This window comes from Stegodyphus dumicola, chromosome 2 (genome assembly GCF_044657685.1).
Source record: "Stegodyphus dumicola isolate Sdum_Otavi_A_Nest chromosome 2, ASM4465768v1".
Taxonomy (NCBI): domain Eukaryota; kingdom Metazoa; phylum Arthropoda; class Arachnida; order Araneae; family Eresidae; genus Stegodyphus; species Stegodyphus dumicola.
This window is the reverse complement of record NC_140769.1, coordinates 133,211,482-133,472,824: the sequence shown is the minus strand read 5'-3', so window position 1 is coordinate 133,472,824 and position 261,343 is coordinate 133,211,482. Positions and strand designations below refer to the sequence as shown.

The window sequence follows — 261,343 nt, the reverse complement described above, 5'->3', positions numbered from 1 at the left end:
TTATGTCCGAAAATATAAAGTAGCATGATGTTTGTTCAAAATACAGCGAAAATGCTATCTTAGTTTTAGGACATTTTAAATAAAACGTTATCGATTTCGAAAAAAGTCAGACATGGGACTTTCTTCTTAAGAAGGCAATTTTTTTTTTCTTTTAAATTTTAGACTGGCATATTTCTGTTCCAGTTTGATTGCACTGGTTGCTTAATTTCGGGTATAAGGGCATTTCCTAAGAGTGGTACAACATCTGAGTACCTGGTGATAAATCCTACCTCCATCAAGTATTCAGGTCCTTTAGAGTATATCACTAACGAATTTATCAGCAATTTGAATAATGTTGAAACGTATGGAAAAAAGAACAAAAAATTATAACATCTACAATGCTAAGCATTCCTCCCGAAATATAGAAAACTGCCGAGATGGTGAGAAAAATATCGAGCTATTAACTGAACAGGTGACAGTTTTTCAAGATGCTCTCCAGTAAGACACCGTAAACAAAATATAGACATATTAAAAAGGGATTACATACAAAAATACCCAATAGTACCAAAGCAAGACCAACAAATCACTAAAATATAAAATATTTACAAATATAAAAAAGGGTGAACGACACTACGAAAATATTCGTGGGGAATTAATTATTTGAAAGATTACTAAAGAGGTTTCTAGCAAAAATTTCTTAGAAAAATTAAATAGTGCGAATAATCTGTTTATAGTAGTCGGGGCGTTACGAATTTCGTCCACTCGTCCTGCTTTTGTTTTAATCCCAACAAATATAGAATGTTAATAAAATATGCAATTAATTTCCATAGTTATTTTTAGGAGATTACTGAAAGCCCTAAAAGCTTAAGGTCATACACAAACAGCAATACTGTACTCTCATATATTTAATCATCTACAGTAACTCGTGTAATCTATAACAATACTTGAAAAGTAATTGTTAAAAATATTAAGAAATATCAATATCATAATTCCACAAAGCACATTATTTGCATTAGTAAAAACAGATGTTCGAACTAAAAGCAGCACGAATATCAGAATCTAGAGAAAGAGCTATAGCGGTATGGTATTTGACTGCTACATAAGAGATCCAGGCTTGAATCCCAAGGTCACTGATCACCTTCAAAGGCAAACGAAGCTAATGCGCTGTTGCATTTCTCATTAGTGCTAGTAGATGGTAACACTAGCAAGCAACTACATAACCAAGCAGCAGGATCATCACTGGCTCTTTCGGTAGTGACGGCAGCACCAAGCTAGTAACCACCAAGGTCCATAGAAAGAACAGGTTAGCTCACAAACGAAAATGCGTTCTCGCTGTCTATTGGCTGTGACGTCACTGAAGTTTCCTCATGGACCTTATAAGAGATAAATTAACCCAGTGGGCGGGGCGCGCGTCACCGACATGTCGGAAAGAAAGAGTAGGGACGATCTGGTTTACGTTAACACTGAAACCTATGGCGTTTGTATCACATAACTCCTTTTAATTATTAAAACTGATACGTTGTATAGTAATGAGATTATGAAAGCCGCAGTTTTTTCCAAATAAGATTTAATATATCTCATTAAAGCACTTTTTACTGCATTTCGCTCATTTTTTTCACGGGTAATTCTTGTACAAACATCTTTACTGTGGTAAAACGGTAAAAACTCTAAGCGCAAAATTTATGAACTTAATTTTGCGTAAAAATAAAGTAAAATTAAATAAGATTGGGTGCTTTAAAATAAATAAGGTAAAATTAAACAAGATCTGAAAATTTGTTTAAAAAATTTAATGAACATTTTCAGGCAGTGATTTTCCAACCTATGATAACATTACGAACCGATCATATTTATGTGATTATTGATGATAATTATTAACATTAAAGTGGATTAGTTATTTTAATAATTCATAAATTTCGGAGCATAAAATTTTCTGAGCGTAATGAAGGGAAAGAAAAAAGATAAAATAAAATCTAGAAGCTCTCAGATTTTATATTACGCCCAAAAGGAAACTTTTTTTAAAGTTTTGTGCGTTACCTATATTTATTGGATATCATTTTCTTCACCCGTAAACCACATACATTTTAAAACAGCATATCTTTAGAATTTCCGCACTGGAGATAAAACTGTTATTTTTCGTACAGTGCTTGCTCTGAACTCGTTGAGTTTGTTAATCAAAAATTCGTTAAAGTTTTACAAAATATGAAAAATATTAAAAAAAATTCGAAATTCGGCCGTCCAGATGCCCATGTTCGGATGGAGGATTACATTATTCAAAATTTCATGGCTCTAGATACTGTCGTTTTTGTCACAGTGCGAGAAACATACATGTATTCATGCAGATTCTTCATTATTTAATTTCTTTACATATAACACAGGGCTATAATATGTGGTAACAACAATTTGCAAGGAGACACGGACATTTATAGTAAAACAGCGCAAAATGCCGCTTCGAAACTAGCAGCCTTTTCGCCCCTTTAGGCTAATAAATTAAATTAACAGTGAATTAAAAATATCTTATGCAGAACTAAAAATAAATAAAATCAAGTCACTATAAAATAATCACTATAAAATACAAGCAAAATTAATTATTACGGTTAAATACTATTTTAATATTAGAATTAAATGTATAAACATTTTTAAGGAGTCAAAAGTGTTTATCACTGTGGTGTATTATGAAATATAATTGAAATAAAATTCCTTTATAGAAATTGTGCTATAATACTCATCTATAATTTTAAAAAAGCAGAACAATTTAGAATTTTAAACACAACTTTCAAAAATTCGTTTTTAAATATTTTAGTATTCTTTTACTTATTTACACCAATAAAAAACATAAAAATTGTAAGAGAAAATTGCTTGTTTGAAATTTTCTATCAGTTCAGATTTAAAATTTAATTTTCTAAAAGAAGTAGTTACAAATTTCCTTACAGCATAGGAAAAGCTAAAAAAATATCCAGTCCTGAAAGCATGCAATAGCTTTATAATTATTTGGAACGCTAATTATACTTGATAAATATGCTAAATTTTCAAAAATCAATCTCAATTTCAAAAATAAAACTATGTAGAAATTCTAATTTGTGAAATGAGGCGCTACAACCAGCTTTCTCTTGACAATTATACACGCTGCAATAGGCAACCAATGTTAAATTTCTGCAAGTCGTCCCTACTCCTCCGGATGTGATCAAGGTGACAGCCGGCAACGCCTCAGACAAGGGAGAAAACCCGTTTGGGTTAGTCTATTTCTTATAAGGTCCATGAGTTTTCTCTCCTCAGATCAACATAGATTTTTGCATTGATTTAAGCTGAATGTAAGCTTGTGCGCGACTGTGGAAACTCATTCGTTTTTTTCCCCCTCAAATATAATTAAATTTATGTAGTATAATGGTTGGTACGCACTGCGCGATTGCATTATGCACCAATAATGCAGGCAAAATAAAAAATAATCAGCAAAATGTATTATTTCATAGGTATAGAAACTTATAATGTTTTTTGATTTGATGCAAGTTATTTTGAATTTTCGGGTTACTTAATTTATTCATGAATATATATAGAAACTTCTGTACTATGACTCTAAACTAATATGTGGACTGTATAGCAAAAGAACTAAGTAATTTATTTACAGTAATTAACTATTCAAATCTAATACATGCTCTGGCATGTTGCTTAGCCGAATCCAAATGGCCAAGTGAGAGTTTCTCTGCTTATCCAATAGGTGGCGCTGTATTCTAACTTAACATGCCGCCGCCCGTTGAAATTACAAATTTCAACATACAAATTACTAACATACATACAATTTAACAAATCAAGAACAACTAATTCTACAACACAATATGAAAGCTAATAGATAATCTTTCATCATGAATATAATATAAAATAATGTAACATTTTAAGAACATAAACATTCACTATGCTACAATCGAACTTATTCTTTAAACAATTCCATTTTAATGTAAGCACAATTTTCAATAAGAACATAATAATGTAAACTAAGCATTATTATCCTGGATAGGTAATAAACAAATTTTACTAATACATCGAATATACACACCATTTGATGTTTTCACTTTAACAACTCTGGCCTTATTAACTTGACCAGGTAAAACTTCTAGAATTCTTGCTAAAGACCATTTAAATGGCGGAAGATTATCTTCCTTTAACACAACTAACATACCTGCCTTTAAATTTTCTTTATTAATAAACCATTTGGTGCGTTGTTGTAGATGATTTAAATAATCAGTTTGCCAACGTTTCCAAATAACTTGAATAAACTTGGTAATAACTTGCCATTTAGAAAGTCTATTATCTGTAAGATGAGACAAATCTGGTTCAGGATATGAAGTAATGGAACGTCCAATTAAAAAATGACCTGGCGTTAAGGCTTCAAAGTCATTTGCATCTGTTGATAAGGGTAAAATTGGACGAGAATTGAGAATACCTTCAATCTGTGTGACAACAGTCCAAAATTCTTCTAAAGTTAATTTATAACTGCTGATTGTACGCTGAAGATGGTATTTAAATGACTTAATACCTGCTTCCCATAAACCACCGAAATTTGGTGCTCTAGGTGGAATTAGTTTCCAATTTATACCTTCAGATGTTAAGAAATCTGCTATATCAGAATTAGATTTAAGGACTAAACTATGCAATTTTTTCAGTTCTGATTTTGCACCAACCATATTAGTACCGTTATCTGACATTATGGTATTACATTTTCCACGTCTAGCAATAAATCTTTTAATAGTAGCAAGTAATGAATCTGTGGTTAAATCAGTTACTACCTCTAAATGTACTGCTTTAGTAGCTAAACATATGAATATAGCAACGTAGACTTTTGCATAATTACCCTTTCTCTGATTTTTATACTTGATGAGGAATGGACCAGAAAAATCGAGTCCACTAGTATTAAATACAAACCCTGGGTTAACTCTTTCACCAGGTAAATTTCCCATAAGTTGTTCACATACAATTGGTTTAATCTTAAAACATGTTACACATTCATGTACAACCTTTCGAGCTACATCTCGACCATTAATAACCCAAAATTTACTACGAACCTGATGCAATAGTGCTTGAGCACCAAGATGTAAATATTTAACATGGTAATACTGAAAAATTAATCTAGTAAATACATGATCTTTTGGCATTACATAAGGAAACTTTTGGTTGTAATTAAGATTACTATTGGCAAGTCTGCCTCCTACTCTCAGAAGAGAATCATTATCTAGAAATGGACATAAAAATTTTAACTTACTTTTGGAAGAAACACAATTCTTATTTTTTAAAGACAGAATATCCTTGCTAAAATGCTGTAACTGTACATACCTGATAATGATTTTCTCAGCGTCATCCAATTCTTTAACAGTTAGAGAACCTATTAAATGTTTTCCCTTACAATTGGCTATAAATCTACAAACAAAACTTAATACACGAATAATACGAATATAGTTATTACTAATGTTAAGAATATGATCTAAAACAAGGGAATTAGAGTTCACATTTAGATTAACTAAGTCATTATCCTTAAGTTTGAGTTCTTTGACGTATTCCACATCATCCATATCAGATGAAATTAATTCACAAGGATTAGTCAAAAACCTCTCCTTAGTCAAGAAAGTTGGTCCATACCACCATAAATCATTATGAAGAAGATCTTTAGGTTCAGCTCCACGTGATATCAAATCAGCTGGATTATTGTTAGTGTTAACATGGTACCACTCATGAACCGCAGTCATGCTTCGAATAACAGATACACTATTAGCAACAAATGTCTTTAGTTGATAAGGTTCCTTCTTAATCCCTGCTAATACTATTGACGAATCAGTGAAGTAATACACCTTGACAATAGGTAGCTGAATGGCCTCTAATATTCTTTTCATTAGTTTTACCAACAGAACTGCACCACAAAGCTCCAAACGAGGAATGGTAATTGACTTCAGAGGTGACACACGAGACTTGCTGCACAGAAGTCTTGATGAACATTCATTTGAAGATGACATACATTTCACATAAATTGCAGCACCATAGGCTTTCTGACTAGCATCACAGAATCCTATAATTTCTATTTGTTGTAATCCATTGGCTAGAACAAATCTAGGGATGCGATAATCGTTGACTATTTTGAGACTATGCAGAAATGCCTTCCATTCTTCAGAGTAATTTTTAGGAAGAGGTGTATTCCAATTTAATTTTAGAAGCCAAAGTTTTTGTAGAAATATTTTAGCTTTTGTCGTAACAGGTCCAATTAAACCTAACGGATCAAACAGGCGACCTATCGTTGATAAGACATCTCTTTTCGTGCCTGTTTCTTCAAAGTCAGGTACCTTTAGATCGTAAGAAAAACAGTCTGTATACGTATTCCATGACATTCCTAAGGCCTTTGTAATCTGAGGCTTATCCGTAACATGAAAGGAGTAATCCTGAGTAGCACTTTCTTTATTCTTCAATAATTCTGGATTGTTTGAACACCATTTGTGTAACTGCATTCTACCACGTTCTAGAAGACATGTTAACTGTGTCTGCAACTCCTTGGCTTCTTGCATGGTATTAGCTCCAGTAATAATGTCGTCCACGTAACAGTCCTTCAGTATGGCTCTTGAGGCATGAGGAAAGTCTGTCGCTTCATCCATTGCTAACTGCTTCAGGACCCTTGTAGCAAGGAATGGTGCACTTGCTGTTCCGTATGTTACAGTCCTTAGACGGTAAGTCTGCACAGGACTACCAACTGATTCCTTCCACAAGATCAACTGCAGGTTTCGTTGAGATGGTTCAATAAGCATTTGTCTGTACATCTTCTGAACATCAGCTCCTAATGCATAGTTGTACTTTCGAAATCTAATAATAATAGAAAATAAATCTTCTTGAGGTATTCTCCCTTTCATTAATATTGAGTTCAGTGACTTTCCACTGCTAGTAGCCGCGGATGCATTAAACACAACGCGAAGCTTGGTAGAGGCTTTCTCTGGCCGATAAACTCCATGATGACTAAGATAATTGCAAGTCGATGTTTCAATTTCTTGAACTTGTTCCATGTGATTTAGATCCTTATATTCTTTAATAAAATTCTTATATAATGTTTTCATATTCGAATCACTTTCTAGTCGATTCCACACTTGATGCAATCTTTTCTCAGCCAGCGTTTTCGATTCTCCTAATTCTATACCTTCCCTTATGGGTAACTGAACTACGTATCTTCCATCATTTTGTCTATAGTGAAATGTTCTTCACAGTATTTTTCTTCTTCACTCAAAGCATCCTCGATATTTTCAATGGATTCAACTTCCCAAAATCTTTGCAAAATTTCTTCAACTCTTTCTTCACTATTTAGAACTAAACCACAATAATTTACTTCTGAGTCACTCTTGCATGCACCAGACGCGATATATCCAAAAACTGTTTCTTGAAATATCAACGGTTGATTTTCTAATTGAAATTTTCCTTCTTTTAAAATCTCAAAGAACAATTCGGCCCCTAGTAGCATATCTATTTTGTTAGGTGTTCCAAATTGCGGATCCGCTAATTCAATATCAATGGGAATATTTAATGATTTCACATCTAAACACCTTGATGGAGTTACATTGGTTATTTTAGAAATAACTAAGCAATTAACTGATCTTACATATGTTAAATCCTTATTCGAAATCTGTACATCTAGTTGATAATTAATATTTATAACGTTCTCATTAATTCCGGATACAGATGCATAAATTCTTTCTTTCTTTAAATTTAACAAATTAGCGACTCCTTCACACAGGAAACAACTCATGCTGCTGTTATCAAGTATTGCGCGAACTGGGATTCTTTTTCCTTCGGAATTGCAAATATATATTATTGCAGTCGCCAATAGGACGTTTTTTCTGCGTGTCAAAAGACAACTTGATTGATTTTTATTAGAGACATCTGCGTTCTTGTTTATAATTTCGTCATTCGCTGCTTCCGTTTTTGTTTTGTCTAACTTATGTTGAATGGCGCCATTTCTGAGCAGGCGATGTATTAATGAATGGTGTTTTTTATGGCATTCCGAACATCTGAACTTAGAATTGCATTTTGCGATTAAATGCTCGTTACTGAGACAGTTTAGACACAATTTATGGGTTTTAACTATTTCATATCTTTGATTTGGATTTAATTTCAAAAATGAATCACATTTATGCAGTGGATGATTATTATTTTTACATATAACACAAATCGAGACACAATCGGTTTTAACCATCAGAGCCTTTGATTTCGAATTTTTTTCTAACGGATATTTCATTTTATTAGTACTACGGTTAATGTTATCCAATAACTGGCATCTTTTCTCTAAAAACGAAATTAATTCATCAAACGTAGGAACTTCCGTAGCATTAATGCTGAGTTCAAATTGTTTGCGCGTTTCAAAATCTAGTTTCTGAAGTACAATATTTAATAACAGAATATCCGATAAATTATTCTTCTCATATTTTAAAACATTCAAAGCCCTAACGTTTTTAGTAACATTATCTATTACATATCTTATTCCTTTAGACGATTCGAATGTTAAAGTACGTAAATCCATTATTGACTTTATATGCGTCTCAATTAATATTCTTTTATTTTCGTACCTATCTTGAAGAGCTTTAAATAGAGAATTAAAAGTATCATCAACAGTTTCAAGATTTTTTGCTTCATCAGTTAATGCAGCCTTTAAATAGTAGAGTTTCTGAACTTCTGTTAATTGCGTGTTATTCGCTATGATGTTTTCGAATTGAATCTTAAAATTATTCCATTCGGTATATTTACCAGAAAACTTAGGAATTGGTAATTCTGGCAAACGTATTTGTACTTTAGGATCAAATTTACTACAATCATTTTCATTTTCAGAATGTGCTATAGATGATAGAATTTCCATAATTCTTACCTCTAGAACTTCCGTTCTTTCTTCTATTTCGGCGATTTCTTCATCGATGGCTGTGACATCTTTTTCATCAACGCTTTCGAAATATCTAATCCTCAAGTTTCTAATAACCATTTGAATGCTTTGTAGCGATCTATACTTTATTTGAAGTTCATTCTTATTCGAACTATCATCATATTCCTTCACTACATTTTCTAACCTAGTTAGTTTCGCTTTTAACGAAGTTTTGTTTCTATCTAATGCTAGCATTTTGTTCACTTCTCCGGCTCTGCTGACCATGTACTATGACTCTAAACTAATATGTGGACTGTATAGCAAAAGAACTAAGTAATTTATTTACAGTAATTAACTATTCAAATCTAATACGTGCTCTGGCATGTTGCTTAGCCGAATCCAGATGGCCAAGTGAGAGTTTCTCTGCTTATCCAATAGGTGGCGCTGTATTCTAATTTAACAACTTCTATGCATTTTATTAGGTGTTCTATGCATTTTATTAAATGCCAACGGTTTTGAAGATTGTTGTGAATTGTGACAGATGCATATAAATATGCTTAAATAGTTTTAAATTATGTGTATGTAGCTCACTGCATTAACTAACTCGTGTTACACATGGAAAAATGGCCATGCAACCAGCCTTTTCTCCAGTAATTGATGTCAAACCACCAATGTTCAGCTGATGGGCCTTGTCAATTACTTAGAATTTGAGCCTATTTTACTCTTAATATGGTACATGCCAGAAATATAATATCATTAATACACGGGGTACATGTAAGCAATAAGAAGGACTAACAACACCACAGAGTACAGAAAGCAACATATTAGAAGTCAACAATTCATTTGGCGAGCAAATTAAGTTGTATTATTATACTTAAGGCTATCAGTTCTGGATAATTTAGTTACAGTAATTTTGCAAAGATAGTAAAGCAGTTCAGTTCCTTCAGCAATATTAATTTTCTAATTATTAAGGCTTTTTTCTTTCATATTATTTGAAAACAGAGTAATACACAGCATGCATTTAAATGCAATCAAAATTTAGGAAATGTATGATTTAAGAATATAGAAACGTTTAAGAAACAAATATGCTAAAATTCTTGTAAAATATAAAATTTCATTTTCTATCTGTACTTATAATTTGTTATGATTTGTATTATGAATGAATAATATAACGTAAGCAAATATTTTATTTATTATAGTTTTAAAATTTGCATTCCATTACTATACAGTGCACCATGATATATTTCATACAAAATTTCATTTATAAAATTAAGATCCATATTTACTAAGATTTTGTTGAATGCAGTGTTTAAAATGTAGTACCAATTTTGACTTTTGCATTCAATTATATAAATTTACCTGCAGAATTATATTATGCTAGTATCTACGAATGTGATCATTATGTCTGTGGGGATATTGTACGCAGGTCATCATATTAAATAAAAATCCACCCTTTTTCCATGTGTTCACAGAAAGTACGATGACAGTCAAATGACGTTAAGATAAACTGCATAATATTTTTATGAGTGCATTTATCTGTGTATGAATAATATTTTTCCACAGCTAAACTGATAACTCTAATTCTTTTTATTCATAGAATGGTTAAACTGTATATGCTAAATGAAATGTAATATTTAAGTTATTATATAAACATATTTCTTTTTTGATACCAAAACAAACACGTACAGCATTTAGTCCTATTAATATCTGCCCACCAGCGGCCGAGCAGTAAAGTCGCTGAACACTGTTAGTTCGGTCCGAGGTTCGAATCCCGCGAACGGGCTGGCTGCATGGGCGTTTTCGTGGTTTTCACCATGTGTAACGTGTATACGAGCCAGTTTCCCTTAGAAAGTCCTGCACGAAGGCATCCCTCCCTTCAGGCACATAGCCCTCGAGGCTTTGCCATAAACACACACACCACACCACCTATTAATATCTAGGATTTACTTCTCTGAAATAAAAAATGAGGATGACAATCCAGAAAATGACTACATGTTTCATTTCGTTCTTATTTTTATAAATTAAACAATACATAAGTGAAATAAATATAGAAACCTAAAAGATAAAATTCTAAATATACAACATTAATAACAAAACATAATAGAGGATATGCAACTATTCTTTTAATATCTTTTACTCATTTTGTATATAAAAAGTTAACATCTTCTATCTGAATCCTTTTGGAAATTTTTATTTTTTATTTTTGCTAAAAAGTAAAATTCAAAGAATTAAGATTTAAATTAAGTCTCAATTTTTATATAGAATTACATAATGCAGCTGCTGATTTTAAAGAGTCTGCTGATTAAGTATTACACTTCCTTTCAGTTATAGCTTGAATAGTTCACTTGTTTATGTTTCTTGTTGCTGCTTTACATCAAGAAATTACAAACAAGTTTTAGAATCTAGCGACTTATAATTTTATGCAATTTCTTTTTTTTTTAATCTATTAAAATTAATCATATATTACAGGAAAAGCTCATGCAAGTTCATCTGGGGGAAAAAAAAAAAAAAAAAAAAAAGTAAACTAAGATTTTAAAATGAAACAAGTATTGCGGAAACAATTGGACCGAAAGTAGGCTTTAGCAAAATAAAATTAATTTAAATTTCAGCCAAATTAGATTCCAAACATTAGGGACAAGTTTGTACAGCTTTATAGAATAAATATTCTTAATTTGAATTTCTTCTATATCGCTACACTCAGGGCTTAATTTCTAAAATTAGAAGTGCCGGAAACCTACGGAAGACCGTTAGTAAAGAGGAACAAGAGTAAATAAATAAATAAAATGACTATTAAAATCATTTATCATTTAAAAATTAAATAGTTAATTATCAAATTAATAAAAAAATATTTAATTAATATTTTTTGATTTTCTAACCATTAATTAATAATTGATTATTATTTATTAAAATAATTCAATAAAATGTAAAGAGGTAAATTAACATTTAATAAGCGATTTTTAATATAATTTTATTGCTGCTAAAAATAAAATTTTTGAGATTAAATTTCTACTGAAATTGTAGTTCCGTTAATTACGTAAAAGAAGTGCCGGAGCCTTCTTATGTAGGGCTCCGATGCGCTTCGGCTAGAATTATCATTTATCCCATGAACTGAAAAGTACCGGAGCCGGCACAATTTAAGCTCTGACTACACTACATATTTTCCAGCTCTTGTGAAATGTGGGTTTTCAGTCTGTTGAAGTTAAAATGAGTAACGTTATAAACAGCTGAATTTAATTTGAATAGCAAATTCTGTAAGGAAGTTTGGAAGATTTTTGGTGAAACAATAAATTACTCAGGGAACTTTTCGTAATTAAAACTTATTCTATACAGTAAACAATATTTTAGGTAGTTAAGTTTCAACTCCAAATATTAGAATTTTTACTTTCCGATGAAAAAAAGAAAATATTTCAAAAGGAAATACGAAACTACTATTAGGAGATGCTACAGCGAACTTCAGTGACGTCACAGCCGAACGTGTGTGTGTGTGATTATGGCAAAGCCTCGAGGGGTATCTGCCTAAGGGGAGGGATACCTTCGTGGAGGACTTTCTAAGGGAAACTGGCTCGTTTACACGTTACACATGGGAAAAACCACGAAAATGCCCATGCAGCCAGCCCGTTCGCGGGATTCGAACCTCGGACCGAACTACCAGTGTTCAGCGACTTTACCGCTCGGCCGCTGGTGGGCCCCACAGCCGAACGAGTCGCTGGCTTTTCGTTTGTTTAATCCAAGTGAGCTAACCTGTTCTTTCTACGGACCTTGAGTAACCACCATGCAATCGCTACAACGGCCACCCCGAGAACTCCGCATTCTCGCCCATTGGGGACAACGACGAACTACGTCATACACGTTCAACTCCTCTATCTTACCGCGACAAACGCAAACAGATCGGTGTCTCTCAGGTTGAACTAAGCACGCCCACGCATCGCAGTCTATCAATGCGATGGGCCCACAGCCTCGTTCAAAATGCGGGCTCAATTTACGACGACAAGTCGTATCAGAAATGCTTGAAAAGGGAATAAGCAGCGATCTCGAGAGCCAATCAAGCGGTTGTACTTTAAAGCAATTCAGATAGCGGCATCTACCGCATGAGAGCTCTTTTGCAATAGAAATAAGATATTCGGTTGCCACATAAGAGACTCAGAATCGAATCCCAAGGTCATTGACCATCTTCAAGGGCATAAGAAAACTGTGCTGCTACACTTCTTATTGGCGATAATAGATGGCGACAAGAGCAAACAATTACGTAAAGACAGGCACCAAGCTTGTAGAGTCATTAGGTTAATTTTTGGAAGCAGAAGACAGGGTTCATAGCCACATTTTAGTTAAAAAAATAAGCACCTATAAGCCCTTTTCAAGCACATTTTAGGGGAAAAAAATAAGCACCTGTCTAATTACATTATACACAACTGCATAACCTTAAAAGAAAAATAAGACTTGTAATTTAAAATATGAGAAATTCAGTATTTATTAAGAGAGAATGAGCATTACTCAGCCATGGAAAACAATTACCGTAATTTCCGGAAGAAACGCCGCATCAGCGTAAACGCCGCACTCGAGAAAAATGGCGGGAAAAAAATTAAAATTACACAGAAACGCCGCAATAGATTAAATTGCGCGTGACATCGTCGTGGGCCGTATAGATGCAAAAACTCAACCTATGTCCTGATATATGACATACCAGTTAAGAAAAATGCATGAAATGAAACCATAACTCAAAAATAAATTAAAGGTAAGAAATGTATAGCTTCTGTGCCGTTTAGAGACATTTTCAAAAATTTTCCGCTCCCCTCTTACTTAAAAACTATTCAGCAAGTACTTGTACCCAAACTGATGGGATCTGTATTTGGCAGAATGCCAAGAAAATCCATTCATGCTGAAGGGGTAATACGTCAGAGTTCGTTATTGCGAGGCAGGTGGAGTCGTGTCCGCCTTTGAAAAAAATTGTAGAAAAGGCAGGTGTGGGGAGAGGATGGGTCTTGGAAGATTCATCGAATCACAGAGGAGAGAGACTATTCAAACTGATGAGAATGTTGATTTGAAAGGGGGAAGAATATTATTGTTCTGAGATCTCGTTTAGGGTGAATAAGGCATGTAGGTCCGTTCAAGGGAAAGAATGTAAACAAAATAATGTTCGCAAAAAGCAACTGAGTGGTCTTTTGTGTGGGAACAGCACCAGTCTATGCACAATGATAAGGCCATCCAAACTATGTACAATGACCATCATAGGAAATATTTTATTTTCAGTGCACCTAAACGCCGCACCCGCTGAAAATTTAAGTTTTAAACACGTAAACGCCGCGGCGTTTCTTCCGGAAATTACGGTACATACTTTTTTTAAAATTTTAAATAACAGTTCAATTTACAGAACTAGTTTACAATGACAGGAAAAAAAAAAACTATGCAGAACTAAACTATATTACAAGATTTAATGATGAAATTTCAGTTCAAAATAGAGGAAATAAATAATAATAAGGCATATTTATTCTATTTGCTTGAAAATTAATAATAAATGCAATTTATTTTTCCACTCATATTGATATTTACATAATTTAAATCTAAATTCTGAACATTTTCTAAATTTTCATCGTATATCAGTTTTCCCTTAACAGATATTGCAAGCAAAGTAATTTAAGTGAAAAAGAGGAACATTTCTGAAATCAGAAGACAGAAATTTGCTTTATGCAGTCATCCTTTAACAGTAAAAGCTTAACTAGTCGCATACTTGAAAATTGGCGAATATTCGGACAGTCGAGCGTAACTTAAAAAAGAGGAGCGGAGGGGGGGGGTAGACTGTAGCCGTTCTTTAGATTTTTTCACTAAATAAATCTTTTTGACATTTCGATATGTGCATCATATAAAAACAAACCAACGGAACAGAAAAATATTCTGCTTAGCAAGCACAGTGAAACTCTTTTAAGTGTTCATAAACAAATCTCGGACCGAACATCAAAATAAATTATCTCTACAAAATATCGCAAACGTTATTGCGCAATACATGCGCCGTAATTCTTCCCTACATAATATTACGCAATCGGAATTAACAGGTGCCGGTATTGGGAGAATAAAGAACTAAATAAAGGAAAAGAAAGAGACCTACCAATCTGGGGTGTTTTTCATTTAAATTTTGAACAGACTGCGATAAATTTCCGGAATAGAATCATTCTTCGCTTGGGTTGGTAGACCGCAGAACTTTTAGTCCTATTCAATCCAGATTAGAAAGTGAAAAAAAAAAAAAAAAAAAAAAAAAAAAAAAAAAAAAAAAAAAAAGTCCGTTGCTTGTTTTGCAGCGAACTGTAACAGTTTCAATATTCGAGATTTTGCGAAGAAAGGGGAGAACCTCCCAACCTTCCTACTGTATAATGTACTGGCCAAAAAAATGAAATTATTTTGACTATTTGATTACTTTTCCTTTATTTAAGCCATTCCGAATATTATTCCTTAGAAAGCTAATCTGTGTTAAAACACAACCATTTTTGGAAGTTTACTATACTTCAGCAGTTACTGCAACTATGTTATTAGAAACATTCAGTGTAGTATTTGGGTGGGAGGAAAAGAATGCCGAATGTACCGGAATTTTCTACTGCTTTCGAAATTCTTTGACCAACAGAATGACGGGCACCTGTCTGTACTCTCCGCGCACACCAAAAGTTATGCTAATGCAAAGAAAGGGAGAAAAGCTATTTCCGGGAATATGATTCACCATCTGACATTCCATATTAGGAAGAAAAGTTGTTTATTTAGTTTCGGCTTTGGTACGGGTAAAAATTGCGCGTTCATGTAAAAAAATGCACTAGAAGCAAAAAAAAAAAGCACTAAAAAAAAAAAAAAAAAAAAAAAAAAAAAAAAAAAAAAAAAAAAAAAAAAAAGGGCTTTAAAGGAAAAGTAGGCACCTATAAGGGCCTTTATATTTTATTTTCAAATATAAGGACTGCTACGAACCCTGAGAAGAGATCAAGAATTAACAATGCCTTCGCCGGGAATTGAACCATGGACCTCTGGAATACCGGCCCAGCGTGCTACCGTTACACCACGAAGGCACGCTAGGGAAGTGGAAGAAATACCTTATATACTCCCTTTTTTAAAGGGCGACTAGGGTTTTAGGGGACCTTGTCGCCAAATCTTGGGTGCGGAGAATCATCATTCACAACCCTTTTGGTTCGGGCGCCACTTGTAGAGTGATTAGGTTAATTGGAAGCAGAAAAGACGAAAAATATGCAACCGCCTTCGCCGGGAATAGAACCACGGACCTCTGGAATACCGGCCCAGCGTGCAGAACCACTACACCACGAAAGCACACTAGGGAAGTGGGAGAAATACATTATAAGCTAGCATATCTCATGATTGCTGCAGGTTTTAATGTAAGAACACAGTTTATGTTTGGAACTTCAAATTTTTAGTTTTCTGTTATAATTTAGGTATTCTAATGTTGGGGATCTCTTTGGAACGGTGACAAACACGTTGCGGGCCATTGAAACCCTCAGATACTGATCATGAAAACGCAACTTTTTGTCAGTTGAAGGCATTATTGGATTATTACTTTTGTATGTTGAAGCATGTGATATGTTGAAGTTTCTTAAAAGCTCAACTGTTTCTATCTTTTAGATTGCAATTTTTGTGCAGAAAACATATGGCAGCTTTATCATTTTACATCAATTGCCACAAATCTAAAAATATAATCTCTGTTATTGTTAATGATTGTCCTAGATGATATTATGATTAGTAATTAAGATTCCCATATCACTGAGTTCAGCTACGAATTCCAAGAAAGGTGCATAGCAATGTGACAAAGATCTTTGCCATATAGGAGTACTTACAATTTTTCAAGCTGAAAGTTCTCTTGAAAGGCTGTAGTAGGAAAATAGAAATACGAGAACTCTCTGATGGAACGGAGTTCAGCCATCAGTCTTCCCGAGCTTTGTCCAAATCAAATCCATATTCTTATGTGCTGCAATGTTATACATCATTATTAATGTTCATATACCTTTAAATAAATACCAAATATTCACCATTGTTGGAGCAGGTCATCTGAATTTATGGCTCAAATAGCTTCATATGATGAACCTCTTAAGAGTGCCTAAACAACATCTATTCTTTCTTCTGCTGCATTCTACAATCAGTTTTGGACACAAAGAACAAAATTTAAAAATTACATTTACATCAAATGAATTTAAAAAAACTGTCATTTTCCCCTTAATCCACTGTTGTTACAGAAATTTGCTTGGGTCACAATGATGTTACATCAGAATGTTTTATTGGTGGGACATTCTATATTCAGTCCAACCATGGGCTACTTGTCATTTAACAGAATCAGAATCTGTAGCTATACATGAGAGGTTTCTATGTAAAATGATATTGTCTATATATCTGGATTTTGACAAATTAATTTTTAAGAATAGCTTTACCAAAGCTTTTAATAGAAAAGTCTGAATAGATCATATTATTTCTAATGTACCGAGTAGGTAGCATTTATATTTAAATTTAAGGTATTACTTCGAAGTGAATTTTGGCAGCAGTATCTTACATAAGGAATGCATGCATAGAAATATGTCTTATTATTTACATGCAGTAGTGAAACAGTTTGTCTTGCAGTAACAGATGGCTATTTGGAGCTAACCAGGATGTTCAAAATCTTTTCCCCCTTCTCAAATGCCCCAAAAAGTAGGCACTGGGAACTTTTTGGAAAGATCATTGTGCTGTCTCAAATTGCTTTATTAAATCAACTTTACCAAGGTCAATGGAATCTTCACTGCAAAATTTTGGAGCTATTGAGTGGTTAAATTGACAGAAAGCCTAGTGCAAATTCTGGGCTTTGACACACTAGAATCAGAACACAACTTTAATGTCATAGCATATAATCTACAGGGAATTTGAAATTAGTTCCAACTAAAGATGGATGATCATAAAATATCATGACAGCACTTGGGTGACATTAACTTTTGATTTTACAGGAAATGAGCCAAAGTTTTAAGAATACCTTTAAAATAGTAAAATAAAAAAAGTGCGCATATGTGAGTGACTGTAATGGCTGCTCTAATAAACTTTATAAAAATGGGAGAATAATTCTGGGTGTTGAAAACAGGTTAATCCATACATGGCTTTATGATGGACTTGTTAGAAGATGTTGGCTGAAAGTGAATTGGCCTAATGAAATTATAGAATTAGTGTACAGAGGAAAAATGGTTAACAAGATGACAGAAGTATGGGAGAGGGGGCAAGAAAGTAGGAAAAGAAGAGCCAAAAGTGAAGTTCTATGAACATGCTTATAAATACATAACCTATGTTTCTTCAAATGCTTCGCCTATTCTTTTATCCAAGGCTTAATTTCTAAAATTATGAGAGCTGAAGCTCTGCAGGAGGGGAGGAAATAAAATAAATAATCAATAAAACTATAATAAACGAGGGAGGAACTGAATTGAACAGGAAATAAGGAAAGAATAAATAAAAAGGCCTGAATTATGATTTCGCTCAAAACCAAAAAGCCATGTTTACATACAGAAATAGAACTTCAGCACATATTTTACTTTGACACTCTGTATGAAAGTTCAATTGTCAGCAGCAGCTATTTACCTAGACTGCAAGTCCGGTGACAGCTCCTTATCTAGACCCATTTTCATTTGAGGCCAGGGTGGGTTGCAAAGAGCGCCTTTTGGTATTTAAAAACAGTAATTATCATTCTTGAATTAAAAAAAAAAAAAAAAAAAAAAAAAAAAAAAAAAAAACTACGGTCAGCATAACAAATTATTCTTATTAATATGCTTTGAAGAAGGAAGATCATGACATTATATCATCAAGTTTAACTAAGAATTCTGTTTAAGTCACAGCAAAGAAAATTCTGTATGAAAATTCAATTGCCAGCAGCAGTTACATACCCTAGACTGCAGGTTCGGTGACTGCGCCATATCGAAACCTATCTTCATCAGAGGCCAGGGTTTACAAAGAGTTTTACAGGGTTTTTAACCTTTTTTTAAAAATTTAAACACAGCAATTCTCGTTTTTGTATTAAAAAAAAAAAAAAAAAAAAAAAAAAAAAAAAAAAAAAAAACCAGTCAGCATAACAAACCATCCTTATTACTCGTAATATGCTTTGAAGGAGGAAGATCATGACAATATATTATCAAGTTTAAGTTTAATTAAGAATTCTGTTTAGGTCACAGCAAGGAAAATTTTATTTCTGATATGCTGATGATAAAAGATTTCTTTGAAGATCGTTGCTGTAAGAAAATCTTTCTGCAAAGCCCATCGGAAATAGACCTCGGGGCAGATCCCCGCTAAGATGGATTGATTGTGCTGAAAAAGATCTTAATATTTTAAAGGTTAAAAACTAGAAATCAGTTGCCAAGCGTAGAGATGCATGGAGAAGCCCAGGGCTGTCAAGCCATTGAAGAAGAAAAAAAGATTTCTTACTCAAAATGATTTTCAAATAAAATTTTGAGAAAATTTTCACCATCATATGAATGTAATAAAAACACTAAAACACCTCTAATATAACTATTTACTAGTTTACATAACTTTTTATTCCACTGCCAATAATTATAAAACAAAAGTACATGATAAAATCCTCTTCTTTTCAGTGCTTCTTTTTGTTCATGCAAATAAATTATTTTCTAAAACTTACAACCTAAAGTAATAAATAAATATTTCTATACCACATTTTCTATTAAAATTTATAAAGTAGTTCAATAGTTCTCCCATTTTCGTATATATCTCTCCTTCCCCTCCCTAATGCTAATTACAAACTAGCCCACCTCCTCATTATTATTCAATGTAGAAACATTTCTAACTGGCTAAAAAAAATTACCTCCTACTCACTTATTACAATCAGTTGCATTCCTTGGCTTGAAAAAGGGTTAATGCTCTTTTGATAAGCAAGAAAGAAAATGCTATTTTTCAACAAAAATGGATTAAATACTGAATGAAAACTGTTTTGCATTGCCTTTAAAGCATCTGCAAGCACTGCAGCAGAATCTGGAAAACTTGTTGTGGAGTGGAAGGAATCCCATGAATTTGGAACAAAGGTTCGTGTAAACATTGTAACAGTACTGTCAATAGCGCTGCAGTGAAATTTAAAAGAGTATCTGAAGTGTGTGTGTGTCTGGGGGGGGGCGGACTGCCAACAAATAAGATAATTACAATTAAAAAATAATGATCCTGGTATGGAATTAAAATAAATGAACATTTTATAGCTAAAATTTCTGTGGTTTACGCAGAAATCACCAAAAATGAAACCTGAACATGCTTTGTGATAAAGCTATAATAAAATACATGGCTATAGTATTCGCGTTATGAAATTGCTAATTTGTCAACATCTAATACTGTAAAATCTTTTGACATAACATCAAAGAGCAGTCTATATTTATTATTGAATAATATGGATTAAATAAGAATTTTATAAAAATTCTGAAATTAGAGTTTTTGGTCGGCAAGCATTAAAAAAATCCAATCAAGCATATATATATACAAATATAAAAGATAACTTTTCAGATTTTATATTACGCCCAAAGGGGCTTTTTTTAAAAAACATTTTTCGTGTTACCTTTATTTATTAAATATCATGTTCTTCACACTTAAACCATAAATTCAATTCAACATCAATATCGCAAAATAATTTTAACATGAGCATATCTTTAGAATTTCCAACATGCAGTTTCGCATGCTGGAGATAAGAATGTTTTTTTTTTCTTTTTTTTTTTCCCATATAGTGTTGCTATTGCTCACTTTGAAATCATTGAGTTTCTTAATCAAAAATACGTTAAAGCGTTACAAAATATGAAAACAATAATAAAACAAATCCCAAATTTGGGCTTCTAGATGACCATATTCGGAGGAGGTTTATGTTATTCAAAATTTGATGGCTCTAGGTACCATTGTTTTATCATAATGCGAGAATACATACATACATTTATGCAGATTCTTCATTATTTAATTTCTTTAAATATAACACAGGGTGATAATATTTGTTGGCAACAGTTTGAAAAGTGATACAGATGTTTACAGTGTATCGACGCAAAATGCCAAAACGAAATCAATAGCCCTTCTGAGCTAATGCTCCTTTTGACTAAAAAAAAAAATCTGAAATGTTTCAGATTTTAAATTACGTCCAAAGGGGCGTTTTTTTTTATAATTATGTGAGTTACCTTTATTTATTAAATATCGTGTCTTTAATATTTCCAATACACAGTTCTGCGCGCTGGAGATAAAAAAGGTTTTTTTTCCTCCATAGAGTGTTGCTATTGCTTGCTTTTAAATCATTGAGTTTGTTACTAAAAAATTCGTTAAAGTTTTACAAATATGAAATCGATAATAAAACAAATTCCAAATTTGGTCTTCCACATGCCCATATTTGTAGGAGGATTACGTCATTCAAAATTCGATGGCTCTAGGTACTATTGTTTTATAAGAATGCAAGTAATATATCTACATTTATGCAAATTTTTCTTTATTTATTTTTTGCATATATAATGCAGGTCTCTAACATTTGGTGGCAACAGTTTGAAAAGTGAAATGGACATTTATAGTGATTCAATGCAAAATCACAAAATGAAAACAATAGTAGTCCTTCATGGACAAAAAGCTCCTTTAAGACTTAAAACCCCACCAATGAACAAAAATCTGAGTTTTCTGTTAAAAACATAATTATGAGACAATAATAAATAAAATTAAATCTACTACATTTTCTGCCCCATTATTTAATTTCATTCTTGGGGTACATTTTATTTGGGAACATATTGCATACAAATTTCAGTTTTGAAATGGCTGCCTGTTACTTATGTGATACAGAAACTCATACAAAAGAAGTGCTGTAACTTTTCTCCATCTTATTACCATAAAAAAAGTTCCTTGACACACTAATTACTTTATAAACTGATCATTTCAGTTAGTCCTCAGCAATTAACTACACTCAAATCTAATTTCATCAACATTTTCTCAGCTCTTTTAATACTTAGTACTATAATTCAAAAGGCTATTAAAAAAAAAAAAAAAAAAAAAAAAAAAAAAAAAAAAAAAAAAAAAAACCATGCACCTGTTATTTCTATTATTAATAGACAATGAACTGGCATGCTTATCATTTCTTACCACAAAGAAACATACTACTATCAGAAAAATTTAATGGATGATTTCACTTAATTCTTAGTTTTAAAAATGATAAAAGTAACAATTTAATTACACTTTATTTCAACAAGATTTATATTATACAGAAGATGCATGAACAATAACAATGCAGCTGCTACACTTTGTATAGATTCAGTATATCGTCCTTTTCAGAGGATGACCTATCAGATGATTTTATAACATCAAGCAGCTTTTGTAAATCTAAAAAATTATACAGGAACAATTAGATAAAATATAAAATTATAGAATAACGATTATAGAAAATGCTACACTAACTCATACAAAAATTACATAATTATATTCTGATAACAAGCTGAATAATAATAATCATTTGATAATCCTTTTTCTCAATATTCTTTTAAAATTAGAGATATTGCATTGCTATAACATAAGTCAATAAATACAAATAATTTAGAGGTTTATGCTGAAAGACATTCATATTGTGAAACATAAATTCCAAACTCATATGAACTTTTAAATGCTTATATGGTTTCCGAAATATAATTTAATAGCTATTACAGTTATTTAAAGCTAAAAATACTAACAGAAAACTTTAAATTGCATATCGAAGATTAAAACTACACATTTACAGTTGTGCTAGCTTATGTAGCTCTATTGCAGTTTCAGAGAGAGCCTGTCTACTAACCCTGTCATGAAAATTATGAAGGAACTGCATTAATTAGTATAAATTTTAAGACATGCAATTTTTTAGTCTTCATTATTCAACCTGTTACATCCTCAAAATTTTATTATATTTCTAGGTGGGTCATATCATAAATAAAATTCCAATAAGCTCTTAAATGATTCTAATATAGTGAAAAGAGATAAAGCACAGCAAATGAACAAAAATTAAATAAAGGTTCTAAGCTTTTAAGAAATGCATTCATTGCTTTTAAATCATTTAAGCTGCAAAGAAATTAGAATATGATTAAATTCAGAAGATAAATTAAATATCCTCTGTTTTGAAAATAGCACCCATAGAGAATTGGTCAAGTGCAAAAGTCATATAGGAGTTATAGTAGTGTAACATAATATAAAGGTTAAAAAATTGTAGAGAGATTTGGATATTTCTAATGTCAGTATTTATTAGTAATGCTGATTTGAAAATAGCAGATACATGACATACAAACTTATCAACCATTTAATTGGGGGGGGGGAAGGGAGGCAAAAATATAGAGACCCAGAACTCAGTGATTTGAACAGAGCAAAGTATATAATAGAGCAAATATATATATATATATAAGCTTAAACTTTTATTAATGAAATATTTCTTGTTACAGTCAAAAAATTCAGTTTGATACAATTTAATCAGTTATAATTTTCAAACACTTAACAATAATAAAATAGTTGTAACATTAACTATTTCCCTAAGCACATCTCATTATAAATAAAAACTAAACATTTATATTTAACTAGAATATATGACATGCCTTCACTTAAATATAAATTTCTTAGTTTCAATTTATTAACCACTTGTAAGAATGAATTTTTTGAAGTAATACATAACATCTCCACAACATACTAACAAAATTGAAATAATATTTCTGATTAAGCAATAATAAATGAGAACTCACTTTTTTTCTCACTATTAGACAAAAACATAAGCATAGTATTAAATCTCCCAACAGCAGTAAGGTACTTTAAATAATCAAAGACATCATCACCATTGCTGAAATTAGATAACAAATTTAATGAGTGCGAGCAACATACACACAGCACACATCTGGCTCTAAATATCTTTTTTACAAAAGTTAACTAAAAATTAGTCATGAAAACAATATTCGAAAATTTTAGCATTACAAATTTTATTCTTTTATTGAATGCTATGACTTAAAGAAGATACCGCTGCAGTCATACATGAATGGATGTGAGAGAACTAAGAAGCATTTAGGAAAACGTAAAACAAAAAATTATATACATAAATAGAGATATAAAGATACAATAAAAAGAATCATGATTTCCCAGACTACTGATTAACTATGATATAATGAAATGAGTGTTTGAAAGTTATACAACTGAGTTTAAAATTTGATCTTGCAGCAAGATTTCATGAATGTTGTTCTAAGTCATATAACAACTTCTGTTTATTTGTTTATCTTTGTATATTAATTTTTATTTACAGTGTCACCTTGCTTTGAGAATATACTTCATTTTGGAAAACCATAAAATATTCATATAAAATGATTAGTATAAAATAATATTTATTTAATTTTTACCTTTGAAAAGAATCATGGCTAATTATTAGGATCATTCCTACATATTGGATGTGAGCCAACAGACATGAGTGATTCTGATAGCTTTTCCTTGAACACCTTTTCTTTTTGTACAACTTTAACAACAAACTTATAAAATGACAATTGCTTTTGCCTCTTTTTGAGGATTTTGGGGAATTAGACACTTGTTTAATGGATTCATCACTTTCAGTGCTACAGCCTTATTTGTGCTGTAATTTTTTTTTTTTTAATTTGCAGTCTTTCTTACATTTTACACATTTCTCTAATCTCATTTGAAATCATAATGTATTTCTATTTCTTTCCTTCTTAGCCTCAAAGAAGGTTTCATCCGTAACTTTTTACAACTGCTTATGATGCAGATGCATTGCTTCATTGACGGGCATGGTCTTAAAACAACTCTTGAGTATTATCCTCAATCATTTACAGTTTCATGATCTTCTTCCAAAGAAATAATTTTATTGACAACTGATGTGTTCCTATTCATCAGCAGCCTCTCAAAATCATATTTAGGGACAAAATCAAATCGAAAATTTTTTTCAAGCACAATTGAGGGTTCCCTTGATAATTCAAATGTAGGTCTTATCAATGATTTTAAGGTTGCTTAGGACATGGAAATGACTTTTCCAAACCTTTCAGAGGGTTAGGTATCTTCTGTTGGTCACCTTGAAGCAACACTGAAATTGTGCATTGGTGTACAGCTGGTGTTCCCAACAGGATTTACTACTGACCCATGAGGGCTATTAGTCAAATAATGCTAGCAATGATCAGTATAATCAAGATCCCATTGATTATAACAACAAAACAACCAAAACTAATAATTAATTGTTTACTGATATAAAGTTACATAATGCAGTGAGGAAGAGAAATAATTTAATATTAGGGGAAAATATACATTGAAATTATTTGGGAATGGCAACAAGGAACTTGTTTGTTTACAGAAGAACTAACATCATGCATTGAAAAAGCAATGCACATTCTCTGGTTATGTGAAATGAAATCTCTCAAAACACAGTTTAGAGGCAATTCTGACATGAATTTAATTAATCTCCACAAATGGAACAATCAATTTAAAGATCATTAAAAGAGTTTCAAGAGCCTGGACATGTTTTGCATAAAGGAAGCACAGGTAAGCCAAGCATAAGTAATGAAAATGTTTCCATCATACAAAGATGTATTTGTCTGCAGTCCCAGTAAATCCATTTGCTATGCCAGCCTGCAAATAGGAATTTCCATTTACACACAAGGAAAACCACAATGCAGCAACAACAAAACAACACACATGCAGCCAGGACTTGAACTCCAGACACAATTACCACTGTTCAGCGACTTTGCCATTCAGCTGCTGGTGGGCAATTAACACCAATGAAGTGCATTGCTGTCAAATAATATTTTATATTGGTATTACTATTTACACCTGAATGGAATGTATTTTCAGAAGAGCATAAAAACTTAAATGTTTGATGGTTCAAAATAAATAATAATAATAATAATAATAATAATAATAAAAGGATGCATTGGGCATGTATGTGTGTGTATTATACATCAATTATAAATCTATCACTTTTATATTTCCCCATGGGTTTAAAACAGCTTAACATTCACCACAATTTTATTTTTTTCTGTGAGTTAACGTAATTATCACTTTTTATCACTCTGAACAATATTTAAAAAATTGACAAAAGATCACTCACTCTAGAAAAGAGGTGCTTAACGTATGGAGAATCTCCGGAAATATTTCAGCTTCCATTGAATATTTAAATACAACAGGAAACTTTTCAGGAGGAAATTGCTGTTTTAAAATACATGTACAAAAGAGAATTAAATATAGTAACTGCAAAGAATTAAAGACAAATGTAACAGCAATATTATATTCCTTTATGGCTTTTATTATTCTTTATCTTAGTTTAATTAAATAACAGATTCATTAGCACCAATAGCTTTGTACCGAAGAATAGATATGTTATTTCAAGCAAATAAATGTATACATATAGAATATATATATTTATTTGCTTGAAATAACATATCTGTTAGTACATTTTCAAATGCTGCATGTAACTTCTGTAAAAACAACAACTATATGCTTTCAGTATATATTTTTCTCAAAGTAGACAAAAATATATATATTGTAGCGAAAATCGCTCTTTTCGACCGAGCTCCTCATAGCTTAGCAGAGAAGGCGCAGGACTCAAATCCCGAAAGTACTGGGTTCGAAATCCATCAATGGCAAGATGCCTGATAATTGGTTTTTATGTAAATATCCTTGTTGTTAATGTTATCTTATTTATGTAAACTTCCTTCTTATTCTTTCAGAACATTCCAAGTCTGGAATGTTTTAGCATGTTCACCAGCTGTATATAAGTAGCTCTTCATTCAGTTCTAGTTAATAATAAAAAGTCTTGAGTTTAGACTTGTACTTGCCTGTTCATTTGTAGGATCCCCTCATCTACGCGACAATATATATGAAAAATTAATATTCAATATTCAAACTACTACTAATAATAGTATATGGGTACATATAATTTTAATAGCTATTTAACCCTTTGAATTAAAAAAAAGTTTTTTTATCCAAGTGAACCAAATATGTCAAAAATAAGGTAAATTTATTTTTTGACAAAATGTTTTCAGGCCAAAGGCTGGGAGACATTTGGAGACATTTGTCCCAGCCATTCTTAATGGTGGGATACGCATGTCCCACATGTAGTCATCAACTTACTATAAGCACACCCATTATTCTGGAAAACGTTATGACATGAAAGAGATTTTACATCGTATGGTACAGGGTAAAGCATTCTTTGCATAACCCAACATTATACATTGGGCAATGCATAATTGCTCTTTTGTCTACGTTCCTTTGTGTATAACAACCACAGTAGTGTCTTGATTTTCCAACTATTTGGAAGATGATCCCCAACATTCAAGAGATTCTAAGCACTTTTTTTAAGCTAGCAGTAATATTTAAACTTTTAGTGGGACATATATATCTCATTAGTAGTCAAAGGGTAAAATGCATGAATATATTTGCAAATGCTAGATTAAATATAAGATTATTCAAAATGACTGACCTGAATAAAGAAACAATTAAATTCCAATGGAAAATAATAAGTAACATGAAAAATAAAAGGAAAACTGCCCAGATCATACATCATACTTACAAGCATTCTATAAAACTTCCTTCTGCCTCATAAACATCAAAATGATTTTATGTCACTTGAATGCTGAATCATTAGATCCAAAGTAACTGATCTAACATCAAGGACATAATTAACTACTTACTGCACAGCCCCATCAGAAAGACAGACTGAGGTATCATTTTCTGTTTCTTATCTGTGTTATATAACCAGACTACAGAAGTAACATACCGAATAGAACAAAATTCAATTCATAATAAGGCTTATAAAATTTCTAATGCTTTATTAGGAAAATTTAACAAATATTAGTTTATATGATTTTAACTTATTTATACAAATGTTATTTATTGATATTTGGCCACTTAGCCATTAGTCTTGATCTTGCTTTCCAATACTTAAGAACAACAGAATTAAAAGATAATAGTGCAGTGCATTCGTCAATATGCTCCTTATCCATAGACTGCCCAGAGTTATAATGAGTACAGAACGAAGAGCCCTTAAGTCGAATTTTGAAAAGATGGATATTCAAACAATCGTGCCGGTCGCAAGACTAAATAATGTTATGGCAGTAGAACGAGGAAATTCGGGAATAACTCGCTTTGAACTAATCCATTTCCAGGCATTTCCCTCATCTTCATTTCATAGGTCGGACGCAAACCTCCTCTTAAATTCTAATTTAATATGATTTTAATGGAGTGTAACGTGACATGCCTCCTCATGGTGCACCCTGGTTAAAGCTAAATCTGTCCCAGCGTTTCCTCACTTCCTTGCTCTTCTGAGCATTTGGAGTATATTACATTATGGTAAAGAATGGGCTGTTAATCTTGCAGTAGAGTGGAATGGTAGTGGCCTTTCCCAGAATAAGAAGACCCAGATTATGAATGTCACTCATTCTCAAGATATTGACTTATTTTTTATTGTCAAAGCTAACCTATCCTTAGATGATTTATGCAGATACCCATTCCCTGGTTTTTATTTGCATCTTCTACCAAAATCAAGAATTCAAGAATCAACCAGTGGAATGCTGATAGCTGTAAAGCAAAGCCTATGATTTTAATTACATATTTCAGTAAGAAAATTTTATTACATTTCTGTATTATGAATTAAATTTTATTATATTTACAAATGGGCACTTCTAAGGCTTATCAGATTCAGAATCAATTGTTGCAACTCCAAGCAACTAAAATGTTACCTGAGATTATTGCTTTAGAAGTGGCTTGGCAAAAGCACATTTCTAAGAAACATTGCTAACTGCCTCTGTCTGATGTCGAGTCTGATAGTCTTGGAAGGGAGAAAAAAACAGAATTTACCATGATGATATTCTGAAAGTTACAAAACATAATTTCATTTGATAACATTCCTTTAAAGTCCAAGATCTGGAAATCCAAACCAGTATAACACTCAAGAAAAAGAAAATGTGCCTTAAAAGAGATTTTCCTCCCAATTATGTCAGATTCCTGCATAATACTAACTGACATTAACCACATGCACACTTTTGGCTTTTGAATGGTAGTAAAGAGTTAACAGTTTTCTGTCTGACTTAAAAGTGAAGCCATAAGACATATTTGTTAGAAACATGATATTTTGCTCCCTCATTCTGGCTTTCTTTTGTTAGCATACAACCATGGAAAAGATAATGAATCAGAGGAACTTAAGTTCAGTTAACATAGCAAATTGCACTCTTAAGTTTCTAATTTGATCCAGCTTATTAATTTTCGCAGTGTGTTATTAGAGCTGTTTTATCAAAATTAAAGTTTGAATTTTCAACTATAATGAATATAGTTTTTAATTTTGGAATTGCAATAAGATTTGCAAAATGGAAACATGTTTCAATGCGCATCATGCAAAAAATGGACGAGATGTATCCATTTCAAAATTATGTGAGAAATGCAAAATACTGCATTCAAAAATAAGTATATAGCCCCTTCCCCAAAAAAGAGCTTTTTGTGGATTCAAACACGCAATTTTCAATGAATAGCAGAAAAATCATTTGTAATGCTAAAAGTGTTGACTGAATGAGTGAGACAGCATTGCAATGAGGGTGTGCCATTGTTGGGTCAAATGCTAATGGCTCAAGCCAAATTATTTTATGAGGAAATAAATTTCATAACTGACTGCACATATTAGATAGTTTGATTAACTAAATGAAAAAATCACCATGGTATAATATAGTTACACATTTCAGGTAAAAAAGCTTCAGCTGATATTAAAGCATCCGAACAATTTGCAAATGAAGTCATTAAACTCATTAATAGCAAAAAGTTATCTCCAGAAAAATTTTATACCGCTGATTAAATTAATCCTTTCTCGCAATATGTGCCCCGAAATGCCTTGATGATTTCTGCACAAAAGACCTACAGCTGGTGTCAAAGATTCCAAAGTGCGACTAACGATTTTGGTAAGTGCAGATGCTACAGGAAAGCATAAATATAAACTTTTTGTAATCAGAAAATATATATGATATCATGCATTTAAAGAAGTAAAAATCTTCCCTTTTACCTATCGTTTAAATAAAACAGCATGAATGAAACACATATTAATAAATGTGAATTCTGAAAGTAATATAATATCTGAAGTTCAATAGGTTTACTGGATAGATGATGCAAAAATTTTCGAAATTACAGATAACTGTTTGGCTCATATTTCACTTAAAATTTTTAGTAAAATGAAATGCTTTCATCTTATTTTTTCTTCAAATTTGAAGGTTCATCATTCAGCCAATGGATGTTAGAGCACTGCACATGTTGAAATGCATATATATATTATCCATCTTAAAATCTATGCTAAATTTTTTGATTCAAGCACTTGTCAAATATTAAATCTGCTGTGTAGAGCAATGAAAAAGATCATGGAAGAATGTGTCTATAGATATTTAAAAAAATGCTTGGTATAATTTATACCCAACTACCATATTTTATGGCAATGATAACACAAATTTAATGGTTTTCATATATCACAAACAAATGATGAAATTTTCCAATTAATGGAATTTGTGAAGAAATGTATAAAAGTGATAATAAATGAAGGTGAAACAGAAATTTTCCATTGTGATATTAATCACCAACCAACTGATGGGTGTTAAAATCTCTAGCATGGTTTTTAAATCCAGAAAATATCACTACCAGCAAGATTTCGAGTGACAGTTCTGTGAGAACTCTTGACATGCCAGTTACAGGACTTGAACAATAGAATTTAGTAACTGGGGGGGGGAAATCTATCTATAAAATTAAAGAAAAAATATTAGCACAAACACAAGATACCTAAAACAACTTACAATGAAAGGATTATTTAATAAATGCTTTTTCTATATATAAACGTTGATTCCCTTGAGGACATAAATACTTCATTGTTGTATATTTTTAATTTTATAATTTTCTATGCATCATCATACTAGGTTTAAACTGATGATCTAAAATTTTGGAATCGGCAAAGAACTGATGATTCTGGATGTCAGATTTTGTACTGTAATAATGCTCCATTGGTACAAAATTAAGACAATCTGAAACATAATGAATTATTTTTGAATAACATTACATTACTACAAATCTAAATATTTCACAGCTATTTCCACAAATGACTAAGTTTCATGCATCTTCTTATTTTTTATCAAACTTCCACAAAAAGTTTGCTTTTATATGGTTACAATAGTACACTAATATTCTAATGTATTTCCACATTTTGTTATTAGCTGATATATTAAAGAATATTATTTGTAAAACGTAGGCAGGTTACACTGTCTATTTTGGCAAAAATTAGTTGAAAGCCATTTGTCTCAAGAGACAGCTTTGGAGGATTTTCTAAAGAAAATTTATTTATCATACTAGATTTAAACTGATGATCTAAAATTTTGGAATCGGCAAAGAACTGATGATTCGGGATGTCGGATTTTGTACTGTAATAATGCTCCATTGGTACAAAATTAAGACAATCTGAAACATAATGAATTATTTTTGAATAACATTACATTACTACAAATCTAAATATTTCACAGCTATTTCCACAAATGACTAAGTTTCATGCATCTTCTTATTTTTTATCAAACTTCCACAAAAAGTTTGCTTTTATATGGTTACAATAGTACACTAATATTCTAATGTATTTCCACATTTTGTTATTAGCTGATATATTAAAGAATATTATTTGTAAAACGTAGGCAGGTTACACTGTCTATTTTGGCAAAAATTAGTTGAAAGCCATTTGCTTCAAGAGACAGCTTTGGAGGATTTTCTAAAGAAAATTTATTAATTTTCTCATTAAATTAAGAGAACAATTATGATGAAAACTTCATGCAAAACTCCAACCTATTCAATAATTTTTTTAAAAAAAAGTGAAGATGGTTTACAATTACTTCCTCATCAAAAATGGGTTGTACATTTGAAAAAGTTATAAATATTAATGACGCATAAACAAAGAACTGTAATCAAGTATCCTTATGTGTAAAGTCATACACTAGTCAAACAAGTGAGATGAGCCGGCTGGTGTTTGATTTTGGTTGTATCAAAATTGTCGACAAAATTATGTAGTGCAATTGGAAACTTGAAATGCAGGACCCACCAATGCTGAAATGTAGGGAAAATTCATTCTGTCCTTGAAATATCCTGCAAAACTCATAACAATACCTGTGTGCAGAGACAATGAAGACGTGTCTGGTGAATCTTGGCAACTCTGAGTGTGAAAATTGTGCGAGTAGTGCAGATGAATACTTTTAGTGCTATCCTTGCCCTGCGTACAAAATGGAAAATATTCTTGTAAATAATTATTGAAATCATAGTGCTGAAAAGGATTTCCAAGTTCAAGCAATAAACTGCTGAACAATGTAATGGTATATTTTTAAAACTGTCGCAACTGAAATCTTCAAAACAGAAAGATAAATATGGATGAAAAATGTAAGGGTTATTCTGAATTAATTCACATTCATTAATACAGTTAATGAAGTTCCTTTCATCTATAATTTTGATTTTTGAGTGCCAATTTATAATCTATATTGAGCTGCTGATACTCCAACGTCTACACTTTTTGGCATTTTAAAGCAAGGAAATAGAATAAAGCATATATTGTTTATTGTTAAATCTGTGTTATTAGATGAAAAGAAGTTAGAAAGAGTACAGCTTTGCATAGCAAAAATGAGACCAGATGGACATTTTGAAGATTTCTATGATTATGCTCATAGAGATGAAAAACAGTTTCACTTAACACAAAACAGAACTCATATTCCATGATGCTAGACAAAGAAGAATCCTACCCAAACCCCACAAAGCAAACGTTTCATCACCAAACTAATGTTTATAGCCGCTGTCATCCAACCAAGTTACAAGATTTTGGTTTATTTTGTGGTAATTATGTCACTACCATGGTGAAACTTGGAAGTTTCTGAAGTATTTAATACTGTGGAATCAGTATATGTGCTTTATTTGGTCTAATACCTCTTATATCAAATATAAATGCAATTTTTTTATTGCAGTTATTGTGGCCAAGATGGCGGATTGTGAAGATGATGTTTTTCATAGTGCAAGGGAATCTTTTTTAGATGTTATTGACATTAACCTTCTTTCAAAGTGCAACATGAACCAACAGTTATCAGCTTAAAAGCTTAGAGTGTCAAAATCCTAATGAACAAGTTTGTGTGAACTGCACAAGACACAATAAAAAGTTAAAAAGTGAAGCTGAAAAGTATATATTAAACATACACCTTTTTCTCTAACGGCTACCTTTATCACATTTTTAGAACAGAACGAATTACTGCTCATATTGATCATCGCTAAAATGTTTTAAGACTGTCTTAGTTTTGTTCAGCTTAATCTGCATAAATCAAAAAGGGCTACTCAGCAGCTTAGTTTGAACCTTGAAAGTGATAATATTGATGCTGCTCTTGTTCTGGAGCTATATTATTTTAATGGTCAGCTTCTTGATTTTCAGAGTTCTCAGACAATTTTCTTTGACAAAAAATCTGATGATATCCCAAGTCTGCAATTATTATACAGAATAGTGCTATTATCGCCTTTTCTGATTTTCAAAATTGTGATTATAATGCTGCCATTGTTGACATTTCATTTAAAGGATATGAATTCACTCTTTCATCTTACTATTTTTAGCCTTCTGTTAATATTGATGCTGATCTGTGTAAAATAGACCATATTTTTTTTCCAAATAAAGTTTTAAAGTGCCTCATTGAATATCCTTGGAGCAAGGATACTTGACATTTGGTTTAGTCCTGTGATTGACTCCAGGGGTATTACACTGTGCGTATTCTTTAGTACGTGGCAGCTTTTTGTGATCAATGAAGACTATGGACCTACTTTCTGCGCAACTCAAAGAAGCAGTTATATTGATGCGACTTGTTGGACAGGTCCTTTTACAGCATGTAAAAAAATGGCATATTCCCAATCATAATTCGTTATCTGATCATAGAAAGATTTCTTTTGAAGTGAAAATTCCAGCGGCAACTATTCTCTGAATGTTGCTGGGGGAAAAAAAAAAAAAAAAAAAAAAGAGCAAATTGGAAGTATTTTCTCAGTCTTTGTGCTAATGCAGGCATGTTTATTTTAGAATCCATTGAAAATTGTACTTTACCAGCTATGTTAAGAGTTATGTGTTCATGAGTTGAAAGATTATATTGTTCTTGCTGCAGAAATGTCTATTCCTTTGAAAAGGTGTGGTTTTCATATGGTTCCCTGGTGGTCAGCTGATATATCTTGCAAGCAGAAGCAGTTAAATGCTGCTAGAAGACTATCAAAAGACAAGAAATTCCCCTTTGAGAGAAATTTACAAAAACTAGTATCTTTAAAATTATGCAAAAGTATAACTTTAAACTTGAGGAGAACAAATTAAAATCATGGAAAGAGCTTCTTTCAGATGTAACAGTACAGACTGATTGGAAGAAAATCAATGCTTATGAAGACCAATTTTATTAGAAAACTTTAAATTTCACCTGGTTACTTCTTCTTTTAAGGATACAATTCTTTCTATCATAAAGAAGTCATTCCCTCGTGATTCTCTCAGACATGATACTCATTTTCAATGACCTTTGCATTGTGAGGCCGATCTGGCATATGATGATGAATATGAAATCTCTATCTAATATTGCTCTTTCTCTGCCGTAGAGAAGTTGATTGCATGATTGGCACCTTAAGTTAGAATAAGTCTTTGGGTTCTGATAGGTTAACTAATGAAATGATTAAAAAGTTTTACATTGGTTGCCCCTCTACCTTGCATGCCTTGTTTAACTTTTCAGCACACGTGCTTGGCAATTTTACATGAGCACGCGCGAGTCGTATTTTTTAAGACATCCATTATTTAACCGTTTTGGGCACGAAAAACGACAGAAATGAGTGAATATTGATAATAAATTTTTTAAGAAATAAAATATTAATCTTATTACTGCAAAATACAAATGATATCGCATTCAAATATAAACAAAAGTTTTTATGTTAGTGAGATGGAAATGCAATGCAAAACTGAATTTGTCGTAAATTTTGCGCATAAGCGCGAGCTGGAAGGTTAATGTATGTCTTACGCTTGGCATTTTCTCATGCTGCTGGAAGAATGGGAGGGTTATTCTTATTCCTAAAAGTACTAAGATTTTGAAGATGCATATCGATAGCATTCGTTATATCAGTTTACTTTCATGTACAGGCAAGTGTCTTGAGAAGCTATGCATAAACAGAATTAATTATCATCTCGTTCTCGTCTTTTGAGTGAAGATCAGTCTGGGTTTACTCCTCGAAGGTCTGCTGATGATGCTTTGCTTTGATTATGTAATATTGTTGCTCAGGGTAAGCATAAGAATTATGTTCGTTTTCTTATTTTCTTGGACATTAAAGGTGCATTCGATAATACATGGTGACCTGGTGTTCTTCATCTGCTTCCTCTCAAAATCCCTAAGAATACATTTTATTTAATGAAAGAATTTTTTTCAGTTTCGTTTTTCGGAAATTACTTTGGGTAATATGACGAAAACATCTTATTTGGAGAAAGGATGTCATCAGGGTTACTTTTCCTGGTCCCTTTATTTGGAATCTTATGTAAGATTTGCTTTGTAATTTGAGAAAATTCCAGAACAGTTGCCAAATCACTTTTCCAGATGATTTACTAGTTATTGTACAATGCAAGAACACTAATGATGCCAATGCTCATTCTTAGAATATTTTAAACTATATTTTTGATTGGTCAAAGTGCTACAAGCTTGAATTTAACCGTTCAAAGTCAAAAGTCATGATGATACATAAAACTCAGTTTCGTTTTACAAGATTGATTTAACTCTTGGGAGTGAACCTCTTGAAGAAGTGCAATTATTGTAATTTGAATTATTGTGGACAATAAATTACAGTAGAAACAACATATATCTTATATTTCCAGTAAGAGTGAAAAAGTTCTTCTAGGTTTACTGCAAATTTCAAAGAACACTTATGTGGTTAAAAGTGATGTTCTCAAACTGATTTATAACCAAGTCATTCTACCACTCATTTCCTATGCCTCAAGGGCTTATGGGAATTTTTTAAGGAAGAAAATAAACTGTAAACTTCTTAGAAGGGTTCAAAGAAGGTTTTGCTAAACAAGTGATGTACTATGATATTGATTTAATGTTGTCTACTCCTAAGTTTTATTGGAAGCATGTGGCTTGGGATAAAACTGTGGTTGATTGCTGAATACCTTGCTTCTTCGAAGGCCCAGTGGACAAAGATGAATTTTCCCAAGTGTTTTCCAACAACTTAAGTGTAAGTATTTTCAACCAGATTACAAACTTACTCAGATTATGACCAATCATGGGAATTTTAGAATTTACTTACTTCGTTTCAATATTTGACTAGTCGACTTTATGCTTGAAACAACACTGTAGAACACATTTTATTGCATTGTAGATTGCATGTGAGTGCCAGAAGTAGAAGTACATTTAAAGTGAGTTTATGGCAGCTCTCTATTTGTTGGCCTCCTGTTTTCTCTGATCTTGCTAGGAGTTCCAAAGCCTTTGCAGTCTTATGCGACTTTATTTGTTGTTTGAATTTTTAGCATTATTATTTATATGACTGAATTTTAATCTTTTATACATCACAGTATTATTTTGTGTTTTGTCTATGAATGATTACATTATGTATATTGATGTACTGTATTGTTGATGTTTTATTTTTCCTTTGTATCAATATTATTTTAAGTATTATTTCATTTTTATCATTATTGTATTATTACTAAGTTGGTTCATTTTCTTTTATAGGAGTATTAACACAGTTTAATTATTCATAGTATATTTTAGTATTTTTTTTACAGTAGTACTGTATATTATGTTTTTTCTTTGCTTTGCATGTTATATTTTTTCTTTGCTCTCTCCAGACCTAGATATTATGTTTTTATTGTTGAATTGTATCTCCTTGTATTATGTATCATTAACTTATATCTGTAACCCTTATAGAATATTTTGTGGAACATAAGGAGTTTTGTATTTGTTTTCTTAATAATAATAATAAAAACAAGTTATAATCCCCATCATAAACTATTTTTTTTTGATGCAAAATTGGGATATGGCCCTTTGTTTATCAAGAATTATGTAAGTGAAACTTAATGGGCACAAAGGAACTTGGGTAACAAAAACTGTGGATTCCATGAATTCTGCAAGATGCAGAAAAATGATTCTTCAGCATGTAATTCTGGTGATCATGTAAGCCAAAACCAGTACATGTACAATCAGATAACGAAAAACCTCATGCTTATGATGACAACAAAAAACTTCTAGCTAACAGTTCTGAAGATGGCCATCAAGTAAGTATAAACCACAAACAAACAATCCTGATTTAAATGCTTTAGATCAGATTTTTGGAATGGAGTGAATATTTTAAACAACTTTAAATTGTAAGCAAGCATTTTATATTTTCTAAATCAGAACATGAAACATCAAAGCACATGAAACTTAATGAAGAACAACAGAAAACATGCATATACTTACTTTCAAATAACGATACTTCAGATCTGGATATTTAGATATTTTAGTCCAGTCAGTCAGAAACTGAAATGAAGCTGACGGTACAGGTGGCAGAGACTGTTCTAATTTACTTATAATTTCTCCTATTTCATATAAAGGGTTTTCTGAACTGTTATTAGCCTTTTTAGTCGATGCCATTTTGGTCTCTTCTTGTTTTTGTTCAGAGTCATCATTAGTATTCAAAACTGTAGTTGATACTATAGATTCCTAAAAGTAAAAAGAATTCAATAATGAGTTTTACAGATTACAATTAAAAATAATAAAAACATATCACAATATTATAGTAGCTAGAAACAATTTTTAATGATTCTCTAATGATAAAATTAAAAAATTTCAAAAATAAATAAAATAATTCAAATGTATTTTCAAACTTAAAGCAAAACTTTATTAATCAAGCAGAATATTTGCTAATTAAGGCCTGTTAATATAGTTATCTATTAAATTGAGCACAATGGCCAAGTTAAAAAATTTCTCTACTTAAATGGAAGAATAGAAACACTTCAGCTTGTTTTCCTTCAGAATAAATGAGAAATAATTTTTTTTTTGAAATACTTGATAAGAGATGCTAATTTAGTATTTCTGTTGAGAATTATCTGTATCAAACTCACAAAGAAACCAAAGACAAATTTTTAAAGCTAATTTTAATAGTAGAAAATGGGAATAAAAGAGTCATAATATACAGCACATGTCTCTCTTAGAAATCCCAATTAGATGTTAGTGATGTTATAAAGGATCACTAAAAATGCTGATATTTTTCAAAATGAAAATTGCATTAGCATAAAATCTGAAACTGCAAAATTCCTACTAAGAAAATGATCTCAAGCTTATTGTCATGATGCAGCTTAAAATCCTATTTAATATATTTGGCAAGTAATGGAACATAAAATTTGCAAATAAAATATTTCATTAAACAATCATTCAATATGAATGAAAAAACAATAGGGTAAAAATAATAGAATTCAAGTAAAAAAGTGTAAGCCATGCTTTAAGTTATAAAAAAACCTAAAAAAACATTCAAAAAAGGGTACAGTTTTTATTTGATAAAATAATCTAGTATAACTGATCTTCTTCATGATTACTTTTGCGACCTGATTTTCTAAACCAAAAGAAAAGATATAATTTTTTAAGCTTAATAATTTAGTTTTAGTAAAAATATTTAGTGTCAGGAAAACACCTGTTAAAGGTATATTTCAAAGAAAATCATATTCCAGTTTCACGTTGATGTATAAAAATTAGTGTATGTATCAATATTAAATAAATATTTACACATGTACATTACACACATACACATACATATTTGAAATCAAAGCATCCAATCACTTTTACAAAACACTGTACGATGACCCTAACAAATGAATTTTCTTTAACTTTCTTTTAACAACCCTTTCTTTCCTTATTCTGTTAGGTATATAACTTATGAATTTTCATCAAAATGGTTACTTTTCATAATTGATAATTTTGAAGAAATTTTGAGTCTGACTTAAAAAAAAAAAAAAAAAAAAAGTTCTAGTATTCAAAAGACTTCAAGCAGTATATGAACTACAGAAAGATTTTACTAAGAGGATGAAATGTTTAAAACAATACCCAATATAACATTTTATAAACATATTTTAATTTCAAATAAGAAATTACTAACTTTGGAAGTAGAAGCTTTTAAATGATTTTTGTCTTCATGCATTTCTTCAGAAACTATGATATTCTTATTTCCAACAAACTGGGGCCAAAAGTCTTGTGTTTTCAGAACTTCTGACTCGATTTTTTGATCATCTGAAATTGGGCTGGGGCACTGAAATGGAAAGCAAATTAAATGTAAGAATTTTAAACATGCTAATTTACTGTATTATTCAATCATATATATGGGATACTAATAATAATTACCTTCTTTATAATGTAAAATTTAAAATCATTAACATATTATAGTTTTCAAGATACTAATGAAAAATTAAGAAAATCTACTAATTTCAAAATTATTAAAAGCACATACTTGTTAAATAATTACTTATCATAGTCTTAAAAGGCAAGAATTTAATTATAATTGTAACTGTATTTCACTGTATATTTTATTCATTATAATATATAATCATCGTATTACTCAGCTTCAGTTTATCAAGCTATGAAGTGGAAATACTTTTATCCTAATTATTTTGTCGTGTACTGCAGGTTCATACAAATCTTCTTAAATACCAAGTCAGGATGAATAGAATTTAACCAAACTTGTGATTTAAAACAAAAAAGGAGAGTTCTCAGAGAGAAGATAAATAGTAATAAATAGTAGTATATTCAGAAATTAGCCAAACTTCTTCTTGTCACCAAAATCATTTGCAAAGTGAATAGTAGCTGCCATTCATTGATTGGGAAGTTCAACAGCAAAGAAGTATCACAACTCTGAAATGAAGATAGGGCTGAAAAAATTAAAGGAATGACTATAAAACTCAAGTTTCTTGAATTATTTTGCAGTTCAGAATATGGAACTTGCACAAGATCTTTATTTTATCATGTCTGAAGTATCTTCAAAATACAGAATTGTTTATTTCAGGAGATGGGGAATCTAAATGAGAACACAGGAAATGTGAAATAAAGTGGAGCAGGGAAAAGTTGGTGTTGTTACTTTTTAGAGATACATAGAAAAAAAAATTAATAAGTCATGTGTGGCCATGCAAGCTTTACTGTGATTTTTCCACCTGGTATATTATATTACCTAAGAGTTTGTAAGTTAACAAAGAGTAATTCAGACTGAACAGCACCCAGCACCTTGAAGCCCGTGAAAAGTGCTAGGTGGGGATGGCAGTGAGTATTGTATTGCGCTCCAACATGTTTTATCAGATTTAAATTTGGAGAATATATGGGTCACTATGCCTACTAGATTCCTTTACATTCAAGATAATCAATCACTAGTGCAGTGTGATAGGGATCAAGCATTATCGTCCATTAGAAGGATGTTATCACCTACACCTCTAAACAACTTGATATAAGGATCAAGAACCTCATGTCTATATTTCAGCATTCATAGCACTGGAAAAAATGGCTACAGTGTCTCACAAAAGTGATGGGACACTTGTGCTTTACAAAAGGAAACTGTAGTAAAATAAATTAAAAAAAACATGTTAAAAATTTTTTGTGGGTGTCCTTCATACTTAAATTTAGTAACAATTATTACATCACATACATTTTCTCAAAATATTCAAATATTAATTTAATAAAAATACAATTGTTTAGAATGGAGCAAAAAATGGCTCACATGAGTGATGGGACACTTACTTTAACATCAAATATTTATCCAAAAATTTTACTTTTTAAAAGGTTTTAATATTTTGTTGGATTTCCTTTTACTTTTAAAACATGATTTAATCTTCATGGGATGGATTCGACTAAATTTTTTTATGATTTCTGGAGCGATTTTACCCCATTCTTCTTGAAGCACCGATTTTCATTGTTGTTTTGAAGAAATGGTGTGTTTGCGAATTCTTGATTCCAATTCTTGCCAAATATTCTCTATGGGATTTAAGTCTGGAGACTGTGGTGGTGTTTTTATTATTTCAGGATAGTTATACAGCAGTCAGAATCTAACGTTCAAAGCAGTGTGCTTGGAGCCATTGTCTTGGTAGAATTTAAAATTGTTATGAAGGTTCAATTTTCGTGCTGAAGATTTCAAATTTTGATTTAAAATGTCAATATACTTGTATTGATCCATTACACTGTCAATAAAAACGAGATTACCAACTCCAGCGGACGACATACACCCCCATACCATAACTCCTTCTCCACTATGTTTTACTGTTGGCACCAAGTTCTGTTTGCAAAATTCTTTCCTGGGTTTTCTCCACATCAAGATTCTACCATCAGAACCAAATATATTAAATTTACTCTCATCAGCAAATATAACTTCATTCCAGTAATCAGAATTCTTATTTATGTTGGATTTTGTGAAAGCCAGTCTGAGTTTTCTATTCTTTTCACTTACAAAGAATTTTTTCCTGGCTGCTCTACCGTGATATCCAGCAAATCGAATTACTCTTCTAATAGTCTCAGGATTAACAATTACTCCATATAATGCTTGTAAATCAGCAGCAACTTTAGGAGCACTCATTCTTGGATTTTTTTTTAATATTTCAAACGATAATTCGCTTTATTCTATTGGATAGCTTTGATGGTCGGCCAGGTCTTCTTTTATCCTGAATCATATGATTCTTTTTATATTGTTTAATGATATTGAAAACTGTTGAATGACTCAAGTTAACTGTTTCAGCAGTTTCTCTAATAGATTTTCCACGTTCAATATGCAAATTAATAACTAATTTTCGAATTTCAGGTAAAGTTTCTTTTCGTTTAGCATTCATGGCTGCACAGAGCTAAAAAATGCAAAATTTCCAAAACAAACTGGAGAGAAATACTGGGTATTGTATTGCGCTCCAACATTTGACAATTTGTGTGCCCAAATCAGAGGATTTTATAAATTATTGCCAATTGCTTTTGAGTAAATATAAAAACCCCAAAAAATATTTTTATTGTAGTACGTAGTAGTATCTAATGGTGTCCCATCACTTATGTGAGCCATTTTTTGCTCCGTTCTGAACAATTGTATTTTTATTAAATTAATATTTTAATATTTTGAGAAAATGTATCTTATGTAATAATTGTTACTAAATTTAAGTATGAAACACACCCACAAAAAATTTTTACATGTTTTTTAAATTTATTTTATTACAGTTTCCTTTTGTAAAGCACAAGTGTCCCATCACTTTTGTGAGACACTGTAGCTCAGTGTGGCTATTCAAAATGATGCCTATCCATACCATGATTTCACCATCTTTGTACTGAAACCCTTCATGAGTATTTTCAGACTTACTGCCTACATTTTACTTTATCCAGATGGAAGCTTAATGTATATGTTTTGCTCTCAGTAAAAATAACTTGGCTCTATTCCATAGTATTCTAATCACAATAATCTCTGCACCATCTGATCTGAGCACATTTCACAGTCTGAGTTAATGGGACCAGTTTGTTAGAAGCTGGTATTGCAATCTAAGGTAGATGCACAATTAAGCCGACCCCAACTTAAGACCTTTGTATTAGATGGGAGGTGTGAGTGTGTGTGTGTCTGTCTGTAGGCAGAAAAATAACCAATCGAGAGCTTAGAGAAAGCAATACACTGTCACCCCGTCCTACACTTATGGGCGACATATCAAAACATACTCTTGTTTCTCATGGCTGAACAGATTGACAGGGGTCACCAATCCCGGTGAACATCAAGGTGTGTGGCACATTTAGCCTGGAGATTTGACTGGTCATCAAAGTGTCCTCGCCATAGTTTAACTATGATAAATCCTCCTCCTCTAGTGGGATACTGGGGCTTTACAAAAAACTACATTACATTAACCCTTTAACTGTCAAGTTATTTTGATGATTTTAGCACACAAATTGTCAAATTTTTTTATTGGAAAAATCAAATGTTTAGTACAAAATAAAATATACTTAAGTAGTTAAAAATTGATATTTTGAAGTACATGGGTAAAATTTTTAAAGTTTTGTAGCCACTGCATATTTGCTTGAGGCGGGTGCCACTCAACAAGACAGTTGTAAAGTTCGCTTCTAGTGGAGCATTATTTTAGTAATTCAGTCTTGTGAGGTACAACTGGAAACACTTTTCCAAGCACAAACCAACTCCACAATCACTACACCAGAATCGTGTTTCCTTCCTTATTTTTTCCCCATTTTTATCCTTTTTCGAACAACACGCTTTGCACTGTCTTGTAGGCTCACGTTTCGCAGGAGTAGGAGGAGTATGGGAAATAAAATGTCATTCAAAAAATGCAATACGTTTACCAACTACATTTTTATAGAGCAAATATGAGTTCCAGAGTACCTTGTCTAGTAAATGCAAAAAAATCTTTTTATAATATTTTTTCTGACGTTTTCAGATTGTTGGATGAAAGGATATTTCCTGATCACAATGATTTACACCACCTATAGGTAGACTGTAATCATAAACAATCTTCAGCTTGAGTATATCTCCATTTTTTTTTATTTTTGAGGCTGACCATGGAAGTATCATGAATACTGCTCATCAAACACACATCCTTCATCTTCGGTTGAAGAATCTAAATCATCTACATAACGTTTCAAAGAACTGGACACCATTTTACAACAAAAAGATCCTGTGCACTTTGAACCAAAGAACTTATAACCTCTAACCTTTGAAATCTTCAGTAAAGTGCTGTCATCTATTGAATTGAGCGCACATTAACTTTTCCCGAGATACAGTTGGATTTGACAAAGAATTGAAGCCGAAATAATAAACGTCTCCCGATATATATTCGGGTATAACAATATGATGCACTTAAAAAAAAAAAAAAAATATTACCCCGAGTAATACTCGGGCGTGACATTTTCAAACATTAGTGATCTTGGGCATGACAGTTAAAAGGTTAATGAATCTAAATTGAAGGGAGGGTATATAAACCACAAGGAATATTAACAGACTTCTAAAAACTAATTCTGATAATTCTGATTCAGCATTTTTTTAAGCATGGGCTGTTTTCATATATTGACAATTATTTTGTCCAAGTTTCTTCATTTGCTGCCTTGCAAGTAGCTCTGCTGCTTTAACTTGCTCTGCTGCAGGTGGCTCATACTTTGTTGAAAGCTGACAAAAATAACAACATATTCACAAAGAGTTTTAAAAGTGGGGGACATTAGCTTCATTTCTCTTAATATTCATTCTAAATATCAACTTCCTATTATTATTGTCTCTCAGAATGAGGTAGAAAAAGCAATTTCAACATAGTGGCTAAAGATAAAAAATTTACATTTAGTATGACCCTTATATAGTAGAAATTATAATTACTAAAGTATTCATTCTGATTTATTACATGCCAAAGTTTCATATCATTGTGTGCAAAATTCATAGATATATGTACAAACATTATTTTCATTTAGCAGCTACCAATTTAATAATGAATGCTATTTTTTTTTATTAGGGACCATTAGCTATCGAATGAGAAATTTGTTTTGCAGTTGCTACCTACATTTGGTTGAAAAATTTTAAATTATGGTCAGAACTAATGACTGAAAAGTCATCTCAATTTGTCCAATAATTTTGCTCTTGAACTACAATACATTAGTTGCTTATTTTGATGACAAAGATTACCACATTGAGGAAAGCAGCACTAGTATTAATTTACAGCTGGTGTAATAAAAATATTAATTATGCAAATCTCTATGAACTTTGCACAAAAATTAATAAATTAGACTAAAAACTTTATGAATTGGAATTTTCGCTTTATAGGAACCATAAGAAACTCAGATTTTACTCTCTTAACTGCAGAACCACTTACTGTAAAAAATTTGTCTACCTCATTTTAAGAAGATTTAGAAGAAACTGGAATCAAGTGCCATCAAATGCACTGAAAACTGAAATTAATCTGAATTAAGATTTTTTCCATTTCTGAACCAGTACTCCATCAACATGCTCTATACTTAACGTACATCTATAAATTTCACCATTCATTTATGAAAATTTCAGTATTAATTTCACTTTTTAAGTACATTACTCATAATCAAATTTATTGTATTCAGTTTCTAAAATTATTGATATTTTTATATTCATTATCAAAATATTAAATATTTTTTATATCATACTCAAAAATACTATTTTTACCTCCATTTTCTTTACTAGTACTCAAAATTATTTCACTTATTTTTAATATTAACTTAATGCAAAAAAATTTAAACCCACTGCACCAGCATAAGTTTTGTAACTGCCATGGCATGCCTTGACCACTGGAGCAGAACAAACAGAGTGAATATGCCCTATAGATGGAAATGTTTAATACTGTAAAGCCTTTCAGTTTGGTAGAATAAAGAATTGCAATTGAAAGATTAAAAACAGTGAAACCATAGTTTCTGCAATATTACTCCTACTATACTCATAATGTTAAAAAAATATAATTTATTAACATGAAAATTAGTGCCATAAAATTTTATATATATTACAAATAATTAGAATATATAACAACTATGCAAAAGTTCTTATTTACATACTTTGAGGAAAAAAAAAAAAAAAACACCCTTTTCTTAAAAAGTCTGATTATGTGGATTCTAAAATAGAAAGAAATTTAGACTAAAATACTGAAAAATTTAAAAGGACTAAAAAAATTATATTTATATTTTAAAAATCTTGTATTAAAAAGTTATACTTTACAATTAATTAATTATGCTGGTCAAAATTCTATGATTTACATTTCTCTTTATTTGCTTTAATGATTTTTCTTCAAAAAGGCTTCTCTGTCTCCAAGTGTCTGCATCTGTGTGCTGTCATGAAGGTGCACTTTGACAGCTATCTTTCATGTTTAAATATCCATGTGTAGCCTTTGGCTAAATACATACTTAGATTTAGTTTTAATTTAAAATTTTGAGTTCACATCATAAATGCTGGCTGATTTGGAAGTACCAGGTTTATCTCCTATTTAACTTACTTAGTTTTAAATAAAAGGGTCTTTTACACCCTTCTTAAGTTCTATTTCATATTAGATATAGCGATAAGTCACTTACACGCCTTTTGGAGGATTTGCCGAAAGTTACATTTAGTTATAGGCACATTTTCTACAATGATTTCATTCTGAATACAAGACTTGCTTTCTGTACTTTGGCCTAGATAGACTGCTGCTTCCTGCTACCTTTTTTACTGCAAAGCTATCCAAAATGTAAATGTTTTGAAATAGGCACAAATTAGAGTGCCAAGATGTTTGTGGCCACAACATGTTTACCAAAATAAAAATGAATATTTAATCTGCCTCGGCTGCCACGTTTGCTCGTCATTATGGATGAACATTTCAGCATTCTGTGATATCAACTTATCATACAATAAATATTACAGCTAAGTCAGCTTCATAATATAAATAATGAAGCAGACTTTGTAATATAACACTACAGGTTAATAGCAATGTAATCAGTATAAAAGTAAAAGTCAAAAGAACCTCTTTTAATTTTTTGAGTTCTAACTGTGCTTGTTTATTTTCTGGTTCTAGCTCCAATGCTTTTGAGAAATCTTCTCTAGCTAAGGAATATTTCTTCAATTTACTCCGTGCCGTTCCTCTCCTAAGATATGCTTTGACATAAGTTGGGTCAACTGCAAGACATGAAGTGCAATCATTCTCAGCAGCTTGAAACCTGTGGGGCAAAATCAACACAATAAACATCCATTTAAAATCATTTTTACAAGCAATGAAAAACTGAGGTTAAAAAATTATCAAAGTTTACTTACTGCTCTTTTTTGAGAAATGCCATGGCACGGTTTGCAGGAAGCAAAGGATTGTCTGGATCTAGTTGCATTCCAGTTGTATAGCAATTAATAGCTGAATCATAGTTTCCTTTCTTAAAAAATTCATTTCCCTATATAGAAATAACAATATTAAAATTTCAGTTACATATCTTGTTGCTTGTTTTATACAATTGAGATGCTTAGACAAATCAAAGAGCACAAAGCAATAAACTAAGCACATGTATCAGTATAAAAAAAAAAAAGAGAGAGGGAGAGAGAAATATATTTGATATACAGTCAAAAGTCGTTAATCCGGACCTCAAAGCTACAAACTTTCTGCGCATGCATTAACACATAATGCCTTCACGCATGCACGTAATACCTTTAAACATGCGCATAGTACGTGTACGCATGCATGTTAATGTATAACGGACGGTATAAGCTAAGCTAAAATTATCTAATTATCTATTTCAGTTAATGTTGCAGAATGCGTTGTCCCTTAATCTTCTAATTGGATCCGGCTTATTATTTTTTGCAGACTGTTAGAGCAATTTTATAAAAGTAAGCTTGAACTTTCGATTATGTCAAAAAGAATTTCCGATTCTGGAGCTACCAAAGGATCTACAAAGCGAAAGCATGTTCCGTTGTTCATCAAACAAAAAGTGGAATTGCTGCAAAAAATGGATAAAGGCATATCCTTTGTTTCTCTAACCATTCCGAAATCTGTTTATCAATTTCACGCTTCTCTGCGGGGGGAGGGGAAACACCATGGCGTGAAATGAACTGGAAATTGATCTGTCAGCACTATTCTTATCTTCAGGCAGATGTTTTTCTTTTATTCGGCTTTTAATTCCTTACTAAATGTAGTATTTCATCTCGATGTACTCCGTCTTTGATATGATTTAAATCAAATTCCTCATCATTATAAATATCAGGAATACACATCAAATAGTTTTCTGGTTGCAATTTTCTAATTTTGACTATGCATAATGTATGCTTTATGCATGCGCCCGTTGAAAGAAATGTTTAATAAAGTAAACAAATAAAAATTAAGTTTTTTTTTTTTTTTTTTTTTTGTAAATTTTGATACCTTTTAGATCATAATTGCTCTTTATTTCATAAATTACGGTTTCATATTTTTAATTTTATAATTTCTGCATGCCATCTTACGAGATTTAAACTGATGATCTATAATCCGGAATCGCCGACATCCTAATGAGTCCGGATTAACGACTTTTGATTGTATTCATATTAGGAACCTTCCCTAAGCAAAATGTTCAAATTCTTTACCTAATTTTTGTCAAATTCAATAATTTTTTCCCCCAATTCAGAAATGCAAAACTACATTTTAAATAAATCATAATATTTTTGAATTATTAACTTTGATTTTAAAATGATTTAAGCAAAGCATTGCCATCAAAAAATCGTGAAACAATGCAATTACTTATAATACAAAGTCATTTAAAAACACAATTTACTCCATTTGGAACTTCATACCACTTCAATATCACATTAATAACTTTTGATGAATAAGAGCACTGAAAAACGCAAAATGTGCGCAAAACACTATTTTACTCATGATGTGGCTGACATTCAAAGCACTTTGGATGTTTTTCTTTTTATGGGATGATCGGAAATGCATTACGAATATTTGAAGCGAGCGAGAACCCATAACCATATTTCTTCAAAACACATTTGAGCTTGAACTTACAGATACTCGATGATTTTCAAAGCACTTTTTCAATATGCCGTTAAATCACACACTGGAAACAAATTTGATGATTCACTGAAGTTTGAGGCAGCAGAGTTTGAAAACCATTGGAGGAACTTGCAACAGGTTAATCCTATTTTCTCCATTGGGAACTGATATTTTTTCTTAATAAATTGGACATTAAAAATGTAAAACTCTGATATGAAAAAATATAATTTAATAATATTAGAAATTTGAATTCTTATAATTTAGTAGAGTATATAAAGAATTCTTAGATTTTGAATTAATTTTAGGGAAGGTTATTAAGATAAATTTTTATATTTTTTAAAACTTTGTTAAAAATTTTGAATACAAATTTTATAATTATTCTAAAAATGAAGTAGATGTAAAAAATAAGTGAAATTAGTGCAGATAAGTAACATGAAATTATGGTAAATGCATGTTAAAATTTATCGGTGATTGTATGTTAAGTATAGAGTATATTGAGGGAGTACTGGGTTCCTAAACAGAGGCCTGTAATTACCTCTGTAGAGTTGTTCCTTTTACCCTCTTTAAGTAAGATTATGTTGGAGGCTCTCATTTTTTGAGTGTGTGTAACTTTTTTTTTTATTGTGAAATGTATTAGTGCAGTTCTTAAAGGCCAGTTAACTTATGCAAGGAACAGAGCCCTTTTCAAGTAACTGCCTAGGCACCCTGGGCCACCAGTGCAGAGAACACACACTCGTTAGCTCAAAAGGACAGCTATGGATATGTTTGTTTAGAAGTATTGCAAGGCCTTCCAGTTAGGTAAAATCAGAAATTGTAAATGAAAGATAATAACGGTGAAACCATAATTTCTGCTATTATATTTATGGTGTTAAAATATAATTTATCAGTATGGAAATTAGCATCATAAATATTTATGTGCGTTACATTGAATTATAAGTAATGATAATGTAAAAGTTTATTTTGTGATATTCTGTGATAATAAGAACCTTCCATGAAGAATTATGATTATGTGAACTCTCAAACAAAAAGACTTTTGGGCTGAAATGCTGAAAAGCTCAATAGGACTCTACAAATTAAAAATTTACTTCAAAAAATTTATATTTATAAATTATACTTTACAGGATAAAAATTTTATGATTTATGTTTTTTTTTTTCTTTTCCATTTGCCATTGCTTTAACGCTTTCTTTTTAAAAAGGCTCTTCTGTCGCTACGCCTTTTTCTTCTTGAAGCGGGGAATATGTAAGAAAAATAAAGAATGTGTAAAAGATTAAATTAGCAGCATAAATTAGTTTCCCTTCTCTATTCTAAAAATAGCAACATCTATCTGCACCGCTTCATTTCGAGAAAAATCTATGTCATATCACTCTTACGTAATTCTGATGATGCAAATGGAACTAAATCAGCCAATAGTAATTTTACAGCAATATTAACTGTCCAATCAAAATACTTTGAGAACCAAAACTAACTCAGTTTGATTTACGTTTTCATCCTGAACATTACGCACTTGCTTTCCACGCTTTCGCCTAGCTGCACTGCTGTCTGTCTGCTGCTGCTTTCTTGCTACAAAGTTATCAAACATGTAAGCCTTTTTGGAACAGGCACATTTAATGTGCCGACTTGCGTGTAGCCACAACATGTTGCTCAAAATAAAACTGAATATTTAATCTGCCTTTGCCTCCAATTTCCTAGTTATTGCTTCTGAGCCTAAATAAATAACTGTGATATTTTGTAGCAGTTGTGATGAAGCTTGGCATCAAAGTGCAGGCATTGCTTTTGCAGAGTGGTAACGCAAAATCCAAATGACGGCATAAGATGATTTAGCTTTTAATTACACATTTTTATTCCATATAGCTTTAATTCAATTTTCACCATAGATAATGCTTTACTTCATATGAAATTTTCCAAATTACATATTCAATAGTGGTTTAAACTAAGTACAATTGAATTTAAACTTTCTGCGTCATAACCTATTGTAAATAAGGAAAGATAGGTCAAGCAGCAGCAAGCGAGGCGAGATGTATAGCACAGGAGGAGAGGCGAGCTTCTGTCCTCAAAATAGCGCACATTCGTTAGTTATAGTAGCGGTTATGTAATGGGCTAGAATGTTCTTGAAGGTACTGGTCTAGGGAGGAAGATTCTGAATTGCAGAAAGTTAATTGGAGGTTGCGTGTTCAAGTAGAGCAAAGCCATCGTATTTTGTAAATATTTTACATCCCCCCTCAAAAACAAGAGGCCGGGTGAGCAAAGCATTAGTAGATTAGTGAAGCAAGAAGTATGAGGAAAGACATGAAGAAACATCCAGGACATAGCTTACAGGCTTTAAATATGTCCTATCATAAATCATACTCTTTTCTCATATTATTATAAAGTTTTTTAATTATACAATTGTACAATGATTTTAAATAAACATATAACTAAATTTTATATGGAATAATAATATTAAATAAATTACAAGCATAAACGTCCTGAGTTTTTCTCAAAATGTCCATTGAAAATGAAATTTTGGTTTTAAAGTCCTTTCATAAAAATAATTGAAGTCGAATGAAATATTTATTAAAGTCTACAAAGTTATAAAAAATGTAAGCCTTTTTGGAACAGGCACATTTAATGTGCTGACTTGTGTGTAGCCGCAACATGTTGCTCAAAATAAAACTGAAGATTTAATCTGCCTTCGCCTCCAATTTCCTAGTCATTGCTTCTGGGCCTAAATATATTACAACTGAGTCATTATGGAACATCTATGCCATCCAAACTCCTGCTTCTGAATATAGTACATATATACTTTTGGTGCAGCCAACTGAAATCAAAAAGAGAGGTGCATAACTACAAGTTATAGCAATCCCATATACAGTCAAAAGTCGTTAATTCGGTGGTGTGGTGTGGTGTATTTAATTATGGCAAAGCACACTAGGGCTATCTGCCTAAGGGGAGGGATGCCTTTCGTGGAGGACTTTCTAAGGGAAACTGGCTCGTATACACGTTACACATGGGGAAAACCACGAAAACACCCATGCAGCCAGCCCGTTCGCAGGATTCGAACCTCGGACCGAACTACCAGTGTTCAGCGACATTACCGCTCGGCCGCTGGTGGGCCGTTAATTCGGACACCCATTATCCGGACCTCAAAGCTAAAAACTTTCTGCGCACGCGCCACGTTGACACATGCGCGTAAGACCTTTACAACTGCGTATATGCATGTGCGCAAGTGCAGAATACGTTTTTGTGTGCGCCTTTTATGTATAACGGACGGTATAAGCTAAAATTATCTAATTATCTATTTCAGTTAATGTTGAAGATTGCGTTGTTCCTTAATCTTCGAATTGGATCCGGTTTATTATTTTTTGCAGACTGTAAGAGCAATTTTATAAAAGTAAACTTGAACTTTCGATTATGTCAAATAGAATTTCCGATGCTGGAGCTCCCAAAGGATCTACAAAACGAAAGTACGTTTCGATGTCCATCAAACAAAAAGTGGAATTGCTGCAAAAAATGGATAAAGACATTAATAAGGTGACAGAGAGGTTAGTGAAAACGAAAAAATTTCGATTGACAAGTTAGTTGGTATTCTCGGCACAGCAACGTGACTTGAACAGCGGAAGTCGGTATTACTTGAACAGCGGAACTTTGTAACTGAACAAGAAATTATGTCTGTTTATAGAATTAAAGAGAAAGTATTAGCACATAAAACGAAGCAACTTAAACAACTTACATTGAAAGAAATGTTTAATAAAGTAAACAAATAAATATTAAGCTTTTTTTTTTGTAAATTTTGTTACCCTTTATATCATAATTGTTCTTTATTTTATAAATTATGGTTTCATATTTTTAATTTTAGAATTTCTGCATGCCCATCTTACGAGATTTAAACTGATGATCTATAATCCGGAATCGCCGAAGTCCCAACGAGTCCGGATTAACGACTTTTGACTGTACAAAATTTCAACACTTCAACACTCTGATGCGACTTATTTTTGAGTTATGAGAGATACAAACGTACGTACGTACAGACGTCACAATAAAAATCTCTTCTTAATCCCTTTTAAAGAAATTTTTTTACCAGTTTGGGAAAAAAAAAAAGAGTCGTTTATTCCGTCCTTACATACAGATGTCAAGCAAAAGCATCGTTAAATTGCATTAGCAGTCAAAATGGATATTTTCATTGAAATATGATACCAAGAATTTTTCATGATTATAATACTTCCTTTACTTAGTACAAGAAAGTAAAAACGGTAAAGGTTTTATTATGCTTCTTCCATTTTAAATTTAAATAATTTGTTGCTGTTTTATGTAATTATCAGTGTTTCATTTTAGGTGTTTCTTGCATTTTTAATTTCATTAGTTTGCTGCTGTTTTATGCAATTTTCAGCACACCATAATTTTTTTTAAATGGCTACTATTTTTCATGTCTGAGTTAGGTGAAAAATTAGTTGCCAACGACTGCTGACTTTGCAGGAGGGTTGGGCAGATAATCTGAGAATACCTTTTTCTCTGATGATATTATACTGCCCACATTGAAGAATGTGCTACTATTTATGAAGTTTCACATCAAAATAGGCAGTTTTTTTATGCAAGTGCTTTATTCATGAATAAAGACAAACTGTGAGAACGCATAATGCAGATTTGTTTAATTGAAAGCATAAAATATACTTGAAGGTTACAAGATTCTTTTGATTAAATTCTGGAAAGGATTAGAGATGATGGACTTTGAGAGAGATAAAAATTATCCATGACAGAGGTAATAATATCCGAAACAAGATAAAAGATAATAGTATCTTAGCTAATACCTAAGATATATGAGATAATTATCTATGACTATGATAGTGACAATGATTATCTATTGACTGTAATAGAGATAATAATTATCTATGATACATAAATGCACTTACACGGAGGCAGAAAAGCATGAAACAGTTCATGTTTCACCATGCTTTGTTGAGATAAACGACCAAAACACATTATCAATAGGGAAGAAATCAAAACAGTATCAATTAACATGTAAGTATCCATTTACACAAATGAGTGAATTAATATGCATTAAATGAAGATTTTCACCAAGTCATTTTAGTAGGTATAAAAAGTAAAAAAAAAAAAAAAAAAAAAAAAAAAAAAAAAGTGATTATGATTAAGAGTACCTTATCTTTATTTAGGATAGCCAACTGCTTTTTTTTCTGCAAACACATTTCCTCATCTTGATCACTATTATCAGATGGACTAGAATGCTTTGTTTCTTCATCTGCTTCATTTTTTGTTTCCATATCCTAAATTAAATGCATGAGAAATATTAGTTCTAAAAATGGAAGGCAACTTTAAACTGAAGTTAAAAAAAAAAAAAAAAAAAAAAAGGGAGATAAATTTCTAATGTTCATTAACTTTTTATGCTGTACTATTAAAAAGAGAAGAAAACAATTTTCAAATAAAGTAGAAACTAATATGAGAATAACAAAGAAGCATATGTGGGGAGATGTTCACTAGTATAATTTTATATGTCTACATATATAATATAGCCATTAGTTTAGTTAATTCATTTTTAAAAACAGTTGACAATTTCATGAAAATGGTGCGCTTAGTAGGGCAAGAAAATTCTTAGAAGCATTCCTTTTTTTCCTTACAGTAACTTTCCTCACATATTTCAAACAGTAGTTAATCAATTTTTTTTTGTGAGTGGACAACAAAGTGACGATGTGTTTTGATTTCATCAGGATGAGACTTGAGTCATTTCAAAGAATACCTGGAATATCATTCTGGCTAGAAATGAACTAATTACAGCCATTTCTTCCACTAACAGGCATTCACAGAATCATAAGCTGACCAATCTTCCTCCTCTGGTAGGCTCTGTCCTTCCTCAAGAAGTGTCCTCCCAACTGTCCTCCTTTTCAATATTTTACAACTAATCGGTTTATCTCTGTATTATTTAAAGATGCCGTGTCGGAATGTTATGTGTCAATTGTCATGTGATGGTGCAGCTCGAAAAAACATGATTATAATACGCATACACAGCACATTCTGGGCATATCAAAACTTCCCACAGCCACACTTGATTATCTAACATTTCTCTTTTATTTGGCAAGATTTTGATAATTTAAAATTACATAAGCATTAAATAAAAATTAAAAGGGCAATTATCAGAAATGTCACTGACAAGATTAAGTAACAGAAAACTATTGTTGGTAACATTTAGAATATCAACACTGTTTTGTATTAGCTGAGAAATGCTTGGCGCCAGAGCGGAATCTTGGCTAATGGCGCATGCGCCGCCGGAATTAGCGCTGAAATGTGTTCTGTGAGAAATTTGACTTTTGTGGTACATTCGAAGTTGCGATTCATATGTTACGCTGTAAGGTGAAACCTAGCGGCAGAGAGTCACTATAAAAAATAAATGTATTGAAAATTAGAGTGTTATTTCTGTGTAATGTGTGTGGTGTTATTTTATTATGATATATAGCTATCAACGGGAAATAGAATAAGTCAATTCAAACACAAATACTTTACCATAATTTTAATGCTATTCGTATTTAGTAGATACTTAGCAGAACTACAACTTTTATTCTTTTTAATAGAGAACAGACATTAAAATAATTAACTGTTACTAAACCTTAGCCTGTCGAGCGATTTTCTGCGAACCCCCTTAAAACTGTCACTGGTTTTGGACCGAACTTCCCGTAAAATGTCGCGAAAATAATCCTAAACCCCTGAAAATTATCAGGCAGTTCTTTTGTTATTTCCCATCCCTCCCAGAATTTTACTTCAATGATTCCGCTAAGTGAGAATGATTACTAGATATTGTTCCGTAGATGTCAGCTGTCAAGAGAATTGCAAAAGACTAGAATCTCCGTGATGACCATCTCAATGCCACAGGGTACAGCTGCGAAATTTAAAAGTTTACTTCCTTAAAACAATCTTATTTTCAAATAAATTGGTTTTAAAATTTACCTGGTTAAATTTTTAATTATTACGCATTTTTAACCTAAGTATCCTAAATCTGTATGTCCCTGATTATCACCTGAATTTCAATACAGACTGATTAAACTGCTATCACTAACTTATATTCTGACAAATATCTCTTTCATTCCTTCTGAGATATTGCTGAACATTTCGTATTATTTCCGATTTCCTGTCCGTATTTTTGTCATTAATGAAAAATCTTTCAAACTTTCAACATTTTCCTATATTCTTCAACTGCATGCAAATAATTATTTTAAATAATTTCTTTTTGCCCTAATTATTACGTAGTTTTAAGAGTAAAAAACGGAATATTTGGGTGTTATTTAAGGGTGATAATATTAATATTAAATTTGGATTTTACTTTTTTATATATAGTGGTGGCCAAAATTGTGGACACTTTTGGAAATTTTTATGTTTTTGAACTTTGCATGCTCATAGAAAATGTTACGTTTCGCAAAATGCATATATATCATTTTAAAGAGAAATTATTAATGAATTCAATACAAAACACAAAATTCAATTATTTGCAGTACAAAAAAAGTTACATGTACTTTAATATAAATAAAAAACACAGTTATGAAGTGGTTTGTAATGTCTAGCTTTCCTGGCCAATCACTGTTCTTGTTCTAAGAACCAATTACCCTGTGCGTAAATGTTATTAACTGCCAGTAGAAGCTGACATCATGTTTACACTTGAAACAATTCATTATTTTGCTTTGTTCTGTAGAAGGAGGACTTGTTTTTTATACACTGCAATTACAAGTAGGAATTTTTGTAAAAATTTTTAATATTTAGTCAAGAAGCAATGAATCAAATAAAAGAGTAGATTGGACAACTAGAAAGAGATGTAATATTATTTTGTTACGAGAAAGTGGTCTTTCCTATGCTGAAATTGCAAGACAGGTGGGTAGTTCAGCGACTACATCTGGAGTTCGAAAGTTTTGTTTACGATATCAGGAGACAAATTCAATAAAAAACAAAGAAGGAAAAGGCCAAAAAAGGTGCACCACATCTATTGATGACAGAAAAATAAAAAGACTATGTCTCCAAGATAGAAAAATGTCATCAGCGGCCATCAGAAGTGATCTGAATGATGCTGGTGTTTCTGTCAGTTCAAGAACAATCACGAGAATATTAACAGATGTTGGACTGAGAGGTAGAATTTCCCGAAAAAAGCCTTATCTTAATTTTCAGGAATGAAAGAAAGACTGCAGAGGGCAAAGGAACACATTAATTGGACAGATGATCAGTGGTCATAAGTTATATGGAGTGATGAAACTAAAATATCGTTATTCAGTAGTGATGGGCGAAAATATGCAAGACGTAGAATAGGAGAAGAGCTACATCCTGACTGCATTCAAGCAACTGTGAAGAACCCAGTTAGTGTTATGATTTGGTCATGCATGTCAGCAGATGGTATTGGTCGCCTTCATGTCATCGATGGGACATTGAATGCCAGAAAATACATTGACACTATTCTAGAACCAAAACTTCTACCTTCCATTAGAGATCTCTTTCCCAACAATGCTTCGTTTATTTTTCAGCAGGATTCTGCTCCTTGCCACACGGCCAAAATATCGAAAGAGCGGTTTCGTACAAAGAGCATTAAATTGTTGTCATGGCTAGGAAACAGTTCTGACCTCAATCCTATCGAAAATTTGTGGCACCGTTTGAAAACTCTTGTCCGAATGAGGCGCCCATCAAATAAAAGGGATCTAATTGAGGCTATAATTGTTTCCTAGCATCATGTAATAACGAAAGAAGAGCTTAAAACTCTTGTCAGCTCAATGAAACGTCGATGTGAAGCTGTAATCAAAAATAAAGGGTACCCTACTAAGTACTGATAACTCACTGCAATCATCACTATCTAATGTATATCGATAACTATTATCGTTTAACTTTTTTTCTATTGCAAATAATTGAATTTTGTGTTTTGTATTGAATTCAGTAATGAATTCTCTTTAAAATGATATATACAAGTTTGCATTTTGTGAAACATAACGTTTTCTATAAGCATATGAAGTTCAAAAACATAAAAAAATTTCCAAAAGTGTCCACAATTTTGGCCACCACTGTACATTCAAGATATTCAGAAAGGAAATTATAACCTGAAACTGTTTTCAGTAAATCATAAATTTATTTACTCAATTTAAAAATTCTTGCTTTCCTGTCCAAGAAATAATAGTAAACTTTAACTGAAATAGGAAATATGAGACATATTAATAACAAAGAAAGCAATTAATTTGGAATTCAAACAACAAAAATCAGCATTATATTTTCAAATTTTCACAGGACTAGTTTTGATGGTTTTACCGAACCATCATCCTCAGTTGCAAAAGCGCAAATGAAAGAGAGAAGATATAATGAAAATTAGATTGTGAAAATTTGAAAACATAATGTTGATTTTTGTTGTTTGACTTCCAAATTAATATTTGTTCCGCGTGTTATTGTATCTTAATTAAACAAAGCAATGTTGTTACTCATTAGCTTACAATATAATTTATTCAGTATGGTATTTTTGTAAAGAAAGAGTGTTGCTGTACATTTTGTAAAGTATAAATAAGCTTGCATTTAATAATTATAACAGTTATTAATTATTTAATAATTAATCATAAGAATATGAGCAATTAAATATTTTTTGGAGATATATTTTCCAGCGACATTTTTGAAGCATTATGCTCTAAATAAATGTCTTGTTTGAACATAGCATTAATAATTGACACCAAATCTCCAACCAAAGGAAATGCCTTACTAGGGAGGATATTTAAACAAAAAATTTTATTATAATAAATATTTTCGTTATTTTAATATTACTAAGAATATACAAACAGTAATTTAAGTTCATTATAGTTGAGTAAATAAGATTGCTGGATGTTGGCAGTTTGCTGTTGGCAACCGAACGGTTTAGCTGCTTGGTGTCTTTATGATTTTCCCTGTGCGTAACGTGAATTCAAGCCAAGATCTTTAAGGATCTTTAGGGATCAGATTATGTTGTCCTTCGTTACATCGATGGTGTCACTAAACTCTTAAATGAAGGACCATATAATCCGATCCCTAAAGATCCTTCACGTTCGGACTTGTCAAAAATAAAAAATGCAATCAAATCTTCACAAATCATTTCAAGCAACTTAAAATATTTGCTTATCCCATCTGTTGCAAATTGTGCCAGATTATATGCTCTTCTCAAAATTCATAAAAGTGGTATTCCTTTCCGCCCTATTGTATCAAATTTAGGTACTGCCTCATATCCATGCTAAATACGAGGGTTGGAACTTTAATAGTGGCAACACAGCTGAAAAAACGCTATGCAACAAAACCAAGGAATATCACGTATACCACACGTAAACTACATACCTAACTTACCTCTCAGCAAAAAGACTCGTCCTGCCTACGTCACGCACATGTGGAGTGACGCGAAGAACGGATCCTTGTATTAGTTCGCGGTCTAAAGTAAGTGTTGTCAGGATGTTTTCAAAACAAGAACAACGATGTTGGATAAAAATTGAATGTGCCAGAGGTCGTACAGCACGACAGTGTCATCAAGAGGCTTGCGGGGAATCTGCATTGCCTTACAGAACCGTAGCAAAATGGGTGAAAGCATTCAATGAAGGATGCCAAAACGTGGCAGACATGCTGCGGCCAGGTTGTCCGAGAGTCAGCGATGGACAGTGATCGCCGCCAAATGATTCGTCAGCTGGCCGGACAAACAGGATTAGCGCATACCACTGTGCTGCACAGGAACGCCTGTCCATGAGAAAAATTGCTTCATGATGGGTTCCACATCAATTGACGGAAATGCAGAAATGGCTACGATACGATGCTGCCCGAACCCACCTGGAGCGTTATGAGCGTGAAGGAGATGCTTTTTTACGCCATATCATTACGCTGGATGAGACTTGGGCCCGATCGTACCAGCCAGAACTGAAATGCCAATCAAACGAATGGCATCGTCACAGGTCACCACGACGTTCAAAATTTCGTCAGAACCCCAGCAATGTGAAAGTTATGGTGATTCTTGTGTACGACTGTGATGGTGTCATCCTAACGCATACCGTTCCCCCACAGCAGACCGTCACTGCACAGTATTACTGTTCATTTTTGGAGCACAATATCCGACCAGCTTTGAGAAAAAAACACCGACACTTTCTGCAGAACGCTCCTCTCATTTTGCATGACAATGCTCGGCCGCATGCATCGCAAGCATTGACTGATTTGTTCAAGCGATGGGGTTGGGAAGTGCTTTACCATCCACCATACTCCCGAGATCTAAGCCCATGTGACTATGACTTAATTCCTAAGATGAAAGAACCACTTCGTGGCACTCGCTTCCAAACTGTTCCTGAGATTCTTGTGGCAGTAGACCGGTCCATTCAAACTATCAACAAAACAGGCGCTGCTACAGATATTCTGAGATTTCCACATCGTTGGAAACGGGTTCTACACAATGCTGGCGACTATACTGAAGGACTGTAAAACATAGTGACATGAATCACTTTTGTATTCCTTGTAAATAAATAGTTGCTTCTATTAAAGTTCCAACTCTCGTATTTACTTTCGAGATTTTCAACTCTATTAGACAATAACATTTACACCATAAAAAATTCAATAGAGTTTGTAAAAAAGGTTAAAAACATTTCTCCTAGAAATTTACTTATGGTTTCTTTTGATGTAAAATCATTATTCACCACTGTTCCAGTGGAGGGAGCATTAAGATGTCTAGTGAATGTCTTCGTGAATTTCATTTCTCTTGCATCGAAATTGATGAGCTAATTTCTATTACTCAACTCTGTTTGAAACAAACACATTTTGTTTTCCAAAATAAATATTACAAGCAAACTGAGGGATTAGCCATGGGAAGCCCCCTCAGTCCCATCCTGGCTGATATCTACATGCATTATTATGAATCAAAATTGTTTGAAACTTTAAACTTCCCGGCATGGTTCCTTGTACGTAGACGATACTTTTACCCTGTTAACGTTCATCGTTTTGCCTTCCACCACACTTTAAATCATGCCATCTGACTAAACAAAAGTTAGCTTCATTTTATTCCTATGTTTTCCATGCTCTTCAAGTTTCCTGCTCCATCCCTTGATGAAGAACTAAATTATTTAAAGGCAATAGCTATTGACAGGGGCTTTTCACCCAACACTATTAATCAAGCACTTAAAAAATTCTCATGTCAACACACTAAAAGGCACACTCTAGTTTTAGGAGACTATAAAAATTCTGTTGTCATTCCCTTCTTTCCATCAATTAGCTATAAAGTTGCACATATTTTGCAGAAATTTAACTTTCGGGTTGTTTATTCTCCCATCAATAAAATTCCGAGTTCCATACTCAAGGACCCTGTTCCATGAATTCCTGAGGTATTTATAGGATTCCTTTCCAGTGTGGTTTAATTTACATTGGCCAAACTAAAAGAGCCTTAAAATTTTGCGTCAAGTAACATGAGGCATATGTTAGAAAAACGGAAACACAGAAGTCTTCTGTTGCTCAACATTGTTGGTCTGAAAATCACACTTTCAATTTTTCTGCTGCCAAAATTATTCAAAAAGCATCTTCCATTGGAGAACTGGATTTTATAGAGGCATTTCACATTCAAAAATAATCTTTCTGTTCTAGTTAACGATCCTAATTCCAATTCATCTTTGCCTTCGGCCTTTAAAGAAATTATGTTTTAGTTCTGGTTTCACCAACAGATGGCCCACATGCTTATTTTTGTACAGGCTTTCTTATCTTATCTAATCATTATTTCCTATTTTGTTCATTTGCGGTTTTGCAGCTGAAGATGGTGGTTCGGTAAAACCATCGAAACTAGTCCTGTGAAAATTTTGAAAATATAACGCTGATTTTTGTTGTTTGACTTCTGAATTAGTATTTGTTCAGCATGTTATTATGTCTTAAGTATTTCCATTATTAATTATATCACAAATTTTATTAATAGTATTTGTTTTGTATTAGCTGAGAAATACTTGGCGCCAGAGTGGAATCTTGGATAATGACGCATGCACCTCCGGAATTCGCGTTGAAATGTATTTTGTGAGAAACTTGATTTTGTGGTACATTCGAAGTTGCGATTCATATGTTACGCTGTAAGGTGAAACCTAGCGCCACAGTGTCGCTATGGAAAATAAATGTATTGAAACTGTGTAATGTGTGTGGAGTTATTTTATTATGATATATAGCTATCGACGGGAAATAGAATAATTCAAGTTTTGTGGCCGATCAGAGCCAGAGCAGCTAATGAAGTTTTGAGACTGTGATATTACTTTCGGGTTTGTAAATTGAAGAATTACTTAGGATACTTCCAGATTGAAGTTCTGTAGAAACAAAAGGGTAAGTACCCTCCTCCTTTTTGAAGCTCATTGTACCCTTTTAAAGCTCTTTATTTGTTTATTGACGTTTATTATGTTATATCAGGTATTTCAACTACGATAAAAAGAAAAGCAGTTGTCCTTATCTGTAATCAGGAACAAACGTATAAAAGGAAACTAGCGGTTTTGGTAATTCCAAAAATAGCAGGTTTAACTCCTGCAAAGTTTATCGATGTTAGTAACCTTGTGATTCCTGAGAAGGTGAATTTAGCGGATCCGGAATTTTATATACCAGAGAAAGTAAACCTGTTGCTCAGCGTGGAAGTTTTTATTAATTAAAATGTCACTAAAGGAGGTATTAGCGAAAAAACGTACATTGAAAACACAGTTAACAAAGTAAAAACAAAAGGTTGCGGACGAAAATGTCCAAGGAAGTGACTTGGAAGTACTAAAGAATAAATTTAAAGTGTTTGAGACAGAAATATATTCTAATTTCGATTCTTTGTTCGGGTTATGTACGGAAGAAAGTATTGATGCTTATGTAAAAGAGAAAGAAGAGATTGACGATATTCTCTTAGATGTAGAAGTCGAATTAAATCGTAAATTAGCTAAACTTTCCACAGAAATTAAATCGGAGCCTTCGGTTTGCACGAATACTGAGAACAACGTTAAATTACCGAAAATTACTTTGCCAACGTTTTCAGGTAACTTACATGAGTGGCTTTCATTTAAGGATATCTTTTTAGCCAGTGTTGATTCAAATCCTAATTTAACAGATGCAGTCAAATTACAGTACTTAAAATACGCGCTAAGAGGAGATGCTTATCGTATTGTGCAGTCAATATCCATAGTTTTGAATTATAAATTAGTCTTTTCATTACTAGAAGAAAGGTTCTCTAATCACCGTGAACAAATGTATGCTCATTTGAAATGATTTATGAATATGCATCCTATGCAAAATGAGTCTGTGTCAGCAATATTAAACTTATTGACATTACAAATGAATGCGCCAGATCATTAGTAGTTTTAAATCAGAGTGTTAACGGTTTTTCTTCCAATGTATTTGTGTACATTTTAAAGCAAAAATTAGATCCTAACACCAAAATATGGTGGGAAAGAAAATTAGAGAAAGAGAATTTGCCTAATTTAACAGATCTTATAGAATTTCTTAAAGATCATGCAAGAGCTCTCAATGCTTCAAATAGTGTGACTAACACAAAAAAAGTTACACATAGAATTACGGCTGTCGTTTCTAATGCAAATGAAAAACATATGCAAAATTCGTGTAGGTTATGAATTTTGAGCAATCACAAGCTTTTTAATTGTCTTAAATTTCAGAAATTAAGTATAAAAGGAAGGGTAGAATTTGTGAAAAAACAGAACTCATGTTTTTGTTGTTTTAATTTGCACAGTGTGAGAAATTGCCATTCTAATTACTTGTGCAAGAAAAGTAAGAAAAACATAGTTTTCTCTTGTGTTATCAAAACGAAAATAATTCCATTGGCACCACAGTAGAAAGAGCAGACACTTCAGATTAGGAGTTGGATGATCAAAACAGCAATGCGTTAAATGTACACGCACCTGCATTTCAAACTAAAACTCAAAACGAAACCTTTACAGCCGCTACGGGTACTAACAGTGGGAAAAACGTGATTTTATCTACTGCCTTTGTATTCATTGAGACTAATGATGGAACTTTAATTAAGGTGAAAGCGTTATGTGATAGGGAAAGTGTTTCTTGTTTTTGTACCACTGAATTAGCGGACATACTTAATTTAAAAAGGGAAAAGACAAATATTTCGGTTTGCAGTATATCAGGTATTTCAACTACGATAAAAAGAAAAGCAGTTGTCCTTATCTGTAATCAGGAACAAACGTATAAAAGGAAACTAGAGGTTTTGGTAATTCCAAAAATAGCAGGTTTAACTCCTGCAAAGTTTATCGATGTTAGTAACCTTGTGATTCCTGAGAAGGTGAATTTAGCGGATCCGGAATTTTATATACCAGAGAAAGTAAACCTGTTGCTCAGCGTGGAAGTTTTTTATGATATGTTACGAGCTGGTAAAATCTATGTTCCTAACACAGGCTTGATGTTACAAAATAGTGTGTTTGGATATATAGTTAGTGGAAATGTAAATGATTCACGGAGAAATAATTTATCGTATTGTGGGTTAATAAATACAGAGAGTGAATTGAAAATGTTTTTCAAACTAGAATCATTAGGAATTACAGATGATTATTGTCATGAGGAAGACAAAGCATTGGAAATATTTAATAAGCCAGTTTGTTTTAAAGCTAGTCGCTACGAGGTTACTTTACCTTGGAAAAGGGACTGGAGGGAATTGGCTGATAATTACCGAGTAGCGAAAAATAGATTAAAAACTCTTGCAAAGCGAATGGATTATGACAAAACACTGTTTTCTACATATAGTGAAATATTAGATGATTATCTTAAGCAAGGTATCATTGAAAGAGTGTCAGATAGAAATATACTTATCGGTAAACCAGTATTTTACCTACCACACCAACCGGTATTTAGAGAAACCAGTGCTTCAACGAAGACTAGAACAGTGTTTGATGGCAGCTCACATGAGTTCGGGCAGCTATCACTGAACGATTGTCTATGGACAGGGACAAATTTAAATCCTAATATATTCCATCTGCTAATTAATTTCCGATTAAATAAAGTTGCAATTTGAGTGGATATAGAAAAAGCATTTTTGCAGATTGCTTTGGCAGAAAAGGATCAAGACGCAGTGCAATTCCTGTTTGTGGAAAACACACAATTAAATGATCTAAAACTAGCGACATATAGATTCAAGAGCGTAAATTTTGGGATTAAGTCAAGTCCGTTTTTGTTGGCTGCAACACTTAAAGAACACATTAGAAAATATCGAGATGAGCAGACAGATGTATTTGAAATATTGAATTCTTGTGTTTATGTTGATGATTTTATTACTGGACAGGACAGTATAGAGGGTGGGGGTGAGGCTCTAAGCTTATCACGTAAAGCTAAACAAATTATGAGTGCAGCAAATATGAACTTGCGTAAATGGGTATCCAATAATCCTGAGCTGATGAGAAAATGGGAAAAAGAAGAGTTCGAGATACACCCACATAAAATCAATGACTCAAACGACATTTAAGATCTTGGGATAGTAATGAAGACAGTCAGAGTATAGACACAGTTTGATGGAATTCCTTAAGAATAAGCGTAATACGAAATGGTTACGAAACTGCAGGGAAAATTTTTGATCTCTTTGGGTTAATAACTCCATTTACTGTTAGACTTAAATTCTTGCTACAAGAACTTTGGGTTCAAAAATTGACATGGGATGATGAACTACCTACAGATATCTGTCAAGAGTGGGCAAAGTGGTGCTGTGAGTGTCATTATCTAAGTAAAATTGCAGTTCCACGATTCGTTTTGAATCCCGAAGCTGATTCCATAGAGATCCATTGCTTTTCAGATGCCAGTCAGAGGGTGTACGGTAATGTTGTCTACGTAAAACTGCGTAAACAAGAAGAAATTTCTGCGAGTTTCATCATATCAAAATGTCGTGTTGCACCTGTGAAAAGAATTACGTTAACTCGTCTTGAATTACTTCGTGCATAAGAACCCTCAGGCAAGGAGGTACGGAGCACTTACTTTAGAAGAGATAAAGGATGCTGAGGTTTATATTTTATTAGAGGCCCAAAAAAGTGAGTTTCTAGAAGAAATAAATCAATTAAAAAGAGGTAAGTGTGTAAACCTCAAAAGTACTAGTGTAGAACTAAAAAAATTGCAAAAATTAGTTGAGTGTCCAGATGATAATTTAGCGAGTTTTTATACCAATGAAGGTATAGAGTGGAAATTTATTCCTCCACAGTCGCCAAATTTCGGCGGAATTTGGGAGGCCGTGGTTAAATCATTTCAGAGTCATTTGAAGAGAGTTATTGGTAATCAGTGTTTAACTTTAGAAGACTTTTTATTTGGGGACTGCTTCGGGAACAATAAGTCTTCCAACTCAAGCTTCTAGCTATTCAAATACGAACGCTTCTCAGAAGCCATTTGGACCGCATCTGCTTTGTCAAAGAAAAACTTCTGGGGGTGAAATCATCCTCTTCATCGGGTTTTTCAAACAAAGCATTCAGTTGTCCTGTTACTACCTGCTGACCTAGAGAAACCCCCAGAAACTTTTGTTTGAAAAAAACGAGTTTTATATTTTTAAGAATTTCCAGTCTGACAGCAAGATTTTGGTATTTTTCATATGTAGAGGAAAAAGAAACTAATTTAATTTTAATAAAGAAGAAAAAAAATTATTATTTAAATTGTTTTAGCACTGAGTAAGGAGACAAAATTTAATTTTCTTTATAGATATTTTTCTCAGACAATACTTTACGTGTAATGTTTTTCAAGCTACGAGAATAGCGCGTTAATGCATGCATTTTCAAATCAGATTTATTTAATCAATATATATGGATATGCTGAACAAACACACTTTCGCACATATAAACTGTATATTAGTACATACATAAAAATGAAATAAAATTTGAAAACAAAACAATTTAACTCATTTTTTTCGTGACATACTTTTACTTCAGTTTTGTTATATGCATTTACTTAATTTTATGTTGTTATATGCATCTGTTAGTCTATTTGAAAAATTTTTAGATTATTTGAATATGGCATAGGAAATGAGATCTATCAGCCGAAGGAAATGGATGTCTCCATGGACGACTTTCTAAGTAAAACGTACTCATGTTCATGTTACACATAGGGAAAATCACAAAACCCAACCATGCAGCCAGTTCGTCTGTTTGGGTTCGAATACGAGTTGAACTAGCGATAATCAGAAATCTTAGCCAGGAGGCCATTGATTGGGTTTGACAGATTTGTAAACCTAATAAACAGTATTTAATAAATATAATATTATTAAACGAATCAGATTTATATAAACAAAATAAAATTCTTATACCGAACGCAACTAAAAAATAGAATTGCACATTATTAAAAATATTTTATTGATAATTCAGATTCTGAAAATAAGAACATTGTTATAAAAAATAAACAACGTATTTCATTCAACGAGGACCAACTTTGGTGCGTGCACTTTTCAACAGAAAAATATTTGAAGCATTTTATGGATAATGGTTTGATTATGGCAAGGTACTCAAGGGTTATTTACCTAAGGTGAAGGATGCCTTCGTTAGAGGACTGCCTAACGGAAATTGGCTTGAATACATGTTACACATATGGAAAACTAAGAAAACATCCTCGCAGCCAGCCCGTTTGCCTGGATTCAAACCCTGGACAGAACCATCAGTTGTTCCGTTAGACTCCACTCAGCCGCTCGTGGGCTGTCCGATAAAGGAAAAGCTCAAAATTTCATATTAGAGGAAAATTGGTAGCATAGTATAATATGAAGTTATTGCCATTTCAGTAATGTGAAGAGATTTCAAGAATATTTAATTATTTTATTTAGCTTATGGAAAACTATACAAGGGCTATCTCTTAACATACTGGTAGTTTGACCTGCATTCAAACTCCCGTGAACAGGCTGATTGCATGGGTGTTTTTATGGTTTTAACTCTATGTAGTACGAGATTGTTTCCTTTAGAAAACCTGTCACGAAAGCATACCTCCCCTTAGGAAGATCGCCTTCGCGTGCTTAATAATCTAATAAGCCAAACCAAACACAACCCGAGTGAGGACTCATAGTCAAGGCACGTCATCATGAAAATCTAACTGAAATTGGCTCATATTCACATTAAACATTGGCAGCAAAAATTCGAGAAAATTGGTATGCAGGCAATCCATTCGCCAGGATTTGAACCCGCTTCAAACTATTAGTATTCAACGATTTTACTGCTACGTCGTTGGCGGCCTTTTGTAGTATCTATATCAAAAGTAAATGCAAAGACGATCATTGCGTACCGAGAGATGAATTAAGTTCGGAACTTGAAGAATAACTTTCATTCGTGCTATTGCTGTTAGCATTGACATTTGGAGAGTTTTTAATTTATTTTAAATTCTTTTAATGTAATTAATTTAATTCTTTAGGTAACTGTTCTTCTGACAGTAATTTTTTTGTGCGGAATATATCTAACCATTCCATACACTAACTGTTTTACTTAATTTACACTCCATTAATTTTAAGCGATTTTATACCGATAGATTTCTTTCCAAAAAAGTTTCAAGGAATACGTATTTTTTTTTCCTTAGATTTTAAAACATTGTGGATTTAAAATCTTAATAATAAAATTTTTAAAACAAATATTTGTAGAAATTCCTTCGTATTGATTTATTCCCTTAACTAACAAAGTTTTCAAGAACATCTTCCTTTCAGCAGTCATAAAATTGTTATATGTCAGTTCGCCATATCTACGGAGCACAGAGCCACACATACAAGTACAAAACTCAGGCATGCTGAAAGCACAATTTTAACATTTCAGAATGTAAAAAGAAGAATATACCATTATAATAACACACATTTGAAATACAAGGGCAAACAAGAAAGCTGGTTGCTATATTTTATATTTTTCCCTGACGAATCAGAAATTGTAATCAACTTTTAATTAAAAAAAAAAAAAAAAAATGATTGTATAACATATGATTTATTAAAAAGGGCGTCTTCCATTGCATTTCTTATTTTTTCCTGTTTCTACTAAAATACTGCAATATACTATAACAACGTCTGATCCTGTTTGACTTTCATTTGTATAAAGTACCACAAGGCAAACAGTTGTAAAACGATTTACCTTCATTCGCAAACTTTTAGTCGCCACACAGATAATACATACCTGCTGTCTGACAATGATACTTCACTCTCAGGACTCTTTTGTAAAGTGCTCGTTTCAAACAGACTTCGCATCCCATTAAGCGCTTTGTGTCAACTGACAACCGCCTGCAGAAAGGTAGGGGAAAGAACACCAGAGCGCATCGTCTAAACACGTCTTAAGCATTTTTGGCAAAATTTGGGCTACGTGTATACACGTCTTAAACATTTTTCGAGCGATTTTAAATTTGTGTAAAGACGTCTAAAGCATTTTTAAAGGAAACTCTGAAAACGTTTAAACAAGTCTTAAGCAATTAAAGGGTTAATTAAAAAAAAAAAAAAAAAAAAAAAGAATAGATTCAAAACTAAAATCCCATTAAATGTTTAACGCAACAATGTAGAAAAATCAATTTTATCAAAGTAAAAAAAAAAAAAAAAAAAAAAAAAAAGGGCAGTCATTTAAAATAATAATAATACTTAAATGTAACTAAAAAAATTATTTATAGTACAGCAAATATTAAATAGCATTTTTTGATATATGATGCACTATTTATTAACAAAGTATCAAGTGATACTTTACTTAAAGCTTATTGCTATTTAAAACATGGAATTGGATGATCATTTTCAAATAAAATCTAATATGACTACAAAATTTATCACTTAATTTTAATTATAAACACTATAGTCAGCTTTTTATTATTCTATTCTCCCATATAATGGAAAATAATAACTATATGTGCTCATGTACACATCCTTTCACATATTTTCACTTGAAAATATTGCTTGGATCATATGCTATCTACCATATCATATGCTATATTGTGTACGGATATATTGTGCTTGGATTATATGCTATATTGTGTACCAAATAACACTGATATGCAAGATAAAATGAAATGCAGAGTAATCTGATTTCAAGAAAGATGTAACTGTAGAACATCACAGAAATGGCCGATCCTTAATGGGCATATCCAGCAAGTTTAATTGCCCCAAAATCAAAAGTGGCATATGTGATTCAGAAGTGAAGTGAATTGTGATTGTCAGAATGTGCCCTGAGTCAACAGACCCAATAAACTGGAAGATACACACCGATGGGTGTTGTCTAGAAAAATTTGGGAGACCCACACATGACCAAGGGGCCCACATACTCCAAGAGTTTTAATGGACATCTGGGAGTGTTTTTTCGATGAATACCATACGTAAGGAAACACACCTACTTGGTTTTCACGGTCATGCCATGCCCATAAACCATTGATCAAAAAGTACAACCCTGCTGATAGATAAATATGGTGCAAAGCACGTTAACAGCGGATTGTAGATCAGTTGAAATGGGTTCTCTTGAGTGATAAATCAAGGATAAATCAGGGTCTGGATCTGGTAGCTACCAAGAGAATGCCTCCTGCCAGAATGCATAGTGCCTACAGTAAAACTCGGTGGAGTTGGAATTATGGTCTGGGGATGTTTTTTTCCAGTACGGACTGGAACTCTGGTCCAAATTCATGATAAGCTAAATGCTGAAACTTACTGCACTATTTTGGATGAAAGTGTGCTTCCTACACAGTAGCAGTTTTACGGGTTGGAACCATGCTACTTTCCGGATGACAATGGCAGCTATCATGTTGCGAGGTTCACCAAGTATTGGTATCAGCCTTCCAAAACGCAGACCTGAATGCTATTTAAAACCTCTAGGAAAGTTGGATCACCAAATTAAGGGATGTAACAACCATTTAACATCAGTGAAGCAATTTACATGTCTTCTTCAAGCTAAGTGGAAGAAAATACCAATAGCCATCATATAAGGATTTACAGAAAGCGTGCCTGAAAGTTCGAGGCTGTAACTCCCTTCTTAAACTTGTGTTCTTTGAATGCAGTAAATAAACAGGGAAGAAAGAAGAGAAAGAATCCCTACTACATGATTCATGCCCATCCATCCTATTTCGTGAATACATTCATCCAAATGGTGCATATGTGTTTGTGTTCATGGCTCCAGTTAAATTACGAAGTGTCCAGAATTAAAAAAAACTCTAAATCAAAGCTGCCTAGAGGTGAAAGTTGTTAAGAAATAGTGAAATGTTGTGGCAGACTATATGGGAATATCTTTTAGGGAAAGGGGAGTTACAAATATCACCACCAGAAGACACTACATTGATAAATTACACGTTTAGCCACACTTTTACTAATTCTAGTAAAACAAAATATGTTCCGGTACTCTTCTGTTATCGAGACCGGATTCAGAAATGTATGCATTTATGTGTGCATTCATGTATGCATGTATATATGTACACTGTGCAAAAAAAAAGTGGGACAGTTCTATATCTTCTGTTGTACTGGATGATTGTCGAAATTTAACTTGCATTTCCCATGTCCGAAAGCCCAATTTAGGATATATATTAGATTTATATATAGCATTGATTAATAAAAAATGTTTAATAAAATAAATGTGCAATAATCTCATTATTTAGAAATGCCTTATCATTGCTTTTATATTTATGAAAGATATTTCCCTCTTTACTTGGTTCACCGTATTCAAATCTAGAAGACCAATGAATGGAATGATAACCCAATAATTCACTCCCAGCTTCAAATTTAGTGAATGGGCTGGCTGTTTAAGCTGCAGCAAGCTGTGAAAATTTTAACAAAGGGCTCATACTTTATCTTATGAAAAAAAAGTATCAGTGTCTAACTGTTTAACATTTTAGAGTGTAGGGTTTATATTTATTTTAACTAACATTTATTTTAAGTTTAAAACTACCTTTCCTGTCAAGCCTTACTTTCCCCTGGAACTGCCAATGCCAGAGTAAGTAAATTTTAGTAGAATGCGCAAGGATTCAAATTATCAGTGGAAGTATTCGGAGTAAAATAGAAAGGAAACGAGTTCGAGGTGTGCTGTTCTTACTTCACGAGCGCGGAGGTAGTTAGCGAGAAATTGAAGAACCCCGCGTTTCGGCCTGTGTGCTTGCCTGGAAGAATTGTTAATGGTTCAATGTGATCTTCAAGTTTGCTGAATTAGCAGCGGTATTGTAAAACGCGGTGAGGTTAGTTACTTTTAGAAAGCCTCGTAGTTAGAGTCTTGTCATTAGTTTCTTTTCAGGTTCTTATTTTTATTTTACCGCCGAGTTGGCGTAGTTTGTGAGCGTCAAGAGCACGCACTTGTAATTTATTACGTTGAATAAAAAGGGACTTAAACCCTTCACAAGACTCTGTCATTTATCCAGTTTCAACAGTCACCTCTTGGTTGCGTGCAAGTTGGAGGCGCGCAACGCTACATTGGCGCCCGAACACTTATCGAACTGAAATGGCCGAAAATTGGATGGAAGCCGCTGGACAACACCAAGAAATGACAAGCCAATTGGACGGATTTGGATACCTGGTCCAGACTTTGAGAGTGTCAATCAAGCCAAACGTCAATTTCGACGGAAAAAATTCGGTGGCGATATTTCTAGAAGGCCTAGAAAATCACTTTCAGCTCTACCCTGTGCCTGAAAGACAAAAAGTTGCCATCGCCACATCCGCACTAAGAGGACAGGCCGCGCTATGGTGGAAAAATATAGGCAAATTTTTATTAGGGGAATTTGGCAGCCAGACATATACATTTGAAAATTTCAAAAAACCGTTAGTAAAGGCCTTCCCCATAGTGAAAGATCGAGCAAGGCTGGAAGCCGAACTATATAGTTTCTATCAACGGGATATAGAAGATTTGACGGACTTTATTCTACGAAAAATTAAGCTGACGGATATGCTGTATGGGAAGAAACCCGATGCGGAGATCATTGAAATAATCTTACCAAGATTGTTACCCGCTGTTCAAGACTACTTCGAAATTAGAAACCCAAGCACATTGCAGGAGCTCTTCGAATTGGCGGTGAAGTTTTAAAATCGCAGAATAGTGGAAAAAGCTAGAGGGGCAACGTATTCTCAAAGTACCCGAAGGAAATCTTCAAATGAGGAAACCAGAAATGGAAATCGCTCTTATGGGGGAAAGAGCTATCAAGCTAACTCATCGAAACTCGAAGGTCAAGGCCCAAAGAGAAAATTCGAAAATAAACATCCGCGTACCCAGAAGGCACAGATTGAAAGGAAAGCTTTAAACGACTAGAGGGGCCTGTGAAAGGGAGGGTCCAGACCCCGGAAGTTTTAAAAAAACCCTCAAAAAGACATTTAAATACGGTCATCGTAAAAAACTCACATCTACCAATTATACAAGTCCTGGTTGGCGATGTACCAGTAGAAGCCCTCATCGATACAGGAGCAGAAGGAAATTTTATGAGTGAAAATTTCTTCAAAAAGAATTTTTATAGGGTACAATTATTTAAAACCAAAAATACGGAAATTATAGCGGCGCAAGGAAAAACATGTCACTGCATCGGGAAATTATCATTAAACATACAGGTAAAAGAGGAAAGCCTCAAAGTATTAATTTTTGTAGTGAAGAATCTGCAAAATCCTCTTATTTTAGGTATGGAGTTTTTAAGGGCCGCGAGGGCCAAATTGAATTTTCAAGACAGTTCCGTGGTGCTGGAGATGGACCAGAGGGTGGTGGAACCTGTGGAGAAACCGTAAGTGGATCTTAGCCATCTGAATGACCATGAAAGGCAAGCAATACAGCAAGTGGTGAGTAATTTTTCTAACTTGTTTTCAGAAAAGCCGGGAAATTGTCAAATAGTTACGCATAAGATACAATTAACTGCCGAAAAACCTTGTAGGACTAAACCTTATCGGTACGACAAACAAAAAGACGTAATCATCGAAGAACATATTCAGGAGATGTTAAAGAATAAAATAATAATGCCCATAAATAGTGAGTACGCGAGTCCAGTCGTACTATGTAGGAAAAAGAACGAGTTTCCTCCTTCGGATAAAAGGGCTTGGAGGTTTGCTATCGATTACAGAAAACTAAATAGTATTACTAAATTTCCAGTTTACCCTTTGCCGGTTATAGAGGAAATTATTAGACAGATCAAATCGACAAGATACATGTCTACTTTGGACTTAACGTCTGGCTACTATCAAATAGCTATGAGACCCGAAGACGTACATAAAACCGCGTTTATAACAAAATCGGGCATTTATGCATTTTTACGCATGCCCTTTGGGTTGTGTGGGGCCCCATCAACATTCCAGAGAGCTATGGACATTGTTCTAAAGCCTGTCCTAGGAAAATAAACTTTAATTTATCTAGATGATATAATTATAACGAGTAGTACGTTGGAACAACACATTAATGATCTAGAAAAAGTTTTTAAATTATTAAAAGAGGCCGGTCTTACAATTAACGCCTCAAAATGCAAGTTCGCAACTAAAGAACTTAAATATTTCGGTTATAAAATTTCACAAAAGGGTATAGAAATGCAAGATTCAAAAATAAAAGCCATCAAGAATTTCCCACCGCCCAACACCGCCAAGAAACTTTCTTCTTTCCTTGAGTTATGTTCTTACTATCGGTCTTTCATAAAAGATTTCGCTGATATTGTTGAACCACTCTTAGTAATCAAAAGAAAGAGAGGTAAATTTATGTGGACAGCGGAAGCAAATACAGCATTCGAAAGATTAAAAGAAGCGCTCATCAATGCCCCTGTTTTAAAATTCCCGGAGGGGGACGAAAACCTGGAAATTGCAGCAGATGCGTCAGACTATGCGGTGGGTGCGGTTCTTATGCAGAATAGCCATCCTCTGGCATTTTTTAGTAAAACATTGAATCAGACACAAAGGAATTATACAGCTACAGAAAGAGAAACATTAGCCGTATTAATGGCTGTACACAAATTTCGAGTTTATTTCGGCAAAGTGGCAGTAACAGTCTTTTCGGATCATGCGGCTGTTGGTAGACTTTACTCGGGGAAAAACCTAACGCCCAGGTTAATAAGATGGGCTTTAAAACTCCAAGAATATAATATCAGAATAAAATATAAACCGGGTAAGGAAAACAATGTAGCTGACGCACTTTCTCGTATAAAACTGGACGAGGAAGGAAATGAACTTAAATGCGCTGTGTTAACTTCAAAAATTTTAGATTCTAGAGATACGATTATCACTGAACTGAAAGCTGATCCTGAATTTGGAAATATCTATGCATATTTGAAAGACCCCGAAAGCTTTGAGCACACAGATATCGATGCGATAAGAAATAGAGCAGAAAACTATGAAATAATAGATAATTTATTATTTTATACGAAAACAACAAACGAAAATCTTGAGTACAAACCAGTCATCCCAGCCTCACTTCGATTAAGCATTTTGAAGGAATTACACGACGCGAAAACAGCGGGTCATTTAGGGGTCAGAAAGACTTTAAAAAGGGTACGCGAGGTGGTATATTTCCCGCAATTATACAAAATAGTAACGGCGTATGTCAGGTCCTGCAATCAATGTCAGTTAATAAATGATATTAATTACAGCCCGGCCGGGTACTTAAATAGCATTCGCGCTACATTTCAGAATGAAATTTTAGGCATAGATCTTCTTGGTCCCTTCCCCCAGAGCGAGTTAAATAAAAATCGTTTTCTTTTAGTAATAATAGATTATTTTTTAAAATGGACAGAAATTGTTCCACTTAAACGCGCGTCAGCCAAAACAGTCGCAGATGCATTCTTACACAGATACATTTTAAAATACGGTGCACCGATAAAAGTCATTAGCGATAACGGAAAACAATTCATTAGTCAAATATTTGAAAACATATGCAATGGACTTGGCATACGCCATATCAAAATGGTTCCGTATAGACCACAGGCAAACATAGCAGAAAGAATGAATAAAAACATAGTAAAAATAATTCGCAGTTACGTGAGCACACATCACAAGGGCTGGGATGGCTACATAAATGAATTAGCTTATGCTTTAAGAATGGCAAATCACGATACTACGGGAAAAACCCCAGCAGAATTATTTTTAGGCAGAAAGTTAATTACGCCTTTAGATAAATTATTCTTTGTGCAACAAAGAGAGCAAGAGTTTAAACAGAAAGATGTGCAAAAACTGATTGATCAGGCGCTTAAAAGCTCGGATACGGCAAGAAATAAGCAAAAAGCATATTATGATAGAAAACGCCATGAAGCAGATTTTAAAGTTGGGGATAAAGTATTGAAGCGGAAATTTTTTTTATCAAGTGCCCCAGACAATTTTACGGCAAAGCTAGCTCCAAAATTTGAAGGCCCCTATGTAATTCAGGAAATCAAAGGAGTCGTATTATATCTTAAGAACGAGAGAGGGGAGATCTGTAAAGCAAGTCCCGACCAGGTGAAAAAATACTATAATCCAAATGATTTTGAAATCCTTAAAAGTTTCTTGCAGGACTCAAGTCTAAACGAAGTAGAAGGTCCAGAAATAACAACAACTGTTCCACCACCCAAGAAGCAGAGAACTGAAGAGAGACCTAGCCCTTCTACAACCCGGACGACGGTATCAAAAAGAAAAAATAAAAACTTTCAAACTCCAGCATTTAAGAAAAACAAGAATACAGATGCACCGTGTAAAGAAACCGTGGTAAAGAGCAAAACACCACCTACAACGGATCGCAGGAGAAATTATACACCAAGGAGAACGCGCCCAGGGCCAGAGAGTCAGGTGCCAGCAAGGCCGCCGTTCCGGAAACTGAAACGGCAGCAGGAGGAACAAAAATACCAGGAACAACAGAAGAAATTCAAGAAGGACTCCAGACCGGAGGACGTCAAGACCAGCCGTCCCATGGAAAAACGGAAACGACAACAACCCGATGATTACTGCGCCAAGAGGCCAGCATGCAGAGGACGCAAAAGAAAAACTAATGTGGACGACAGTCGGAGGTCAGTAAGGAGAAGATTGACGTCCATGAAACCTCTAACTTGGGAATAATATTGCCAGAAAAGAATGACGGAGTTTCAATCATCGAAAACTCAAAGATAAGTTAAAATCTTCTATAAATTTTTTTTTCTCTTTTGTTCCGAAATGTTATGCATAAGTACGAAGTTCTATGTTTTGACGAAAGTCAATATGTCTCGGTTGAGACTTAGTTTTGTTTTACTTTATTTAGCTAAGGCAAAAGTATTATATTCTTTAAGTATAAAAGCTAAGAACAAGCATTTTCTGTTGGTTGAAAGACTAATTCTGTTATGTTAAAGCCAAAATTTGGCCGAAGATAAAAATAACTTCGTATTCTTGTATTAATAAGAATTTTAGTTTCAGTGCCGCCAGCTTGGCGAAGAATGAGTAAAGTAAAAATTTATTTCTCTTATTCATTTTATGGTAAATTGTAAAAATCATATGTATTAAAATTTTGTAAATGTATGTAAATAATTGAATGTTATGTAAAAGTAGAATTTAGTCTAGAAGCATAAAATTTTAGATGCTAAAAGTAAAATGCTCAAAAGGAATGAATTCGAAATTTAAGTATTAAACTGTAGATAAAGTCATGCTTTAGAGCGAAAGCCTGCATGTTTAAAGATGAATGAGGGGAAAGTTAGAATGAATGTGTTTTGTAGGGTTCTCCACCTACACTTGAATTTTTAAGAATGTTAAAGTAGCTCATTGAGTTGTAGAATGTCGAGTAAGGTGTGTCTATTTGGTCGTTGAATTCTAACAAATCGTGGTGGTTAGGGGAAATGTTGTAACACTAAAACACGAATATTCCGGTTTGACACCACACATGGTGGAGAGCCAGGGTAAAGTTAAATTAATGCGTGAAAAATTTAATGAATGTGAATTAAGCAATAACTAAAGAAAACAAATCCTTTAAAAACAAAAATTTATTGTGTCAAGAAAGTGTAACTTATAATGTATTTAGAAAGATACTGATACTTATTCCTTCCAGATGCTGGAAGGAAAAGACCAAGATTGATTGATGAAGTCCAGGAAAAGTTGCTGTAAGAAGAGATAGTTATAAGTATACACAGAAATTTAGTATACAATTTGTTACATAAGTTTTTTTTGTGTAAACGAGGTTCTCGAGAGTTAGTTCAGAATTATAGAAACTTACAACAGGTCGTTTGTAGGACCTGCTTCCAAGTTTTCCAAATTCTGGCAGCGGCAAATGTAGGGTTTATATTTATTTTAACTAACATTTATTTTAAGTTTAAAACTACCTTTCCTGTCAAGCCTTACTTTCCCCTGGAACTGATTATGCCAGAGTATGTAAATTTTAGTAGAACGCGCAAGGATTCAAATTATCAGCGGAAGTATTCGGAGTAAAATAGAAAGGAAACGAGTTCGAGGTGTGCTGTTCTTACTTCACGAGCGCGGAGTTAGCCAGAAATTGAAGAACCCCGCGTTTCAGCCTGTGTGCTTGCCTGGAAGAATTGTTAATCGTTCAACGTGATCTTCAAGTTTGCTGAATTAGCAGCGGTATTGTAAAACGCGGTGAGGTTAGTTACTTTTAGAGAGCCTCGTAGTTAGAGTCTTGTCATTAGTTTCTTTTCAGGTTCTTATTTTTATTTTACCACCGAGTTGGCGTAGTTTGTGAGCGTCAAGAGCACGCATTTGTAATTTATTACGTTGAATAAAAAGGGACTTAAACCCTTCACAAGATTCTGTCATTTATCCAGTTTCAACAGTCACCTCTTGGTTGCGTGCAAGTTGGAGGTGCGCAACGCTACAAGAGAAACAGAAAATATAAATAATTTGAATAAACAAGAAAATATCTTTTAAACGTTTAAAAAAATGTAAATTAAAAAATTATAAGCATTACAAAATATTCTCAGTCATTCCGTCCATTAGCCACCACAAGTAAAAAAAAAAAGTTGCATAAAATTAAACTTCACCAACCCGAGACTTTCACTAAATTTTTAGCTGAGAAATTACACCCCTTTAAGCGAATCAAAATTGAGTCATAACAACCAAGAACCCGCCTACCCAGCTGTATCCAGCGTGAGAAAAACCACTTGACCTCCCCAGCTAGCAAGGGTAAAATTAACAGATAAGAATCCAATTGCTGAAACTTTACAAAACACCCACTGTCCAGTAGAAACTGAACTATTTGACAATTGCAACAAACACAAAGTGAGAAAGAAAAAGTGAACGAGAACGGCCAAAATTTACAACTTCCTTTACTGCCCATTAGTGAAAGCCCCCCTCAATGAAGATATTCGAAAACACAGTAAACTGCCCTCAGTTCTACTATTATCGTAAAAGCCATTTGTTAAAAAAATAAGGTATGCGTGCCAATCACAATATTTACTTGATGTTAGTTGGTAACAGTAGTGTTGTCGTTATACCTACAGCTTGAAAATACTCCAGATTACGAAGATGAAGGCCAATCAGTTACACAGATAAAAGATGTTGTTAACAACCTAGACCCTGAAGTTGAAGCAGCAGTCAGAAATCCTACCCATGGGAGTGAGAGAGGTGAAAAAAGAAACACTAGAATTCCTAAATGTTTTGAAGATTTTTATCTGTACGATGCCCAAGCGATATAACAATCTGAAGAAAAGGACCCAGTAACTCTAAAAGAATGTCCTGAAATCACCCGAAGCTAACATGTGGTTAAAAGCCATAGAGGAAGAAATTCAGAACCTCACTCAAGCTCAAACATGGGAACTAACTACTAAACCACCAGGAGCCAAGGTAATACCATCCAGATGGTTGAAGAAAAAAGATGAGACTGGGACCCAAGCAAAGTTCAAAGCCAGACTGGTGGCAAAAGGCTATCTGCAAATACCCAGAGTGGACTTTCAAGACACCTTTTCACCAGTCATCAAACTGAAATCTATAAGTTTACTGCTTGCCGTAGCTACACAGAAAAAGCTAGAGGTTCACCAAATGGATGTGACAGCTGCATACCTTAATGGAATTCTAAAAGAGGACATATATATGGCACAGCCAGAAGGCTGCATTAAGAAAGGGAAAGAACACCTTGTCCGCCACCTGAAGAAAAGCATTTATGGTCTCCGACAATCAGGACGTGCATTGAATACTTACTTGAACGACTTTCTGATCCAGTATGGATTGAAAAGATCAAAAGCAGACCCTTGTATTTACTTTTGTCATGAGAAGAACAACAAGGAGTTTATGTTGATGACCTCCTGATAGTTGGAAACATGCCAGAGATAAATGAATTCAAGGAAAGTATCAAGAAAAGGTTCAAAGTCAAGAACCTAGGCCCAGCAAGCCATATCTTATCCATGCAAATATGCAAAGAAGAAAATGGATCATACACACTAGATCAAATCGCTTATGTATCAGAGATCCTAGAAACATTTAAAATGACTGAAGCAAAATGTGCATCAATGCCACTGGACCCCAGCATAAAATATAAGAAGGTAGATGAACAGCAGTGGGAGGAAATCAAAGAAAACAGCAAGGAAATTCCTTACAGACAAGCTATAGGAAGTCTACTTTATCTGACTTGTGGTTCTCGCCCAGAAATGGCTTATTCTTCCACCTATATCAGCCAATTTAATGAAAAACACACTGAAGAACACTGGAGAGGTGTGAAGCACATTCTAAGATACCTAACGAGAACACGACACAGAAAGTTGAGGTTCCAGAAGACAGGTGTGCCACTTCAAGTCTACTCAGATGCTGACTGGGGAGGTGACAGAACTGACCATAAATCTTACAGTGGTTATATAATGCTACTCGCAGGTGCTCCAATCTCATGGTCAAGCAAGAAGCAACCCACAACAGCTATATCGTCAACAGAGTATGTGGCAATGTGTCACACTGCCAAGGAAATCCTATGGATTTAAAATTTGATCAAGGAAATCTGTAGTGAATTCACCTAGCTTCCCCTCAAAGAGCTGCTTCACCTCAAAAAGTGCTAGTCGACAACCAGGGAGCAATATTCCTAGCCAAGAACTATGTTACTTCTGAAAGAAGTAAGCACATCAATATTAAATTTCATTTTCTGAGAGGCCTAGTGAAAGAAAATGTGATTGTATTTGATCATGTGCCATCCAGCGACAATCTCGCTTATCTCCTAACTAAGCAGACTTCGAAAAAATTTTTACGTGACATGAACTAAGTCAGGACTTGTATGTAAAAATGATCTCCTTCGAAGTTTGTGACTGACCATAAACCATTATGGTTGTAACTGTGTAGAAATTTGACTTAAAACTCCAGAAAGAAGCTTAGATACTAATTTTTCTTACTTATTTCTATGTAAATATTGTGTTTCCTAGTATAACTCAATATGTGTTCATTTAATGACACAATTCATAAGTAGAGGTCAATAGTGTTTAAGCATGTAATAGCAGCTACATTGTTTTTCTGTAAATGTGTACAACCACAGCATGATTAATTTTTTATGGAAGTATCTTGCACATAGTGTGATTGTCAAAAGGGCGTGTTAAAAAAATAAGATATGCATGCCAATTACAATATTTACTTAATGTTAGTTGGCAACAGTAGTGTTGTCCTTATCTGGTGTGCATTACTGTGGATGCTCATTTCCATGTAACCAAAATATTCCCAATATATTTGATTGTTCAACCTGGAGTATGCCATTTATTTAACACACGAACAATTTAAATTTTAACACCATTAACCAGGTGTCATTTCCATCCAAAGAAATGTTCAAAAGAAAAGTTTTCCTGTCTTGTTACAAAAACCTACCGTTGAAAAAATATCCTGCTAACGCTTTGAACAATTTATGAATACACTTTTTACAATTTCAAATATAAATGAATTACAAATAAAAATACTTAATTATTGATAGCTTAAAAACAAAACCTGAATACACCTAACAATTTGCGACATAACAAACTTACTCACTTCCATATGCTTAGTATCTGATAATTTAACCGTATGCTGCTCACTCTCCATCAGCTATTGGAGAGCTTGGCGAGTAAAAATGCAACAGCTTCTTTGCAAAAGAAAACCCAACATTCTGAATACCTCTTTTTTTTAAGTAAGCAGATTTTAAAAAAGATGATTAAAAGAACAATGTGAAAGGAGAAAAAAAATGCTAATGCTTAATAACTGACATTTGCAAATAAAATTGAGAAACAAAAGTCTTCAAAAACAAATGTAAGCCACTCTAAATCAAGAGTGATCTATTCTTTTAAATTTCTAACAGAAGGATTAGTACAGTGCAAAGTCCGAGATCCTGACTTCCGGGATTCCTGATTAGGGATTTTGAAGGATATTAGGTCATCAGTTTAAATCTAACAAGATAGCATGTAGAAATTCTAAAATTAAAAATATGAAATTGTGATTTATGAAATAATAATGCATTTATGATCAAAATCATAAATGCTTCAAAATTACAAAAAAAGAGTATTAAAATTTAAAAAAAAAAAGCTTATTATTTATTAGTTAAAACAAGTTATTAGTTAAGATAAGTTATTAGTTAAAATAAGTTTATTAGTTAGGATATAAAGTATTATAAGATATAAAATCAATGACGCATATATGTAGAATGTTTCGGTTTGAGATGTATACAAAGCAGATACGGATTGGAGCCAAATTCTCAATCGTACAAAATTTATGCTACAATGACTGTTTCTTCAACAACAAGGTACAGCCAAATACCGAAAATCCGCGAACTATTGAAATCTGTGTTGCCTCTCAAAATATAAACATTCAGTTTATAGGTTCCAGAAACCGCAACATTGAGTACGAAATATCGAAGAAAAAATACCTACCGAATAACGACGTCATAACGGAAATTATTGACATAATAATTGACAAATAAAAATGTTTAAAAAATAAGATAAAAGTTTTTTCCCTCTAATCTCTGCATCGAGATAAAAAAGCAGACGTTTCACTCAACTCTTCGTTCAAGTTCACGATTCATGTTATTGTATTTTCTGAGCTTTGTTATTTCAAAAGTTTGTTTAGTGCGGCCTTTTTTTTTTTATACTGATATTTTGTAGATAAACTAAGAATATTTTAAATTTCAGCCCTTTTTAATACAATGACAGATAAGAAATGCACTTATGATTTTACTGCTTGCAACATTGAAAAATGTAAACAGGTTGCATTGACGGTAATGCAAAAAATGCAAATTCTGCAAAAGATGGAGGCAGGTGCTTTAGAGCAGAATGGTATGGAATTGCGACACCATTGTGTGTGATATACGGAAAAATAAAGAAAAGCTGTTGATATTTTATAGCAACAGTGATTCTAACACCAGAATCCAAAAATCTTTACATGAGGTGAAATCGGCAAACCTCGATGCTGTGTAGTACATATAATACAACGAATAATACAGTCAAAAGTCGTTAATCTGGACTCGTCGGCACTTCAGCGATTCCGGATTATAAATCATCAGTTTAAATCTGGTAAGATGGCATGCAGAAATTCTAAAATTAAAAATATTAAACCGTAATTTATGAAATGAAGAACAATTATGATTTAAAGGGTATCAAAATTTACAAAAAAAAAAAAAAAAAAAAAAAAAAAAAAAAAAAGCTTAATATTTATTTGTTTACTTTATTAAACATTTCTTTCAATGTAAGTTGTTTATGTTGCTTCGTTTTATGTGATAATACTTTCTCTTTAATTCTATCAACAGACATAATTTCTTGTTCAGTTACAAAGTTAAGCTGTTCAAGTCCTATAATTGCTGTGTCGAGAATACCGACAAATTTGTCAATCGAAATTTTTTCGTTTTCAATAACCTCTGTGTCACTTTCTTGACTATCGGAAGCGAATTATAATGACGAGGAATTTGATTTAAATCATATCAAAGACGGAGTAAATCGAGATGAAATATTACATTTAGTAAGGAATTATAAGCCAAATAAAATAAAAACATCTGCCCAGAAGATAAGGATAGTGTAGACAGAACAACTTCCAATTCATAGCGTGCCGTGGTGTCCCCCCCCCTGCAGAGCAGCACGAAATTGATAAACAGATTTCGGAATGGTTAGAGAAACGAAGGATATGCCTTTAGATATTTTTTGCAGCAATTCCCCTTTTTGTTTAATGGACTTCGAAACATACTTTGCTTTGTAGATCCTTTACATATTAGTAAATATATATCGGAAATTCTATTTGACATAATCGAAAGTTCAAGCTTACTTTTATAAAATTGCTCTAACAGTCTGCAAAAAATAATAAGCCGGATCCAATTCGAAGATTAACGAACAACGCAATCTGCAACATTAACTGAATTAGATAATTTTAGCTTAGCTTATACCGTCCGTTATACATTAAACGCACATGCGTAAACGTATTATGCGCATGTGCACACGCATATTCGCAGCCGTAAAGGTCTTACGCGCACGCGTCAACGCGATGCATGCATAGAAACTTTGCAGCTTTGAGGTCCGGATTATGGGTGTCCGAATTAACGACTTTTGACTGTATGATGCAATAACATTTTAATGCATATAATAAATTATTACAATAATGTATATAATAATTTAATTAAATGTATCTAATATGCCTTAATAATTTTCACTTTTAGTCCAAATATCATGCTTTATCTTTTCTATCGTGAAATCCGCACAACGTCTGGTCCCATGCTTTGCGGATTTCTGCACTTCTACTGTATTTTATTTAATGCCGAATTTGGACTCTCTACATGTTTTATTATGCGTGGGGCAGGGAATCAAATGTGCACGTGTAAAACATAGGAAAAAAATTGGACGCCCGGATCTCATACTTTGTACTGCAGAAGTTTAGCAGAATATCTGCCAGCTTTCATAGACATTCATCGACAGGAAAATACATAAATACCAGAAAAACATATCCATTTCTTTCAAAACATATAGATTTCTTATTAAACCAATGTAAGTCTTAGACTGAATTTTGTTTAATTTAAAAAACACTCACTGATTCGTTAGTTGTTTTATGATTTGACATATTTACAATATTACTATTACGTATCTCCTCCATTAATAAGTGTGCAAACTGTTATTTCATTTTTAAGTAGCTTGTTATCTGAAGTTAGCTTTTAAACAGAGATATTCACACACACATAGGTTATATTTATTTTACAGAAAAAAAAAAAAAAAAAAAAAAAAAAAAAAAAGAACAGGTTCATCACTGAACATACAGAAAAATATATGCAACACACTTAAACACATGTAAGTTTACAACTGGCATGACATATAAATAAAAACTACATACTTTTTGACTAGAAATATTTCTTTCTTTTTTCTTGTGTCTGCCTTTCTTTTTAGATCTTGATAATGAATTCCTAATCGGAGGAAATGCCTGCAGAAAAACAACATAAAACTTTAAAAAAATATATTCCTACGAAAAGAAAAATGAAACATACATTTTTGCGTAACACAGATACAGTTTTAAGTTATATCAAGACTTAGCCTACGTCTTCATCATTAGTTTTATTAAGTTTTAGTTCTTCTTCTTTTTTCCTCATTTCTTTTTCCCAATTATCTAAATCCATTAAATATTTCTGTAGATCCTCAGAATTTTCTCGCATTTGGTTTTGAATATCAAGAACATTTTGATCACTCATTTCGTAACAGTTGAGTAACAACTTGAACACATTACTTCTTACCGCGAAATATTTGGATACCAAACTTGTATGAAAACGCAAATTACTAAAATATTGCCACTAGTAGAATACTTATTTAAAATTGAATTTTCATTAACTCTAATAAAAGTGTTATCGATTTAAAATGTAATTATAAATTCTGAATAATATGTTAATTCACTACCTTATTTTTGATAATGTAAGTCACACGCGTTGTCTGCTTCATACGTTACTATAAATTCTGAATAATTTGTCAACTTACTACTTTGTTTTTGATAATGTAAATTACACAGGTTGTCTGTTTTATACGAAACTATAAATTCCGAATAATTTGCAAGTGATAATTTGGTTCTTAAAAATAAAAGTACCAACTTCTCATTATGTTTATTATTTTAAATTATTTGCAAATATCCTTCAACAACATTTCTTGTCAGACAAATTTGTTTTTGTAAGACGCAAATTAAATGAATATTTTCATAAAACTTTTTACAATCAACTGAAACTAATCAAAGTAATATTACATTAATCTACGTTTTCTTTGCTTTAGGAAAAAGGATTTAACTAGTGCAAAACAAGACATTTTCCTCTCTGTCTGTCTGTCTAAGCGTTTTGAATTTTTTCGGACTGTTTTCGTTTCTCTTTTGAGTATTTTACATGTAGTTTGTATTATTATTTCCTCTTTGTAAATAAACTGAGAGTATGGATAGCCCAGCTGAGGTAAATATGCTGTTTCCTTAAGTATTAAATATAAATACTTTGATTTGCAGGAGAATTGAAAGTAGTCTTCAACCGGCATTATTTGTAGTTTCCTTCTGTCTAATAAGTCATGCCAAATTGTTGTTTTACAGTGCTTAATATGTTTATAGTTTACATATGTTGCCATATTCTGTTCTTTCTTATGAATCCAGAAGATAGTCATTGCTTTATAGTACTTAATATGTTTAGGCTAAGATGCCATATACCGTCCGGGATACACGTGATTGCCAGATGTAGCGATATTTTGCGTTGGATGGTTTAGTTTAGATTATTTTTGTATGGCAACCATTTTTATGTGGAAACTTTTATGGGGAATATGGTTTTATTTCATCATGATGTTGGTTACATCTTGAATAATGGCTTATAGTTCCATGAAGGAAGTTATTGAGTGATATCAGCCACATGTTTTAGAGTGTAATCAAGCTAAATTTAGTTCGAGAAGATATGTTGATGGTCTATGACATTTTGAAGGTGAATCTCGTCTAAGCAGAAGCTGGACTCAAGGATTAGCAACAATAACAGATATGTTGTTGGAAGTTATTAAGGAAGCATTTGTCCATGGTTGTCTTCATGCTGAAAGAGGTGTTTTTATGGGGTACAGGATTTTTGAAGCTAAATGTGACATGTGAGCGGCTCTCATAGTAAGATTCGGAAGAAAAATTGTGTTTCTGATGGATTTGCAGAAAAATTGTTGAGGGTACAGAATGTGGTTCTGAATGAAGTTTGAGGTTTGGATTCTGGTTTTCCTTCAGTAAGTTGACTTTAGAGGAAATTTTGGTAAAATCCTAGGAGTTCCCACACCTTTGGCAAGTGCAGAATCGCCCACTGCTTCGCGCGTTTCTCAAAATCGCCATTTTAAAATAACAACTCAAAGAATTGCAGAAACTCGGTATCCATGTACACATTGACCTATTTCCACTTAAAAAAACATCCCAAAATTGCACAAACTTGGCACTGCACCCTCCCTTGACCATGTACACATCGATATGCACCAAGCGTGTGGGCTCTGCTAGGATCCAACCGGAAATTTTTATTGTAACATTTGAAATTTTGAATCCTAGAAAGATGTCTAATGTAGCTAAGTTGTGGCATTTTGGTTCACATGCTTTCTGTGATTGGCGTTGTTTTACTAATGAAAGCATATTTTATTATATATTTGATATGTCTGTCCTTACAAGTTTTTATTTGAAATTAAAATTTTGTTTTTTTTTTGGAGAACTATTTTGAATGTTAAGTGAATTTGCTTTATTATTGTTTTAATTTTGTAGTTAGTTATTTTAATTGTTGCATTGCTTTAATTTTGTGTTATTTTTTTAATTTATTTGTGTTGAATCGTGCAAAAAATGCATTCATGAACATATTTCAAAAGATACAAAATGTGAAGATTTAATTAAAAATGACATTTTGTTGTGAATAAATGTAGAAAAGAGCAAAGTTTTCAAGTTTTGAATCATAAGTACATCATTTGGACTGTAGGTCTAGAGAATGATAATAATTGAAGTGGTGAGAATGGAATTGAGGATGAGATCATGAAGTGCAGAGGTATGTGTGAATGCTAGCCACACTGGAGGTGTTATTCAATAATTAGATCTATGTCCTAATGCTTCTACTATGGATTTCTCAGTGATAAAAAATTGATAGAATCATGTAGCAGCTGATACAGTTATAGGATTGTCATAAAAAAATAAGACTACCCCTGACCCCCAAAAATACTTGTAAAAAATTTGACAGAATTCTAAAATTTGCATAAATTTTCATGGAGATTGTTTATTCTAGCTGATCTTAAATATTTTTATTAAGGAATTAAATCTCATATCAGTTATTTTCTAAATAAAGGGGGAGGAATTCTACTAATGAAAGATTTGTTGAAATGTTAGTAGCAGTACTTGTGCACTAAGAATTTCAAATAAGTAATTTTTAAAAAGCCTTCTTGAAAGAAAAATTGGCATGATTTGAAATTTAGTTTATTAACCAAATTTTTGATTAACTGAAGTGGTTACAGTTCCAGTTACCTCAGATAATCGAAGGTGTACTGTAACTCTGAAGTAAATAAGAACATGTTTTGGAGGATTATTTACTAGAAATATACTGCCCTCCAAAAGTTAAAGAACAGCATATTTTTCAAAGCTCACTATTATAAAAATGTCAGTAACTTTTAAATTCACAGTTCATATGCATGACAGTAACAAAGTTTAAGAAAATATATGCAAAAACAATAGCTACCACTTTTATTTTATAGAAATGAATACTTATATAGGAGTTGGAGAAAAAAATGCCAAAATTGTAATTTTTTTCACAAGTGTTGATTTTTAGTTGTTATTAAAGTTTCATGGACAATATCCAGGAGAGTCTATCAGTGTCCATAAGAAGTCGTTTGTCCGATTCTTTGAGGTGGCAGGCCATCAGATAGATGGAAATGGGGATGTTATAAGCTGATGCTGCTAGACGTTTTAATGTCTCGCGTAGTGTTGTCCACCAACTATGAAATCAGTTTGAAGCTGAGGATTCTGTGTTTAGAAGACATGTTCCAGGCAGACCTAGAGTTACAACACCTGCGGGAGACCCAGGGCCAGATTTAGACTTGATAAGGCCCTAAGCTATTTGAGATATGGTGCTCTTTAAAATTCCAGATATTGTCAGTGCCAAATATAATTTTAAAATACTTAGAGGTTTTTTTCAGCTTCTTTCAGCGGAAGGGTAATTTTTTGGGGGTCTCCAAGCAGTTCTGTGGAGTTGGTAGGGAAAATGACCGACTCCGACTCCTGGAATTTTAACGACTCCGATTCCCTCATATATATGTAAACATATACACATGGGTTACAGCTTATTTTTTTAATGTAAAAGAAGTAATAGATGTTACAGGAAAAGAATTGATCACATAGCAAATTATTTATATTAATTAGCATTTATTACAAAATGGGAAATCTGGCATTAGTTATTTCCAAGAGACAGTCTTGCCACACTAAAGCAAGGAACATCAATCGTTAATATTGTATAGAGATTCTTCGCAATGGGTTTTGAACTTTTTCGTGAAGAAATCTTCAAAAGAAAAGGACAGTATATCAGCAATTGAAATTACTTCAGTCTATCATGAGATTAAGCACCATCATAGCCAGGATTGCACAAACAAATTGTAAAGCACTCTATTTCCAGATTCTTCTTTGGCAAAAAAGATTTCTTGTGGAAGAGCGAAATGTACAATGTATTTGCGAGAGTGTGCTTGCTTTTGCATCTCAAGAAATACTTTTAAATGAGATTTAAGGATTCGGAATTTTTTTCAGGTAGTGACTGGAAAAAACTCTTTTTCTTCTCCCGGATTTTCACAGCAAAGAGGTGGCAACGCTAGGCGTAATAGCATTATGTCTATGGAACCTTTTCTTCTTCACATAGATGTTCTTTGGTTAGAATAATCTCCATGTACGGTAGACACAGGATTTGGCGATATTATGATGAGCAGTAAATAGTTCATTTTGGTGTTGACGTCAATTTTCAAAATTGTGCCAAAGCCTTACCATATATTAGGATTTTTCCGCAAAATATTTTAAATAATGCCTTGTCATTTTACAGTAAAATAAAATAATCAGTCATCTAGGCTAACCATGTAATATAACTATATGCGCTAAAATATTGTTGATTATTCTAATTAATTTTTAAGTAATTTATTTTGAATGTTATCCATATAATTTCATGTTGTTTCTTCTCTCTAAATTTATTTATTATTAGTAAATAATACTTTCAAATTTCAGGAAATTTTCTCTGGCATAATCCTGAAATTAATTCCAGCAGTATGATGACATACCATCATGAAATTTACTGCACATATTTTTTGCTTATGTATGCTGCGAAATAAATATACAATACCTGAATTTATTAAAAAAAATATTAGATTTCATTCTTTCGTTTAGCTGCAAAATGTCTGGAAAAAAAAAAAAAAAAAAAAAAAAAAAAGCCTTTTTTTTTTTATTCCAGATTGGACAGATCTTCAGTGGAGAAAAGAACTCTTATTATAATAGTAATTAATGGTTTGGGGATGTAAGTCAAATGTAATTGGCAAATTTTTGTGTTTTCAAGTAATACCATAATTAATTTACCTCTTAGCACAGCCAACGTGCATTACACTGATGGACTGGAATTTCTTAAAACACACCAGGCAAACTTGGAAAAGTCAGGGAATTTCATTTCCCTGTTTAAGTGGCAACCCTGGTTTTAGTAAGTTTTAGTAAAACTTTTAACTAACAGGTGAGCGTTTCTGAGGATATTCGGATAACGGCAATTGCGAGGTTCCGGAAATCGAGTTGGGCGATAGGCGCCAAACATTTGGAAGAGTGTTTAGGTTGCCAGCCCAGATGTTAAGTAAGATAGGGAAAAGGAAAGGAATATTTTCTTTTTATATGGTTGTCCATCGATCATTCCTGTACATCGGATTACAGAGTAGCTACAGAAGATATTTCGCTTCAACATTATTTATGTGCTTCTTATGTCGCCTTATTGCATTTTACGAACTTTCAACAAAATTGCCATTTACTTCTACAGATTTGCTAGAAAAATTCTTCCTGTTACAATACTGCCTAAAACCTTACAGTATGCTACTCAATATTTGAAAAATTATCTTCTCATTATATTGGGATAGGGAGTCTTCCCAGGTGCCCACAAACATGAACTCTGCTCACGAAGCCATATGGTGTTGATACTTTGCGTTGGGTGTTGTGACTTAGCAGATAAATCTTTGTGCTGATGATCACATAACTTTATAAGTAGATATTTTTAATTCGCTGTTTAATTATTTTTCAAATAAATTAATTACACTTGTAATTAGAATAAGATAATTTTATTTTTATACAAGAAAATTACAAAATATGCTCTCTTTCCATACTTATATATATGACTCATGTTATCGCATGTGTATTTACATATAATTAATTTCTAGGTAAATTAATTAAAAAATATTTAAAATGTTTAATTATAGGCTTAAATAAATTAAACTTCTAATCAAAATAAAATAATTTTATTTTTATAGAATAAAATATGCTCTTTTTCTAACTTATTGTTCATATTTCCAGATAATTTCTAATTAAAATGAAATTTTTTTTAATTATCTACTTAGTATTTAAATATATGGGAGGCTGGCCATAACAAACAGGAATTAATTTCTAAATAAATTAATTGTACTTCTAATATGAATATATATATTTTTTTAATTTATGGAAGTCATTTGTTTAATCTAACCAAATGCCTTTTTTCTAATTATGGCCATGTATAAATACGATTAGAATTATTTAGAATATCAAAAGCTCTCCCGGGCTATTTGCTTAAGGAGAGGGAAGTCTGTTAGCCATGGCTTGACTCCGAGACGACCAGTGTGCAACAATTTTACCCTTCAGCAGCTACCCACCCTATATCATAAAAGGAGTTTTTTTAACTCCTCATAATCAAATTTATATTCAAATATAATTATTAAAAATGTAATAATCAGACTTCAAAATGATAGTAAATTAACCACTTAACAGTCTCTTTTTTCTGACATATTGTGTCAAAAAATAAGCATATTTTTCAAAAACAATTTTATTTTAAAATCGATTATAGAAACTCAAATCAAGAGTCAAAACTATTATAAGTGTTGAATTTATGAAGTTATGATAATTTTTATTTACAACGAAAAATTACATTTTTACTTAAAGTTGGCTTTTTTTCCGGTGAAATAAGCGATCTGGGAAACACTTTACAGAAATGGATATTAGAAAGAGAATTTATTATTATGCTTACATCTAATATCTTTCAAAATTCAGCTTTTGTATGAAAAATTTTAAAACACGGTGACAAGCATAGTTCAACATTGCAGTCGGGACAAAAATATCTAGTTTCTTTTCTCACTCTTTTTCCGAAATCGTTTCTTTTAGAGCAGCACACAAAGCACTGCCTCATTGGTCTCAGTTTTTTGTTGCTGGGAGCAAACACTTCTAAAAAGTGCCTTTCAGTCAATCGTAAGGGATTGGGCAAAATTCCTGGTTGTCATTTTTTTTCATTTACAGTCCCGTGTCTTTCAATCAGGCGATCAATTATATCAAGTCTGAAATTCAAATGCGAGTATTTTCCTCTATGCTTCTGATATAAAACGAATACATTCCACAGCGATACATCTAAAAGGTGGAAGAATATTTTTTTGTAATATTTCTTTCCTTTCTTCTTTGTGACTGGATAATTGGTGAGATGCTGACCCATTCTATCAACATCTCCCATGGTATTATTATATTCCATCACTACCTTTGGTTTCTTTCTGACTTCATCCTTGTAAGATGGAACTTCAATCATTATAGGGTTGTGTATTGTGGATAATAGAGATACAGCTTTCTTATCCATCCATTTCATTAGACAGACTTTCCCTCTTTGGTACGCACAGATTTCTCCTAATTTTAATTTTTTCTTCTGTAATTCCTTTGGAACGTCCTTTCTGGTAAGTTTGAGGGTTCCATATATATCTGTTTGATGATTGATAAGGATATCTGCAAGTTCTGGTGATATGTAATGATTGTCTGTCGTTAGGCAGTATCCTTTTTTCAATAGTGGCTGCATAAGTGTCATCACTACTTGAGAGGACTTGCACAAATGCTGGTAATTATCATCAAAAAGTGTATCTTTCCCAGTGTATATAATAAGTTGATACACATAACCTGACTTCGATTCACATAAAATAAAACTTTTTATGCCGAATTGTGATCTCTTTAGAGGTATATACTGTTTCCAGTGTAATCTTCCCTTGTACAGCATCAAACTCTCATCGATTGTAACATCTCTTTCAGGTGTGATAGTTTCTCGGTAACAAGTATTCAAATGCTTGATGATTGGCCACAGTTTCTGCAGTTTTGGACACTCATGTGTTTTAGCATCAAATTCGGTATCATCAGAAAAATGTAAATACCGGTGAATAAGATAAAAGCGTCGGTAAGACATAATTTTGGAAAAAAATGGAGTTGATGTTGAATGTCTCTTACTCCAGTATTGCTCAACTTCAGGCTTTTTCACAATTCCTTGTAAAATATTCAAAGCAAGAAACACTTGAATTTCGCGCTATGTTGTTAGTTCCCATTTTTTTCGCTCCGCTTTTCCTTCGTAGATTACTACTCCGAATGGTCCGATCTGCATATTTATTGGTTTCAGAAACTATAATTTCAAGAAGATTATCATCAAAGAAAATATCAAGAAAAGTCCGAAAACGAACTTTCATTACTTCCAGAATCATTTATAGAAATTTCAGATTCACTGTCTGATCCACTTTAAGAGTTATCATCTGTTATGAGGTGTTCAAAATCACTCATTCTTCTACTTTTCAGCTTCAAAAGAAATAGAATTTGCAGCGAGCTGTATAGTAAGCAGATTGAGTCAAAACGAAATGGCAACTTTCCCACGTAAAAGATAAACTAGAAACCAGATTTGCAATCAGATCTTTACTGGACTACTAGAGCCAAAAAGCCACAACTTAAATACTTGGGCGTTAGCAAGTACAATTTGCATAAACAAGTTAACACATTTAATTCTGGAAATGGAAAATAAGAAGTGATAGTACAGTTTTAACATAAAATAAACGTTAGTAAAACTTAAGATCTTTACAAAATCACTGTGTCTCCAATAACTCGAAAACACTTCATAAAGTTAGGACTATAGCTTTTATTTCGCATCTCTGTAACTACTTTAACACTTTCGCCACAAAAGGCGAGAACACTCACTTCACCAAGGCAAGAACAACTCTCAGTTTTTTTCACTTTTTGCTCAGCACTGCCTTCTGAAGGCATTTTCTGCATTTTGCAGTTTATATATCAAGGAGGTAAAACTGAACATCCTCCCGCCCATTGAAATTGCAAATTTCAATATGAGAATATCACAACAAATTTTGCAAAAGTTGAATAACAATAATATATATAATAATAAAACACATATTACAATAACACTGTTTAACAACTTAAATGATAATAATTATAACACAATTGCAATAATACACCATATAGTCTAACTATTGTTTTGGCAAAATACATATGTGACGACTACTCCTTTTAAGAAATTTTCCATTTGGTAACCGTAAATTGACAACTCTTGCCTTTCCATCCTTGCCTGGAAATATCTCACCAATTCTAGCAACCAACCATTTGATTGGTGGAAGACCATTTGGTTGGTAGAACGTCCTTTATAAGTATAACATTTAACATTATTTTTATCAAACTGCCACTTTGATCTTTGATGTAAATTGCTAAGATAATCTTGTTTCCACAACTGCCAAATTTTTTTAACATAATTAGTTATTTTTTGCCACTGGGAAAGTGTTTTCGGGGGTATCTGTTAAATTAGGCTCAGGTATGGAGGTGATTTCTCTGCCGATCAAAAAGTGTCCGGGGCACAAAACTCTTAAAATCATTAGGATCGGAAGACATAGGAGAAAGAGGGCATGAATTTAAAAACCCTTTGATTTGTATTACAATTGTTAAAAACTCCTCTATACTTAAATTAGTATTTCTCACGATATGTTTCAAATGGTATTTGAATGTCTTTACTCCAGCCTCCCCAAAACCGTCAAAATTGGGAGCCTTGGGAGGGATGAACATTCATTCAACACCTTCGGAAGGTAAATATCCTAAGTTCATCTGGAGAATTCACCATATTAAACAATCTCTTTAACTCTGCTGCCGCACCTACAAATGTTTGTGCATTATCCATAAAAAGTTTTCTAGATTTGCCTCTTCGGGGGAGGGGAACCTTTTAAGACAAGAAATAAAAGTTTGTGTTGTTAGATCTGTTATGATTTCCAAATGAATTGCATGGGTTGCGAGGCAAACAAATACGGCAACATAAACTTTGTTAACCCTCAGCTGGAGGGGCTGGCGTATGGTACAATTTTAGAGGGGCGGCGTATGACGTACGCCAGGTCATTTTTCGAGCCTCTGCATCGTGTTTGAAACTATTTAATCTTATACATGTCATTAATAAGGCGATTCGTCATAGTAAAAATGATATAAGGAAAAGAATAACAGAAAAAAAGCAGTAAAGATGGAAACTACGAATTTTTAATTAATTCAAAAAGTGGAATGCACTTTTTTCCGTTGCATATGAAACAATTGTCATATCCTTTTTAAAACCAAACAGTGAATTGCCGACTTCTCTCGTTTTTGATGGCTGGAATTCATTTGGAATTTCCTTTTTATTTTTTTTTCAGCGTGCCCACAAGTGTTATACCTTTGGTAAGAAGATATTGAGCTAGAGGGTAGCTTGTGTACCAATTATCGGTCGTCAGGTTACAGTTGGAACCTTCGTAGGCACCAATTAGCCGTTTGACAATGTCAATACTTGAATAAGAAGCCTCGTAAGGTCCTAGGGGTTGATTGCCACAGTAAATTTCAAGCTTCAATATATAAAACGTTCATGAGTCAACAACTGCAAAAATTTTCAGACCGTACTTTGCTGGCTTGTTGGGGATGAATTGAATAAAAGAGCATCTCCCGCGGAGGGGTTCCAACTTCTTGTCGATTGTGAGTTCGTCACCCTGGTGTATAAAAGTTTTGACAGTTCTGATTGAAAAATTCAAAAATTCTCTTAGTGCAGCAACCTTATCAGGTTTTCTTCGCACATACCTTGTGCTTTTATCATCGAATCTAATAGTAGCGCACGTGCTTCTAAATCGCTTGAGACCCATGACTCCTTGCAAAATTTCAATTCCAGTACCATCTTTTGCCCATGATTCCTCCAAATTGAATTTTGACATTTTTTTGCACCCTAATAAGAATAAAATTCCTAAAAAGGCCAAAATTTCTGCTCTATTAGTATCATACATGCTTCTCTTTGAGATCTTTTGGAGATCATCTGCAGTCCTGTTACATTTGAGATAAATATTTGTATATTGTACAGTAGCATCAATCATATTTGTATTTATGATTTTCTGGAAAGCATAAAGCTCATCATTTATATCGTCACAAGTTTTGGCACTTGGGCATATTTTTTTCATCATATGTTTTCGAGGCGTTCTGGCGAATTTGCTCTTGAGAAGAACTTTATTCCACTTAAAAGTTTCCTTTTCTTCTTTCAGAAACTTTCCCCCAACTTTCTTCTTTTTATAAATTGTTTTTACAAAAAAGTCCTCATATTTTAAATCACTCATGTCATTTTCAATATCACTAAAATCGTCATTTGTTGAGGAAACATCATTTGAGGAAGGAAAATGAGAATGTTTAGAAACATTTCCCTCAATTTCTGAGTCACTTTCAGGATCAGAATGTTCGATGACTTCCGATTCATCGGCATCAGATGCGTTATCCAAATTGTCGGAGTCTTCATCAACCAGGACTTCTTCTAAAACGCGCAAATAATCTTCAGGAGGTACAATATTCTTTCTGTACATACTTGGAGGGGCGGCATACTGCGTTCGCCTACGCGACATGTTCAAAATAACTGCTTTTGGAAGGAAGGCTGACCAGACTGACCGGAAATACCAGGTGCATTGCACTCATGGAATGTTTCTAGGAGGGTAGAGGAAGGGAGGAAGCTCAGGAAGAGGTTGTCTAAAAATTACAGCCCAAAAGTTGGCATTGGCGTACTCTGTACGCTGGCCCCTCCATTGCAGGGTTAAATGCACTCGTACGTTGTTTTTTGTATTTCACAAGAAAGGGTCCACAAAAATCGATTCCTGTATCATTAAATGAAAAATTTTCATTAACATGCTCAGATGGCAGATTTCCCATTAACTGAGAAGAAGTAGGATTTGCTTTAAAGCAAACAATGCACTGATGGCAAGTCTTTCTGCAAATATTTCATCTATTTATGGGCCAATATTTTTCTCTCACATAGTATAATTTTGTGGTCCCTCGTGAAAGCATTTTTTGTGAAAATACATAACAATTAATTCTGTTAAATGGTTTTTTGGTGGAAGCACCACAGGATTTTTTTTATAAAACTCAAGATTAGAATTTTGGAGGCGAACACTAACTCTAATGATAGAATTTTGATCAATAAAAGGGGCTAAACCTTTTAGCTTACTATTGGGGGCTACTGTTTCACACTTAGAAAAACATTTCAGCTCTGCCGAAAAAATTTTTGAGATTGTACTTCTCTGATTAAGAAAATCTTTGATTGCTCTAGTTCAGCAGCGGTTACGTATCCTGACCTTTTGATACTCGGGTTTCTTGCATTATAGATGAACTTGAAAAGAAAACTTAAAACACGTAAAATATGCATAAAATCATTACTTCAGTCATAAATACGATTTAAAAAGCTAAAAGTCCTTTGTTATATTAAAAAGTTTCAAAGCGTCAATATTATTACAGTCTTTTTTCACTAAATTAAAATACTCATCCTCTGTGATACTAAGTTCTGGAGGCTCAGGAATAATTTCCTTTAGGAAGGCAGGTCCAGTCCACCAAGTTGAATTATTTAGAAGAGAATCTTTACTTGCATCACGGTTAAGTAAATCAGCTGGATTAGTCTTGCCTGGACAATGATGCCAAATAGCCTCAATTGACAAGCTTTGTATCTCTTTCACACGGTTTGATACAAATTGTTTCCACTTTTTGCTTGGATTTTAAATCCAGTATAAGGTGACTTTCGAATCACTCAAAAAAAAAAAAAAAAAAAAAAAAACACTTTTCAATATTTGTTTTTTTGTCAATAATTGCTTTCAGTTCACTAGCTAATCTTGCCTCAAGTAAAAGCATCCATAAACTAAAGTCTTGACGATGATAGCTTTTTTAACGGAGCCACTCTGGATTTTGAAGCTACAAGATTGATTAAGATTTTGTTCTCAATCTTTAACTTAACGTAAACAACTGCTCTATAAGCCTTAGTACTAGCATCTGAAAATGTATGAATTTCAAAAGAACCAAGTATATATCTCGGAATCTTTAAATTTTTAAGTTGTGGAGCTTTTTTACACCACTTCTCGATTATATCAGGAGGTAAAACTGCATCCCAAGAAAATTTTCTTTGCCAGATCTCCTTTAACAGGCACTTGAAACGGATAGTAAAAGGAGTCACCAGACCCAGCGGGTTGAAGATTCTTCCAGCAGCCATTATTAGAAACCGTTTGGTGTTCCTTTCCTGTTGGAGAAATTCTAGCAAACTATTAATTTCTAAGGACAGGTAATCACTACATGGATCCCATAAGAGACCAAGAACTCTGTTTAATTTATCTTTTAAATTTTCTGGACATAATTGCTTAAATCCCACAGTTTTCTACTTCTTTATTAATCTCTCATAATTTGAAATGCACTTCCTTAAGGACATCTCAGCGTCTCTCATTATTTTTTCGGCACATTTAGAAATTTCATACATAAAAACAGGTATCAAGAATTTGTACTGTAGCAGGAACGTCCTTTCTGTACTTGTCTATATGGTTTTTAATAGTTACTGCCGATAAAAGGGGACTTGCGTTTACTCCAAAAACTATCCTTTTGAATTTATATACACATACATTATTCATATTGTCAATGAAAAGAAATCTCACTGCGTCTCTGTCTCTTTCATATAAAGAAATTTGCGAGAAAGCCTTCTCTATATCTGCCAAGAAGGTGATCTTGTTCAAGCGAAAGAATGCCAATAAATGAAATATATTTGGCTTTAAATTAATTCCTTGATATAAACAATCATTTAGAGATAATTGTCCTGGTTCATGCGAACTTCCATAAAAAACAATTCTTACCTTAGTAGTTAAGCTCTCTTGTCTTACAACTGCATGGTGGGGTAAGTAATACAGAAGTTTATTCACTTCCTTAACTGGGCTCATCACTTTCTCAACAATTCCCTCGCTCAGATAATTATTCAAGATAATACAGTACTCTAAATGCAGGGAATTCTTGCATTTCATTCTCTTAACAAGGTTTGCAAGTCGATTTTTTGCAACATCATAATTGACTTTAAGTTCCTCCCAATTTCTCTTCTAAGGTAACCCAACCTCATATCGTCCATCCTTAAAACATACTGTTTCAATGAACATCTCTAGTGCCTTATCTTTCTCATTTCTCAATTTGATATCTTTAATACCAAGGGATTCTAACTCCCAGAAGTTCGCTAACTGATACCTAAATCTTCAAAATTGTTTACTAATCCACAATGATAACTCTTTTGTTTACTTAAATTCATAGACCCACTTACTACCCAACCAAACACTGTCTCTTGCAACACGATAGCTTCCTCTTGTAATTTTATTTGATTTGGTTTGATTAGCAGGTAAAATATATCAGCTCCCCGAAGAGCATCAATCTTCATTGGTCTATAAAAATATGGGTCAGTATAACAAATATTTGTTAGAAAGCAAATTTTTTTAACGTCCAATCGAAAGAGTAAGATCAGTAATATTATCTACAATTAAAAATTCAACATTTCTTTTAAAGTCTCCATTCAAATTTTCTACTGATGTTACTACCTTACTTTTAACAGTTAGAATCGAATTATTCAGGCCAGATATAGGAGCATTTATTGCAGGTTTTTTTATTTGTAACACATCCGCGATTTCTTTCGAATTAGGCTGACTTGACTGCCTACATCAAGAATTGCTAAAATGTTTATTATTTCTTCATTTCCATTATCACAGCAGTAGGCAAAAATGTGTAAGTTTTTGGACCTTGGAAAAGAAACCTTTGCTCTGGCGGCGAGAAAGATTTATATACACATTCATAACTCGTTCCGACAAATGACTGATTTATGGAAGGAGTCACATTTTTAGTTTCGAAACTGATTGTGTTTGGATTTAGTTCGCTTGAAATGTTTATTTCGCTAGCATTATTCGGTGAGAAAGATGCTTTTTGAGAATGTACACCATGGGATGAATTAGTATTTCTTTTCTCAAAGTGAATCAGGGTGTTATGTTTTTTACTGCACTTAGTGCATGAAAATTTTGAAGACCACTGTTTTTTACACTGTGGTTTTAGCAGTTAAAACACAATCTTTGCTTTTTTAGAAATTCAACCCTATCATTCACTGATATATCTTGAAATTTAGGACGTTTATGTAACATGATTATCCAAACAGAAAGTACACTTAGATGACTTGACACTACTCAACAATACAGTACCTTTAGAACAATGCCTTTGGTTCATGTTCTTAGAAACTCTAGATACTTCTAAGGTTCTTGCATGATTTTTTAGAAATTAAATTCATTCAATTTGGGAATATTTTTTTTCTTACCAAATTCGCGTTCGAACCTAAATTAAGTCATTCAATTTGGGAACACTATTTTTCTTACCAAATTCGCGTTCGAACCATAGTTTTATTGAAGCATCTATTTTTGTAACAAAACATATGCAAACATTGTCAGCAAACCCATCAATTTTGTGTTCTAAAATTTTTAACTCTCTTGTACATTCAAAGGTAATATCAACTAAATTTAGTAAAGCATTAGCAGATTCACTGTGAATAGATGGAATTGACATAAATCGCTTAACGTGGGCAAAAACCGTTTCTCGATCATTTGAAAATCTTCTATCAGTGACCAAGCAACTTCATAATTTTGATCCGAAACTGGGATTGACTTTGCGACTCTGAGTGTATCACCTTTAAGGGCTGATAATAAATATTGAAGCTTTTGTCCTTTTGGCAAATTATCGCTGTTATGCACAGCAGCCTTAAATAAATCATTAAAAGTTATCCATTCATAAACATTACCAGTAAATGTAGTTAAACTCAATTTTGGAAGCTTTACATCTGGGGCTCTTTTAGAACTATTATCAACATTTATTTTACCTTGTTCATTCTCAGTACTTTTCACAGAAAGTTTAACATTTAATTTATGTAAGAATGTTTTTAATCTTACTTTATTTTTTCCAGAGATATCTCTATCTCTTCTAAATCCGATTCTGCTTCAGTAATATCCACTTTTACATGCAATTTGAAGTAATCCTCTTTTAATTCAGCTATACATCCTTTCACGGTGCATACAGTTTCTAATTTTACTTCTAATTCAGTTATAATATCTTCACTTATTGATTCAATCACCGATTCTACAAACGTTTCTAAATGGGTGATTTTACCCTTTAGGGTAGCTTTTTCACACTTTAATAAATTAATTTTTTTCTTCCATATTATGAGCACAGGTTACACAACACAATCGCTTCGGAAGAAGAGCACACTTTTCTTTTCACGAATTCACTATGTTGCTGATTCATTTCTAATTCGGGCTTGACGGCCCATGAAAGTTCATGTTATAAGTCACCGTCTCTCTGATAACTTGAAAACACTTCATAAAGTTAGGATGATAGCTTTTATTTCACATCTCTGTAACTACTTTAACACTTTCGCCACAAAAGGCGAGAACACTCACTCCACGAAGGTGAGAACACACTCTCAGTTTTTTCCCTTTTTGCACAGCACTGCCCTCTGGAAGCATTTTCTATATTTTGCAGTTCATATATCAGGGAGGTAAGACTGAACAGTGTGTTTCCAATGAATGTATGCTAACTTCCTACCAACTGTAACATAAAGTGTCTATAAAGTACATTAAGATTAATAAAAGCCAAATTTTTGATGCCATTGAAGTTTATTATACAAGTTTTTTACAATGTCTGAAGATTCTGCCATGCTTAAAAAGGTGTCTAGAAGCATACAGTATTTTTGCATTTTAGTAATTAATTGTGTATTGCCATTGAATATTAGTGTTTTATTAAATTTTGCTGTTAAGCTTTACAAACTTATGTATTATGGTTTGATATAAAGTTTAAATGTTTAGTCTTTTATACCTAATCATAAAATGTAAATGTTGTAATGATTTTATTTGCCTCTTAGGTTATTCTTACATCCGATGCTACAAATAAGTTGACTAATTGTAGCATTTATGATGCAAAAACTGGAACACTTATGTCTACTTATAAAGGGGATAACAGTGCTCCTAAAACTCTTTCTCTCATTTCCAGTCATTATTTGATAAGTGCCTCAGTTGAAAAGCCTTTACTGAATGTATGGACCGTTTCAAAAAAGGTAAATAAATTTCTTTATTATTTTATAGTTGAAATTATTGTAGTAAAGCTGTAGTAGAGCATCTTAAATAATTCTCTTGTGCCATTGCTGCAGCAATAATTAATAATTTATTTGTAATTTAATTAACTTTAAATTTGCTTTTTATGAATAGAGAATTTTTGTTAAATTCAGTTTATTATGTATATGTAATGGAACAAACTTAGCAATATTAATGGCGATGTAGGAATGTTGGGAAGCTGATTGCATAGATGTTGTTCCATAATTAACAGCAAATTGGGCAGCCAAGGCTGTTTAAATATTCACCTTTATTTCAATTGACATTTCCGGTCACAATTCACTATCTTTATTTCATTTGACATTTGCAGCCACACTCTAATCATGCCCATTCAAGAACATTTACATTTTTTATCCTGTTGCGATAGGAAGAAAGCAGCGAGGCAATATCTCGGTCAGAACAGGAGTAAGAAGCAAAGTATGCATTTATCCAATATGGCAGCATAATAAGAGGCAGTTTTGATTTAAGTTCTGATTTAGCTATGTCATTAGCATTATGGAAGTGATATGATATGGATTGTTCTAGAAATGAAACTTGTAAATTTAGCAAATTGGTATACAGTCAGAAGTCCCTAATCCGGACGTCCATAATCCTTAAAGCTACAAACTATTTGTGCATGTGTAAACGTTAATGCATTTATGCATGCGCATATGCATTTACGCATGCACGTTTAATGTATAACGGACGGTATAAGCTAAGCTAGAATTATCTAATTATCTATTGCAATTAATGTTGCAGATTGTGTTTTTCCTTAATCTTCTAATTGGATCCGGCTTATTATTTTTTGCAGACTGTTAGAGCAATTTTATAAAAAGTAAGCTTAAACTTTCGATTATGTCAAAAAGAGTTTCCGATTCTGGAGCTGCCAAAGCATCTACAAAGCAAAAGTATGTTTCGATCTACCACTTCCGATAGTGAAGAAAGTGACAGAGAGGTTATTGAAAACGAAAAAATTTCGATCGACAAATTAGTCGGTATTCTCGACACAGCAATTATAGGACTTGAACAGCGGAACTTTGTAACTAAACAAGAAATTATGTCTGTTTATAGAATTAAAGAGAAAGTATTAGCACATAAAACGAAGCAACTTAAACAGCTTACATTGAAAGAAATGTTTAATAAAGTAAACAAATAAATATTAAGGGTTTTTTTTTTTTTTTTTTTTAATTTTGATACCCTTTAGATCATAATTGTTCTTTATTTCATAAATTACGGTTTCATATTTTTAATTTTATAATTTCTGCATGTCATCTTACCAGATTTAAACTGATGATCTATAATCTGGAAAAACCGATAATCCGGAATTGCCGAAGTCCCGACGAGTCCGGATTAAAGACTTTTGACTGTATATTCTCTTATAATGTTTATAGCTCTTTTATGTTATTGTATACTGTATTTTATATGATAGTATGCTTTGCCGATTAGCTTTTTAAGTTTAAACTGCAGAACTATTTCTTAAATTATTGAATTGCATGTATATAGATGTATGAAATGAAATTTTAGAATTTCAAGGGGTAGTGTCGTATCAAGGTAGAATATTATCACATGTAGCACTACTTAATATTGAAAAGAAATCACTCATTTAGCCATTATATTTGTTTGAACAAGATGTCTGTAAAATGTTTATCGTGTAATTAAGACTAATAAAGTTGTTTTCTTTATTTAGTTCCAGTTTACTTTAAGTTTTAGCTTTGCATGCACTGTAGTTTTTGTCTTAAAAAAAATAAAAAAAAATTTTTTTTTGATGAACTGAGGAGGTAGGTAAATATATTATTCTTCCAATAAATAAAAGAGGTGCTTTATCTAGCATTCGAATATGCAAATTTGGCCACAAAATGAAATTATATAGCAATGAAAGCTGTTTCGAGGTGCAATATAAAAAGTATCAAGCAAAAGAAAATCTATTGCTAGAATTCTATAAGCTGTGACAGCTAGTTCAGTGGTTCCAGAATTCCACTTGTAACACTGTTATAATATATTAACTGTTGGGTAGGGAAACCAGAAGTAAAAAAGTTATTCTTAATACTTTCTTAGCTAAAATTTGACAATAACCTTAGTGCCATTTAAATCATGAGGACAATAATAAGGAAATATCAAATTTTGTTTTCATGCTTTATGTTTGAAAATTGTTTTTCTAATCCATTGTTTGTTCTAATTTTTTATATTATTTCTTAAAGATCCCCAAATCATCTGCTCATTTTATATGTCCTGGATCTGTTACAGCACTTAGTGTCTCCAGATCTGGAAGATATTGCATTGGTGCCATTGAAAATAAGATTTATGTGTGGCAGGTAACCTTTTGTAAACTGTGCTTAACTATGTTTAGTGATATAATGAATAAAATCTGTATGGCCTGTTTCCTTTTCATTTTACAAATAAATACTCATTTCATTTTTAACTGTAAAAATTGTTCTGTATCTGTTGTTTAGGTATTTCTTTCAAGAAGAATTTTACCACAATAATTTAACAAAGTTGTGTATAAAATGTAATTAAATTGATCATTTTGATGCTATTGCTATCACATATAGGTACTTGCTCAATATTACATAAATAGGATTTAAGATATTTAATAAGGTATTGTGATCTGTCACTATGAATGCCTTGGTTCTTTCAACAGGTATTTTTCAAACGAAGCTGTAGTCTCATTTAGGCATTACTATTTTATTGTATAACTTTTCATGTAAAATTTAAAAAAACCTTTATCTTGTACTATCTACGTTGGGTGCAGTCTGTAAAAATCATTATCCATGAGGAGGTTGATCATCACCCCAAAAATGGCGGCTAAGAAACTTCTAAAAGATGCTGTCCTCTGTAAAATCTTAAATGTTTGGCATTTCTGCTGATATTGTTTAACACATTACAATACTTAGTTCTGCTATTGGACATCTTATCGCATACTTTTTCCCAGAACTACAAATTTTTGCTATTGCAGAGCAGCTTTGAATTCTACTTTCTTTTGCAAGGAACCCAGTTTGGTCGTTTTAAGAATTCAGTTAGTTTACATTTAGAAGGTCCTCTTAAGAATTCAGTAAGTTTGCATTTTTTTTTTTTTTTTTCAAATAGGTTTTCAGTTGTTTGCTGTTTAAAGCTCAGATTAGATTTTATTATTTATAGAAATCTATAAAAAGTTTTTCGTTTTCTTAGTATTAAAAGTTTAGTTTAGCATAATTGGAGACCACTCAGTTTTTAAAGTTGTTTATAAGACAGTTTGGTTCAGTGTATGTTTTGCTCTTTATGTATAATTGCTTTTGAATTTTAATTTTGCATATAATGGTTTTAGACCATTTTTTTTAATGACCAATTTGCATAAAGTTAAGATTTATTTTTATTTATTTATTTATTTTTTGAGTAGGCAGTTTGGCACAATGCTATGTTTTATTCTTTTTTCCAAGTGTTTCGAAAGCATGTAGGGAAATTTCTGATATATTTGAGATTCGATTGTACTGTTTGATATGAATTTTAATGTCTTAATGGAATCTTTTTTCAGTTTTTGAACTCAACCAGGAGAACGAAATATGTTTTCGTAACATATTGACTTTTCTGAAGCTTTAATTCATTTTCCCCTGATGAATTCTGCATTGGAGATTTAGTAAAGGCAGATTAATTTTTATAATTTTGTGTATTTCCCTTACGCATTTTTATTTTTCGAATTTGTTCTACCATGAGTTTTTATTTTAATTTTGATTTTAGATATTGTGTTAAACATATCTTATACACGGTTACAATTATTAATATTGTTGATGAATTGCCTTACTTTGATTCCAATTTAATATTAACTTTAGATGCTTTAAGTTTATTATTATTTCTAAATTGTTGAAGATAGATGCTGAGGTATAATTGATGAAGAAACAGTCGTACCAAGTAGATGCTTTGTAGATGCATAATAAAATGCTGAAACTTATAGATATGGAGTTAATATTGCTCTTTATTTCTCACTGACACACATTTTTATAGCAAATACAAAATAAATCGGAAGAAGTAAGTTGAGCTTATTCTAGAACTTTTTATATTTTTGAAGAGAGTATACAGCAGGTGTAGTTAGCAAGAGAAACAGAAAGCAAGTGTGAGAATGAGTCCTTACCTTCTCCAGCAGCAGTTAAGTACCATTCCCATTCACTCATGTGTCCTCTATGTCATCCAGATAAGTTCATTGAAAAATGTGGGGATGGTCATAATGTTTTGGCTCGTCAATGTAGTTGATTAAATTGTACTGAAATTGAAGCTATCTCACTCTCATTTAAACACTTCCGGTTTCACTGGAATGGGTATAGTTAAGGTTTTAACACTTCTAATTAATTTTTCAAAATTAATCCCTGAGTAATAATTTTCTGACATTCTTGAAGTTGACTCTATGCATTGTGCTTTCACAATTTGTATTTGAAGTTCCTTTTATAATTGAGCCTGTTTTGATTTTTCAAGTCTATCTTTCTACAGTTACATTAATTAAGTTGATGATAAAGTCACTGTCCTTTTTTAAACACATCAGAAGTCTCAATTAGATTTCGCACTTCTTTACTTTTGGATTAGTAGCCACTAGATCTTTTTCCTCTCACACTTTTAATAAATCCCCTTTTTGCATTTGAGCAAACATCTTAACAAAACTATTAATCACAAAATAAATTTTCTTATGTGCCTGTTTGTCTTTGGGCACCCTAATCCAGGATGGGCATTCACCTTTTTCTGTTAGTGTCTTCTAAAATTCATAAGAAGATTTCTAGCTATTAGGCAAACATTTATTGATACTATTTTTTTTCCCCGAATGGCGGGCACTATTTTGTCTTTTTTCGACTAAGGCCACTCTAAGGCTGGATATGGTGGCCATTTTATTTTGGGGGCAACAAATAGGCAGCTACCGTTACCTCCTATGAACTAAACTCAGTGGAACAACAGCTATTGGCACAGCCTGGAGTGCATCAGCATATGCCTGGGCAAGTGGTCAGCTTGTTGCAGGATCCCAGGTGTGTAGTCCCCAAGCGAACTTGGTACTCATTTTATCGACTTAATCAAGGGATGAAGTCTGAAAAAGGATGAAAGGCTGAGTCAACCTTGCCCATCCCAGGGATCGAACCCCGAACCTGTGGTGCAACTGTGCAACACGCTAGCCACTTCGCAACTGGTCGGGCACCTCCTATGAAGGGATGGACAATTACAACCATGCTTTCTCCATGATTAGAACATGGGCCCTTCGATATTGTAGTCGGCTCCTCTAACCACTATATCATCTGGGTGCCTTGATGCTAATGTACAATGGGTTGGAAAACTGTTAAGTACATGGAAGAAGTAAGTGCAGTCATAACTGATATATGCATGCACATTTAAAAGTTGTAAATCTAGCACTTCTCATGGCACAAATATTGTCACCGATTAATTGAATTGTAAGCGAGGCTGAATTATTGGAATCTACCCACACATAACCTGCTGTCCGGTTCCTTCTTGATTCTTGAGCTTCCTTTGCTGTGACACTCTCTTTCTATGGAGACTAACTGTGCTCTCAATAGGTGTGGCTTCAGCAAGAAGGTGATGACAACACCATCCTTCGGTGGGGACGGGAGGCATCCCACATATATAAACATTGTGATTTTAAAATATTTGGCAAAAATGTAAATGCAGCTAGAGAAAACAGAAATAAACAGATTTTGTAAGAGAATATGTGTGTGTGAATGGCACATGCCAGTGCTGTTGTGTTGGGAAGGTAAAAATAACAGATAAATGTGATAGGTAAAGGAAAAAAAAAAAAGTTATGCTCAAAATGTTTGGCATTTTGGTTGCTGTCTAACTTGGGAATCATATTTTGTACATCCTTTAAGCAGCTACTCTATTTTTGTCTGCAAACATACTGCCAAGATCAGTTCATGTAGCAGTACATCCCACCTAGTCTTCATTAGAGAATGACGATTTAAGCCAGTAAACTACTTTCACATACTGATGTCAGCAGTGCTTTCTTCCATCTCAATATGCCATTTCCACGCATACATTTTATTACAAAATCTGTGCATTTCAATTCCCTTCACCTTTGTTCATTTTTGCCATATATTTTAGAATCAGCTTGTGTATACATGTACAGGTGGTTATCAAAATAATGGAAACACTCTATATTTATAAGGAATCCTTTGTTAATATGGCATAGGACTGCCTTTGGCATGTAAATACAGCTTGGATTCACCTGGGAATCAAATCATACAAGTGCTGAAGAGTATGTGGAGGAATATTGTATTATTCTTCATGGAGATATTGTGAAAGTTCTGGGAGAGATGCTGGTGGAAGATATCGATTCTGGATTGATTGCTCTAAAACAGACCATAATAGTTCAATTATATTGATATCGGGAGACTGCGTGGGCCAATGTAGATGTTTCACTTCATCCTCATGTTCATCAAACTATGAATGGACAAGTCTCGGTGCATGAATATATACATTATCATCCTGGGAGATTCCATCTCTTGCAGGAAACAAAATTTGTGTCATCGGATGAACCTGGTCAGCTAAAACTTCTCTATACTTCACCTTAGTGATCCTTCCTTGCAGGGTTAAAAGAAAGCAGAAAAACACGAAACGGTTGTCCATACCATTACAGATCCACCTCCATGTTTCACAGCTGGAAGCAGACAATTACGATCATACGCTTGTGAAGGTGTTGTCCTGTTGTAGGGGAAAAAAGTGTGAAAAGAGATGATTCATCTGACCATATAACTGTCTTCCACTTATCAGTCAACCAGGTTTCGTGGTTGTGTCACCACTGTAGACTACGTTTGACATTAATGTGACAAGTGGCTTGGGAATTGCTGCTGTAAATATTCTGTTTATGAAAGTGCCTCCTAACTGTAATTATTGACACTAGAGAATTCAGATGCTGATTCAGCTCTGCAGTCATTTTGGCTGCAGTTTTCTTTTTAGACATTAGAATCCGCTTCAATACTGGTCAGTCACTTTCACTCAGCGTCTCCTTATTTTGTTTTGTCGAGCTTGTTTTGCCTTGCTGTGTGTACACTGTCACGACTTTAGACTCTATTTCTGGAAGTGCCTAACATAGCTCAGTCACAGTTGCTCCAGCTAGTCGGGCTCCTACAATTTGGTGTCTTTAAAACTCTGTGAGGTCTGACAGTTTATGCTTCTGACAAAAATCTAAGGCATATACAACTTCACTAAACTTGCATCATACTACTATGATATATACTTCTTATATTAAAAAAAAAAGTAGGTAGGATATTTTATTGCTTATGAAACACATTCTTAAATGTCACTTTTATTCATAGGTGTTTCCATTGTTTTGATAACCACCTGTATATGGTGTGGCTTGTGTGTGTTTTACATTTGATAACATTTTTGACTTTTCTTAAATTTTAATGCTATTCATCTACTTTACTTCATTTACTTTTTATATCATATAGGTTGAGACAGGTGATCTTTTGGCCATACTTTCTCGTCATTATCAAAACATTACTTGTTTTGGATTTACTACTGATGAAGCTTTTTTTCTTTCTGGTGGAGAAGATGGAATGGTGTTGGTGTGGTATTTATCTGAGTAAGTAGCAATTAGATGGACTAATTTATTTTTTTTTATGGTTGAATTTATGCTTAAAATATGTTTATTTTTCACTACCTGTTTTAAGAATAAATTAGTTTTTTTCTGTTAAATAAATCGGTTTGAATCCAGTCGGTTTTTTTGTTTATATTGCATTACTGACAGCTTGTTTGGTTACCTGTTTTTATTATGCTTACATGTCTCAAATTTTTTCTTACCTATAATTTCTTTATACATTTATTTATAAAAGATAACAAGCTATGCGAGTGTTAACATTCACTTTCCATGGCCCAAAGTTATATATTCATTTTCAAGTGTCAAAGTCATGCATATTTGCTAAAATAATTAGATAAAGCATATTATGTATGTAAATAGCTATTGAATACTGAATTGGGGGAGATGGATACTGTATAGTAGCCTGCTAAGCCAACCAGTGCTCATAAATTTAAAAGAATTGAATTACTTGAATTTGTCATCAAAGAGCTCTGTTATGATGATGCAGAGTATTTCATTCTCATGAAAAGGATTCAATTTCTGTTCCAAGGCCAAGCGACCTTTCTCATTGTACTTCTGATTTAACCCATAAATGTTGCCACGAACAAATCCCTCCACTTAACAACGGAAGCACTAAACAGCTACGAGAATAAATTCCTGCAGTTGTCACAGTGGTGCCCTTTTGGATGTGACAAGAACACACACTTCCTCCACCTGCAAAACTGGGGAAAAACCGATGAACTCTTTCTTTAACTCATACCACCCACATCGCCTAGCTCCGCAAGTCTTCACTAGGCCCAGCTAGCCATGCCCACTGAACAGAGCTGAACACAGCCCATCAGCGCAATGATCAAGCACATCAGTGAATTGGGCTCAAAACTCAGCAACAAGTTATACCTCCTCATTAACATACATATGCTGGGGAAGGATGTAAGCTGGCCCACTGAGTCAGCAGTATTCGTAAATTCGAAAGAGTTGAATTGTTTGAATTCATCACTTAAAAGCTCTTGTGTGATAAGGTAGAATATTTCACTCCCATGGGGAGAATCAGAAATGCGATTTCGTGCATTGTGTTTCTGATTTGACTTATAAATGTCGCCATAAGCAAAAGCCTCTGCTAAAACACCAAAGCACTGAGGAACTACATGCAGTAAATCACCAACCACTGCTGTATTTTTGTAGTGTTTTCTCCATTTTTTTTTCTTTTACAAACTGAAAATCAGGTTTTGAAACACATGCAAATATTCTCAAATTTAAGACTATACTGGTATTATTCTTACTGGGTACCTTGATTAACAGAAGAATTCATAGTTTTGTAAGGCAGATTTAATATTTTAAAATTTAATGTGCATGTTTAATAATTTAAAATGTTTTCCAAATGATATGTAATTAGTCAATATTTTTTAGGTTTAAGTACCATAAAAATAGAATTAAATTAACAGTTAACTGTAGGCACTAAAAATTATAAACAGAAAAACCATTAAACTAGATATTTAAGCTATTATAATTGAAATGCTAAATTTCATGTTTTATAAATTTTTGTTTTCTTAGGCTAATTATTTGCTGTTGATGAAAAATGTTGCAGATTCATAGTTGTCATTATATCCAACATCATGTCAGATCAAATCAGAATCAAAATTATATACGTGCCATCAAAAATAATTTTTTACTTCCTTGTACAAAGTACAGGAAGTCTTGTAATCACAAAAAATTTTGTGTATCACATTTCAACAGAACTATCCATTTTGACCGTTCCCCTATAGCAGTTGCTACATCATAAACATTATTGGTACTTTTCCATTTTGCCGGCGCAAGCCATAAAGTCGTCAGAAATGGTACAACCGATGCCAAACGGAATATCCTCTCTGGTAACATTCTACGCCTCATTTTCAAAACAAGTCGCAGCCATTTCTTATCAGATTGATTATTTCTCTCAATACTGGCATACAATTATATAGAATTTTTATCAGATAGTTAAATTTTATGCCCTAAATCCATTCGCGGTAATTAAGTCAATTAGGATGCAATCACACCGCTCATTCGAAGGCTAAAATATAGGAAAGGCAAAGTCAAAGGTTAAATTCATCAAATATAATGAGAATGCACTAGCGAAGTAAAGCACTGCGGTTTTACATAATTTCTGAGTAAGCTATTGGTACGAATTGAAATAATTCTTGCATTTTAAATTGTGTTCCTAATTAAGATTTAACTTCAAATTATTGTAGATAATTACTGAGGCAATTAGATTTTTTGTAGCGTAGTTTACGTGAGATGAGATCACTTGGGGTCACGTGATTTGTAATGGCGAATCAGTATGTTGTACCATGAAAGCATAGTAAATTCTTAAATTAATGTCTTTTTACAAATTTATTGTCTTTTTTACAAAATTTACAACGATATTAAAATCTTTATGCCTTCAAAATAAAAAATTCTTAGAACTAACATTTGCTAGCATTTTTTTATGTGTATACTGTGTGTTGTCACCAATAAAGTCTGCTTGGCGAGATATGCGCCGGCGAAACGGAAAAGTACCACATTATTTTTCTGGTTTAAGAATAACGTTACATTACTAAATTTAAAAGAAAAAAATTTTCTTTTTTCACTTTTTAAAGACTTTCTTTTCTAAACAACATCATTCTATGACTATTTTCGTTTCTACTGTTGCCACTCACAGTCTGCATAAAGTTATACAAAAGAAATGATTATATATGATTTGTAAAGTTTACACTTCTCCCCTTTCAAGCAATGTAGTTGCGATGCAAGGAAAAAAGTTATTGTTCTCGCATAAATATTTACATTACAATAATCTACATAAGTGCTATTTACAAAATATTAAAAACATTATATGAAAAATTAGTGTACAACATTAAATATTCATGTAATCTTGATAATATGCTGGATTTAAATCATCCATCTTTCTATTTTCATCTCTGTTTAATGTAATACTTGGCTGTTCTTTAGTTGTTAGATTTGGAGAATCATCCTCACCTTAGACTAACAAATAAGCTTGTTTTAATTGATCGGCAGAAACATTGATGTCTTTTCCTTTAATTCTCACTGTATAATATTTGTCATTTCTGGCAATGGCTTTTAACTGGTTTTAATTGTTTCATTCGTTTTTGGAGTTTGCTAATAAAAATAATCTGGTTCTAATTTGGTTTTTGGTTCTTGAAAGAATTCTGGTAGCTTCAGTGATTTACATAGACCATTTCTGCGATGGAGCAGTTGGTATCATTATGTAGAGATGTACGTATATCAAGGCGTGTAGTTGACAAATTTTCACTCCATTTGACTGAATTGTGACCTCTAATGGCAGCGTTTAATGTTCTGTTAAGTCTTACAATTTTTCCGTTACTGTGTGAGTGGTGTGAAGTTGTTGTTTGCATTTTAATTCCACAGATCATACCTAAATTTCTGAAAAGTTCTGATCTGAACTAATTTCCTCTATCTCTGATCACATTGAAAGGAACACCAAAATGACAAATACAATTTGCATAAAATGCTTTTGTGATTGTTTCTGCTGTAATATTTTCTATGGGTGTAACTTTCATTCAGCAAGTAAAACGATTGATGCATATTAAGCAATAGTTATTTCCATATGATGGTGGGTATGGTTCAATTATATCGATATGAATTATGCTAAATCTTTCTTCAAGTTCTTCAAATGAGTTGAATTTGGAAAATGTGTGGTGAAAATAATTTTACTTTTCTGGCAATTAAGACAAGTTTTAGCCTATTCTCTAACATCGTTTTTAATATTCTTCCAAATGAATCTTGATGCTACATCTTTCACTGATGATTTAATGCCAGGATAGTTCAAGTCGTGTATTTTGTGGAAAACATTTGTTCGAAATGGTTGTGGTATGAATGGTCGAATAGTCAAAGTTGAAATATTGAACCAGATTATGTTTCCCGAGGGTAGTGGATATTGTTCAAAATTTAAATTTTTGCTACTATTTAGTAATTCTTTTAGTTCATTGTTGATTTGTTCATCTGCAATTTTGTCATAATTAATGTCCAAAACTGATTCAGTTCTAGACATAGAGTCTATAACAACATTATCGTTCCCAGTTATGTATTTTATATTTGTCAAAAATTGGGAAATATGCTGGAGATGTCTTAATTGTCTAGGTGATACTTTATCATTCTTTTGTTTAAATGCGAATATAATTGGCTTGAGATCTGTGAAAATCGTAAACTCACGTCCTTCTAGCATATGGTTAGATTGTTTGATGGAAAGATAGATACAGTCAAAAGTCGTTAATCCGGACTCGTCGGGACTTCGATTCCAGATTATCGATTTTTCCGGATTATAGATCATCAGTTTAAATCTCGTAAGATGGCATGCAGAAATTCTAAAATTAAAAATATGAAACCGTAATTTATGAAATAAAGAACAATTATGATCTAAAGGGTATCAAAATTTACAAAAAAAAAAAAAAAAAAAAAAAAAAAAAGCTTAATATTTATTTGTTTACTTTATTAAACATTTCTTTTAATGTAAGTTGTTTAAATTGCTTCATTTTATGTGATAATACTTTCTCTTTAATTCTATAAACAGACATAATTTCTTGTTCACTTACATAGTCCCGCTGTTCAAGTTCCGTTAATTGCTGTGCCGAGAATACCGACTAACTTGTCAATCGAAATTTTTTCATTTTCACTAACCTCTCTGTCACATTCTTCGTGTCTTTATCCATTTTTTTCAGCAATTCCACTTTTTGTTTGTTGGACATCGAAACATACTTTCGTTTTGTAGATCCTTTGGAAATTCCAGCATCGGAAATTCTATTTGACATAATCGAAAGTTCAAGTTTACTTTTATAAAATTGCTCTTACAGTCTACAAAAATAAATAAGCGGGATCCAATTCGAAGATTAAGGAACAACGCAATCATTAACATTAACTGAAATAGATAATTAGATAATTTTAGCTTACACCGTCCGTTATACATTAAACGCGCAGGCGAAAATGTATTCTGCACTTGCGCAGTAGTCAAGGTCTTACGCGCACGCGTAAAACGCCTGTGCGCATGTGCCAACGCGGCGCATGCGCAGAAAGTTTTTAGCTTTGAGGTCCGAATTATAGATCATTCCGGATTATGGGTATCCGAATTAACGACTTTTGACTGTACTTAAAAGTTCCTGGTGATATGTGCTATAAGCTTTCTGGGTGTCATTTAATTTTTTGGAGTAAAATGTTAGTGGTCTCCGATCTACATTTTCATGTTGCTGTAGAACAGATCCAATTGAAAAATTAGAGGTGTCTGTACATAAAGCTAATGGTAGGTTTGGATTAGGGAAGCAGCATTGGCTAAATCTTCTTTGCATTTTTCTAAAGACTTCTTTGCTTTTTCTGTCCGTGGTATTTTCCTTCGATCTTTTTTTTGTTGAATCTTTCAAGTATACATTTAGAGGAGCTTGGGTATTAGCTGCATCTTTTAAGTACCTTCTATAAAAGTTAATTATTCCTAAAAAATTTAGTTCATGAATAGTTTCAGGAAGTTTATAACTCATTATGGCTTGTACTTCTTCTGGAAAAGGTTGTGTGCCATTTAGTGTTATCAAATATCCCAAAAATTATAATTTGTTCACTCCTATCACTGATTTCGATAGATTGATGCATTGGCCATACTATTGAATTCTATTAAATACTTCCATAATATGTTTCTTATGTTGTTCCTCAGTTTCCGACGCTATAAGAATGTCGTCTAATTATGAAAAAATAAAATCTAGTCCCATGAAAACTTCATTAATGAATCTTTGAAAAATGGAGGGAGCATTTCTTAAGCCAAAAGTCATTACATTAAATTCAAAAAGTCCAAATGGAGTTATTTTAGTTATTTTTTATTTATCTTGTTTTGATATTTGGATCTAGTAATAGGCTTTAACCCTTTGAGGGGCGGGATATAAAATAATTTAAATTGTGGTAAAATTTTGCATGAATTGTAATTTATGGACCCTGAGGACGCAAAATTGAGACTTAAAAAAAAATCTAGAGTGAAATCCTGAATTTTGAGAGCATACCGGTGCTCCTCTGAGACGTTTTTTAATGTTGTTAAATTTTTGTTTTTTAAATTAATTTTGCATACTTTTGATGTGCATCTGTAGAGATGGGTGTTTGAATATAGTTATGTAAGTCTGAAGACAAAAACTTTTAAAATTTCGCTAGAAATTAAATATTTTAAAAATAAAATTTATGTTTTTATGCACTTTTGATGGTGCAACCCAGCTGAACATAGTTATGTAAAATATGGGTAAAAAGCTTTTGAACTTGATTTAAATTCAGTATAAAAAAAAATTAGCAAATATAACACTGCATGCACAAACTGTATCATGCTGTAACTGAACTAGTATAATATTGCAAGGAGATGTAACTCAGCTGAAAAATAAAAAAATTGAAAAATGAAACACTATCACTCAGCTGAGAAAATATGATGCATTTTTGAAGTTATTATTTATGCTTTAGATAATATGCTATGATATCAAGAATTGACCCCCCCCCAAACACACTTTAGATAACCGAGGACCGTAAGGGCCTCTTTTTTTTGTTTTTGGAAATATAGGTTGTAATATATCTTTTTATTCAGGAAGAAACACCGTTAAACAATTTTATTATTTGATACACCTCAAAGCTCTTATTTCGATTTACAACCCCTTTGCCCTCCTATGGGCTAGTTTTCAACTTTTGGATAAATTTTGGTTTGCATCTAAAACAGTCCTTAGAAATATTTTGCCTCCTTTCACCAACTGTGAAAATTTATTTCGAAAACGACCTATTTGTATCCTAACCCAGAGGACAAATTTCTCTTGCATTCTGTAGTCTTTCATTTGAAATTAACAAAAATGATACTGTAAAAAATAAAAGCATGCTTTCAACTCAGCAGTTTTTGTGATTACACTAAGAGATGGACCTTAAATGCATTTCCATTTCCCGTATTTTTAAGTGAGCTTTCCCTTTGTGTGATCTTATCATACAAAGGGAAGAAGACATGAATGAGAAAGTAGTTATCAATCACCTCTTTTCATTTCTCCTGCATTCTAGGATTTTCGAAAACAGAAGCAGCGGGTGTCTTTTGAGGCTAACATGCCACATTTAACTCCTACAACTGTGTAAAGTTTTGACCCCAGATGACAATTTTGAAATTGACGAGTCTTTCTCTTGGGAAAGGGTGAAGTGCTGAAATTAAAATTTTAGCTAAACAGAGATGAATGAAACTCGAATGGAGTAAACAAAAAATAAAAATCTAATATACTTGTATTCAGCCCTAGCGCAGGATCAGTAAACTCCCCATCCCTCCATGAACATAATGTTGAACCCTAAAGACCTTATAAATTAATCGTAAAAAATTATTACATCATAAACTGTTATAATATAAAGAAATTATGTCATCTCACAGAGTAGAAAAGGAGAAGACTGGTGCTGTCATCTATTGGCCTAGTACCCATAGTGTGGGCGCTGGTATATATTATATACCAGTTTTAAAATCGTATCAATAATCTTTTAATTAACTACAGTATATACTAATTTACTTAACTACAATACAAAGTCCGAAATCCTGACTCGTCGGGACCTCGACAATTCCGGATTTGGGATTTTTCCAGATAGATCATCAGTTTAAATCTAATAAGATGGATGTAGGAAATATAAAATTAAAAATATTAAATAAGGATTTATGAAATAATGAAGTATTTATGGTCTAAAGGGCATCAAAATTTACAAAAAAAAAAAAAAAAAAAAGCTTAATATTTATTTGTTTACTTTATTAAACATTTCTTTCAATGTAAGTTGTTTAAGTTGCTTCGTTTTTGTGCTAATACTTTGTCTTTAACTCTGTAGACAGACATAATCTCTTGTTCAGTTACATTGTTAAAGTAACTGCTGTTTCGAGAATTTCGACTAACTTGTCAATCGAAATTTTCTCGTTTTCAGCAACTTCTCTGTCACTTTCTTCAATATCGGTAGCAGCAGTATTTTCTGCATCTAGAACCATACTACAGATTTTGCCATTCATTAATTGATTGATGATTGAGAAGCATTGCCATCACAATGAAAAACTTCTTTTATATCATCTTCATTTATTACTGCTTCTCCACATTTCTTTACAAAATCCGTTAATTGGAAAATTTCAGCTTTGTTTTGCGATATCCGAAAACCTTTAAAATTAGCAGCTATCATCATCAAATTTAGCTATCCTTCACTATACATATTTGACTATGCAATGTAAAAGGGTCAACTTAATGTAAAAGTGAAGAAAGTTGTTAAAGAAGAGTGAATGTATATGGCTATAAATCCCACAGGCGGCTTAACTTGAATTGCATCTTATTAATAAACCTTGCTATTGATAAATTTAAAGTTTTCGTTCAGAATAGATGGCTGGAGATAAAACATAGTGGCTCAGTTTGAAGATGACAAACAAATGAATCAGACCAAGAAATTAATTTCATGAATAATAATTCAGAAGACAAAAAAATTTTGATATGGACAATATATGACTTCCTTGTACCCCTTCGCGATGGCATGCTGCTTGAACTCTTTGCAGATGGGTGTGTCATATATGCATCAGTCCCAAATACTGCTAATAGCCAGGTGATGCACTAGCGCATCACACTCTGTGTTGCACTGGTGCAACACACCATCTCCAAGGTAAGTTGCACCAAGCGACATGCCATCTTGTAAGAGGATTAGCTGCTGATGCATACATGATACACTCATCCTGAAGGGGTTGAATTAGACTTATTTTTGACTACTAACATTATTTTCTCAAATTATTCTTACTTAACTGATCCCTTGAGGTAAGTAGAAAATGACATCAAAAATTCCAAATTTTGAAATTAAATATCCTGGCTAACTTTTACAGGGTTCATATGGTCCTTAAGAGTCCTTAGATTTTTTGGAATCGATTTTTGGTCCTTAAAAGTCCTTAATTTTGGCCAAAATCAGCAGAAGGTCCTTAATTTTAATCATCTGAAATTTCTATCTGTTTTTACGACTGAAACATAAGCATTTTGAAAATAATTTTTTCTAATAAAGAGCTATTAAACAATTTTTCACTTTTGGGGATGTGAATTCTTTTATTAAATGGTTCTAAATTTGGCGACTTATCAACATTTTGGCGATTTTAAGATCAGTTTCTATAGAAAATTTTTAATTCCGAGATCTGAGAATTTTTCGACGATTTTTTTTAAAACATTGTAACATTGATAAATTTCATTAAAATAATTGTAATATATTGAAATTATATTTAAAAAATAACATTAAAATAAAAAAAAATTATTTTTCGCTGTCATATTATAAAGTTTCAATTTGACCACATTTTATACAACATTTTGAATCTGAAAAATAAACAAGGTATGATGCTATAAAGCACGATTTACAGCAAACAGCACTTAGCAAGAGCAAAATTAGCTATGCAATTAATTAAAAATGTCTTCTTAATTTTTTCATAGTAAGCATTTTTGTCATGTAATTGTCTCAGAATATTCAAAATTCTCAGAATATGCATGTTTTCTCTATAAAATTAATTTTACAGTTTTTCCCTCCTCCCCCCCCCCCCCCCAAGATATTTCTGGCTCTTTGCTGTTACAGAATTGGTAGGGATAATTTTTCTTTAGTATTTTAGACATTGCAGCTTGGAAAGTTTAGAAGGATTTGAAGGCAAGATTTATAGACCCACGATTCTAGAAGATTCGAGAAGTATGTGACAAAATAAAAAATGTCTCCATGGTATCAACACTTAATGGATGTATTTAACAGAAAGTTAGCGATGAATTTCTTACTTTTTGGAGAACGTCTGGAAAAACTATGAAAACATAATATTTGTATGTTTTACTCCTGATACTAGAATCTTTTTAACATGTTTATCTTTCCTTTATTTTCTCTACTTTTCACTTGGCACAAACATGGAAAACATCAAAAATGCTTCTAATTTTATCACATGTGCAGGCATTATAGAAAGGGATTTTTTTATTAATAAAGAAATTGAAAAACTTACAATTTAAAAGATTCATCTAATATGTCTTGATGCATCATACACAGAGCTGGCACTAGGCCTTTTCCCACCTGATGCAATCTCTATGGATCCTAAATTCTGCTGCCTAGTGCCTTTCTAAATTCTGTTTCCAGTGCCTGCTCTAAATTCTAAAAGTTTTATCATTTGTAAATTTTGCTGTTTGGTGTGTCACTAAATTCTAAAAATTCTGAGACACCAGCTCTGTAACCGGCCTTTACCATATATATTTCATATTTCTTCAGAATGTTTATATTACTAAAGAAATAAAATTAGCCACTTTTCTTATACATTCTAAATGCATTTAATGTTTTTTTAGAATAACACGAATCCTTAATTAAATCCAAAAATCCTAAAATGAAAAGGAAACATGTTGTAGAAAGAAACTGAATACATAAAGAAAATTATTCTTCAAAAATATGTGCAGTTATAATTATGTAAATTACCCAAATGTTTATGATTTCAGCCTTTACTATAATGTCCCCTTTCTATTTTTTCATATGATAGAGTTACTGAGCCAGATTAAATTAAATTGTATAATCTTTGACCACTAGTCCACATTTTTAGTTTGAATTTGACTGTTCTTGTTTAATTACCTCACCGTGAGCTGTAGTTGATTTTGTTAGCATTAGAACATGCCTTTATGTTCCAAGTTCATTTAAAAAAGAGGCTTATTTAAGCCTTTGTCTGATATTGTAGTTACTTTCAAATAAAGTGATAATTTGCTTCATGCTATCAGGGGTTTGGGACTATTTAACTTTTACCAGATCAAGTAAACCCTCGTAGGTACATTGTGGAGAGGTTGACAAGTTAGGAGATAAAGCACGCAGAAACTAGCAAGAGAATTGGTTTGCATATTGAGATAAATCTCTAATTGTTAGAAAAGATTCTTAAAGAGAAGGAAATCGATATAAACTAGCCAAAATGTTTGGGAAGGCTTCAAATTAAAATGAGGGATAAATATTTTGTTGAGTTTTCTTGTTACAAAACATAAATGTTTTGTAGCTTTTAATGTTTAATCATCCTAATATCGTTTAAGAATCAATGTCATACATGTATTTTAAACTGTGAAATTTGATTAGATTTTGATTTTAATAGGGCTTTTCTAACAAATATTGTTAAAAAATAAAATTTAGTAGTGGCCATGTAAATTCATAATGACTAAGGTTATCTAATAACCTAATTCAATTATTTATAACTAATTGCGTACCCTTAAAAATTATCTCTGCATATTAAAGCGAGTTATTTATTGCTTTTCATTAATCCTCACCATGGCCACAAGATAAAACACAAAAACACAAAAAATTCAAGTAAAACTTTTTCTTTGCATCTAGTCAAACTTAAAATAATACAAAACAACTTATCACCTCTAGTGCTTTAGTGGTGTATTGAAACCTTATAGTATATTAACTGGGTTACAACCCCTGGAACTCTACACGAAGCTACGACACTAACTACATCGAACAAAGCCCAACCAACTTTCAAAACTTGCCAACTGTGCCTACATCAGGCCTTTCAGGTTTTGTTCTAATCTGCAGGTCTCTCTCTAGACAAGCAGTAGCAGTGACAACATTCAGTCCTTCTTATAATTTTACTTTTCTATAATGAGCATAAAACTTTCATATAGGAAATGGGAAGATTGCATTAAAAGCTAGATTTCAATATTTTTTTTTAGTTTAACATAGCCCAAGCATGAATATTTTCATCATTTAAAGCATTTCTGTAACTGAAGTATATGATGATGACTACCGATCCCAAAAATAAAGGCCAGATAAGGACTTTGAACCGGTTATGGGGTAGGTAGGTGTGTATATGTATACACTTTTGGTACTACCGATAGTGATAAAAAAAGGAAGCTGCATAACTAGATGCTATACCAGTCCCTTTCATCATTTAAAGCATTTCTGTAACTGAAGTATATGATGATGACTACCGATCCCAAAAATAAAGGCCAGATAAAGACTTTGAACCGGTTATGGGGTAGGTAGGTGTGTATATGTATACACTTTTGGTACTACCGATAGTGATAAAAATGAATTTTGCAACCTTTTGGAAAAAGGAGTCTTTTATTCTCTATGTACGTATAGATATCACACAAAAAAATTTCAAAATAGATTGGTTGTGTAACCTCTACAAATCATATATAATATTTCCTTTTGTACAACTTTATGTAGACTGCGTGTGACAACAACAGAAACGAAAATATTCGTAGAATGATGTTGTTTAAAAAAGAACATCTCTAAAAAGTGAATAATAAATTGTTTTCTTTTAAATTTAGTAGTGTAAAGTTATTCTTAAACCAGAAAATTAATGTTTATGATGTAGCAGCTGCTACATTATTTGGTAACCTAAACATATAACAATGGTAAATATTACGGTAAATACAGAGAAGACATAAAGCCAGTCAAATGGCACAAATTCCTCAGAAACTATGAAGGTTAGTATAAAAATTCCACCTTTTTCGATAGATAAGCCAGAAATTTGGTTTTATCAGATAGAGGCACAGTTAAAAATTAATAGTATAAGTAATGAAGATACTAAGTTTAATTACATTGTCTCACAAATAGGACCTAAATATGCAGATACTATTTAGGATATAATAACTGATAAGACTGAAAACAAATATTCATTGGCATATTAAAGAACATTTATTAAATATATTTAAAGAAAGTGAAAATAAACTAATCAAACACCTTTTCACTAGCATTGAAACTGGTGACATAAAACCTAGCCATCTATTACAAATCCTTGACAACCAGTGATATTTCTGACGTATTAAAAACATTATGGCTGGACAAATTGCCGTATCAAAGATATATTGGCTGTTAGTGATGAAGGTATTGATAAATTGCCGATTATAGCTGATAAGATTTTCAACATGCATTCACAAACTGACTTATACGAGGCTCATTCAACTGAAGTTAAGAATTCGAGCATGTCACCAAACACTTCTTACTTAAAAAAGTGGATTGAAGAAATCCATCTCCATCACCAATCAAATGAAAAAAGTCGTCATACGGAGAGAAAAAATAGATCATCATTTAGAGGCGGAAGTCGGAAGCGTTATCATCCGGATGGTAAGCTGTGTTATTACCATTTCACTTTTGGATCCAAATGTTTTCCGAAAAAATGTAAGTTACCATGTAACTGGAAAAATCCAGAAAACTTGATGTATAGCAGAATCAGAATTAGAGGCCGGTTCTGCTGCTGAAGATTTAAAGAATTGCCATGAATTCAATTATAGACTATTATTATTTGTAAAAGACAAAAAATCTGGGATAAAATTTTTGAGTGATGCAGATGTAAGCCTAATTCCAGCCATGTATAATGACAAGGTAAGTAGCAATTTTAAACTTTATGCTGCAAATGGTACTGAAATCCCACGTTTTAGATGTAAAATTTTAACTCTTGATTTGGGACTTTGCCGTAATTTTCAATTGCCATTTATCATGTCAGTAAAATGTTTAAAGTCAGTAAAGTCATTTTGGGTGCAGATTTTAATTTAACTAACTTCAGTTTAATTTATTGATTGATATTAAAAGTAAAAAGCTAATTGATGGTGTAACTAAACTCAGCATTATTGGTGAAATTGCATCGTCAGCCAATGAATCAAATATAAGCACCTTAAACAAAAATAATAAATTTTCTAATATTTTGGCACAATTTCTGGAAATCACAAAACCTGATTTACTAATTTCTACAACAAAACATAACGTTGAACTAACATGCATATTAACGGCAGACCAATTTTTTCAAAAGCGAGACAAAGAGATCCTATAAGATTAGAAATAGCCAAACAAGAATTCAACTTTATGCTTGAAAATAATATTATAAGACCATTGAAATCACCATGGGCAAGCACATTTCATTTAGTCCAGAAAAAAGACGACACTCTGAGACCATGCGGAGATTATCGGCACTTAAATGATGTCACAATACCAGATTGCTACTCTTTACCCAGAATTGAAGACTTCACCACATTTTTAAAGGCAAAACAATATTTTCTAAACTTGATTTACTTAACCCTTTAAAGGGCACCAGTATATAAACATAGACTCCAACCTTCAGCAAACCTTGTCAGTAGTCAACGCGCGAACGACATTTTTACAACTTTGAAAATGTGCGCGTAGCGTATGTTGTAATTAACCATTCATTAATTTTAAATTAATAATTAATTGTAATCAATTTTATTACATTTAAAATCCATATACATATAAAACTGAATAATTAAAAATATACCTTGTAAATTATATGCACATTTAATTAGAAATTTTCTTTTAACTCCTCAGGCATTCACTAATAAAAAGTACTTCAAATCACTACTAATCATAGAAAAAATCAGAAGCTATAAATCATATTTTTATTCTGGATATGATTTCTACAGGGAAATAAAATTTAAATAACCAAGAATGATACATATAAGTATTAAACAAAATACGCATAATTTATGAATGCAAAGATTTATATGTAGCATGCTTAGCAAGCTTAAGTTCTGATTTTGAGAATGTTTTTTTATAACACAGTTCTTCATTTGCCTGCATGTTTATTTTTTCAATCAAAACTGCTTCAAGAGTTTTAAGACCTAAATTTGGTCGAAATTCCGTCTGATTTTTTTTTAACAATAGAAAAAATTCTTTCGCAAGCTGCATTTGAATGAGGTATTATTAAGACAGCAAGCATTACAGAAGGCAATACTTTGTATTTAATACACCCATTCATATTTTTTAATTTGGCAATTTCTCCCCATGCTATATCAATACGCAAATCTACAATTTCTTTCAAATCATCTACTTGATACATGGAAAATTCAATTTCTACTTGATTAAGACATTTTTCATCAATAATGGATGGAAAAGTATTCATCAAGTAAAGAACAGATGAAAATGAGACTTCAGTTCTCAAGTTGATGTCAGCAACTTCAGCATGTTTTAGAAATGGATCACTCAGTGGAAATTTATCAATTATATATGAACATGCAGTTACAAAAAAAAGCTCGCACAGAATTGAAAAATTATTTCACTTCACTTTCATTCAACTTGGCATTTTTAAAATATAGTCTTGTTTCCGCACCAATCACTAAATTTTCATTTTCTTTTTGTTTACTATACTTCTGAAATGGAATAGACGTTAGAGTAACATCTTCATTTTCTTTAGAAATTACTGATGGTTTTATGAATCTAACAAATAAATTCATTAAAAGTTCAAAAAGTTCTCTTCTCAATTTATGTATATAAGGAGCTTGTTGTTGCAAATTAATATTTACTGTTATAAACAAAGGCAAAGTATTTTTCAAAAATAACAAGTACAATTTGGTGGTCGGTGACTGTAAAATTTTTTTAATGTTTTGCAATCTCTTTCCTTCATTCTCACTGTTATCTGGTTTATCTCCAAAAAAATTTATCACAGCATCCCACTGTTCCAAAATCCTTGTTATAGATTCTAAAAGAGACAACCATCTCGTACTGCAATATTTCAAAATTTTATGAGATTTTGCATTCTGTCCCAAAATTTGTTGAGCAACTTTGAAGCTATGCTTCCGTTTCGAACTTTTCTCCAAGTAAAAATATATATCTATTATCAACATTTCAATTTCTCAGCCAATTAATTTTTCAGTAGCTTTTTTTGCAGCTATATGCAAGAGGTGGCTCGGACAACCTCGGGTGATTATACTTGGTTGATGCATTTTGATAAATGATGCTACACCTTTAAACTTTCCAATCATATTACTAGCATTATCTGAAGAAAATGATAAGCAATTTTTCCATTCTAAACCTTTGTTTTTAAAGTTTTCATTTATACAATTAAAAATACCTTCTCCTGTATTATTCGTGCATTCTAAAATAGAAATCAATGAAGTAATTATCACTCCCTTTTCTTTACTGTAGTATGTTATAACCAATGGGTACAGTTTGTTATCATTGTTATCATTACTTCCATCAGTACTTAGAGAAAATGATGTACTGCAGACTGATTTTATAATATCAGCAACAGTATTTTCTGCAAGCGTTTTCACAATAGCAGCAGTTTTGATATGACCGCAGCTAAATTTTTTTGCTATGGCAGAATCCGGAAACATTGCTTTGAAAAGCTCTTTGGAATGATCCGAAACAGAAAGCGGTAGATTATGTTCAATTAAAAAACGAACAAAATAGCATTAGGCTTTTATAGGATCTGTTTCATCATCTTTTATTAAGGAATTTGTTATTTCTTTAGATTTTACGGTGGCAAGTTCTATATGCTTTTGAGAAAACACATGCCGTTTACAGTCATCTTTTCCGCCATGAGCAACTGAGAAGTCTTTGTTGCATACACTGCAGTGTGCGTGATTCACAGAAATTTCGGACGCTTTAATGCATGGAAATTCTGAAGAATATGAATCTTTAAATTTCTGCTTTGATAATTTTGGCTTCTTCGTTCGAGGCAGCATTATGATTAAAAATCTTTCACCTGATTCACAGTTCACAAGACACACGCTAAGCTCTCGCCGTAAACTACACAATGCAGCCGAATGCAGCCTAAACACGCATCAGCGAGGAACCTGGGAGACAGACAATTGGGTGGAACTATTGATAAGTCGTTAACGGTTGGAGTTACTGATCTACGATTGGCTAATTCTTCAAAACTAGGAACGCACTCAACATGTGATATATGATAACACGAGTATTCAGCCAATCATCGGATGAATTAGTTGGTTCCATTTTGCGTACTGGTTCTCCTGCTCTTGTTTCTGTAAAATCCGTAGTTTTTTCCATACTTTTCGTAGCTCATAGTTTTTCATGAATTTCCGTAGAAACTACGGAGAATCCGTAGTAGTTGGATTCTATGTATAAAATATACCAGTTGTTTTTCAATTTTTTAACCTCTTAAAAAATGTTAATTTTTCCACACCAAAAGCTATAATCATCAGTTTCTAGCATTTCCTTTCGATTCTAAACGGCAGCACCACCCGATGAACGATCAATATTTTGTTTGCACTTATGAAATTAATATACTTCATTCCAAGGTATTGTGTTTGAAGATTCATAAATTCTATTGGAGGGGAAGCAAAAATTCAAAATCTGCAAATATATGACATACATATGCTGAATCTTATATACAATACAAAGTCTGAAATCTGGACATCTATTATCCGGAATGATCTAAAATCCTAGCCTCAAAACCACCAACAATGTTTTTTTCGTAGGCTTTACGCATGTGCATTCGATCCCCCCCTTTGCGCATAATAAAACATCTGGAGAGTCCCAATTCTTAATTTCACTTCGATACTAAATAAAATACCTTGTTAATGAAGAAACAATCATTTTAGCATAAATTTATACGATCAGTAATTTGCCTTCATTGCTGCGTATCTGCTTGGCACGCATCTCAGATTGAAACATTCCACATAGATACATCATTAATCTGATGCCAGCCTAACAAATCATTATTTATTATACTTTCCTTTCATCACCGTATGTTTATGAAAACATGACAACTACTGCACGAATAAAAACGTTTTCAGTATCTGCATTTAATTTCAATACTGCTGAAAAAAATAATAAATTAATTATATTATAAATCACATGAACTCGTTGCATTATAAATTACAACAGTTAGAAATATTATTAGCGTAATTTAGTGACCATCTTTGTTTACAAATAATTCATCCTGAAACTAAGTTGCACGCTGAAGATTAATGTTTACCAAGGTATTATAAACATCTGTTAACTAGAGATATGATGCGAGAATTTCTAAAAATCATCACTTAAATATAAATTGGCATAAATACAATACAAAATATGTAAATTCTACATATATGAAAACTGAATATCATGCAACAATATGTGAAAAACAAATGGATTAAAAGGGAACTTAAAATCCCAAGATATGAATATAAGGGAGTTCGAATTTTTTCTGTTAATTATGAAAATTCTGCAGATGCTCATAATTATCAATTTATTAATTGTGTATTAGAAATTAAGTATATGCCAAAGTACATCAGTTAGAATAACTGGAAAACAAAATAATTATTTAAATGTTTCTAATATTAAAATATGGAATTTGTAAGAAAGTTAAATAACTTTAAAATAATTCAATGATTGAAAATAGAAAGCTTAATAAAGCATATATTGCAATAATATTAGTGTGAATTTAGAACTACTTAAGAAATCCAATTTAAGTTAAGATTTAAGCTAAATGCACTAAAAAATGTTGACGAGGAAAAATTTACCAAAAATTGCTTTCCATATGCTAAAAATAGATTTTGTTAATGATACTCATAGACCCAAAGATTACATTTAGGGCTATTTGAATTAAGAATAACAGATTTGTTATTAACATAAACCCAGAACCAGCGCCACGGCTCGTATGGCCACACCAAGTCGCAGAATTTAGGACCCATACAGACTGTATCAGGCAGTAATATATCTAGCGCCGGCCCTCAATAAGGCTTAAGTATATGTGGGAATTTATTTATTCAGAACTAAGCCTTAAGCATGTGCAAGAAATAAGACATAAGTATAATAAATAACTAATACAATTCAGGCTTAATTGTCTCAATGCGCGATAGAAGCAAAATGAAATTTAACAGAACAACTTGTCATTAGTCGCCAAGCTCATGATGCATAGTCAAATATGTATAGTGAAGGATAGCTAAATTTGATGATGATAGCTGCTAATTTTAAAGGTTTTCGGATATCGCAAAACAAAGCTGAAATTTTCCAATTAACAGATTTTGTAAAGAAATGTGGAGAAGCAGTAATAAATTAAGATGATATAAAAGAAGTTTTTCATTGTGATGGCAATGCTTCTCAATCATCAATCAATTAATGAATGGCAAAATCTGTAGTATGGTTCTAGATGCAGAAAATACTGCTGCTACCGATATTGAAGAAAGTGACAGAGAAGTTGCTGAAAACGAGAAAATTTCGATTGAACGAGAAAAAATTCGATTTTACATAACGTTGCTGCTACATTGTGAAACAATTGACCATAGAAGGGGTTAAAAAGTTATATTACTGTAATCATGACTGCTTAGTTTTTATTTCTGTTATTTATACTTTTTTTCAAAATAAATTTTAATTTAGTAAGAAAGCAGTGTAACACCATGAAAATATTTTATCATAAATTGTCACTTATCCCTTAACATTTGTTTTATAGTATTCAATTTTACTTTAAGATATGAAATCTAAGTCAATCATCTTTCTTTTTCTAATTAGCATTTTCTAAAAGCATACTTTTAGAAGTTCTCGAAACAGCAGTTACTTGAACAATGTAACTGAACAAGAGATTATGTCTGTCTACAGAGTTAATGAGAAAGTATTAGCACAAAAACGAAGCAACTTAAACAACTTACATTGAAAGAAATGTTTAATAAAGTAAACAAATAAATATTAAGCTTTTTTTTTTTTTTTTTTTGTAAATTTTGATGCCCTTTAGATCATAAATATGCACGACATAACACTCACAACATCTTATTTTCATTTGATGTAACAACGTGATCAATATAGGTTGTAATATATCTTTCTGTTCAGGAAGAAACACCGTTAAACAATTTTATTATTTGGTACACCTCAAAGCTCTTATTTTGATTTTCAACCCCTTTGCCCTCCTAGGGGCTAGTTTTCAACTTTTGGATCCTTTAGATTCATTATTTCATAAATCCTAATTTAATATTTTTAATTTTATATTTCCTACATCCATCTTATTAGATTTAAACTGATGATCTAATATCTGGAAAAATCCTAAATCCGGAATAGTCGAGGTTCCGACGAGTCAGGATTTCGGACTTTGTATTTTAGTTAAGTAAATTAGTATATACTGTAGTTAAGTAAAAGATTATTGATATGATTTTAAAACTGGTATATAATATATACCAGTGCCCACACTAAGGATACTAGGCCAATAGATGACAGCACCAGTCTTCTCCTTTTCTACTCTGTGAGATAACATAATTTCTTTATATTATAACAGTTTATGATGTAATAATTTTTTACGATTAATTTATAAGGTCTTTAGAGTTCAACATTATGTTCATGGAGGGATGGGGAGTTTACTGATCCTGCGCTAGGGCTGAATACAAGTATATTAGATTTTTATTTTTTGTTTACTCCATTCGAGTTTCATTCATCTCTGTTTAGCTAAAATTTTAATTTCAGCACTTCACCCTTCCCAAGAGAAAGACTCGTCAATTTCAAAATTGTCGTCTGGGGTCAAAACTTTACACAGTTGTAGGAGTTAAATTCGGCATGTTAGCCTCAAAAGACACCCGCTGCTTCTGTTTTCGAAAATCCTAGAATGCAGGAGAAATGAAAAGAGGTGATTGATAACTACTTTCTCATTCATGTCTTCTTCCCTTTGTATGATAAGATCACACAAAGGGAAAGCTCACTTAAAAATACGGGAAATGGAAATGCATTTAAGGTCCATCTCTTAGTGTAATCATAAAAACTGCCGAGTTGAAAGCATGCTTTTATTCTTTACAGTATCGTTTTTGTTAATTTTAAATGAAAGACTACGGAATGCAAGAGAAATTTATCCTCTGGGTTAGGATACAAATAGGTCGTTTTTGAAATAAATTTTCACAGTTGGTGAAAGGAGGCAAAATATTTCTAAGGCCTGTTTTAGATGCAAACCAAAATTTATCCAAAAGTTGAAAACTAGCCCCTAGGAGGGCAAAGGGGTTGAAAATCAAAATAAGAGCTTTGAGGTGTACCAAATAATAAAATTGTTTAACGGTGTTTCTTCCTGAACAGAAAGATATATTACAACCTATATTGATCACGTTGTTACATCAAATGAAAATAAGATGTTGTGAGTGTTATGTCGTGCATATTTATAAGTGGCACTACACTGTGTTGCTGGGCGACAGATTCATCATCAATGAACTAATACATAAGTATCCCTTTTTTTTTTTTTTTTTTAAATTGTATCATATATCAGTTCTCATTTGCTCAAGTTATTTCTGTAATGAATTCTGCTGTTTTAATCATTTACAGTGAGTTTCATTCTTGATATTCACCTTCCACAAAAAGAAAAAAGTGTAATGTCTTAAAATGCCTTGGTATTGAATCATCCACAACTTGAGAATAACAATCCACTCAATAAGATTTTGATCTTGCTGCAAAGTGACGCTGTGATATAAATGAGACCGCAAAAGTGTTTAATCATAATCAAGTAAACTTTTTTTTTTGTCTAAGGAAATAATAAAGGAAATGTTTGATAATAATTGGGAGCTTTGCTGCTACATTGTGAAACAATTGACCATAGAAGGGGTTAAAAAGTTATATTACTGTAATCATGACTGCTTAGTTTTTATTTCTGTTATTTATACTTTTTTTCAAAATAAATTTTAATTTAGTAAGAAAGCAGTGCAACACCATGAAAATATTTTATCATAAATTGTCACTTATCCCTTAACATTTGTTTTATAGTATTCAATTTTACTTTAAGATATGAAATCTAAGTCAATCATCTTTCTTTTTCTAATTAGCATTTTCTAAAAGCATACTTTTAACATATATATGTACACTGTGTCCCCCCCCCCTAAAAAAAGGGGGAGGGGAGACAGCTCTATATTTCTCGTTCTACTGGACTGATTGACGAAATTTAACTTCCAATTTTATGTCTCGAAAGCGTGACTTAAGATATATATTAGATTTCTATATAGCATTATTCTAATATAGGTATTTTGATTTTGACCTAAAATTGGACTTTTTCTGAAATGTCATGCCAATTTTTTTCCATATTTCGATTCTATGACTTAAATTATTCCTAAATACTAAACTTTGTAGAATTTGGTGCGAAATTTATGGAGAAATTCAAAAATTTATTTTTCGCATTTTATTTTCCAGTTTGCGCCAAGAATAATGCACTTCGCGAACTTTTTAATTTATAGCAACCTATTTTCTTTCTTTCTTTCTTTCTTTTTTTTTTTTTTTCCCTCATTGCAAATGAGCAGAAAAAGAGTCATTGTTCATACTTTCAAATAATTTTAACAAGGTGTGTAAGCCACATTTGGTGTTATTATCCTTTATAACAAATATGCCAAATTTTAAAACGCCCCAATATGTAAATTCATGTATATCTTAGATAAATTTTGAATAAAAAACTCTTAATTTTTTGCAGGTGTGTCTAGAAATACATCTACTTTAAGATGATGTTAAAAAACTGTATAGGTCATAATTCAAAATTTGTTTGAAAAATTTTTTAAAATTATTTAAGAATACAAATTAAAAAAATCATAAAAAATGGGTGAATTTTATTTGGAATGAACCTAAATTTGAAATGTGAAAGGAAGAATAAAGTAGGTTTAGTAAAAAAAGAGATATTAACAAATATATAACAAATTCAACTAAAATTGAGGTGCTAAAATTTTCAGGGCCAATTTTTTAAACACTACTCCTGCAATTTTTAGAGAACTCGTCGATTTGGCGTAATTTGAGTCGTAGAATTGAAATATGTAAAAAAACTGTCATGTCATGTCAGAAAAAGCCTGATTTTATGTCAAATTAAAACAATGCTGTATATAAATCTAATACATATCCTAAGTCGTGCTTTCGAGACATGAAAAACACAATTTGAATTTTGTCAATCAGTAGAACAGGAGATATAGAACTGTCCCACTTTTTTTCCGCAGTGTATAAGAAGCTATTATTCAAACCATTTTTAGCCCCCTTAAAAAATTAGTCGTTTTATGTGTGAGACTGTTTTATATTTGGGCCAGTGTTGTATATTTATTTATGTTTATATTTTCTTTAGTGTTGAAACTGAAAATATTCTGTAATACAAGTATTTGTAATGGTGTTATTTTTCGAAGTTATGTAAAATTGATTTTTTTTTTTCCTTTAAAAAATATTAGTGTTGTATCTTATCAAAAGGAACAAGATTCTAAACCTCATTATTCATGGCATCATCATTCAGCAGGAGTTACTGATATTTATGTAGGACTTCTAGGAGCGCATGCTCGTGTTGCTACAGTATCCCATGATATGACTTGTAAAGTAAGTTTGTTGTAGTCTATTGACACTTGTTAATGACAGCTATCAGTTGGGTTATGTTTAAAACAAAATATTAAGGCAGCTTTTGTTTTTATTATAGATCTGTAATCTGGTTTAATTTTCTTTAGGTATTGTGTTTAAATTTTAATTAAAAACTGAAATGTGTGTTATTCTTTCAGCTTTATGAATTAGCAACTGGAAATATCCTGTGTTCAGTATGTATGGATCTACCCTTGACATCTGTTGCCATGGACCATTTTGAAAATTTCCTATTGTTAGGCGCACAGAATGGAAAAATATATAAAGTCAACATATTTTCTCAGGTAAATTTTATATTTACAGGAAAAAATAAATCCCTTTATTTTATGCAAATAATTTAGAGGGGGGGTGGTGCAAATAATTAATCCCTTTATTTTATGTGCATTTAAATAAAATATGTTTAAAGAATAAGAGAATTTTTATAACAATTGGGATTATTAAATTATTAAAAAATTAATCACTATATTCTATTATTGGATCAGTAAAGTATAAATTACAAAGAAATGTAATAATTGTAGATATGCAAATAGCAAAAAGTAGATATGCAAATATATAACATTGAGAGAGGGGAGTTGTATATAGAATATTATAAAATTTGGCATAACCTTTTTATTAAGTGGTACAAATTGTCCGAACTTCTCATTATTAGTGACTAATAATGGAAAAAATACAGGTTGCTGTGTTTTACCTTATTTACAGCCACTTTCACATTTTTGTCAGCAAATCATTGTCCTTATGACAGGAGTTCCCAATAAAGGAAGAAATTCCCACTAAGGGAAGTTTCATAGTTTTGGAGAGGGATGCGATCAGCTTTTCATTTACCTGCTAAGTATTCAGATTCAGTTTATGAATATGAAAAACTGCTTTTATTTAAGTTTTGATATTTATGAATATTTTCTATCTTTTTTCATATTTAATTTATGAAACACATAAAAAATAATCTATATTTAAATAAATGTACACCTTGCGCCAAAAGAAAAGGGGCCACAGTTTTATATCTCCCATTCTATAGATGGATGTGATGACGAAAGTGGAAATGCCCGAAGCTACTCCAAGAACAAAGTATTTTATCATACTTTTCCTTTTAGAAATCTCTCTTATATTTCCTTAAATATCTTAAATTTTTAACTATTTGTATAGTGAATTCTGAAGATCATTCATAAAATGTCAAAATGCTACTTTTGTATTTCATATAATGTACACCTTGAACAAAAAAAAGGAGGGATAGTTCTATACCTCCCATTCTACTGGTCTGATTGCATTTTCCATGTCTTAAAAGTGCGACCAAGGCTATGTATTAGATTTATATATAGCATTGTTCTAGCATAGGTATTTTGATGCAAAATCAGACTTTTTTTAATAACATATCAATTTTTTCTCATATTTCAATTCTATAACTCAAATTATGCCAAAGAGCCAAGTTTTTTAAAAATTGCATGAGTAGTGTTTAAAAAATTAGCCCTCTAAATTTTAGCTCCTCCATGTTAATTGAATTTGGTGTATATTTGGTAATATCTCTTTTTATTAAACTTATTTGATTCTTTCTTTCACATTTTGAAATTTAGGTTCACTCCAAATAAAATTTGCTCATTTTTTGTGATTTATTTTTAGAATTTGTATTTTTAAATAATTTTTATAAATTTTTCAAAAAAAGGTTTGAATTATAATCTACAAAATTTTTACCATCATATTAAAGTAGATGTATTTCTAAGTACACCTGAAAAAAACTTGAGTTTTTTATTCAAAATTTCGTAAGATATATGCATGAATTTATATTTTGGTGGTTTGTTACAAGTGATGTAGGGAAATGGAGAAAAGTTGCCAGAAATTAAGAAGTTCGCCAAGTGAATTATTCTTGGTGCAAACTGAAAAAAATGTGCCAAGATAAATTTTTTAATTTCTCCATAAATGTCTCACCAAAAATTACAAAATTTAATATCTAGGCATAATTTGAATCTAAATATGGAAAAAAATTGGCATGTTATTTCAGGAAAAGTCTGATTTTTTGTGTCAAAATTCCTATGTTAGAATAATGCTATGTATAAATCTATTATGTAACCTAAATCGCACTTTCGAGACATGGAAAATGCAAGTTAAATTTTGACAATCGGTCTAGTAGAACGGGAGATATAAAACTGTCCCACTTTTTGTTTTGGTGTAAGGTGTACATATATTTTTTAAGTTTTGGAAACGAGGAGGGAATGATTATCTATCAATGGTGTAAAAGGTGCATAGCCCAAAAAAGGTTGAGAACCCTATAGACAGCTCTTCACTGAACCAAAGAAGTAAAAGTTCGAAGGACAAAAGTCAGGTCTTTATAATGGGTGAGAGATCACTGTCCACCACAGTTTGCTGACTGTATGAGTTGTTGCCAGAGATAGCTATAGATTGCATTCAGGTTTCTATTGGTTTTTTTTTCTTCCTAATGTCTTTTTGAAGGTTTTGGAGTGTTTGGATGTATTGCTTGCTGGTTATGGTACAATCCTGTCCCAAAAAACTGAGGAGAATGGTGTTCTTATTATCTCAAAAGCATCTTCAGAAACTTCACTATTAATTTCTGACTCTTGAACATTTTAGGTCTTGCAGAAGAGGAATAACTGGACTGATTCTTCATCTCTGGGTCATAAAAGGTGCATCACATTTTGACCTGTTTCATAAAACTGGGGGGGGGTTGAATTAATATATATAAATATGATGATGGGACCGATTGTATTTTATATCACTTCCAATATTTATTTTTAGTGAATAAAATTATCACTAAACATTCAAAAAGATAAATGAGCCCCTCCTTCTAATACAATGGTTCTCCACCTTTTTTACCTTATGCACACCTTTCACCATTGTTAGAAGGTCATCTCTCCCTCTCTTTAAAAACTTGTAAATATATACATTTTGTTTAGATTTAGATTATTTTCTAACATGCTATATAAGTTCTTTCGAGATGCTCTGCCAGGAAAATTCGCTTCGGTTTCTGGGGATGGGTGACTCCTACAGTCTCTGCAATATTTATTTAGAGTGCCAAAATGCACAATCTGCGTATTTATTCCAGAAGTCAATACCCATTTCACACCTAAACAAATAGGCCATTTTCTGTGTATGAGGTTGAGCAAAAATTATTAATCTTTTGCTTGAACTTATTAATCTTTTGCTGTCGGCAATTTTTATTTTAATACTTCCGACTGATCATTTGTAAATAAAATATAATTTGTGGTTCATATAAAAAGGAAAGTATATAAAACAAAATTTCAGAATTTTAGATTGTATTTTATTAGATGTAATTGCTCATGGTCAATTACAGCGAAATTTATGTCTACAAAATAAAATAAATATTTGCCCATTCACTTATTTTTTTAATTGAAAACTGTATTTTACTGGGTAGTTGAATAACAGATGATTTAATTGTTTTTTGATTAAAGAAAATTCAGAAATAAATATATTTAAAATAAATATTTTGATTCCGATACTCTTTAATTTTTTATGTTTTTTCTATAATATCAAAAACCTAAATTTATTCTGATCAGTAGTTATATCTATGTTGTATTTAGGTATTAGTAAACAATGGTCATAATATTCAGTTAGTGAAGGATACTATAATACTTCATAACATGCATAGGCATTAAAATTGCCATAGTTAGATTATTGCTCCATCTCAGCACTTTCGATATGATGAAAAATATGGCACGATGTCTCTGCGAACACTGGAGTTACTGCCTGGATAGCTTTTCAACTGGCTCAACATAGAAACGGACTCACCGATTCATTTCATCTACATTTCTGTTTGGTCAAAGTGAGCGTTTGCATTGTCAAAGTATTCGTATCGAAGGTATTCACTGCGGGTTGCTCGGACAGGTGTAAACTTCCCTTAACTAATTTATGTTTCATTGAAAGACATTCCCTTCACTTAATTAACTCTGCCACAAAATTTCACAATTTTCTTGTGACTGGTTTCGCCTATAGGCAGTTTAGAAATAAGGATTTTTGATTGTGGACATCTTGTATTTTAACTGGATTAAAATATAATAAGTTATGGAGTACGTATAATGAAGACTTCACTGACATGTTAAAACACTTTCCTGATGTAATTTTTAAAACAGAAAATACTTTAAAGCAGTATCCAATTTCAACACTTTTTATTTCATTTTACGAATTATACTTTTGTAAGAAATTATTTAATAATAATAATAGTAATAAATTTAGAAAAGCGCATTAATGGGTATATGTTTTCTTCTCTAACAACATTTAATTTATGAATTTGCCTTTTTTATATGAGGAGATGTGATAATTCAAAAGCCTCAGAGAAAAGTGATTCATAATTTTTAAATGAAAGAAGCATATTAATTATGTTCAGATTCATAATTGCACACGAGAGCAGTATGTAATAACAATAACTTTAAAAATGAAATTTATCCTACTTTTTTAAAATTGTCTTATTCTCTCTCCTATGAAATCATTTTATGTTTTAAAAAATTATAAATGAAAAAAAATGGGCTCAGGCTATATAGAAAGTGTATCATATTTCTTGTTATTAATTCATTAACATGCATATAAACACCTTTTATTTCACTGAAAATATATAACAGATATTTGCCGTGGCTTGTAAAATGATGTGCTGATGTTTAAGCTCTTATTATTTCAAGTATTTAGGGGTTTATGCAATAAAATATTGTACATATTAATTATATTTAATTGCAGTATTTATATTAGTTTTCCAGAAATCTATAAAATTATTTGGTAATTTTTAGTTTTTAAAATTTTCTTTTGAATGTAAATATGATATAAATGAAAAATGCCTACAGATTGCATTTATCGGTTTGCCTCCATATCTCATATGATGAGTTCTTTTGCAGTTGCCTAAAGAACTTCATTACAGCCAAGTATCAAGAAAAAATGCATTTGTAGGGCATCAGTAAGTAATTCAGTACATTTTATCAATTTTTATTTTGAAGTGCATTTTATCAATTTTTATTTTGAAGCAATACAATTTTTAATATTGCATTGCCCAAATATTTTTTAATTTCATGACTTACAATGGTGGCCAAAATTGTGGACACTTTTTGAAATTTTTATGTTTTTGAACTTTGTATGCTTATAGAAAATGTTGCGTTTCACAAAATGCAAACTAGTATATATCATTTTAAAGAGAATTTATTACTGAATTCAATACAAAACACAAAATTCAGTTATTTACAGTACAAAAAAAGTTAAACGATAATAGTTATCGATATACATTAGATAGTGATGATTGCAGTGAGTTATCAGTACTTAGTAGGGTACCCTTTATTTTTGATTACAGCTTCACATCGACGTTTCATTGAGCTGACAAGAGTTTTAAGCTCTTCTTTCGTTATTACATGATGCCAGGAAACAATTATAGCCTCAATTAGTTCCCTTTTATTTGATGGGCGCCTCATTCGGACAAGAGTTTTCAAATGGTGCCACAAATTTTCGATAGGATTGAGGTCAAAACTGTTTCCTAGCCATGACAACAATTTAATGCTCTTTGTACGAAACCGCTCTTTTGATATTTTGGCTGTGTGGCAAGGAGCAGAATCCTGCTGAAAAATAAACGAAGCATTGTTGGGAAAGAGATCTCTAATGGAAGGTAGAAGTTTTGGTTCTAGAATAGTGTCAATGTATTTTCTGGCATTCAGTGTCCCATCGATGACATGAAGGTGACCAATACCATCTGCTGACATGCATGACCAAATCATAACACTAACTGGGTTCTTCACAGTTGCTTGAATGCAGTCAGGATGTAGCTCTTCTCCTATTCTACGTCTTACATATTTTCGCCCATCACTACTGAATAACGATATTTTAGTTTCATCACTCCATATAACTTATGACCACTGATCATCTGTCCAATTAATGTGTTCCTTTGCCCTCTGCAGTCTTTCTTTCGTTCCTGAAAATTAAGATAAGGCTTTTTTCGGGAAATTCTACCTCTCAGTCCAACATCTGTTAATATTCTCGTGATTGTTCTTGAACTGACAGAAACACCAGCATCATTCAGATCACTTCTGATGGCCGCTGATGACATTTTTCTATCTTGGAGACATAGTCTTTTTATTTTTCTGTCATCAATAGATGTGGTGCACCTTTTTTGGCCTTTTCCTTCTTTGTTTTTTATTGAATTTGTCTCCTGATATCGTAAACAAAACTTTCGAACTCCAGATGTAGTCACTGAACTACCCATCTGTCTTGCAATTTCAGCATAGGAAAGACCACTTTCTCGTAACAAAATAATATTACATCTCTTTCTAGTTGTCCAATCTACACTTTTATTTGATGTCATTGCTTCTTGACTAAATATTAAAAATTTTTACAAAAATTCCTACTTGTAATTGCAGTGTATAAGAAACAAGTCCTCCTTCTACAGAACAAAGCAAAATAATGAATTGTTTCAAGTGTAAACATGATGTCAGCTTCTACTGACAGTTACTAACATTTGATTGGTTCTTGAATTACAAATAATTGAATTTTGTGTTTTGTATTGAATTCAGTAATAAATTCTCATTAAAATGATATATACAAGTTTGCATTTTGCGAAACGTAACATTTTCTATAAGCATACAAAGTTCAAAACATAAAAATTTCCAAAAGTGTCCACAATTTTGGCTACCACTGTATATAAAATTTCAAGACAGATTTTATATACTTCAAATTTTATCCACACTATATATTCAGATTTTTAAGACATAAAATTAGAATGGAGCTGAAATTCAGAGTAAATTTGTAATTTATATCTGAAGATTTTCAATTATTATATTTATACTTAATAATTAAATAAAAATGTTTATTTTCAATAGCTATTATAAAATCATTTTTATAATTTATTTATTTTTCCAGTTTAAAAATACTACTTTAATTTTTTCAGTTTAAATTCAGAAATGGCAGTTTTTTTATTATATTTTCAATTTTCTTGTTTTAGAAGTTTTGGTGCTGCTGCTGCTGAACTTTGAGAGTGGCTTTAATTTTAACTAATGTAGTGTATATCACATAAATTTATTTGCTTCATGCTTAATAACATTGTAATTAAACTTGAAGAACTTGGCATGTAGGGAAAAATATTTGTGACTGAAAATTAAAGAAATAAAACTTTTGGTTTCTGTACCAGTATGTAAATTTGTCATTTCTATAAATGTGCTGTAGATGCAAGATTATGAAAAATTATAACTGCAAATGTCATGACTATGTTAATTATAATGTTACAGTTATTAATTGTATGTAACAATAATTAACATGGATAGAACACAAGGGAGTCATTGATAAGAATTATTTAGACATGTATATTAGCTAGATATTTGATTTATTTGCAATATGTATGCATATCTACAGGGTTGCAGTCTGCCCTGGTGAAAAAATCATAAACAGTATTGAAATAGCTTGTGATTTAATTTTAATTTTTATTAGTTTTAATGTTTAATTAGTGATTCATTTATTATGTTGTTGTTTTTTAATCAACATTATATTTTAAATGTATTCTAAATAATTTCAATTATAATTTAGTATAAAATGTATATTTACATATATATGCATAGAATGAATGTTATGCAAACTCAAATGAACAAAATGAATTATTTTTTTAAAATTCATATATCTACACAACATTTCTTTTCCATTTTGAGTTACCACAATACATTAATAATTATGTTTTTGCAATATCAAAGATTATGCCAGAATGGAAAAATAAGGTTATTGGAAGAAACACCAAAAGTTTTCTGTCTCTGAAGTTATTGAATTTTCTGTTGTGACTAATTTTTTATTGATATTCCTTTTTTTCTTATATTGTAAAGAAAGGATGCCATTGTAAGAGTGGGATGTATTTCTCCCAGACTTTTTCTTTGAATTCTAAAATCAGTGCTTTAGTGTATATATGCATAAATTATTGTTGTCTGACTTTCTGAAAATAAGAATGGGCTTTTTAAAAATATTTATGTATTAATTTTGATATCAAGAAAAGTGTATATATATATATATATAATTTATTTCCTAAACAATATTGATTAATTGATTATATTATCTCCTAAGTTTAATTAAAGTAGAATTATTTTAAGAGTGAATCCATACTAGTAAGTTATATTTTGAAAGATGTTTTGAAGTAACTTGAAATTAATGTTAATAACGTTTTAACGGCGACTGGAATTAAATCATCATGAAGAACAAAATTTCAATTGTAAAAGGAGAAATTAAATTAAAAGCATGTAATCATTGTCATTGATTGGAAATCAGTTGAATTTTCAAGGGGAACAAACCAACTCCCGTTCAGTGAACAATAATTAATAAATAAATACGTAAATACGAAGGTGTTTCGTCTTTACTCGAGCAATCAGGTTAAGCCAAACCAGCAATTCTAGTCAAGCCAAATATTTCCGCGAATAGAAGGGATTATGAACCAATGTTGATACTCAAAGAAGTTATTCCTATGAAGCATTTAAGCCAATTCATTTTTGAGTGAAAAGCAATTTCTGTAGAGAAATCCAAAAAAACTCGAGTAACCCTCCCCAACACCCCGTGTTTATGCATTTGAGTTCAATATTATTTGTAAAAATTAAACATTGCAGCTATTGCGCAAGTAGTAGTAACTTGTTTTCGCACTAAATGAATTCATAATTTTTAAGTAATATTAAAAAAAAAAATATTAAATAGTAAAAGGAAAATTGGCATTTAAAATTTGTATATGTGTCTGTGTCTATTATGAATAACAACTAATCTTTCCCATTATTAGGAAATCAGTTGTGTGTTTATCTGTGTCCTTTAGTGGTAAGCAAATTTTATCAGGGTCTGATGATAAAACATGCAAAGTGTGGGACATAGAAACATTGACTTGCCTCAGGACCTTACACCATGAAGGTAATGTACAAGTGTGATTTTATTTGCTTGATGTACATTTGTTAAATATCATATGACATGCTCCTTAGATTACCAAGAATAAAAAATGTGTTAAATGTTTGTGACATGAAACCTGGATCAAATGAAATCTCTTTGTATCTTGTGGAGCTTAATGCTGTCATAGCTTGGGTATCAATGAGCAAGCAAGTTCACATTTGTTCTCTTTATATATATGGCTTGTACTACAAATTATTTTATAATAAGGCTGATATCATTTATAATCCATTGGGATGGATCATTGAATACCATTTCATTTTTTAACAGAAGAATGTTAAGCAGTCAACACTGATAGAAAATGCAGGTGCTTTAGATGGTAGATGTGTGTCAAAGATAACAGTGATTATTTGTGCTGGAAATTTTGGGGAATGATGTGAGGAAACAAAAGCTCAGTTTGGACATGCTTTTTTGTGAAAAAATTATGAGCAGTGTGTTCCACCACTGCAAAATATATTTATAAAAATTCTTCACATATCTTAGCAACATATTTAATTTATATACAGTCAACCAATTTCTCTCCTGTCAAATTCTTTTGCTGTGGTATTGGGTTTTGCCAAACTTCAGATGGCAATATTTTTAAATGTGAAATATAGACATGTTGAATTTCTTATTTATTTTCTTCTAAAATAAGAAATCTGGAATTGCAATTGTTGCGATAAATGAAGCTTCATTCAAAAATGATGTAAGAATATCTGAGGACTGCTACTGGAGCTCACATTTTCTAGCAGAGGAATTTATTATTTACACTGCGCAAAAAAAAAAAAGGGGAGGGACAATCAAATATATCCCGTTCTACAAGGCCGACTGTCAAAATTCAGATTGTGTTTTTCATGTCTCGAAAGGGTGATTTAGGATATACATTAGATATATATATATTGCACTGTTCTGGCATAGGCATTTTGACACAAAGTTGGACTTTTTCTGAAATAGAATACCAATTTTTTTTCCATATTTCGATTCTATGACTCAAACTATGCCCAGATATTAAATTTTGTAAAATTTGGTGCGAAATTTACAGAGAGATTCAAAAATTTATCTCGGTGAAATTTTTTTCAGTTTGGCCATGAATAATTCACTTGGCGAACTTCTTAATATATGGCAACAAATTTTCCTTTCCCTTCCATTATGCCAGAGTGAAAAAAAGGCACCTCTTTCCTACCTTTTTACATTGTGCATGAGTGGAAAAAAGTCACATCGTTTCTACTTCCAAATACTTTTACCCACATCCGATGTTTTATCGCTTTCAACAAATATGCCAAATTTCAAAATGCGCTAATATATACATTCACGCATAACTTCAGAAATTTTGAATAAAAAATTGTAATTTTTTGAAGGTATGCTTCGAAATATGTCAACTTTAAGATGATTGTAAAAATTTTACAGCTTTTAATTCAAATTTTTTTGAAAAATTAATAACAATTATTTAAAAATACAAATTTAAAAATAAATCAGAAAAAATGGGTGAATTTTATTTGGAATGAACCTGAATTTCGAAATGTGAAAGGAAGGATAAAATAAGCTTAAGAAAAAAAAAGAGAGATTAATCAATATATACCAAACTCAATTAACACCGAGGAGCTAAAATTTTGAGAGCTAATTTTTTAAAAAACTGCACGTGCTTTTTTTTCAAAACTTGGTAGTTTGGCGTTATTTGAGAAATATAATTGAAATATAGAAAAAAAAAATTGGTATGTTATTTCAGAAAAAGTCCGATTTTGTGTAAAAATACCGATATTAGAACTATGCTATATGTAAATCTAATATATATCCTAAGTCTTGCTTTCAAGACATGAAAAACGGAAGTTGAATTTTGTCAATCGGCCCAGTAGAATCGAAGTTATAGAACTGTCCCTTTTTTTTTTTTTTTTTCCTGTGCAGTGTACTTTGAGACATTCATATCGTTGTTATGAAAAAAATTAAAGAATCAGAAGCTGTGTTTACTATCAGTCTCACAAGTGCTGACTGATCAGCATAAGAATAAGTATCTAGGTTGAAGTTTGAAATGCTTGCTGTATTATGAAATGAAAGACTGTGAATGATGCATATCTGCTATACATAGTGACAGATGAGAAAACATTGTGTTATCACATTTAACTTTCAAGCAAAACAGTAAGTATGGAATGGAAACATTGCATTTCATAAGAACCCAAAGTATTGAAAATCAAAAGCTACTGCCAATTAAGTTATTTTGATTGCATGATACTAATTCTGATTATATATTACCAAAGGCCTCGTATTCATGTATTTTAAAAATCCTGTTGCTTGTAAGGACACATTGGATAGCTGCATAAAGTCGAAAGGGAACTAACAAATTTGCTTTTGCATGATATAGTTTCTGTTAGGTGATGTTGATTGCATTTTTTGCATACAAAGGGCTTCGTTGTAATGAAAAATGCATTTATTTTTTCTCTTCAAATTCTTTATATGATGTAATTTATGGTGAAATAGAAAATCAGATCGAAGATGAAGATTTGGTAATAGCGGCTGCAACTGATAAAGTAGTGGAAGAACTTTCAGAGGAAAACAAAAATAAGTTTGAGTATGTGAGTACATACTGCATAAATTTCCAATCAATGATGAAGTGATTTTGTGTATCTTTTTCTGATACATATTTTTTGAATAGATTTCAAGTTTTACATCATTTAGTCATGAAAGATGATTATATTGATGTTGCAACTGATAAAAATTGCAGTCACAATTTTGCAGCTTACAATTAGAAAACTTAGATAAAATTTTAAAACTTGATAGGATTGGTACCCATTGGAGTTTAATTGGAAAACTGAAAGGTGCTGATGAAATTTTAAAGTATAATGAACTGTCTAGAATAATGTTGGCCATCTTGAGATTCTCCATAGTAATGGAGAATGTGAGAGGATTTTCAGTTCGTTGTGGAAACAGAGACCAAATTTAGATCTAATAATAGTAATGACATATTAGAAACCTTTTATTAGCAAAAGCAGGCCTATGTGGAAATTGCTTTGAACAAATTTCTGAAGTTTCTTTCTTAACGAAAGCAAAATCAGATTTTGTTCATAGCGTTTGTACAAAATCTTATTAATGCATTATTTTTTGTTAAAAGATGCAAATAATAATTTTTTAAAAAATGTAATTAGTTTTGTACTGTTTGCATTTAAGACTTTCAGATAAATCACTCAGGTAACTTTCATATATTAATTAGTAACTATTGTTGCGTTTTTTTTTCCTTCTGACACCAGTTGTTATGTTATTTTCTTGCTTTACGTTCATACGGGGTTCGTGTGGATTTAGAGTGAATAATGATGACACTTGATGAACTATCGAAACACACTTTATTTCACCAATATTAATCAGGACAGCTCCAAAGTTTCGTTTACAGTCGTCGAACTGTTATAAACATGCTGACACGATCAACGACGCAGCTTTCAGGTTATCAGGCTATCACGGTGAAGACAGCTTCACTGCAAAGCACCAGGGTACAGCTCCCGACTCTGCTTAGTCGTTCTTGGAACTTCACATATTCTCGAGACTCTCCACGCTACCACACTCTGACGAGACACACTCTCTATCAGCTCGCTAGGCGAGACACTCACTAACTGACTGCGGACCAGCAGGGTTTATATAGCTTTTGGCTTGTGTTCGAGAACATTCTGGGCTAAACCGGTAAGAATTCGTTCCAGAAGGTTCTCCATCCGTCCATGGTATATCGCCGATTTTGTTGCCAAATGGGCGATTTCTCGCCAAATGTGCCAACCCTGCTTTCCCTTGACATTTTATGGCAAACTTAAAACTGATTTGCGGGGAAGCCATCTTACCACGCCTGTACATTTTGTAACACTATTAAATTTAATTCGTTATTAAGAAATATACTTTAATCATTTAAAAAATATTTTTGTTGTTGAGAAAATTCTGATTTTTGAGAGTCGTAGGTTGGCAAGTATTTTAATGGCTGATTTTTGAGTGTCATAGATTGACAAGTATTTTTTAATTTTTTTCAATTGGTCGGCTATTCATGTATTTAATAACTTTTTCATTTCATGAGTCATCCTTTAGTAATAACCATTGATAGCATAGATGCTCAGATCCTTTTACATTATTGAAAATTTCTTCTTTATCTTTCAAAATCATTGAGACTGTGGAATGAACTAGGTTTAAATCATGTGTAATTACAAACTTTTTCACCCACTTTCATGTTATTTAATTTCTTTTATTTTTATGTCTAAATTAATCTTTTTTCTTATTTAGCTTGTTGATTGCTAGGTGATGATGATTTTGTTTTTTGAAGCCATTTTATATATTAATTAATCATAATAGGTATGAAGGAAATAATTTGCTGTGAAAACTAATTGGTGAGGTGAGGTAACAGCTGTGAGCAATGTACGGTGTTGCTAAATTTCATAAAATGCCATTTAACAACACTTATCTAATCTCTCTCTCTCTCTGAATCTCTGACACAAATCTCTGACACAAGTGTCAGAGTGTCAGAGATTCTGACAAAAATCTCTGACTCTGACACTTCATTTAAATTTGCGTAAAAATTATTGGTAGAATGTGCTCTTACAAAAATGGTCAAAAAGTTGATTGGGTGCTTGTAAAAGTTTGTAAATCAATGACCACCTGTTGTCTGTTATCATTGCTTTCGCATATTATATTATTTTTTTTCACAATTATATTATATTATTTTTTTCACAATGTACATATTATGAATTATGTATACACTTATATGTATTATTGAACATTAATTTATTTATGATGTATTTATTTATATTTCAGTAATTCATATATTTTGAACAGTCTATATTCATTACTTATCTATTTATTCCTGTACCACAATTATTTTGAATGTTTGAATATATGCTGCATTTCTTATGTAACTGAAGTTAGATGTAATGAATGTTAAATTCTTGTAAAACAATTTCATTTATTTAGTTTAAATGTTTCTCCGTATATTGTATTATTTAGTCTCTAAATACTTGTCATTTTTAAATTTTAGCATGGGAAGAATGTGATTTTAATTTAATTTTTTAAAGATAAAGGATTGTTAGGTACCAAAAATGTGAAATTGAGTGCTGAAGATTTAAATTCACATGTTAGATAAACTTATTTGGTTCTATCAGAGCATTCACAGACACACCTGCATACTAACAGTCATCTGGAACCTAAATAATTCAAACGGTAATATTTTAAATAGTTAACAATAGTACATTTGAAAACTGCATCATACAATAAATCACAAATATCTTTTTTTTTCAAGTATTATAATTTTTGCCCAGATTTTTATGGATGCTGTTACTAATGCAGCAATAGCAAAAATAAAAATTGCTGATGTATTATGTCGGATAAATGAATGAAAAATTTATTCTTTTAAAATTTTTCTTTTATAAGTTGTAGAGTCATTAGGTTATTTTGAAGCATGGGACATGAAAAATGAGCAGTGCCCTTGCTGGACTTAACCTGAACCTCTTGAATACATGCCGAGTAAGCTAATCGTTACACCACGAAAGCATTTTGGTAAGAGGGAGAAAATACCTTATATCTTTTTCAAGGGCAACTGGGGATTAGGGATCTCAGTCACCAAATCCTGATGGTGAAGAATCATCATCCACCACCTTTTTAGTTCGGTGCCACTTTATAGTCATTAGGTTATTTTGAAACATGAGACATGAAAAATGAGCAGTGCCTCGCCCTGACTCGCACATGAACCTCTCGAATATGCGTTGAGTGTGCTAACCATTACACCATGAAAGCATGCTGGAAGGAGGGAGAAAATAAATACCTTATAAACTGCAAAAAATATTGAAATTCTACAGAAAATTCTTTACTGTAATCTTAACTTTTTATGCTTTTATTATATTTGTTATAAATGGTATTTCTATTTTTAGGTCCAGTAACTAATGCATTTTTTGCATTAAAACCACACTGTCTCACCGCAGAAAATGTATCACCAGATTTTCCTATTAAAGAATTCAGTCGTGTTTTGTTCAGCGAAGATGATCTAGATGAGATGCAAACCATGTATATGTCCTCAAAACAATTACCAGTGCATCTTTCACTTGTAAGTTTTATTTTGAAGCAGTTTGTTAATATCACCAGTAAGATAATCCATAGTATGAAAGATGTACTACTGGAGCACCTCTGTACTTAGCAGAGTGTTTTCTGTTATTATTTTTACTTTTTCAAGAAGAGGTTTTTGATTCTTTTCCCATATAATGAACATTGGAAAATGGGCAAAAATGAAGTGTTTATAAAATCATAAGCTAAAAAATGCAACGTTATAGAATTTGTCCCTAGTTGCTCTGCATCTCTTTTTTTAAAAAATCTAATCATGTACTGTATTATTTTAATGACTGCTACATTCCCCCCTTTTTTTGTGTGTGGAGAATAGAGGGCAACATCTTAGGGGTCCACAGTTCTTTGAAGGATTCATTTCTGGTTAGTTTTTTCTGAATGACATATTAGTCAAGCATTTTGATACTTCTAAGTACAGTTTAGTGAACAAGCATACGGTTAATTGTAGATGTGATCAACATTGCTACTTACAGAGGTCCCTGCCAAAATTATATTACTGTAACTGCTTGTTTCAAGAATGCTGGATTATGGCTGTATCTGTGCCTTCTCTCTGGATCTTAGTAATAAATTATAGCGATTTTAAAAACAAGTTTTCTTATCTTTAAGCAGTATGACTTTTATTACTGTCCACTTTAGGTAGTGTAATATCCAGTGCAGCTTGCTTGGTTTCATTAACTGTAATGTTTATATACATGTAAGATATCAAATATGTAAACTGAAATTCTAACTTTACTTAGCAATAGTCCTATAATTTCTCATTTTAGTTTGTGTATGTCCCCTTTCTGTTTTGAAAGTAGTAATAATTTATAATAACTTTCTGGACTGTGTTGTTTCAAAATTAATCTGCTTCATGCCACCTTATGTAATGCATAGCATTGCGGATATTGTTTCACCAATCAGATTAAAGAAACTTCTGATTATGTGTTTTAGTGCTTTGCTTGAATGTGTACTTACTCTTTCCTTGTTTTGTTTATGAAGATTGAGTGCAAATTGCGCACATGATGATATGTAAACTTGAATTTGCATAATTAAGACACAATAACACGCCGAATAAATACTAATTCAGAAGTCAAACAACAAAAATCAGCGTTAATTTACAAAATTTTCACAGGACTGGTTTCGATGGTTTTACCGAACCATCATCTTCAGCTGCAAAACCGCAAATGAACAAGATAGGAAATAATGTTTAGATAAGATAAGAAAGCCTGGAGAAGAATAAGCAAGTGGCGCCATCTGTTGGCGAAACCAGAACTAAAACATAATTTCTCTAAAAGCCGAAGGCAAATTTGGATTGGAATTAGGATCGTTAACTAGAACAGAAAGATTTTTATGAATGTGAAATGCCTCTAGAAAATCCAGTTCTCCAATGGAAAATGCTTTTTGAATAATTTTGGCAGCAGAAAAATTGAAAGTGTGATTTTCGGACCAACAATGTTGAGCAACAGAAGACTTCTGTGTTTCCTTTTTTCTAACATATGCCTCATGTTCTTTGATGCGAAATTTTAAGGCTCTCTTAGTTTGGCCAATGTAAATTAAACCGCACTGGCAAGGAATCCTATAAATACCCCAGGAATTCATATCCGGAATGGGGTCCTTGAGTATAGAAGTTGGAATTTTATTGATGGGAGAGTAAACCCATGGACAACCCGAAAGTTAAATTTCTGCAAAATATGTGCAACTTTATAGCTAATTGATGGAAAGAAGGGAATGACAACAGAATTTTTATAATCTCCTAATTTCGCCCCCTCAGTCCCATCCTGGTTGATATCTACATGCATTATTATGAATCAAAATTATTTGAAACTTTAAACTTCCCAGCATGGTTCCGCTACGTAGACGATACTTTTACCCTGTTTGAAGGTAATAAAGATGATTTAAATAGAGTTCTTTCAACAATGAATTCTATTGATCCTGCTATTCAGTTCACTTCTGAACTTGAGACTTGCAATTCTCTTCCGTTTCTCGACATTCTGGTCACACGTAACACATCCAACTTCAGTACTACAGTTTACCGTAAACCTTCATCGGTTTGCCTTCCACCACACTTTAAATCATGTCATCCGACTAAACAAAAGTTAGCTTCATTTTATTCCTATGTTTTCCGTGCTCTTCAAGTTTGCTCCTCCAAACTAGCCCTTGATGAAGAACTAAATTATTTAAAAGCAATAGCTATTGACAGGGGCTTTTCACCCAACATTATTAATCAAGCAGTTAAAAAATTCTCATCTCAACACGCTAAAAGCCACACTCTTATTTTAGGAGATTATAAAAATTCTGTTGTCATTCCCTTCTTTCCATCAATTAGCTATAAAGTTGCACATATTTTGCAGAAATTTAACTTTCGGGTTGTTTACTCTCCCATCAATAAAATTCCAACTTCTATACTCAAGGACCCCATTCCGGATATGAATTCCTGGGGTATTTATAGGATTCCTTGCCAGTGCGGTTTAATTTACATTGGCCAAACTAAGAGAGCCTTAAAATTTCACGTCAAAGAACATGAGGCATATGTTAGAAAAAAGGAAACACAGAAGTCTTCTGTTGCTCAACATTGTTGGTCTGAAAATCACACTTTCAATTTTTCTGCTGCCAAAATTATTCAAAAAACATCTTCCATTGGAGAACTGGATTTTCTAGAGGCATTTCACATTCATAAAAATCTTTCTGTTCTACTTAATGATCCTAATTCCAATCCAAATTTGCCTTCGGCTTTTAGAGAAATTATGTTTTAGTTCTGGTTTCGCCAACAGATGGCGCCACTTGCTTATTCTTGTCCAGGCTTTCTTATCTTATCTAAACATTATTTCCTATCTTGTTCATTTGCGGTTTTGCAGCTGAAGATGATGGTTCGGTAAAACCATCGAAACTAGTCCTGTGAACATTTTGTAAATTAACGCTGATTTTTGTTGTTTGACTTCTGAATTGAATTTGCATCTCGAATCAAAAAATAATATAAAAAAAATATCAAAAAATAATATTATCTTTGGATGTGTACAGTTTATCATTGTAGTTTTTCGATTTCGCATGGTAGAAGAGCTGATGTTGTTAAACTTGTGCATAGACAAGGAGAAAGTGGACAAAGTACTGGAAAATTTTTCTGTGGAAAGAAAGGACTAAAAAATTTTCAATGCAGAATGCCTGTGTTTTGCCTTTTTACTGCCGTACAACCTGCTGCTGAATGCATCAGATCATGTTGCAGCTTTATTTAGAAAAATATTTCCCGATTGCGAAGTCACTAAGAAATACTCAAGTGCAAGACCAGAATTGTTAAAGAAATGGAAAATAAATCTTCAGTTATTGATTACATTAAAACAGTTTCATTTTTCCTCCTCTATGGATAGAAGCAGTAATACCGATTCAAAACTGTATTCGATTATTGTTTCTTTTTTTAATCCTGTGTCTTCAGAAATTGAGTGTAGTTTACTTCTGTCCCCACTGTAGCGCAGTAATTGGAGACTGGCGTTGCAGGTATCTTAAAAAAAGAAAACTCACATTAGCAAATTAGGAGCCGAAACCTGTCACATCTTAAATTTAGCACCGGAAAAAGGGGCAGCCTCTTTACCAATAAGTATGAATGAACACATTGTTGGTATTTATTATCTTGAAAGGAGTTCCAAAAGAAAGAAAAAATTGAAAGAATTCCAACAGCTGCATAATACTGAAGTAGTATCCCAGTAGATACTGAAGAAAAATTTTGAATTGTGCATCTACATGTACCTTTAAAAAAATGTTTACCTAGAATGCTTGACCAATGGAACCCACATTTTGCATTTTCTAAAGAAGTAAATGCTTCTAGAGATGAGATAAAAGGCTGTATTGAAAGTTAAAATACCTGAAATGAATGAAGATGTAGTTACTATTTCCACTGTTAAAAAAATAGGTTTGAGAAAAATGAAAAAAAAATTCTGCACCAGTGAGCAATTCTCAAAATAATACTACAAAATGTAAGTGTAAAGCTGTTACAAATTTCTCTCAAAATAAAGAAATTGCTCAATAAGGGAAACATTTTCTGATTACTGTAAATTTATCATGTGAAGAACGAAAAGTTATGTTTTTGTCTTCGGATAGGAACAGAGCTTTTTGCTCTTTGTGCAGTTCATTTTGCCATCATTCGATATTCCTAACACAGTTCTACAAAGCAGAATTCTATTAATTCATGTTTTACAATTGATGATTTACAATCTGTTTTATCAAAATTTGTAAAACCACTTTTTTTTTTTTTTTTTTGTCTTCTAATTTTATATATGATGTGATTTATGGTGAAATAGAAAAATCAGACGAAAGATGAAGATTTGGTAATAGGGACTGCAACTAATGAAGTAGCAGAAGAAATTTCAGATGAAGACAAAAATAGATTTATTTTCACATTAGAAGCTCCTGCTGCTGAGTATGTGATTACATACTACTTAAATTTCCAATCAACGATGAAGTGATTTTACACGCTAAAGTTGCAGATGTTTCTGCTTCAGCAAATGCATCTTTTTCTCATATAAGATATTTTTTGAATAGAATTCCAGTTTTATTTCATTTAGTCATGAAAAACAATGATATTGATATTGCAACTGATAGTTATAGTTGCAGTTTTACAGTTTACAATTAGAAAAACTTGGATAAAGTTTTCAAACCAGCTATGATTGACACCCAGTAGAATTTAACTGGAAAATTGAAAGGTGCTGATGGAATCTTAAAGTATAGTGAACTGTCGAGATCATGTGTTCCCAACCTTTTTGTCCCTAAGATCATATTCTAGAATATTTGTTCAACTGCAGGCACCATTTACTTTTTCAAGGTGAATTAATAGTTGGATAGAGTTAATAATACATGCACATGAAAAAGCCCAACTGGTATAGTGGTTAGCGTCGCTGACTGCCATGCCAAATGATGTGGGTTCGCAGCATCCCGCAGAAGGCATGGGTATTTGTAAATGCATAGTATCCGTGTGGCATGGGGCCACTTCTAAGTATGCAGTGAGCCGAAAATCCTCTCAAGAGTTTGGTTGTAGGGGAAGAGGGGGTGCCCCTGGTGCCCTCCATCATCATTGGCCGCAGAACTGAGCTAAATCACACTGTCACCTGTAAGGTGCTCAAGGTTGTTGCCAACGGTAGGTGTAAAATTTTGCTATAAAAATTGTGCTATAAATTATAGGTCAGACAAGTGAGCATTAGCAAGAACATAAAAAAAGAAAGGGGGGACTGATTGCATTTCGTTTTGTATTGATATCTGTATTAGACACAATTTTTATTTCATTAAAAATGAGAAAACTTTCACATAGAAATTTATTGAAAACTAAAACATTTTAAATGTGACTACACAGCAACGGGCACTCATTAAAAGATCTACAGGTACCATGGTGCCCACGGGCATAGGGTTGGGAAGAATAATGTTGGCCATCCTGAGAATTCTTCGTAGTAATGCAGAATGTAAGAAGATTTTCTATTCGTTGTGAAAACAGGGACCAAATTTAGATCTAATAATAGTAATGACACATTAAAAAAAAACTTTTATTTGCAAAAGCGTACCTACGTGGCAACTGCCATGAACAAAATTTTGAAGTTTCTTTCTTAATGAAAGCAAAATCTACTACTGCACATTTGTACAAAAACTGATTAAAGTATCATTTTTTGTTTAAAGATGCAAATAAAAAAAATGTTTTTTGTACATGTAAATACTTTTGTACTGTTGCATTTAAGAATTAGTAAATGAACTTTCAGATATTAATTAGTAACTATTTAAAGTTAATACATTATTAAAAATGTATTTTTATCATTAAAAAATCTTTTTGTTGAGAAAAATGTCCTGATTTTTTAGTGTCATAGGTTGGCAAGTATGCCAATATTTAATCAGTTAAGTATTTGTTTTACATCATTATGTGGTGCATTACCAAGTTTATCCACAGCATAAAAATATGTGTACATTAATTATTAATTTTATTTTAATTGTGTTAAAAGTCTTATAATGAAAGAAAGCTTTCCCTTCGATATTCATCAATTTCTCAGTATAAAAGTATGAGCAAATTACAAAATGAGTTAGCCAAATAACATAATATTAAAATACTTTATTAAATAGTAGCATATTTTATCTGAATCATGTTATGAATAGTTCTATAGCCCGAGTGATGCATTACAGAGCAAATTCAAGTAAATATAGAATTCGTTTGAAATGGTGTCCTCGCATAATGCAAAAATCCTGCTTTTTCGCTTAAGAACCTTCTGGTTTTTCATATTGTAAATTTGGAAGCTATGCATTGTATAGATGCAATAATGTTATTTAGTTATCTATGCTAATTCAATTAAAAAAGTATATATATATATAAAAGTTGGTTTTCTATTGATGCATTGAGCAGAAACATGCGGTGAGAGTGGGGTTGCACATGCTTGAATCTTAATTGCAGTCTGCTTAACAAAATCAGCCACTGAAAAGTCTATTTACTAGTGTTTCCTGTGTATTATATAAATGACTTTTAGCATAATTAAAACTTACCGTAATTTCTGGAAGAAACGCCGCGGCGTTTACGTGTTTAAAACTTAACTTTTCAGCGGGTGCGGCGTTTCTACCCATGCGACGTTTAGGTGCACTAAAAATAAAATATTTCCTATGATGGTCATTGTACATAGTTTGGATGGCCTTGTCATTGTGCATAGACTGGTGCTGTTCCCACACAAAAGACCACTCAGTTGCTTTTTGCGAACGTTATTTTGTTTACATTCTTTCCCTTGAACGGACCTACATGCCTTATTCACCCTAAATGAGATCTCAGAACAATAACATTCTTCCCCCTTTCAAATCAACATTCTCATCAGTTCGAATAGTCTATCTCCTCTTCCATTCGACGAATCTTCCAGGACCCATCCTCTCCCCACCCCTGCCTTTTCTGCAATTTTTTTCAAAGGCGGACACGACTCCACCTGCCTCGCAATAACGAACTCTGATGTATTTCCCTTCAGCATGAATGGATTTTTCTTGACATTCTGCCAGATACAGATCCCATCAGTTTGGGTACAAATACTTGTTGGATAGTTTTTAAGTAAGAAGGGAGCGGAAGATTTTTGAAAATGTCTCTAAACAGCACAGAAACTATACTGCTGGTTTTAAGCTTAATGTAATTTCACGTGCTGAACAAATTGGAAATCAAGCAGCAGCTTGAGAGTTTGAAGTGGACGACAGATGTATTCGACGTTGGAGAACTGAAAAAGAACTTCTTAAAAATATGCCAACAGAAACGAGCCAAAAGAAGTGGTACTGTAAGGTGGCCAAATCTAGAGGACGACCTAGCAAACTGGATAAAGGAGCAACGAGGAAAGGGAATGGCAATTTTGACTAAAAATTCGCTTACAAGCAAAATTTATAGCAAAACGAATGAACATAAAGGATTTCAAAAGAGGTGTAACAGATTTATGAAAAGAAAAAATATTTCTGTGCGTACTAGAACAACAGTCGGGCAACAACTACCAATGGACTGGCAGTATAAAAAGTCATCTTTTCTAAAATATGTGACAGCTATTATTGACAAAAAAAAAAAAAAAAAAAAAAAAAAAAAAAAAAAAAAAAAAATTCTTCGGTCGCAGATAATAAATATGGATGAAACGCCGTTAGCTTTCGACTCTCCTGCAAACAGAACTGTTGATGAAACTGGTGCAAAAACTGTATCTATGTTTATGACGGGGCATGAAAGAACGTCATTTACATGTGTGTTAGCTTGTGCCGCAAACGGTGACAAGCTAAAGCCGATGATCATTTTTAAACGAAAAACTATTCCGAAGGGAGATGGTATGTCATATATCAGGACTTAGGTTGAGTTTTTGCATCTATACGGCCCACGACGATGTCACGCGCAATTTAATCTATTGCGGCGTTTACGCTGATGCGGTGTTTCTTCCGGAAATTACGGTAAATTTGTGTCTTTGAGTTATGCTTTTTTTTGGGGGGGGGGTGCAAAGGAGATAAAGAGCAGCTGTTACATTTTCTGTGATTAATAATTTCTTTTAATCTAAGAATTAAAAATATATGAAAATTTTACTTTTTTGCAGATGCATGCAGGGAGTCCTGATATTTATTTCAGTCCAATAGTTCAACCTGTAAGTTAAAAAATTTATATTTGGTTTTTCAGTGATGTTTGATGTTGTCTTCAGTTAAAATTTAACAGACTTAGACTGATTTTTTTAGTTTTAATGTGCAAAATGTGGTAATTTTAATGGGATGTAACTTAATGTATATCAGCTGCTTTGAAAAATTTGAGAGACATCTCTTTAACTGAGTGTTTGCATGAAAAGAAACTTATAAAAAGAGAATCTGATGTATAATGTGATTTTAGTTGTGTGTATGTATGTGTGTGTGTGTATGTATATCCATGTATGTGTATATATAATTTTTCTGAAAAGGAATTCCAATTGATAACCACCAAGAAATTATTCCTTTTATTCCTGTTAAAAGTTGCTTTTTGGATTTATAAATCAGGCAATTCGGTGTTTTTCCCTTCTATGGTTATTAATTTTTACTGCACCATATTTAATGTTACATTAGAAGTTTTATAATTATTTTTATTATTGTTAATCTGTGTAAAATTCATAGTTAATCTAATGTCATCGCATTGCATGTGTTAGGCTTAACAACAGTCTTTTGCTCCTGGGTATGTCGGATTAATATTTTTTAATTTCAAAACTTTTGTTGCTCTAATGTTTCCTATTGTAAGAACTAACTCTTCTTTTTATTTTTATGTTTGTTTGGATCAAAATTTTTATTTGTTACTATTTTTTGATATGTTGGATTGCATCTATTTATATGTTTTTTTTTGGGGGGGGGTGGACTTGGTTTGCTTGAATAGAAAATAATTTTTATTAGATTTTTAAGCTTTTTTTGCTTGTTTAGGATTTGATGTTATAATTTTGTAAAGCATTTTTTAATCCCAGACTGTATTTTCATGTGTTGTATTGCTTGTATTTACATGTTTTGTTTTTTTGGACTCGGTATGCTCAAAAAGGTTTCTTTGAGCTAGTTAATGAAGATGCTGTAAGGAATTTTTGCGCTACTTACTACAACTTGTAGGTGTTGTTCTGATAAAGACAGATTACTTTTATTTATTTTCTGAGATTATTTCAAGTATTAAACTTCAGTTTGTGACTTGTTGATTCACAAACAGTCTGATGTTTCTTTCTTCTTTTGTTGCATCAACCCCCTGATGATGATGCAGCAAATGAAGTAAATTGCATTTTTAGTTTGGGTGTTTTTTCGCTTTAATACATTACAGTATGCCACTGTGCTTTTTTTTGTTTTGTTTTTGTTGCTGCTTTTTTGCACGTGGTTTGTTCTGAATTGAATATGGGATGGATTTTACTACTTTCCCAGAAAATGGAAAGTTGCTAAAGTCATATTACTACCTAAACCAGGTAAAGTCATCACCAAACCCGAGGGCTTTAGACCAATTACCCTCTTACCAGGTTTAGGAAAAATCTACGAGAGAATTATATTAAGAAGAATGAATCCCTACCTGGTCAAACTGCCACCCGAACAGTTCCGGTTTAGAAAATCACTGTCTACTACCCAGCAACTTGTCCGCCTGAATGAATTCATTAGATCGGCTCTTCATAATCACCACAAGATCGCCTTACTCGTGCTAGACGTGGCGAAAGCCTTCAACCGCGTCTGGCATGAGGGGCTTATTTTCAAATTAATTTGCTTGGATCTTACTTATCTACTCGTTTATCAAGAATCAGAAATTTTTCGTGAATATCAGTGATGGTAAATCCCTGCAGAAGAGAGTATTAATGCAGGTATAACACAGGGGTCTATTTTAGGCCCAATTTTTGTATATATTTTATGTGGTGGACCAACCATGTGTTTTCACGGACTTAAATGGATTCGTAGGATGCTACGCCGACAATACGGCGCTGGCCGTTAAGTCACTTAACGTTGATAATGCAATCAATAAACTACAGATCATTACACCCCAGATAGAACACTGGTGCACAATGTGGAGAATTTCTATCAACACACAGAAGTCACAGCTACTCGTCATACAGAAAAAGGCCAATAAGACTCCTGTCTCTGCCAGACTCAAGCTCTTTAATGTCGAAGAAGGCCAGCTACTTAGGCATTACTCTCAGTAGCAAGTTCACTAGGAGTGATCACATAAATAAAGTACGAGGCAAAGCCCTCTCCACCATGAAAAATCCACTTATAGGAAGATTTTCTAAACCAGATCTTCTAAGGAAAAGGCATATTTACACAGCCATTATAAGGCCTATTATTACCTATGCCTTCTCTGCCTGAGCAGCGGTCACTAATAAAGATCTAAATAAACTTCAGATCATACAAAATGAGTACTTACGGCTTATTACTCAAGCTCACTTTTATGTATCCAACCACACTTTGCATAATGATTTAGCATGTAGAGGGGCTTAAACATCATATGAAGAAAAACTTCTTTACAAAAGCCGAATTGTGCTCCCATTTAAGAGGTTTTAATACATTCGACTATATTATTTTACCTGAGGATGCAAATATTAGACCTTACGTGGCCCACCTCATCTGTGACTCAAATTTTCTGACTTAATTGCAGTTTTGTATTATATGTGTGTATAGTTATGTAAATAGTTTGTATTTTCACATTTATCTTTATCCTTGACTTCTCATTGTATAGTATTGATTTATTCTTAGTAAACAAAAAGTTTGTATACTTATGTTTTATCTTATGTATGTGTTTGATAACAGTCAGATTCCCACACTTTTGTTAAACCTCTCCTGGTTTTCGGTTTCATGCTTGGTTTTCTATAACCTTGTGATGCATTGTCACCCCCTTCTCTTCACCTCAGATCTCCTCTTACTTGTCCGACTGTTGCGTCATGTCCCTATATGGCAGAATGATCACTCAGCTGGCAACATCACACATATTAGCGATAGCCTGGCAATACATGTATTGATTGATTGATTGATGGATGGATTTTAAATGTAGAAATCAATTTTAATCTGTTTTGCTTTATTAACACCATGAGTTGTTTCTTTCAGTACACAATTAAGGTAGGTTTTGAACTACATTTGTATTTATCCATTTTTGTGTGTTTATGGGCAAGATAAAATTCCTCTGTAATTTATAGAAAGAGACTTGCTTTTGAACATTGTGTTGTGAAATATGTAAAAAAATATTAAGTACAAAGTGTCTGAAATGGAACTATCATGCTACGAGAGTACAACCATAATTTACTTCCAGTTCTGTTGCAAAAAGTCAGTTACAGGATGTAACCAAATCATGTGTGCAGCTTTAGGTACTAATGTTGTTTCCTATGAGACTGAAGGTTTGATACTGAAAGTTAAAAAACAAAGACACCAATACACACGAAGCAGAGTTATTTAGCATAATTTTTCTTTGTGTTTTATATGTATTGCATAGTTTGTGTGTTCCATAATATGCGTTCATTTTTTTATGTGCATTATAATTCAACATTATATCTATGCATTACACATTTTACTTAGTTAAATGTCATTTTTACTGTATTTTAAATAGGCAATTAAGTGCTTAATATTGTATTTATCACATACTAGCTTTACCCACGACTTCACTCGCATTGATGTTCTTAAATAAGTTTCAACTCCGCATAAAGTTTCAGTAAATACTGCCCTTCTACAATACCTATAGTCCGCGGATATTTTGTATTCATGCCTGACCAAAGGGTTATTTTTAAAAATAAAGAACATTTGAGCACCTTAAGATGACAAAACGATAGTTGTTATGGCACACAGTAAAATTTAAAAAATATAAAATGTAAAACCAATTTTTCAAGCAACAATAACAGAAATATGTAACACAAATGAATAGACAGGATTCGTAGTGGTCCTTACAAGTGCTTATAAGTCATTATACAGTACAAAGTTCGAAATCCAGACCTCAGAACCACCAATAATGTTTTTCTCGTAGGCTTTACGCATTTAATTCCCCCCTCCGCACTGGACTAACATCTGGAGAGTCCCGATTCTTAATTTCACTTGACACTAAATAAAATACCTTGTTATTGAAGAAACAATCATTTTAGCATAAATTTGTACGATCAGTAATTTGGCTCCGTTGCTGCGTATCTGCTTGGCACACATCTTAAACTGAAACATTCCACATAGATACATCGTTGATCTGACGCCAACCTGGCAAATCATTATTTACTATACTTTCCTTTCACCACCACATTTTTATCAACACATAACTTGAGTAATGACTCATGTAGCGATGCCTAAACAATCTTTTTATATTAGTAATTGAATAATAAAGGAATATGCTTGACTTTTATGTTAGTATGTTAGTTATATCGCCAAGCATAAGTGATTACAAATTTTAGTTAAATGCACTAAAAAATGTTGACGAGGAAAAATTTCACAAAAATTTCTTTATGTTAAAAATAGAGTTTGTTGATGATAGTCATAGATTACATTTAGATCTAGCGCCAGCCCTCAATAAGGCTTAAGTATATGTGGAAATTTCAGAACTCTGATAAGACTTAAGCATGTGCAAGAAGTATAATAAATAAGTAAATTAATACAATTCAGGTTTAATTGTCTCAGTGTGTGATAGAAGCAACCTAAAATTTAACAGAACAACTTGTCATTAGTTGCCAAGCTCATGATGCATAGCCAAATGTGTATACTGAATGATAGCTAAATTTGATGATGATACCTGCAAATTTTAAAGGTTTTCGGATATTGTAAAACAAAGGTGTAATTTTCCAATTAGCGGATTTTGTAAAGAAATGTGGAGAAACAGTAATAAATGAAGATGATGTAAAAGAAGTTTTTCATTGTGATGACAATGCTTTTCAATCATCAATCAACTAATGAATGGCGAAGTCTGTAGTATCTTTCTAGATCCAGAAAATACCGCTACCGATAGTGAAGGAAATGACAGAGAATTTACTGAAAATGAAAGAATTTTGTTTGTCAAGTTAGTCGGAATTTTCGACAGAGCAATTACAATACTGTGGTTATGTCTGTCTAAAAGATTAGATAAAGTATTAGCACAAAAAACGTAGCAACTTAAAAAACTTGCATTGAAAGAATTGTTTAATAAGGTTAAAGAAATAAGTATTAACCTTCTCACTGCATACTTTTTTTTTTATCAAAATAGGTTCAAAAATTGCATATTTTTTAATTACATATTTCAAATCTCCATAGAGTTAAAATATACAAAAAATTTTTGTAAAAGAGTTTTTTTTTTTTTTTTCAATATAGAATTAGCTCATAGGTAAAGGTTGTCAGAATATTGAAATTGAAGAATAATGATATAGAAGGAAAATTTTGAAAATTAATATTCGTTAAATTATGATTTATTTTATAAAATATCAAGGTAAAACTTATATACTATATATTATATATATTAATTTTTTCAATCAATCAAAACATATATATCAATTTTGCACCACTGTCGAATGTTTTCAATAGAAACTGAATTTTCAGATTCATCACTATCTGCAGAGGAATCCGAGAAATTTTCATCAGTTTCGCTATAACTATCTTCAACATACTTGAAATCAGAGTCAGACTACTATCAGTGTCGGAAATATCGTCAGGAATATACCGTATATACCAGCGTATAAGTCGACCCCCCCACTTCGCCATAAAAAATTCGTAGAAAATAAGAAACCCGCATATAAGTCGACTCCCACTTCCAAAATCGGTTGTTCGGGGGCCAAAAATTCTTTGGTTTAATCGAAACTTACTCTACTTAAAGTATGAAACTCTGTGATTAGTTCGTCACATAATTTAAGTCATGAAATTACTTCAAGTAAGTGACTTATTTGATAAGTCGTCCAATTTGAGTGCGGGAAGAAAACAACTGCATTATATAAAGAAATTTTCGAACTTCTGATTCTTTTAATTTTTTATGGCCCCGCGTGTAAGTTGACCCCCCCCCCTTGAAGTCTTTTTTTTGGTTCAAAATATCTCGACTTATACGCGGGTATATACGGTAGGTTATATCACTCGCGAAACTCTTCCTGCCAGAGATCTTTGAGCTCTGAAAAGCATGCGCAAAATGCTACATTACGTATTCTTGTATATTTGGCAGAAATGGGGGCACCTAACGCCATCTGTTAGCCCACATGTGACTAAACAATTAAACATCATAGAAAAGCCGAAAGGAAACCTTGAACTGTATTGTACTGTATTTGAAAATAAAATATGAGTCCTTATAGGTGCTTACTTTTTCTCTAAAGCATTTATTTTGCTGTTGTTAGTGCTTTTTTTTTTTTTTTTTTTTTAAATGAAAGTATAATAAATATTTAAAAACGAATTTTTGAAAGTTTTGAATAAAATTCTAAATTGTGCTGCTTTTTTAAAATTATAGATGAGTATTATAGCACAATTTCTATAAAGGAATTTTATTTCAATTAATTTCATAATACATGATAGTGATAAACACTTTTGACTTCTTAAAAATTTTTATACATTTAATTCTAATATTAAAATTGTATTTAACCGTAATAATTAATTTTGCTTGTATTTTATAGTGATTATTTTTTTTAAATTTATTTTTAGTTCTGCATAAGATTTTTTTAATTACTGTTAATTTAATTTATTAGCCCAAAGCGGCGGTAGCCTAGAAAGGCTTTTAGTTTCGAAGTGGCATTTTGCGCTGTTTTACTATAAATGTCCGTGTCTCCTTGCAAATTGTTGTTACTAAATACTATCGCCCTGTATTATATGTAAAGAAATTAAATAATGAAGAATCTGCATGAATACATGTATGTTTCCTCTCACTGTGACAAAAATGACAGTATCTAGAATCATCAAATTTTGAATAATGTAATCCTCCACCCGAAGATGGGCATCTGGACGGCCAAATTTCGAATTTGTTTTAATCTATTTAATATTTTGTAAAACTTTAACGAATTTTTGATTGACAAAATCAACGAGTTCAGAGCGAGCACTCTACAGAAAATAACAGTTTTATCTCCAGTGCGGAAATTCTAAAGATAGCTGTTTTCAAATGTATGTGGTTTACGCGCGAAGAACATGATATTCAATAAATATAGGTAACAAACAAAACTTTAAAAAAGAAAGTTCCTTTTGGGCATAATATAAAATCTGAGTGCTTCTAGTTTTTATTTTATCTTTTTTCTTTCCTTTCATTACACTCAGAAAATTTTATGCTCCGAAATTTATGAATTATTAAAATAACTAATCCACTTTAATGTTAATAATTTAATGATCATATAATGAAATAAATATGATCGTTTTGTAATGTTATTATAGTTTGGAAAATCACTGCCTGAAAATTTTAATTAAATTAAAAATATTAGATCTTGTTTAATTTTACCTTATTTATTTCAAAACATTACGTACTATCAGTCTTATTTAATTTTAGTTTATTTTTATGCAAAATTAAGTTCATAAATTTTGTGCTTAGAGTTTTACCAATGTAAAGATATTTTTAGAAGAATTACGCGTGAAAAAAATGAGCGAAATGCAGTAAAAAGTGCTTTAATGAGACATATTAAATCCTATTTGGAAAAAACTGTGGCTTTCATAATTTCATCACTATACAACGTATCACATTTAATAATTAAAAAGAGTTATGTGATACAAACGCCATAGGTTTCAGTGTTAAAAGTAAACCAGATCGTCCCTACTCTTTCTTGCGGACATGTCGGTGACGCACGCCCCACCCAATGGTTAGTCTATCTCTTATAAGGTCCATGGTGGTTTCTTCCTTGTGCTACAAAATGTATATTCAGAAAATATTTTTTATTTAAATACAACTTTATGCGATTTCTATTTTTAATTATAGCAAAGTATATTTATATTAAATTTAAACCACAGGAAATAATTTATAAAATCACAATACTAGCTTGGGGAGCAACTATGTTGAGGTCTTATAAAAGTCTCTGGAAAAGAAAGACCTTTTTAATGGACAGGTGCATGTATTGTTTAATAATAAAATATCTCTGTGGTTTCAAAGGTAGAACCCTTATCCAGGTAGAAATAAACATTCCTATTTGAAAAGCTAGCAAACACATTGTGAAGAGCAGTGGTTTCAAGGCACGACCATCAAGCCTCTAGAGGATTGTGAGCGGCTCAGTGGTCGCGCCCTGAAACCACAAAACGAATACCATACATTAGAGGGTTTTTTTATATATGCAGTTTAATTATTGCAATTTTTTTATTGTTTATGATAGAAATCATGATGTGCGATGAATAAATTTTGAAATTTAAAGTTATGTATATTAGTAAAAGCAAGTTATTTTGTCTCATTAAAAACAAATTTTAAAAGGCATCCAATTTGAAGTACTAAGACCTAAAACATGTATGATTTTGCAGTCATTTTGTGTTATTTAGAGGTAAAAGATCAGTAATCAATTGATTTTCACTCAAAAATTTTGGAAAAAAAAATTCGAAAATTGGGAATGCTGCAGCACGCAATGAACTGGAAGTTGATCTGTCAGCACTATTCTTATCTTCAGGGCAGATGTTTTTATTTTATTCGGCTTATAATTCTTTACTAAATGTAGTATTTCATCTCGATGTACTCCGTCTTTGATATGCCTTAAATCAAATTCCTCGTCATTATAAATATCACAAATACACATCAAATAGTTTTCTGGTTTAAATTTTCTAATTTCGACTATGCGTAATGTATGCTTCACGAATGTGCGTGTTGAAAGAAATGTTTAATAAAGTAAACAAATAAATATTAAGTTTTTTTTTTTTTTTTTTGTAAATTTTGATATCTTTAGGTCATAATTTCAATTTATTTCATAAATTACGGTTTCATATTTTTAATTTTATAATTTCTGTATGCCATCTTACCAGATTTAAATTGATGATCTATAATCCGGAAAAACCAATAATCCAGAATCGCCGAAGTCCCAACGAGGCTGTATTAAAGACTTTTGACTGTATAAATAAATATTTATTAGACACAAATTGTTGTGTTTTTTGTAAAATTTTTTGAGTATGCAGATTCTGTTAGTATGCAGCTTTTTAATTACTAATAATCTTTTTTCTCTTCTTAGGACACAGAAAGACATGTAGATGAGAAAATAAATGGAATTAAAGATGCATATAAAGAAATGAAAGTAATAAATGCCCAAATGTATTCACATATGCTTAATAGCGTATACAAAGATTTAGAAGTGTGTACTTCCGATTCTGATTAAATTTTAATGATTTGTATAAAATTTATAAATGTTTTATTTTTATAACTTTATAATTTTCACATTTTAATGAAAGATGTGAATATTTCATCATGTTCATCATTTTATTGATTTTGATATGAATAATGATTTTAATTCAAAGAAAGTGTGTATATAATGCTGTTCCAGAATACAGTATTAGGCTTTTGAAAAATTTGTTCTTGTTTACGTATTTTTTGGGCATTTATACTATTCTTATCACAGTGTTAATCTGGTCATTTTTAAACAGAATCGGGGGGGGGGATTAAAAAAAAAGGTAATAAAATTGCATTATAGTCAGAAAACTTCATATATCTGTGTACAGTTTACTATCATTTGCTACAATTATGCATTTTATCCCGTTTAAAAAAGTTCAGAATTTTGTAATTCAATATATACTTTCTTGTATTTCATATATTTTGTGGGCATGTAGTGATGGTATTTTTAAATTTGTTTTTGTGTGATGAGAATATTATTATTTGAATACAATAGCACAAAGACCTTACCCTGACTTTTCCAAAGTATGAATATTTTAAAATTGAAAGTTGCAGTGCACAGTATTTATTACTTGTTTTTACATATTAAATGCTCCATATGTATACTGCAGTTTTACTTTGTGATATTTGAAGGAAAAAAAAAAAAAAAAAAATTCTGTGTTATGTAAAAATAATTCTTTTCATCTTTTTGAAAGATTGGTAATAAAAAAAATTGTATTGACTTAAGCATTGTTTTAGTTATTTTATTTAAAAATTTCAATTCAAAGCGTAGGTGCTATGAAATCAATTAAAACACATACAAAGAAAGTAAATCTATTATTAAGTGTATAGAATACATAGTGTTGTTTATATATAGTTATAAATATCTTTATCGATTAAAATGAGAAAAAATATTCTGAAGATGATTGAAATATCTTTTAATTACAGATCCAGCCCTTTAAATATATTAAATTTTGTTTCTCTCCATGTATGTCATGAAAAATTCAACTTTGGTATACTTCTGTTTTGCTATACTTATGCTTCTTCAAAGGCTAATTTCTTTAAATTTGAAGTCTTTTTTTTTTCATACCTTTTTGAGAAATTTAAAGGTATAAATTTTTTTTAAAGCATTTGTTGGTACTCTTGGCTCTATTTTTGAATGCTTTATTCAACGAGCTGATTTTTTTTTAATACATCAGAAAGCATTTATGCACTTATTTCAGCAAAAATTTACTTCCTTTTATTCTTCTTGGGGGTGGGGAGGGGGGTACTCAGATACAGATATCTTACAATAGTATAGCAAATGTGAAAGATCTGTTTCTGGATTGAATTAATTTTCTCAAAGATATTTCACATGTTATACTCCGACTTACGCTGCTTTAACCTCTCAACTTATATTTCCTAGCTTGTATTATCAGAAAAAGCTCTTTTGCACAGTTTGAATGCATGAATAATTTTTGTGCTCGTTTGAGGAATGGTACCTCATGCTTGATCTTCTGCAGTTTTGACACTAATATGTTTTTAAGGAAACAAAAATTTTACTCCAAGCCAAGGAGAACCATGAATGTTTAAAAATTTAAATGAAGGGCCAAATTTGAACAGAGTTACATTAAAATTTTTTCAAGATATTCATTCAAGCAAGTATCAAGTAAAATAACAAGAAAGGCATAAAAAAATATACTTATGAAAAACTTTCGAGAGTAGAAAAGAAATTTTATTGGTCCAGTTTCAGTTCAGGAATGGTAAATTAATATAGCTTTGAAGTATTACTCTAGTTTCATATCAATTTGAGATAAAAACCAAATGGCAAAATTATTATTTACAAAATATTTGGCATAGCATTTTGAAATTGGTAGTTGGAGAAAAATTTATTTTGAGGTATTGCTTATTGAAACTGTCCCAGAAGTTGACACAAAGTGTATCTGTTAATCCACTAATACAATGGTTACAATCTCACATCCAGGCATTAGAGACCTGGCTGATATTGTGGAAAATACAATTTAATGTTGATAGGACTAGGCATATTATTCACCAAGAGAAAGAATATCACTGGCAACCTGCAATTTTATGGATCAACTCTTGCCATGGGCTAGGCAAGTGTCTTATCTTGGGGTGATCCTCACTAAAATATTTACACATAACATCTATTATCCACAGGTTTCATGCATGCTAAGCTCAACTCTTCCCCCTAATTGCACGGAACAACATTTTTATCTATTGGTAAATGCTTGCCCAGTCTGTGCTTATTCATGTAAGGCCACCAGAACAAAACTTTTTGCTTTTCAGTATGCTCCATTTTGCCACCATTCGTTGTTCTTAACACAATTCTGCAGTGCAGAATTACATTAATTCATGTTTTGCAATCAATGATTAGTGATCTGGTTAAAAATTACTTAATGATTAGGGAAAATGATTTGAGTATTTTTCTGTTATCAGAAGCTAAGAGTAATAACATTTTTTTAACATATCATGCAAGTGTTTTCACATTATTTGCATTTAAGGAATAACAACTGAACTTTCAAATCTTAATTAGTTACTAGTTAATGTTATTTCACTATTAAAAAACTATATTTTCTTTCTCTATATTTTTGTTATTTAAAATATGTGGAATTTAAAAATCTTTTTGTGGCTGAGAAAATTCTCCTGATTTCTTAAAAAAAGTCTGATATTTGGAGTGTCATAGGTCGGCAAGTATGCATGTTTTATTAAGTCTTGTCATTCCTGGTTCATTAGAAAAACATTGGGAATATTTATTTAATATTTTATGTAGCTGATCTCTTTATGGAGGCACTAATAGTTCGTCCAAATTACTACTTTTAATATCTTTTAATAATCGTAAACATTGGGATTGGTATCAGTATAAGGAAAATCTATTTCAGTATCAATCTGGTCAGAACCATTTTTGCTACAAGGCAAATAATTGATTGCCTCAGGTCTCTTATAATATGGCTTCAACATATTGATATGGTAAATTTGGGTTTTTCTATCTTTCAGGGTAAAGACACAATGCAATATGTGTAGGATATTTTAGTTTCAATTTTCCCGTCTTGCCTAATGAACGGAAAGTTTGTTTGCTGTAGAAGTGGTCAAAATTAACACCGTATAACCTTCCTTAAACTCTTATTTTATGGCATTTTTATCAAACCATTTTTTCTTTGACAGTTGTTGATCTTGTATTTTCTCAACTGACAGCTGTTGGCATTTCTTCAAGCGATTTATGAGTTTAGAAACATACTTGGTTACCTGTTCTTCTTCCTCTGGTGTATCCATCCAATGTTCGTATAACAATGTCTCTAGAGTACGTAAATTTTTCCCATGGACTAGTGTGAAACCCTTACTTTCTTGCATTACTTTGCTTAGAAGGCCAGATGGTAATACCTGTTCCCAATTAGAACCAGCCTCCATACATTATTCGTAGTATTCTTTTTATGATACGATGACATCTCTCCACTGGATTAGACTGGGGGTGGTGTACCAAACTATGACTAACTTTATATCGAATCATTCAAAAAATTTGGTTTTCAAAGTGGTCATGAATGAAGTCCCTTGATTGCATTGAATTTCTTTACGGAAACTCATTCTGCTGAAAAGATTTAACAATGCATCCACTGTAGTAACAGAAGTGATGAGTAGCTTCCGGATAATTTGGGAGACAAGCAAAGCGCGGTTTGTGGTGGGCTGAGGTCTACATGTATCTATGTATTTTTTTGAATATACTTTGATATCACAGGGACTTATTTGAGACGTGCTTTTTCTCTGTCGTTAGAATACCCCGCTCTTTCACAAGGATCTCAAATTCAAATATACACTTCCATTTCTTGGTAACATTTGGGGGAGGGGAAAAATTCATAAGATGATCTTTTGAATTTATTGCTTCCAGATGTCCCAAGACCTGCTCATTGCATAGACTTAATATTTTTGTCCAACAAGTTTTGGGGACGACGAATAATTTCCGCACATTCCCCAAAACGGTCTTCTACGCATTTATATATCAGCTACATTTCTATTTTGTGGACATTTCTCGGAAAGCTATTTAAGCGTCTAATGCTGTTAGGTCAAAAAGTGGTTTTAAGTCTTCATTTTTTCTTTGCAAGTTAGATAACTGAGTTTTGTCTGTTGAAAGAAGGGGTAGTTCATTCACCTCTGCGCTGGGCAGAGCAATTTTGTGTCCCTCGGTTCTTTTGTTTGGGACGAAGGTTTGCTTTCTTCTGTAGCAAGGTGCGAAATTTTTTCTGCGGCCATAAATTTGCCACTTCTTTCCTGTCATTTTTTTGTGTTGTCAGTTTTGGATGGATCGAGTCTCCACCACATATCTGAGGAATATCTGAGCTCGAATCTCCACCGCATTCACTTGAAAGAAAGGTCCTTTGGTTTGATTTTTTTCTAATTTAGCAGGTAACATCCTTGGTTAAGCTCGTTTCGAATGACCCTTGCCTTTTGTTCCAACTAAAATTCCCTAAAGGGGTAAACTGATGTTGGCTTTTCCTACGGCAGGGGAAAATACAGGTTAGAACAACAGTGTAGTGTCTTCATTTTGAAGTGCTAAATCATTTTGTTGGAAGCAGAAAAGATGAAAAATATGCTACCGTTACACAATGAAGGCATGCTAGGGAAATGGGAGAAATACCTTATATACTCCCCTTTTTAAAGGGTGACTAGGGTTTTAGGGGACCTAGTCACCAAATCCTGGGTGCGGAGAATCATCATCCACAACCCTTTTAGTTCGGGCGCCACTTGTAGTGTCATTAGGTTAATTGGAAGCAGAAAAGATGAAAAATATGCAACCGCCTTCGCCGGGAATCGAACCACGGATTTCTGGAATACTGGCCCAGCATGCTACCGTTACACCACGAAAGCACGCTAGAGAAAAAGGAGAAATACCTTATAATTTGATTTACTGTAGTTGTCTTTTGATTATTTATTGAAAATAATAACAAACGTGATTCAAACAAATATGAAATATCATACGCGGCACAGTGCCAGATCTATACATCTTACCATATCATCGTTCCGTTCTGTTCTAACTGTGTTTTCCTCCCGCCGCGGGAAAAGCCAACATCAGTTTATCCTTTTAGGGAATTTTAGTTGGAACATTCTCCGGCCCGCGACGTAGGCATTTATCATAAATTCAAAACCTTACAATAAAATAGTACATCTTATACTTTTATGAAACTTGTAGCATACAACATAGCCTGAATACATTGTATATAAAGGACATTTTCATCATACTAGCTACTACTATACATTTTATCTTACTAACTACCACAAGCTAAATGCAAATAGAAAGAAAACAATTGTCATCAAACAATAACTTAACATAAGTAACAAATTTCAGTTACTAAAGAAATACGAAATAGATATTTGAAAATTCTGAAAACAATCATTCATATCTTTTTCCAAGTTCCAAATGATATAGCATTTGGATAGACTTTTTTATTACACCTGAAGAAGTTTTCACTGTGATACTTCTTACCTTGTCATCACGGCCTTTATGCAACTCCATCACCTTTCCCAGCTTTCACAGCTGCCGAGGTAGTTTGTCATCCCCTATCAAAACTGCATCATTTATATATTAAAATCAGTGATTACATTAACAGGTTTGAAACAATTTGCACCTTTTAATTGGAGAAGATACTCTCTTTTCCATTGTCTCAAATCATTTAAAATTTTCTCCCGATACAAATATCTTTTAATTAAAATTCTTTTGTTACTTGCAATATGTTCCTTAACATGACCAGCCTGGTGCGGTAAGGATGTTAACCATTTTCCAGTTAGGAAATGAGCAGGAGTGAGAGGGAATGGCTGTGATGGATCATTGTAAACATAAGTAAGTGGTCTAGAATTTAGAATAGATTCTATTTCTGTCAAAATGGTTTGTAATTCTTCAAAGAAAATTGAAGCCTTTCCTAGTACTTTTCTCAAAATAACTTTTGTCATCTTCACCATTCTCTCTCAGTATCCACCCCACCAAGCTGCTCTTTCGACAATAAAATGCCATCTTATTCCTTTTGTACCAAAATAATTTTGTACAGGTGGATCAACAATATTTGCATATAACTTCTTCAGTTCTACATCTGCATCTTTAAAAGTTTTGGCATTGTCAGAGTTTATAGTTCGGCAAACACCTCTTCTTGACACAAAGCGACGGAATGCTAGAAGAAAATATCCGGTACTTGGGCTAGAAACAATTTCAAGATGAACTACATGTGTGACTGCACAAATAAACAAACAAATATAAACTTTGTCTCTATTTTTCTTAAACAAAGGTCCAGAGAAATCAACAGCTGTGATTTCAAAGGGATTCGCTTCATGAATTCTGTGTGCTGGTAATGGAGCAATCACTTGAGTGCCCTTTTTAGCCTTAAATTTTCTGCAAACAAAGCAGTTATTCAAGCACGATTTTACAGCTTGTCTGCTTTGGATGATCTAATAATTTTCTCGAGTTTGAGTGAGTGTGTCTGAAACACAGCATGAAGCAAGTTCTCATGTTCTCTTTTGATTACAACTCAGTGAATCTAGATTTTTTTGGTATAATCCATGGATGCTTTTCTTGAAACTGAAAGTCAGAATGTTGTAATCTACCACCAAGACATATGAGCCCTTCTGCCATCAGGATCGGGTTTAGACCATATAGTTTGGAATTGGAACTAAAGGATTCCTTTCGAGTCAGTTTAATAAGATTCTTTTCAGATTCACTTTGTTGTATAAAACGAATCCAATTGTGTTCAGCACTTGCGAGTTCTTCAGCAGTTAGCGTTCCTTTACACCTTTAAGTATTCCTCTTAGAGTTATTAATAAACCGTAGGACGTATGCAGTGATTTGAAGAACCTTAGATAAGTCACTGTATCTGTGCAAATTCAACAAGCTATCGGTATGTTCAACGTATGTTGGTAAAGCAATACAACTCTTTTTTTTTCTCTCCTTTTCTGCTTAAAATGTATGAATACCAGCATTCGGCATTTCTTCACTGTTTAGAACATCAACTTCTATTAGCCACAAGAAGCCCCTCCACCATGTTTCATCATTAATTCAAGATTGTGCACTTACTCCCCTAGTAAGTTTATCTGCAGGATTCAGCTTTCCGTTGCAAAAATTCCAATTCGATGGATTTGTCTTTTCTTTGATTTCCAGCACTCTGTTGCAGACAAATTGCTTCCAATCGTTTGCAACACATCTAATCCAATGTAGACATATTGTGGAATCTGTTCATATGAAAATATCACTTTCTTTCAAAGAAGAAAACGTGGATCGTATATAATCAGACAATCGTGCGGAAATCAAGTTTCCTAATAGTTCTAATTGCGGCAAAGTCATTTTCTTCAGTGGAGCTAGATGATATTTTGAAATTGTAAAACTTATCGCTCATTTATTATGGTATCTAATCTTGAAATATGTGACCGCACCATATGCTTTTGGGCTTGTATCAGAAAATATATGTACTTCCAGCTGCTGAATCTCCAATTCGTCAAAATATGGTCGAGGTATGACAAGCCTCTCAAGCTCGGTTACTTCATTCCACCACTCCTGAAACATAGATTCCAATTCTGCTGGAATATTTTCATCCCATTTTAAGCCTTTTCCCCAAGGAGTCTGCACTATCAATTTACTTTTAACACTGAATGGTGTAATTAAACCTAATGGATCAAACAACATGCTACATGCTTTTAGAACTATACGTTTTGTTGGTGTCACGTATTTAAATTTTGTAAATTGATTCAGATCTATCTTCAAGGTGTCCTTATTGTCCCAAATTAATCCTAATACCTTTAACGGTATATCTGTTTGATTCGATGGCGTCCGACATTCCATTTGGGTTTCCTTCCATCTTTGATTAAGGATAGCTGAATTCGAAGACCATTGCCATAAATTCATGTTTGCTTCACTCAGTATAAATTTAAAGTCTCTTGCAAGAGACTTTAAATTTATAACAGTTGATGCCCCACTTCTTCAACAGTTGATGCTCCACTTATTAACGAATATCTGACCCGGCGTCATATGTCATCAACAAAGAGGTCTTTCAAAATAGAACATGCTTCATTGTGTGAGTTTTCATATTTCTTTAAATGAAGTCATATAGTTGCTGTCAAAATAAAAGGACTTCATTTAACACCAAAAAGAACACGTGTCATTTGTAAAAATTCTGATTTCATGACCATTGAAATCAAGTTCGGTTCCCCCCTTTATTTCTTCATAAAAACTGCAAAAACTTTAGATCCTCCTCTATTATGCCAATCTCTAAAAATGCTGTCTGAATATCAGCACAAAACGCAAATGAGTGATAACAAAATCTTAAAATAATCCTGAGCAAATCTGTATTAAGGTTGGTACCACTATCTAAACAATCATTGAGCGACTGTCCATCTCTAACTTTCGACTACACACCATACACAATCTAACTTTCGTACTTTCCTTTGCTTCGCGTACTGCAGCATGATGAGGCAAAAAATAGCCAATTTTTCAATTACAATCTCCATGAAATGCAACTTGCTCAATAATACTCTCTTAACTGCTCATTAATTATTTCTTTATAACGAAAATACAGATGCGGATCATGCCTAAGTTTATTATGTAAGCGTATCAAACGTCTTTCTGAAACTTCATAATTACTGTTAAATGTGTTACAACCCTCCTTCCATAATAATTTAGTTTCATACCTCCCATTTTTAAACGTGCTATTTCTTTCAAACATATCTATGGCATCTGCATCTGATCGTGAAATTTCCATCTCCTGATTTATTCCTATAGCCTCCAAATCCCATAAATTCCGAACTCTCAAAATTTGTTTCTTCCTTCACGGAGATATGGTTTACACAAGTCTTATCATAATTTCCATGGTTATCTGATCCTTACCTTGGATTGCAAACCCAAACAACTGTTCGTAATAACTAATCGTTTCCTTAATCTTATGTTTCTTTTATATAAAATTTCCCAAATGTAATCGAGCCGATCAACATGTGTATCTCCTTTCATATTTCCAATTTCGGCCAATTCTATTCCTTTACTTAGAGCCATGTTTCTAACCCACTTTGAAGGAACGTCTATGTGGTCATGCGTAATCGCATCAATTACCACTGCTTCTATGCTGAGTTTTTTACTTGGGTTGATTCTATTCCGAACATCAAATTGAACTATATTGTACTGCTCTTTAGGTTTACGCTCGCTACCAAACCTATATATTTCAAACGTTTCACATCTGGTAGCCTTCAATCTTAACGAGTCCGCAGATTTCCTTCCTGTAAACGTTCCATTACTCCCGCGTCTATTAACACCCAGAACATTTCGCTCTTTTTAGTATTTGTTTTTACTATAGCGCTGAATGTTTCTAATAAAACCGGGGACGACATTCCTGCGCTCTCGGTTTTGTTTACAGATTCCCTTCTACTTCCTCCGAAACAATGCAATGACTGTACCGTAGATAAATTATTGTCCGTTTCTTTACCATTTGATTCGGCTGCATTATCTGTGGGTTCAGCCTTATCGCATATAAATAATTATGAGGTTTTTTACATATTTTGCACAGCTGGTCCTTTTTCCAGCAAAATTTTGATGTATGTCTACGTTTCAGACAAATGTAACATCGCCCCTGTGTTTTTTACGAATTTCTTTCTTTCTGTTAATGGTAAAGGACATTTATGTGTTTTGTGAGATTTATCCGAACAAAAACTACATATTTCATTCGCTACGGCTGTTAAAGCTACGGCATTTCGAATCTGAAAAGAAAAAGAAGCGAAAGACTTCTTTTAAGGCATTTAAAAAAAAAAAAAAAAAATCACAATTCTTAATTACTTTTGGTTATGGTTTTGGGTTTGCTATAGCGTTTGCCGATAAATGTAACCAAACTTGGCGATTAATCTGTGTTCGCGGGTAAAAACCGACGGGTACTTTTATATGCAGCTGATTTATTGGGTGTGTATTTATTACTGCAAACTATTTCAATATCAATTATTAAAGTTTTTTTTTTTTTTTTTTTTTTCTCTCCTGTTCAGGTAATTTCTTGTAAAAATAAGTCATATTCACTGTTCTTCTGTTCAGCAAAAATAGTCACAAAAACTATTCGTCTTAAGTTACGAGGTGTCAAAATATGTGAAAGAGAAGACTCTTCGCATTCCTGGTCTACAAAGAGTAAAAATCAATGTTAAGTAGTATAGTTGACCGACCGACCACACTGGAACGGATAGGTAATAAGGAAGCATGACAAACTGCCAAGTGATGGAGTTTGAGAGCTGCTCCGGAAGTTTAGTAATCTAAATTAAATTAGCCGAACATCTGTTGCTGATTGCATCGATTTATGATAATTTGCGTACCGTCTTAACATGATAGTGATTGATGAATTGAGTTCTACTTTAGTATTAATAAAAAGTTGTATAAATACTTGAGTACTATTTACAGAAAGGTATTGTGGATTAAACACATATGAAAATGACAGAGTTAAGATAATGAAGGTAATTAGAAGGTAAATTCAATGTTTTACTCAGAAAGTCTTTTATAAAGCCCTCTCTTTAGGACAGATATCATGCAAAGCTTTTCCTGAATTGCATACCTAGATATGTATTTTTCGTTTTCAATGCAAAATTTGTTATTACTTTTCATCATATTTGAGCAAGAAAGCACATAGTAACAGCATTTTGTTTTAAAGATCGAAATTAAAACCTTACTGTTTGTTACCATCAGTATGGAGATTTTTCCACATACCGCTTTCTACTCCTTGTCGGCTTACTACTTGCGCCCATGATATTAAAGCTTACAGAGCTTAATGTTGAGCTTAGTATTAACTAATTTGTAGGTGAGCGATCATGAAAGGCTCCAAGTATCCAGAGGTGTAGTTACAAGATGCTGTTTGTGGTCGGTGACTTTCAAAGATTAAGTGAATTCACGCACAACATTCCGTTCAATGATTAAACACTATATACAATATTATATACATATTCAGATAGTGGGGCTACAGGATTTTGGCCCTTTCGACGCTTCAAGATATGCGTCTGCTCACGATGAGTTAGATGTAACTAACTCTTTTGGCGCGTCAGCGCCACCTATAGTAATACTTCATAATACAATTTATATATCATGGTCTGAGAAATATCCCGATGTTTAAGTTATTATTTATAGACCTACGTGTGATACTAACTTTTATATGATTTATTAACAGTAAAAGTTTTATAAGAGACTTTAGGCTTATAGAAACGAGTTGATTTATTTTCAGCTTTAGAAAGTTTTTCTCTTTTTATAAACTTTTATTGACCTCACTTACGGTAAATCAAACAAAAAGTTTCTACATGACGTATATTTAAACCAAGACTGTCGACTTCGATGGCAAGAGGTATAGGTTCCTCATCATTGGGATCCCAGAAATTCTGCAAAGAAGGGAGCTGCTTTATGCCAAACCAAAAGAGTAAAACGAACGAGAAAGGTAGCACCATCTTACCACAGAAATAGTAATGAAACGTGAAACACTGAGTTAATAGTATTTTAAAAGCCTAGGAAGGACTGGATTGAAATTACAGTCATTAACTAAACAAGATAAATCTTTGCGAATGGGCCCACCAGCGGCCCAGCGGTAAAGTCACTGAACACTGGTAGTTCGGTCCGAGGTTCGAATCCCGCGAACGGGCTGGCTGCATGGGCGTTTTCGTGGTTTTCCCCATGTGTAACGTGTATACGAGCCAGTTTCCCTCAGAAAGTCCTCCACGAAGGCATCCTTCCCCTTAGGCAGATAGCCCTTGTGTCCTTTGCCGTAATTATATACACCACACCACCTTTGCGAATGTGAAAAGCTTCAAAAAAATCCAAGTCACCAACTTACGAAGCTTTTTGGATAAATTTGCAAGTCAAAATTGTGATTAAATATTCAACTATGATTAACTAGCGAAGATAACATATATTTGTTGTAACCATCATGCTGTAGCCACTTCGTTTCGCTATTAACCATTTCGTTGTAGGTTTTACTCAAAATGTAAATGATAATCTATGCATAAAGCAGACTCTCTGAAGTTTTGCAGTCGGCCAGTTACAGGATTGAGCAAATCACTTTTACAGTATCGAATAGAAATGGAAGCGGCTTTGCATCGTCCACTGGTAATGGGTCCGTGACACTTAAACACTTACCCGACGGGACACTTAACCGACGGGACACTTAACCGACAGGACACTTAGCCGACAGGACACTTAGCCGACACGGACACTTAGCTGACAGGACATTTAGCCGACACGGACACTTAGCCGACAGGTCATTTAGCTGACACGGACAATTAGCCGACAAGACATTTAGCCAATAAGGACACTTAGCCGACAGGACATTTAGCCGACATGGACAGTTAGCCGACAGGACATTTAGCTGACACGGACAGTTAACCCACAAGACATTTTGCCGACAGGACATTTAGCTACGGGATACTTAACTGTCAACACATTTACTCAACAGGTTAATAAGCCGACAGTGACGTTTAACTGACACTTCCCCAAAAATGATTTAAACTATCAATTACAAAATTTCTCAACTACTCCATAAGTTCAATATTTAAGTCATTTTTTTCACTTATCAGTAAAATTCATTTTTCGATTCTTAAAGATCTTGTGCTATTATTTATTGTGTTAATTTAGCATTGTTTGATATGTATTGTACTGTTTGGTGTATATTGGCCAAATTGAAAAATCGCTGAAATTTCTCGTCAGGGAATGAATATGAATGAAATTTCGAAAGGAAAAAAGAATTTTTTTAGCTAAGTACAGCGGTCACTAAATTATATTTTAATATGATTTTCAAAAATTATCCGTAAAGCTAAACCAAAAACAAAAAAGAGAAGGAATGAAAGAGAGAGAGAGAGAGGGAGGGGAAAAAAAAAAAAAAAATTAGTGAAAAATTTATACATTTTTAACAGATATTGTGAAAAGTTATATTTTATAAGAAAATATTAATATAACATATTATATTGAAAATTAACACATCGCGACTTTCAAAACACAGTACATAATATTTTCTATTTACATGACTGATCTAGTGAAATCTAGCATCGATAGATGACACCACATTACGGTGACTTTTACGATGTGATGCTTTGCTTCGCCCTGCTTGGTTTGCGGCCCGCTCCTTCTGCAGCTTCATTTATGAATAAAATAAACTTTAAAGAATTACACTTCTAAATTAAACATTATGCACTAGTTTAGGGCTATAAACATTAACCTAAGTGAGTATTTTAAGCGAGAGGCGTGGTCAATAAAATATTACAGAATTTTTATCTCAAGAATGGTGGCACGAACTGCAAATTATAGAGGTCACAAATAATTTATACCTTTGCTTGTCTTAAAAATTCACTTTTTTTAATTGTTTTCAATAAGAAAATAATATATATTTGCTCAACTAACCCTCACCACCATATGTTTCTATAAAAAGTATAATTCAAGAATAACAATAATTTTTATTGCATTATTCAGATTTTTCATGAGAGGGAAAGGAAATTTTAGTGGGAGCCAAACGATTTTGTAAGCGAAAGAATGTAACATGATGTGATGAGTAAAATGGTAATGAAACGTAAAGGTGTTAGAAATTTGAAAGCATTTAGATGAGCAAGATTGAAAAATTAATATCATTAAGTAAACAAGAAAAATCATTAATGATGGGAAAGTGTTCAAAAGAACACAGTTGATTAAATGAAGAAGCTTTATGGCTGATTTTTGAAGATCCCAAATTAAAATGTAATTAAGTGACCGCCGTACATAGCTAAAAAAATTCTTTTTTCCTTTCGAAATTTCATTCATTTTCCCTGACGAGAAATTTCAGCGCTTTTCAATTTGGCCACTATACACCAAACAGCACGATACATATCAAACAATGCTAAATTAACACAATAATTAAAAGCACATATGAGATTTTTAAGAATCTAAAAATGAATTTTACTGATAGTGAAAAAAATAACTTTAATATTGAACTTATGGAGAAGTCGAGAAATTTTGTAATTGATAGTAAGTTTGAATAATTATTGGATACGTGTTAGCTAAACGTCACTATCGGCTTAGTGTCCTGTTGACTAAATGTGTTGACAGTTAAGTGTCCTGTAGCTAAATGTCCTGACGGCTAACTCTCTGTGTCGGCAAAATGTCTTGTCGGCTAACTGTCCATGCCGGCTAAATGTCCTGTCAGCTAAGTGTCTTGTCGGCTAACTGTTCGTGTCGGCCAAATGACCTGTCGGTTAAGTGTCCGTGTCGGCTAAATGTCCTGTTGGCTAAGTGTCCGTGTCGGCTAAGTGTCCATATCGGTTAAATGTCCTCTCGGCTAATGTTCTGTCGGCTAAGTGTCCCTGTCGGCTAACTGGTGTCGGTTAAGTGTCCCGTCGGCTAAGTGGCCGCGACCGACTGGTAATAACATCTATTAAATGCGAATAAGATTTTATCTCAAAACTAAAATGATAAACATCTGGATAAGATTTTCCTTTAGGTGTTTAATAAACTGTACTTTAAGCTCAAGTTCATTAAATTTATTCGGTTATTTGGAATTACATAAATAAGCCATTACCAATTCTTCTATAAGATTTTCGAAGGATAAATTTGCCCACTCCGCTTTCCTATCTTCGGATTTGGAGAATTGATTTTATGTAAATCAAAAGCACAGGCATCATCTGCTGATATCTGGATCAATCAAATCACCGCAAAGACTTCTTCCTGGTATTATGATTGCCTCATGTCTATTCAATGAATTAAAACTAATCTGTGACGCGAATTTAGCATTGCACTTTCTGTTGATGGAATATAACACTGATTAAGTAGAGACAGTATTGTAGTGGTATTGTATTCAATTTTAAGTAACTCTGCTTTACTCTTACTAGATTGGCGAAGGAAGTCATATTTACAAGGTGAGGCGAAAAAATTCCTTTTCATTTTTCAAACTTATTTGTCAAAACTTTCAGTTGGATAAACATCACTTAATAGCTATGAAGTAATAATTTAGTTCTTGCAGAGATGATCAAGACTTATATTAGTATTTATTTTTCGAGGAGAGAAAAAGAAATATTCATTTTTAATAGAATTTTAGTTTGAAAAAGAACAAAGCAATGAATAAATCGTATATCGTTCAGATGAGGTTTGAGTGTTAAAACACACTGCATAAAATATTTGTTATTACTAGTTTTTGTTTCTATTTGTATATCGATAAGTTTTTCTTTAATAACGTTAAGCTGGAACACGGTGTCAGATTTGAAGAGTACAAATTCATGAATTCTTTATAATATTTATTTCATAAAAACTACAATGCGTTAATAAAAAGAATTAAATAGTACTCTTAGCGAAACATGTAAGTTTAAAATTCGATTTGTAATTTTAATTTTCCAGTTCTGAAACTTACATTTTCATGATTTTTTAGTTAAGAATTCAATTAGAAATGTCTAAAAAAACATATCTAAAAGTATTCCTCATATCTTCTCAGTAGACACATTAATCATTACACATTATAACAGTAAACATACATTTGAAATATCAAAAATCTGAAAACGCATTGTCTTGCAATAATATCCTTGTGTGCTGTTTTATGAACTAGTTTAGGGCTATAAACTAGTTCCCCTTTACCATATTTATTTTAAACTAGTTCCCCTTTACCAATATGGTAAAGGGTTTTTTCCCCTTTACCATATTTTATCCAGCAATGTTTTAAAATTACAAAGTTTTGTCTCTGCTTTTTGTTTCTATCACGATGTTCTAGAATCATTTTCTTCTTGGTCATTTTTCTACCACGACTATTTTATAAGGCGATGTTATCACATCGTGTTCTTTTTCAGCGACTTTTTATTTGCGAAGGCCCCACCCATAGACCGAATGGTTAAGAAAGGAATATTGGTAGTTCGACTTCGGTCGCCTAGCCGAATAAACATAACTAGTTTCATAGTTTTCCCGTTTTTGACGTTAATATAGGTCAATTTTCCTTAGAAAGACCTCCACGAAGGCATCCTTTCCTTAACGCAGATAACCATCTTGTGGTTTGTTGCATTTAAATTATCTAATTTAACCTTTACCTGCAAAGTTTTTATCGGTAACCGGCGTTTCGTCGGTAACCGAACTTGCTCGTCGGTAATCGGCTTTCGCCGGCAACCGAGCTGAAGAATTTCAATTTTTTTTTTTTCGCCTTCTAAGTGTTCAGCGTATTTCCTGCAGTTTAGACAGACATCAAATACACAAACAAGCTAAGTTCTAGTGCCACTGTGTTACAGAATAAGCTCCTGATATTTTGAACTAGAAACGTGTTGAAATATACATAAAGAACTGAATAGATAGATCTGTCTTGATTTTTTTTGTCATACTTATTTCTTGATACCGGCCATTTAGTTTAAGTTTCTTTTGAGATACTCCTTTACTATCTTTGTTGGAATTAAAAATCACGGGTAAGAAGACCAATGTCTACCAACGGCGAAAAGTATTCAAAAAAATCATTTATAAAAATGTGCAGGCTATAGTAATAGCTGGGGGTTAAGACCGCTAAATGCTGATAGTTCGATTTGGGCTTCAGCCTGGGAAAACGGGTTGGCTTAGTGGGTTTTTTATTGTTTTCCGTTATGTGCAATTTGAATACGAGCTAATTTATATCGGACATTCTCCGCGAAGGTATCCTTTCCGATATACAGATAGCCCATGTTCAATAACTTCACTATGCTTTGCCATGTTTAGTAAGCTCTCTAATAAAATAGGGAAAAATTGATTGTAGTTCTCTAAATCAAGCTTGCTTGTCTCTTTAAACCTAAGAAAAGAGCAATTAATAAACTAAAAGCACATACACATCGAAACGTAGTTTTTAGCCCACTTGTTAAATTCGAAAAAGACATGTACGCTTGTCTATATAGGGTATTTTGTACTTTAACTCAAAAGTGCAATCTGTTGCATTGTCGTTTCAGTGAATTTTCCCATACGTGTATACGAGCCAGTTTCCTTTAGAAAACGACTCTTTTTTTTTTTTTTTTTTTAGGCAGATAGCTCTCGAGTGCTTGGCCATAATCTAAATAAACCAAATCCATTGCATTGTCAAATATTGTCTAAAGTTCCCTTGAGCTGCGAAAGTAAATTTTTTTCTAGATGCCGAACAAGACTTGAAAGGATTATTCTCTGTTATCGTATTACAAAAGATGCTACTTAATTCAATATAGGAGTTAACTATCCATATATCGATATTTTTTCATTTTAAAAATTTTGTTCTTGCAGAAAATTATTAATTACTTTATAAATACAGTTTTTATTTTAACACAGAATACAGGGTACTTACGTATTAACGCCACCGCAGCTGCAGATTTGGCGGTTTTTAAGTACCGCCAATAAACACCTAAAATATTTACGACAAATCACAAATTAAAATACTTTATTTAAAATCAAAGTAATCAATCGGATTTCGGTGGAAAATGGGCCGATATAGAGTTTAACATAGATTCAAAACAGTCTTTATTTTCTTTGACCTGATGCTTTCGCCATATGAACTCTGCTAAATAAAAGATGTCTCGCTGTCCTCCTATGTCTCTTGTTGCTCCATTTAGCACTGCCCCACATTTTTTCAACTGTTTGTCTATGAATTCCTGTATCAGGATCAATAAAATTGTATTTATATTTAACTTTAGCATGCATCCTTCTTTTTCTATTCTATTTGTTTAATAACCTTTCCAACAGGATTGCTCTTTATTGGCGCATCAGCGCAACTTCTGGTGCAGTGGCGTTAATACGTAAGTACCGAGTACGGTTTTTGAATGAAAGTGAAGGGCATGAGTTATGGCATTTCTTATAGTGAATGTATTAGCATTTTCATGTAATAATTACTGTTATTAAACACCAGGGGCCCCACTAGCGGCCGAGCGGTAAAGTCACTAAACACTGGTAGCTCTGTCTGGGGTTCGAATTCTGCGCACGTGCTGGCTGCATGGGCGCTTTCATGTTTTTTCCCATGTGTAACGTGTATGCGAGCCTGACTCCTTTAGAAATTCCTTCATGAAGGCATCCCTCTCCTTAGGCAAGCAACCCTCGAGTGCTTTGCCATAATCACATAAACCAAACCAAACCAAACACCGGGGATGAAGTGGATTAGATCTCTGAATAACTGGTTGTTCGACTCGAGTTTAAGTCCCTATAAACAGGCTGACTGCACGGTTTCCTCCAGCGTGTCTGGCAGTTTTTTTTCTTTCCCGAAGGCATCCTTCCCTCCGGGCAGATAGCTTTTCTGTGCTTTCCTTTAATGAGATAAGAAAAGTGTTGTAGTAATCTTTATTGTGATGTAACTTTCATTTGCACTATTTTCTGGATGGTTTAGTTTCTTCACAAGCAACTGCTGTCTTGATTTTTGGCTGTATTTAAAATTATCTTCCAGAAAACTGCTTTGAAAATGGTTTGGTTTATGTGATTACGGCAAAGCCACGAGGACTATCTATCTAGGGAAGGGAAACTAACTCGTATACAATTTACACATGGGGAAAACCACGAAAACACCCATAAAGTAAGCCTGTTCGTGGAATTCGAGCCTCGGACAGAACTATCAGTATTCAACGACTTTCCCGTTCGACCGTTGGTAAGCCCTCCACGAAGATATCCCTCTCATTAGGCAGATAGCTCTCAAGTGCTTTGCCATAATGAAATACACCAACCAACCATTTCCATTATTATGCTAATGTTTTCGGCTTTTTCATTTGTACAGAGACAACACAATGCAGCACTTGTAAGCCTGGATACAAACTGAGATAGAAAAGTATAGATTACAATACGATACAGTAATAAATATAACAGCTACCAACAGAAAGGAGGAATATGAAAGGCAATTGAGAATGGTTACCCGACTTCCTCAGCCATTTTTTACAGATAAATGAGATCTTCTGAACTTTCAATTTCTCTCTCTCTCTATATATACGTATATCCATAATGAATCAATTTACCAAGAAATACATAACGGTAAAAGAATGAGCTACAAATAACCAACAAAAATCTAAAATTTTTAAATATGTGGTTTTGATCGCCAATGGCGAACTTTTCGACAAAAATTTATTTTAATGAAATCGCCAAAACAGTGATACATCGCCAAATATAATTAAACTTGTTCATTTTCAGTTTTTCATTAATTGATTTAGCAATAAAATTTGTTAACATTATTTGCTTCTAAATGCGAAGAAGCTTTATAGTTATTTTATGTATTGTTTTATTTCCAATAGTTTTAATTGCTCTTATCGAAAACGTTTCCTTAGTTTTTCAGTAAAATTTTAATCTGAGCTTTACGTACAGTGGGTACAAAAAGTATTTGCACACATACATTTTTGTTCACAATTTATAAGAAAATGCATTAATAAATACAAAAATTGGCATTTAAAAAATAGAATAAGCCTATTCATTTAAATTAATTACAAAAAATACAATAATATTAATAAAAAACATTTTTTGCAACAATATTAAAATAGCTTATGTCAAAAAAGTATTTGCACACTCAACTCAACTCTAGCAAATTTGCATTTTATGCTATTATTTGACAGTCATCCCGCAGTAAATAATATATGTAAGACGACTATAAAAGGAGGTGTTGTCGAAACGTTATCAGTTGATTGCCGATTCAAATTGTAATGGCACCTAAGAAATCTGAATTGTCGAATTCATTGCGAGTAAATTTTTTTTCTCTACGTGAAAATGGCCTAAGTTATCAAGAAATAGGTAAAAAAGTAAATGTTTGCTTCTCTACTATTTGGTATGTTATAAAGAAAGAGGATCTACATCAAATAACTTGCGCTCTGGACGCCCAAAGAAACTTTCACTGCGAATGAAGCGAAAAATCATAAGAGAAGCATCAAAAAATCCATTTGTTAGTGCAATTACTTTAGCCAATGATGTCGCTTCAACATCTGGAGTTCAAATCTGTGCCCAAAGTGTTCGGTGTTGGTGTGGTGTATTTAATTATGGCAAAGCACACGAGGGCTATCTGCCTAAAGGGAGGGATGCCTTTCGTGGAGGACTTTCTAAGGGAAACCGGCTCGTATACACGTTACACATGGGGAAAACCACGAAAACGCCCATGCAGCCAGCCCGTTCGCGGGATTCGAACCTCAGACCGAACTACCAGTGTTCAGCGTCTTTACCGCTCGGCCGCTGGTGGGCCCCAAAGTGTTCGAAATATCCTGCACGATGCACACATTTATGGGAGAACACCAAGGAAAACACCTCTCCTAACTGAACGAAACAGACTGAAGAGACTTGAATTCGCTAAGGAATGTATCAATAAGCCAATCGATTTTTGGAAAAATGTCATATTCTCCGACGAGAGTGAGTTCAATATCTTTAAATCAGATGGCAGAAAATTAGTTTGGAGAAAACCTTGTGCTGCTTTTCATACCAAAAATGTGTTACCTACAGTTAAACATGGAGGAGGTTCTGTTATGATTTGGGATTGCATGGCTAGCAAAGGAATTGGTAATTTGTGTTTCATTGATGGGAATATGACAGCTCGAACCTATATTGATGTGTTGCGAGATAACTTGCCACAAAGTGCAATAAAATTGGGTATCAGTAATTCGTACTATTTTCAGCAAGACAATGATCCCAAGCACACTGCCGGTATAACTCGTATGTGGTTGCTTTATAATGTACCCAGAAAACTTGCCGCTCCACCACAATCACCAGACTTAAATCCTTTGGAAAATCTGTGGAATTCTTTGGATTTAAAAATAAGAAAAAGGAAGATTTCAAGCAGATCTGCCCTTAAACAAGCCCTTATTGAAAGGTGACCGAATACTGAGCCTACTGTTACAGAAAATTTAATTAAATCAATGCCAGCAAGATTACAAGCAGTAATAGATGCTAAAGGCATGCATATTAAATATTAGTTATTTGAAATTTGCTTATATATTTCTTTTGTATTCATGCAGGTGTGCAAATACTTTTTTGATACGAGATATTTTAATTTTGTTACAAAAAAGCATTGTTATTTATTATTGTAATTTTTCTGTTTGTTTTGGATGATTAAACTTATTCTGATTTGGCAATTCCAATTTTTTTATTTCTTAAGGCTTCTTTTTATGAATTGCAAACAAAAATGTAGGTGTGCAAATACTTTTTTTACCCACTGTAAACTGGGATTGGGATAAAGAATGTAAACGGATTTTCCGCCTTCAGAAAGAAAAACTGGCGAATTATTGGCGGTAATTAATTAATACACATGAAATAGTAAAATAAATAAGCAAAACATTTTTAATTACTAAACCTATGCTTCTAGTTTCTGTAGAGATTTGTTCACCTTTAAGAATTCTTTTGTCCGATAGTCTTGATCGAGAAAATAGCCGCATCATGTCTCGCCTTGCGAACATTGTAATTTGTTCTTTTCATTAGTCTATAATCAAATCGTAAGGTATTAATTAAATTAAGTCTGAATAATCAAATTCTTAAAGCTTTATTTATGTTATATTACATATATATACTTTTCATAAAATGCACATAATGGCAATATTTTGTCAATATTTTATATTTGCAGTCAAGTTAATTACCAAAGTATAAAAATTAAGAAGACAGTAAATTAGAATTTTAATCCTAAGCTACGTATTTGTTTGAAACAATGGGGTATAGATATTGTTTTAAATTATACAACCAGGCATGTGAAATTAAAATTTTATACAATAAGTTATTTAACTAAAAGATACCATTTTCGAAATTTAAAAGTTAAAGAAAATTACGAATGTACAAAAAGTAATAGAAAAATATCCTTACGTTATCAGTTCTGAAAATGAATTAGTGAATGTATCTGAAAATGAATTCATAATAGTTCGTCAAATAATGAATTTGAACGAAGGAAACCCTAACCTTAAACATATTGCTGGATTACAAGAGGAAAAAAAAAAAAAAAAAAAGATAAAACTTTTGAGTAATAAAAAAAAATGTAACTTGAAATGTGTAAAATAATTTCCAATTAATAGCAATAATTGTCTCAATTTTTACTTTTATTTACTATATTTTTGTAAAAGTGGTTCACGTTTTAATTTTGCCGAAATTACTTTTAATGAATTTTTCTCTTTCAATAGACAATTCTTGAATTTTTTAAATAGAAATGGACATTTATTAACTTCACTTAACTATTTTTATTAATTTTCACGATTTCTTTTCCTAAGAAATAATCCCAAAACTGCTTAATACATTAATATATACAAATCTACTTCTGCTTCTATATGTTGTTGCCAATGCTCCTTTATCTGACTTATAGTCAACCCAAGCCCACGAAATTCCTTGTAGCAAGGAGCGCAAGTTTACTCCTGCCGTTTGCAACAGCCTTGAGCACCTTTACAGGTGACTCCCACTCCTCTTCCCCTACCATCAACCTCTCGAAAGGACTTTCGGCTGGCCGCATAATTGGAGTGCTACCATACCGTACGGACACTATACATTTACAAACATCCATATCTTCTCCGGGATTTGAGCCTGGGCCCTTCGGCACGGCAGTCAGCTACGCTAACCACTATACTGGTTGGGCGGCACTTCTACTATATACTACTACTATACAAATCTATCAAATATGTAACATATATATATATATATAAAATCAGGAGAGATAGGGTACACTTAGATGATGGAAAATCACATAATATTGCGTGGTCGGAAACGCTTTCTTGGAGCGGTAGTGATGACACGAAACGCAAGAAAGGACAGAAAAGAACAGGGTGAGAAAACGTGTTTATTAAGGGGTTATCACATCCAGCGACGGTCCCTGCTAGGCGGGACTTTTCTGAGAAACGAGATTATGATAGCACTGGTTTAAACGGGAGGATTCCTAAAATAAACAGCTCCGCTGGAAGCGAATCCCACCTAACTACGGAAACTATGTACCGGCTACGTGGGATTTTTTGAAACCTCACCAAAAATATTTCTCTGTCCCGGGTAGAGATCCACCACTCAGACTAAAGATCTACTTCTAAGGATCACGCGATCCCAATCTGAGCGATAATCGAATACTGTTTGGCATGTCTGTAGTAAGTGAAAAGGGTAACCTAGCTACGTAGGTCTCGTGGAAATGTGCAGGTTCTGAGAATTGTCCCTTTCGACGTCCAGTCCCTCGTAGCGGAAACATATGTGACTAGGACTTTAGGGTTTCAGCATGACGAGGCCCTCTCATATTACAGTCTCGATCCGCTTGAATGCAGTGTATCCTCAACATTGGACAGGCAGGGGCAGTCTGGTGCACTGGCCAGCAAAATCGCCAGATCTCACTTACACTGAGGACATCACTTATATTATTCTTCTGTACCGAGAGTTAAAGTCGCTGAAAACCGGTAGTTCGGTCCGAGGTTCGAAACCCACACTGTAAAAAAAAAGTTCGCTCTTTACAGGCAAAAGTTTTGTAAAGTTACAGAAATCAAAAAGTTACAGAAGAATTTCCTGTAATGGTAACAGGTTGAAAGCAAACTGTAGCGGTAACAGCAGATTTGCTTGTAACATTACAGATAATGTTTCAGTAGCCGCGCGGAAGAATCACGTGACTGACTGGAAATTAGCCAATCAGGAGAAAAGTGTTTGAAAGCTAGTTGCAGAAAAAAACATGGCTGAATGCATGTTGGTTGTATAGCGCAGGTAAGTAAGAAAATGTTTACAATTACTACTTGAAATATTTTTTGTTCATTTTATGCAGATTATTCTCATGCACTTTGCACTGTTATGTGTAGTGAGTAAGTATTTAAACGTTTAAGCTTTGCGATTAATTAATATCAGTGTTCGTAATGTCTAATGAGTTGAAAGAGTGCAAAATATTTATTCCAAATGCAGATCTAATAGTAGTATTTTGTCATTGTGCATCCGATAAATTACGCCTTCAACTGCCCTTATTATTATTTAAAACTAATTATTCCAAAATTTAATCACTGTTTGTGGTATATAATTGAAATGGTAATGTGGTTGTTGAAAACAAAACTAATCATTTTAGCGTTCTTTTCCAATCGTCTGACCAAAGAACGTTTGACATCTTTTTCCCGGCAGGCCTTGCGAGAAACGTTTATATAAACATTTAGAATTCTGAATGTAATGTATATATTTTTTTGCTTACTAGGTTTAGTTTATTCTTTTTCTAGGATTATCTAATTAGTTATACCTGGTTTATAATTCAGTCTAATATGTTTATGTACGAGTGTGTTATGAAGTAAAATTACAAAAACTTGAACAACGCGGTCGAGAATCTCGTTTATTCCTTTAGTGTAATAATATTTTTTTCAGTGGTATTAATTTCTTACGAAAATATTATAATTCCAAAATGAAGTAATTATATTGATTAAAAATATGCCGTATCATACTTTTCGTAATGTTTTGTTTTACTAACTAGATGCAACTTAATTATTCCATATATTTTAATATACCAATATCAACAGAGGAAAAATGGAAATGACCTAAAATATTTTTCTAACAATTCGTTAAACTAATTATAAAACAAAACTAAAATTTTGTGCATTATTTCCAAAAATATCATTTCATTAATATTTTATAAATGACAACATATATTATATTGTATATATAACTACCATTGCATACTTATAAGTTTTTAAACATTTAATGTAGAATTTATGTTGATTTTATTTTGCCCAGTTTTAATACAGTTTTGAAGTATGATAGTCTTGTTACTAGGATAGCATGAATCTGCTAATACAAGTTTAATGCATTTCTTGACAAATGTTTCTCTTATTCATGTAATATAATATATAAATCATAAAATAAGTTTTCTTAAAAATAAATTATTATTGTTTATTGGAACTTAAAACAATTCTGTATCTGTATGTTGTATTAAAAATAAAATAATAATGAATTTTTAATGAAGCATTGATTTTAGCATTAACAATATATATATATATATACACATGAATAAATGGAATTGCAAGCTACTTTTCCTTACAAAACCGCCTATGAATATATACTTTCCTTTAGGCTGATAGCCTTTGCATGCTTTGCCATATTCTATCAATCCAAATGATGCAAATATGCAGAAAATTTTACTTTCTTTGAAAGTTAATACCGGAAATAAAATTCAGTGCATTTGTAAACTACATTAGTTCTCTTATAGCTTGGCATTTAATTGCCCAATGATTTACTAGTCCAAACTAAGGCAGAATTCAGATATCGTTCAAATAAAAGAAAATTAATAAGGTCTGATTTTTAGATCTATATATGAAGATTTATTTTTTTAAAATATTATTTTAAGTCAACCAAATTAATTTCAAATTTAAGTAAGTATTCATGCCTTTCAGTAGCATTATTTTTGATATCTTAAATTAAATAACTGAATGCAATATTTCTTGTTAATAAAAGAAAAGCAATGTTATGAAAGACTAGCGAAGCAGATTTGCAAGTTCTAATTACGAAAGGTCCCATGCTTTAAGGGGTCATTTTTAAAAATACTTAATTAAAAAAAAATATTTAACGTAAAACTTCCAAACTTCACACATGTGGAATATTAATTCTATATATTTTATCTCATTCTTATTTTATTAATTAATTTCATAGCATTTTGTGTGACACTAGTAGAAATTATTAATTAAATTTTATGCTGTTTCTGATCTATGTTTTGATTTTGTTATTAATTACGTTAGTTTACATAAGATTTAAAATTATGTAAAGTACAAAAACCTTCTGCATCTATTAATATATGCTGAAGTGAATGAAATTATGCCAGTGAAATTTTTTAAAATCAAAAACAAATTTCTGTGGAAAATTAAAGTTATAAATTCTAAATGCAAACAAAGGAGTGAATTTGAAAGTTATCAAATAAGCCAAAGTGTTGGTCATTTTTTCAGTTTTGCAGAAGAATTTTTATACTTTGCAGAATGGGAATATGATGTTTGGTTTTGTTAATATTAATTATTACAACTGAATTATAGCAACTTACATTGCAACACGTAATTTAGCTTAAAATTTATTTGAACTTAATTTTCTAATTTATTTTGATCATGTATATTTCATGTGTCATAAGTCTTTGAAATGAACTTAATTCTATTTATTTACACAATTTTTTTAAAGAAGAAAAAGTCACATTTGTTTTGCTTAGTTGCACACGAAGATACATGTCTATATATAGAGAGAGAAAGAGGAGTTATGTTTACTTCCAGACTATTTTCCTCCTTTTATATTATAGTATGAAAATCAAGGGTGAAATTAAGCAATCAATTTAATTTTGAAGGATGAGATTACAATAAGATCATAACCAATCAAAAATATTCATGAATGAACTACTGGTAACTATCATAGTATTATTATTTAAAAGAAACCTACATTCCAATAAGAACGCTTAGTAACATAACCATTTAAGTTATCTAATAAAAGTAATTTTCATTCCTACTTCCCTATACATTGAATTTCACTCTTAGTATTGCCCACTGCTACTACCTAGACCTCAAAGCATTTAATGCATCTGGAACTGCAATTTGTGTCTTTTTCTACAGCATGCAAGTTATCACCGTTTAGTTTGTACTGCCACGAGCAATGATCTTCAGAATTATCGTATTGCGTTGCATATTCCACCCCACCCAGCTTTAGAACCAGATTCTGAAAATTAAAAAAATATTTACATAATTTTCCCCCTTTTAATGCATTCAGAAAATGAATATTCCAAGATTTTAAAATGGCTTTATCAACATAATGATTGTTTTCGTCATACTAACAAAGGCAAACTTTTGCACACTTAAGGCCCCGTTGAATCTTTCTCTTCTAACTGTTGAATATTATGTCAGCCTAATACAAACAATGATCTATGATAGTGAAAGCAAATACCAATTGCCATTCACTGTGCAATTTTGCCATATCAGCTGAATGTTCACCCTAGCAAGCATCGGACCACAACCTTCTCTAATTATTTATGTATGATCTGAGGCCTAAGGATTTGCAAGAACAACAATGAGAATGACAGAAGTTCAAATTATAAAGAAGAAATGAGATAACTTATTAGATGTTGCAATTATGTGCATTCTTATTGAAATAGAGGTTTCTTTTAAATAAATAATATTGTGATAGTAGTAGTTTATCCATGATTACTTTTCATTTGTTATATTCCTACTGTGACTGTGTCCTTTGGAAATTAAATTATTCGTTTAATTTTTCCCTCTTAATTTTCGGAAGATAAAATTAGTAAAAATAAGTGGGAATATGGCATCAAGAGCATTAGATATCCCCATTTTCTTGAAGCTGTTCACTATTATTGTTTCATCAATGATAGGCCATGCATCCAAAATCCACTAGCAAATCAGTTAGTAAGATGAAAATGACCACTATGCGGACAAAACATTTAGGGTAACTTGTTTTGTGAGCGCCTTAAGGAAGACAAACATTACCTAAATCTTTAAAACATATTCAGAATCCTGTGCTAAAAGAAAGCTAGGGGGAAAATGTTGTCCGAGTCCCAGTGATTCCTTTGGACGAATATGTAATATTGTTTTAGAAATTTAAGGTAATAAATATAATATTTTTCGAATGCTAAAACAGTTCGAGAAATTTATTCAAGTTCTGAATTCTGAATACAAGTATACTGTATATTATATTTAATAACTATGGTGGCTTCATTTATGAAAATATTTGAATATTGGCTGTTTTTGTACAATGAACCTTCTCTAAGCTACGTGATTCTTGAAAATTTTGATCTTTAAATGATAGTGGGCATCCTAGCGAAGTTATGTTTACTAATTAGTTATTTTATGAGGGATGCTGATTAAATTTAAAAAGTGATTGACTGAGGTAGCTTGTCGTAATGAGACGGTTCACTGTAATCCAATTTTTTAAAGAATTTAAGCTGTTCTTAATTAATTAAGATATTATAAAGAAATATGATTAAAAGTGTTATATAAGCACATGTTTAAAACATCTATTAAAATAATTTTTATAAGCTTTTTAAGAGCATGATTATGATTTTAAAAGAAATGTTTTTTTCTTTATTTAGGAGACATGGTTTACAAAGAGGAGAAAAACCATTCATTTTTTCCAAGCAGTCGAAACGAATTTTTATGAAATGTTTATTAAATTATGTTATTTTTTAATTAATTCTTTTATTCAGGTTTTATGTAAAGTTTATGAATTAAGTAATAAATTATTTTTACTTCTGTATTTTAAATTAGCATATTATTTGCTTCATAGTGTTTCACAATAAAATTATAAATTCAATAAACTTCTTAATTAACATGCTGTAATATAGAGAGAGCATAAAGTTTGTTTTCTGTTGTCACATGATTATTTCACAATTTTGTATGCGAATCTCGAAATTTATAATATCTAGGAATACGTTTTTAGTATCACTTTCGAAATGGTAAATATTAAGCTTAGATTTATTACATATTATGTTTGTAAAAAATTATAGGTAAAATTAAAATGCATTAAATTTTAAGCTAAACTGAAGTATTAATTTTAGAAATAAATTTCTTAAAGGCATAATTGTATTAAGAATTTTAAGGGAAACAAGGCTTTAAAAATTAAGGTCAGTTGGCAAAGTTTTATGCTTATTCAAAAAGCATGACATTAGGTTTTTAATGAAAGACTTCTATCTGTTAATGCAAAGGAAATTATTTGAAGGTAAGTAAAAAAGTTATGCATTATTTCAAACAATAGCAGACTGTTGAGAAACACTGAGTGCAGATAAGAATAAAAAAATTAGTTAGACGTTGTAATTCAAGCGTATGAACAAAATTTCAATTCCTTGTAGTAACAAAATGAAGTTCATTGCTATGTTGAATTCTTTAATTTACTGAAAATGTCATTTTTTAGAAGGAGAGAATATACTCGTATTTTTGAAATATGAAGAACAGATGTTCTGAGTTCTTCATAGAAATATTTCACAAAATGTCTTTTACTGTAATAATATGATCATATCAACATGCAACACGTTTACTCATATAAGTTAAATCTAAAGCAACATGTGTCTATTTTAGCTAAAATTACTAAAAAGAAAGTTCTAGAACATATCTTATTAACTGACACTAACATGCAAATAAAACATACTATTTTTTTCAGCTATTTTACAGGGCAAATATAAGGAGTAGCATATCAACTTGAACTTTTAAATTAATCAAAATGATAATATGAAAGGCCTTTCAATAATATCAGACATAAGTTTCTTCTTCATAAAACAAAAATACTCTGTAACAGACTAATGTTACTTTTTGAAAAAAGAACATTGCTGTTGAAAGCACATCTTTTAAATTAATGCTATTCTGAGGTCAAATTGACTAATTTAAAAAGCCAAACTATTATGCTTCACTTGCATATATCTGTATAATGATATACACATGAAGATATTGTTTTACTCAAAACATCTTGATTTCAATATATTTTATTATAATAAGCATCATTTTAGACAAAAAAAAATCTACTTTTATAAACATATCCTTTAGTATTATCTATGAAAAATATATTCTACACACATAATTACTTAATGGGATATTAGAAGGAAATAATCTGAAACCTTTACAGATACAACCATTGGAATTTTACGTAAGAAAAGTATCTTCTACTCACATAATAACTTGCTATAATAATACAAGTAAATAACCTGTAACGGTTACAGATATATCTGTTGAGATTTTACATGAGAAAAACATGTTCTTTCTACATAATTATTTGCTGTAATATTACACGCAAATAATCTGTAACCATTACAGATATATCGTTTGGGATTTTACATGAGAAAATCATGTTCTTTTTACATAATTATTTGCTGTAATATTACACGCAAATAATCTGTAACCATTACAGATATATCGTTTGGGAATTTACATGAGAAAAATATGTTCTACTTACATAACCATATGCTGTGATATTACAAGAAAAAGATCTGTAACCATTACAGGCAAAACTCTTGTAATGTTACAAAGAAAACACCTGTTTCTGTTACTCAAATAACCCATGGCATCCCAGTTTCCATGAGTTTTCTTAGTAACTTTACAGATTTTTTTTTACAGTGCACGAACGGCTGGTCCCATAAGCGCATTCGTGGTTTTTCCCATGTATAACGTGTGTATACGAGCCAGTTTTCCTTAGAAAGGCCATGTGTCTGGCGCATAATAACCCTCGAGGTTTTGTGCTATTAAAAAATCAACCAACCAACCAACCCTTAGAAAGCCCTCAACGAAGGCATCTCTTCCCTCACGCAAACAGCCCTAGAGGCTTTGACGTAGTCACATAAACCAAACTAAACCTATTTTCTAGGGTTGCGTCAGTACATTGGGGTACGAAACCCCCGTTAACAGTGCTGAGGTATTTGTTGCAGGCATCGTAGCAGCTGCTGTGGAAGTCCATGATACGCCCGGTATTTCCCGTAACATCAGATCTTCCATATGCCGGAGTTGTCGAGCACCTTCTTTGATGACGATTGATGTTGTCTGTCTTTAGTCCAAAGGGGCTTTGTCCCTGAAGGACTATTGTTTTCGTTTTGCGATTTTGCGTAGAATTTGCGTAGAAATGTCCGTTTCAAACTTCAAACTGTTGCCACCAAATGTTAGAGTCCTACATTACATTTGAAGAAATTAAATGATTAAAAATCTGTATAAATGTAGGTATATTTCTTGCGCGGTGATAAAACAACGGTACATAGAGCCATCGAATTTTGAATGACGTAATCCTCCTACGAATAGGGGCATGTGGAAGCCCAAATTTGAAATTTGAAATTTGTTTTATTATCGATTTTATATTTCGCAAAACTTTAACGAATTGAGTAACAAACTCAACGATTTAAAAGCGAGCAATAGCAACACTCTACCGGGGAAACAAAAAACCTTTTTATCTCCAGCGCGTGGAACTGTGTATCGGAAATTCTAAAGATATGCTCATTTTAAAATTATTTTGCGACATAGCTATTGAACTGAATTTTATCGTTTAAGTGCAAAGAAGATGATATTTAATGAATAAAGGTAACAAACAAAATGTTAAAAAAACGGAAAAGTCCTTTGGACGTAATTTAAAATCTGAAACCTTTCGGATTTTTTTTTTTCGCCTTTTAGTTAAAGATGTTTCAACTAATTGCATTATTTAATGTTTCTTTTTTTACTTAAATTTTTGTAAGCCTCGTGTAATACTTTATGTTGAACGAGGAAATATGCTTTTTTCTCAATTAAAAGAAAATAAATAAAATATGAACTCTAGTGTTCAGTGGTGTTATCCACTTAGCCAGATGAGGTGAACAAAATATTATAAAATAATATATATTTAAAAAATTTTTATTAAATATGGAGAACGGTTTTCTGCATAATTTATAATTAAGAAAAGTTTAAATTATTAATTTAAATTTTTTATTAACAACTTAAAAAAACACGCAAAAATCTTTACCTGCAGTTATTGCCGCTGAAGTTGAAAACAAATTACGAAAAATGTTTTTGATATTGATTTCATATGTGCCGCTAAAAAAGAAAATATTTTTACATTTATTCTGTTACATCTAAAAATTCCATGCATTTAAGGTAGTTCCAAAATCCTAGTCAAAAAATATTTTGGAAGAGATTATTTCTTTCGTGATGTGCTTTTGTTACCCGGTAAATGACAACTGATTAATATTCTATAGTGGAAGCCAATAAATAGGAAAAAAAAGCGCTTTTCATATTATTTCGTTAAAAGTGACAGGGTTGAATAATTAGTATTAAATCATCTAGAAAATTTGTTTCTGTTTGAATTTCTTTCCCCCCAAATGGTTAGATATTTGCTTCTTAAGTATATGACAGGAATGATCGAACCTATCCGTCATTCAGTTGTCTCATTATCTCGTGAGAGTTACTCCAGGATTTATATATCGATATTATACTCGGCCCACCAGCGGCCGAGCGGTAAAGTCGCTGAACACTGGTAGTTCGGTCCGAGGTTCGAATCCCGCGAACGGGCTGGCTGCATGGGCGTTTCCGTGGTTTTCCCCATGTGTAACGTGTATACGAGCCAGTTTCCCTTAGAAAGTCCTCCACGAAGGCATCCCTCCCCTTAGGCAGATAGCCCTCGAGGCTTTGCCATAATCACACGCACACACACGATATTATACTCACACACAAACAATTAAGTCTTTCATAGGATTTTGAACTGGCGCGCTGGAGTCCGGATTAGGACTTTGCCTCCATTAACCAATTTTCCTTTTACTGCGATCTATTTTTATAGCTAAATATTTGCTTCAGAGCAGAACATTTTCTCATAACAGCATATAACTTCTCATAATAGCATCATTGACTGTTCGCAAATTTAGCGGAAAATGCATTTTATATTGCAATTATAAATCGCACCCGGATAATCTGTAAACTAGATCCAAACTGGAATTTGAATTTTCATTTCGTTAAAAAGTTTTACTAAAAAGAAGAAAAAGCTTTGCTGTGATGGTTTTTTTGCCAAATGCTTCAGTTTGGAAGTAAAAACTTTCATCTACGTGCTGATCTAAATGTTATTTTAAAAAGTAGCATAATTTCACATAAATAAATTTTAGTACGTGAAACGAATTCAAGAATCCTAATGAATTATTTGACGCCAAATAAACACCAGGTCAATTTTATTTTGGTTTATTTAATTACAGCAAAGCACTCTAGCGCTATCTGCCTAAGGGAGTAAATGCCTTCGTCGAGGGGTTGGACCGGTGGCTGAGCGGTAAAGTCGCTGAACATTGGTAGTTAGGTCCGAGGTTCGAATCCCGCAAACGGGCAGGCTGCATGGGCGTTTTCGTGGTTTTATCCATGTGTAACGTGTATACGAACCCGTTTCGCCTGGAAATTCCTCCACGAAGGCATCCCTTCCCTCAGTTTCCCTCCGCATAGTCATCGAAGCTTTTCCGTTAATCAAATGAACTAAACCAAGCCTAAACCCATTAGCTGTATGACACACCTCTCCGCTTATCACGTCAATTTTTCAGACTAATGATGTCTCATTTACTGCTTCCTAGGTAAAGAAGTCAGCTGAGCATAATCATTGACATTAAGTTTCTTCTGATATTTATTGTTTTTCTTCAGTGAAACCATTAAATTTCTAAAACCTGTTCAAAAGGCACATTCAGTAATTTCATAACAAACCTGCTTTACACTCAATGTAGTTAATATCGTAAGTAACTGCAGCGTAAGAGCATAAGCATTCTAGTCATACAATCTAGTTTCTTTCCTCGAAGTAGTTGCCAATTTTTGGAATTTTTGTAAGGCAGTAATGGTTAGCTTCCGAAGACTGACTGTCGTCATCTTAACTTAAATTTTGGATTTCAGTTGTAGTCACAGTGCCGTTTTTATAATTTTTAGTAGAATTTTTTTTAATTTTCTTTCAGTTCCAAATTAGCTACGTCATCAGCGTTACGCAAAGTCACATGAGATGGACTGATCACTGATCTAGAAATGGCGCAGTCCAGAAGAAAATATTATTTTTAGAACAGAGGAGAAATAAAGAGGCTATATATATAAGGTGTGTTCAAATGAAAAGGTACGAAACGTCGTAACAACCAAACCGACTGAAATTTGAATATACCGCTTTGGCATAAGGTATGAGACATCTAAGGACGCGAATACAGTATTCGACATGGCTGTGCACATATGCAAGCGCACGCACATGACGCCTGAGTGAAGTAGACAGTTGTGTGCTCCGTCTCACTTGTCGGACTCACAGTGCTTTGTGAACGCCAAGATGAAATTACACGCACGGCCGCATCAATTGGACGGAACACACAACTGCCTCCGGCGTCATGTGCGGGCGCTTGCGCATGTGCACAGCCATGTCGGATACTGCATTCGGGTCCTTAGATGTCTCACTATGTTATGCTAAAGTGGTAAATTCAAATTTCAAACGGTTTGGTTGTTACGACGTTTCGTACCTTTTCATTTGAACATGCCTTGTATATGTAGCTATGTAATATATTCAGGAGCAGGAATTTGAATGGCGTAGAAGTGCTGATCCATAATGACTAGGAAACTGGAGGCGAAGGCAGATTAAATCTTCAGTTTTATTTTCAGCAACATGTTGCGGCTACAGACAAGTCGGTGCATTAAATGCTCCTGTTCCAAAAGGCTTATATTTTTGATAACTTTGTGGCAAGATAGCAGCAGCAGACAGACAGCAGTCTAGCTAGGCCAAAGCGTGGAAAGCAAGTGCGTTACGTTCAGGATGAAATCTTAAGTCAAACTGAGTTATTTTTGGTTCTCAAAGCATTTTGCATGGATAGCTAATATTGCTGTAAAATTATTATTGGCTGCTTGAGCTTTAGTTCAGTTTACACCACCAGAATTACGTAAGAGTCATATGACATAGATTTTTCTCGAAGAGACGCAGTGCAAATAGATGCTGCTATTTTTAGAATAGATAAGGGAAATTAATTTACGCTGCTAATTTAATCTTTTACATATTCTTTACTTTTATTACATGTATACATACATGGTGAGTCTAAATTGTTTTTAAAATTAAGACGGGTGATAGTACCCATCCAGACGAGCAATAATTGCCATAGAACGTAGGGTCACATTCTACTCTGAGAAGCAGAAAAGAGAAAAGTAGAACACATCGACGAAGAACAAGGAGACTATCTCCTAAGTCTTTCAAAAATTAACCGTATGCAAATTTGCTCTGAGAAGTAGCATTTTGCTCTTAGTTGGTACCGGAGAAAGCCAATCAGAGCAAACGGTGTCCTTGAAAACGGCACATCATCTCTTCAAGTATTACCTTGATAGCATGGTCCCATCGGATTCCAAGTCATCCAACCTTTTCTAGTGTTGATCGAAGAAAGCACATGAAATCTGTAGTGTACGAGACACCCGTGGACTTGTGGCGAGAATTGTTGTTGACGCGGACAAAATTAACGCGAAACAAGGAATCTTCTGGAGAATGCGCCAGTCGTTCCTTCGCCGCTGTCAACTGTACCACGACACATGTGGTTGGCACTTACAGAACTTTTTGTGAGATTTTCACTAAACAGTAAATCTGATTGCATAACTTTTGGTCTCGTTCAATAGCTTTCCCACCACTGGTTGTAAGTAGAGGTTGTAATTTTAACATTCCTCTTTTCTACCTCTCAGAGTGGAATGCGGCCCTATATTCTATGATAATTATTTCTCGTCAGGAGGGGTACTATCATCCCTCTTAATTTGTAAAAACAACTTAAAATCTCCCTGTATATACATATAAACAAACAAACGTTAAAGAGAGGATATTAATAAAAATATATTTTGTTTTGTTATGTAAAATATTCTGTGCTTTAAAAACATTTTCTCTTTTCTCATTTTAATTTTCATTTAGACTTCGTTTTTGAAAATTTCATTGATTTGCGTTTATTCAGTTAGGTAACTTTTACGCGGAGAAGAAAGGTTAGAGCTCCATATATGACAGGAACAGAATTTTATTAATTTTTGTTCCGACTTTTACTTTTTGATTTTTATATATATATATATATATATATATAAAAGTAAACAAGGTAATTATAAGTAATAAATTGCCTAACACTTGCGTTAAAGCTACAATTTATTTTCTAGTAGATTATTTAACATATTATTTCCTTTCAAAATATTAGTTAGAATTCTATGAATTTAATTAACTCAGTAGCATATTTAAAATGGAATTATTAAAATGGAATAGCTAAAAGCGAAAATGTAACCAACAAACTAAGTAATTATTGTCATTGAACAGAAATTAGTTAAATTTTCAAGGGGAAACAAACTAACTTCTGATCAGTTAACAATAATTAATAGAAACGAAAGTGTTTCATCTTTACTCAAATATATATCAAGATTAATAAAGCTGTTTAGTAAGAATGACTTAACATTATACAAAGTGCTAATTAAAAATCAGTAAGAAATTGGAGGGTTTGTCAAACTTTAAATGCAATCTTCAAAACGGAATATATAATTTTTACAAGAGTGTGTTTATTATTCTTACTTGAGAAAAATTACTCCCCGACACTTTCGCGTTTGATAATTAAAAAATAATTCAAACTTGTTAAAAAATTAAATGAGGAAGAACAAGTGTGCAAAAATATTTTCATAATTATATTATGTGTCTGCTGTGCAACTGTTAAAATGTCCGTTACTGTCTTCTTACTGAGAATGGGAAAATATATATACATATATATATATATATATGTAAAATATAAAAAATACGATGGCTTTGCTCTTTGCGAACCAGCAACCTTTAATTAATTTTCTGCAATTCAGGATCTTCCCCTAAGCCAGTACCTTCTAGAACATTCGCACCTATTACATAACCTCCTCATATAAATGCTGCGTCATAAGTTTTTCTACGTTTTTCTAGAAGCTACTCTGTTACATAACCTTTCATATAAATGCTGCGTCATAAGTTCTCCTACACAGATGCCTTCTCGCCTTCGTTCTGCTAACTTCTCCGCTATGCTCCTCTTTCTTTGCTAGAATGTTATAACGTATTAAAGACAGTCGTATCTAATAATTCAATTACTGAATATCTGCTCTAAATTAAAATAAAGATATGCTAGCTGTTAAATGTGAAAAGTCCTGAGTCGTCATTTTTCTTCGTGTTTCAATCACCCCAGCTTCGTCAACCATCTGCCAGAACGTGTAATGGAATAGCCTCACCATTCGCCCACGATGCGTTGGAATAACTTAAAACATTACATATATATATTCAGATACTCAGAATGGAATATATGTATATATAATTTTGAAGGAAAATGAAACATATGCGTAAATATACACTAATTAATGAGGGTTAACCAAACTCCAAATCAAAAGTATTCTCTCTTTAATCTTATACTAGTTAATTTCTACACAAAATGGTTTTACTCTGGAAGAAATTTTTTTTATTATACAACTGGAGCAAAATGCATGTAATTAGAACTGGCAAATATGTTCGAGACATTCCAAGTTCGCACTTTGGAGATGTTAGGAAAAGAAAATTATCAGCAACTGGAAATGTAACAAAAATCCTAGTAGAAAACAGATGGCATAGTTTCTTAAAAATGATGTTTCTCAGAAACGATCACTATTTTTATGAAATTAAAAGAAGCTGCATACAAAAGGAAACAAATTCAGCAAGACTAAGAGGGGTGATGCAAAAACTGCTTGAAAACATTTAGTGAGGAATTTATCTATGCGAATATCCGGCTTAAGTCCCATGGCATGGCAGTTTACCTACAGCATTTTAGTTGAAATTCTTGTTGCAGAATTATGTATCTCTCATTTGATCACTCAATAATCAAAATAAGTGTGATTTATTTATAGGAAATACCTTTAAACTGTATAATATTTGTTAAAATAAAGTATAATAAACTAAAAAAAAAACTCACTTCCTTTAGAGCAATTTTAGGTACTTGGCTTTTAAAGGAAAGATTTATGCGGATTTCCTTATTATGCTGACAGAACTTCATTATTCGTATAACCTGACTAGATGCTACCATACTTAGTTCGGATATTTATATTCTACTTAACCTATATCATATATGTTTTCATACATTATAAGCAATAGAAATTTTCGTAGTTAGCTCTTAATTTTGTAGGGTTCCAACCTTTCCTCTAATAGCTAAATGTGTAGGAACCTCATGAACTGGTAAGCGAATAACCGCTTTAGTTCAGGACGAGAGGCGTACTCAAGAAGGGTTAATTACCCTTTATTTCTCAAACTAAGAATTAAACAGTCGGCTATTTTCTCAGAGCGTACAGCAAAGCCTCCACTTGGTCTTGAACTTAAATTAATAAGAAGTAAAACTTAAACTTTTTACTTCAACTTTTTAGTTAATGCTTAACTAAAAACTACTTAACTTTACTTACTTTACTTAACTTTGCTTAACTAAAAACTACTTAACTTTGCTTAACTAAAAACTACTTAACTTTACGTCACTTTAACTTTTTAGTTAATGCTTAACTAAAAACTACTTAAATTCACTTGCTTAACTTTACTTAGTACTTAACTTTACTTAACTAAAAGCTACTTTACTTAACTTTGCTTAACTAAAAACTACTTAACTTAACGTTACTTTAAAGTTAACTTTTTAGTTAATGCTTAACTAAAAACTACTTAATTTTACTTAACTTTACTTAACTTTGCTTAACTAAAAACTTTGCTTAACTAACTTTACTTAACTTGACGTTACTTTAACGTTTTAGTTAATGCTTGACTAAAAAAATATAGCCAAAGCTATCAAGATTGCTAAGTAGTTGGCCCTTAAATATCAACTAAGCTGGCTAAGCTATCAAGGGCCTGAAATACGGCCGAGCGTAGTAATAGTTTAGACAGAGTGTAGCGAAGGCGCGCTAGTCAGAAACTTTAGCTCTCTAAGAAACTCAGTGGAACTTCGACTTAAATACAGCTCTTACTCATTTGCATTAAACGCGATTCTAAAACCACATTCTGGTATTAAATTGTAAGCTGAAATTAGGAGGGATAGGAAAGTAGCTTAAGATAACTGTTAAAAATTTAGGATAAACCTTACAATTTTATAAGTCTAAAGCAGGTCTTGGTAAATCAATTTGACAAAAGGCCACATTAGGAAGGATAAAAAGGGCAGACTCAATTAAAATAGTCTATTAAGATATAAATTATCATTGAGAGAAGTATATTATAATTCAAATTAAATTAATTTCCAACCACCAACAATTAAATGAGACGAATGATGCTGTTTTTTTATTCTCTTCACACGCAATGTTTCCACTGTAGAATAGGAATTGCGTAAATTAACTTCTTATTTTTTTTGCTTTAATAATATATTTGCTTTTCAATGTAAGATTACTTTGTATATTAACTGGAGGATAATTGGCAAATTAGTACCATTGGCTTAAAAAAAACTTGAGAGCTAGGCGAAACGAAAAAAACCTTAGATTGACACGAAGCTGGAATAAAACTATCGATTTCGAGCAAAATGTTTTCGCTGCCGAGGCTTTGGTTTCGCTTTAGTTGATTACGGTAAAGCAAACTAGAGCTACCTAACTAAGGAGAGAGATGCCTTCGTGAAAGTCTTCCCCCCCCAAAAAAATCTGAAAGGTTTCAGATTTTAAATTACGTCCAAAGGAGCGTTTTTTTAACGTTTTGTATGTTACCTATATTTATTAAATATCACGTTCTTTGCACTTAAACCATAAAATTCAGTTCAATAGCAATGCCGCAAAATAATTTTAAAATGAGCCTGTCTTTACAATTTCCGGTACACAGTTCCGCGCGCTGGAAATAAAAAGATTTACCTCCCCCCGTAGAGTGTTCCCATTGCTCGCTTTGAAATCCTTGAGTTTGTTAATCAAAAATTCGTTTAAGTTTTACAAAATATGAAATCGATCATAAAACAAATTTCAAATTTTAAATTTGAAATTTGGTCTTCCACATGTCCTTATATACTTAGGATAATTTATCATTCAAAATTCGATGGCTCTATGTACCGTTGTTTTATCACAATGCGAGAAATATACATACATTTATGCAGATTTTTCATAATTTACTTTCTTCAAATATAATGGATTCTAACATTTCGTGACAACAGTTTGAAAAGTGAAACTGACATTTATAGAGATACAACGCAAAATCGCTAAACGAAAACAATAGTCCTTCAGGGACAAAAAAACTTGCTCGTAACATTTGCAGTCGAGGAAGAAGGACTATATCTGATTACCTTCCAGACCGACAGATCTTTTTATTCGAAATTTACCCCAGTTTAAGTTTGTTTCTTTGCAGTTCTGAAGTTCTTCATGTACGGCGTTAAATGTGCTTATTTAAAGAGGTTTTGTTTTGTTTATTAGATTACCGGAAAGCACTTGAGGGCTATCTGCCTAACGAGAAGGGATGCCTTCGTGGAGGACTTTCTAAGGGAAACTTGCTCGTATACACGTTACATATGGGAAAAACTACAAAAACGTCCTAGTAGCCAGCCCATTCGCGGGATCGAACTACCAGTGTTCAGCGACGTTACCGGTCCGCCGCTGGCGAGCCGCTCATTTAAAAAAATTTTTTTAAAACAATGAATTTTAATCTAGAAATAGTATCTGAAAATAATTTTCTTTTTTCTATGATTAACAGATCGCGAAAACAGACTTTTTTTTATTAGTTTATGATCATTTTTTAAATCAAATCAAGGAAGGTTTAAATGAAAGAAGGACAAGCAAAGAAAGTTTAAATCGAAGAAGGTTTAAATCAAAAAATAACAATCAAAGAAGATTTAAAACCAAATATTCAGTTTTGTTACTGAACAAATTAACTGCACAAATGAGAACTCAACTTATAAAGCTGTTTTGCCATTTAAAGAATTGCATGTGATGTTAAATGACTGAATGCTTCAATTGTACTCGAATGTATCAATGAAATTTAGGTTTTAAAAACATTGGAGTTCCAAACATGTTAAAGGATAGAAGTGCCATTACTAAAGTAAATACAGAGTGGAGGTCATATTGATCTTACGACTGTCATTACTTAAATGGATCGTAATCGAGGAGCTGTTACGGAAACAGAGGCATTTAGGAAATGACGCACGATAAATCTTGTTTCTCTGTATTATTCAAACGCAGATAAGTATTAGCAAATATTGAATCAGTGATTTGAATTGGAGAACTTAAAAGCGATGGGAAGCAAAAACTCATGCTCAAAGAGTTAAAATTGGTTGAAAATGTTACATTTAAATAAGTTAATTTACAGAAAGAAAAGAATGTAAACTGCTTTTAGATACAAATTGCATTAAAATTGCTTTATTTTACTGGAAACGTTATTTGTTAAGTGTTCTTTTGCCTTGCTAGAGACTGTTAGTTGTTTACATGCATGAATATTTCACTAAACCTGAGCAATATTAGGGGCATTATCATAAATAACTCTTCTCAAAACAATACAGTTTAGGTAACATTTTTTATTTTACAACTGCAGGACCTTAAAATGAAGCTGTTTCTCAAATGCAAAGTTAATCTTTTATTTTGCTTGCTAAAATGCATGAATTTTGTTTGTCTTACAAAAGAATGTCTCAAAATGTTTCGCAATTTAAGGCATCAATATGATTGATACTGTCGTGAAATTTTTGAAAAAGAAAAGGCTCTTCTATTTTATTTTAGAACTTTTTAAAACTATTGGCTTTGCATTTTGTTTATAATATGCAACTAAACTGCTTCGACCTGCTTTTCTGAAGTGTTTAAGAAAAACGTTTAGAGAATACGAAGATCCAAAAATAATTAAAAAGGTGTTGGGAGAGTAGGGGATGCAGATAAAAACTTTCAATAATTCTTGAATCAAAGCTGTTTTTCTCTGCATCTAAATTCCATGAGTCTGATTTGGTGATACAGCTGCAAGTACATGATGTTTCGCAAATCATTGAGCACAACATTAGCATTATATCTACACGAGGATCAGTTGAAAAAGAGGGGTGGAGAAAAGATCCAAATTTCACTGCACGTGGCAGTACGGTGTATTTTCAAATATCTGATCTAACTGGGACTACGCTAGATATTCAATAAACTCAGATAATTGCTTGCCTTTATTCCTAACAAAGATTATACTTTAAAAATTAAAATTAGTATGAAATTCCTTTAGCAAGCCAACTTATCGTATTTAAAATTGGAGTTTCCACTGATATTCTATAAATTTCCTATTTTAGGTTATTTTGCGCTCAGCTGTATTAGAGATTGCCCTATCATTGCTAAGAGCATTGCTGACAGTCTGGAGTGATTCTTTTCTTGGCCACTGTGCCGTCTGCAACCCGCTCTGTACATATATTAACTTACTTAATGTCTTTTTCGTTATTGTTTTTTGTTTTGTTTTTAATTATGTTTAATTTTATGATTAATCCAGCACTCATTAATTGTATTTCATGATTTTCAATGTATTTGTTCAAGTTTAATCTTTCACATCTGTACCCTGTCTTTAATATTATTTATATGCCTAACATGTACCATAATAGTGAAGAGTGTTCCCCTTAGTCATAACAGTCCCTACCATGCACCTTCTTTCCACGTTCTGGTCTTTCTTTCAACGTTCCTCGCTCAATGTGGCCAGTTCCCGGAGGACACAACTAAATGTAATCAATTACCGAAGGACACAGTACCAAGCTCTTTTCTTTTTAATTCCATCGACGGGATCCAAGCACATAACCCAGTGGGCCAGCTGTTCTGAAAAGAAAGAAAGTTAGAATTATTATTGAAATTGAACTTTCACTCATTTATCAAAAGACCTCGTATTCAATCACTAAGCTTTAGCTGTAATGTAGGCAATACGAACTTAGCGCCTTTCCTAGAAAGGGAATAATTATCGATGCAATGCATCGGCTGTTCTTCATACATACAAGCTACTTTCCTTCAGATTTCGGTAAACTGCCGCTCTTCTTATACCTGTTCGTGGCTGTTTCAAAATTACAGGAAAGTTGACATGGAGCTCCTAAATGACTTCTCACTAACAGAAACAGATAGTCAAATATGGATGCTTTGGTAACACCAGGGCCACTTTAAACATCCCGATGACTAGTATGTCAAAACAAACTGTTACTATGTTTACTATGTCTTTGTGATAAGTTGTTTTAGGAAATAATTCAATCCTTGAAGATGCTTAATTTAGACTGACCTATTTTCAGTTTACTAATCTCTCGCTATTGCTAACATTCATCCAAATGGGGCTTTAGAGATATGTTTAACAACAGCTAATCCCTTATTAATACAGCTTAGAATAGGTTATCAGAATCTTAATAAATTTTGGCAGGACTTGGTTCCGAAACCTGTGGAACATCTAGCTTTGCATGTACATTTTGTGATTTTGCTTATGTGTAATACGGATACATTCAGGCTACTTTGTGTAAAACTTTCCTGTAAGAATTCTTCTACGGAGGAATCCCTTTCCTTATGCGGACAAACCTTGCGTGCTTTGCATTAGAAAACTAAAAAACCAGATTAGTTCTAATTTTAGGTTCTTTCTTTTAAGTATAGGTATCTATTTTTAACTTTGGATGTTTCACGTAAGCGCACACGTCTACGTTCATAGAATTCTTAATGTACGATTTCTAATATTACAAATCTAAATTTAAATAGAATAAATATTTTTGCGAAAAAATATATCAAAGTGAAAATATTTAATTAATTTTTCACTCTGTTATATTATATAAAAGAATTTTCATTTCCTAAAAGAGGTACATAATTTCATCGTCAAAGATGAAACAAATTAGTATTGTTTGGAGATGCGCAGTGAGTCAAAGAAGTGTTGGGGAACAGCGGGTTGTGAATATTTCTTAAAAGAATTATTAAGTATTTAACTTAAACAAGATACATTTCTTAAATGCTTCACAAAATTTTAAAATCGTAAGATTTGTTAAAATAATATTAAATAAATATAAATTAGATAAATTACATACTTCTTGTATATAAACGAAAATGTAGCGTAATGCTAAAAGGATCTTTATGAAACCTCATTTCTATACTAAGGCATTCTTTCCCTTAGGCATCCCTCCCGTTAGGCTTTGCTGTAATTACATCACCCAAACCAACCCTTAGGCATAAGATGTTTATCTGATGCACTACCTAAAATTGTCTGCTTGCAGAGATTTCGTTTTTCCTTGCAGTATATTCATTTCAAGATATTTTTTTATGCATTTATAAATAATATCTAGTAATGAAATAATTTGTAGCGCAACTAATTCATCTGTTTTATAGTATATATAACAGGTAATTTTTAAAACTTTAATTCTTCTAACGTAATCAGAAACGATGTTAATAATTCTGTATGCTACAAATCTTGGTGAAGAATAATAATTAATTTGTGCCTAAAAACCAGGCTTTCCATTTTATGATTGTTTTTATATATTAAAATGCTAGTACTCTCAATTACCATGTGTAGTTTAGCCTTTCGTCGTTCTCTAAAACAGCGGTCACTAACCGGTGGTCCGTGAAAACGTTTTGATGGTCCGCAGAAAAATTGGGACATTATTTATATTTTTATGATGATTCAGTTTAAAAAATGAGGAATAACAAAACCTATTAGGAAATATGGGTTATACTTTTTTTTTTAAATTTTAGCTACTACTTTTAGAGAAATTCCTTCTGAATTTAGCGACTTTTTAGATACTTTTGCAGGTGTATCTAGCGACATTTGAAAGTGAGAGTTGACATCCATAGATATGCTGCTGTTATAAATAATAGCGCGAACTGGAATTCTCTTTCCTTTTGAATTACAAAAATATGCTATTGTAGTCGTAGTTTTTCTTCGTGTCAATATGCAGCTTAATGGGTTTTTATGAAAACCATCTGCCTTCTTGTTTATAACTTCATCACTGGAAGTTTCCGTTTTTGTTTTGTCTAACTGTTGATTGATGGCGCCATTGCTAAGTAAGCGATGATTATTATGTTTACAATACAATAATTAAAAATTGGCGGCATAACACTTTTAGTTTATTGATATTGCTTTGCGTTTGCCTGTTTCTTCTTGTTTTTCATAAAATTCCTTTTCAGTGATAAGGAAATGTGAAGCTTTCTGTCCAAGATGGTAAGATTTTTGCACTTTTCATATAATTTTTCAGTGTGAACAAAATATATGTGTATCAGTGAGATGTTAATAGTGCATTAATTGTTACTCATAATCAGGGGCGCAGTGCTGCTGACAAAATTCATGGAGGAAAAAATAGTGATCCATCATATTGCATAGTATGATAACTCTGCTATGAAAAGGTAATATTATCGGCGTGTCTGAAATTATTTCTAATGTTTATGGTTTGAAAATATAGACTGCGGTAGAATTCCTAGCATATGATTAAGCTTCTACAATAATTGAACAAACATTTTTATCGCCATTTACGAATAAGTATTTTAATATGGCATCTACCAAATGATAGTTCTACACCCTCTTATTCCTTCGGATTCCTCTTATTCCTTATGATATCGGAAGCTGTTTATCACTTGTAGCCAGTAATATATTGTTGCGTGTGGGTTCGTGATATTGAATGCACACAGCTCCAACGATAGGTTAATAAAAATTTATTTTATCAAAATAAACACTTCAAAGTTTTGGAATTTTCTGCAAAATACTGGCATAGGTGTCACAGTATCATACAGTACAATCAATAGTTACACTTCAAACTACTAAAAATGTTAAACACAACGACTTGTAAACAATAACTAAGCAACTGAAAGCAGATGCTCTCTTCGGCCTTAAATACTTTTCAACTGGCCACAGAGATATTTCTAGTACTTTCTGCTTCTCGAAGTTGCTGGAAAGCAATACGAGGGTGGAATTACGGTTACAGCTAACATAGTGGTCAGTTGCATTTATTCAATTTCAATGCATATTACGGCGATACAGGGACCGCATGAAAATGTCGCCAGATGGTCGCCATATCTGGCGACAAAATAAGTCGCCGAAACTGTTGTCAGCTTGATGATATCTCGCCAAATTACTGAGATACACATTTACTCAATGTTAAATGCACTTGCCCCTGTATTCTTAATTTTACGGCATAGTTTTCTGTTAAAATTGGTTTCGCGTTACATTGCACAGAAAAATACAACATTTTCACGTATAACTGCACTAAAATCATCTATCTATGTGCAAAATTCGTAATAATATCTCTATCTTGATGAGTCCCTGAAGCATGATGCAGTCATGCTTCAGCCCTGACTCACAACAGGGTCAGAAAATGTGTTTGAGAAAGCAAGAAATTTATCTCTGTATAAATTCCCATCGAAAAAAAAAAAAAAAAAAAAAACCGTGTGCACTGTGGCTGTGCAACTGGTCGTTCCGTTTCGGTAAAATCATATGTAACCACAACTATGTTTATTACATCATAGCTGAGAAAAAAATTTCTAGTAGCCTTCAATTAACACTCATTGGCAACAGTTACAGCCACATCATCATCATCCTCGAAAACGTGCAATGGAGTTGTCATTTGGCAGAGATTATGTTTAAATACTGATTGCTAAATGTCATTTCTGTAATAATGTTTGACTTAAAAATGATAAATAAAATTCATTTGCAAGCGAATGGTTTAGTTTTATTAATATGCAATGAATTCCGCTGCATCTTATGTGAGTAGAGAAAGGAAAACGATGCAGATGGAGAAACACAAGTAAGACGAATTCTACGCAGTTTATTACGCAATACCATAATGATTTTAATTTACAAACCAAATCTTTTCGATTTATTACATCAGATCTTTTCAATTTACAAATATTAGTCGGTGGGATGCTAAATACGATTTACTGATTAAATCAAATGGATGAGAAGTTAATTATTGAATTTGAACATATGACAATATAATTAGTACAAATGCAAGATTTTTAAGTTCTGCAGTTAAGACTGCTTGAAAGTATGTGCTTATTACTTTAGCTCATACTTGAATTTGAACAGTTCATACTGTAGGTCAGTGATAGCGAACAATTTTAGCTCGGCATCTCCAAATTCAGAAAAACCCTAGCTTAACTCTGCTTTCGTGTCACATATAGAAACATCCGTCTGCCATCCGTGCCACCGTTCCACCAAGAATGTACTCGAACGCACCTGAGGAAAGCGCAGCGTATGTTGATAATAACGAAATCGTAGCAAGATGCAAATATTTTTGTATTATGCAATTTTTTGTCGTCGTCTTCGTCAACGGCTCTGAAAATTTGTGATGTGTGTAACCCAATATGGGTTCACATGTCACTTGCGACACACGTGTAATAGGTTCGCCGTTATTATTATATGTAGCACAAATATGTGTTCATAATTTCTTTATAGTCAAAAATATCTAAACTAGAAGTTTATTATTTTATCAAATATTAAACAAATGTAGTTTAAGCTCATAATAATTTGTATTGATGAAAATTTGATTTATGCTCATAATTAAAACTCTACGAAAACTGTGCGTAGCTTACAAGATATTTTATGTTAACTTATAAGATATTATCTCTCTCCTTCCAACATGCCTTCGTGATGTAACGGTAGCACAAATCCCCAGTCGCCCTCTAAAAGGGATTCCCTAATCCCCAGTTGCCCATTAAAAGGGGGTTCATAAGGTATTTTCTCCTTCCTTTCAGCATGCCTTCGTGGTCTAACGGTAGCACGCTAGACGTCCAGGTCCGAGTCTCGTAGAGAGCATTCCTCAGTTTCCCTGTCTCTGCTTGGGAAAAAAAAAAAAAAAAAAAAAAAAAAAAAAAAAAAAAACCATAATGACTCTACAGTGGCTCCCGAACTAAAAACGGTGGTGAACCACCGTAATTTGTCACCACCAGGATTCGGCGACTAGGTCCTCTAATTCCCAGTCGCCTTTAAAAGAGGGTGTATGCGAGGTGCTTTCTCCCTCCTTCCAGCACGCCTTCGTGGTGTACCGAGTCACTGCTCAGTTTTCATGTTTCCTGCTTCGAAAAAACCTAATAACTCTACAAATTAACCAATTATTATGATTTAAACCTGTTCTGTAATTTCTACTTTCCGTAATCCTCACCAGAATGCAAATTAGTGTTTGTATATTTAAGCTGAGGGTTCAAATGTCTAGATTAGCTGGCAGAATCATCTTGCTGTTGCTTAGTAGCGCCAGCGCGGATAAATTTTATTCTGGCTTTAACATCCTGCTAGCCGATAGTTAAATACACGTAATAAACTACCTTGGATAAGCTTAAGTTGCCTATGGTTGGGTTTTAGTCTTAGACTACGTTATTTACATTTGAATTATTAACATAACAATCATTAACTCTATCTTATCATTTAGTTATCATCTGTTATAATTTAACTCTATATTATGTAAATTTAAATACCCGCAATTATCGGAATTTCACCTATTGCAGTGCCTTTCTGTTCATTTAAAAGTTTAAAAAAAACTTTCTTTAGGCTTGATGATCTATTTTAAACTAAGTGATAACCGACTTCCAGTTTAGTGGGGTATGAAGGACATTAACATTGTAAGGATCTTAAGTTTTACTAACGTTTATTTTATTTTAAATCTTTACTATCACTTCTTATTTTCTACTTCCGGCCAAAATTATAAGCGTTAATGTATTTATGCAAAGTTTGTCTGGCGAACGCCAAGTATTTAAGTTGTGGCTTTTTGCCAAGCGAGAGAGAGGAAGCAGTGAGTCGAAGCAGGCCGCTTACCTTAGAAGTTTTACTCAGTTGCTGGTTGCCTTCCAGGCCAGAGGTTTCAATCCTCTTGATAATTTTTAAACGTATTGTAGTGTTCACAGTTCTCTGTACTACATACGGCTTCCTGTTAATATAAAGCCAATCTTCCACGTTTATTATTTCAAAGTTAAAGTAGCGTTTAGTTATATTTTTATATTCTTACGTTTAGACCACAAGTAGTGGATCTTTGTATTCGGAAGTACGGAAATTATTGTATTGTGTATTGAGAAAAATAAAGGGTTTTTGTATACCCTTCTTGTGTATCCTGTCTACTTACCACAATTATTGAACATAGCTTTAGTAAGCTCTCTGTTCCGAGTCAGGTCCTTGCATGTTCCCGAAGAAGGTAAGACGGAACACTGAACCTGATAGTGGCGCCCAACGAAGAAGAATAACCATGGCCGAGTTTCAAGAAGAACCTGTGCTGCCTGCAGAAGCGGCTCAGAATCCAGAAATGCCAGCTGCCGCCCTGGAAGGATTTGGTTACATCGTCCAGACCATGCGCGCTTCGATGAAACCAGAAGCAACATTTAATGGAAACTCACCGGTAACCAGTTTTTTGGAAAAATTGGATGACCACTTCATGCTCTACCCCGTGCACGAATTTCAAAAAGTTACCTTAGCTACCAGCGCTTTGAGGGGCCAAGCGCTTAACTGGTTCAAATGTATAGGTAGAAGTCTAGTCTCTTGGGTCAAGCAGGAAGTCCCACCTATACTTACGAGAATTTCAAGACTGCCCTAGTAAAAGCCTTCCCTGTTGTAAGGGATCGTGCGAAATTAGAAACGGAACTTTTTAGTATATATCAACAAAGAATCGAAAATCTCTCAAGCTTTATTTTAAGAAAAATTCACGTCTTCAAACTCTTGTATGGAAACCGTCCGGATCCTGATATAATTCAAGTGGTTTTGCCGAGGTTACTGCCCCAAGTGCAAGACTTTATTGAATTAAGAAATCCGACTACACTGGAAAAGTTATTTGAGCTAGCAATCCAGTTTGAAAGTAGAAGAACGACGGACGTTGAAAGAAGACGCCAATATCAACAGCGAAACCAATTTAGTGCGCCAAGACTACAGCAAACTCAAGCACACGGCTACGGAAGCAAAGCGAATCAGTGGGCAAGGAAACCCGAGCATTCAAAAACAGCCGGCGAACGTCGACAGTTCAATAGCAATCCAGGAAAAAAGTCTCAAGGCCAGTGGAAAAAGAAGGAAAGCACGGAAATGAAAAATAAGTTAAACTAAAACGGATTTCTGCTGACGGGAGAGGCGGAAATCCGAACGCCAAGAAAACCCCTCTTCCTTCAAGTTAAATACTGTAATGGTGAAAAATTTGACTCTTCCGAAGATTGAAGTGTTGGTGAATAATATCCCAGCCACCGCACTCCTGGATACAGGCGCGCAGTGTTCCTGTGTGGCAGAAGAATTTTTTAGGAAGTATTTTCGGAAATACCGCATATATAATTCGGATAATACGACAGTGTTAGCGGCGCAAGGAGAAAAATGTAAGTGTATAGGTAAAGTACCGCTGTATGTCCGTATCAAGGACGAACAAGTAAAGGTGATGTTTTTTATAGTAAAGAATCTGCAAGCACATATAATCTTAGGAATAGATTTTCTTTCAGAGGCACAAGCAACGCTGGATTTTAATGAAGCGTCCCTTAAGCTGACGATGAAACCAGTTCGTGCAGAAAAGGCTGAACCGCCGATGTTAAATCTTGACCACCTGCCTAATGACGAGCAAGGAAGAATCCGACAAGTGGTAAGTGAATTTGCTTCGTTATTTAGTGATATTCCAGGATTTACTCAGGTTACTAACCATAGTATTGACACCGCAGATTCAATGCCAGTTCGCCACAAAGCATACCGGTATGATAAGAATAAGGAAAAAATTATAGAATGGCATATCACCGATATGCTACGTAAAAAGATCATAACGCCCATCTCAAGTAGTTATGCTAGCCCCGTGGTTTTATGTAAGAAAAATAATGACTATCCTTTGACACATCCAAAAAGGTGGAGATTCGCAATTGACTACCGTAAATTAAACTCCATAACTAAATATCCGGTATATCTGTTACCTATTATTGAAGAAATTCTAAGGAACATAACATCCACCAAATATATGACGACTTTAGACTTAACGACTGGTTATTTTCAAATAGGGGTTAGGCCTGAGGACGTGCCTAAGACTGCTTTTATAACCAAGTCTGGCACTTATGCATTTTTGCGTATGCCGTTTGGCCTTTCAGGGGCGCCGGCAACATTTCAGCGATGTATGGACATTGTGTTAATACCTTTTCTTGGAAAGTCCACATTTATCTATTTAGACGATATCATTATTACTAGTGATAATCTCGACCAACATGTACAGGATTTAAGACAGGTGTTTTCTTTATTAAATGAGGCCGGTCTAAAAGTTAATGTCGAAAAGTGCAAATTTGCAGCCCCTGAATTAAAATATTTAGGTTACAAGATATCTCAGAAAGGAATAGAGACAGACGAATCAAAAATAATCGCTGTACAAAAGTATCCGACTCCAAACACGGCGAAGAAGCTCTCTTCTTTTCTAGGACTTTGTTCATATTATAGGTCCTTTATAAAAGATTTTGCAGCTATGGCTGAACCATTGTTAAAATTAAAAAGGAAAAAGGCAAGATTCTCGTGGACGGCCGAAGCCAATAGTGCTTTCGAAAAATTAAAACAAGCATTAACGCAAGCCCCTGTGTTGAAATTTCCTGAAAAGGATGAGAATTTAGAAATTTCAGCGGATGCTTCGGATTATGCGGTAGGAGCGGTACTTTCGCAAAATCAACAGCCCGTGGCATTTTTTAGCCGAACTTTAAATCAAACACAAAGAAACTATTCCGCGACCGAGAGAGAGGCACTTGCAGTTCTGTTAGCAGTGCAAAAGTTCCGAGTCTATTTTGGAAAGGCGCCAATAACAGTGTACTCTGATCATGCGGCGGTAACTAGATTGTATTCAGGGAAAAACTTATCCCCAATTTTAATAAGATGGGCACTCAAGCTACAAGAATATAATCTGGTAATCAAGCATACCCCCGGAAAGGAAAATATTGTAGCAGATGCCCTATCCAGAATTAAAATAGATGAAGAAGGTAATACCGTAAAGGTGGCAATGCTCACAGCATGTACAATAAATTCCCGAGAAACTGTAATAACCGAACTGGGTAAGGATCCTGAGTTTGGAAGCATTTATGAGTATTTAAAGGATCCTGAAAATTTTAGCCATCAAGATATTGTGGCGATAAGAAATAGGGCGGCCCATTACGAACTAATAGATGGTCTATTATTCTATACAAAAACTACGAATTCCAACAACGAATTTCGACCTGTTATCCCAGCTAGTCTTGGATTAAATATCCTGCAGGAGCTCCATGACAGCCCTTTAGCTTCTCATGCTGGTATTCGAAAAACTATCCAACGCGTACGCGAGGCAGTCTACTTTCCTGAACTGCAAAAGTTAACAAGGGCGTATGTCCAGTCCTGCCCAACATGTCAAGCAGTTAATTATATTAATTTCCGCCCGGCCGGGTTTCTAAATAGTATTAAATCCGAATTTCCAAATGAAATAATTGGCATCGATTTATTGGGCCCTTTCCAAAAAAGTCAGTTAAATAAAAGTCGCTATCTCCTTGTTATGGTTGATCATTTTAGTAAATGGACCGAAATTGTTCCCTTAAAACGAGACTCCGCGAAATTAGTTACTTATTCTATTTTAAATAAATATATTTTAAAATACGGGGCGCCCCTAAAAGTTATATCGGATAATGGTCCTCTATTTGTAAGTAATGTATTTGAAGACATGTGCCAAAAACTGGGCATACGTCATTTAAAAATGGTCCCGTATCGGCCGCAATCAAATATAGCGGAACGGGTCAATAGAAATATAGTGAAAATTATCCGTAGTTATGTTAAAAATTTTCATAAAAGCTGGGATAACTGTCAATGAATTTGCTTTCGCCCTTAGGACCGCAAAACATGATACAACGGGCAAAACTCCTGCTGAGTTATTTTTAGGCAGAAAGATTATAACGCAGTTAGATAAATTATTTTATGTGCAACAAAGAGCCCCAGAATTTAAAATGGGTGATATAGAAAAACTAATTAAAGAAGCAAAAAAGAATAATGAAGTAGCACAGAGAAAACAAAAACTATATTATGACTTGAAACGACGGGGAGTAACTTATAAAGTAGGGAATGAAGTTTAAAAATTAAGCATTCACTTTCTTCAGCACCAGAAGATAAAACTGCCAAATTTTTTCCACGATTTGAAGGACCATATGTCATAGAAAAAATAACTCACGCTGTAGTAGTGTTAAAACCTAGAAATGGTGAAACCTGCTCCGCAAACATTGATCAAATCAAACCCTGCTATGATCGTAATAAAATGAAAATTTTCAAAGATCTTTTGCAGGATCCGGCACGGCAGACTCCGCAGGCACAAGCTCCAGAGGTGGAAAAACGACAAGTACAAGGGCAAGCCATTAAGAGGCAGGAGCAAGTGAAAAGAAAGTTTCCCCGCGGAAAAATTGTAGGTAGCAAGAAAAAGAAGCCGTTCCACCGTCCAGAAAAGAGAGCTCACGAACACCCCCAGAATGAAGAAGGGAGAAGGACGACGTATGCAAAGAGAGCCAGGAGAAATGACGGCAACTATAACCCGGCTCTAAAACGGAAGATCTACTCATCCGACAGGACTCTCCGCAGCAAATGTTGCCGAACTGCGGAAGGGCCACCAGCGACGGAGGAAAAGTTACAAGAAAAATTTGAACGGCCAGCAACGAGGTCCAAGCAGGAACACGAAAGAAGTTTCCCGGTTCCGCCAAGACCAGCTGCCATCAAACGGCCAAGACCACAGGCAGAGGCGAAAAAGAAGGTATTCAAGGGTGACCGAACTGGAGAAAAAAGAAAGCATCTAGAGGAAGGCACTGAAGGGCGAGCCCGTACAAGAAGGAGGATAAATCAAACAACAATCTGCACTACCTTTCAGGACTGGGCCCAGAAAAGAATGTCCGATTATCACAAAGATAAGTAAAATTTTATGTTACTTTGCAAACTTAAGTTAATCTTTCATTCTTACTGCAAGTGGCAGATTTCAAGAAGTTTTACCTCATGCGAGGTCTACCTTTATCGCCAAAAGGGCGAGAAATGAGTTGTTACCGATTTTGGTATTATGTTTTTCAATTACTCGCGTGTAAAACTAAAGTTGATGTATAATAGCGATGTGTAAAGACTTAAATATTGTAAAAGTTAGTGTATAAATTTTATTTAAAACATTCTGGCAAGAAAGAAGTTTTAGTCTGAAAGAATTTTTGAAATGTATTATTTCAATGTAGAAAGAATTGGCACTTGCTTTGAAAAGAATAGAAGTTAACAATGTATTACTAATGTATGTTTTCAAATGTATAAAATTAACGGCATGTTAATATGTTCATATATACAATGTGAACTGTTATTTTAAATGTTAAGAAATACCGTGATATGGTAAAAGTGAAAGTAATGTTAAAATTTTTTTTATTCGTGTGACTGTAAAAAGACTAAATCATGGTGAATATGTGTTAAAGGTTGAATGATGTAGTTAGGCTCTCTGACGCTACACTTCAGAGTTAGCCACTTTCAGAATAGTACCTCAGGGTTTAGAGTTGAAATTAGGGTGTGTTACGAGGTCTTGGTATGTTGAATTTTAACACGTTAGTGTTTTGATTGTAGGAGGAAGTGTGGAACACATAGACATAAACACATTCGTGTTTGGTGTTCTTTTACAACACATGTCAGAGAGCACGGGGAGAGATAACTAAAATAGTTATGAATGAAATAAGAATGTTAAGAGAAATATAATTATACATGTTACTTGCCATTTCATTGTGTAACATTTCATTAAACTAGTTTTCCTTCCAGATCTCTGGAAGGAACCAGATTTGAATAAAAGCTCCTGTTTAGATGCAGTACAGATGAAAAAAATTGTGTGTCCTGGGAGCTGCTATTGTAAAAACAAATTTCTTTCTTTTAAATTTCTAGTTTCTAGCGAAAAATGTTTGTAAAAGATTGTCCTCGCGTTAGATTCTAGAGCTAAAAGTTTTCAACAAGGTCGTTTTAGACCTCAGTTTCAAACTAATTAACTCTGGCGGGAAGTATGTAAGGATCTTAAGTTTTACTAACGTTTATTTTATTTTAAATCTTTACTATCACTTCTTATTTTCTACTTCCGGCCAGAATTATAAGCGTTAATGTATTTATGCAAAGTTTGTCTGGCGAACGCCAAGTATTTAAGTTGTGGCTTTTTGCCAAGCGAGAGAGAGGAAGCAGTGAGTCGAAGCAGGCCGCTTACCTTAGAAGTTTTACTCAGTTGCTGGTTGCCTTCCAGGCCAGAGGTTTTAATCCTCTTGATAATTTTTAAACGTATTGTAGTGTTCACAGTTCTCTGTACTACATACGGCTTCCTGTTAATATAAGGCGAATCTTCCACGTTTATTATTTCAAAGTTAAAGTAGCGTTTAGTTATATTTTTATATTCTTACGTTTAGACCACAAGTAGTGGATCTTTGTATTCCGAAGTACGGAAATTATTGTATATAGAGAAAAATAAAGGGTTTTTGTATACCCTTCTTGTGTATCCTGTCTACTTCCCACAATTATTGAACATAGCTTTAGTAAGCTCTCTGTTCCGAGTCAGGTCCTTGCATGTTCCCGAAGAAGGTAAGACGGAACATTGAACCTGATAACATAAGCTTCCAAATACAGCAGCATCCTACAAGCTATTGACATTTAAAAAGCTAATATTTTATTATAAGTACACTCAAAATTTTCTGTAATGTTTTTATTTAACTCTGCTTTGAATTTTCCTTAATTAATTTTGAATATCTTTAAGATAAGTATTAAAAGCTTTTCTTTCATATTACGTTATTAATTTATTATTTTTTACAAAACTGAAGTATGATATTTTTTGTAATTTTTTTAATTTTCATAAAGATTAGCATTCAGCTGCATTTCAATTTCATGAAATTTTAATTTCTTACATGCATATTTCATTTCATTTCAGTATCTTAAGTTATTAATGTCTTTAATCTTATTCTTATCTTTTATTAATAACTTTTACTAACTTTTACTAGAATCCTTGCCATTTATTCATATATTTCAACATATTCATTTCTTTCTTCAAATGCTTTCTGAAATCTTTCCAGTTAATTTATTTCACATTTCTACCCTTCAGTGATTTTAGTCTTTTATGTATGTCCTTTTATTTTTCATTTAGTTTCTCATTTGTTACTTTTGACAATTTAATTTCATTTTAGAAGAATAATACTTTTAAACTTATATTCATTTAATTACAGGGCCTATTACTGGGCTTGTCTCTTATTCAAACATCATATCTGAAAAATTCTTATTTTTCTCTTTTAAATAATCTGATAATGTGAACACGAACCATTTTCCTGCAGATAGTCTTCCTCGAAGCCCTCTATTCTCTGCTCAGGGAACATTCTAATCTGCACATGAAATACTACAACTTCAACTGTGTCTACCATAGCAACAATGTTTTTACAATATTGAACTAGTTTCTGTGAAGCAGAACTAATATCTTTTTGTGTTGATTTTTGCATTGAACTACTTTTTGCTTATTTTGTTTGATTCTCTCTTAGCCCTCCTCTTTCGCTTACTTTGTTTTGGTAAACTAACCTAATCTAAACAGTCTTAATATATATACAGATTGCTCGAAAATACGGATGTAATTTTTGTTTTTCACAGTGATTCTAGAATTAAATAGTAGTCTCATATTTGCGTAATGTATTACAAGCATAACCTGAAACCGTCTGTAACATCAAACGCTACATGTAAGAAAAAAGAGGCTCCAAGTTGTATTTCCTTGAGTATTGATTATGTAAGCTATGAGTCTGTATAAGTTCTTGGAAGAACACCCGGAAGGGTGTCCGGAGTTCTCCCACTTCTTTCCCGTACCACCAAACCACACAAGAGAACTTACAGCTAGCCATATGTTTAGAGTGCCCACAAGCCGAAAAGACACTGTACATTTACAAACAGCCAGGCCTTCTCCAGGATTCGAACCCGGACATTTCGGTACCACAATAGCCTCCCGTAACACTACATTGTCTGGGCGGCTACTGCTTCTCTGTACTTCTAGTTATTGGAAAAACTGTTCTCTTGTTTGTTTTTGTTCTTCATAATATTCGCAGTCATGGGTGTATCGTTTAGTCTCTTATTTGGTTTTCTGTCGAATTTCTCGATTATATTCTTCATCTTATTAACTTGATGAAGTTTAAAGTTTTCACCTTTTTCAACTTCAATTCCTGTATATGCGGATACTTCCTCAAGGTTTCGAATCTTTCATCTTCTTGAATCCATTCAGGTTTGTCACTAACAACTAATATATCATCAACGTACACAATTACATAAGTTTTTGCATTTCCTCTGAAGGAACATGGATCAGCTTTTCCTTGGATATATCTTCGTTTGGACAGGATTTCAACAACTTTGTGATTCCAGTTTCTGGCTGTCTCTTTTAGTCCATAGATACTTTTGTTTAATTTACAGACTTTGTTTGCTTCTTCAGACGAAACGTAACCTTCAGATTGCTTCATATATATTTCTTCTTTCAGGTCTTCATATGGAAGAGTTACTCGTACGTGGAAATGGTTTACATACATATTCCTTTGAGCTGCTATTATCAAAATAGTCCTTATTCTAGTGTATTTTACGACTCTCGCAAATGTTTCATTGTAGTCATGCGCAAAGTTTGGGCAATACCCTTTAACTACTAGACAGGCTTCATACCTGATAACATTTCCTGAAGCGTTGGATCTTATTTTGAATACCAAATTGTACCTAATTTCTTTCTCTCATTTTGTAAGATCAACTGGTTTCCGTGTTTTACTTCTCTCTAGTGATTCCGTTTCTTTTTTCGGGGATTTTAACCACAGTTCCTTTTCTTTGGTTGGATAAGTTTAAAATTCTTATCAATCCTTAGGAATTTTGATTTCTTTGTTCTTTGGCGTGTGTGAGAACATGTTTGTCATAATGCCCTAAGTACGAACTAGAGGTGACCTGAAATCATACGCAATTGCACGCCAAGCCATGATACCATGTAGTCGCGCGGTGGGGCGTTCCACAGTTGCTGCCGGATTGGACCTGTCTCCACATCGACGCCACACGCTTATGCGACGAGTATCATTAGAGAAACAAAAGCGTGACTCATCTGAGAACATAACCCTGTGTCATTCCGTCTTCCACATCGCTCGAGCCCGGCACTATTGCAGACGCTGGTGTCTATGATGTGGGTTCAATAGAAGTCTTTGTAATTGACGCTACTGCAGGCCATTAGCAACCAATCGACGGAAAATGGTTCTGGTCGATATGGGAATATCCAGGATGTCTTGAATACGCTGCAGAATGGAGGTAGAAGTGGCTTGCGGGTGCGCCACCGCTTGACAACTGATGCGTCCATCTACACGTTATGACGTCTCTCTGGCTGTACCGGCATCTCTCGAACTTGCGACATTTCTTTGTTCCAACCATTGTCATCACAGCCGGTGCACTGTGGACGCGTCCAGGTGTGTGTGTCAGCTGAGATTTGCCGTATGGACCAACCTACCCTTCTCAGTACCATGCCCCTAGTAAAATCGTCTGTCTGTTGTATCTGCTTCCATTGACGACGGCCTGGCATTCTCTGCTGTTACACGCATCCTCTGAAACAAGAACAAATTTTCTATGATGATTTCCCTAGCAGAAGTAACGGCATGAAAATTCAACATTCGTCATGTTCCTTCTCTTATATCTTCTTCAACATGCGCTTGAAAGCTGCGCATTTCACATCATTCTCACAACTCGGTGACGTGCGTCTACCTTGAAATTCGCATAATGTTTGGGCCACTCCTTGGGTTTGCATTTTCAATGTCGGCTAGCGTAAATAAATACGTAAACAATTACAAAAATTGGGAACGATCCAGCTTAGTTAGAGCACAGAAGTAAAACACTTTAGCTGAAAAACTGATGATTAAAATATATGTAACAGTATATGATTCACTGCTATTCAGACGACTTTCCCAGATTTCAAAATATTGCTAATTTTGTCCAGAAAATTTTATTGATAAAAAACTTTAAATTTTATACTCTTTTCTGGATTATCTACAACGGTATAGCAGCTAATTTTAATTCATATCGTACATATTTTCTCCCTTCTTTCTGCATGCATTCGTGGTGTAATTAGAAACATACTAGATGCGCATTCGAAAGGTCCAGGGCTCTAGTTCTGGCGAGAATATTGCACATTTTTCACGTCTCCTGCTACACTGGCTATCATTAATTAAGGAAAAATCACAAAAATGACGATCACTCAAAATTTTACATGTAGAATTTAATAACACTGACCCGCAGTATACAACACACAGTAAAGTTAAATAAAACATGAAAAGAAGTTACCAGATGATCATGGTGTTATAGAAATTAGCATGTGTATAAAATGAATGAATTGGATGTGTCAGTTTGGTATAGGAAAATTACCTTCAATATGGAGTATGATCTGCCCTAGAAATAATACAACATATATAACGATGTGCGATGTTGTCAATAATACAGTCTAACAATTCCGAAGGAAGTGAGAACCATTGCTCTTGCAAGGCATATGCAATCGTAGCAAGGGTTTGAAGAGGAGGATTGAGAGCGTCTATACATCTTTCTAAAGCATTCTTAACATACTCTATAGGGTTCATACTCAGGTCATAGCAGGATTCTCAGGTCCGGTGATCGAGCTGGCTGTTCCATGCGCTGAATTGTTTTCTGTTGAAGATAATCATCCACGATGCCATCCGTGTGCGGTCTAGGGTTTTCGTCTTGTAGCAGGAAATTATCACCCATTGCCCCAACATAAGGGCGTCCATAGGTATCATTGATGGAGGTTTGTGTGTCGACCCAAAGAGATCGACCCCAAAGACAGACGCTGCCTCCCCCGCATGCATCCATTTCACGGACATTTGATGGAGGATAACGGGTTCCAGGGTGTCTACAAATCAGATAACGCCTACTAACGCTTTAGAGGCTAACCTTATCCTCATCCGTAAAGAGAATAGTCCTCCATTGATCAGCTGTCCATGGAACATACTGATATGCCCACTTCAAGAGCTCCCTTCTGTGAGCGACGTGATGGGTACGCAAATGGCTGGTCGCCTAGTGTGTAGACTTCCTTTGTGAAGCCTTCTACTCACGGTTGATGTTGACACGAATCTTCCAGTGGCTGCAACAAGGCAGGATATGAGTCCAGTTGCGGTTAAGGTTCTGTTTCTTCGTGCGCATAACAACAAATATCAATCATCAGCGCTCGTAGTAACGATTGACCGTCCTTGGCTGAACCTTCTGGATGCCCTATCTAGAAATTGTTGCTAAAGTCTATGAATGACAGACGGACTCACATTCGGCCATTTGGCGACTTCTGTTTGACTTTGCCCTGCCTCTTTTCTCCCAGTAGCTCTCCATCGTAGTTCTTCGGGAAAATTATCCCTACGGTTAATGTTACAAATTGGATACCCCGTATTTTTTATGTCAGTTCACAGCGAAATTTGCAGTCTTGTTCTGAAACGAGCAATTTTATGCTCCTCGCAGATCATGTTTTTCGACTGCAGCGCCATTAATTTGAATATTGAAGCTTTACTTAGTAATCTTATTCGACAACATATTCAAATTTTATATGGATTGGCTTATTTTTGTACGAATTATTGCTATTTTGATGATTTTTCCTTAATTTCTTGATCCATTGTATAAGACATCCGATGAAGTAAGCAATTTATTTTATTTTTAATGAATAAAAGAATTTTTACGAATAAAAATAAAACTAAGAATTTGTTAACACCCTTCGGCTCATATACTCTAAAATCTTACCCTGAAAATATTTTGTTCATTTCCATGTTACTTTTTTATGTTATTTTTTAATGCATTTACTTAAAACGGTTCTAGTTCTTGCATGCTATGCTGAGGTCTGTTTGTATGTGTGTTACGACAGCAACGATTGTTGCCATTTTATTTAACCAACTGTATTTTTTGGAGGTTATTATAATGCATGGATATATAGAATTAGCACGACAATGTTACATTTCAGTTTCAGAGCGCTAAGTTCTATTCAAAAGAGTTAACATGAGTTAGGCTTTTCTACTGCTATCTAGTGAGTGAAAAGAAAATAAAAATACGAAAGGTTTTAAGGAAAAAAAAAGCATACAAATTGTGGAATTATTAGACTAAATTTTAAAAGTTACTAAATTGCAGAGAGTCCGTAACCTTTCTCGCAGTGACTTACTGCACTTTGTAAGGTTAAAATTTATTTGTGATGCCTAGAAACATATAAACTAAATGCAAAACTCCTACGTAACCAAGTACTGACAACGGATCTTTTAGCAAATAACATGAACAATTTGCTCTAAAATTCTAACTATTCAAAGAGCTGTAGAAAGATGTTTCTGAAACGTTTTTGGCTGTTAAATAATACTCAGATAAAATAACTTATATTAAATAATAATTTACATTTTACATTTTATTAAAATAATAATTTACATTTTGCTGATGAGATTTAACATGAAAGTTTACTTGAGATTTAAGTAATACTAAGCGAAATAGCAACATTTTTTTAAAGTAAATTTGAACCACTGATCGTAGCAGGATTGGAATCAGTATTAAGATGCCCAGAGTTTCTGAATATTTATCTTAATTCCGAATAATGCTGAAAACCATGTCCTCAAAAATAAAGTAACGAAAGAAATTAAAATTTAAATGGAATTCGACTTTTCGAATCCTAGAAAAATCTTATGATTTTTCCCGTGTTAAGGGAACAAAGCTTTTCGTGGCTTTCCCCATGTGTAACGTGTATAAGAGTCAGTTTCCTCTAGAAAGTCCTACACGAAGGCATCCCTCCTCTTAGGAAGATAGTCTTAGAGTGCTTTGCCATGATCATGTAAACCAAACTCATTTAAAAGCGTTCTCTTTCTATTTTATAGCTACAAAATGGATAAATATTAGTATTGCTGTATAACGGAAATATTCACATGTTCACTATTGAATTTAAAATAAAATTTTCACTATACATTTATATTTCAGGAGTTCAGAAATAAAAATAAAAAGTAATAAAATGAATTTCAATCTTTATGCAAAATTTATAAGTCTAAATCGTTTTTTGATAGTCAGCAAACCTTGACTTTTCGACGGCAGAAAGTTAAGGAAATTTCGTAGTATTTGTACCGATAAAATTAGTCCTTGCATAAGGCAATTAACGAATAATGTTGTATTAGAAGTTTGCGGAATGTTTTAATTGCCTAATTATACAGCATTGCTTTAATTAGGAAAAACGAGTAAGACAGTAATTCGTAGCACTATCAATGTTTCTGCGATTCATCATAGCTACTTCAAACATGTACCAGTTGCATATTTAATGACAGAAAATCACTTCCAAGAGGAGACGTGCTTTAAAATTTAAATATGTAATAGTACATTAATCAATGTTCTGTAGTCAGAGAGAAGACTAATTTAGGGAAATGGAACTTAATGAGCAATTCTGAGAATTTCGACTAGAAGTATTAACTTCTAGGAAACAATCTAGGAATTGCGCATGGTGTAAGTACTGGTTATTAGTCATGTGACTTAAGAAGTCTGAAAAGAAGTTTCACGCCTTTTCAGTACTATTATGATGGCCTACGTATTATTCGCAGAAGAAAGTAAGTAAAATTTAAAAAAAAATTGGAAGCTTTACAATTTCATAAAACGCACAAAGGGGCCTTATTAACGTTTTGTGTGTTAGGCTTTATTTATTAAATATCATGTTCTTCGCAGTTAAACCATAAAATTTAGTTCAAGAGCAATAACATAAAATATTTAAAAACAGCATATCTTTAGAATTTCCGATACACATCTCGAGCGCTGAAGATAAAAATATTTTTTCCGTACGGTGTTGCCACTGCTTAATTTGAAATCGCTGAGTTTATTAATCAAAAGTTCGTTAAAGTTTTATAAAATATGAAATTGGTACTTAAACAAATTAGAAATCCAAAATTCGGGCTTCCAGAGGTTCATTTTCGGGTGAAGATTACGTTATTCAGAATTTGGTGGCTCTAGGTACCGTCATTTTTTCACAATGCGACAAACATAAATACATTCATGTTGATTACTCATTATTTAATTTATTTCAAAATAATACAGGACCTCTTCAAATTGTTGGCAACAATCACTTTTCAAATTGTTGCCAACAATTTGAAAAGCGATTTAAAGTTTTTAGTGATTCAACGCGAAATGCCATTTCAAGGCTAATAGCCCTTCTGGGATAACGCTCCTTGTGGCTAAAAATATTGATAGAAATATATATTCTGTCTTTCAAGTGGTTATTGTATGAAGCCGCTAATTAGAGAGAAAGTATTAAAATCTTTCAGAAATTTAAAGGCATTGGGCATGTTAAAATAGGAAAAATAAATAAAAGGGAGAAATTCGTGCGTATTAAGAGAGTTTAAGAATTAGAAATATAAATTTTACTTTATAAGGTTAAACATTACACATTATAAGGTTGTACTAAATGGTTTTACAATAAGGTGCACTACTGGGTGCTCTAAACCTTACACATTATACATTACAAGGTTCAACTCACTAGTATTACATAATACTAGGTTAACCTTCTAGCCAGACATAAGAATTTTTGGCTTGTCTTTAAATGTCAGAATTAGAACATTGCGTACAGCGGTATAAAACAACAAAAGATTTATTTTATCTTCCATTTCGAAAGTAAAGCATTAAAATAATAAACAAAATTTACTTCAGACAGATAATATTGGGTTGGCAAAAAAATAATTTCGGTTTGCACAAATAGATAGCGTTATGTTCGTTTTGTTATTCTTCTGTCAAACTAATTTTTTTTTATTTTCAAGATTTTACTGTTGACACTTTTAGGTTTCAATAGGAACAAGTTCTGCGTATTTTTGTTTAAAACTGTTCGTTTACGGTCAATTTTAACATGGCTTACAAAAGAAAATTTCGACACATTTTACTTTTTATTTTGATAAAGGCAAGAAAGCGGCTGAGGCGCACAAAGAAATGTATGTAAAGTTTATGGTGTTGAATGCTTAACAGAACGTATATGTTAAACTCGGTTTACAAATTTCCATTCTACAGATTTTCCACTTGAAGACGAGGACGTTCTAGCCGACCTTCTAAAGTTAATGATGATAAAATTAAAGCTATAATTAAATAGAATCATCATATAACTGTGCGAGAGACTGAAAAAGGTTAAATGCATCCCACACAACAATTGAAAATTTAATGACATGTTTTGGATTGTTAAAAAGCTCGATATTTGTGTTCCGCTCGAATTGAGAGAAATTCACTTCACGCGACGAATCAATATTTGGGATATGCATTTCATACGTGACGCAATCGACACTTTCTTGAAACGAATTATCACTGGTAATGAAAAATTCACCGTCTACAATAACATTAATTGAAAAAGATCATGATGAACCAACACAAATCATATCGGAAGTTAAACTGTATCAGAAAAAGGTCATGCTATCAGTTTAGTGGGATTACAAAGGTGTGAATTTTGAGCTACTTCAGCCACCAAAGAATCAACTCGAATTTTGACTGCCAAAAACTTACGAAATTGGAAGAAGCAATCAAACTTTGATTTATATTTATTGAATTACCAGAAAGCGTACTAGGGATATCTGCCTCCTTCTAACTTAACTTCAGAATTTCGAAGATTATGGACTAGACTAGTAAAGGAAAGTTTAGATATTTTTGTTTAAGCTAATCTTATTCTTTCAAAATAAATACTCTGCATAATTCTTTGCTGAAAAGAAAGGTTCGCTTCCCTATTTTATCTAAAAATTATAGAATTTAAAATAATAGTGCTAAGAATAATTTCTTTGGAAAAATGTAGTCGAAAATGAAAAGTTATTCGGAGCAGAAAGTATTACAATTAAAAATCAAGTCTTTTTAACGAAAAAGATACTTCTTATTACTATTGTTTAATTATTATGAAATCTCTCTCCGGTTCTAAGAAGTGGAATTTGTACACAATCGTACTTTTCTCACTATTATAGCTTGTGACTAGCCTTAGACATCAACAGCTATATCTGATTTATACGAAGCATTTAACATTTCGGGAAAATTCTTGTCTTCAAATATTAAACATAGTCTTGAAAACAAATCAAATTTTATAGCTTGTAACTTGCAACAAATTCTTACAAGTGCGTTGCATTAAAAATACAAGAGCTGAACGCTCCATATTATCTACTAATATATACTTCATCAAAGATTCAGAACTTAAAGAGATTGTAAAAGCTGTTGCTAAGCAACACCAAAGAAAAAGCGCAGAATAAAAACTACACTAAATCATTTCTTGTTACTGTGTTCCCAACGGACACTTATGTTTTAGGCTGGCACAAAAAAGTAAATGTTTAAATCAGAATCAGGAAGCGTTCTTATTGCAATCGGCAGTAGTAAACGTATGTGTATGTATATATATAGACATATATCTATATATATCCAGTTCCTTACACGGCTTAAAAGTTCTTACCCGGCTTTTATTTTCGCAGTCGTTTATCGCAGTTATACACTTCCAATTACAGAAGAGGTTTAAATAACGAAAATCTTCATGTTTTGACAACGTTAAATTACTGAGATAATATATTTTTCGGACATATTATCTCATATCGAATTGGATTGCAATTGGAATATTAGGATGTTGTCCACGATGAAAATTTATGGAGTGTGACTTCGAATTTTAGGAGTTGGAAGACCGATTAGAACAAATAAAGATGAGTTTACAAGCATTATTATTAACGTCTTTCTTTCTTTCCACCGACAGCGAGGCAGCCGGTCCACTGGGTAATTAGCATATCGGCCAGGTAGCCCCGCTGACAGAAATAACTTGATCAACATAACACACTTATATATACATATTGTGCTCAAGACGAGTGCTGGGGGCAGTGCAAACAAATGCTGGACGAGACGATAGTGCAGTGATGGAAGAAGGGTGCATAGCAGGTGAGAAGAACAATTTCAGTTACATATTTACAGAATTATGGATAGGTGGTTACAAAAGACATCCACAACGTGAACAATAAATGAGTACAGTTCAATATATGAGAGATTCACAAAGTGACTGATAAACAGTAAAAGTACTATCTAACATAGGGCTAAATACTAAATAGCAATACTAAAAATGATAAGAAGTAAAATACAAAAAAGCGAAATAATACATAAAATAAAAAAAGGCAAAACAGTGAAAACAATACATAAAATAAGGCAAAATACATAATTCAAGGTTCATAAGTCAGGGTTTACAGTTCAAGGACATAAGTATACACAGGGAATAAGAAAAGCCGAATAAGCTCACTTAAGATAAAATTAGTTCATTACAGGTACAGAATATACAGGGGCTGTGCTGGTGACGAGGATGGCAGCTGAGAATTACTCCAGCCTAGTTGATAATATCTTGTCTAATAAGTCTGAGTACTACTCTACAAACCAACGACAATCCCACCAGCGGCCGAGCGGCAATAGCCGCTGATTACTGCTAGTTCGGTCCGATGTCCCAGCGAATGGACTGGATGCATGGGCGTTTTCGTTGTTTGCGTAACGTGGATACGACCAGTTTTCCTTAAAAAGACTACCACGGGGCATCCCTCCCTTTCCGTATAGTGCCTAAGAGCGAAGCACGTAACAAATTAAAAAAAATCCAACGACAAGTATTGTTAGAAATTGAAATATTCAACCTTTTAAAGACGGTAAAAGTATTCAAAATATTAAAAAAATCCTTGATGTTAAGCATATTAAGTATCTTCGATGTTATAAAACGCGGAAAATTACGTAGAACTGTTTGAACATGCAATGAAGTCTAGATCTCATTTCAAGTTAACACCAAGGAATCAAAAATTTATCCTACAAAATATCAAGCAGAACCCAAAAAATAGTGTCGTAAAAGTTGCAGCAGGTTTAGAAGAAAGTTTGCAATAAAAGGGAACCTTAAACCCTTAGAAGAATTATTAGGGCTCGTGGATGGAATGCACAATCAACAATAACGAAAAAAAAAAAAAAAAAAAAAAACCCTCTCAGTCAACAATATTTGCTTATAAAATTGATAATACCCAAATATCACGAATATGAGCCGCTGTATCAAATAAATATGAGTCAGTCATAAAATGTTCTAGCGTTTACAAAATTACAATGGTTTTGAGGAAAATTAATCATTGTTTTTATAAAAGATTTACGTATCTATCTATACGTATCCTTATTGGCTCATATTGTTTCATTTTATCCGAGACTCCTATTATCATAGATTACATTTGCTTTTTTGTTGATGGAGAAGTTTAAAATTAAGAATGAAAGCAAAGATAATCTTTATTTTATAGACATCCTTTTTGTTTTTCTATTCTTTTATTTACTTGTAGAGACATTAGGATTTTTTTTAAAGCAAGAGAGATGAAAAATTAGCAACCGCCTTCGCCGGGAATCCAACCACGGACCTCTGAAATACCGGCCCAGCGTGCAGAAACACTACATCACGAAGGCACGCTAGGAAAGTGGGAGAAATACCTTATATACTTAACAATTAATATTTTCCTTCGACTATTTCTTTATATCTTAACTAAACTAAAGTAGCGGAAAATAAGAAACCACTTCATAATCTTAAAATCCTTAAATAGACTGGCCTTGTGTAAATCGATTTTTACAGAATGAGATGTACACTCTGCGCACAAACGAACAGAAAAAGAGAGGAGGCAGGTCTATATCTCTCGCTCTACTGGAGAGATTAACGGAATTTAACTTGAGTTTCTCATATCTCGAAAACGCGACTACGATCTACATTAAATATATATACTATATAGTACTGTTTAATATAGGTATTCTGACAAAAAATCGCATTTTTCTGAAATGATTTTCTGAAATTCTATTTTTTTTCCATATTTCGATTCTACGACTCAAATTATGTCAAAGTGCCAAGTTTTGAAAAATCGGACGAGTAGTTCTTAAAAAAAATTAGCTCTCAAAATTTTCTGAAATGTTAGCTGAATTCGGTATATATTTTTAATGTCTACTTTTTTATTAAAATCACTTGAGTCCTTCTTTTATAATTTGAAATTTAGGTTCAATCCAAATAAAGTTCGCAGTTATTTTCTGATTTATTTTTAAAATTCGTATATTTTAGTAATTTTTATAAATTTTTCAAAAAATATTTTGAATTATAACCTATAAAAGTTTTGCCGTCATCTTAAAGTAGATTTCTAAGCATGACTGCGAAAAATTAGAGCTTTTTTTTCAAAATTTCCTAAGATATACGTGACTTTATATATTGGCTCGTTCTGAAATTTAGCATGTTTGTTAAAAGCGATAATAACTCCAAATATAGTTTACGCATTTTGTTAACATTATTTGAAGGAATGAACAATGCACTTTTTTCCCTCGCTCGTGCAAAGTGAAATAGAGAAAGGAAAATAGGTTACTGTAAATTTAGAATTCAGCCAAGTGAATTATTCTTGGCGCAATCTGAGAAAAGTGAGCCAAGATAAATTTTTGAATTTCTTGGCAAGTTTCTCACTAAATGTAACAAAGTTTAATAAACAAAGTTTTGGGCATAATATAATATGAGTCGCAGAATCGAAATATGGAAAAAAATCGGTATGTCAGAAAACGTCCAATTTTGTATCAAAATACGTATGTTAGATGAATGCTATATATAAATTTAAAACATATCCTAAGTCGCGCTTTCGAGACATGAAAAACACAAATTGAATTTCGTCAATCGAACCAGTAGAACGGGAGATAAAACTATCTTTCTTTTTTTGTCTGTGTGCAGAGTGTATCCAAGTTCTTGGACTAGAAGATAATTTGATGATTTAGTGATTCATTGGTAAATATGTATACGAATCTTAGATCACTTTTTAATTTCGAATCGCAATTTCTCCTGACATTTCAAAATGTCTCTTCATATTTGAAAATGATTTTTTTCAACTTATCCATGTGATTTAATTATTATTTTGAAGTTTGCAAATGCAAATAAGAATATAAAACAAAAATTTTTTTATCAAATGAGAAGAAAAAGATGCTAATATTCGTAGTTTATGCATTTTGAAACAACAAAAAATGAATAATAGATCTTTTCAGTAAGGTATTTTTTTACATTCAGTTTTAAAGTAAATATGAAAAAATCATATATTTACAAAAACATCGAATTAATCCACTTTTGTTTTCTATAATTTGCAATTTAAATATAGGTACAAACTTTGTATGTATTTTATGGTTTTTAAGTATTTTTTTAAACTAAGGAAGAAGTTAGTTTGCTTCCATACACCAGCGCTGATATTTATTTCAAAATAATTATCATTTTTTAACTGTTTATTGCTCCTGAATATGTTTTATATATTTTTATACTTCTTTTAGTACAAGGATGGAAAAATCTTGAGTTTTCGACAAAGTTTAGAAGAATATGTAATTCGTTTCCTCTTCTAAAGATTCAAAGTGAAATTTATTCAAATTATTATTATTTGACTAATACTAATCAAGGCTTTCAGCTATTTGGATTATTATACAAATTATCCAAAATGATTAAGTTACAAAATTAATGTATTCCATGAAAGAAGCTTGGAAAAGCAAGTACCTTAAATAGATATAATAGTTAATGCAGACTATTTTTTAATACAAAAGTGTTATAAATCCTATTTTATTTTATAAAATCATCTACTCTTTCCTATATATTTGAATTATTATAGAAATTATCCAAAATTAATGTACAATGTTACAAGTAATTCAAGTGTACAATGTTACACGTAATGTACAGTGTTACAAGTAAATTAATCTCAATGTTACAAGTAATTCAGTTTATTAAGAAATTATTTATTTCTAATAAGTATTTGCCGCATATTTTCATAAGTAATTTATGCGTCCTTTTGTTGTACCTTAAAGTGTGTTCATTTTTTTTAATGTAAAATCCTATCCTGGCAAAACTGACAGATACTAAGAAGGGGGAGAATCTGGAATCAGGCATTTACTATTGTGCGAAAGGGAAGATCGAATTTCAGACATCCGCCATTCAGTGCAGCAAAAAATCTTTAATATATATTTTCTTGTTGTTGTTATATAATGTATTTCTCCCGCCTTCTTAGCGTGCCTTCGTGGTGTAATGGTCAGCACGTTTAGCGCGTATCGAGAAGTTCGAGTCCAGGCGAGGGCAGTGCTCATTTCTTCTGTCTCCTGCTTCGAAACAACCTAATGTCTCTACAGTGGCACCCGAACTAAAAAAGGTGGTGGATGATGATTCTACAAAACCAGGATTTGACGACTGGGTCCGCTAATCCCCAGTCGCCCTTTAAAAGGGGGAGTATATAAGGTATTTATCCCGCCTTCTTAGCATGCCTTCGTGGTGTAATGGTGAGCATGCTCGGCGCGTATTCGAGAGTTCCAAGGGGAGGGCATTGTTCATTTTTCATGTCTCATGCTTAGAAACAAACTAATGTCTCTACAATTACCAATATCACTTATCTGACAAAGGTAAGCACAAGCACACGGCTTTCGTCATAGCAAGTCTTTCTTCTTAAGAGTTATTCGACTTGAATAGTGCGTACTCACCAAAACAAAGATAAATTACTCCATATATACAATGGCACACCAACGGACCGAGCGGTAAAGTCGCTGACACCTGTCCGAGATTGGGCGTTTTCTTGGTTTTCCCCATGTGCAATTTGCATACGAGCAAGTCTCCCTTAGAAAACCTTTATTAAATAATCATTGTCTACTAAGTCATAAATATAAATTTATAAAATCTTTTATAAAGAAAAACATTTAATTTTATAAAAATCTTTTATAAAATTATTTCCGTCATAAATTAATAAAATAAATTATAAAATAAAAAATATAAAAAAATTTTATAAAATAAATAAAACATCTCTTTTATAAATCTTTTATAAAATCTCTTTTATAGAATTATAAAAATTAAATAAAAATTTTGTTATAAAATAAAAAATACAAATAATCAAATATAAATTTATAAAATATTAAATTAATTTAAAATAAAAATTTTTTAAATTTATTTAATTGTGTAAAAAATTCCCTTTTTATAAAATTAAATTAATTTAAGAATTAAAAAAATAATTTTTTTAAATAAATAAATAAAAAAAATATATAAATCTCTTTTATTAAACTTCCATAAAATTTTAGAAAATAAATTTGAAAAATTTATAAATTAGTAATCTTTTTTATGTTTCATTAGTAGAACAAACATGTATTTAAAACTTTTATAATATACAAAAATATAACTGCGATATTATCATGCAATTATTTGTAGATACTTTATTTTTTACGACAATGTTTTATGCCGCGATGTTTTTGAACTGAGATGTTTTCTCCTTGCTTTCTTTTCTCGCACGAGATTTTGTGTGACAACGCTTTTTCTGCGAAGATTTAGTAGCGATGTGTTTGGCAGACACTCTTGATTACTTTTCAGGTCATAAAAAGTAATGATATTATTACAAATATGTATTTAAAACCCTTAAAGTATACAAAAACATGATTGCGGTATTACTATCATGCAATGATTTGCAGATGCATTATTTTTTACGATGATATTTAATGCCAGGATGTTTTTGAACTGCGATGTTTTCTCCTTGCTTTCTTTTCTGGCAAGAGATTTTGTATAAAAATGTTTTTTTGCGAAGATTTAACAGCATGCTTTTGACAGACACACTTGATTACATTTAATCTCATGCAAAGTAATGAAGTTTGCCGATTAAGTGTATAATTACAGTTAAATACTTAATTAATCTAATATCTATGACATAAAAATAAAATAGAACTTCTCGAATAATATATTTTTTTCCTATACATTTGAAAAGCATAGATTGTTAAAACTTTCTTTAATTTTGAATTGGATTCTCTCAATTAAGTAGTTAAGAAGTATTTACATTGGAGAATATATTCATTTTTACATAAGTACTGAGACACAGCCAATTACTTCTATGTTTGGAAAGCAAACTTTTTTCTTCTCTGAACGAGGTTTAAGATCGTACATATCAAATTAATGAGGACCAGGCTGCGAAAAATGACTTCCCATCGATTAATATTAAACAAATACCGAACTCAGATAAAAGAAAATGCGCCCCAGATGAAATGTAAATTTAGTAACAGTCATCGTTATGACGTATGTAGGCGCGTATGAAAATATGTGAATCTAAAACCAACTTAGAAAGACCTGAGAATCAGAGAAAAGTAGGACAACTATTAAAACAGAAATAAATTTGCAAGTGCTAAAGGGTAGTTAAGAATGTAAATAAGGAAAGCAAGCGCGCCGTTATTTCGTAACGTTAATTAATTTCCAAATTTAGAAATATCTCCACAGTTCACCAAACTGTATTCGCTACTTTCAGAAAAATTCTCAACAAGAAACAATTTAAATATTTTTAAAGGTAAAAAGAATTCACATTACAGCAATGGATGAATTACCATTCAAAATATTTTCATTAATGTGTCGCATAAAACGGTTTTAGTTAAATTCAGGATAAAAAACTTGAACAAGGCTATTAAATTTTAAGTAATATGTTTTAATTTAAGTAAAAGTATACTTTACTGTCGTAAACAGACAGAATAAAAAAGTATACCTTAATCAAATTAAAACTGATATCATCATTTTAACAACAACATTCATAACAGGACATTGTTCCTATTTCATGGGCCTATCAGCAGCCGAGCGGTTAAATCGATGAACACGGTAGTTTAGTCCAGGGCTCAAATGTTGGCGAAAGAGCTGGCGCATGGGTATTTTCGTGGTTTTCCTCATGTGTAACATATATACGAGCCAGTTTCCCATAGGAAGTCTTCCACGAAGGCATTCCTCTCCTTAAGCAGATAGTCCTTGAGCGCTTTGCCGTAATCAAATAAGCCAAAACAAACCTAATTTATGAAGAATATCTTGTTGAAATTTGTAAAAAAAAAGCGATTTCATTTCATTATACTGACTTGATTAAACATCCGATTGCCATTAGCAAATTTTAGAAGTCTCAAGACATTACTTGAAATGATATTGTATATAAGCTGAGGAATTATTATCTTATTTCAAAGGGTGGTTCAGATACCCTAAACTAAAAATAGAAAGATCTAATGATTGCAGATTAAACTAAGTACTGCTCAAAGTAAGCTGAATGAACACTGTACGGATGAATTGACAACTATAAAAACAAATGACATATGAACGTTCAGTAAATTCTGATAACGTTAAAAATAAACGTAAACAATTCATACGTATACATATGACTTGTTATATATATTTTGGTGTATATATATATATATATATATATATTTATTTATTTATTTTGCTGTATATATATATATATATATTGACCACATACGTCTCTTTCGTTCAATATATATATATGTATAAATATATATCATCAGTCGAGAATATTAGAGAAAAACGTGCAATATCCTACGAAGACCATTAATAATATAAATTCTAAGAAACGAAAAAAAAAAAAAAAAAAAAAAAAAAAAAAAAAAAAAAAAAAACCCAGAAATGACAGAAAGTTGAAGTAAAAAGCTTTCGGTGGATGAAATATTTCATTGGAATGAAAACGGAGAATCTTTTATCCTTTCCGTCTTCAGCGTCTTAAATTTAAAATATATACTCAAGTAAAGGAAGCATCAGAAGATAAACTGCAATTTCTGAACACTGTCACAAAAGAAATAAAATTGATTCCAATGTGTATCTATACAGACACTGAAATGATTATGAAGTTATTTTTTTTTAAACCCGTTTCGATGATAAAGGAAAGTATATGGATTGAAATTTTCAGTAAGAAATTCCTTGCTGGATATTCAGTCAGAAAGGCAGAATATAGCTATGAAAGCAGATTTAAATAAATATAAAACGATTTGTCGTCTTAAGAAAAAATTCACTTACGTGATATCTAAGAGATTTAGAAACCAACGGTAGAATTATTGGAATATAGTTGCATAGATGTCGTTAAGTAAATATAGTATAGTCAGGAATCATTGATTGATAGATGAAGTGAAATGCAGCTTACGTGTTCTAAATATTGTTACGAAATTTAAAGGCACGGTAAGATAGCTTCCCCGCAAAGCAGTTTTAGGGTTGCCATAAAAATGGCAAGGGAAGGCAGGGTTGCAACATTTGGTGAGAAGTCTCCGATTTGGCGACGAAATTGGCGATATGGCATGGACGGATGGAGAACTTTCTGGAACGAATTCTTACCGGTTTAACCCAGAATGATCTCGAACTCAAGTCGAAAGCTATATAAACCCTGCTGGTCCGCAGTCAGCGAGTGTGTGTGCTGTGTGCCTCGTCTAGAGTGCGAGTTAGTATCGAGTTGGTGTCTCGTCTAGCAAGTCAATCCCTGCGAAGTCGATCGAGTTGACAGCCGGGCAGCGAGTGCCGAGTGGGTCATCGAGTGCATCGAAAGAGTCTCGTAGTGTATTACGGTTAGTGCATCGTCGAGAGAGCGTGCTGAGCTCCAAGAACGACTGAACCGAAGAATCGGGAGCTGTGCTCGTGTGTCGTCGAGTGCATCGCGAGTTGTAGAGTGGAGAGTCTCGAGAGTACGTGGAGTTCCGAGAACGACCAAACAGAGTCGAGAGCTGGATCTAGTGCTTTGCCGTGAAGCTGTCTCCACCGTGATAACCTGATAGCCTGAAGGCTGTGTCGCTGATCGTGTCAGCATGTTTATATTAGTTCATCGACGACTGTAAAACGTGTTTTGGAGCTGTCCTGACAATACTGGTAAAAAAAGTGTGTTTCGATACTTCATCAAGTGTCGTCGTTTTTCACTCCTACGAACACCGTACGAACGTCAAGGAAGAAAATAACGTAACAATATTTCTAATCAGTGATTAAGCAAAAATACTAAAACCTAAACTTAGTGGCGAAACAGCCCTAGTGGACCACGGCCTACAGTGCTCTTTTTCTGCTTTCTTGACCCTTGGGTACCGTAATACATCAGCATATGCCCTGGGCAAGTGGTCAGCTTGTCGCAGGACACCCAGTGTTTAGTCCCCAAGCGAACTTGGTATTCATTTTATCGACCCACTTAACTGATGAAAGGCTGAGTCAACGTTGCCCCACCCGGGGATCGAATCTCGGACCTGTGATGACTGTGACGCGCTAGCCACTCCGAAAAATACTAAACATATCGAAAAATAATAATAAACAAAAATTCCCTATCATTTCGAGATGATCAAAACCATGCAGATTTGGGATCTAGATTTCGTAACCTCGCACTGAAAGTAAACAAATCCCTGTTCTTGAAAATATTTTGACCTGTTTACAGTAATTCTTTCCTTTCCTTTGAATAATTTGGACCAGATGCAAAGTTGGAAATTCGTTAATGTGCGTCATTTGAGCCTAAGGAGAATATAAGAGAAAAATAGATCTAACGGCGCTCAAAACTAAATGTTCTCGACTTTTCTGCAACTCGCAAGAATAGCATTTTATAACTTACCTACTAAAGAAGAGATACGGAAACTTTACGATGACATCTATGACACATTTTATTACTTTTACTCAGATACCATCGGGCCGGAGGTCACAAGGCTGGGGTTCCTGGGCCGAAGCCCTATCCCAATATAACAAAGTAGAGAAGTCCATAATTTTAAGATAGCATTGAGTAGGAGCATAAAGTTCATTTAATAGAGACGGCAAGCAATAGTGAAGAAAGATAAGCAATAATTGGATATAATGTTCAGTTGTGGCTTTGAGGTGTTGCATACAGGCGTACATCACACAGAAAGGTCGAATCTCAAATGAACGAGCACAGATTTGCAGCACGTAGAGGCGTACCCGAGTGAAGACAAGGGAGCTTGACAGGGGTGCAAATCTTAGAGAGTGGCTGTTGGTATAAGAAGAAAGGCACCAGAGTAAAGCAGGCTTTGTTTGGGGAAGAGGAGGGAAAATCAAGACATCATTTGGATGTAGGGCGGCTGAAGAGTGCGAGGGAGAATTAGAAGTTAACAACAAGCTTAGTTAAAGATTCTTAGATGCTTAAAAACATATTTCAGTGGAGATGTTATCATTGATTTCTGCCATCATTTGCAGTAAAATATGTAATTTATAGAAAGGGGTAGAATAACTTTTCAATACAGGCATATACTTATTAACAACAAAATAGTGATAGTCAGTTGGTTTTTGGAAAATACTGATTAAAACTCACTTAACATACACAAGAGATTAAGCACACTATTCGGGTTATTAATGCGTGCTTTAGGAGCTTTAGGATTCTTTAAATATAATAAATCTACAAATCTAGTAAGTTATTGGTTTCAACAGCGACTTCCGGATTATCCCACCAGTTATTGAAATCTCTGGTTTACAGAGAATATAGGAATTTCCTAATAAGGCTTGAGAGTAGCTAAGCCCAAGTTGAATCATGCTTCTCTTGTTGGTTCTATTCGTGAGAAATTTTGAAAACCCACGATAAAACGCGAGGTGTGCTTTTTTCTCGCAGTTACGACAGGTGGGTATATCAGGTTTTCCTTTTTAGGGCAATCTTTGGTTCTAGGGCTTTGGGGTCCGTTTTTTTTTTGTGAGCTGAGTCAATTCGTAAACGGGAAAAAAACTCTATTATGCATGGCTAGTCTAATTTCGTAACAACCGCTGGGAACAGAGAGGCTCATAAGCAGGATTGTGGAGTTGGTAGGGAAAATGACCGACTCCAACTCCTGGAATTTTAATGACTCCGACTCTGATTCTCTCATATATGTATATGTGTAAACATATACAAATGGGTTAGAGCTTATTTTTTTAATATAAAAGAAGTAAAGATGCTACAGAAAGAAATATGCCATAGCAAATTATTTATATTAATTAGCATTTATTATGAAATGGAAAAACTGTCATTAGTTATTTTTAAGAAACAGTATACAGTATAGCTTCGGCAAGATCTTCTTTGTTGGAGGACCATTGATCCCCGATTTGATAAACTGAGAAGAGTCTTGCCACACTAACTTGAGTAGGAGGAAGAGCTATTACTGTTAGGGCTACTTCTTTTAACATTTTAGGATATATTTTTATGAGTTCTAAAAGATGTGTCTTGCAAGCGCAATCATATTTCTCAATTTCTTCAAAGACCGTGTAGAAATCTTGTTTGTATTAGCTTTAGATATTCATTTTTATATCTAAAGCTCTTGTTTTTTATTTTTGAGGTCTTGTTTTTTAATTTTCTTGTTTATTATTTTTCGCTTTGCCTTAGTCTTTTCATTATTATCCAAAAATGTTTCTCAAAATCTAATTCATCAATAGTAAAGGATGATAGAGACTCAATTGCAATGTTTGCAGTTTCACTGTCCTGATTCGAATTCTCCAATTGTTCTGAGAATAATTTCATTCTTAATGAAAATTCATAGGTGGCTTTCTTTCCTTTTTAATTTATTCGTCATCCAAGAAAATTCGGTGTTTCGGATCTACATATATTGAACTCAGCAAGATCACATTGTCTAGCAAACTAGTTTCTCTTTTCTTCATTGAAGAAATTATTCCTTCCGCAATTTCCATTTCAGAAATAACAAACATCCTGTTCTCGCCTCCTGCCAATTCTTCAGATTGCAGCTTTTTTTTTGGCTATATACGGTATAGAAAGAAGAGTTTCAATTTTTGCAAGATCATTCCACAGTCCTTCTGTTAGTAAAACATTAGGGTTATCTGCATCTCCTAAAAAAGTTCTTAATTCTAAAAACCTCTTTATCATCAAATATGTACTTCCTTATCGTATTGTTTGATCAATAATTCTCCTTTTCCTGCTCGCTTAGTAAGAATGGCATCAGTTTTAGGAGTTCTTGCTGCTGTTGCTGCTTACTTAAATTTACCAGTGAGATTTGTAACTAAATGAATCAGTTTAATCACTAATGGCAAATATAAAATCCATCCTCCTCCCTTATATTTATTTATTAATAGGTCAATAAAATAGAAAATAACTATTTATTAATGTGTGCAATCCATAAATAAAAATAATAACTCAGCTTGTCATTAATTTTTTTCAATTCATTTTAATTTCATTTCAAATTCAAACTGTCAAATGCAAACTGGAGTCGGACCTGTTTTTAGCGACTTCAGCTCCGGAATCCTTTTACCCCAAAATCTGCCCGACTTCATGACTCCGATTCCACAGCCCTGCTCTTAAGACCATTTTAATTGGGCGTTTCAATTTAGTGTTGATGAAGCTAAGGTCATTTTGCTTTACATAGAAAAAAAAAAAAAAAAAAAAAAAAAAAAAAAAACTGTTAGATTGCTATGTTCTGCAGTGTTTAGTAAAATTTTGAGGAATTCGCCATTTAGGCGGTCAAGAAATTTTAGTTATTTAGCTATTTCGTTATATTATTTTAGTTTAGTTTAGGTCAGTTAATTTGTAGAAACTCCTCCAGTTTAATTTTAGGCAGTTCTTCGGTTTTATCACAATAAGAGATATGCTTTTTGATTGAAGCTGGGTCTGCACAGTCTGAGAAGTATAATCATTTTCATTAGGGATTTCTAAACTTTTGCCCTTCATCGCACTTAGGGACTTTAGCAGTTTTAGCTGGTAAAATAAAACCGTTATTAACAATTAAAACATCTTTAGAATCCTTTTTTTATGTTTTAGGGTAATATGAACAATATTTTGGACAATAGCGTTATTTGCATTTGCATTAAATCCAAAAATGTGATCGGAGTTCACGTAACAATGAAATATGTATAAAATGATGTCATAATGTCGCTCCTCTCTCACTAGTTTCGATACACTATTGAAGTCAAATAGTAGTGCTGTTCAATATTAATGTCAAATAGTGCTGATATACACTGACTACCAATAAGTATTTGGACACCTATGCAAATGACGATATCTGTGGTCCCAAGGTACGCCACGGACTCCGCCGGTATATATCGTGTAGGAAACAGCATCGGCTTTAGTCGCATGCAAGATGCCTCGCAGTTCGGAACTCTCTGATTTCGAGAAAGGTATAATTATCGGGTATCACAAATGTGGCCGATCCTTAAGGGACATATCTAGCGATCTGAAGTACTCAATATCGTCAGTGGCCTATGTCATTAAGAAGTGGAAGGTGAGGGGGTTGATTGTCGGAATGTGCCCCGAGTCGGCAGACCAACGAAACTGGGTGATAGAGACCGACGAGTACTATTCAGAGAAATTTGGAAGAACCGCACCCAACCGATAGCCCTCATCCACGAGGAGTTTCAACAGGCATCCGGGAGTATTGTTTCAATGAATACCATCCCTAAGGAAGCACATCTGCTTGGTTTTCATGGTCGTGCTGCTGCCCATAAGCCTTTGATCACAAAGTCCAACCGCGTTGCTCGGTTAATGTAGTGCAAAGCACATCGAAATTGGACCGTAGATCAGTGGAAACGGGTTCTTTGGAGTGACGAATCAAGGTTCACCCTTTACCGTTCGTATGGCAGGGTCTGGGTCTGGCGTCTACCTGGAGAACATCTCCTGCCTGAATGCATTGTGCCAACAGTCAAGTTCGGCGAAGGTGGAATTATGGTCTGGGGGTGTTTCTCCTGGTATGGGCTAGGACCCTTGGTTCCCCATTCATGGTAAGCTCAACTCCGATGCCTACGGCACTATTTTGGATGACAATGTGCTTCCTACGTTGTGGCAGTTTTACGGGTTGGACCCCTGTTACTTTCAGGACGACAATGCCAGTTGTCATGTTTCGACGTTAACCAAGGCTTGGTATTATGCCAATGGAGTTCATCGAATGGACTGGCCTGGTCAGAGTCCAGACCTGAACCCTATTGAGAACCTTTGGGACGAGTTGCATCGCCGAATTCAGGGGTGCACTACCCGTGCAAAATCGGTGAAGAAACTTCTATGTCTTCTCCAAGCCGAGTGGAAGACAATACCACTAGCTGTCATACAAAGACTTGTGGAAAGTATGCCCCGGAGGGTCCACGCTCTAATAACCTCTCGTAGAGGTCCTACCAACTATTGATTTTGAATAAAGTTAGTTTTTCTTTTCTATCACAGGTGTCTAAATACTTATTGGTAGTCAGTGTATTTGCAAAAAACAAGGAATTATACAATTCGCTGTTATTTTGAAATCAGGCTACACTAATTTTTAATGAATAAATTAAAATATTCTGAGATTTCTAAACATTAAATGAAAGCAAAATACAAGAATTATTGAGGATTAGGTCCTCTTTGAATATAATTTAAATAACTTTGGAAAGACTCAAGAAATCGTAAGTGATATTGTTATCACAGTTTTGCGTATAAAATCTTATTTTACTAACTAAATGTTTGAAAACATGCTTTTCTTTGAGGAGGCGAACGTGGAGCCGTATATAAAAAATAACGTTTTTACTACTACTTGCAAAACAGATTTATTATACTGTGTTTAAATAGATGACATGTCCTTATTTTCCAGCTAAAATAAGTATTCTTCGTTCAGCTTCTTCCTCCTTTCTGAATGCCTTCGTGTGCAGTCGGCGTATTTGAAAAGTCCAGGTTCGAGTAACGGCGAGGGCATAGTTTTCAAATCTCCTGCTTCGAAAAAATGAATCTGCAGTGGCGCCCGAACTAAAAGATGGTGGATGAAGATTCTTCACTACCAAGGTTTGGTCCCCTAATCTCGATTCACCCTTTAAAAGGGGGAGTGTATAAAGAAGTTTCACACTCCTTTCTGCATACCTTTGTGGTGTAACGGTAGCACACTTAATGCGTGTGCGAGAGGTCCAGGTTCGAGTCCCGGAAAAGGCACTTCAGATTTTTTCATCTCCTGTTTAAAAAAAGAAACCTCTTGTCTCTAAAAGGAGCACTCTTTTCTAGTTTTACTTTTTTCAGTGATAGTATATTTAAAATTATTTAAAATTCATAAATTTTATTTTGGAATTCCTGCTTTTAAAGCAAACAGTAAGAGTGATTTCTCACTGATGAAAATTACATGGCCAAGAAGTGCAGCAGATTTAATGCGAAGTCAGTTAAGTCAGTAAGGTAAGTGCGAAATACAATTTTAAGCTAAGATTTGATATCCGTTCTGAGTTTTTTAAGCAATTATTTGGCGAAGAAAAATAATTTTTTTATGATGTCAAACAAAGTCTGAAAATGCACGATTTTTGTTGCCACCTCCAGAAAGCTTGAAATGGGACATCACGATTAAGAATGGAGCTTAGAAAAGAAGAAGCTGACATATATAAAACTACTCATTTATTCTTGCTGAACAAGTAATGCTATAATAGAAAGATAAACTTAGCTTTTTCTATTGTAATAAAATCTATTCATAAAAATATAATGAAATAAATAAATAAAATTTAAATTTTCAAGTAACAGGCCCAAGAATAACTATAGGTAAATAAATGTACATAAAAATACAAGTTAGAAAACATGAATTTTGGGTTGAGGCTTCAAAATTCCAAAAATAAACTTAAGGAGTAAAACATCAATTAAACGTACCAATTGTAACTAACAAGAGTAGATATTCTGAGAATTCTTTTGATGATACTTGCAACTGAAGAAAACAATGGAAAAAAAAAAGGAAGAAAATTTTATTTTTAGTATCAAAGACATGACTATTTGTTAATTATAATAAATAGCACATTTAATTGAAATGTTCTTTATTTCTGCTAGCATTCGCTGCCTTTAGGAAAGAAATCTAAGAATGTCAAAATAAGTAAATTTTTTCTGGATATTTAATTCGGCATTTTTTTTTTACATATTACGTTTTCCTCTCGTAGGACTACACGGAAAGGGAGGGATTCTCCGTGGAGGTCTCTTAAAAACCACGGGGAAAGACCCGTGGAAATCCACATAAACCCCCATGCAGCCAGCTCATTCGCCGGGACATCAGCCCCGGACTGAGCCACCAGTGTCTAGCAGCTTTTATCGCTCTGCCGCTGGACACTGGGCCTCTTTAATTTGCCATTGACTGTCATTATTGCACTGCTTGCTTCGTTAGATTTGAGAACCTTCGTGCTTAATGAAAGGCTATTTCTAGTAATATCGAGGTGATCTATATCTTGACTTAAGTGATTAGCATGTTGTGGTGAACTAACATAGTTTGACAGACTCAGAAATAAATTTCAAAGCGTTTTGATTATAAATGAGTATGATATGACTAAAGAGAAAATTTTTTATATTTTGCACTAAGTGCCATTCTGAATGGAAATAACTTCTGCCATAAGTTAATTCTCATATACTTCAAGTTTCAGTTATAATTTAAATAAAGTTTCATAAGTTTCAAATTCAAATAAAGTTTCAAGTCTTAAATTTGTTATTCTTTCTCAGTTTGAAGAGGTTCCCAAGCCAAAGTCTACTTGTTAGTATTGTAAATAGAAGTCGTAATCGAAACACTTATGAAGACTTGTCTGATCAATATAATGACCAACTGAGGCTGATAAATTTCATAATCAAAACTCAAGTAGGGCATCGAAATATTTGTGTTTTTGTACAATAGAAGCATTTGAAATATATGATCCTAAAAATGTTTTCGAGAGGCTGGTGATAAGCGAAGAAAGTTAGCAAATATCTGTTTAACCCCTTAAAGGTCATAGCAGTACACGCTTAAGTATAAGTTGTTCTTCTGTTTGGATCATTTAATTAGGGAAAAGCATTCTAGGACTAAGAGGAGGGATGCCTTCGTCGAGGACTTTCTAAGGGAAACTAACTCGTACATACGTTTGTGGTGAAGACGATGGCCAAACAATGAGGCAAATGTTAAATTTAACATACAAGATATCGTCTCTACGAATAATTACTTAAAGCGTTTGGAATGCGCCAGTGAGCAATGGTATTCCAGCTAGAAATAAATCACAAATGCATTGAGTGGGGGCAATAACCCAATTGTTAAAATACCAGAATTATCGACTTTAATATTTAATAAGAGTAAAATATATTGCTTACCAGTACAGTGCTATTTGTAAACACACAAGAAACATACTTTTGCACATTTTGTTATTTAGTAGCTACTGTCTGAATTTAATAATTTCTTGGATAAGTATATAGTATATATATATATATAATTTTATTGAACACCAAAATTATCGTTCACAAGAGAATGAAAAAAAAAAAAAAAAAAGCACATCTTGATCGTTCTCTATGGCTACGGTTATCGCGTCTGCCCGTGCACACTGGAGGATCTGTAAGCATCCACACTAATTAATTATGACAACACAAAATTACATTTCCAAATTATGTCGACGAACATGTTCTTTAAATCACGTAGAATATTTTTTACCTAGCATGAAGAATTTTTTTTTGTGCAATACAAATGCAGCAGATCACCCATAGCACATGCTGAAGGATAGATGAAGCTGGCCAAATACTTCAAAAGTAAATCATCTCATTCTGATGGAAATCAAATGGTGAATAGTTCGTTGTAGTCGCTGTATTCTTAGTTACTCACACATGATGCATTTTCAGAAAAAAAGAAAGTATCGGCAAGACTTCAAGAGTGCGAAAAAAAAAAAAAAAAAAAAAGTGGCGCGGGGACTGAGCGAATATTCGCCGCGTGCCTCTCAGCTCTCGGTAGAATAATGTATCACAAAACCGGTTGGATCAGACACTTTATGCTTTCGCGCTAAGCGATGACGATTAATTTCAACGAAGTGGCAAGCTTTTACAACATTACACATAGATAAAACCACGAAAACGTCCATGCAGCCACCCTGTTCTCTGGAATTCGAACCCGGAACGAACTACCAGTGTTCAGCGACTTAACTGTTCGGCCTGTCGTGGGCGCTAAGTTCAGATGGATTAGTCTCTTTAATTCGTAATCAGACTGCTTGCGCGGCTATAGCTAGAACTCAGAACTAGGAAAACAACAAAGCCGAGTGCTCATAAAATGAGCTAAATCAGACAAAATTAATTAACATAATGCTTTAAGGGGAAAATCCTCATATTTTATATTACTTTTATGGATAGTGAATATTAAATAAAACTAAAATGAGCCAAGACTAAACCACAGGAGCTTTTAAATGTAATCTAATTACTTTAACACTAGAAACTTGTTTTCCGCAAAATACCATGAGTTATTGACTGAACTATTCGACAGAAAAAAAATGAAAGCATACAATGAAAAGTATAATTAGTACATAATGATAGCGATTTTTATCCCACTGAAAGGCAGCAATGGTTGAACACTACAAATTATCCAATTCCTGGTAATGTAGAACTCAATAACGTCAAAGCTATTAGATGATATTTTTTTTCAGATGTCGGGTTAAAGGGTGTCATTTGATGCGAAGTTATTATGTGACGCTTTAATTTGTGTAAGTAACGATCGGGGAAGATCATCTTATGGAAGAGTGAAGCGGACACGTTGAAAAACGCTTCATTATAAATAATTGCATTTACATGGAAATAAAAAAAGAAGATGGAACAACTCTTGTTTCTTGGCGTTTACATTGGAAAGACATAAAATCCTTCAGAAAAACTATACGTGTCAATAGTAAAAATTGAGAATGTTTATGTTTATATTGAGAATAACTTTTATTAAGATTTTAGAACAAAATAAATGGAATGGTATATAAAGTAGCAAAATTAAGCTGAATGTTTATATGACACATAAAATTCTAGTATCCTGCTACCCTGAATGCTTATGACACGATTTCCTGTGTCATAAGAAGTTCTTGAGTGTATCCCTTTGTATTTTAAAACTTAAATTCATTCATTCATTATATATATATATATATATAAACGGGTGTGTAAGAATATATAAATTTTAATTTTGCTTTTGATTTTCAAATTATCATTTTAATATAAAAGAATGTATAAATTTAGATTTTACTTTTAATTTTGAGTTTGATTAAAGAATGTCTTAATCTAAAATAACGTATTCATTTATACATTTTTAGTTCAAAGGGATTTCAGTCCCGAAGGACTATTACTTTCGTTTTGGCATTTTGCTTCGGAATCCTATAAATGTCGGTTCATTTTTCAAACAGTTGCCACAAAATCTGCATTAATGTACGTATACGTACACTAATGCAGATTTTTCATTATTTAATTTCTTCAAATATAATGCAGGACTCTAACATTTTGTGGCAACTGTTTGAAAAGTGAACCGACATATTTCTCGCATCGTGATAAAACAACGGTATCTAGAGCCATCCAATTTTGAATGACGTAATTCTACTGCGAATATGGTCATCAGATATCCCAAATTTGAAATTTAGAATTTGTTTTATTATCGATTTCATATTTTGTAAAACTTTAACGAATTTTTGAGTAACAGACGCAACGATTTAAAAGCGAGCAATCGCAACACTCTACGGGAGAAAAACCTTTTTATCTCCAGCGCGTCGAACTGTGTATCGGAAATTCTTAAAGATAGGCTCATTTTAAAATTATTTTGCGGCATAGCATTTGAACTAAATTTTATAGTTTAAGTGCAAAGAACATGATATTAATTAAATAAAGGTAACACGCGAAATGTTAAAAAAACGCCCCTTTGGACGTAATTTAAAATCTGAAATATTTCAGATATTTTTTCTATTAATGGCTTCTTTTGTATGTATTAATTTGTACGAGTATTGATTGTTTCTAGTTGTTTTTATTTTTTTTACAATACTGTGAGAGAGACGGGAAATATTTTTTCTAAAATAAGGATCTCATTTAATTCAGTTATTAGCGAATACCTTAAATTAAGAAGAATATCTTACTCTTTTTCATTTTAGATTTTATTTATGACAAAATGCTTTAGCTTAAGTAGAGTAATATATTTCTAATAATTGAGTATTGTTCGTAAATTATGATCTTATTCTAGCAAAATAACTTATTTCACCCTTACTTGTAAAAAAGACGAAACACTCTCATTTAATTTGGTTATCGTTAATTGATAGTAGTTTGGTTTTTTTTCCCTAGACAAGTCAATTAATCTGCGATCAATGACAATGGCTACAGTTTCAGTACATTAAATGTCAATTTTAAGATTTAGAATTTTCATGGTTAATTTTTTTTTCTATACAGATTTTAAATAATTTTTACTACAATAGAAATCTAATTAACTTTAAATACTGACTTAAAATACTTACTAAAATTTTTTCTAATAATCCATAACTTTAATTAAATTTCTCTTCCATGGAAAGGATATACGAAAAGCCTTTTCTAATAATAATTTATATATATATATATATATATATATATATATATATGAATTATCCTCAGAAAAATAAATATTAGAAAAGGTTAGAGAAAATATCAAGTTTTGATAATTTCATGTGGGAAATGTAAAAAAAAAAAAAAAAAAAAAAAAAAAAAAACCTTTATGTTATTGTAATTTGCACATGAAATTGATGTGTTATGTTATTTCCTCTATCAATAGCGGTGGAAATGAAGTGAAATATAATTTAATTAATTATTAAATATTATCAGCTATACGTTCACATGGGCCCACCAGCGGCCGAGCGGTAAAATCGCTGAACACTGGTAGTTCGGTCCGAGGTTCGAATCCCGCGAACGGGCTGGCTGCATGGGCGTTTTCGTGGTTTTCCCCATGTGTAACGTGTATGCGAGCCAGTTTACCTTATAAAGTCCTCCACGAAGGCATCCCTCCTCTTAGGCAGATAGCCCTCGAGGCTTTGACACACACAATTCAGCATTCGTTCACATGGTATTTAAAAAATTCTTTCAAATTTTGATTTTAGTTCCGACAGCCCTTAGAAGAATAGTATGTAACCCCAGTTCTCCGCGGAACACAGTTCGAAGACCATTGTTTTAGACAAGGGATTACATTTTATGCCTTGATCTGACTTAATGTCTCTTGGTAGTTATTAATTTCACAGTCTTTGTTCTTGCTGCGGAACTTTATTATATTTCAAGAAAAAAGATAAAATTTCTGCATACGCTACCTGTATGCATTGCTGAAATAATCTGAAATTTGTTTAATATTTAAAAAAAATTTCTTATATATAACAAATAAACGACATATTTAATAAGCAAACTGCGTTTTCTGGGAAATTTATATGGTCCCAATTTTTTTAAAATTTTCTTGCATATTATAAACGTTAATCATTACGAAATCCGAATTAAAATCAAAGTTATGTTTATTACATCTGCCTTTAAAAAGTTTGCTTTTAAATATCTAATTTCACACGCTGGAAAATACCCTATAAATTCTTAAATAAATTATTGTATTTCTCAAAAAACTATACACGAAATACCTAAAATATGCGAACTTACTTTTAGATCCCCTTAGATTACGAAAGTGATCTATAAAGTAACATTAATAATGGTTTTCTCTTTAGTATTTACACTTGTCGCGTAACTTCCAGTTAAGTTTATTTATGGATTTCAAGTACAGTGTTATATGACTATTTTAAAACAATCTATACTTAAATTTAGTGCATTTAGAAAATTTTAAGTACAATTTTTAATAAATAAAATTTTAAGTACAATTTTAAAATAAATGAATTTTCGTATACAATTTTGTGAGGAATAAAAGTCTGTTCTGGATATAAATGGCAAAGAATTTAGAAAACAATTGGTTAACAGAATGATATCCTAGATATCAGCCAAAAGTTTGGATAAAACCCAAAGTTTCATCACGACCTGAATTTTGTGAATATCACAAAATAAGTAACATGTTTACCATTTGTATGATTTCTTTTGAAAACTAACTAATTTTATACAACAAAATGGTTCTGATTTCATAGAGATCTGAACCATTTTGAGAAACATTTAGGAACATTATAATGTAATTTAGCGTAAATGGATATATTGAAAGCATGTTACATATTTGTTTGGCAGTCATGATTAAGGAGTATATGAAGTCCGAAAAATATCCCTTTATCCAGAAAAATACATTATTAACATTTTTAAGTATAAAAGACTACAAAATGAATGAATTACATTTTATTCGATAAATAAAAATTAAACAATTAGCATGGCTTTCGAATCTTATTGTCATATTATTGTGACAAATGAGATATTATTTTAATGAAAAAATTCTTAGATGACAAAATGTAAATTAAAAAAGAGGAGATTAAGATATACATCTATAACAAGATCTTACTGCTGTAAGTTGCCCGAAAAACATTTTCTGCATGCTTATGATCTCATGCTAGATGACAGATTGCACAATTACAAAATATAAAGATACAAGCTGAGAAAAAATTCTCTATGGTTACAATTTATCATATCATTTGGAATCACAATCTGAGTACATAAATTGAATACAAATTCCTAATATTAGTTAAACGTTATTTTCGTTTTCTTTGAAATGTAATTCCTATTTTAATATGAGTTTATAAAGTATCTTAGCCCTCCTTTCTCCATGCCTTCGTGATGTAACTGTTAGGAAACTCGGCGCGTATTTGAGAGGTCCGAAGTTCGAATCTCGGCGAGGGAATTGCTCACTTTTCATGATCTCCTGCGTCAAAAATACTTCTAATGTCTCTACAGTGGCACCCGAAGTGAAAAAGGCGGTGAACGATGATTCTTTACCACCAGGATTTGGCGATTGGGTCCCCTCTTCCACAGTATCCCCTTAAAAGGGGGAGTATATAAGGTATTTTCTCCCTCCTTTCCGCATGCTTTCGTGGTGTAACGGTTAGGTCCAGTCTCGAGTCCCGGCAAAGGCACTGTGCATTTTTCACATCTTTCGCTTCAAAAAAATTCCTAATGACTCTACAAGTTAATGGGATCATAATATAATTATGTATCTATGTTTTTAAACACATAGTATTTCTTTTAAATTAGCTGTCTTTACTAATAATTTTGTCTCTAGTAAACGCATTTTTCATGTTCATACGCGTTATTTTTAACAACATTAATATTTAAAATAAACAAAAACTCACTGCTGCATACTGCATTTTTATAATGTCCACAGAAGTACTAAAAACTATTTCTATGTAGTGAAGATTTACCATTTAATACATTATTTTTTACATTATGTGTCATACTTAATTAGGTTTTGATACATTATATTGCTGAATGTTTCTTCGTCTTTCAATTTATATCTTTCGTACTTGAAATTATTTATAGGAAGAATCAGAATTGTGGCTACACGTTTGATCGCTGCTTGGTATGGTCATATTAGGTCATATTAGGAAGTAATATATTGCTACCTCCCCTGCATCTATGTGACCAGAAATGTTTTTGGAAAGTTTTCTATTCTGAATGTTTCACGTGGTAAGCTCTCGTTCTCCCCATTTTAACACAGTCGACAGAAATAGTGCAACATTGAAATGAGGCCTGTCTAGCGTCGTTAGTTTATTATCATTCTGGTCCACAAATGCTGCAACCTGTTGCTCAATGATTAGCTAATGATATAAGCTTGGATACATGATTTTTGTTTGAAATGGAAAATGGAGTTTTAAGTTTAATATCGTCACTTTTCATCACTTCATCACTTTTCTCTAGAAGATTAGGTAGCGAACTACGTATACTTCAAAAAGTGTAGCCATATTTATGCCTTACCTTGTACGTAAGAGAAGATGTCTGAGCAGGCTTTTTCTCTCTGAAAATGAACCAAATAGGGCCTGAACAAAAAAAAAAAAAAAAAAAAAAAAAAAAAAAGAGTTTTCGTATTAATGGAACACTATACTCTACAGTATGTTTATGGACCATCCCCAAATGAAATAATTAGAAATTTACTGGTATGATCTTTTTCAAAGCTTTGGTCCCCTCACCCCTCTGGAAAGTCGTTTCTTTAAGCCCCTAAATTCCCATTTAAGTCAGTTGAGTTAAGTCATTTTATAATAAATGAATTTTCGTATACAAATTTGTGAGGAATAAAAGTCTGTTCTGGATATAAATGGCAAAGAATTTAGAAAACAATTGGTTAACAGAATGATATCCTAGATATCAGCCAAAAGTTTGGATAAAACCCAAAGTTTCATCACGACCTGAATTTTGTGAATATCACAAAATAAGTAACATGTTTACCATTTGTATGATTTCTTTTGAAAACTAACTAATTTTACTAACTAATTTTACTAATTTTACTAACTAATTTTCATAACATTCATACTAGGGCTTAAAGCCCGAAATGTTTCATAATATATTTTTCTTTAAACGGTTTATTTTAGAAAGCTATTTAAGAAGTTTCCATTGTGAATTATGTACTTTGAACTCATTTATATATGAAACTAATTAACACTGACGTAACTTTCAAATGTTTAGGGACTGCTTTATATTCTTTTAATACACTGACTACCAATAAGTATTTGGACACCTATGCAAATGACGATATCTGCGGTCCCAAGGTACGCCACGGACTCCGCCGGTATATATCGTGTAGGAAACAGCATCGGCATTAGTCGCATGCAAGATACCTCGCAGGTCGAAACTCTCTGATTTCGAGAAAGGTATAATTATCGGGTATCACAAATGTGGCCGATCCTTAAGGGACATATCTAGCGATCTGAAGTACTCAATATCGTCAGTGGCCTATGTCATTAAGAAGTGGAAGGTGAGGGGGTTGATTGTCGGAATGTGCCCCGAGTCGGCAGACCAACGAAACTGGGTGATAGAGACCGACGAGTACTATTCAGAGAAATTTGGAAGAACCGCACCCAACCGATAGCCCTCATCCGCGAGGAGTTTCAACAGGCATCCGGGAGTATTGTTTCAATGAATACCATCCCTAAGGAAGCACATCTGCTTGGTTTTCATGGTCGTGCTGCTGCCCATAAGCCTTTGATCACAAAGTCCAACCGCGTTGCTCGGTTAATGTAGTGCAAAGCACATCGAAATTGGACCGTAGATCAGTGGAAACGGGTTCTTTGGAGTGACGAATCAAGGTTCACCCTTTACCGTTCGTATGGCAGGGTCTGGGTCTGGCGTCTACCTGGAGAACATCTCCTGCCTGAATGCATTGTGCCAACAATCAAGTTCGGCGAAGGTGGAATTATGGTCTGGGGGTGTTTCTCCTGGTATGGGCTAGGACCCTTGGTTCCCCATTCATGGTAAGCTCAACTCCGATGCCTAGTGCACTATTCTGGATGACAATGTGCTTCCTACGTTGTGGCAGTTTTACGGGTTGAACCCCTGTTACTTTCAGGACGACAATGCCAGTTGTCATGTTTCGACGTTAACCAAGGCTTGGTATGGTGCCAATGGAGTTCATCGAATGGACTGGCCTGGCCAGATTCCAGACCTGAAACCTATCGAGAACCTTTGGGACGAGTTGCATCGCCGAATTCAGGGGTGCACTACCCGTGCAAAATCGGTGAAGAAACTTCTATGTCTTCTCCAAGCCGAGTGGAAGACAATACCACTAGCTGTCATACAAAGACTTGTGGAAAGTTGTGCCCCGGAGGGTCCACGCTGTAAGTACCTCTCGTGGAGGTCCTACCAACTATTGATTTTGAATAAAGTTAGTTTTTTTTTCTATCACAGGTGTCCAAATACTTATTGTTAGTTAGTGTATGCAGGATTATTAAAAGATATCCAGATGGAAATTTGAAAATAATAAATAGATAAATAGTGAGAGTTTAAAAAATGCAATATGATATGTTTTTAAAAAGGAAGAAAAGGAAGGTAGCTGCAGATCACCACGTCACTTTGAGACTATCATCATAAATTGAATATTATATGCGTACTCTGAAAACAAAAGTTACTATTATTCCATAAATAACTCAGTTCCGATAAACTATCCTAAATTTAAAAACAACTCAATTTCTTTTCATACTTTAATTTATCAGTAAATATGCAGTTATGAAAGGAAAGGTGATATATTTAATACTTTAATATAATAATTAATAATATTTAATATTTAAATATTATATATATCTAATGCATAATATAATATATTTAATACAGGTAATTTACCCACTCAACTAAGTATTTCTATTTATATTACAAAATGCAAATTAATATGCTTTGTGTAAATGGGCATACAGTATTTCGCCCAGCAGGACAAAGAAGGCCAATGTATTACCTATAGCGAAAACCAACAAGAATGTAATGATCTCATGCATAGGTTGGTGATTGTCATTCATTTGAGACTTTTTTGCAGATTTTAACCAGTTTATGTATGATTGATCACTCATTAGTTTGTAATAAAAACCTCCACTAGTTAAGCTGGATATCACTGCGTTAAGGCGTTCTTTGCAGCAAAAGTCTTTCCTTAACGCAAATCCAGTGTTAGAGGATGTAAGAACTTCATCCATCATGTATAATGTAACTTTTTGTTCCATTCCGAAATAAATTTTATATTCAAATTCACTAATCATCACAGCAGTATATTTATCAAAAATTTCAGGGGATTTAATGACTTCGCCTGCTGCTGTCCAATTATTTTTTTCTATTATTTTGGCTATCTTTCGAATTTTTGGTTGAGGAGAGAGCTTTAGAACTTCATACATTGCGGAACCTTCCCAAGCAATGCATCGATGAGTTCCATGAGTAACAGCTTCATACAGGTCATGAAAAGTTCGTATGGGTGGCTTCTGCAGAGGTATTGTTAAAAAGGCTGAGAGAACGCAGTTATAACAGAAGGCTATTATGGTAGTAAAGAGAAGCAAAAATATTAAGAGAATTCGGCCATGAGTAGAATTTTCTTTGATGAAGACAGGTTGCTTTAGTATACTGGCAACTGTTTGGAAGAAAAGATATAGATAAGAATATTTTCTGTCTAAGATTAAAGTGATCAAAAGTGGAAGAATAAACAAAAGGCAGAAGAAACAGGCCCAAACGCCTGAAGTGAATGGATAAAAGTAGGCATACAAAGATGATAATTCACCTGGCATATGTGAAGCAAAAGTAACAAACTCAGTTGAATGAGGAGTGCTAAAGTCAACAACTTCTAATCTTTGCTCCGTAAAGAAAAGTCCAGACATACCTATATCAGCTTCACCTCTTTGAAGCATACCTATTATGCCAGACCAGCTTCCATTCGGTAATCGTGAACCCCATTCTTTATCAGCGGGGATTACTGTTTTATAAGGCAAGTCGATGGATTTCAGAACAAGGTCTAAATATTTTCCTTCAATTCCAGAAAGTATCAGTTCTCCATTTTCATTTTTGTGAACTTCCACGTAAGGTGAATAAGGCATTGTAGCAACGGTGATGTACTCAGGCAACTTCATATTCAAATTAGATTACTGTTTTGTAAGGCAAACCGATGGATTTCAGAATAAGGCCTAAATATTTCCCTTCAATTCCAGAAAGTATCAGTTCTCCATTTTAATTTTCGTGAACTTCCACGTAAGGTGAATAAGGCATTGTAGCAACTGTGATGTACTCAGGCACCTTCATGCTCAAATTACATTACCATTTTGTAAGGCAAAACGATGGATTTCAGAATAAGGCGTAAATATTTCCCTTCAGTTCCAGAAAGTATCAGCTCTCCAGTTTAATTTTCTTGAACTTCCTCATAAGGTGAATAAGGCATTGTAGCAACTATCCCCAGGTACTCAGGCAATTTCATGTTCGAGTTTGATTTCTTTCTTTATCAGCACATAAAATTTCATTTTATAGTTCATTGAGAATCTTTACACGAATTATATATAGTCCAAATCATTAAGCCTATTAATTAATTGCACACATCATAGAGCAGGTTTTCACACTGTGACCTAATTATTTTCTGATCATTTTGGATATAGAATTCTATAAATAATAAAAGTTTATTTTGAATAAATTTGACATTTGTTTTCTAAAAAAAGATTATGTTTTTAACTGCAGAATGTTATAGAATAAAACTATATGTGATTAGAATTTATTTAAGAAATCAGCTACTTTAATTAAATTATAGATGACACAGTTTAGAGTTTATTCGTTGCTTAATAATTGAACAAACATTTCACTGCAGAGCATGTTTAAAACATAAGCTGGTTTATTTCTTCAGTTATTAAAACGCATGTATGCTTATCCATTTTATTAGTTTCATATTTGTTTATTTCTATTTGCTGTAGATAGTTACTATTAATAAGAATGTTTTCCTAATATGTTGAATTACTCATTAGTCACCGAATACTTCCTCGTTCAAAGTTTCCAAAATGTTATACCATAACATAATTTTCGAAGTCTTTAATTTTGCGATATATTTCATATTCCCAGAAATCAGATATTCTTGCCGAAGAACCAACAATTAAAAAGAAAACGTTAATTTTAATTAAGAACACTTAATTCCAAAATTCTTTCTCTAGTTTACACATTCAAATATATGTGATAGAACAGAGTGACATCAAACATTCTTCGCTGCAAATGTTCTGAAAATAAATTAGATTTTTGTAGGAAGAAAATTTAAATACGAAATCTTTTTCATCTTAACATTCTTTACCTAAATGACAATAATATAAGCATTTAAACAATCCTCAAGAATTTTCCGAATTTCGCATGTGACTTGTCATAGACAGAATGGTTTTTGAAATCCAAATTTAAAATGGTTATACTTACGATCATCGACACAAATAAAATATGCATATCGATTAACCGCAGATGCGCAGGCAGACCAATTTTTGGCACGGCTCCTCTCCTCTCCTAGAAATTTCAAATTCTCTGCCATAAATGTGATCACGTGAACTGAGTTAAATCCTTCCACTTAAAACTGATGCTTGCCTGCGCATTTTAGCATGAAATTAACTTGACAGAGAGATTATGATTTTTATGATTTCATATTTTCAAAAGTCAAATTTTGTTAGGATATCACTAGATTTCTTTTCTGGATCAGTCGCATAATTCAAATGTATAAAATAGAGGGATCTAAGGTAAAAGATAAAAATTAAGTAAATCTGGATATTAATTCATCATAAATGTACGCAGTTAAATTATTACCGATGTATTTCCTGCAACAACAAAATACAAATTGAAAACATTTAAAACTTTAAAAGCAGGTTATATATTAAAAATTTAAAATATTACTTTAAACAACACTCTGCTTTATTTTTGAAATGTTTCCAATAAATACATTGCAAATATCTGATGCTTTTCTAGTTTTTGCACGACTCTACTTATTCGGACTTTAGATATCCGTTTTTTTTTATTATACGGGAAGATAAAAATTTTCATTTTATTTTATTTATGTATTTCGTATTTTTTCTATCAATTACAATGTTCTGCATTTAAAATTTTTTTTTGCAGCTCTTAACATTTTTTTGGATGTTTTGTGTCCACTGTAGTAATGAATTCAAATATGAGCTCGAGTTTTACCTATCACCCATAAGTTTTTAGAGAAGTGATGAAGAATATAAAATATGAGAAAATCCAAACTATAAGCAAGCTAGTGAATTTTTAATGATTAAATGAAAATCACTTTCTTACAAAATATACTTCATTTTGTACTGAAAAAGTACAATACAATCAAATAAATTATTTTGTTGCCTTTTTGCGCTTGTATACTCTAGGATCGGTTTCACGTTTCAAGTTCCAACAGTGATCAGTTAACATGTTTGGGGAACATTTTACACTATACCGCTTCTCCATTTAGGTAATTTACTAGTGAAATCTTTCACCGTGTTTGTATGAAACTACACTTAAACTGTTACGGAAGAATTCCAAATGGGAGTGAGGAAATCCAAGCTTAAGCGATATGTTGCAACCTACGTCTTATAAGATTGGATAAATTTTTCAACTAGTTCCTTGTAGTTCTTCGATTTCTTGTTTTCTTGAAAGCGTAGTTTCAAAATTTTCGTCTTAAAAGTTTTTTTTTTTGTATTTGCAGCCTAACGAACAGACCTTCTTTAATACGTATTTGCCTCACTTATTTCTTTTTCTTCGTATTTGCCTCACTTAATTTCAAATTCTCTGCCATAAATGTGATCATTTTATAGCCTGAATCATTTTTTAGCCTGAATTTCCGTCTCAAATAAAGAAAAGCATTTTCTCTTCTATTTAAGTCTTCAGCAAAAGTTTATATAAGCCCTATTTTTATGTGTAGAGAAGGTAAATAAACTTTTTACTGTTATACTAAGGGTTCATTGAGGACGTTTTCAGACTGGGCAACACGTATTCACATAAAGCTCGTTCTTTAACAACATAATGCTGATTTCTGGCTTTGCTGTCCCATTTGCATAAGAAACAACAATGTTTGGTATATATAGTACCTCTGTAGTCCTGTAAGTAGTGCAACGACAGATATTCCATATATGATCTTTGCATTTTATGAAGTAATATGCTCGTGTTCTCGTAAATTTATTTCGTATTTAAAACATGACCAACGGTAACAGATGGTTACTTGTTTCCGTTAAACAATAATTGCCTTTAGGCTTGTCTTTGAAGAGTCAATAAACAGTTATAACTCTATATAGGTTTATAGGAAAGGCCAAGTTAATTCTTGAAATCTGGAATATCATGACAAGAAACCAAGTCATTTGCTATTGAGAAAACTACTGCCAGCACAGACTGCCTTTTCCCAAACGTAGAAAGATTAATTCTTTTTTGCAACAGATTCCACATCTGTGAGCAATATCCAAGCAGCCTTTCGGGAAGATCCAAATCCCGAATAAGATGCTTGAGCTCTTCCTGAGATATAAAATGGTATTGTTTACTGCTGTTTCATTCATAATCGTTTTCTTCTTGAAAACGTGGACCCGTTTTGGGTTCCAAATCATCTAGTTCATCCAAAATCTAATTAATTTCGTATTTTTCTGGAGGCTTAGGAACAGGGTATGGTAGAAATGTCATGAGGTACAGGTCTCATGGCTGACGAGATATTAAGTTATTTAATTTTATATTTGCTTTTTGTAGAATTCCCTAGGACTTATGTTGCTTAAAGTAGCAATCATAAACATGATTCTGAGGTTCCCGCCAAAGGCACTCTACACGTCATAGATTCGTGAGTACCCCGTAGCCATCCTCATAAGGTTTTTGAGCAGCAAACTTTGGGAGCCTAAGCTCTGTCTTGATTGTCAACATTGCATCCAAAATATAACTCGTAGGCCTTTCCTACAAGTGGGTTCAAAGTCATTCGTTGAGCTTTCAGTGTCACTTCGCTACATATATAACAGACACTGTTAGGTTTGTTCACACAGGATTGCTATGGCATAGTTTACACACAACATTAATAGCAACCCTATCACTATTCTCTAGTTTTTATGTCTGGTATTTTCTAGAAACATCGAGTATCAAGAGTACCAGAAGCGAAGACATAATTACCGTATTGCCAAATTAAGCATAATTTCCTTAAATTTAGAGCAAATGTAGACTTGGTGACATCGCACTCTGGTATGCTATGAAGACTTACGTATAGCATAGGTACATCCTTATACCTGCTTTGCAATCAGTTAAAACATATTGTTTATATTCTCTAGACCTAGATTTTGCTACGTGATACGACAATCTACAGGTCAGTATTATGGTTACATAAATAGAAATTATTGAAATAACACAAGTTTGGCGTGGAGGATTTTCATGCAGAACAGTGTTATAATATAATACAAATGGCTGATGCAGCACAATGTACGAGGGCTATTAAGAAAAGTTCGTTTGTAATAAAACGAAGCAAATAAAAGTTCAAATAATAATAATAAAAAAAACTACTTGTTTTTTGGATTTACCGACAATGCTCTAATTTAAGTATTTGTAAGTTTAAATATTTATCATAACGAACAGAATTTTGGATATCCTTCTCACAGTGTACGCGATATTTTTAATAGTGGCATCAAGTTACTCATGATCCTTTTCACTTTTCCCATCAGTGGTTTGTATTTCTAAATGCCATTTATTCAAATCTTCTGCTTGCATGTATTCCCGCCCTGATTGGCATAGCCGCTAGCGACGCTGACTGTTATGCCGATGGCCCCTTTCCTTCAATCCCAGTGAAGGCACTGATGTTTGTAAGTGTACAGTGCTTCTGTGACAATTAACTTGATAATTAAGCCAAAAAATACAGAAATCGCACAAGATATTATGAAAATTATAAACAATAATAAGGATAGGATCAAAACTCAAGGTTAAGGGACTCTTCCTTTTTTCTTTTTCTTTTTTTTTTTGTGTGTGTGTGTGTGGGGGGGTTGTGGGTGCGACGCATGCATGCTCGCAATTATACCTTTCTATAATTCTATTTTATTTCATTTCTTAACATCCCTTATTTGGGAATAGTTTTCTTTATTTTCTATCCTGTATTCTTTTGCATTGGTGTTTTTGTGGGTGCAGACTATTTTCGGCCTTAAAGTGAATATATGTTCAGTAGGCGGGACGGGCTGCGCTCAGCTTCTAACTAACGCCTTGACAGCAAATTTATACATCAGACCGCTGACCGTATCGATTGTCCTGGATTCTCGAACAATATTCCAGGAATATTTTTCAACAGGATAACGCTGGTCTGCATACGGTTGATATCACTCGACGTATTCTACAGACTATGGACATGTTGCTTTGGCCTGCGAGATCATCTGATCTTTTCCCCATTCAGCGCGTATGTGACATCATTAGATGACAAATCCAGCGTCATCTACAACCAGCTCAGACCGTTGCTGATCTGACTTTCTTTCTTTTCACCATCGACGAACCCAGCTGGCCCACTGGGTTAGGTGCTTTTGCTGATCTGACTGACCAAATGCAACTTACATGGAACTTCATATCATAAAATGACATAAGGCACT

General features: G+C 32.8%; 3 protein-coding genes across 6 annotated transcripts; 1 reads left to right on the top strand and 2 right to left on the bottom strand.

Annotated features, from left to right (window-relative positions):
* Window positions 1-21,998: 21,998 nt before the first annotated feature.
* On the bottom strand, window positions 21,999-84,873 carry LOC118190156 (RNA polymerase II-associated protein 3-like). 4 transcript variants are annotated; one of them, XM_035360839.2, is made up of 10 exons: window positions 84,805-84,873; window positions 84,251-84,337; window positions 53,382-53,507; window positions 46,553-46,680; window positions 46,266-46,458; window positions 38,927-39,076; window positions 37,255-37,497; window positions 25,884-25,981; window positions 23,533-23,627; window positions 21,999-22,159 (listed from the first exon to the last, which is right to left on the bottom strand). In XM_035360839.2, exons 1-10 carry the CDS (start codon window positions 84,844-84,846, stop codon window positions 22,074-22,076), a joined length of 1,248 nt encoding a protein of 415 aa, XP_035216730.1. In that variant the 5' UTR covers window positions 84,847-84,873; the 3' UTR covers window positions 21,999-22,073. The 4 variants fall into 4 exon arrangements, 3 of the variants coding, with proteins under 3 accessions (XP_035216730.1, XP_035216729.1, XP_085667249.1); XM_035360838.2 differs by lacking the exon at window positions 84,805-84,873 and adding an exon at window positions 84,453-84,685; XM_085811123.1 differs by lacking the exons at window positions 84,251-84,337; window positions 84,805-84,873 and adding an exon at window positions 53,978-54,090.
* A 307-nt stretch (window positions 84,874-85,180) lies between these two features.
* Window positions 85,181-164,714, top strand: LOC118190155 (WD repeat-containing protein 18). The gene is made up of 11 exons (XM_035360837.2): window positions 85,181-85,337; window positions 101,124-101,315; window positions 103,548-103,661; window positions 108,759-108,892; window positions 131,734-131,875; window positions 132,052-132,195; window positions 136,759-136,817; window positions 140,640-140,764; window positions 146,659-146,831; window positions 154,873-154,920; window positions 163,834-164,714. Exons 1-11 carry the CDS (start codon window positions 85,320-85,322, stop codon window positions 163,975-163,977), a joined length of 1,293 nt encoding a protein of 430 aa, XP_035216728.1. The 5' UTR covers window positions 85,181-85,319; the 3' UTR covers window positions 163,978-164,714.
* Window positions 164,715-254,671: 89,957 nt separating this feature from the next.
* On the bottom strand, window positions 254,672-255,889 carry LOC118190154 (glutamate receptor ionotropic, delta-1-like). The gene has a single exon (XM_035360836.1). The coding sequence runs from the start codon at window positions 255,887-255,889 to the stop codon at window positions 254,672-254,674; it is 1,218 nt and encodes a 405-aa protein (XP_035216727.1).
* Window positions 255,890-261,343: the final 5,454 nt, after the last annotated feature.

Excerpts from the sequence above, each read along its gene's own strand:
- LOC118190154 (XM_035360836.1), bottom strand. The coding sequence starts at position 255,889 with ATGAAGTTGCCTGAGTACATCACCGTTGCTACAATGCCTTATTCACCT.
- LOC118190155 (XM_035360837.2), top strand. Across the intron at positions 131,876-132,051 it reads CCCATGATATGACTTGTAAA|CTTTATGAATTAGCAACTGG; the intron begins GTAAGTTTGTTG and ends TTATTCTTTCAG. Across the intron at positions 136,818-140,639 it reads AATGCATTTGTAGGGCATCA|GAAATCAGTTGTGTGTTTAT; the intron begins GTAAGTAATTCA and ends TCCCATTATTAG.
- LOC118190156 (XM_035360838.2), bottom strand. The coding sequence starts at position 84,602 with ATGAGTGATCAAAATGTTCTTGATATTCAAAACCAAATGCGAGAAAAT. Across the intron at positions 39,077-46,265 it reads AACTCAAAAAATTAAAAGAG|TGCCCCAGCCCAATTTCAGA; the intron begins GTTCTTTTGACT and ends TTTCCATTTCAG. Across the intron at positions 23,628-25,883 it reads TTAAGCACCTCTTTTCTAGA|CAATGGTGATGATGTCTTTG; the intron begins GTGAGTGATCTT and ends ATCTAATTTCAG.